Source organism: Schistocerca americana, chromosome 10 (genome assembly GCF_021461395.2).
Source record: "Schistocerca americana isolate TAMUIC-IGC-003095 chromosome 10, iqSchAmer2.1, whole genome shotgun sequence".
Taxonomy (NCBI): domain Eukaryota; kingdom Metazoa; phylum Arthropoda; class Insecta; order Orthoptera; family Acrididae; genus Schistocerca; species Schistocerca americana.
The window spans coordinates 152,316,301-152,604,658 of NC_060128.1; the positions used below are offsets into that span (position 1 = coordinate 152,316,301).

The 288,358-nt window shown below is 42.4% G+C and overlaps 3 protein-coding genes across 3 annotated transcripts; all 3 read left to right on the forward strand.

The window, feature by feature from the left end:
* Positions 1–11,758: 11,758 nt before the first annotated feature.
* LOC124552317 lies at positions 11,759–14,856 on the forward strand. The gene is made up of 3 exons (XM_047126590.1): positions 11,759–12,023; positions 12,179–12,290; positions 12,398–14,856. The coding sequence occupies exons 1-3, from the start codon at positions 11,871–11,873 to the stop codon at positions 14,854–14,856; spliced, it is 2,724 nt and encodes a 907-aa protein (XP_046982546.1). The 5' UTR covers positions 11,759–11,870.
* A 13,342-nt stretch (positions 14,857–28,198) lies between these two features.
* On the forward strand, positions 28,199–90,226 carry LOC124552318 (organic solute transporter subunit alpha-like). The gene is made up of 5 exons (XM_047126591.1): positions 28,199–28,372; positions 46,533–47,438; positions 77,091–77,242; positions 88,126–88,364; positions 90,049–90,226. Exons 2-5 carry the CDS (start codon positions 47,306–47,308, stop codon positions 90,224–90,226), a joined length of 702 nt encoding a protein of 233 aa, XP_046982547.1. The 5' UTR covers positions 28,199–28,372; positions 46,533–47,305.
* Positions 90,227–92,145: 1,919 nt separating this feature from the next.
* LOC124552550 lies at positions 92,146–132,653 on the forward strand. Its single transcript, XM_047126868.1, has 3 exons — positions 92,146–92,239; positions 106,770–107,016; positions 131,808–132,653. Exons 1-3 carry the CDS (start codon positions 92,150–92,152, stop codon positions 131,978–131,980), a joined length of 510 nt encoding a protein of 169 aa, XP_046982824.1. The 5' UTR covers positions 92,146–92,149; the 3' UTR covers positions 131,981–132,653.
* Positions 132,654–288,358: the final 155,705 nt, after the last annotated feature.

Consider the following 288,358-nt stretch of genomic DNA (forward strand, 5'->3'; position numbering starts at 1 on the left):
GCTGGCGTGAGGTCTGGAACAGGACAAGGAAATTAGAATTTTAGAAAAACGGACTTAGCTGGTGGAATACTTAACTTTAATCCATTAATGATGAACGTTGCTCTTGACGGTACATGATCCACAATATCAATAGTAACTGAATATGGCGCCTTGCTAGGTCGTAGCAAATGACGTAGCTGAAGGCTATGCTAAACTATCGTCTCGGCAAATGAGAGTGTATTTTGTCAGTGAACCATGGCTAGCAAAGTCGGTTGTACAACTGGGGCGAGTGCTAGGAAGTCTCTCTAGACCTGCCGTGTGGCGGCGCTCGGTCTGCAAATCACTGATAGTGGCGACACGCGGGTCCGACGTATACCGCCGGACCGCGGCCGATTTAAAGGCCACCACGTAGCAAGTGTGGTGTCTGGCGGTGACACCACAAACTGTGTATTTAGACACACTTGTACAGGGCTATTAGAAATGATTGAAGCGATTTCATAAATTCACTGTAGCTCCATTCATTGACATATGGTCACGACACACTACAGATACGTAGAAAAACTCATAAAGTTTTGTTCGGCTGAAGCCGCACTTCAGGTTTCTGCTCCCAGAGCGCTTGAGAGCGCAGTGAGACAAAATGGAGACAGGAGCCGAGAAATCGTATGTCGTGCTTGAAATGCACTCACATCAGTCAGTCATAACAGTGCAACGACACTTCAGGACAAAGTTAAACAAAGATCCATCAACTGCTAACTCCATTCGGCAATGGTATGTGCAGTTTAAAGCTTCTGGATGCCTCTGTAAGGGGAAATCAACGGGTCGGCCTGCAGTGAGCGAAGAAATGGTTGAGCGCGTGCGGGCAAGTTTCACGCGTAGCCCGCGGAAGTCGACGAATAAAGCAAGCAGGGAGCTAAACGTACCACAGCCGACGGTTTGGAAAATCTTACGGAAAAGGCTAAAGCAGATGCCTTACCGTTTACAATTGCTACAAGCCCTGACACCCGATGACAAAGTCAAATGCTTTGAATTTTCGGCGCGGTTGCAACAGCTCATGGAAGAGGATGCATTCAGTGCGAAACTTGTTTTCAGTGATGAAGCAACATTTTTTCTTAATGGTGAAGTGAACAGACACAATGTGCGAATCTGGGCAGTAGAGAATCGTCACGCATTCATGCAGCAAATTCGCAATTCACCAAAAGTTAACGTGTTTTGTGCAATCTCACGGTTTAAAGTTTACGGCCCCTTTTTCTTCTGCCAAAAAAAACGATACACGACACGTGTATCTGGACATGCTGGAAAATTGGCTCATGCCACAACTGGAGACCGACAGCGCAGACTTCATCTTTCAACAGTATGGTGCTCCACCGCACTTCCATCGTGATGTTCGGCATTTCTTAAACAGGAGATTGGAAAACCGATGGATCGGTCGTGGTGGAGATCATGATCAGCAATTCATGTCATGGCCTCCACGCTCTCCCGACTTAACCCCATACAATTTCTTTCTGTAGGGTTATGTGAAAGATTCAGTGTTTAAACCTCCTCTACCAAGAAACGTGCCAGAACTGCGAGCTCGCATCAACGATGCTTTCGAACTCATTGATGGGGACATGCTGCGCCGAGTGTGGGAGGAACTTGATTATCGGCTTGATGTCTGCCGAATCACTAAAGGGGCACATATCGAACATTTGTGAATGCCTAAAAAAACTTTTTGAGTTTTTATATTTGTGTGCAAAGCATTGTGAAAATATCTCAAATAATAAAGTTATTGTAGAGCTGTGAAATCTGTTCAATCATTTGTAATAACCCTGTATTCTGCCCAGCATTAGAGTATGGTGGTAGTCCCACCGCAGTTCGCTGCCTGTCCTTTTTTACCAGTCTGCCCAGCATACATCCGACATTTGTAATGAGGGGCGGCCACCCAGGTCCATGACGTCTGGGTGTGGTTTCACAGCGTGTTGAAGACGTTCACCACAGCACTCCTCGAAAACCCGGCAAGTCGTTCATTTTTCGAAATACTCGTGCCGAGCCTCCGCGCCCTCTCAATACGTCATCAGTCAATTTCAGATAAATAGCGCTCCTTCCCGATTCTGCACACGGAGAGCACGCTCCCGGATACTACATGCACCGCACGTGTCTGACTAGCAGTCATTCCTCGCCAGGTGACGCTGCTATACACTGGACTGGTTTATGTTGGTAGTAGGAGAGTGGTTATAATGTTCTCGCTGATCGGTGTAAATAACTCCACACTGGAGGGAGAGCGAGAGATGGTTCAAATTTGGTCCCTCAGTGTATCGGACCACGGTCTAAGGTGAGTTTTAACTGTTTGAAAAAGTAGTGCTTCGTTTGGATTTTACGTACAAACGAACACGTTTTTCTGGGTGGATTTTAAAGGGCGCCACTTCCCTATTTTGAACTTGTACGAATCGGCTCAAACTTTGCGCGAAGGTAGATAAATGGATAAAGCAAAATCTCAGACAGAAATTTTTTTATCCAATAATCTACACTACTGGTAATTAAAATTGCTACACCACGAAGATGACGTGCTACAGACGCGAAATTTAACTGACAGCAAGAAGATGCTGTGATATGCAAATGATTAGCTTTTCAGAGCATTCACACAAGGTTGGCGCCGGTGGCGACACCTACAACGTGATGACACCAGGAAAGTTTCCAACCGATTTCTCATACACAAACAGCAGTTGACCGGCGTTGCCTGGTGAAACGTTGTTGTGATGCCTCGTGTAAGGAGGAGAAATGCGTACCATCACGTTTCCGACTTTGATAAAGGTCGGATTCTAGCCTATCGCGATTGCGGTTTATCGTATCGCGACATTGCTGCTCGCGTTGGTCGAGATCCAATGCTCTTTTGGCAGAACATGGAATCGGTGGGTTCAGGAGGGTAATACGGAACGCCGTGCTGGATCCCAATGGCCTCGTATCACTAGCAGTCAAGATGACAGGCATCTTATCCGCATGGCTGTAACGGATCGTACAGCCACGTCTCGATCCCTGAGTCAACAGATGGGGACGTTTGCAAGACAACCATCTGCACGAACAGTTCGACGATGTTCGCAGCAGCACGGACTATGAGTTCGGAGACCATGGCTGCGGTTACCCTTGACGCTGCATCACTGCCAGGAGCGCCTGCGACGGTGTATTCGACGACGAACCTGGGTGCACGAATGGCAAAACGTCATTTTTTCGGATGACTCCAGGTTCTGTTTACAGCATCATGATGGTCGCATCCGTGTTTGGAGACATCGCGATGGACGCATATTGGAAGCGTGTATTCGTCATCGCCATACTGGCGTATCACCCGGCGTGGTGGTATGGGGTGCCGTTGGTTACACTGCATGGGGGCTTAATTATTATTTTAATGCAAATAATTTTTAATTTTTAGTAGTTGTATGTCCGATTACGTAGTCTCGTAAACGGTTGGCCCTGACTAGTTTTAGTACGTAATCTGACTGCATAGAACAACAACAAAGAATGAAATGAAAATTTGCGTTAATACAATCAATTAATTAAGTCCCCAGCAACTATAAAACCTACGAACCCAACAAAGCACAAGTATAACTGTTCTGTGTGTGGAAGTGTGATTCAACGTACGCATCTGGCACGGTTCTTCTTCAATAAGACAAGAAATTTTAAATATCATTTATACTGAAGTAATTAAAAAATAGAAATACTATAACTGCGCAAGAAAACCAGAATTACACTCTAATACAAGAACACAAGCCAGATGCTTTGTTGACTGAACCTGTAATGACGCATTATTCAAGACATTGAAATAATGAGAAAAAAAACCGAGTTTTGTTACCTTCATATATATTGACGAAAAGCTCTCTAATCATTACAACATCTCCATTAGAACAACATCTGCTATCTAGCCCATCAAATAACTGCATAAAACATGGAACAAGCACTCACTACTACGACATCTCGACAAGAACTTTTCACTACCACATCTCAGCAAGCACTGCCTACTACGAGTCCTCGACAAGCACTGCCAGTGGAGGCAACGGAATAAAACTCTTTGGCGCAATCTCTGGCTCTGTGGCTCAGTGTAGCCACCTTTCATATGCCCTTCCTCCACGAGCCAGAATTTGATGGTATTTTTGCCAGCATTGGTGGTGAAAATACCACCAAATTCGTCCACAAAAATACAGACAAAAATAAAAAATAATATTAATACGTAAATATCACATAATTAGATAAAATTTTGGCTTTGCACTGACCTTTCAATAACCTAATATATAAAATACAGTAAGCAATACAAATTCTTTCATACATGTGACTTTACATAATAGTTTACACAATACACAAAAAATCAGTTTATACAAATGTTCACATAAAATGCTTTCAATGATTAGTTCCAGCAGTAGCACCCAGCAATGGTCAACAGGTGCAGACACCAACAAGTGACATCATTCAGCAGAAGCAGTTCCATTAGTGGCACCCAGCAATGTTGAACAGGTGCAGACACCAACAAGTGACAACATTTCAGTAGAAGCAGTTCCATCTGTGGCACTCAGTAATGTTGAACAGGTGCAGACAGCAACAAGTGACAACATTTCAGTAGAAGCAGTTCCATCTGTGGCACCCAGTAATGTTGAACAGGTGCAGACAGCAAGAAGTAACATCATTTCAGTAGAAGCAGTTCCAATAGTGGCACCCAGCAATGTTGAGCAGGTGCAGACAGCAACAAGTGACATTATGTCAGTAGAAGCAGTTCATCAGTGGCACCTAGCAATGATGAGCAGGTCCAGACAGCAGTCCATAATATTCACTATCACTAATCACACTGTTCATCAGAGTTTATAAGCAGAAATTAAACATGTCCTAGTGGCACCAATCATGTAGAAAAAGTGCAAGTAACAGTCCATTATATTCACTATCACTAATCACACAGTTCATCAGCAGAAATTAAACATTTCTAAGTGGCACCCATTATGTTGAACAAGTGCAGGTAACAGTCCATAATATTCACCAACACTAATCAGACAGTTCATCAGCAGAAATTAAACATTTCTAAGTGTCACACATCAATGTTGAACAGGTGCAGGTGTGAACAACAGTTTGAATGCACACACAATTGCTTTTACAAAATTATGATCAATGCTCTTACACTAAACATACAAATTATAACAAACACACAAATGATGTCAGATAGTTGTCATATTAACTATTACAAATACACAAATATCAGTAAACCTATAATATTTATGGGTGTCAGTGCAAGCCACAACAAACAAGTAAAATAATATTTAGGAGATAAGTCGGTACCACTTATCTGGGATTAGGAAGGGAAAACACACAAAACACACTCACTCATCTTTCGTCCACATTAAGTGCTACTGTGTAATTGAATAGTGTTAACTGTGTAAATGCAATTCTGTCAAAATTTGATGTTCATCATGTGTATCAAGTAGTAGTGGCAGCAATGTAAAACAGTCAATAACAGTCAGTCAACGTCGTAGTCATCATGTCAAGACCAATGTTTGCCAAGCCAGATCAAAATGTACGGTTGCTGAACAACTGTCAGTGAGCCAAGATATGCAAATGCTTCCTCTGTCAAAAAAAATATATACTGCTTAGTGATTTAACAAAGTGTGTGTGTATACAATCTTCCTTCTACTTGAGTGTTCTAGTCTGCCATCTTCATCCTCCTTGTTCCATATAAACAAAAAAAAAAAAAAAAAAAAAATATGCTACTCACTTACTTTACCTCTTATCCACCAAAACTCCAATAATCATCAACTTCACATAATCTCAATACCTCAATAATACCTCTTCAATACATCGATACATATAAACCTTATTACCAATATCATTTCACTTCCATAACAACTCTTTCCTCTAGTCAGTCTCCTCGAACAAGTACAGATAAAATTCTAGTGCAAACTTCAGTTCATCATCCCATACAATCCGAAGACACAATGTCCACACACAACCTCTGTGTAATCCATCTAACCCAAATCTTCTACTCATTATGAATCATAAAATACATTTTGGTTACCTTGTCCATCATTAAATAAAAGAAATGCATACATGACCTCTAACAGACTTTAGTTCGAATAACTCTCAGTAATTAAGTACGATTACGGAGTGTGAATGATCATAATATTTCACAGTGTGTACATCACTTCAAGAATCATGGCAGAAGCAAACATGTGGAGTATTTCTTGTGTCAAGTGTCACTTCCTATTTCAATTGCTCACGAAAAATGCTGTGTAATAACCGTCAATGGTCTAAACCTAATGTTGGTGTGTCATGTCGTTAGCTTCCTTCCTAGTAACATAAATTTATACAGCTTCCATAAAACCTCCAGCTCATGTGACTTCTATGAAGTTTCTTGTACTAATTTCGTTCGTAGAATTATAGCAGTTCATTTTCTTATCTTAAAAATACAAGGCACTGAGCGTAAGCAAAACATGCAATAGCGAGTAAATATACCAGTAGAGAACAGAATGTCAACAAGTGGATGCAGCACAATCCCTACAACGAGGCTCTGCCAAGCGAACAATAATTAATACCATAGTGTAACCTAAACTCTATGTTCGTACACTGTATATCAGCATTTCTATGTACCAAATTAAAGAGTAGTTATGACAACAAAACAGAAATGTGTAAATGTGCAATCCATACGCAAAGCAGCAAATATATAACTTACGTAATAAACAGGTCATTAGCATCATATCAGCATAAGCAAATAAATGTCCATATGTAATCTTAATAAGTAAACATGAAGGCGCAAGCAGATAAATCACAAAGTATAACTTACATACATAATTATATCAGCACAATTAATCAGTTGACAATTATAATTTAAATAAATAAGCACAGCAGGCACATAATTAAAAAATATGACATCAGTGAAAAAGCATAATATATACAAATAACAACACTGTTCATTAATCAATCATTGTCAAAATCAGTAAATGTACGCAAGCACGTCGCTTCACAAGTAAATTCATAGAACATGAAATTTAGCACAAAGTATGAATCACGTAATCGCGAGCAGCAAATTACGTCTAAAGTACGTACCTAAGTGGAATTATGTTACCTGAAAAATAAACTCAATTAATAGTTACCCTTTTTAGTTTATTATTTTTTTTTCGAAATTACATTCTTCCTGAAATTTTCTCCATAGCAAGTCGTCTTAACGTCGGACACGCAGAGAATTTACCTGAAGTTCTTAAATATTTTATACAACCGTATCCTGAAAAATACTGAACGTTAATAACATAATTTACCAAGTCACTATAGTTTTATACTGAATTTAATCGGAGAAATTAGACTGTGTATTTGTTTACGGCTGTCAGTGCATTCGCACTGAGCGCTCGATCAGCTGTAGGCGCGTGACGTAGGAAGTAATTGTTTGCGGCCAACGACTGCCTTGTGCGGCGCGCAGACTTGACTGTTGCTTTGAGTATGTGCCGCCGCCAAAACACAGCGCGGTATCCTTGTACTCTCTGCGTGTTTACATGTAGCTGTTAGTTTCTCACAAGTATGTCATTCCACAAAAATTTTAACGTTTGATATATGATGTAGTCCCTTAGAGCGCCGAGATTTAAGAGTTTCTACTTCAACAGTGTTATCATGAATAATTTTGCGAATTCTATATGGACCGTTATAAAGCAGAAAAAATTTGCGACACAAGCCTTTTCCTTTGTGAGACAAACGATGAGACTTAATTAACACCTTCTGACCAACTGACAAGATTTTTAAACGACCAGGATGTTTAGCTGATTTCTCTCTTCTAGCAGCCGCAGATGCAATATTTCGTAGAGCCAGGTTGACAACTTCAGAATGCCGCAGTTTCCGTGTAGGCGGAAAAGGAACGATTTCAGAAATGCGATTTGTCGGTGCTTTGTTTTTTAATATCAGTATTGGCGGTAAAGAAGTTGAGTCATTAGGAAGTTCATTCAGAATGTTTTAAAAAATATGAAGATACTGATCCCAAGTTCTGTGATTCTGATGACAATAAAGTCGACACAATTTATTGATTTCCTTCATCCATCTCTCTGAAGCATTAGATTGAGGGTGAAAAAGTGAAATGAAAATTGGTTTAATCTTACGACGCCGTAGAGTACGAAGCCAAATTTTAGAACGAAACTGTGATCCATTATCTGATATAACCTTATCAACATGACCAACTTCTTTAAGAAAATGTTTAATGAAAGCATTAGATACTGAACGAGCTGTTGCTTTGCGTAAAGGTGTAAAACACACATATTTTGATGTCAATTCCACTGCTACCAAAATGTACGCAAAACCATTAGTAGAACGAACCACTGGACCGAACAAATCGACTGCAGCTATGTCCTTTAATTTCGCTGGAATGACAGGAAACAACGGTGCTCTGTGAGAAATCGTTGGCGGTTTAGCCTTTTGACATAATTTGCATTTGGCAAGAACAGATCGGCAATAGTTTTCTGCACTACAACACCGTTATCTTCTATCTCTTGAAATAAATGTGCACCTAGGCCTTTGTATGATGAGTCCGTCGCCAAACAAAAATCTTTAGATAAATCCGGATGTGAAAGAAGTGGAGCAGCAACTAAAGCATCACGAAGTTGTTCAAATTCTGATTGAGCTTCCTCATCCCAACACCAATTAGAATTCTTTCCGGATAGTTCACATAAACGAGGTGTGGCCAAATTGTCCAATCTAACAAAGCGTCTAAGAAAATTACAGACACCAAGGAAACTACGAACATCACGTTTTGTGGTAGGAACAGCATAATTACGAATAGCGTCTAGTTTTTCTGGATCAGGAAGAATACCTTCTGTAGAAATAATGTGACCGAGAAATTTCACCTGAGAACGACCAAATTCAGATTTTTCCAAGTTCACTGTAATGCCAACTCTTGCAAAAATACGTAATAATGAAACCAAAATTTTGATGTGCTCACTCCAAGAACGTTTAGCAATAAGAATATCGTCAACATATGAAGTAATATTGTCACGAAGATAAAAAGGTAAAATTTCGTTTAAACTACGAATGAATGCTGATGAAGATACAGTAAGTCCAAAGGGTAATTTCCGAAATCACTTTTAGGTAAAATAGTCATATCTGGTTATTCTTTAACGATTCTCTAGATAGATTGATAGTCGAAGAGTTGTTTTGACAGATGCAAAGAATAGTAAAAGAGTAGGCAGCGGTGCAGAAAACTAAGAGGGAAATAGCACCACTACAGCTCGGGGCCCTATGCACGCTACGGCAAATATTCACTTAGTGTAGTGAATCCCCTGAGGACTTTAATAGCCGCACATAATTTCTAGTTTGTGACTTAGTGGCCAGTTTCGTGGAAGTGCGTACATAAATTGATCTATCCATGAACATGGATGTATGTCATTCTTAGAATTACGAAAGATCTTAAATTTCCGAACAGTCAAAAAGTGTTTATAGTCAAAGTTTTCGCCTCGTGGCGACAAAGACCTATCGCGTCTGTCCCAGTCCGAATGTCGATTATTGTCAAGTTCGCGCGCCTGGCGCTCTCTTGTTGCTTCTCGTAAATGAAATAAATTACTTTCTTCAAACCCCTCTGCTATCTGTGATTCTAAATTTCTTCTACTGTCTTTTCCTACAATTTCGCCTTCGATTTGTTTGACTTGCTTTCGTAATGCCTCAACTTCCCTTTTAACGCGTTCATTAAATTTTCCCTGATTTTCAACATGTTTATTTCTGTTCTGATACTCTTCGGTTTCTGCAAATGGCAATGGTGCTGTATCATCTGAATCTCTGTCCCCATTTAAACTAAGACTTGTCAATTTATCTTAAATCTCCTCAACTCTTTCCGATAAATCACCTATTTGTTCTTTCTGTTTATTTACGTCTTCTGTAAGTGTCGCGACTCGGGTTTCAGTATTGACACATTTGATAGTTAACTGTTCATATTGTTGTATTAGATTATTTATTCTGTCATTTGGTACGGATTCCTCGATTCTGTCAAATATTTCTTCCTTATCGTGTGCATGTTGCAAATTTAACTCTGAAAATTTTTGTACTATCACGCGATCTCTTTCTTCCTGTTCTCTATCCTGTTTCTTTTGTCTAATCTCTACTGCAATTAATCTATTATTGTGAGCATTCAAAATCGGTTGTACTTCTTCTCTGATTTCTTTCTTTAATTCATCTTTCATATTTCTGAAACATGTTCCTATTCGTGAGTCTAACCGTGTTTCCCTTGTTCCCATCTCAGTTTTAATTGTTCTTATTTGTGAGTCTAACCGCGTTGCCAAAGTTCCCATCTCTGTTTTAAATTTAGATTCCAACTGTGATCCCAGTGAGTCTAACCGTGTTTCCATTGTTCCCCATCTGTTTTTAATTCAGATCGTAAATTTAATATTGCACTCATCAACTGCTCCATATTAACTTGTTCGAAATTCTTTTCGCCCCCAACATTTCCCGCAAAACCAGTTTCCTTCGTCATAGCTGTAAAGCTATCTGTGTTCGATACTATTCCAGAATCTTCTATCGTTAATCTCGTATTCTGTGAATTTTCTGATTGAGAAAAATTTTGAAATGGTTCCGGACTATCTTCCCGATTTATTAAATTGTTTCCCACTTCATTATTTATGATCCTGTTTGCCTCTGTTGGCGAGTTCGCCATGTTAACAATTTCGTCATTCTCACTATCCATCATTTTTGCCTTTTTCATCGATCGCGTAATCATTTACAAAACATACAAAACTCGTCACTATATGAAAATTACACACAATGACACTTTATCTCCAACAATACCATTCACACGAAATGTTTCCCTCAAACACGATTAACGAACAATTGAAATAATTGCACTAAATTGTCAAACCCGTAGACAAGGCAATAAAAATTAAATTTTGCAAAATACCATTAGAAGAATGACAATTACCAAATCTACACATGCAATATAGACTACAATTACTAAACTACAAATTACTACAACAATACTGCTGTCTGCTATTTATACAATCAGAAGAATTCCAAGGGACGATCCGAAGCAGTGGTCGCCACGTGCATGGGGGCTTAATTATTAAGATATGAAATGCAAATACTTTTTAATTTTTGTCACTGTATGTCCGATTACGAAGTCTCGTAAACGGTTGGCCCTGACTAGTTTTACTACGCAATCTGACTGCATAGAACAGCAACAAAGAATGAAATGAAAATTTCCGTTAATACAATCAATTAATTAAGTCCCCAGCAACTATAAAACCTACGAACCCAACAAAGCACAACTGTTCTGTGTGTGGAAGTGTGATTCAACATACGCATCTGGCACGGTTCTTCTTCAATAAGACAAGAAATTTTAAATATCATTTATACTGAAGTAATTAAAAAATAGAAATACTATAATTGCGCAAGAAAACCAGAATTACACTCTAATACAAGAACACAAGCCAGATGCTTTGTTGACTGAACCTGTAATGACGCATTATTCAAGACATTGAAATAATGAGAAAAAAAACCGAATTTTGTTACCTTCATATATATTGACGAAAAGCACTCTAAGCATTACAACATCTCCATTAGAACAACATCTGCTATCTAGCCCATCAAATAACTGGATAAAACATGGAACAAGCACTCACTACTACGACATCTCGACAAGAACTTTTCACTACCACATCTCAGCAAGCACTGCCTACTACGAGTTCTCGACAAGCACTCTTCACTACGACATCTCAGCAAGCACTGCCTACTACGAGTTCTCGACAAGCACTGCCAGTGGAGGCAACGCCACCTAGGAACAAGGCCTCACATCGTGAGTCTAAGGAACCTGTGACGTCACGGGTAGGGGTCTGAGAAGCTAGGAACCGACTACCGACACACGTGATTCGTAGCGTTTCCATGTTGTACTTTGTGCTGTTCGTGAGTGGTTATTTGATCTATACTCAGTTACGATGCCCCGAAGGTGTTGTATGCCGAATTGCAGGGGCAATTACGATAATGGACCTAAAGTCAGTGTATTTTATTTTCCATCTGACGAGAATTTAAGACGAAAATGGTTATCGGCTGTTCACAGACAAGACTGGACACCGAGTAAGCACTCTGTTGTAAGTATCAGTGTATTTGTTTGGTTAGTGTGTCGTAGTTACTTGAAATGTAGTACAGCTGAACAAAATACAGTAAACAGAAGAACATATTTATAATCTCATACCTCGTTAATTTTCGTTATATGTTTTAAAGAGAACTGTATGCTTGTTTGTAGATATGTGAACTGCATTTCAACAAGGACGACATTTTAAGCAGTACCAGTATGTATGACCCGAAAACTGGTATACTCTTGACAGCACCGTTGGATCGTCGACGCTTGAGAAAAGGTGAGTTACGAAACACGCTCTTAGTAAAGTACAGTGGCGTAAGAACTATCTTTATTTCACTTATATGCTGTGAGATCGGTTTCATACTTCGTTATTAATTTTTTCAGATGCTATCCCATCGAAGTTGCCTGGATGCCCATCTTACTTGTCGAGTCATCAAACTGCAGTACGAGAGGACCCAGAAATTCGTAGGGGGCGTTTAGAAAATCGTGCTCTTCAAATTGCTATCCAAGAAAGTGTGGACACACATGCGAAAATGATTGATGCGATATCGTTCGATAGTTTAGAACAAATGAAAACAAAGTTGAGTGAATGTGAAAAGCACAGTGACTGGGTAGTGATAAACAAATCTGACAGTGTGAGACTAGTGTTACTAAAGCATAATCCTTACCCAAGAATTTTTTGCCACGTAGTTATAAGCAGTGGTTTATTACTCAGTGTCTTCAATAATGATATTGAAGTGAAATGTATTGGAAACATGAAATTTCCCATGAAAGTAAACAACATACAGGTGGTAAGTGATGTTCTTAAGAACATTTATCTTCTGTATAATAGTTCTGAGGCTCCTGTAGATAACATTTTGTCTTTAATTGACCAGTTATTGCAAAATTTATTAGAAAAGTTGCCAGGAAACGAAACTAAAATTACATTTTTGAAGGAACAGATTTCATTTTTGAAGTGCAGAAGTTCAACTCAATTTAGGTATGATACTAACTCTATGATAATGTGGTCATTAGTACATTCTATAAGCCCACATGCTTACAAATTTTTGAGGAACACTGACAGTTTTTCTATGCCTAGTCCTAACACCCTTTCAAGGCTTTGTAGTAAACTCTCAACAAATCCTGTCATTGAGCAACAGGGTCATCAGTTTATGAGCTACATCACAAATAAAGTAGGTACTTTATCCTCAGATGATAAAACTGTGCTCCTGTTGATGGATGAAATTCGTCTGAAGTCTCAGCTTGATTACAAAGCTGGAAATGTTGTAGGATGTGCCTTTAACACTGAAAAATTTTTGTGTGCAACCAGCGCCTATGTTTTTATGGTTCAGAGCATGGAATCACCTTACAAGGATGTGGTATCTATTCTGCCAGTTCATACTATTCAGGGTGATGTTCTGTTCTCTTACATTAAAGCAGTCATTGTTAAATTAGAAGCAGTTGGATTTGAGGTGGTTGGTATAGTAGCAGACAATAATGCAATTAATAAGAAAGCAATGTCTAAGTTTTCTACTCCTCCAGATGTGAAAATAAAGTATGATCACCCTGTACAGTCTTCTCCAAATCGCCCATTGTATTATTTTGTGGACACTGTCCATATTTTGAAGTGTATCCGCAATAACTGGTTTAACCAAAAGGAGCAGATCTTGTGTTTTCCTGACTTCAGTGACAGTTTGAAGGGAGGTTTGTCTTCTGTTGGAGCACTGAAAGAATTGCACTTGATAGAAAAAGATGAACTATTGCAATATGGCAGTTCCTTAACTTTGAAGTCTCTATTTCCTAACTCAATTGAGCGCCAAAATGTCAAGTTAGTGTTGCGTATTTTCAGTGATACGACAGTTGTTGCTTTGGACACATTTGGTTCAAAGAAAGCAATTAGCAACTGGGAAAGTACTGCAACATTCATAAAAATAATAAATCGTTGGTGGGATATTGTAAATGTAAAAACATTACTCAAGGGACAGAGGTTAAGAAATATTTTCCAAGAGCCTGCGACTAGTAAATCCCATCACATACAAGAATTCTTACAGTGCTTCATCTCATGGTTATGTTCTTGGGAAGAGTGTAGTGATGAAAGAAAACTTACTCGAGAGACACATAGCGCTTTGAAACACACAACTGGTGCTTTGATAGACTTCAGTGACTACTGGCATTCTGAGAAAAACAGATCAGATTTGCTGTTAGGAAAAGTACAGACAGACAGTTTAGAAGACAGGTTCGGCAAATACCGCCAGCTATGTGGGGGAAATTATCATGTTTCTCTAAGACAAGTTTTTGAAACTGAACAAAAACTAAGGGCACAGTCTATGTTTTCCCTTGTGCTTCGGTCGAAAGTAGTTGGGGATGTTGTTATTAAGACCACTGATATTTTTTCTACTCATACTCAAATTCAGGGATTAAAAGAAACATCAATACCAGAATTTTTAAATGTAGCAGTAGATGAAAATGATGTTGATGGAATAGATGAGAACACTTGGCCACTGCTGCATTACATAGCAGGTTACTGCTCACACCAAGCTATTAAAAAAAACCATTGTGAATATTGTAAGGTATTCCTTACTACGGATGAAATGAAGCAGGGTGGTGATGATTTGATTATGGTAAAAGACAGAGGAGGGTTGACATATCCTGCAGATGATGTAGTAGTGTGTGTGACATATGTCTATTTAACTCTACAGAAAATTCTGAAAGACCAGGAAATTTTATTTTTAGAACAGGCAAATCAGAGAAATGTACTTGTGAAGGTAGCATCCCACAACATTCCCAGCAATCTTTTTTATGGGTTTCACTGTAAAAATAAACACTCAATTGATTCAGTCATGAATTGCATACTGTTTTGCTAAACAATTACACCAAGAGGAGAAATGATGTAACTACTGTTAAAAATGTAACTGTGTACAAAAGATTGAAAAAATGTTAAATTATACTGTTTGGGGCTTGGGAAGATGATGTGAAATAAATGTTTATTTCTATTTTCTGTTTTTATTTCATGCACAGTATCCCATACATCTTGTTGGTAAATGTTATGTATTGGACCCCTTCTGCTCTCTTCGAAATGGTGCAGCCGTAAACATGAGGCTTTGCTACAGATTAATTTGTTACCACAAATTCTCTGTGAAACCCCAATCTCATAGAATTAGGGGAATAGTCTTTTCTGTTCATCAGTAAATATATAATTAATGCTGCTCCTGCTCTGTGGTTGACAAGTTTTTGTATATATTTTTGTCCAATCAGTAAATTAATTATTCTCACAAGGAGAACAATTCATTGCTAGTATTAGCATGCTAGTCTGCCATCATAAGTAAATATTAATCTGCAGAACAGGTCCAGTCTGTCAATACAACCAATATTTCGGGGAGGGGGGAGGACAATACATAACTTAAGCCATTCTTCATTTGAGAGAAATTGATAATGTATTTGGAATAGCAGTGCTTTTTTTCCTCTGGGACAACATTAAATAGTGAATAGTAAAAGAATTTAATTGTCGTTTAGCTATTGCAGCAATAGACAGTCAAATTACAAATGTTTAAAAAGTATACAGCATGTATACAAAAATTACTTTACACAAATTAAAAAACAATGTTACAACAGATTTTCCATAAAGTAAAATATTCAAGCTAAAACGATTTGTGTAGTACATCTTAAATTGAAATCATTAAGGAAATTATGGTACACTCACCGAGCAGTTATCACTGTGATATTTACACTCATACATTCAAGTGAGTAGGGAGGATTTACTGATAACCAACTGTACTACTTGTGCTTGAATAAATCAAATAAAGCTTCTACCCATTCTAGAGGCAGTTTGTTGAACAGCTTCATACTCACTACATTGCTGTTCTATGATTTAGATAATCTGCAGTAAGGTATGTGAAGATGCACACTATTTCTAGTTCTGGCATTACTGAAGATTGGGATACCACTCATCTGCTTTCACAAATGGCACTATAGATGACATTTTAAATTTTTACAATGCTGTAATACCCATTGCCAATGATCAGTGTATCAAATGACAAGTATTTTAATTAAAAGATGGGGATCAGTATGTGGATGGGTGAATATAAATGGATCAGTTTGTACAGTAAAAAGTAATAATAGGTTCTTAAGATATGTCGTTACATGAAGCCGATGGGTGGTGTCCCATTCTTCAGATAAACCTCAGTTCCATGAGAGTGTAAATCCTGCCTAAGCTGGTATTCTGTTAAGTTAGTCTTTGTATACAGTAGAACAGTGAAAATGTGCAAATTTATAACAATTAATATTTTCAAGCTGATAAACAATGGCTTACAGTGGGCAAGTTTGTCAGAGTTTGTAATGATTCTAATGTGTGATTCCCATGTCAATTTATAATACCTAATAACTTAACACTACCTAGTCTTCTACTGGCAAATCTCTTAAACTAAGTAGTATGTAGAAGGTTCAGTGAAGTTTACACAGGTTTCTGTACGGTAATGTTTTCTTAAGTATAAAACTGTAGATGACTGCCAAATGAGGTATCTGTCATACGAAACTAGAATTTGACATAGATACAAGTCCCAGAGTACCTGCTTCGATAGATTGTCAGTCTTTCCAATTGCGGTACCTCATTTTAAATTAAATTATGCAAGGTGACATACACGGTGAAAATAGTGCTGTCAGAGTTATGGAATTAGAAATTCGCATTTTCAAAACGCGAGTGACGGAAATTAAAAAGTATTTTCACCTTTGGAGCTATAGTTTACGAAATTTGAACAATGTAATTCTCCTGTGAGAATGATTAGCGTTTGTTTACAGATTTGTGTATAAAGCAGTGAGTAGTCTACCAGGAAACTGTTTAATGTTTTCATATACGTGGCGTAGAGCCTAACAAGCCGCTCGGTATTTCGGACCCCTAGTCGTGACGTCACGAGTCGCGTTGTGAGGCCTTGTTCCTAGGTGGCGTTGGTGGAGGCGGCGGAATAATACTCTTTGGCGCAATCTCTGGCGCTGTGGCTCAGTGTAGCCATCTTTCAACACGTCTCGGTCACCTCTTGTTCGCATTGATGGCACTTTGAACAGTGGACGTTACATTTCAGATGTGTTATGACCCGTGGCTCTACCGTTCATTCGATCCCTGCGAAACCCTACATTTCAGCAGGATAATGCACGAGCGCATGTTGCAGGTCCTGTACGGGCCTTTCTGGATACAGAAAATGTTCGACTGATGCCCTGGAAGCACATTCTCCAGATCTGTTACGAATTGAAAACGTCTGGTCAATGGTGGCAGAGCAACTGGCTCGTCACAATACGCCAGTCACTACTCTTGACGAACTGTGGTATTTTGTTGAAGCTGCATGGGCAGCTGTACGCCATCCAAGCTCTGTTTAACTCAATGCCCAGGGGTATCAAGGCCGTTATTACGGCCAGAGGTGGTTGTTCTGTGTACCGATTTCTCAGGATCTATGCACCCAAACTGCGTGAAAATGTAATCACATGTCAGTTCTAGTATAATATATTTGTCCAATGAATATCCCTTTATCAACTGCATTTCTTCTTGGCGTATAAATTTTAATGGCCAGTAGTGTATATCCGTTGTCGAGATACGATGGTTTAAAGTCGAACTAAATATAGCACGTAAAAGTCATTCCTACGAGAACTGATTACGAGGAAAAGGTTTAAAGTGAATCAAATAAATAAAAAATGCATGCATACGATAAAACACATTTGTGAGTTTTTATGCACGCTGCTTCTGTGTTTCAAATACTTTTGTGAATCGCTTAAAATTTGGTACGAAGGTAGACAAATACATGTGATTAACGGTTGTCGTGTTGTTTTACGAAAGCTTTATCCTTTGCCACGATAGAAGCAAAATGTTCCTAAAGACGATTAAAGAAACCTGCACCGGAGAAGTCATCGTCCGGGTCAAGAAAACAACATAGCGGTCTAATGTCAGTATCATGGTAGAGTAAAAGTTAGGAACTAGAATTTCAAAAATGCTCCTGTTGTAGCACGGAATATGTCCTGGACAGAGTTATGGATGTAAAAAAAAAAAGGGGGAGGGGGGGGGGGGGGGGAACTAGCTTTTCGAAGCATGGAAGCTTCGAAGACATTTAAAATCGAAACATCTTGACATACTCGCGCTTTTTCACGACTTAACCTGACTTTTCCAGCGCAATGAGCTCTCAGACTCATTCATTGTTACACGTATGGTGAGGGGTGCAGGAACAAACAGACACAAATTTAGGTGCTTCTAGAGTCCGCCTGCTTAGCTGGGTGTTAACGTGCTTGCCTGTCATACAGTGGGTCCGGGTTCGATCCCCAACGGGTTGGAGAATTTCACCGCTCGTGGTCTGGGTGTTGTGTTGTCCTCATTATCGGCCGCAAGTCCCCAAATGTGGCGCCGACTGAAATAAGACTTGAACTTGGCTGTCGAACCTGAATGGGACCTCCCGGCCAACCCTGCCATACGATTATTTCATTTTTTTATGTGCTTCTAGAGAGTGGGATGCTTCTAAAATAGGAGGTATTCGAGAGTGCGGGTCACTCCAAAAGAAATGCCCACTATTTTTGTAAAAATACAGTTTTTATTTTGCATGTGTGAATATTTTACAGTGTGTAGATACAGCCTTCTCGCTTTTTTTCAAACTTAGTTCAACCTGTTCCCGTGAGGCGCCGTTACAGCATGTCTTCAAGATAGCTGCTACACTTGACGTTCGTCAGAAGCAAGGTGCTGTCATAGAATTCCTGTGCTGTGAAAATGAGACGGAAACATCCACAAGAGGCTGAAACAGGTGTACGGAGATGCTGCTGTCGATCGCAGTACAGTTAGCCGGTGTGCAAGCAGGTTACGTGATGAAAGCTGGCACGCCAATATTGAGGATTGCCCTCGCAAAGGCACGCCGCGTACTGCGCACACTCCGGACAATGTGCAGAGAGTTAACAAATTGGTGACTGCTGACAGACGCATCACGGTGAAGGAATTGTCACGCTACGTTGGGATAGGGGAAGGAAGTGTTTGCAGAATACTGAAAGTGTTGGCGTTAAAAAAGGTTTGTGCCAGGTGGGTTCCCAGGATGTTGACAGTAGCTCACAAAGAAACAAGAAAAACGGTATGCAGCGAACTTTCGGAACAGTACGAGAATGGTGGAAATGAATTTCTTGGAAGAATTGCGACAGGTGATGAAACATGGCTCCATCATTTTTCACCAGAGACGAAGAGGCAATCAATGGAGTGGCATCATGCAAATTCACTCAAGGAAAAAAAATCAAAACCACACTTTCTGCTGGAAAAGTTATGGCTATGGTGTTTTTCGATTCTGGACTCTTGCTTGTGAACATCATGCCAAGTGGAACTACCATAAATTCTGACGCATATGAAACGACACCGAAGAAACTTCAAGCTCGACTGAGTCGTCTTCGACTACATCGGCAAAAGCAGGATGTTTTGCTGTTGCACGACAATGCACGGCCACATGTCAGTCAAAAAACCACGGAAGCGATCACAAAACCCGGATGGACAACACTGAAACACCCGCCTTACAGTCCTGACCTGGCTCCATGTGACTATCATCTCTTTGGGAAACTGAAAGACTTTCTTCGTGGAACAAGGTTTCAAGATGATGACTTCCTTGTGCACGCTGCCAAACAGTGGCTCCAACAGGTTGGTCCAGAATTTTACCGTGCGGGTATAGCCTACGTGCCCTGGTTTCAAGATGGCGTAAGGCAGTTGAGGGGGATGGAAATTATGTGGAGAAATGAAAATATTGTTCCTAAAGGATGTATCTACACACTGTAAAACTTTCAAACATGTAGAATAAAAGATGATGACCCCCGTATAAAAAAATTCCCCCAGAGTGGAGATGCACGCATTTAAACTTGAATGACACGTTGCATCATATTGTACATGACAGATGCCATGTTGGATGACACGATGACATGTGTCACGTTATACATGACATTTTGTATCATGTTACTTTCCTTGACACGATGAATTATATTACTTGACATAGCTACTAATATTAACAAGTAAAGAAAGGCTAATATGTCAAGATGCTCTGATTTAAATGTGTTTGAAGCTGCTAGATATGTCGAAAAGTTGGTTCCCTAATTCTGCCCAGGACATATTCGCCATTGTTTGTGCTACGACAGGAGCATTTTTCATTACGATAAGTATATAAATAACTTTTTAGTGGATGAACATATCACGACATAATTACTATGTTTATACGCGATGTAAATATTCCATGTGAGTCACTAGTGTGCACGCGTGTAGGATATGTCAGTTAATTTGTAGCGTATCATATATCGAAGGCCACAAATAAAGCAAAAAAAAAAAAAAAAGCCCATAAACTGTTTGGGTGTTCCCACAGAAACCGAAACAGAGAGAACTGTTTCGTACGCAAAGTTCTCCGAGATAATGATCGCTTGTTTCTTTGGTTACATTTGAAATTTTGCGGGCATTGCTTTAAAATAGATTTTCAAAGAACAGTTAACAATGAGTGGTATATGACAGTAAAGTTCGGCGCAAGTCAAGACTGAAATCAGGAAAAAAGGAAAAAAATGTTGCAGCATTCTTCACACGACAATGGTAGATCGACAGTCTAATCTCTCACAGAACTTCAAATAATCGATGATTTGACTGAGAAAAAGATGGAATTAATGTACCATTGACTGTATTCGCCTGATTTATCGCCTAACGACTTCCTTTTGTTCCCTTACGTCAAACAAATAATATGCCGACAGAAACATCTCAAGAATCTGTTTTGAGTCCCTCGAAAACCATCAGAGTAGGGATACTGTTTCCATAATTCGTTTGAATGCATGGAGAACTGTATAAATTGAGAAGGCGTGGGGCATACTTTGAGAAACAATAGACAGTTTTATATTTTCAAAAATGGTTTTTTCTTTCGATGTTTCTCGTTAAAGAAAAGGCAACTCTCATATAGCTTCTGACATAAAATTCTCTTCTATCTCCTGCTCATTTACGTAACACGGATCGACAGCGATGCTCCACTTGTGTTTTGCTATCTCCCTTATCATACTGAATGACGCAAAGACAGTTAGTCTGACTTAGCAGATTGTGGACTTCAAAACAAGGGCGCGAAGGCGCTGTGTTCTTGATTACTTTAATTTTCTGACATTGTTCTGCGATGTTCAGCGTAGTCTCAAGATTTTCAACGACGCACATGATAAAACGTATTTTTAGTTTCGCAAAAACCACAATTTTGCGCAATATCTGTGTGTCATAATATTGAAACTACCAGTTTTGGTCAAAAACAGGCCATCCCCAGACATAAAAAACGATATTAAGTACAGGACATGTGTGCAGTTATTATCATTTGTATCTACATCAACGTTTTACATAAACTGCGCAAAAACTATAGAATTCGAGAAAGTACTAGATTTATGCATTCTGCGATACTAGCAACATCTCCAGCCCGAACTAATTAAGGAACCGACCTCACATAATTAAAACAGTGTCAAACGGCTGATTACTTCACAAGTGAGTTTATGTGTTAAGTATTTGACGTTGATGGTTGAAGACGCAAAACGCTGATTATGTTGGTTTTATAGTAGTCTGATCCACGAAAGATGGCGGTTTCGCGCATGTCGAGGAACGGACGTGGATTGCATTGTTGCCGATTCCAAGCGACAGTTGCAGAACGCGCGTGTGGGTGATCTTGCGCTTGATGAAAGCATATGCAAATTGTCTCTCGCTTGCTTATGCAGAATTTGTCACTTGCCATCACCATCTGCGATGACAACTCGCTAAATATGAAACAGAAATTCACTAAACAACTCGCTACCTTCACGTTTAATATTTGCTTTCCTGTGATTGTGTTTCTTTAGAATTTTATAACCGTTGTTGGCTGTATTGTCCCTGTAACCCAAAGGCAAAATAAAGGAATAGAAAAAAAGTTTGCTAAGCTACGACATTCGCAGCAGAGCGCTCGGAACAATTCTGTATGCTCATTGGCTGTCGGAGGATGCGGACGTAGGTGCGCAGAACAATCCTATACTCGACCGCCATTATTCGTGGCTCCAGCTATAATTTTCGATAATTTGCCCGTGGCCTAATTTCTTAGAAAAGGATTGAAATTATCCTTAAAGTTTGTTGGAAGTTGCTATGGGTTCTCGTTATCAAACAGGAAGGCAAAGGTCCCGAGTTCGAGTCTACGTCCGGCACACAGTTTTAATCTGCCAGAAAGTTTCATATCAGCTCACACTCCGCTGCAGAGTGAAAATATCATTCTGGGAACATTCCCATGCTGTGGCTAAGCCATGTCTCCGCAATATCCTTTCTTTCAGGAGTGCTTGTTTTGCAAGGTTCGCAGGAGAGCTTCTGTAAAGTTTGGAAGGTAGGAGACGAGGTACTGGCAGAAGTAAAGCTGTGAGGACCGGGCGTGAGTCGTGCTTCGGTAGCTCAGATGGTAGAGCACTTGCCCGCGAAAAGCAAAGGTCCCGAGTCCGAGCCTCGGTCCGGAACACAGTTTTAATCTGCCAGGAAGTTTCATATCAGCGCACACTCCGCTACAGAGTGAAAATCTCATTCAGGATGATTTAAGTCTGGCCGTAGGCAGCTCGTGGTCTTGTGGTAGCGTTCTGGCTTCACGCGCACGGGGTCCCCGGTTCGATTCCCGGCGGGTAAGGGATTTTTCCCTGCCCCGAGATGAGTGGGTGTTGTTGTGTCGTCTTCATCCCCATTACGGTCGGAGGAAGGCAATGGCAAATCACCTCCGCTAGGATCTTGCCTCGTCGGCATCGTCCCCTACGCTCCTCGGAGTATGGGACCTCATCATAGTTTTAAGAGAGAACTGGTTCTTCACGCATCTCAGTTTTATGACGTCATAACACCTGAGCCGTATGTGTCATTTAATGATATAATTTTATCATAATCCAGTCACAGATATATGTAGATACTGGCTGCAAAATGTGTTGCTAATAGATTTAGTAGTTGTTGTTTTGGTCTTCAGTCCTGAGACTGGTTTGATGCAGCTGTCCATGCTACTCTATCCTGTCCAAGCTTCTTCATCTGCCAGTACCTACTGCAACCTACAACCTTCTGAATTTGCATAGTGTATTTATCTCTTGGTCTCCCTCTTCGGTCTTTACCCTCCACGCTGCCCTCCAATGCTAAATTGGTGATCTCTCGATGCCTCAGAATATGTCCTACCAACCGATCCCTTCTTCTAGTCAAATTGGGCCACAAATTTCTCTTCTCCCCAGTTCTATTTATTACCTCCTCATTAGTTATGTGATCTACCCATCTAATCTTCAGCATTCTTCTGTGGCACCACATTTCAAAAGCTTCTATTCTCTTCTTGTCTAAACGTTGCACTTCCATACATGGCTACACTCCATACAAATACTTTCAGAAACAACTTCCTAACATTTAAATCTGTACTCGATGTTAACAAATTTCCCTTCCTTCAGAAAAGCTTTCCTTGCCATTGCCAGTCTACATTTTATATCCTTAGTATTAAGGAAGTAACACATTAAAACATCGTGTTTTATTGTGAAGACATGGGAAAAGGAAACAGAGGGAATTCAACTCGGGTTTAAAAAAGAGCAGAGAATTAGTTTGAAGCGAGCTTGCCATTCTTACCAACAACACAGGAGAAGCCAAACTTGCACTGGAGAAGCTTCACGAAATCTCACAGAGGACTGGCCTACAAATCCCCTATGAGAAGACTCAATACATAGAAGCAAGCCTGGAAATAATCTCCCCATTACAACTCACGAGTTGCGCACTTCAAATATCCAGGAGAGATAATCCAGCCATCAGGAGTGAACTCCATAGCCAATCAAGAAAGAATTCCAAATCACAGAATGCATATAGAATCACTTGGAATCACTACAATAAAAAACCTATTTCTGTCAATGCAAAACTACGGCATTACAACACAGTGGGTCTACCAGGAGCACTCTGTGCTGCAGAAACTACAATGATTCATGGTCATAGCAAAATCAAATTGAAAAGCAAGAACGAAAAATTCTGAGGAAAATATTTGGACCAGTGTTTTGTGAAGGAACCTGGATAAAGAGGCCAACAAGAGAGATCTACACAGAGATAGAAACAGTGACGGACACCTTTAGAAAGAGAAAGATGTAATTTTGTGGACATATCAGCAGGATGAATAAGAACAGGCTCACAACGCAAATCTTTGACCTAGCGAACAGTAGTACGAACAAGTTAAAGTGGATCAGTGGAACAGAAGAAGACATTAAGGAACTGGAAATCACACAAGACAGCAAACAATCAAGAACAGTTCAGAAACATCATAAAGAATCACCGAGAAAAGAACAGGGAATAAATGTTAGGAAGAATGTTAGAGAGAGCACAGCGAGCGCATGAAAAGAATTTGGGGAGAAGAAGAAATCATGACTACTCAAGTTCAATCATTCTCTTAAAGGATAATAATCGAAAAAAATCATGCCTGCTGCTGAAGTTTTAGTGTGTGAACAGCGAAAATGCAGTAAGATATGTTTTTCTATTTTAGTGGTTGCTGTCAACGATAAAAAGTTTCGAAATACTAGATCAATATATCTGTGTAATTTGCACGCCCTGTCTCAAGATACAAACACTGTTTATGTGTGACTTAATTATGTTAAATATTAACGTAAGATTATACCGCTTAGTGAGTGGGTGATGGCGGCGTTTTAAAGTATGTCAGTAATTACACGAAATACTGAAGATTAAATTTTTTTTGCCCCTGGAAGCCGTTAGATAGATAACCTGCACTTGGAGTTCGCACCGTGCATCCCTTTAGCAATTTCGTGACATAGTATAGATGTTAACAATATGAGGGAGAAGGCTTAACATTTACGGCGTAATTTCTGAATAGCCTATGAATGACGTCCGTTATTAGGCAGGATTAAATTACGAATATAACAACGCTCGTCGGTAAACAGTAGCTTCAGTTCCAAAACCACAGGGCGTTTGCAAAGAGTCACGTTTCACGAACAACATTTCGCTCTGCTCTAATATAAGCGAATCGGTGGGATCCATAATCATGGATTCCTGAAAGGCGATCGAACCCGTAAAAGACAGACGATTGATACCTGAGATATGTACCTTGCCAAATGTGTGACTAACGTACAAATGATGATGGTAAGGACAGCACAACACAGAGTCTGTGAGTGGAGATAATGTCCGACCCAGCTGGTCATGAAGCCAGATTTTCGATTTTTTTCCCTTTTAGTCGTAATTCTTCTGACTGGTTCCTTTCTTGTGCCAGCCTCATCACGTCAGAGTAGCACTTGCATTGTACTCCTCAATTACTTGCCGGATATATTCCAATCTCTGTTTGCCTTCCATTTTTCCCCTCTATATCTCACTCTAGTTCAGATGGTTCAAATGGCTCTAAGCACTATTGGACTCAACATCTGAGGTCATCAGTCCCCTAGACTTAGAACTACTTAAACCTAACTAACCTAAGGAAATCAGACACATCCATGCCCGAGGCAAGATTCGAACCTGCGACCGTAGCAGCAGCGCGGTACCGGATTGAAGCGCCTAGAACCGCTCGGCCACACTGGCCGGCCACACACAGCTCAAGTGCTTCGATTCTCTTCTCTTCCAGTTTTCCCATAGTCCATGATTCACTACCATACATTGCTGTGCTCCAATCGTACATTCTCAGGAATTTCTTCCTCAGATTAAGTCCTATTTTTTATAGCGCTAGACTTATTTTGGACAGGAATTCCCTCTTTGCCTGTGCTAATCTGTTTTTATGTCCTCCTCGCTTCGCATGTAAGTCCTTATTTTGTTTCCAAAATTGAGTTAGTTCACTCCGTGTACATCGTGGCAGCAAATGTTTGTGTTGAATTTATCGCTAAACTCATTTCTGTTGCTCTTCGTTACTCTTTTTTATTGTCTAATTGTAGTCTCAAGAATGGCCACTCCTGGTAGCTGAGTGGTCAGCGCGATGGAATGTCATACCTCACGACCCGGGTTCGATTCCCAGCTGGGTCGGAGATTATCTCCACTCACAGACTCTGTGTTGTGCTGTCCTTACCATCATCATTTCATCCCCATCGACACGCAAGTCGCCCAAACTGCGACAACTCGAAAAACTTGCAGCAGGCAAACGGTCTACCCGATGGGAGGCCCCAGCCACACGGCATTTCCGTTTTCATCTCAAGAATTTGGCACCGTCAACCTCTCTTGTCGGCTTTCCGTTACGTTTTCGATGTAACTGGGAGGAAACCTCTTATAACCTCTGAACTGCCTAGTGTATTTTCAAAGTTTAGTGATAAAGAATTGGGTGGGAACCATTTTTAACTCATTACAATTGCATTAACTACAGTGTGTAAGACTATACTTAATTTGTTATTTACTCGTATTGCAATATTTTATCATCTGCAAAGGAAACAAATTTGGCATCTGATAGTGTTACTGAAGAAAGATGATTGATATACGCAAGAATAAATATGGGCCGTAAGGTGGCACCTTGTGGGACCAACACGTAATGCACTCATGCTCATAAATTAACAATAATTGGAGAATGTGGTCCCACACAACGTGGCACTACACAAAACTGGCGCTAATAGCATAGGCACATAGGAAACACACGCGACACAGATCTGTAAGTCCACGGTAGAGGCGATAAGTCGAGAAAACCGTCCCGAAATACGTGTGTTACAAAACGCCACTGTTTCCTGCGCATGTACCCCGACATCAATATGGGATATGATCACTACGCACATGTACACAGATCGCACAACGGTTTGGCATGCTCTGGATCAGGCGGTCGAGCAGCTGCTGGGGTATAGCCTCCCATTCTTGTACCAGTGCCTGTCGGAGCTCCTGAAGTGTCGAAGGGGTTTGAAGACGTGCAGCGATACGTCGACCGAGTGCATCCCAGACGTGCTCGATGGGGTTTAGGTCTGGAGAACAGGCAGGCCACTCCATTCGCCTGATATCTTCTGTTTCCATGTACTCCTCCACGATGGCAGCCCGGTGGGGCCGTGCGTTATCATCCATCAGGAGGAAGGTGGGACCCACGGCACCCCTGAAAAGGCGGACATACAGCTGCAAAATGACGTCCCAATACACCTGATATGCTACAGTTCCTCTGTAAAAGACATGCAGGGGTGTACGTGCACCAATCATAATCCCACCCCACAACATCAAACCATGACCTCCATACAGGTCCCCTTCAAGGATATTAAGGGGTTGGTATATTGTTCCTGGTTCATGCCAGATGAAACCCGGCGAGAACAGACTACACCTGTACTCGTCCGAGAACAAAACCTGGGACCACAGTTCCAATGACCATGTACTATGTTCTTGACACCAGGCTTTATGGGGTCTCCTGTGACCAGGGGTCAGTGGAATGCACCTTGCAGGTCTCTGGGCGAATAAACCGCGTCTGTTCAGTCGACTGTAGACTGTGTGTCTGGAGACAACTGTTCCAGTGGCTGCAGTAAGGTCCCAGGCTAGGCTACGTGCAGTACTCCGTGGCCGTCTGCGGGCACTGATGGTGAGATATCGGTCTTCTTGTGGTGTTGCACACTATCGTCGTCCAGCACTGTAGCGCCTGGACATGTTTCCTGTCTGCTGGAATCGTTGCCATAATCTTAAGATCACACTTTGTGGCACACGGAGGACCCGTGCTACGACCTGCTGTGTTTAACCATCCTCCAGTCACCCTAGTATTCTACCCCTCATAACGTCATCAATATGTGTTCTTTGAGTCAATTTTAACACACACTATTAGCACGTCGGTAAATGTCTGCACACTTACTCGCAGCACCAACACACCTCTGCGTTTGTGGACTGCCGCCAGCGCCACCGCGCGATGACCGCAGGACAAATGCACCGCAAGGTCATACCCCGAGGTGATTTAAACCCGCAAACCGCCCACCAGAGCGTTGTTTCAGCATGTATCAGCATTATCCTTAATGAGCATGAGTGTATTTAAAAAAAAATTGTTGTGTATCGAATAAAGAACATTCTCGCTATATGTGTAAATAGCGTTGTCAATATCGGAACGCCTTAGAAACCCAAACAGTGACTTTGACAATTTGTTGTCGATTTCTAGATGGATGATTTCGACACGCCGGCGACATCGCGAAACTTTCACGGTCTCGTATGCTGAGGGGTACGCGGTGGAGACAAAAGGCTAAGGCCCGCTATCAGTTCGCCTTGGAGAGACGGCCTCGCTGATAACGCGGTATTACCGCCAGATGAAACGCAACCACACAGAGACACTAGAAGCCGCGCCGGTTGTCATGTCCGCGTGTGTCTGGCGCTTATACGTCTACACCGTCGCGAAGTGCACTGAAGGAACCTCACCAATGGTACCACCTATGGCGCTCAAACGTCACCACCCGTCTTTGACTTGGATGGGTACCGAATTAGACTAGACTTGGATGAGTACCATATTGGACTAATAGGTGAGTTAACTTTTCTGTTTCTTGTCAAATGTTTGAGCGGAGTGCAATCAAAACTATAGGATATCTATATATTGATAGCAAAACAGTCACGGTTGCAAAGTTACTTTAAAAATAAAGCGCTTCTCCATGACAAGGCATCATCGCATTGTTGTTGTGGTCTTCAGTCCAGAGACTGGTTTGATGCAGCTCTCCATGCTACTCTATCCTGTGCAAGCTTCTTCATCTCCCAGTACCAACTACAGCCTACATCCTTCTGAATCTATTTAGTGTATTCATCTCTTGGTCTCCCTCTACGATTTTTACCTTCCTCGCTGCCCTCCAATGCTAAATTGGTGATCCCTTGATGCTTCAGAATATGTCCTACCAAGCGATCCCCTCTTCTAGTCAAGCTCTGCCACAAATTTCTCTTCCCCCCAATTCTATTCAATACCTCTTCATCACTTACGTGATCTACCCATCTAATCTTCAGCATTCTTCTCTAGCGCCACATTTCGAAAGCTTCTATTCTCTTCTTTTCTAAACTATTTATCGTCCACGTTTCACTTCCATACATGGCTACACTCCACACAAATACTTTCAGAACCGACTCCCTGACACGTAAATCTACACTCGATGTTAACAAATTTTTCTTCTGCAGAAACGCTTTCCTTGCCATTGCCAGTTTACGTTTTATATCCTACTTCGACCGTCATCAGTTGTTTTGCTCCCCAAATAGCAAAACTCACTTCCTACTTTAAACGTCTCATTTTCTAATCTAATGCCCTCAGCATCACCCGATTTAATTCGACTACGTTCCATTATCCTCGTTTTGCTTTTGTTGCTGTTCATCTTATATCCTCCTTTCAGGACACTGTCCATTCCGTTCAACTGCTCTCCCAGGTCCTTTGCTGTCTCTGACAGAATTACAATGTCATCGGCGAACCTCAAAGTTGTTATTTCTTTTCCATGGATTTTAATTCCTACTCCGAATTTTTCTTTTGCTCAATAGACAAATTGAATAACATCGGGGATAAAGCTGGATGCCCTCGGGAAAAATTACGGCTGTAGTTTCCCTTGCTTTCAGCCGTTTGCAATATCATCGGATTATCTAAACTCAAAAAGGTGACTAATTAAATAAGTACGATATTGCTGTGCCTGTGTAATTACGAAAAAGTACTCGCAGTTGCGAATAAGGACAATCGTCAGCTGTGTAACCGAATGACGACAGTGAAAATTTATGCCGGACCGGGAATCGAACCCCAATCTCCTGCTTATCGCGAGCGTTCGCCTTACCATTTTCTTCTTCCCCATTTTGTTTTATTTTGGTCGTCACCTTTGTTCGTGGCAGACGTCCGATGACACTCGTTCAAGATGTTCGCTGATCCATCACTCAGTTTTTTTTTATTCCAGAGGGTAGATAAACCCTCTGACCGAACACGCTGAGCTACCGTGCCTTTTTTTTTTCATTTTGTTCGTTGACTTTGTTCGTGGCGGACGTCCAATGACACTCATTCAGGTTGTTCCTTGATCCGTTCAGTCATTTTCTTATTACAGAGGGTAGCTAAACCCTCTGACCGAACACACTGAGGTAGCATGCCAACTTTTTTTATTTTAATTTTGTTCTATATTGTTCGTTGACTTTGTTCGTGGTAGATGTCCGATGACACTCGTTCTGCGTGTTCGTTGATCCGTTCACTCAGTTTTTTATTACAGAGGGTAGCTAAACCCTCTGACCAAACACGCTGAGCTACCGTGCCAGCTTTTTTTTCCATTTTGTTCTATAGTGTTGGTAGACTTTGTTCATGGCGGACGTCCGATGACACTCGTTCAGGATGTTCCTTGATCCGTTCAGTCATTTTTTTATTACAGAGGGTAGCTAAATCCTCTGGCCGTACACGCTAGCTAGCATGCCAACTATTTTTATTTTCATTTTGTTCTATATTGTTCGTTTACTTTGTTCGTGACAGACATCCGATTACACTCGTTCAGGTTGTTCGTTGATCCATCACTCACTTTTTTATTACAGAGGGTAGCTAAACAATCTGAGCGAACACGCTGAGCGACCGTGCCGATTTTTTTTTTTTTTCATTTTGTTCGTTGACTTTGTTCGTGGCGGACGTCCAATGTCACTCGTTAAGGTTGTTCGTTGATCCGTTCACTCAGTTTTTTATTACAGAGGGTAGATAAACTCTCTGACCGAACACACTGAGCTACCATGCCGTTTTTTTTTTAAATTTTGTTCTATATTGTTCGTTGACTTTGTTCATGGCGGACATCCGATGACATTCATTCAGGTTGTTCGTTGATCTGTTCACTCAGTTTTTTATTACAGAGGGTAGCTAAACCCTCTGACCGAACACATTGAGCTAGCATGCCGACTTTTTTATTTTCATTTTGTTCTATATTGTTGGTTGACTTTGTTAATGGCGAACATCTGATGACACTCGGTCAGGATGTTCGTTGAACAGTACACTCAGTTTTTTTTATTACAGAGGGCAGCTAAACCCTCTGACCGAACACGCCGAGCTACCGTGCCAGCGCCATTTGCCTGTCCGAACACAACTCACAGCCAGAGCCGAACTTCAATATGTCGTCAATCAAGTGTCTACAGCCTGTATTCGTACATCCATTGTGTATATTCCCGCATGGGGAAGACGTTTTACTTGAAAGTAGCTTACCTGGTATCAGTGGACAATTGCAATAGTGCAGTGCCTGCGTTATTACGAATTACGATACTCAAATTTTCACTGTGATCATTCAGTTATACAGATTAAGCTTGTCCATATTCGCAACTCTGAATACATTTATTGTATTTCATAATGGTTATAGTCGCCCCGGGCAATGGCCTTGCCGGAGTGGATACACCGGTTCCCATGAGGTCATCGGAGTTAAGCGCTGTCGGGCGTGGCCGTCACTTGGGTGGGTGACCATCCAGCCACCATGTGCTGTTGCCATTTTTCGAGGTGCACTCAGCCTCGTGATGCCAATTCAGGAGCTACTTGACCGAATAGTAGCGGCTCCGGTCAAAGAAAACCATCATAACAAACGGGAGAGTGGTGTACTGACCACAAGCTCCTCCTATCCACATCCTCAATGAGGAAGACACGGCGGTCGGATGGTCCCGATGGGCCACTTGTGGCCTGAAGACGGAGTGCTTTTTATAGTCGCCCCAGTGCCTGCATGCATGCATTCATGTCCGAAGGATCTGTGCATCGTAATTGGTAATAATACAGGCACCGCAATGTCGTATTTAACCACCGACATCGGGCAAGCGACATTCAAGTAAAACGTCTCCGCTGTACGGGAATATACGATGGGCGTTTGAAAAGTCTGTGCGAAGTCAGAGAGATGGCACCACCGGAGCGCAACGATGTCATGTTTAGTTAGTAGCATCTCTGGAAAGAACGGACACCAACTTTCAGCCATATTGATCTATTTCTTTATGTTTGGCATTCGTGTGAACCAAGGAAGTCGAATGATTGTCAAAATATGGACGAAAAAGAATTTCGTGTGGTGATTAAACATTATTTTATGAAAGGAAAAACGCCTCAGGAGACTAAAGGAAAGCTTTATAAACATTACGGTGACTCTTCACCTTCGATTAGAACAGTTGATAAGTGATTTCAAAATTTTCGGAGTGGCCATTGGGCACAAGAAATGGTGAACGTTCTGGACGCCCTATGGAGGTTATGACTCCAGAAACCATTGATAAAATCCATGATGTGGTGATGGATGAGAGAAGAGTTAAGGTGCGTGAGATTTGCTGGTGCTGTGGGCATCTCGAACGAACGGGTACATAATATTTTGCATAAACATTTGGACATGAGAAAGCTATCCGCAAGATGGGTTCCGCGACTGCTCACGCTTGACCAAAAACGGAATCGTGTAAAGTGTTGCAAGGATGGTTTGCAGCTGTTCAGGAAGAATCTGCAGGACTTAAAACGTCGTTTCGTCACTGTGGATTTAACATGGATATATTGCGATACTTCTGAGACCGAACAACAATCTAAACAACGGGTTACCAGGGGAGAATCTGCACCAAAAAAGGCGAAGACCATTCCTTCTGCCGGAAAGGTTATGGCGACTGTCTTTGGGGATTTGCAAGGGATAATCATCATCGACTATCTGGAAAAGGGTAAAACTATTATAGGTGAATATTATTCATCTTATTGGAGTGTTTGAAAACCGAGCTGCAAGAAAAACGCCGGCGATTGGACCGCAAAAGTGTCCTTTTCCAGCACGACAATGCACCAGCACACCTCAGCAGTTTTGCTCGCAAAATTAATGGACATAGGATTCCAACTCGTTTCACATCCACCCTATTTTCGAGACTGGGCTCCCTTGGACTACTATTTGTTCCCTAATTTAAAGAAATGGCTGGCGGGACAAAGATTTTATTCAAACGAGGAGGTGATTGCGGCAACTAATAGCTGTTTTGCAGACTTGGACAATTCCTATCATTCGAAAGGGATCAACAAATTAGAACAGCGCCAACGAAGTGTATAAGTTCAAAAGGAGACTACGTCGAAAGGTGAAAAAGGTTTATCCCAAACACGTAAGTACACTCCTGGAAATTGAAATAAGAACACCGTGAATTCATTGTCCCAGGAAGGGGAAACTTTATTGACACATTCCTGGGGTCAGATACATCACATGATCACACTGACAGAACCACAGGCACATAGACACAGGCAACAGAGCATGCACAATGTCGGCACTAGTACAGTGTATATCCACCTTTCGCGGCAATGCAGGCTGCTATTCTCCCATGGAGACGATCGTAGAGATGCTGGATGTAGTCCTGTGGAACGGCTTGCCATGCCATTTCCACCTGGCGCCTCAGTTGGACCAGCGTTCGTGCTGGACGTGCAGACCGCGTGAGACGACGCTTCATCCAGTCCCACACATGCTCAATGGGGGACAGATCCGGAGATCTTGCTGGCCAGGGTAGTTGACTTACACCTTCTAGAGCACGTTGGGTGGCACGGGATACATGCGGACGTGCATTGTCCTGTTGGAACAGCAAGTTCCCTTGCCGGTCTAGGAATGGTAGAACGATGGGTTCGATGACGGTTTGGATGTACCGTGCACTATTCAGTGTCCCCTCGACGATCACCAGTGGTGTACGGCCAGTGTAGGAGATCGCTCCCCATACCATGATGCCGGGTGTTGGATCTGTGTGCCTCGGTCGTATGCAGTCCTGATTGTGGCGCTCACCTGCACGGCGCCAAACACGCATACGACCATCATTGGCACCAAGGCAGAAGCGACTCTCATCGCTGAAGACGACACGTCTCCATTCGTCCCTCCATTCACGCCTGTCGCGACACCACTGGAGGCGGGCTGCACGATGTTGGGGCGTGAGCGGAAGACGGCCTAACGGTGTGCGGGACCGCAGCCCAGCTTCATGGAGACGGTTGCGAATGGTCCTCGCCGATACCCCGGGAGTAACAGTGTCCCTAATTTGCAGGGAAATGGCGGTGCGGTCCCCTACGGCACTGCGTAGGATCCTACGGTCTTGGCGTGCATCCGTGCGTCGCTGCGGTCCGGTCCCAGGTCGACGGGCACGTGCACCTTCCGCCGACCACTGGCGAGAACATCGATGTACTGTGGAGACCTCACGCCCCACGTGTTGAGCAATTCGGCGGTACGTCCACCCGGCCTCCCGCATGCCCACTATACGCCCTCGCTCAAAGTCCGTCAACTGCACATACGGTTCACGTCCACGCTGTCGCGGCATGCTACCAGTGTTAAAGACTGCGATGGAGCTCCGTATGCCACGGCAAACTGGCTGACACTGACGGCGGCGGTGCACAAATGGTGCGCAGCTAGCGCCATTCGACGGCCAACACCGCGGTTCCTGGTGTGTCCGCTGTGCCGTGCGTGTGATCATTGCTTGTACAGCCCTCTCGCAGTGTCCGGAGCAAGTATTGTGGGTCTGACACACCGGTGTCAATGTGTTCTTTTTTCCATTTCCAGGAGTGTAGTTTCTAAATTTGCACAGACTTTTCAAACGCCCGTCGTACATAATGGGTGTGCGAGTACAGGCTGTGTAAGTTTGGGTGCGGCCGTGAGTCGTGCACATAGAGCCCAGGGCGACCGCTCGCAACAAGTAGCAAATCCGGGTTCGAGTACCCGTTCGGCACAAATTTTCATTGTCGTCATTGCATTATACAGCTGAAGGTTGTCCATATTCGCAAAAATGTGTACCTTCCGTCTGGCCATTGACGTGTCTGCTCTCCTTCTGCAGTTTCAGCAGTTGTCATGCTAGACACTGGTTATAGAGCATGAGTCATGTGGTAAGAATATATTACCGTCGCAAGTACGTGCGTAACTCCAAAAGAAATGCACACTATTTTTTTAAAAATCTATCTTTTATCCTACATGTTTGAAAGTTTCAGTGTGGAGATTCATCCTTCAGGAACAATATTTTCGTTTCTCAACATAATTTCCATCCCTGTCAACTGCCTTATGCCATCTTGGAACCAGCGCCTGTATACCCGCGCGGTAAAATTCTGGACCAACCTGTTGGAGCCACTGTTTGGCAGCGTGCCCAAGGGAGTCATCATCTTCAAACCTTGTTCCACGAAGAGAGTCCTTCAGTTTCCCAAAGAGATGAGGTCAGGACTGTAAGGCGGCTGTTTCAGTGTTGTCCATCCGAGTTTTGTCATCGCTTCCATGGTTTTCTGACTGACATGTGGCCGTGCATTGTCGTGCAACAGCAAAACATCCTGCTTTTGCCGATGTGGTCGAACACGACTCAGTCGAACTTGAAGTTTCTTCAGTGTCGTTACATATGCATCAGAATTTATGGTGGTTCCACTTGGCATGACGTCCACAAGCAAGAATCCTTTGGAATCGAAAAACACCGTAGCCATAACTTTTCCAGCAGAAGGTGTAGCTTTGAATCTTTTTTCCTTGGGTGAATTTGCATGATGCCACTCCATTGATTGCCTCTACGTCTCTGGTGAAAAATGATGGAGCCATGTTTCATCACTTGTCGCAGTTCTTCCAAGAAATTCATCTCCACCATTCTCGTACTGTTCCAAAGTTTCGCTGCATACCGTTTTTCTTGTTTCTTTGTGAGCCACTGGCAACATCCTGGGAACCCACCTGGCACAAACCTTTTTTTAACGCCAACACTTTCAGTATTCTGCAAACACTTCCTTCCCCTATCCCAACGCAGCGTGACAATTCGTTCACTGTGATGCGTCTGTCAGCAGTCACCAATTCGTTAACTCTCTGCACATTGTGTGGAGTGTGTGCAGTACGAGGCCTGCCGCTGCGAGGACAATCCTCAATATTGCCGTGCCCGCTTTCATCACGTAACCTGGTTGCCCACCGACTAACTGTACTGCGATCGACAGCAGCATCTCCATACACCTTTTTCAACCTCTTGTGGATGTTTCCCAGTGTCTCGTTTTCACAGCACAGGAATTCTATGACAGCGCGTTGCTTCTGACGAACGTCAACTGTAGCAGCCATCTTGAAGACATGCTGTGACGGCGCCACTCACGGGAACAGGTTGAACGAAGTTTGAAAGGATGTATCTACGCACTGTAAAACTTTCACATATGCGTGATGAAAACTGCATTTTTACAAAAATAGTGTGCATTTCTTTTGGAGTGACCCTCGTAAATGTGATGAATAGAGACAGCAAGCGAGATGCCGCATAGACCTCCGACAGAGATGAAAACGAGAAATAAACTGATGTGAACTGAGTTGCAACGAAGGAATTCTAGAGTCAAAACTTCCAAAACGGAACGCAAGACCGCTAACATGTGGTACTTGTGTAGAACAAGCAGGAGGCACGTACATGTGAAGGTCCCTTCCTTACACCTCAGTGCTGCAAAAGGACGTTGCTCCACGACACGGACACATATCTGAATACCGCGAACAGATTCGTCAACGACCGCATGGCCAATTCATAATTTTGTGGAAAAAAGAGCAGATTGAACTAGTTCAGTACATCTTCTTCCTCTTTTCATGCTTGATCTGTGTTCGGTTTTTGACAGGAATCCACAGGGTCATCTTACCACTAAATCTGAGGGGGCGGGCGGGGGAGGGGGGGGGGGGGGGAGGGGTGCGATAGGAAGTTTCCCTTGTAACCTGCGCCAAGCATTTAATGAAATCCGCAGACAACGCACACGTAAAACTGTGAAATGAAGTTCATTGCGCACCGGCCGCTGTGGACGAGCGGTTCTAGAATCTTCAGTCCGGAACCGCGCTGCTGCTACGGTCGCAGGTTCGAATCCTGCCTCGTGCATGGATGTGTGTGATGTCCTTAGGTTTAAGTAGTTCTAAGTTCTAGGGCACTGATGACCTCAGAAGTTAAGCCCCGTAGTGCTCAGAGCCATTTTTGAGTTCACTGAGCCTGCTAACAAAACTCTACATCAGCCACATACACATAAAACCGTCTAGATGAAAATCCGTTCGTCAGAATAACTAAAAGGAACTTTGGTAACCTAGGCAGAAAGTTTCGGAAACCAACCCACAGCCACAATGGAAAAGACATCGGACCAACTAACAAAGAAAACCACCGAAGAATTACAAATGCGTTTAAACTGTTACAACATGAAGGAGAGCACAGCGCAGAACCGCGCATAAGTATTGGCCTGGATGCCAAACAGTTGAGCTCTCTAACCGGCAGCTGCACTAGAATTACTAAGCGGCAGATGGCCGCATACAGCCGCGCTAATACAGCGAAAGCACGATCGATGGCGCTGGTAACTTAAGGGGAGGGAGCGCTGAAATTTCATCACGGTCGCCGAAAAATCGCAGGGGGCTGAAAATTTATTTCATAACATATCTAGATGAACCGAATTCAGCGGAAACATCCAATTTGCTAAATAAAGTTTATTTCATCACTTTTGAATTATTGAGTTTTGAAATAAAGTCGTTATTTTTCCAAATCCATACGTGCAGTTGTTGGCTACTATGGAATGTATTCACAAAAATGTTTTGAGAAAAAAAAATTGACAGAGGAGCAGCAATTTTTTTCGTTTTGGCCATTCAAGTGTAGTTACCTTTTCAACATTACATGTATACGAAAACTGTAAATCAATAATAAAAGTTTTGTGAAACTTCCTGGCAGACTAAAACTGTGTGACGGACCGACACTCGAACTCGGGACCTTTGCCTTTCACGGGCAAGTGCTCTACTAACTGAGCTACCCAGGCATGACTCACGCCCCGTTCTCATAGCTTCACTTCTGCCAGTACGCAGTTTTAATCTGCCAGGAAGTTTCATATCAGCGCACACTCCGCTGCAGAGTGAAAATCTCATTCTGGATAAAATTTTGTATTCTTAATACAGGACAAGGAATTAACATAAAATAGAATTACTACGATATTATACAATGAACGGCCCAGGATGAAGGAAAACTAAATAGAAGACGACTTGATAGTTTGAAAATTGTATTCTTTATTTTCAACTTACATATTACATCCCACTTTCCCATCTCCGCTGCGTCAGCACGGGCAAGTCGTCAGCCTCAGATACAGCTGCAGGGCACGCGAAATGCAAGTGGATCTCTCCTAGACGCCGCATCGCATTAGGGTTGGTAGACTGCGCGGGCGTTTTATGTAAAGTATATAAACTATGTTCCAATATACACTCCTGGAAATTGAAATAAGAACACCGTGAATTCATTGTCCCAGGAAGGGGAAACTTCATTGACACATTCCTGGGGTCAGATACATCACATGATCACACTGACAGAACCACAGGCACATAGACACAGGCAACAGAGCATGCACAATGTCGGCACTAGTACAGTGTATATCCACCTTTCGCAGCAATGCAGGCTGCTATTCTCCCATGGAGACGATCGTAGAGATGCTGGATGTAGTCCTGTGGAACGGCTTGCCATGCCATTTCCACCTGGCGCCTCAGTTGGACCAGCGTTCGTGCTGGACGTGCAGACCGCGTGAGACGACGCTTCATCCAGTCCCAAACATGCTCAATGGGGGACAGATCCGGAGATCTTGCTGGCCAGGGTAGTTGACGTACACCTTCTAGAGCACGTTGGGTGGCACGGGATACATGCGGACGTGCATTGTCCTGTTGGAACAGCAAGTTCCCTTGCCGGTCTAGGAATGGTAGAACGATGGGTTCGATGGCGGTTTGGATGTACCGTGCACTATTCAGTGTCCCCTCGACGATCACCAGTGGTGTACGGCCAGTGTAGGAGATCGCTCCCCACACCATGATGCCGGGTGTTCGGCCCTGTGTGCCTCGGTCGTATGCAGTCCTGATTGTGGCGCTCACCTGCACGGCGCCAAACACGCATACGACCATCATTGGCACCAAGGCAGAAGCGACTCTCATCGCTGAAGACGACACGTCTCCATTCGTCCCTCCATTCACGCCTGTCGCGACACCACTGGAGGCGGGCTGCACGATGTTGGGGCGTGAGCGGAAGACGGCCTAACGGTGTGCGGGACCGTAGCCCAGCTTCATGGAGACGGTTGCGAATGGTCCTCGCCGATACCCCAGGAGCAACAGTGTCCCTAATTTGCTGGGAAGTGGCGGTGCGGTCCCCTACGGCACTGCGTAGGATCCTACGGTCTTGGCGTGCATCCGTGCGTCGCTGCGGTCCGGTCCCAGGTCGACGGGCACGTGCACCTTCCGCCGACCACTGGCGACAACATCGATGTACTGTGGAGACCTCACGCCCCACGTGTTGAGCAATTCGGCGGTACGTCCACCCGGCCTCCCGCATGCCCACTATACGCCCTCGCTCAAAGTCCGTCAACTGCACATACGGTTCACGTCCACGCTGTCGCGGCATGCTACCAGTGTTAAAGACTGCGATGGAGCTCCGTATGCCACGGCAAACTGGCTGACACTGACGGAGGCGGTGCACAAATGCTGCGCAGCTAGCGCCATTCGACGGCCAACACCGCGGTTCCTGGTGTGTCCGCTGTGCCGTGCGTGTGATCATTGCTTGTACAGCCCTCTCGCAGTGTCCGGAGCAAGTATGGTGGGTCTGACACACCGGTGTCAATGTGTTCTTTTTTCCATTTCCAGGAGTGTATGTACAATTTAGACACATATACCGACATATTCATAGAAAATTACTGTTTCAATTAAATTTCTGCATTGTACATATACATGCATCAAAAAAAGTTTGCATCACCTCGGTTCCGAGCGTTCCAGAACATGTACAGGAAACTGGAAAGAGATCAACATAAACAGCATTTCCGCCCATTTCACTGCTCATGAAAACCACACTTCGCATTTTGTAACACCATTCAGCGAGTCCTTCAGAGGTGGTGGTCCAGATTGCTGTACACACCGGTAACTCTAATACCCAGTAGCACATCCTCTTGCATTGATGCATGCCTGTATTCGTCGTGGCATACTATCTACAAGTTAATCAAGGCAGTGTCGGTCCAGATTGTCCCACTCCTCAATGTCGATTCGGCGTAGATCCCTCAGAGTGGTTGGTGGGTAACGACGTTCATCAACAGATCTTCTAAATCCATCCTAGGCACGTGCGTTGGGGTTCATGTCTGGAGAACATGCTGCCACGCTAGTCGAGCGATGTCGTTATCCTGAAGGAAGTCATTCACAAGATGTGCACCATGGGGACGCGAATTGTCATCCATGAACACTACCTCGCCAGTATGCTGCCAATATGGCTGCATTATCGATCGGATTAAGGCATTCACGTATCGTACAGCCGTTACGGCGTCTTCCATGACCACCAGTGGCGTACGTCAGCCCCACATAATGCTACCCCGAAACAGCAGGGAACCTCCACCTTGCTGCACTCGCTGGACAGTGTGTCTAAGGCGTTCAGCCTGACCGGGTTGCTTCCAATCACGTCTCCGACGACTGTCTGGTTGAAAGCATATGCGACACTTCAAATGGTTCAAATGGCTCTGAGCACTATGGGACCCAACATCTGATGTCCCCTAGACCTTAGAACTACTTAAACCTAACTAACCTAAGGACAGCACACACATCCATGCCCAAAGCAGGATTCAAACTTGCGACCGTTGCGGTCGCGCCGTTCCAGACTGTAGCGCCTAGAACCTCTCTGCCACCCCGGCCTGCTATGCGACACTCATCGGTGAGGAGAACGTGTTACCAATCCCGAGCGGTCCATTCGGCATGTTGTTGGGCCCATCTGTACTGCGCTGCGTGGTGTCGTGGTTGCAAAGATGGACCTCGCCATGGACGTCGGGAGTGAAGTAGCGCATCATGCAGCCTATTGCGCACAGTTTGAGTCGTAACACGACGTCCTGTGGCTGCACGAAAAGCATTATTCTGTATGGTGGCGTTGCTGTCAGTGTTCCTCCGAGCTGTAATCCGTAGGTAGCGGTCATCCACTGCAGTAGTAGCCCTTGGGGGCCTGAGTGAGGCATGTCATCGACAGTTCCTGTCTCTCTGTATGCCCTCCATGTTCGAACATCGCTTTGGTTCACTCCGAGACACCTGGACACATCCCTTGTTAAGAGCTCTTCCTGGCACAAAGAAACATTGCAGACGCGATCGAACCGCGGTACGGTCGCAGGTTCGAATCCTGCCTCGGGCAGGGATGTGTGTGATGTCCTTAGGTTAGTTAGGTTTAAGTAGTTCTAAGTTCTAGGGGACTGATGACCACAGATGTTAAGTCCCATAGTGCTCAGAGCCATTTGAACCATTTTTTTGAACCGCAGTGTTGACCGTCTAGGCATGGTTGGGCTACAGAAACACGAGCCGTGTACCTTCTTCCTGGTGAACTGACTGGAACTGATCGACTGTCGGACCACCTCCGTCTAATAGGCGCTGCTAACGCATGGTTGTTTATATCTTTGGGCGGGTTTAATGACATCTCTAAACAATCAAGTGGACTATGTGATACAATGAAACTTCCTGGCAGATTAAAACTGTGTGCCCGACCGAGACTCGAACTCGGGACCTTTGCCTTTCGCGGGCAAGTGCTCTACCATCTGAGCTACCGAAGCACGACTCACGCCCGGTACTCACAGCTTTACTTCTGCCAGTATCTCGTCTCCTACCTTCCAAACTTAACAGAAGCTGTGAGTACCGGGCGTGAGTCGTGCTTCGGTAGCTCAGATGGTAGAGCACTTGCCCGCGAAAGGCAAAGGTCCCGAGTTCGAGTCTCGGTCGGGCACACAGTTTTAATCTGCCAGGAAGTTTCATATCAGCGCACACTCCGCTGCAGAGTGAAAATCTCATTCTGGAAACATCCCTCAGGCTGTGGCTAAGCCATGTCTCCGCTATATCCTTTCTTTCAGGAGTGCTAGTTCTGCAAGGTTCGCAGAAGAGCTTCTGTTAAGTTTGGAAAGCAGGAGACGAGATACTGGCAGAAGTAAAGCTGTGAGTACCGGGCGTGAGTCGTGCTTCGGTAGCTCAGATGGTAGAGCACTTGCCCGCGAAAGGCAAAGGTCCCGAGTTCGAGTCTCGGTCGGGCACACAGTTTTAATCTGCCAGGAAGTTTCATATCAGCGCACACTCCGCTGCAGAGTGAAAATCTCATTCTGGAAACATCCCTCAGGCTGTGGCTAAGCCATGTCTCCGCTATATCCTTTCTTTCAGGAGTGCTAGTTCTGCAAGGTTCGCAGAAGAGCTTCTGTTAAGTTTGGAAGGTAGGAGACGAGATACTGGCAGAAGTAAAGCTGTGAGTACCGGGCGTGAGTCGTGCTTCGGTAGCTCAGATGGTAGAGCACTTGCCCGCGAAAGGCAAAGGTCCCGAGTTCGAGTCTCGGTCGGGCACACAGTTTTAATCTGCCAGGAAGTTTCATTTCAGCGCACACTCCGCTGCAGAGTGAAAATCTCATTCTGGAAACATCCCCCAGGCTGTGGCTAAGCCATGTCTCCGCTATATCCTTTCTTTCAGGAGTGCTAGTTCTGCAAGGTTCGCAGAAGAGCTTCTGTTAAGTTTGGAAGGTAGGAGACGAGATACTGGCAGAAGTAAAGCTGTGAGTACCGGGCGTGAGTCGTGCTTCGGTAGCTCAGATGGTAGAGCACTTGCCCGCGAAAGGCAAAGGTCCCGAGTTCGAGTCTCGGTCGGGCACACAGTTTTAATCTGCCAGGAAGTTTCATATCAGCGCACACTCCGCTGCAGAGTGAAAATCTCATTCTGGAAACATCCCCCAGGCTGTGGCTAAGCCATGTCTCCGCTATATCCTTTCTTTCAGGAGTGCTAGTTCTGCAAGGTTCGCAGAAGAGCTTCTGTTAAGTTTGGAAGGTAGGAGACGAGATACTGGCAGAAGTAAAGCTGTGAGTACCGGGCGTGAGTCGTGCTTCGGTAGCTCAGATGGTAGAGCACTTGCCCGCGAAAGGCAAAGGTCCCGAGTTCGAGTCTCGGTCGGGCACACAGTTTTAATCTGCCAGGAAGTTTCATATCAGCGCACACTCCGCTGCAGAGTGAAAATCTCATTCTGGAAACATCCCTCAGGCTGTGGCTAAGCCATGTCTCCGCTATATCCTTTCTTTCAGGAGTGCTAGTTCTGCAAGGTTCGCAGAAGAGCTTCTGTTAAGTTTGGAAGGTAGGAGACGAGATACTGGCAGAAGTAAAGCTGTGAGTACCGGGCGTGAGTCGTGCTTCGGTAGCTCAGATGGTAGAGCACTTGCCCGCGAAAGGCAAAGGTCCCGAGTTCGAGTCTCGGTCGGGCACACAGTTTTAATCTGCCAGGAAGTTTCATATCAGCGCACACTCCGCTGCAGAGTGAAAATCTCATTCTGGAAACATCCCCCAGGCTGTGGCTAAGCCATGTCTCCGCTATATCCTTTCTTTCAGGAGTGCTAGTTCTGCAAGGTTCGCAGAAGAGCTTCTGTTAAGTTTGGAAGGTAGGAGACGAGATACTGGCAGAAGTAAAGCTGTGAGTACCGGGCGTGAGTCGTGCTTCGGTAGCTCAGATGGTAGAGCACTTGCCCGCGAAAGGCAAAGGTCCCGAGTTCGAGTCTCGGTCGGGCACACAGTTTTAATCTGCCAGGAAGTTTCATATCAGCGCACACTCCGCTGCAGAGTGAAAATCTCATTCTGGAAACATCCCCCAGGCTGTGGCTAAGCCATGTCTCCGCTATATCCTTTCTTTCAGGAGTGCTAGTTCTGCAAGGTTCGCAGAAGAGCTTCTGTTAAGTTTGGAAGGTAGGAGACGAGATACTGGCAGAAGTAAAGCTGTGAGTACCGGGCGTGAGTCGTGCTTCGGTAGCTCAGATGGTAGAGCACTTGCCCGCGAAAGGCAAAGGTCCCGAGTTCGAGTCTCGGTCGGGCACACAGTTTTAATCTGCCAGGAAGTTTCATTTCAGCGCACACTCCGCTGCAGAGTGAAAATCTCATTCTGGAAACATCCCCCAGGCTGTGGCTAAGCCATGTCTCCGCTATATCCTTTCTTTCAGGAGTGCTAGTTCTGCAAGGTTCGCAGAAGAGCTTCTGTTAAGTTTGGAAGGTAGGAGACGAGATACTGGCAGAAGTAAAGCTGTGAGTACCGGGCGTGAGTCGTGCTTCGGTAGCTCAGATGGTAGAGCACTTGCCCGCGAAAGGCAAAGGTCCCGAGTTCGAGTCTCGGTCGGCCACACAGTTTTAATCTGCCAGGAAGTTTCATATCAGCGCACACTCCGCTGCAGAGTGAAAATCTCATTCTGGAAACATCCCCCAGGCTGTGGCTAAGCCATGTCTCCGCTATATCCTTTCTTTCAGGAGTGCTAGTTCTGCAAGGTTCGCAGAAGAGCTTCTGTTAAGTTTGGAAGGTAGGAGACGAGATACTGGCAGAAGTAAAGCTGTGAGTACCGGGCGTGAGTCGTGCTTCGGTAGCTCAGATGGTAGAGCACTTGCCCGCGAAAGGCAAAGGTCCCGAGTTCGAGTCTCGGTCGGGCACACAGTTTTAATCTGCCAGGAAGTTTCATATCAGCGCACACTCCGCTGCAGAGTGAAAATCTCATTCTGGAAACATCCCTCAGGCTGTGGCTAAGCCATGTCTCCGCTATATCCTTTCTTTCAGGAGTGCTAGTTCTGCAAGGTTCGCAGAAGAGCTTCTGTTAAGTTTGGAAGGTAGGAGACGAGATACTGGCAGAAGTAAAGCTGTGAGTACCGGGCGTGAGTCGTGCTTCGGTAGCTCAGATGGTAGAGCACTTGCCCGCGAAAGGCAAAGGTCCCGAGTTCGAGTCTCGGTCGGGCACACAGTTTTAATCTGCCAGGAAGTTTCATATCAGCGCACACTCCGCTGCAGAGTGAAAATCTCATTCTGGAAACATCCCCCAGGCTGTGGCTAAGCCATGTCTCCGCTATATCCTTTCTTTCAGGAGTGCTAGTTCTGCAAGGTTCGCAGAAGAGCTTCTGTTAAGTTTGGAAGGTAGGAGACGAGATACTGGCAGAAGTAAAGCTGTGAGTACCGGGCGTGAGTCGTGCTTCGGTAGCTCAGATGGTAGAGCACTTGCCCGCGAAAGGCAAAGGTCCCGAGTTCGAGTCTCGGTCGGGCACACAGTTTTAATCTGCCAGGAAGTTTCATATCAGCGCACACTCCGCTGCAGAGTGAAAATCTCATTCTGGAAACATCCCTCAGGCTGTGGCTAAGCCATGTCTCCGCTATATCCTTTCTTTCAGGAGTGCTAGTTCTGCAAGGTTCGCAGAAGAGCTTCTGTTAAGTTTGGAAGGTAGGAGACGAGATACTGGCAGAAGTAAAGCTGTGAGTACCGGGCGTGAGTCGTGCTTCGGTAGCTCAGATGGTAGAGCACTTGCCCGCGAAAGGCAAAGGTCCCGAGTTCGAGTCTCGGTCGGGCACACAGTTTTAATCTGCCAGGAAGTTTCATATCAGCGCACACTCCGCTGCAGAGTGAAAATCTCATTCTATGTGATACAATATCCACAGTCAAAGTCTATCTTTTGGAGTTCTGGGAACCGGGGTGATGCAAAACGTTTTTTGATGTGGATATATCTAATGAGAGAAAATTAACCATCCTTTGACGTTTTTGTAAAAATCGAAATCACCTCAATAAAAAAATGCTTCTCGTCCGCCACTTTTAAACAGTTTTGCCTCACACTTTTTTGTGAATACATTCCAAACAACTCTAGGTATGGGTTTGAAAAAATAATGATTTTTTTCAAAACTAAAAAATTTGAAATGTTCGAAAAAATATTGTATAGCAGATTGGATTTACCCACTAAATTCAGGATGGCAAAGTATGTTATGAATTAAATTGTCAGCTCCCTCAGATTTTTTAAGATACGGTTGAAATTTCACCGATGCCTCTCCTTAAGTTACCAAAAGACTAATATGGGACTGATAAACCTATACTTAAAAAGAAGGAATAAAAAAGATTAAAATTAAACTGTAATAAAAATTAAAATTATTGAAGACGTAATATGGGTAATCCAAGTCATGTGCAATACAGTGATGCTACTGCACATACTAGGAAAACATTAGTGTGTAAACGACAATGATATTAAACGTTAACTAGAAAGTACGACATGGATAAATCTTACAAAGGCAGCGTCCATGGACGATTAAATAAACAAACTGAAGATGGATAGAAAGAGGAGGGAGGGGATTTGGAGAGAGGGAAGGGGGAGGAAGATAAGGTCAGAGAGGGGGCAGAGGAGTTGGACAAAGAGAGAGAGAGGAGGTGGAGGAGGAGGTGGTGATGAAACAGAGTGTTGAGGAGAAGACTGACAGATAGGGGTGGGAAGATGGGATGGACAGAGAGACGCGAGGAGGAGGAGCTGTGACCGTGCATGTATCAAATGTGTACGCAATCGAAGCCTTGGGGAAAAATAAAGGAAGTCTTCCGTAAAGAACTTTTTTCTTGAAACTTCTTGGCAGATTAAAACTGTGTGCCGGACCGAGACTCGAACTCGGGACCTTTGCCTTTCTCGGGGAAGTGCTCTACCGACTTTTTCTTTTTTTTTTTAATTCTCCTTTCCTTTGTTTTCGTTCGTTGTATGTGCTCGGGGCGGACGTCGTAAGACATCCGTTTAAGTTCGTCTTTGATCGGTTAACTCAGTTTTTTTATTACAGAGGGCTGCTAACCCTCTGCGAACACGCTGAGCTACCGTGCCGGCATACCGACTGAGCTACCCAAGGACGACTCACGCCCCATCCTCACAGCTTTAGTTCCGCCAGTACTTCTAGGAACTTTTTTCTCGCTTGTTCACTCTTCGTTTCATTATATGAGCAAGTAAATAGATAATCATACGACGGCCTCGTCGCCTGTTTCTCTGTTGCAGACAGGAGCTTTTGGTGCAGTGAACGTCCAATATGGCGTTCCCTAAAAGTAGGGAATCCGAAAGTACTTTGGATCTGGGTTTCTCGAGAAAATCTGCTGCTTGTTTCGTGACGTCAGACACCAGCGACAGCCGACGTGAAGTACAAGTGCGCCGGCTGTGCTGTCGGCATATCGACCTCTCCTGTCCTCATTTCAGAGACGCCAAATTCAGACGCTGCTAACAAAGCTGGCAGCTGAAGCGTATGACGCTATTCCAGCAGGCACAGAGGACGACAAACGGAGGTATATTTAAAAACTGAGCAGCTTACTGCCAACATGCAGCCATTAACGTATCTTTGGAGAGATTCAAGTACACGTAAAATATATTCTCATCTGTTTGTGTGTGACTAAGCGTGTGTCATCAGTGATCACTGGTGCTGGAACTATTCTACTCATATAAGTGAAGCGTCGATGTGTGAGTGATAAGAATCTTATAGCTATCTCCCCAGTGCATACTACCTCAAAGGAATCTCATTATCAACCGTTCTTCACGAGTACCTGTCCAGAATCCTACTCGGGAAACAGTCTTTAACATTACAGGTTCTGGAGCATTTTTGGTCTCGTTATTCCAGTTATCCCTGTATGGAAAATACTCAGGACGGGTACCTAAGACGTTAGTGTAAAGTGTCACGAAGCTTCCTGAATGTGCGTGTGTAGTGTAATGAAGTGAGTAACAGAAGTGGCGACTGGAAACGCGGATGCTGTTGTCCAGGATCCGGCCGAGATCTGTCCAACATGAGCAGAGACTTCCAGTCGGTGAGCGAGGTGGCCTGGAGCGTCCGGAGGGACGGGCTGCTGGAAGGCCCTACTGATAATGACACCGACTGCGCCCACAGCCAACTGCCCTCTGTCAAGGACTACTACACAGGTAAGCAACTCCACGTAGCTCAGAAATTCAAAGACACAAAGCTCGGAACGAGTGATGGTCAGTCTAAGGGTGGGCCTAAAGACTTTATACAATTATCAATTGTATTTTACAAAAGCTACAGAAATGACACTACTGGCCATTAAAATTGCTACACCAACAAGAAATGCAGATGATAAACGGGTATTCATTGGACAAATACATTATACTAGAACTGACATGTGATTACATTTTCACGAAATTTGGGTGCATATATCCTAAGAAATCAGTACCCAGAAGTTATGTTGTCTGGTCACAGTTGAATTCCACCCAATGACTTCCTCCCTCCCCTTGCTTCATGGATGTCTGGAGCAGACATGTTTAACAATAATGGTGATAAAATGTAGGTATTTTGTGAACGTCTTGTTAGCACTTGGTTCTACAGAGAGTATGTAAATCATCCGGTCGTAAGTGTTGGTATAAGTAAAAAGACAAAGTCCCTCTCTGCACCAGTTCTAAATGTTTACTTTACTCTTAATGTTCATTAAAGGCAAGATAGAAACTTGAATAAGGACTGAAAAATATTCAGCTGTGGTCTTACTGAGTTCACCATCCTATTGATCAGAATAAAAGATAATTATTTGAAAATGAAGCTTTGTGTATGTAGCAGATTGAGTAATGTGTGAAGACATGTTTGATTTGTAACAGCTAATAACTAAGGCTATTTTTATCTCGGTGTCTCAACAACCCAACAACCTTTCTAGCCTATACGTTTTTAATAAACCAACATTAAGCTGCTTTAAATTATTCTGCTTTCACCTGTTTCAAAGCAGGTGACAAATATTGTGTGGTTAAACTTATCCTCCAGTTGCCTTTTAAGTACCCATAGTATTATGCTGTATTTGTGTATCCTGCAATGCACTGAGGATATTTGCTTATGCGGATATTGCCTTCCTCATATCTACTAAAAAATTAAGAAGACAACTCTAAGCATTGGTAAGACATACAGCAGGTCTCGTAGCCATAATATGTGATAAGCAGGCATCTTCCACAGCTTAAGCAAATTTTATGTTCAGGGAGAAAAAGCTAATTTAACAGGTATAGACAGTACACAAGATAATGTGTGTGTAACAATGATGGAAATCCACAGATCAAAAAGTATGTAACATAAGGGTAACGAAGAAACTTACCTACAGATGATTGGTGCATGGCTCACAGAAACATGTAAAAGAAAACAATTAACAATGGCTTTCGAGCTCTGAAATAAGACGCTCGGAGATATAAAAATGAAAATGCCAGTGCTGTTTTACAAACAAACATGCGAATCAAATATATGTACCTTCTCTGTAACCTGAATTCCCGTACCAGAAAGATTATGGCAATACAGAAGCAAGTATTTTCCAGAGTGTGCACTATGTCTGAAGGGTTTAAATAAATAAATAAGTTGCTGTTTGTGTAGTGTGGACATTTCAAACAGTGATGTGATATGATAAAATTCATGTAGTCCACATGTTTTCCTTGCTGAGATAATGTTTTTAATTTAGTTTACTTAATAACTATCCCAAACACTGTAATCCTATAAGGGACTATCAAATCTGGAGAAAACCCACACACATTGTGAGAACACATTACAGTCCACAATCTGGCCGATAGTTATGATTGCTGCCAATAAGCGAGTAATGAGGCTAAATATACTTCACAACATGGTGCTGCTGAGCCTCACATTCTCATAGTGTAGTGGTTTCAGGAACCAAAAATTGTGTGTGTCCTCCATACATGAAGTGAGAATTATTTTCTGAAATACAGATGGATTCCTCCAGCATAAATCAAATCAAAAGCACTGTTAGCTACACCAACTAGGCTTTCCAGTTATGAAGTCAGCAGTATATGTAGATCCATATAGGTACTATTTTTGTAGTATCCACCACTGCCAATGTCAGCCTATGCAAGTGTCATCTCAAAATAAGCTGTTTTCTTCTATGCTGCAGAATGCACTCAGAGGTGACTTGAATTCTGCTCTCTTCTGGAAACTGAGGTTTTGTGTTCCTTTGCCTGTCGTTCATCTCCGACAGTCATTCCAATTCCTTTCAAAGAATGTAATTTTTATCATACTAGAATTATATGAGAAAATTGTGTGGAGTTTTGTTAGTGCATTGTACAGAACAGTGTCAGTTTTTGCTCCTTTTGTCTCATTTACCGTGTGTTATCATATGTAGAATTTAAATACAATTTTAAAAAAGCTATTCTGTCAGGAAAGACTGTGGAAAAGCTGAGTACTGAGCCTTAAGAAAATTAACAAACTTTCTTCATTGTTATTAATGTTCTGCTACACCATTTGACATCAGATGATAAGGAGATGGCAAACACAGTTTGTAAAAAAAAAAAAAAAAAAAAAAATTCGACTCGTTCCACATCATTACGAAATATCGTATTCATGATCCATGGAACTAGTATTAATCTAATCTAATCTAATTTAATCTAATCCACCTCTGGCCGTAATAACGGCCATGAAACGCCTGCGCATTGAGTGAAACAGAGCTTGAATGGTGTGTACAGGTACAGCTGCCCATGCAGCTTCAACACGATACCACAGTTCATCAAGAGTAGCGACTGGAGTATTGTGACGAGCCAATTGCTCGGCCACCATTGACCAGACGTTTTCAATTGGTGAGAGATATGGAGAATGTGCTGGCCAGAGCAGCAGTCGAACATTTTCAGTATCCAGGAAGGCCCGTACAGGACCTGCAACATGAGGTCGTGCATTATCCCGCTGAAATGTAGGGTTTCGCCGGGATCGAATGAAGGGTAGGGCCACAGGTCGTAACACATCTCAAATATAACGTCCACTATTGCGAACAAGAGGTGACCAACACGTGTAACCAATGGCACCCCATACCATCACGCCGGGTGATACGCCAGTAAGGCGATGACGAATACACGCCTCCAACGTGCGTTCACCGCGATGTCGCCAAACACGGTTGCGACCATCACGATGCTGTAAACAGAACCTGCATTCATGCGAAAAAATGACATTTTGCCATTCGTGCACCCAGCAGTGATGCAGCGTCAAGGGTAACCGCAGCCATGGTCTCCGAGCTGATAGTCCATGCTGCTGCAAATGTCGTCGAATTGTTCGTGCAGATGGTTGTTGTCTTGTAAACGTCCTCATCTGTTGACTCAGGGATCGAGACGTGGCTGCACGATTCTTCACAGCCGTGTGGATAAGATGTCTGTCATGTCGACTGCTAGTGATACGAGGCCGTTGGGATCCAGCACGGCGTTCCGTATTACCCTCCTGAAACCACAGATTCCATATTCTGCTAACAGTCATTGGATATCGACCAACGCGAGCAGCAGAGTCGCGATACGATAAACCGCAATCGCGATAGGCTATAATCCGACCTTTGTAAAAGTCGGAAACGTGATGGTACGCATTTCTCCTCCTTACACGAGGTATCACAACACCGTTTCAAGGCAACGCCGATCAACTGCTGTTTGTGTAAGAGAAATCGGTTGGAAACTTTCCTCATATCAGCACGTTGTAGGTGTCGCCACCGGCGCCAACCTTGTGTGAATTCTCTGAAAAGCTAATCATTTGCATATTACAGCATCTTCTTCCTGTCGGTTAAATTTCGCATCTGTAGCACGTCATCTTCGTGGAGTAGCAATTTTAATGCCCAGTAGTGTACAAATTTGTGGTTTGTGCCAAATGAAAGAATAAATCAGCAAGTTTTGGTTGCGGTGTCAATAAACTTGTTGCTCGAAAAATGTCTAATAGATATTCGATCACACACCATACGCTGGACACCATTCATTGCTAACACCAGTAACAGCATTTGTTATCTGTCTTCTTGATGTATCCAGATCAGCTACTTGCGTAGCGTAAACCTTGCCGGCCGCGGTGGCCGAGCGGTTCTAGGCGCTTCAGTGCGGAACCGCGCGACTGCTACGGTCGCAGGTTCGAATCCTGCCTCGGGCATGGATGTGTGTGATGTCCTTAGGTTAGTTAGGTTTAAGTAGTTCTAAGTTCTAGGGGACTGATGACTTCAGATGTTGAGTCCCATAGTGCTCAGAGCCATTTCGTAGCGGAAACCTTGTCCTTAATGTAACCCAACAAAAAGAAATCTAAAACCGTTATGTCTGGTGATCTTGCTGGCCAAGTGGTCGGGCCAGCACGCCCAAGCCACCTGTCAGGAAATGTTTCAATAATAAAATTTCGACAATATGATTCCCAGAGTGGTGGTGAACCATCGTGCTGGAAAATCGCTTCACGCTGCAAGTTTCTCAGTTGCAGTCCTGCAGGCTGCTCTAGCATATCCACGTACAGGTATCTGTTGGTGATTTTTCGACAAAAAAGACAGGCTGACTGGTAGTGTCTGTATTATTCAGTGTCTCTACCGTCTAATGATGTTAAAAAAAGGAAAGGGCATTGACTCTATTTTGCATCAAACGTGCACCACACATTCATTTTAGGGGAATCCTTTACGTGATCTGAGGCAAGGTGTATAGCTTCTGAACCCCATTTCTCCACATAGTGCTTGTTAACTTTACCTGATGTGTGGAAACTTGGCTCATCTGAAAAACAAATTCGTTGAAGACAGTCATTGCTGGTCTTGAACTGTGCCATTTACTCAGCTGGAAAAAGTTCCAATCATCTGGTCGTAACGTGGGTCTTATCTCTTCGCTCTGTTGACCTAGAAACCCCTAATTCACGAGTGCGCCGCAAATAGATTGGGAAGGGCTTCGTAAGAACGCCTGTTGCACAGCTCTGACATCTTGTTCACTGACCGATGGCCGCACTGTTCGCGGAAGATCCAACACACTGCCGGTCTGTTTAAACTTTACGTACCACACAACAGTATTACACGCGCAAACAAAGTTGACACCTGGCGCGGTGGCTCATGGGAGCGACCGTAAAGGCACTTCCCATTTAGAGTCGCTCCCATCAGCCACCGCGCCAGGTGTCAACTTCGTTCGCGCGAATAATTGTTCTCTTCCTATCATCGAAAATATCGCTGCACAGTAACAGATTTTGTCTCGTGATACCACAGACTACACTGCGCTCCTCGCATGACGCATCTTACAACAGCGATTGTAGTGCTCTCTATTCAGCTTCTGCCTGCAACAAAGATATGCAAACAAACCTGACGATTTATTCTTTCATATGTCACAGACCAAAATTTTCTAAGTTCTATTGTTTTCGTAAAACAAATATTCATAATTGTACAAAGACTTTAGGCACACACTGTATATTTATACTGTTTATACTATACTTGCAGGCATTGTTCCTTCATTTGCTACACCTGTGTTGTTTTTTATCGATAATAATAACTGTTACTGGCTTTATACGAGGTGCGACAATAAAGTGATGAGACTGTGGGAAAAAAAATGTTGCTTACCGTTTTAGTTAAGTTTGGTGTTGTCTCCTTCAAAGGTGTTCCCTTCTGATTGCACACACTTTTTCCAGCGCTTCTGCCATTGGTGATAACATTTCTGGAACTCATCTTCTGTAATATCCTCCAAGACCTTCGTCACAGCTTTTTGGACATGTTGTGTTGTTTGAAAATGGTGTCCCTTGACTGCTGTTTTGACCCTTGGGAATAGAAAAAAGTCGCACAGAGCGATATCTGGTGAATAAGGTGGCTGTGGTAGTACTGACGTTTGTTTTGAGGTTAAAAATTGCTGTACTGACGGAGCAGTATGCGATGGCGCATTATCGTGATGCAGAATCCTATTATCAGCAATGTTGGCACGGACACGAAGAACTCTTTTTATGAAATCTTTCTAAAATTTCTTTGTAGTAATATAGGTTAACTGTTTGTCCAGGAGGCACCCACTCTTTATGAACAATTCCCTTGCAATCAAAGAAGCACACAAGCATGCATTTCACTTTTGACTTTGACATGCGAGGTTTTTTTGGTCTGGGTGATCCCTTTGAGCACCATTGCGAACTTTGGCGTTTTGTCTCTGGATCGTACTGAAAAAACGAACTTTCATCGCCGGTGATAACATTGCTCAACTATTCTGGATCGATTTCCGTTTGCTCTAACAGATCGGCTGCCACATTTTTCAGTGTTTCTCGCTGTTGTGGTGTGAGATTTTTGCGGGCCATTTTTGCACAAATCTTTCTCATACCAAGATCTTCAGTTCTTATTAGACAAACCGTTTCTCGATTGATGTTCAGTTCTTCTGCAATCATTTTCACTGATAGTCTTCGATCAGATCGTACGAGTTCACGCACCCTGGCCAAGTTGACATCCGTCCGTGAGGTTGATGATCGTCCACTGCGGTCTTCATGTTCAACATTCGTTCTGCCTTCACTAAACGTTTTATGCCAACGAAGTACTTGAGCTCTTGACATAACCTACTCTCCAAAAGCTTTCCGAAGCTTACCGTAAGCTGTCGTTGCATTTTCACCCAATTTAACGCGGAAAGAAATAGCATACCGTAAGCAATATTATGCGGTTCCACTTCCGTGACGAGAGACACAAACACGTGTTAACTTATTACAGCACAACTCACGACTGAGCAGTTGCATCGATGTGCCGCTTGGACTAGAAGCAGCTTATAGACCAAGGTCAAAGATATTGTGCCTACACAAGCCTTCAGGGTTGCCACATCTTGCAAAGAAAACCAGTCACATTACTTTATTGTCGCACATTGTACAACTATGTTTTTGTTACGATACAGCAGTGGCTGTGTTCGTCAGAAGTACGTTAGTGTTCCTTTCGCATGCATTGCAACGTGCTTCTGAACAACATAGGCACTACAATATGATGAAGTCCTCGTCAGGTTACAGTCGCCAGTAAACAGTGACCAATTTTCGTCCAACGTGCTGGGCGAGTTCATTCGTTTGTGCGGAAGGGGAGGACGACAGTGTTTGGCGCCTTTCAGCCGGTCGCCGATGACAAAATCGAGGCGCACAACCTGCAATCTATCTCAACCGATTTTACAGAAATTATTTGGTAAAAAAAATTGATTTCTGCTGTACTTGTAGCTTTGTATGTCAGTTTCGTGATGATTGCCCATCATTTCGTTAATGGTCATATTTAATGGTGATATTTACATAGTAGTAAGACCCTGCGCGAAATTCGAAAAAGTTTTATGGGGGCTATTACGTTGCACTTCCTCTGTAGTTTAGAGGTTTTGAAGGTTTCTCAGTCGGCCGCTGTGGCTGAGCAGTTCTAGGCGCTTCAGTCCGGAACTGTGCTGCTACTACGGTCGTAGGTTCAAATCCTCTCTCGTGCATGGATGTGTGTGATGTCCTTAGGTTATTTAGGTTTAAGTAGTTCTAAGTTTAGGGGACTGATGACCTCAGATGTTAAGCCCCATAGTGCTCAGAGCCATTTGAACCATTTGAAGGTTTCTCAGCAGTGGTTAAATAGGCTTAACACATAATTTTTAGCATTTGGTCCGAAGTGCTTTACCTGTTCCACCCACACATCATCAACACCAGCCACCTTTCCAAGCTAACTGGCAGTAAGCGGGAGCGCCAAAGCTACTGTGTTTGGAAGCACCTCTTTAGCAGTTTGCTTTTGCGGATCTGAGTACACGTGCCCTGTCTGCTCTAGATCGGTACATACAGAGAAGATCGACATAAGCCTTAACAAAACCTGTAGCTTAGTCACAGAATGCATGAAACCCACTCTACAGGTAAAGCTCTACCAAGCTTCAGGTTTCAGCATCTCAAGTCTCATACAGTAGCTCATGATCTTATGCGCAGTTCAAAAAGACATTTAATGAGTGCCATCCTCTATATGGCATCCTTTGTGGGTTAAAAAGCCTAAAATCAATATATCAGCTCCTCGGTTACGCTTTGGATGAACTCCCTGTCGGCTAGCCTATTTCAGAACATCCACCATGTGGTGTTCAGTTAAACTATAGGTTAGAAAAATGGAAACAGAAAATGTTAAACCGTCTCAGAATTGGTGTACCCCTTTTCGGCACCAATCTGATAAAATGGAGTCTATTAAAATCTGATGACCATAAGTGCGACTGTAGAGAAATACAAAACATGGAACATCTTTTAACGTGCGGAAACTGTCATCTGCGTTGCTCTGTAGACGACCTCTGGCTAAGCAATCCTGGAGATTTTTACTTAACACAGTACTAGGCCGAAAAACTGACAGCTTCGGTCACGAAAAAGTAAAGAAAGTAACATTTCGAACTTGAGATTAAGCTTTCGAATCCCACTTCTGACGCTATTTGTTCAGAATGGCCTGTGAAGGCGGTCAGCATTTAGTGGGTGATTATGTAATCAAACCATGGTTGTAAATACACTCATGCTCATAAATTAAGGATAATTGCAGAATGTGGTGCCACACAACGTGGCACTACACAAAACTGGCGCTAATAGCATAGGCACGTGGGGAAGACACACGACTCAGATCTGTAAGTCCACGGTATTGGTGATAAGTTGAGAAAACCGTCCCGAAACACATGTGCTACGAAAAGCCACTGTTTCCTGTGCATGTACTCCGACATCAGTATGGGTTATGATCACCATGCACACGTACACAGGCCGCACAACGGGTTGGCATACTCTGGATCATGTGGTCGAGCAGCTGCTGGGGTATAGCCTCTCATTCTGGCACCAGTGCCTATCGGAGCTCCTGAACTGTGAGAGCATCCCAGACTTGCTCGATGGGGTTTAGATTTGGAGAAGAGGCAAGCCACTCCATTCGCCTGATATCCTCTGTTTCAAGGTGCTCCTCCACCACGGCAGCTCGGTGGGTCCGTGCGTTATCATCCATCAGGAAGAAGGTGGGACCCACTGCACCCCCGAAAGGGCGGACATACTGGTGCAAAATGACGTCCTTATACACCTGACCTGTTACAAAGACATGCAGGGGTGTACGTGCACCAATCATAGTCCCGCTCCACACCATCAAACCACGACCCCCATACAGGTCCCTTTCAAGGACATTAAGAGGTTGGTATCTGGTTCCTGGTTCACGCCAGATGAAAACCCGGCGAGAATCACCGTTCAGACTATACCTGGACTCGTCCGTGAACATGGGACCAATGTTCCAATGACCATGTACTGTGTTCTTGATACTAGGCTTTATGGGCTCTCCTGTGACCAGGTATCAATGGAATGCACTTTGCAGGTCTCCGGGCGAATAAACCGTGTCTGTTCGGTCGTCTGTAGACAGTGTGTCTGGAGACAACTTCCAGTGGCTGCGGTAAGGTTACGAGCAAGGCTACCTGCAGTACTCCGTGGCCATCTGCGGGCACTGAAGGTGAGATATCGGTCTTCTTGTGGTGTTGAACACTGCGGACGTCCCGCACTGTAGCGCCTGGACACATTTCCTGTCTGCTGGAATCGTTGCCATAATCTTGAGATCACACTTCGTGGTAGACGGAGGGCCCGTGCTACGACCTACCTGTGGTTGACCAGCCTCCAATCGCCCTAGTATTCTACCCCTCATAACGTCATCAAATGTGTTCTTTGAGCCATTCCCAACACACAGTCACCATTAGCACGTCTGAAAACGTCTGCACACTTACTGCACCGTACTCTGACATGCACCAACACACCTCTGCGTATGTGGACTGCTGCCAGCGCCACCGTGCGACGACCGCAGGTCAAATGCACCGCATGGTCATACCCCGAGGTGATTTAAACCCACAAACCGCCCACCAGAGCGTTGTTTTACCATGTATCAGCATTATCCTTAATTTATGAGCATGAGAGTAGAAGACTGCCTGGTTGAGATATAAAAATCCGGGAGACATCAGAATCTGGAGAGGTCAGCGACAGAGAGAGTGAACACGGCGTCCATGACGACCAGGAAGGTGCGTGTGACTGGGATGGAAGCTGGTTGTCAAGAGGACGAGAGACCTGCTCGACTGCGCTTCCCAGTCTACTCCTCGCGTGATCATTTCCAAACCTCTGATTGGCAGACCGACACCACTGACGCTATTTCTTAAGATTCGCCTCGTCAGCGGTATGACAATGTGAATCGTAATCAAAATATCCATGGGTGTGCTGTCGGTCTACAGTGTCCAACAGGCACAATATTTCGGCGATCATACATGTCGCCATCTGACGTCAGTTCACCTGATGATGGCGAATAGACCGGCAGTACGCCCGTGGATATTTTGATTATCAAATACGCCGGGAGAAATCACAATGTGAATCGTGTTAACATCAGTGGCGGATTTAAAATTTTTGCGTCCCTAGGCACGCCATATTATATACCCACCCCCAAAAAAACTTTTAAAATAATATTACCCGATCACTTCACAATTGCCGTTTTGGGTGGGAGCACTGGGAGCTGTTTCCGTACTCTGCTATTCGTTGTTCTCAAGGACGCGTCAGCGGTCTAGTCGCGCCCAATCAAAATGTAATATGGTTCCTGCGCTGCACTTGGTGTACGGCAGCGGATAAAAAAGACTTAAAACTGCATTGTCGAAAGACTACAAAAACAAACGCAAAGAAAATAATTTTTCTTTTATGGCCTTAAAATTCAGCAGAGTGTGTAGGAGACAACGGATTTTTGTTATACATTCACTTTTAATATGTTCTTTTACACGAAACCGTTGAAAGTGAAAATAAAAAAGTTGTGTTACGATCTAAAAATTGAAGCGAACGGGTCATACATTAGAAATTAATACTTACTTTTACACAGATGCATTAAAAATTAAAAATTAAAATTAAACTGTCGTTTTACGATCTAATAACTTGAATGTGTAGCGGAAAAAAACGCTGGGTATTAATACGTGAATCTATAGGAAAGCGTAAGAAATGAAAATGAAAAAGAGATTTCGGTGCACGAACTAATAACTAAATACAGACTAAAAAACCCAGAAATGGATTTGCTATTACATAATTTTACAGATTAGTACGGAAAAATCAAATTTGTTTTACTATCTAATAGTTAACCTGAAGAGCATTAGGGTTTATGTAGCTAGATGCTACATAACAAGTGTACACAGAACCTTTAATCGATGTAGGGTCTGAACAGTTTTGTACTGCAGCTACTGGTCTAGGAACAGCTCTTTTCTAACGGTAGGAGCAAAGCTTTTACGTATCTATCGACATAGCTGAACTACGTTATTTATTAACACTTTTTCATATGAGCGTACGCTCCGATAACGTATATTCCGCGATAACTGTACATTTCAGCAGACGCCAAGAATACGCATCAGTTGTAATATACTACAGTATCAGTATGACTTAACTGTACAGCGCCGAGCGGCGTGGATCATTCGGTTATTGTTTACTATTGTCGGGTGGCTTCGGTCACGTCTGCACGTAAACGAGGTTTAATTCCGCGTTCTGCCATCGGCAGTTGTAAAATAAACAGGTAATACGTAGTTTGTAAATCCTATGAATGTGCTCTAAGTTATGATAAAAATCACATTATAATCTTAAATTTTTTTAAACTGATATGAATAGTAAACAAACTCACCAGTCAGCAAAGTTTGTGTCTGGCTTTGACGGCAGAAAACACATTGGTCATATTCATAGTTCAGACAGTTATCAGTTAGCCGGTCGGCTTCGATGTGAAGAATGGACAAGGCGTTCAATCTCTCCTAAGATTTCAGTCTGTTAAGAGCCGAAAACGAGCGTTCTGCTGAGCAATTGTAAGAGCAATGTCAACATTCGGAAACCTCTATTTTCGTAAAAATTTACTCATTTCGACTGGCATATTACTAATCTACGAAGATTTCAAAAGTTCCGCGAAATGTACACATTCAGTAGGGAAGGAAGTCTCTAAACCTGTGTCATATGACGCTTCGAGTTTTGCTGCATGTTCAATAACATAGTCAGGTGAACCGTTCTTAAGATTACTGAAAACTGTGAAGGAGTCCAACAGTGTTCTATAGCTTTACCTGCTCCTCACTAATTCGGCGTACAGATTGCCGAGTACTGGGAGAAATTTTTCGACTCTAAATTTTTCCCTTCGAGTCAGAAAAACTTCAGAGTCCGCTTCTTCATCATCATGAAGTTAGCGTTTTCGTGGTCTTTCACAGGTGCCTCCATAGCCTATATCAGTGACAATCTCCATGGACTTTTTTTTATAGTGAAATTACAATTACGTTACTAACTTCAGCTGATAACGGGCGTTGATATACACTCCTGGAAATTGAAATAAGAACACCGTGAATTCATTGTCCCAGGAAGGGGAAACTTTATTGACACATTCCTGGGGTCAGATACATCACATGATCACACTGACAGAACCACAGGCACATAGACACAGGCAACAGAGCATGCACAATGTCGGCACTAGTACAGTGTATATCCACCTTTTGCAGCAATGCAGGTTGCTATTCTCCCATGGAGACGATCGTAGAGATGCTGGATGTAGTCCTGTGGAACGGCTTGCCATGCCATTTCCACCTGGCGCCTCAGTTGGACCAGCGTTCGTGCTGGACGTGCAGACCGCGTGAGACGACGCTTCATCCAGTCCCAAACATGCTCAATGGGGGACAGATCCGGAGATCTTGCTGGCCAGGGTAGTTGACTTACACCTTTTAGAGCACGTTGGGTGGCACGGGATACATGCGGACGTGCATTGTCCTGTTGGAACAGCAAGTTCCCTTGCCGGTCTAGGAATGGTACAACGATGGGTTCGATGACGGTTTGGATGTACCGTGCACTATTCAGTGTCCCCTCGACGATCACCAGTGGTGTACGGCCAGTGTAGGAGATCGCTCCCCACACCATGATGCCGGGTGTTGGCCCTGTGTGCCTCGGTCGTATGCAGTCCTGATTGTGGCGCTCACCTGCACGGCGCCAAACACGCATACGACCATCATTGGCACCAAGGCAGAAGCGACTCTCATCGCTGAAGACGACACGTCTCCATTCGTCCCTCCATTCACGCCTGTCGCGACACCACTGGAGGCGGGCTGCACGATGTTGGGGCGTGAGCGGAAGACGGCCTAACGGTGTGCGGGACCGTAGCCCAGCTTCATGGAGACGGTTGCGAATGGTCCTCGCCGATACCCCAGGAGCAACAGTGTCCCTAATTTGCTGGGAAGTGGCGGTGCGGTCCCCTACGGCACTGCGTAGGATCCTACGGTCTTGGCGTGCATCCGTGCGTCGCTGCGGTCCGGTCCCAGGTCGACGGGCACGTGCACCTTCCGCCGACCACTGGCGACAACATCGATGTACTGTGGAGACCTCACGCCCCACGTGTTGAGCAATTCGGCGGTACGTCCACCCGGCCTCCCGCATGCCCACTATACGCCCTCGCTCAAAGTCCGTCAACTGCACATACGGTTCACGTCCACGCTGTCGCGGCATGCTACCAGTGTTAAAGACTGCGATGGAGCTCCGTATGCCACGGCAAACTGGCTGACACTGACGGCGGCGGTGCACAAACGCTGCGCAGCTAGCGCCATTCGACGGCCAACACCGCGGTTCCTGGTGTGTCCGCTGTGCCGTGCGTGTGATCATTGCTTGTACAGCCCTCTCGCAGTGTCCGGAGCAAGTATGGTGGGTCTGACACACCGGTGTCAATGTGTTCTTTTTTCCATTTCCAGGAGTGTATATCACCGGGGACAGGTGAAAATATGTTTCCCGATCGGGACTCGAACCCATGACGTCCTGCTTACATGGCAGACGCTCTATCCATCTAAGCCATCGATGGCACAGAGGGTAGTGCGACTGCAGGGACTATCTCGCGCACGCCTCCCGCGGGACCCGCATTCTCACCTTGTATGTCCACACACTACATTCGTAGTGTCCCTCCGCAACACACTCATTACTCGTGGAAAACATTCTTACCAAGCCCCGTAAGAGTTCGGGGAATATGTGTGCATCCGCACAGAATGGCGGCCTTTTGCCCTGGTCCGCCAGGACATCAGGCTTGTCTCCAATCAGAAATGTGTGGGATAGGATACGGTGAAATGACGCGTACAGTGTTGTGACCCAATGCCGACCACCAAAGGTCAAATTTGGAACCAGGTGAATGCAGTATGGATGATTATACCGCAGAACGCCGTTCGCGTCTTATACGCGTCGTGCCATCAAGCATGGAACAGGTTACAAGGGCCCATGGCGGACAGCCGGCCGGGGTGGCCGAGCGGATCTGGCCGCTACAGTCTGGAACCGCGCGACCGCTACGCCGCAGGTTCGAATCCTGCCTCAGGCATGGATGTGTGTGATGTCGTTAGGTTAGTTAGGTTGAAGTGGTTCTAAGTTCTAGGGGACTGATGACCTCAGCAGTGAAGTCCCATAGTGCTCAGAGCCATTTGAACCCATGGCGGACCCTGTGTCTACTAGGCAACAGGACACATGGTGAACCGAGGTGACTGAAATGCAAACCATTTCTGCAGAACACACCAATGTACATGTCCTGTGAATATTAACGTCCTGTCTCTACAATCTGGTGAGCAAGATGTATGAGTCAGGGTGAATACCCTCACACGTCAAGAAGAATAAATAATTCCAATCCCAAGGAAAGCAGGTGTTGACAGATGTGAAAATTACCGAACTATCAGTTTAATGAGCCACGGCTGCAAAATACTAACAAGAATTCTTTACAGACGAATGGAAAAACTGGTAGAAGCCGACCTCCGGGAAGATCAGTTTGGATTCCGTAGAAATGTTGGAACGCGTGAGCCAATACTGACCCTACGACTTAGCTTAGAAAATAGATTAAGGAAAGGCAAATCTTTCGTTTCTAGCCTTTGTAGACTTAGAGAAAGCTTTTGACAATGTTGACTGGAATACTCTCTTTAAAATTCTGAAGATGGCAGAGGTAAAATACAAGGAGCGAAAGGCTATCTACAATTTGTACAGAAACCAGATAGCAGTTACAAGAGTCGAGGGGCATGAAAGGGAAGCAATGGTTGGGAGGGGAGTGAGACAAGGTTGCAGCCTATCACTCTGTATATTGAGCAAGCAGTAAAGGAAACAAAAGAAAAATTCGAAGTAGGAATTAAAATCCATGGAGAAGAAATAAAAACTTTGATGTTCGCCGATGACATTGTAATTCTATCAGAGACTGCAAAGGACCTGGAAGATCAGGTGAGCGGAATGGACAGTGTCTTGAAAGGAGGATATAAGATGAACATCAACAAAAGCAAAACGAGGATAATGGAATTAAGTTGGTTGATGCTGAGGGAATCAGATTAGGAAGTGACACGCTTAAAGTAGTAAATGAGTTTTGCTATTTGGGGAGCAAAATAACTGATGATGGTCGAAGTAGAGAGGATATAAAATGTAGACTGGCAATGGCAAGGAAAGCGTTTCTAAAGAATAGAAATTTGTTAACATCGAGTGTAGATTTAAGTGTCAGGAAGTCGTTTCTGAAAGTATTTGCATGGAGTGTAGCCAGGTATGGAAGTGAAACGTGGACGATAAATAGTTTAGACAAGAATAGAATAGAAGCTTTCGACATGTAGTGCTACAGAAGAATGCTGAAGATTAGATGGGTAGATCACATAACTAATGAGGAGGTATTGAATAGAATTGGAGAGAAGAAAAATTTATGGCACAATTTGACTAGAAGAAGGGATCGGTTGGTAGGACATGTTCTGAGGCATCAAGGGATCACCAATTTAGTATTGGAGGGCAGCGTGGAGGGTAAAAATCGTAGAGCGAGACCAAGAGGTGAATACACTAAACATATTCAAAAGGATGTAGGTTGCAGTAGGTACTGGGAGATGAAGCTTGCACAGGATATAGTAGCATGGAGAGCTGCATCAAACCAGTCTCAGGACTGAAGACCACAACAACAACAACAACATCTCTATTCGCGCAAGGTGTTCTGTTTCTTTCTGAACATTAGTGTATTTACCTACGTTGCTTAAGTAGTTTTCTTCTATTTAAATTCCACACTTTATCGTTTTAGATGTATCTGTTTTTATTTTATTTATTTAGTGGTCCCCGACGGGACGACGCTCGGATCAAATTATTACTACTTGTATTAATCTTAACGGGCAGTACATATTATTTCTTTACTTTTTAGAGGTTTTTGTGTTTTTTTTTAAGTTGTGTTTTATTTACAACTTTTAAAACTTTGTTTTTTATTGGTATTCAAGGCACAGTCAACACTCTTATACCCGTATTCACACTTTCCGGAACGAAACACGAATTGAGACGCCGAAATCTTCGTATTCGGGCAGTAGATGTATTTTCATAAATGTTATTAAAGTTGCAAGAGTATGGCAATGTATTATCGCACGTGCGGTTTTGAGCTGATATTGGTAATTAAAATGCATTACTATTAGCAATTTAAGTGCATTAAACACTATCATCGCATCTTACCATTGTGATTTGCGTTGTTCATTTTTTCTGATTCACATGTATATTCATCGACTACGTTTTAGTATATATTTACCTAATTTAGGTAACATAATAAATAAGCAATGGCGATAGTACTAAATCAAGTCGAAAGAAATTGGGCTGCCATTACGCTCTCTTGCAATTGGCTGCCTAGACTATTAGGGGAAAGCCGGCCGCTGTGGCCGAGGGATTCTAGGCGCTTCAGTCTGGAACAGCGCTGCTGCTAAGATTGCAGGTTCGAATCCTGCCTCGGGCATGGGTATGTGTGATGTCCTTAGGCTGATTAGGTTTAAGTAGCTCTAAGGCTAGGGGACTGATGACCTCAGATAGTATGTCCCATAATGCTTAGAGCCATTTGAACCATTTGAACTATTAGGGGAAAACAATTCGACTTTGTACTGAATTGTACACCTCAAAAAGAAATACACAAAAGGTAGCGAGACCATATGTTAATCTTTTACAGTTCTTCTGCTTTGCAGGTGCTGAAACACGCTACTTCTAAAGACAAAAATGCTACTTCAAAAGACAAAAATCATCATTGCTGCTCAACCGTAAAAGATATGTTCTCGCGAAATTTTATTTAGATCTTTTTGAGCTCTACAGTCTGGTACGACGTAACCTGATGTAACTCTTACGTATTACGCAGCCTATATAAAGAGATCGCACCGGCAGGAAACATTTTTACTTACTTAAGCTGTTGAAATTTAAACGGCTGAACAGGCTTTCATTGACCATTGCTAAGAATTATTCCAATCAAGTGCGCCCCTGGTAGCTTGAGTGGTCAGCGCGACGAACTGTCTTTCCTTATGGCCCGGATTCGATTCTCGGCTGCGTCGGAGATTTTCTCCGCTCAGGGACTGGGTGTTGTGTTGCCCTTATCATCATCATTTCATCTCCATCGACACGCAAGTCACCGAAGAGGCGTCAACTCGAAAGACTTGCACCAGGCGAACGGTCAACCTTACGGGAGGCCCTGGCCACACGGCATTTCCATTTTCCATTCTGATGAAACCATATTTCAAATAAAAAAAACTACGTTAAAATCGGATCTATTTTGGAGCTACGATGTCACGGACAGACAGACACGTTAAACTCACGTTTGCTTCGGGGGTTAGTTAAAAATGGTCTTTAAAATGCATAGCCTGAGAGTTGGACCACTACTTCAGCTGTGGTACTGTCAAATAAATCTCTTCTAATGGCAGCATTTTGCTTTCCGTACTTTGGGAGGAATTAGTATGGACCAAAACAAGAAACAAATGTCCAGTAAACATGAGCTCAAAAGTGCATACTTTAAGAGCTATGGGCACTTGTTAATCTTCGCTACTCAACTCTTCAACTGGTCAAGTGCTCATACCTTTTAAGGTAAGCGTTTTAGAGCACACGTTTGCTAGACTTTTTTGCTTCGAATGATCATTCCTGTCATAACCCTGAATAATGATCACTCCTCCTGGGACATCCTGTATATGACATGGCACAGCTACAAGAAATGTGATAAGAGATCCGCCTTTCGCAAACTCAGATCATCCTTTAGTGATCCTAAACGGGCTCTAGTCTTAGATGGTGGCCGAAAACCACATTTCACTTCGTATTTTCGCAGAATATGGAAATGCTTCATGCCATCTTGTCCTTATCATCACTCGCCCAGCTCAAGGTCGGTCTACACTGAGGAGACAAAAGTCATGTGATACCTCCTAATATCGTGTCGGACCTCGTTTTAGTAGTAGTAGTAGTAGTAGTAGTAATAGTAGTAGCAGCTTTATTCATCCGTAGATCTATTTTTACAAGGATACAAGACATGTCAAAGTACACTCCTGGAAATTGAAATAAGAACACCGTGAATTCATTGTCCCAGGAAGGGGAAACTTTATTGACACATTCCTGGGGTCAGATACATCACATGATCACACTGACAGAACCACAGGCACATAGACACAGGCAACAGAGCATGCACAATGTCGGCACTAGTACAGTGTATATCCACCTTTCGCAGCAATGCAGGCTGCTATTCTCCCATGGAGACGATCGTAGAGATGCTGGATGTAGTCCTGTGGAACGGCTTGCCATGCCATTTCCACCTGGCGCCTCAGTTGGACCAGCGTTCGTGCTGGACGTGCAGACCGCGTGAGACGACGCTTCATCCAGTCCCAAACATGCTCAATGGGGGACAGATCCGGAGATCTTGCTGGCCAGGGTAGTTGACTTACACCTTCTAGAGCACGTTGGGTGGCACGGGATACATGCGGACGTGCATTGTCCTGTTGGAACAGCAAGTTCCCTTGCCGGTCTAGGAATGGTAGAACGATGGGTTCGATGACGGTTTGGATGTACCGTGCACTATTCAGTGTCTCCTCGACGATCACCAGTGGTGTACGGCCAGTGTAGGAGATCACTCCCCACACCATGATACCGGGTGTTGGCTCTGTGTGCCTTGGTCGTATGCAGTCCTGATTGTGGCGCTCACCTGCACGGCGCCAAACACGCATACGACCATCATTGGCACCAAGGCAGAAGCGACTCTCATCGCTGAAGACGACACGTCTCCATTCGTCCCTCCATTCACGCCTGTCGCGACACCACTGGAGGCGGGCTGCACGATGTTGGGGCGTGAGCGGAAGACGGCCTAACGGTGTGCGGGACCGTAGCCCAGCTTCATGGAGACGGTTGCGAATGGTCCTCGCCGATACCCCAGGAGCAACAGTGTCCCTAATTTGCTGGGAAGTGGCGGTGCGGTCCCCTACGGCACTGCATAGGATCCTACGGTCTTGGCATGCATCCGTGCGTCGCTGCGGTCCGGCCCCAGGTCGACGGGCACGTGCACCTTCCGCCGACCACTGGCGACAACATCGATGTACTGTGGAGACCTCACGCCCCACGTGTTGAGCAATTCGGCGGTAAGTCCACCCGGCCTCCCGCATGCCCACTATACGCCCTCGCTCAAAGTCCGTCAACTGCACATACGGTTCACGTCCACGCTGTCGCGGCATGCTACCAGTGTTAAAGACTGCGATGGAGCTCCGTATGCCACGGCAAACTGGCTGACACTGACGGCGGCGGTGCACAAATGCTGCGCAGCTAGCGCCATTCGACGGCCAACACCGCGGTTCCTGGTGTGTCCGCTGTGCCGTGCGTGTGATCATTGCTTGTACAGCCCTCTCGCAGTGTCGGGAGCAAGTATGGTGGGTCTGACACACCGGTGTCAATGTGTTCTTTTTTCCATTTCCAGGAGTGTATTTACAAGTTTAGACCAATTTAAAATAAGCTAATTCGTTTACACATATATTTACAGACTTCTAGTTATAGACAATCATTAGATTTACTCCTGGTATACAATACTTCTTTTACAAATAACTTATTAAATAACGTAATGCCACACTGGTCACTCATATATCACCATCAGTCACTGCACACACTATACACACATTCTTTCATAACACTTCACTCACAACACACACACACACACACACACACACACTGGTGGTCTCTGGACCATTTTCTGTACCTCAACTTCCCATTAACTATCCTGAAAAACTGAGTCAGCATCCCTCCATAATGAGTGAGATGTTGAGCTTAGAAAGAGGAAGAGGTGTTAGTATTCAGCTATGCATAGCATGGGGATAAGTATTTCTAGAAAGGAAAAAACAAAGAAAAAAAACAGATTGAAGGTGTTACGTGGAATGTGGGATGTTTTATAATCATTATTGCTGTTATTTATTTGTAGAACATTTTTTATGAAATCCCTACTCTGTTTCATCTACGTAATCCTTCAGTGTATAAAATGTATTGCGTAACAGGTACTTTTTAGCTGCCTTTTTAAATAAGCGTGTTTTTGCAATTTCTTTAATTTTTTTTGGTAATTTATTGTATAATATTATTCCTTGGTAGAAAATGCTGCTGTTTTGAGTTTTATGTTATTTTTTCTTGGTAAATGTAAGTTGAGTCTATCTCTTGTTGCATGGTCATGGACAGAGCTGTTTGTACAATAATTACCAATGTTATTTTTGATGTGTACAACTGACTGGTAAATGTATTCACATGGAGCAGTTAAAATCCCCAGTGTTTTGAGCAGATCTTTACAATGAGTTCGACTAGTATTTTTGGTTATTACCCTTATTGCTCTTTTCTGGAGTTTGAAAATTGTGTTCATAATATGTGTGTTTATTCCCCAAAAAAGAATGCCATAGCTAAGAATTGAGTGTACATGTGAATAATATGTAACTAAAAGACACTGCATGTTACACACTGATGATAGGATTCTAAGAGCATAACAGGCTGCTGACATTCTGTTTGTAAGTACCTTTGTGTGTTCACGCCACTTCAACTGATACTCAATATTGATTCCTATAAATTTTGCATTTGTTACGCAGCCTATAGAGGTCCCATCTACTTTTAATTTAAGATTGTCATTTTTCCTCTTCAAACTGAAATTCATGGCATTAGTTTCCTTTATGTTCAATGTCACTTTATTACTTATTGGCCAATCATAAACTTCCTTGAGAGTTTCACTTGCTTTCTCGGCAAGGAGTTCTCTTGTTTTCTCAGTGACTATGATATTGCTGTCATCAGCGAACAGAATTTTTTCACCATGAGTAACACTACTGGGAAAGTCATTGATGTATATCAGGGATAGTATTGGTCCTAATATGCTACCTTGTGGAACCCCTTTATTAATATATTTGCGTTCTGGTAAGTGTTTTACTAAATGTTTGGATCTATTTGAAGTATGTGCTATCTCTACTCTTTGTACCTTATCTGTTAGGTATGATCGAAACCAGTCATTAGCTACCTATACGCAGCCTATAGAGGTGCCATCTACTTTTAATTTAAGATTGTCATTTTTCCTCTTCAAACTGAAATGCTTCTAATTTATTTAATAGAATGCTGCAACTCGACCTGTCATGGACTCAATAAATCGTTGGAAGCCCCTGTAGAAATATTGAGCCATGTTGCCTGTATAATCATCCGTAACTGCGAAAGTGTTGCCGGCACAGGATGTCGTGCAGAAACTGACCACTCGATTATGTCTCTTATATGTCCGACGGGATTCATGTCGAGCGGTTTGCATAGCCAAATCATTCGCCCGAATTTTGCTGAATGTTCTTCAGACGAATGTCTGGAGATCGGGGTGGCCAGGGTGTTGGATTGCTCCTTCCAATCCACTGATTCGGACATTACTCCCCTCTCCAGACATTAAGCCCTTTCACTTTTTTTTCTGGGGCTATATCAAGGACAGAGTCTTCGTCACACCAGTTGCTGACGTCGACGAACTGAAAGCTAGGATGTAAGCTGCTTTGGGAACTGTGACAGAACACATGTTACGAAACACCTGGCGGGAACTGGAATACCGTGTCGACATTCTCCGAGCTAGCAAGGGAGCACATGTTGAGGTTTACTAACGTAAGTGGTCTTAAAAAAGCTAGTAACACTAACCTATGTAACGGCATCATATGTAAATTATCATGTCAAACGGTTATTCTGTAATGAATTGTTATAATCACGGTAAGAATTTGTGCTCACCCTGTGTTTTAGATCCCTCGAACAAAAATCTATGCCCAGTTCCTGGAAAAAGGCTGAAGTCACACACGTCTAAAAAACGGGTAATACAAGTGATCCACAAAACAACCGTCCGATATCCTTGACATTGGTTTGTTGCAAAATTTTAGAACATATTCTAAGCACAAATATAATGAAGTATCTCGAACAGAAAGACCTCTTCCATGCCAACTAGCATGGATTTCGAAAACATCGATCATGTGAAACCCAAGTCCCATCTTTCTTACACTGGATCAAACCAGAATGATAGATGCTGTATTTCTTGATTTCAGAAAAACATTTGACTCAGTACGACACCAGTTATTGTCAAAAGTACCATCATATGGGGCATCAAGTGAAATTTGGACGGAGAACGTGACAGGGAAGATGCAGGGTGGTGGTATATTAGATAGAGAGTCATCGTCAGATCTAGAAATAATTTCGGGTGTGCCCAGGGAAGTATGTTGGGTCCCTTGCTGTTCAAGTTGTATATTAATGACCTTGAAGACAATATTGATAGTAACTGATCCGTGTTGCAGATCATGTTGGTGCCATTGGTAGGTTGGCATCGTGTAATAGGGATAGTGGCATCTCGTTTTCTTCTCGAGTTTACTGGCGCCACTACGTTTGCTAGCATTGTCTGTCTGTGAGTGGCAGCAGCAGCAGTTGTCGATACCTAGTACCATGGAAGAACGTCTAGTGTCTTCTGGGTTGGAGTGTGTCGGGCAGTTTGGTTGGGATGGAACAGCAGTGAGGTCCGACAGCGCAATGCCACGCTGGGACCACTGGCGGCACGCAGGCACTGCCGGATCGAGAGGCTGTACGAGGTGCATTCAAGTTCTAAGGCCTCCGATTTTTTTTCTCCGGACTGAAAAAAGTTAGAAATATGCACATTGTTTTCAAATGAGGCCGCGTTCATTGTCAATACGTCCCAGAGATGGCAGCACCGTACGGCAGATGGTATTTTACCGCTAGCGGCGAGAATGAGAACTGTTTTAAATACTTAAAATGGCGACGTTTTCCTTACTTGAACAGTGTGCAATCATTCGTTTTCTGAATTTGCGTGGTGTGAAACCAATTGAAATTCATCGACAGTTGAAGGAGACATGTGGTGATGGAGTTATGGATGTGTCGAAAGTGCGTTTGTGGGTGTGACAGTTTAATGAAGGCAGAACATCGTGTGACAACAAACCGAAACAACCTCTGGCTCGCACAAGCCTGTCTGACGACATGATCGAGAAAGTGGAGATAATTGTTTTGGGGGATCGCCGAATGACTGTTGAACAGATCGCCTCCAGAGTTGGCATTTCTGTGGGTTCTGTGCACACAATCCTGCATGACGACCTGAAAATCCGAAAAGTGTCATCCAGGTGGGTGCCACGAATGCTGACGGACGACCACATGGCTGCCCGTGTGGCATGTTGCCGAGCAATGTTGACGCGCAACGACAGCAGGAATGAGACTTTCTTTTCATCGGTTGTGACAGTGGATGAGATGTGGATGCCATTTTTCAATCCAGAAACAAAGCGCCAGTCAGCTCAATGGAAGCACACAGATTCACCGCCCCCAAAAAAATTTCGGGTAACCCCCAGTGCTGAAAAAATGATGGTGTCCATGTTCTGGGACAGCTAGGGCGTAATCCTTACCCATTGCGTTGCAAAGGGCACTACGGTAACTGGTGCATCCTACGAAAATGTTTTGAAGAACAAATTCCTTCCTGCACTGCAATAAAAACGGCCGGGAAGGACTGCGCGTGTGCTGTTTCACCAAGACAACGCACCCGCACATCGAGCTAACGTTACGCAACAGTTTCTTCGTAATAACAACTTTGAAGTGATTCCTCATGCTCCCTACCCACCTGACCTGGCTCCTAGTGACATTTGGCTTTTTCCAACAATGAAAGACACTCTCCGTGGCCGCACATTCATCAGCTGTGCTGCTATTGCCTCAGCGATTTTCCAGTGGTCAAAACAGACTCCCAAAGAAGCCTTCGCCGCTGCCATGGAATCATGGTGTCAGCGTTGTGAAAAATGTGTACGTCTGCAGGGCGATTACGTCGAGAAGTAACGCCAGTTTCATCGATTTCGGGTGAATAAGAAAAAACATCGGAGGCCTTAGAACTTGAATGCACCCCGTAGTTGCGATGGCGACAACCTCGTTATCCACCGGACCCAGGACATTTGAGTAGAGTGAACATTAACCCAGCAGTGAAACCTTGAGATGATGCCGTTTGTTTGCACGTTGTTGCTCGCAGGGTCGCTGAGATGAAGAGCAACAAGTGGAGTGTTTGGAGTTGGCGAAATTAATTAGCCGTCCTCCACCTTTCATTATTATGATTGATTTCCTTGTGTTTATTGACGAAGTTCAACTAGCGGTATTTCTCTGCCTAGTGGCCGCTAACGCCCCAGTTACCTGCCCTGGAGGTTAGCGTATTTTCGCAGCAGTGTACCTTTCCACGCCTTGCCACTGCTGTCCAGTAAGGAGTGTAGTTTGACAGCCTCCTTGATTGTGGCTCCGATATTTGTTTCTTTTGGACTACTTTCGTCGTAGCGGTTCCTTCTGCTTCTGGATGTTCTAAGTACCGGATTCTGAAGACGCAGTGCTGTCCGCCGGTTCCGCCTTGCCTGGGTTATCCCATTGTTGTGTTGGTTATCAGACGTTGGGTAGAAGGTGCAAGAGTGTTGGTCGGCGTTTAAACTGTCACTAATTTGAAATGCCATCTGGTTAAGTGAATACAACTCTTGCCTGCCTGTCTCATCGTTTATGAAGTTGAGCGACTTTCCCAGGTCGATCCTTGGAGCACTGTCTGAGGCCCACTTCTCTTTTGATTTGATCAGATTGTGACGATAGTCAATAAGGCCTTCAGCCATGAATGCAATTTGTCTTAAGAATTTTTAATTAGGTATTGTCTCTCAATATGATTGCCCATTTTATAATATTTTAGTAAGAATTTGCTATCTAGGTTTTCAGCCGTCAAATTGTTTTTGAATAATTACTATTGGGGCCTTCAGCCAACAAATAATTTGAATTTCTTGTCAATAAGGCCTTCAGCAGTGAATGCAGTTTTATATTAAGAATTTTTAACTAGATATTGTCTCTTAATATGATTGTCCTTTTTTACAATATTTTAGTAAGAATTTGCTATCGAAGCCTTCAGCTGTCAAATGGTTTTGAATTATTAATATTGGGGTCTTCACCTGACAAATAATTTGAATTTATGATCAATAAGGCCTTCAGCTGTGAATGCAATTGGTCTAAAGAAATTTTAATTAGATATTGCCTTAACAGTCAAATTTGATAATTGTTCCTTATTGTCATCCTTATATGCAGTTGGTTCCAAATAAAGTGTACGTGATTGAAAAAAAAAAAAAAACGAACTGAGCAACCAACGGTAACTGAGTAAGACCTGTCTACACCGAAATCTGCCTTTTCCCTAAGTAAACATGTCTCAGTAACCTTAGGCTTTTTGCAGGTGATGCAGTTGTATATGATGAAGTACTATCTGAAACAAGCTGCATAAATATTCAGTCAGATCTTGATAAGATTTCTAAGTGGTGTGGAGACCAGCAACTTGGTTTAAATGTTCAAAAATGTAAAATTGTGCACTTCACAAAACGGAAAAACGTTGTATCCGATGAGTATAATATCAGTGGGTCACAGTTGGAATCGGCCTACTCATACAAATACCTGGGTGTAACACATTGTAGGAATGTGAAATGGAATCATCACATAGGCTCATTTTGGGGTAAAGCAGATGGTAGCCTTCGGTTTATTCATAGAATACTGGGGAAGTGCAATCTAACTACAAAGGAGATCGCCTACAAATCACTCGTGCTACCGGTTCTGGAATATTGCTCAAGTGTGTGGGACCTGTACCAGATAGGACTAACAGAGGATATTGAATGTATACAGAGAAGGAAAGCACGAATTGTCACAGGTTTGTTTGACCGGTAGGAAAGTGTTACAGAGATACTGAAGAAACTGAACTGGCAGACTCTTGAAGGTAGACATCAACTATCGCGAGAAAGTCTACTACTGAAGTTTCGAGTTTAAATGATGACTCTAGGAATAATACTACAACCTCCTACGTATCACTCACATAGGAATCATGAGGACATGATTAGAATAATTACAGCACTCGCAGAGGCATTCAGACTATTACTCTTCCCACGCTCCAAACGTGAATGGAATGGAAAGAAATCCTAATAATTGGTACAGTGGGATGTACCCTCTGCCATGCACTTCACGGTGGTCTGCAGAGTTTAGATGTACACTAGTGCTCATAAATTAAGGGTAATTGCAGAATGTGGTGCCACACAACGTGGCACTATACAAAACTGGCGCTAATAGCATAGGCACATAGGGAACACACACGACTCAGATCTGTAAGTCCACGGTATTGGTGGTAAGTTGAGAAAACCGTTCCGAAACACATGTGCTACAAAACGCCACTGTTTCCTGTGCATGTACCCCGACATCAATATGGGATATGATCACCATGCACATATACACAGGCTGCACAACGGGTTGGCATACTCTGGATCAGGTGATCGAGCAGCTGTTGTGGTATAGACTCCCATTCTTGCACCAGTGCCTGACGGATCTCCTGAAGTGTCCTAGAGGTTTGAAGACGTGCAGCGATACGTCGACCGAGAGCATCCCAGACGTTTTTGATGGGGTTTAGGTCTGGAGAACAGGCAGGCCACTCCATTCGCCTGATATCTTCTGGTTCAAGGTACTCCTCCACGATGGCAGCTCGGTAGGGCCGTGCGTTCTCATCCATCAGGAGGAAGGTGGGACCCACTGCACCCCTGAAAAGGCGGACATACTGGTGCAAAATGACGTTTTCTTGGCACCAGGCTTTACGGGCTCTCCTGTGACCAGGGGTCAGTGGAATGCACCTTGAAGGTCTCTGGGCGAATAAACCATGTCGGTTCAGTCGTCTGTAGTCTGTGTGTCTGGAGACAACTGTTCCAGTGGCTGCGGTAAGGTTCCGAGCAAGGCTACCTGCATTACTCCGTGGCCGTCTGCAGGCACTGATGGTGAGATATCGGTCTTCTTGTGGTGTTGTACACTGTGGATGTCCAGTACTGTAGCGGCTGGACACGTTTCCTGTCTGCTGGAATCGTTGGAATAATACTGAGATCACGCTTTGTGGCACACGGAGGGCCCGTGCTACGACCTGCTTTGTTTGACCAGCCTCCAGTCGCCCTAGTATTCTACTCCTCTTAACTTCATCAGTATGTGTTCTTTGAGTCATTTTCAACACACAGTCACCATTAGCACGTCTGAAAACGTCTGCAAACTCACTCGCTGCACCAACACACCTCTGCGTTATGTGGACTGCTGCCAGCGCCACCGTGCAACGACCACAGGTCAAATGCACCACATGGTCGTACCCAGAAGTTATTTAAACCCGCAAACCACCCATCCTTAATTTATGAGTATGAGTGTAGTTGCAGATGTCGACGTAGACGTAGAAATAAAAAATTAATAATATGGAAAAACCACGTTTTATTACATACATTTTAAGGGTACGTTCTTAAGCCATTTTCCTACATAATCACCAGTCAGTCTGAGCCACTGATCATATTGGTGCACAAGTTTTTGAATAACGCCTCTGTAGAAATCTGCCGCCTGCGAATGCAACCACTGGTTTATACTGGCAAGCAGTTCGGCACCAGTATCAAAGTGTTGTGTAGCGAGCCATGTCTTCATTGTTGAGAAGAAGTGGTAGTCGCTCAGCGCCATATTTGGGCTGATGAAACATCTGCCGTCCACAACCTCGTAAGTGCTCTCGGATACGATTGACCATGTTTGCAGTGCGTTGTAATGAAAAAAAGAAAATTTTTGCGCTAAGTTTTCCCTGACGCTTGTTTTATACCGTCTGCCTTAACTTTGTCAGTGATGGACAATATCTTTCTGAGCTAATTGTTGTCTCACGTTAAAGGAAATCAACGAGAATCACTTCTTTAGAATCTCAAAACATAATGGCCATGATCTTTCTTGCTGACAGCGTTTGCAAACACTTCCTTGGTTTCTTTGGAGAATTTGTATGTCCACACTCCACTGACTGCCTTTTGATTCCACCCAAGTATCACCCCCAGTAACAATACGATCGATAACTAAATGGTTCAAACAGCTCTGAGCACTATGGGACTCAACATCTGAGGTCATCAGTCCCCTAGACCTTAGAACTACGTACATCTAACTAACTTAAGGACACCACACACATCCATGCCCGAGGTAGGATACGAACCTGCGACCATAGCGGTCGCTCGGTTCCAGACTGAAGCGCCTAGGACTGCTCGGCCACACTGGCTGGCCGATCGATAACTTTGTTACTATTTTTCTTGTAATCTTCGAGGAAGGTCAGTGCTGCAGCCAATCTGATTTTTGTGGTCTTTCGTTAGGATTTTGGGAACCCACCTAAGCACAATTTTTTTGGTAACCAAGCTTGCCTGCCACAGTGTCAGGCGCAAACTCAGTGAAATTTGGGAAGGATGTTGTGAGCTCCGTAATCGTAAAACGACGATTCTCACAAATTTTGTCGTTGATTTCTATTACCAGTCCGCCAGCCACAAGGCTAGACCTACCACTACGGTCCTCATTGTGAACACTGGTACGGCCATTTTTAAAATCAATGCACCACTGCCTCGCTCGGCTTTAACTCATTATTCTTTTTCCGTACACATCACTAAGCTCGCGATGAGTTTCAACTGGTTTTCAGTTTTTTATCAACAAAAACCTAATCACAAAACGCATGTCAGAAGAGACAGGAGTTTCTGTAGCAGCACACATTTTAACATGTCACAAAAAGCAAAGTAGCGGAAACGCAGTCCACCCGCTACCACTGCGTACTGAATGTAGGACCGTTATAACACCAAGATGGCCGCTATAGCACCGCTCACCGCCGCGACAGACCAAAATGTCTGTTACTTTTTGGATGGCCCTCGTACTTTCCTTGTCGTGTCACGAGCCCGTAACGCCATCATGCGGCAATTAATACCCGGTTGGGTAGTGGTCATACCGTTTTGTCTCATCTATAGCCCTCCCAAAGCTTGTGGAAAGGGCTCTTTGTGTACAGAGGAAGTTTCCTATTAGGTGGCCGAACAACCTATTGGGGCCTCCCAGCCAACAATGATATATGATTCCTGAATGAGATTTTCACTCTGCAGCGGAGTGTGCACTGATATGAAACTTCCTGGAAGATTAAAACTGTGTGCCAGACCGAGACTCGAACTCGGGACCTTTGCCTTTCGCGGGGAAGTGATCTACCAACTGAGCTACCCAAGCACGACTCACACCCCGTCCTCAAAGCTTTACTTCTGCCAGTACCGCGTCTCCTACGTTCCAAACTTTACAGTCGTGCTTGGGTAGCTCAGTTGGTAGAGCACTTGCCCGCGAAAGGCAAAGGTCCCGAGTTCGAGTCTCTGTCTGGCACACAGTTTTAATCTGCCAGGAAGTTTATATCAGCCTACACTCCGCTGCAGAGTGAAAATCTCATTCTGGAAACACCCCTCAGGCTGTGGCTAAGCCATGTTTCCGCAATATCCTTTCTTTCAGGAGTGCTAGTTCTGCAAGGTTCGCAGGAGCACTTCTGCAAAGTTTGGAAGATAGGAGACGAGGTACTGGCAGAAGTAAAGCTGTGAGGACGGGGCGTGAGTCGTGCTTGGGTAGCTCAGTTGGTAGAGCACTTGCCCACGAAAGGCAAAGGTCCCGAGTTCGAGTCTCGGTCCGGCACACAGTTTTAATCTGCCAATAAGTTTCAATGCTATATGAGTTTCTCTTCAGCGTACGACTATGTTTCACCTGAATGCAATTCTCAGAAGCATTCCACTGTTGACAGACTATGAGGGCTGGAGCACACCCTGTAAGTTCCCCTTCCTGCTTTGCAGAGCTGAGTCCGGTGCTGGTGTGGGTCATCGCCGTCTCCACGGTGGCGGTCCTGTCCACGTGCGCCGTCTACGTCATGAGCTTGTGGCACGTGCTCACCAGGGCTGCACCCACACTCAAGTCGCCTACCAGCTACGTGCTCACCATACACCCAGTGAGTAGCTGCACGCTGTCTACATTCAATACCTTAATGTCGTCAACATTTTATGGACCAGCGGTCAAAGTTATTGCCTCTCGATTTTGGGATCCCGAATCCGATTCCTGGACGGGTAAGAATTTTTTTCTCTCTGATATTGAGTGGTTGTGTTGTACGGGGTGTTCAGAAAGTCTCTCCTCAGTGCCGTATGATTGTTTGCCTGCCTGGGTTACTTCCCTTCAAGTGAACTCTCCCAACATTCCATTGTTTCGTTTATCTCAGACAGCGTCAGTAGTATCGTTGGTGTGTGTCGTTAAGTGTTGACGTGGACGTTTAAATTTAGTTCCTTTGTTCGTCTGTTTCGTTTTTGTCACTGTTGAAATGCTAACCATGAAGAATGTGTGTTTTTAGTCGAACAAGTGTCCAAAATACACAGTTTCAGTTCGTCAAACATTTAATTCAGTTTTCCCGAAGACAACACTCCCATATCGCGATACTATGCGAGATTTGGTTAACAAATTTCGAAGTACGGGCTCAGTGATACATGCACCAAGAAGTGGTCGTCCTAGCGTTTTGTCTGAGGATGAACTACTCGATATTTCCGATAAAATTTCCACGAGTCCGGACAAGTCAGTAAGAAAACTCGCCCAGGAAATCGATGTTAGTGTAGGAACGGCCCATACAGCTGCAAGGAAAAAATTAGAACTTTTCCCATACAAGTGTCAGTTGTGCAAGAACTGAAAAACACTGATCATGGCAAGAGACTGCATTATTGTCAATGATTCGAAAATTTCATTCAACAAAATGGGAGGGATATTCTTAATGAAACGTTTTTCAGTGATGAGACGTGGTCTCATTTATCCGGGTACATGAACTCGCAAAATTCTCGTATGAGGAGTACTGCAAATCCCTTGTATTCACGAGGAATCACTTACTTCTGTAAAAATAGGAGTTTGGATTGCAATTTCTGGACGTCGGATTGTGGGTCCCATATTTTTCAACGAAACAATAAAAGCACAACGATACTGCAGTGATATTTTGTATCAATTCATAGGAGAACTTGTGTTAAGTGAAATACTAAACGGTTATTTTCAGCAAGATGGTACAACCGAGCATACAGCCCGCGTTTCAATGTCATTGCTTGGTGATGTTTTTGGTGATCGTATGATTTCACAGAGAGTTTGACCTCCACGATCGCCTGACCTAACACTACCTGACTTTTTCTTCTGGAGTGCAGCGAAAGCAACTGTCTATAAAAACCGTCGAAAATCCATCGATGAATTTGAAAACTGCAACATCCAATTTCACTGCTTCTGTTACAGAAGAAATGTTGCAGCTTCCGTTTGGGAACATGGTTAGATGAATTGAATTGTGTATTCAAAAACATAGGGGATACTTTCAACATTTAATGTGAAAATTTGTAAGTAATAATGAATATTTAATAAATTAATAACTTGTATTTCACTGAGTTTCATTTCGGTATATTCACCGCAGCATACGGCACGCGCGACTAACAATCATACGGCACGGCGGAGAGACCTTTTGAACACCCCGTATTAGTCATTTCATTATACATGCGATGTCCGTTCTTTTGGATACGTCCAGAAGAACAGCCACATTTTTGATCCTGCAGCCACTATGAATCAAGACTCAAAGGAATCAAAGATGTTAGCTGCCAATGAGCACTGGTTTATATGAATGGGGCAAGTTGAAACCTTGTACCATACATAGTGGATGTAGGATCACAATGATGTCTGTACTTTCAGACATGTCTGAAAGAATAGACACCACATGTATAATTAATTAAGGCCATGACACTCAGTCATCCCTTCAGTGTAGACGCACACCAAGCTCGGACTCTTACAGGAATTGCCCAGAAGCTGCAAGTTATGAGGGTAATACTATACTGGTAGTGTGTGGTATATGTTGAGAATTTGGATCTGACAGAAGGCGTGCTAGGGTAGTACATGCAGTTTGTAACTGCTCTTTAGAGAGTGGGTATTCAGAAACGAATATTAGATTAAATTCTGTAATACAAAATGATCCAAGAGCCAAAAAATGGTCGTATTCTTTCGAAGAAACAGTTAGTTAAAATTTTACAAAGAGTCGATATTCGAAATAGAATAACGCAAAGTAGTACAAAGGGAATTCAAGGAAGACATAACTGAGCTGCGTTTTGTTTTGAACATAATATATAAACCAATGTGCAGCATTGATATCTAAAATGGCTCTGAGCACTATGGGACTCAACTGCTGAGGTCATTAGTCCCCTAGAACTTAGAACTAGTTAAACCTAACTAACCTAAGGACATCACAAACATCCATGCCCGAGGCAGGTTTCGAACCTGCGACCGTAGCGGTCTCGCGGTTGCAGACTGCAGCGCCTTTAACCGCACGGCCACTTCGGCCGGCAGCATTGTTATCTCTCTTGAGTCTTTGTTTCCAATGGTGCATGTTCGCGGTATTCCGTGATAGCCCGAAGCTAGGGATTATAAGCATAATTAAATATCATTCTCATAACTGGGTTAGACATTGGAGTGATGAATAATAGATTATTTTGAGATATTGGGACGGAAAATGGTTGGATATTGTCATACTAATATCTTTGCCGAGCGTTGTCAAGGCGATTCTGCTAATAAACGAGACGAGAGATATAGTGCCCGTGAAAAGGCTAAATTTGTGCTGAACAGACACTGAAAGATCTCGAACTTATAATTAATATCGTGTCGGCAGAATTAAGAAGCTTAGACATTGTAAAGCCGGAGACATATTTATGATTTATCAGATATTAGTAGTAAAAGACAGTTTCATGGAAATCGTATCTTTGGTGATAGGAACGCGAAGGAATGTGGTAAAGACTGTTATTATACCGAAACGATACATACTAGGATCAACTCCTTCTTCATTGATTCCCCAGTGCCATCTCTCATTAATTTAAGAAGCGAATTGTGTCAATAAAACAAAATATACACGAGACTTTCTCTGTGTTTTCTAAATCCCAAAAATCAGGTAGTACATAGACAATTTTATCTGTGAATATTCAAGGGTTACTGAGAAAAGCTGATCAACCTGTTACAAACTGATAATAGGATTTATCGCAGGCATATTGACTACGAAGTTAACTAAATCGCCGGCCGTTGTGGCCGAGCGGTTCTAGGCGCTTCAGTCCTGAACCGCGCTGCTGCTACGGTCGCAGCTTCGAATCCTGCCTCGGGCATGGATGTGTGTGATGTCCTTAGTTAGTTAGGTTTAAGTAGTTCTAAGTCTAGGGGACTGATGACCTCAGATGTTAAGTCCCATATTGCTTAGAGCCATTTGAACCATTTGGCAACTAAATCAAATTATTAGGGGAACAAAAATTAAAAAAAAAGTAGATTGGCACCCGATTGCTGTGTAATAAATAAAATCACTTTCTTTGGATCCGTCGTAGTTGAAAGTATACGAAATATCCCTGGAAATAAAAAACGAGATCAATTTTCAAGTGCTAGTTCACACAATTAGATTCACAACGTGATTCAAAGATGTTTTATGCCCAACCCACACGGCAGGGAATGGCTCTCAACTAGCCGGTACAATATATATACACACTTGTGAGATCAGCTCCGCTGCCGAAGGAGGAAAGGTCGAAGCGATATCATTGCAGTTGCGACGATGGTGGCTGAGCGGGCATAAGTTGTGGTGACCACTGTGTCTGGATAGTGTAGTGGCCAGAACATCTGCCTAGCAAACAGGAGACCACGGTTCGAAGCCCAGTCTGGCACAAATGTTCAACTTGCCCCATTGATATAAGTCAATGCCCACTGGTATCTAGTGTCTTTAATTTCTTTCTATCCTAATAATTTCATTTGATCTTCATCATAAAGACACGTAAGTCTCTGATGCAGGGTCAAATAGGAAGACTTGCACATGGCGAACAAACAACCCTAGATGGAGTCCCAGACAATAATGCCATATGATCCCTTCCATCGTGATGTGGACGCCACCTCACAGTATACGATGTATCAGGAATTTTTGTTGTTAATCTAAAATTTCTGAGTGCAACTCAAGTTTCCACACTCTATGCCTATGACCGTGTCTTCCAGCCTATGTGCTAAGCAGAATCATCACCTTAGCATTATGTTTTTGAAATGCAGTGTCCGTCCTACGTTGCGTCTGAGCGACCATTAAGGAACTGGGACAAGGGGCGTGACCAGAGGATCCGACGAAAGACAGACGACGATCTTTCTGGCTCCATACCATGATTCCAGGAGCTGGAGAGACATGGGAATTGAGAGGGTACATTCCTATAGAATGTGAACTGCAAAATAAGAAAGGCGGGTTCAAAAAATGGCCCTGAGCACTATGGGACTCAACTGCCGAGGTCATTAGTCCCCTAGAACTTAGAACTAGTTAAACCTAACTAACCTAAGGACATCACAAACATCCATGCCCGAGGCAGGATTCGAACCTGCGACCGTAGCGAAGAAAGGCGGGCACGGCTACTAACTGCACAAGCCTTGTTGTGATGGAGAAATGGATGCGGCGTGTAGGCACAACCTGAGGTCCACAAGAAGCAACTTAAATCACTTAATAACACTAAGTCTTCCGGTCCAGACTGTGTGCAAATTAGGTTCCTTTCAGAGTAAAGTGATGCAGTAGCTCCATAGTTAACAATCATACACAACCGCTCACTCGACGGAAGAAGCGTACCGAAAGACTAGAAATTTGCACAAGTCAGACCAATATTCAAGAAAGGCAGTAGGAGTAATCCACTAAATTACACGCGCATATCATTAACTTTGATATGCAGCAGGATTGTGGGACATATATTGTGTTCGAACATTATGAATTACCTCGAAGAGAACGGTCTATTGGCACACATTCAACACAGATTTAGAAAATGTCGTTCTTTTGAAACACAACTAGCTCTTTACACAGACGAAGTGTTGACTGCTATTGACCAAAGATTTTACATTGATTCTGCATTTCTAGATTTCCGGAAGACTTTTGACACTGTACCTCACAAGTGGCTTGTAGGGAACTTGCGTGCTTATGGGATATCGCCTCAGTAATGTGACTGAATTTGTGATTTCCTGTCAGAGGTCACAGTTCGTAGTAGCTGACGGAAAGTTATCGAATAAAACAGAAGTGATTTTTGACGTTCTCCGAGGTAGCATTACGGGCCCTCTCCTGTTCCTTATCTATCGGGTGACCAAAAAGTCAGTATAAATTTGAAAACTGAATAAATCACGGAATAATGTAGATAGAGAGGTACAAATTGACACACATGCTTGGAATGACATGGGGTTTTATTAGAACCTCGTATCACTAACAGTCGAGATGACAGGTATCTTATCTGCAAGGCTGTAACGGATCGTGCAGCCACGATCCCTGAGTCAACAGATGGGGACGTTTGCAAGACAACAACCATCTGCACGAACAGTTCGACGACGTTTGCGGCAGCATGGACTATCAGCTCGGAGATCACGGCTGCGGTTACCCTTGACGCTGCATCACAGACAGGAGCGCCTGCGATCTACATCTACATGATTACTCTGCAATTCACATTCAAGTGCTTAGCAGAGGGTTCATCGAACCACAATCATACTATCTCTCTACCATTCCACTCCCGAAGAGCGCGCGGGAAAAACGAACGCGTAAACCTTTCTGTTAGAGCTCTGATTTATTTTATTTTGGTGATCATTCCTACCTATGTAGGTTGGGCTCAGAAAAATATTTTCGCATTCGGAAGAGAAAGTTGGTGACTGAAATTTCGTAAATAGATCTCGCCGTGACGAAAAAGTCTTTGCTTTAATGACTTCCATCCCAACTCGCGTATCATATCTGCCACACTCTCTCCCCTATTACGTGATAATACAAAACGAGCTGCCTTTTTTTGCACCCTTTCGATGTCCTCCGTCAATCCCACCTGGTAAGGATCCCACACCCCGCAGCAATATTCTAACAGAGGACGAACGACTGTAGTGCAAGCTGTCTCTTTAGTGGACTTGTTGCATCTTCTAAGTGTCCTGCCAATGAAACGCAACCTTTGGCTCGCCTTCCCCACAATATTATCTATGTGGTCTTTCCAACTGAAGTTGTTCGTAATTTTAACACCCAACACTTAGTTGAATTTATAGCCTTGAGAATTGTACTACACTGCTGGCCACCGCAAATGCAACACCAAGAAAGACAAGAGGTAGCACAACAAGATTTATTTTGTAGATAACATGTTGACCAAGTATCAAATGATTACGTTTACAGACGTCTGTGACATGTGGTTCCTGCCAGAATCAGTAGCCAGAGTAGCCGCAATTGTTGGAGATCACCGCTGCCGCACGTCTCGGCATTGAGTCAAAGAGACATTAGATGTGTTCCTGGGGTACAGCAGCCCAAGCAGCTTCCACACGTTGCCAAAGATCATCTGGTGTGGCAGCTGTGGATGTAATCTGGGTCACTCGTTGAGCAACCATGGACCACATGTTTTCTATCGGCGAAAGATCCGGAGAGCGAGCCGGCCATGGAAGCAATTCAATCTGGTTATTGACGAAGAACCTTTGGACAATGCGTGCCACGTGTGGTCGCTCGCGCATTATCCTGTTGAAATATGGCTGTGGCCGAGCCCTGATGGTAAGGAAGGACAACTGGCTCCAGCACCTCGGATATGTAACGCCGGCTATTTAAAGTACCGGCAATGCGTACTAGAGGCGTGCAAGAGTAATATCCAATACCGCCCCATACCATAATACCCGGTGCAAGACCAGTGTGGCGGTGCATAATGCAGCTGTCCAGCATCCTCTCTCCACGGTCTCTCCACACTCGAATCCGACCATCGTGGTGCTGCAGACAGAAGCGTGCCTCGTCAGTAAAGACAACGTCATTCCATTCTGCCGTCCACATCCGTCTGTCATCACACCATTGGCGACGGAGACGTCTGTGGTTCTGCGTCAATGGTAGACGAAGCAATGGACGTCTTGCAGACAGACCACTCTGCTGTAAACGGCGTCGAATGGTACGCGCAGACACTGGATGATGCGTTACAGACGCAATGTGCTGTGCTATGGTTCGGGATGTCACTGAGCGATCCGTCACTGCCATGCGCACAATTTGCCTATCAGCACGTGCAGTGGTGCACCGAGGTGAATGCGATCGACCACGTCGGTCCGTCGTACCCTCCTGCATCCAACGGTCACATATCCGCATTACAGTTGTTTGGTGTCATCCAACACGACTAGCGATTTCTCTGTATGATAATCCACAATCTCAGTAAGCCACTATCCTTCCTCTGTCGAACTCGGATACTTGATCAAAAGATGTTCGCTGTTGTCTACGAGGCATAACTGATCGTCTTGTGAAACAACCACAAGGTAAACACACGTGGCGAACGTACACTCGTCGAAATTGCCAAGCCTTAAATGGCGATATGAGGTGGCGCCACAGGCGCGCGTGATGTGCGTCTGCGCTGAAATTCTAATCAGTTGCATATCTCATCGCTGCAAACCCATGGTGTAAAATTCACTTGAATCGGATGCTTCCTTCAGGGTGTTGCATTTACGGTGGCCAGCAGTGTATTTATCGAGTAATCGAATTCCAACGGATTTCTTTTGGAACTCATGTGGATCACCTCACACTTTTCGTTATTTAGCGTCAACTGCCACCTGCCACACCATACAGCAATCTTTTCTAAATTGCTTTGCAACTGATACTGGTCTTCGGATGACGTTACTAGACGGTAAATTACAGCATCATCTGTGAACAACCTAACAGAACAGCTCAGATTGTCACCCAGGTCATTTACATAGATCAGGAACAGCAGAGGTCCCAGGACGCTTCCCTTCAATTTTACTCGATGATTTGCCGTCTATTACTACGATCTGCGACCTTACTGACAGGAAATCACGAATCCAGTCGCACAACTGAGACGATACCCCATAGGCCCGCAGCTTGATTAGAAGTCGCTTGTGAGGAACGGTGTCAAAAGCTCTCCGGAAATCTAGAAATACGGAATCAACTTGAGATCACCTGTCCATAGCGGCCATTAGCTCATGCGAATAAAGAGCTAGCTGCGTTGCACAAGAACGATGTTTTCTGAAACCATGCTCTTTTCGTATCAATAGATCGTTCCCTTCGAGGTGATTCATAATGTTTGAATACAATATATGCTCCAAACCCTACTGCAAACCGACGTCAATGATATAGGTCTGTAGTTCGATGGATTACTCCTACTACCCTTCTTAAACACTGGTGCGACCTGCGCAATTTTCCAATCTGTAGGTACAGATCTATCGGTGAGCGAGCGGTTGTGTATGATTGCTAAGTAGGGAGCTATTGTATCAGCGTAATCTGAAAGGAACCTAATCGGTATACAATCTGGACCTGAAGACTTGCCGTATCAAGCGATTTGAGTTGCTTTGCAACCCCTAAGGTATCTACTTCTAAGAAACTCATGCTAGCAGCTGTTCGTGTTTCAAATTCTGGAATATTCCATTCGTCTTCCCCGGTGAAGGAATTTCGGAAAACAGCGTTCAATAACTCCGCTTTAGCGGCACAGTCGTCGGTAACAGTACCATCGGCACTGCGCAGCGAAGGTATCGACTGCGTCTTGCCGCTTGAGTACTTTACATACGACCAGAATTTCCTCGGATTTTCTACCAAATTTCGAGACAATGTTTCGTTGTGGAACCTATTAAAGGCATCTCGCATTGAAGTCTGTGCCAAATTTCGCGCGTCTGTAAATTTTAGCCAATCTTCGGGATTTCTCGTTCTTCTGAAATTCGCATGCTTCTTCCGTTGCCTCTGCAACAGCGTTCGGACCTGTTTTGTGTACCATGGGGATCAGTTCCATCTCTTACCAATTTATGAGGTATGAATCAATCAATTGCTGTTGCTACTATATCTTTGAATTTGAGGCGCATCTCGTCTACATTTGCATAGTCAGTTCGGAAGGAGTGGAGATTGTCTCTTAGGAAGGCTTCTAGTGACACTTTGTCCGCTTTTTTAAATAAAATTATTTTGCGTTTGTTTCTGGTGGATTTGGAAGAAACGGTATTGAGCCTAGCTACAACGACCTTGTGATCACTAATCCCTGTATCAGTCATGATGCTCTCTATTAGCTCTGGATTGTTTGTGGCTAATAGGTCAAGTGTGATTTCGCAACCATTTACAATTCGCGTGGGTTCGTGGACTAACTGCTCGAAATAATTTTCGGAGAAAGCATTTAGGACAATCTCGGAAGATGTTTTCTGCCTACTCATCGACGAACCTTAGTGTACGAATGGCAAAACGCCATTTTTTCGGACGAATCCAGATTATGTTTACAGCATCACGATGGTCGCATCCGTCTTTGGCGACATCGCGGTGAACGGACATTGGAAGCGTGTATTCGTCATCGCCATACTGGCGTATCACCCGGCGTGATGGTATGGGGTGCCATTGGTTACACGTCTCGGTCACCTCTTGTTCGCATTGATGGCACTTTGAACAGTGGACGTTACATTTCAGATGTGTTACTACCCGTGGCTCTACCCTTCATTCGATCCCTGCGAAACCCTACATTTCAGCAGGATAATGCACGGCCGGCCGAAGTGGCCGTGCGGTTAAAGGCGCTGCAGTCTGGAACCGCAAGACCGCTACGGTCGCAGGTTCGAATCCTGCCTCGGGCATGGATGTTTGTGATGTCCTTAGGTTAGTTAGGTTTAACTACTTCTAAGTTCTAGGGGACTAATGACCTCAGCAGTTGAGTCCCGTAGTGCTCAGAGCCATTTGAACCATTTTGATAATGCACGACCGCACGTTGCAGGTCCTGTACGAGCCTTTCTGGATACAGAAAATGTTCGACCGCTGCCCTGACCAGCACATTCTCCAGATCTCTCACCAATTGAAAACGTCTGGTCAATGGTGGCCGAGCAACTGGCTCGTCACAATACGCCAGTCACTACTCTTGATGAACTGTGGTATTGTGTTGAAGTTGCATGGGCAGCTGTACCTGTACACGCCATCCAAGCTCTGTTTGACTCAATGCCCACCGAGCGAGGTGGCGCAGTGGTTAGACACTGGACTCGCATTCGGGAGGACGACGGTTCAATCCCGAGTCCGGCCATCCTGATTTAGGTTTTCAGTGATTTCCCTAAATCGCTTCAGGCAAATGCCGGGATGGTTTCTTTCAAAGGGCTCGGCCGACTTGCTTCCCCGTCCTTCCCTAATCCGATGAGACCGATGACCTCGCTGTCTGGTCTCCTTCCCCAAAACAACCAACCAACCAACTCAATGCCCAGGCGTATCAAGCCTGTTATTACGGCCAGAGTTGGTTGTTCTGGGTACTGATTTCTCAGGATCCATGCACCCAAATTGCGTAAAAATGTAATCACATGTCAGTTCTAGTATAATATATCTGTCCAATGATTACCCGTTTATCATCTGCATTTCTTCTTGGTGTAGCAGTTTTAATGGCCAGTAGTGTAATTAAGGTTCAAATGGCTCTGAGCACTATGGGACTTGACATCAGAGGTCATCAGTCCCATAGAACTTAGAACTACTTAAACTTATCTAGCCTAAGGACATCACACACATCCATGCCCGAGGCAGGATTCGAACCTTCGACCGCAGCCTTCGCGCAGTTCCAGACTGATGCCCCTAGAACCACTCGTCTACACTGGCCGGCACCAATTAAGGGACCCTCGCTATTTGTACCCCCGGGCGTGTTAGAACATCAAATGCCGTGTCAATATATGCCCATATATGGCGATGTCACAAGCACCTGTGACATCACAGCCATCAGACAGTATATGTAAGGGCGTAGCAGCAGCCCACTGGCAGCCGGACCACTTGACAATGGCCAAAGTGCTTGGACGAAAGCTCACGTAATTTATGCAGTGTTACTGCGGCGAGACTCTGCATTCTTTTATTTCGCCTCGTGTCGACAGGTGGCGGCTGTGGCGTCGTACATCTCGGTGATGATCCCGCGCACGTACTTCCTGATGGAGGCGCTGGTGCAGGACCTGTTCACCATCTGCGTGTACCAGATGTTCTGCCTGCTGGCCGCCTACTACGAGCAGGAGGCCGTCTCGCGCAAGCTGCGGGGCGCCTGCATCCGGCTGAGCACGGGGCCCTGTTGCTGCCTGCCATGCTGCCGACGCCTCTGCACGCCCGTGCCGCTCACCAGGTGCGTACTAGAGATGGGTAGGTCGCGAACGAACGGGTGCAAAAGGAACGGTTCACCAAGATGAACGAAAGGACCGAGGAACGAATTCCAAGGGACGATCGGTTCATAGTTCATTTCGGTCGCGGCGGTGTATTTATAGTTCCCGGGAACGAAGAACGATCGGTTCATAGTTCACTAGTTCACTTCGGTCACGGCGGTCACTTCGGCAGTTCTCGTTCCAGCCTCGGCCGCGTGCTCGTCTCACAAGGGGAGGCCGCCAATTGTGAAATTCAGATTCGATTCATACTGCGCATAATAAAGGCTCATGGCCAGAGGTGTAATGTGGCAAAGCACCAAGACGCACTTCTCAGCCGTTGTCGAGAAAATCGACAGTTAAAATAAACCATTGCGGTGAAATACTCTCTACGATTAATGATTATATATATATATATATATATACAGGGTGGTCCAAAAGTCCGGAAACACCCTCATAAAATTCAAATGGAGTAGCAAACAAGGAAACAGAGTCCCTACACACGAGGAACGGGAAGGGGGAACTTTATAGGCTATTCCACCAACATGACGGCCATCTTGAAAGCCGCCATCTTGGGATTCAACTCCAAAATTTCAAATGGGAATGTGGTCATATGACACATCAAACACATAGAGAATTTCACCAGAAAAACAATGCCGTTGTTATTTTAAACATAGCTTTATTCATTCTCGGGTTATAGCCAGTTACATGTGGAAGCGGTGGGACCCTCAGCAGCATGTGTGTTATGTACCGAAAAGACATTACGCCGATGTTACACAGTCCCGAGAGACCATCAACAGTCATAGGAATGGCTCGATATGTTGTCCATTATGTTGGATTGTTAATGCTATCCTCCGAACCCAGTCCTGATGAACTTTGACCAACACATCTGGCTGAATTTGACCCCACGCATCAACAATGCGTTGCTTTAGATGATGAAAATCCCGTATTTTTACAGAATAAACCAGTGCTTTGACATGACCCGAAAGATAAAAATCCAAAGGAGTCAAATCTGGTGAACGTGGTGGCCACTCCACAGCACCCTACAACCAATCCACTTTTGAAGGAACTGCACATCCAGGTATGCTCGCACATTGTGCCCGTAATGTGGTGCGGGTCAATCATGCTGCAAGAATTCCGGAAATGTCTCGTCCTCCGTTAACAACGAGGGAAACATTTCTTCATCCAATAACCTCAGATAACCGTTGGCTGTTAACGTACCGTCAATAAAAAAAGGTCCAACGACTTTGGTACCCCACACACCACACCAGACCATCACTTTTTGTGAGTCGACCGTTTTGGAAGCATCAATCCAGTGCGGATTTGTGTCGGACCAGTATCTGTGATTCTGCTTGTTCACCTCACCATTGATAAAGTAATTGGCTTCATCACTGAACAGCACCTGATGGGGGAAACGTAGGTTTATCTGGAGCTGTTGTTTCACCCATTCTGCGAACTGTACCCGACGGACTGGCACATCCTCGTTCAGGTGTTGGAGCAGCTGAATTTTGTACGGGTGCCATTTGTGCTGCGATAAAATTCGCAGTATGGAGGTACGGCTAATCCCACATTCTTGTGACAGGCGCCGATTACTCCGTTGCGGACTCTTGCTAAATGATGCCAATACGCTCACTGTTGTTGCTTCATCGGTGGCGGATTTTGGTCTTCCAGCCTCTGCGACAGAACCTGTTGCTCGGAATTTGGCCAGAAGCTTGGCAACTGCGCTTCGAGTGATGGGCTGTCTGGTTGGGTGACGACTGTTGAAATCCTCAGCAATGACCCGTGTGCTACTTTCTCCTGGTATCAAGATCATTTCAATGCGTTCCTCATGTGTTTTTGTAACCTGTAAATAAGGAAACAATGATCAAAAAGGTTGGCATGAGTAAATGATACCTAACATTTAAACACATGTAACATATCAGGCATGGGATAGTCAGTTTGCACCGTTTCAGACTCCATTTTATGACTTCTCAGTACGTAATACTCACGCTGCCGAGCGTCCCACTGCTGCCGCAAGTAATTGGCTATAGCCCGAGAATGAATAAAGCTATGTTTAAAACAACAACGGCATTGTTTTTCTGGTGAAATTCTCTATCTGTTTGATGTGTCACATGACCACATTCCGATTTGAAATTTTGGAGTTGAATCCAAGATGGCGGCTTTCAAGATGGCCGTCATGTTGGTGGCATAGCCTATAAAGTTTCCCCCTTCCCGTTCCTCTTGTGTAGGGACTCTGTTTCCTTGTTTGCTACTCCATTTGAATTTTATGAGGGTGTTTCCGGACTTTTGGACCACCCTGTATATATATATAAATGTGGTGTCACCGCCAGACACCACACTTGCTAGGTGGAGGTACTGGCAGAAGTAAAGCTCTGAGCACCGGGCGTGCTTCGGTAGCTCAGATGGTAGAGCACTTGCCCGCGAAAGGCAAAGGTCCCGAGTTCGAGTCTCGGTCGGGCACACAGTTTTAATCTGCCAGGAAGTTTCAAGTATTTTATAGTTACGTAAGTTACACAAAAATTACGTTGTATCTAATAGGTACGTCTTTTCAAGTAACAAAAGGGCATATCAGCTCATTTCATTATATCGATGAACAGCAGAAGACATACTTATAACAAGGCAAGTTTTTTTTGTTATTCATATATTTTTTGGTTTCATCGACTCCATTTGAAAAGACATAGATTGCCATAAAATCGTATTTACTTATTATCTCAGAAACATTTGTTCAGAAGGAGCTTTCAAACCAAAAACTTTATTACCGCGAACTTTATTATTATTATTATCGCTGCATTACCTTTAATAATGCAACAGAAAAACCTAATTTTTAGTAAGCGTGTGACGCAAGTTTGATGAGAAAACCACATTTTATTTTATGCTTCCCTAAAGTTTCTACTTCGCCTACGAACTCAGAGACAGCGTGAAGTATATAGAGGATGTAAATGATTATTGTTTACAACGTAGCATAGCTATGTAGTGGAAGTCGAAATGAAGAATTTTATACAAGAGACTTGTGGTCTACTAAGTTGGGAAACAGCCGCCAACAGGTTTACAAGACAACATGAACTATAGCCCATGCGCGTCGCGTGAGATTTTCATGTTCTCTCCTCCAGCTCTCTACACATCGTCATCGATTGTTTCGCAATTGTTACTTGCATTAGCTTGTTATTTCTTCACTGCCTAATTATTACGTGTTTGTCTGATTGTTGTGTCTGCTCGTAACGGGCAACACATCGTCCGTAATTGGCGAGCAGTCTGTACTCGGGGCCGATTTTCCGTGCGCCACCCTATATTATTGCCCTGCGATCAGCCACACAACGCTACAGTTGGCTAAACGAGAGGTTCTGCAGAATCACATAAATTACTTCTAAAAGTGTGTAAGAAATCTGTAATGAATAAAAACTCCATACACCAGGAGGGAGGCAAGTGCCCCCTCTTGGTGCCCTTCATCCTTAAGTCACCTACACTACTAGTTTTCAGTTTTTCGTAAGAACCATATACCAAGCACAAATGAATGGTGAACGGTGAACGAGTAAAAATGAACGGTTCCCAAAAAAAGAACGATCAACAGTGAACTAGTTCCCAAGGATGAACGAGTTTGCCCATCTGTAGTCCGTACACCTCTTCCCAGTCTTCAGGAAGAAAGAAAAGCGTACGAAGTTAGAAATCGTACCGAGCAGGCTGTTCTAATGCTGCCCCATAGGTTGCCGGCACTTGCTGGCCCCGGTACACTCGTGTGGAACTCACAGCTGTGGGCCGTTGTTTCAGGAGTGCGATGATGAAGCTGCGCATCCTGGTGCTGCAGCTGCCGGTCGTCCTGTGGGTGCTGTACGGCGTGTGCTACGTGCTGTGGGCGGAGGACGAGGTGAGTGTGTGTGTGTAATGGGGACCTGTACTGACAGCATTTTATAGATTGTTCAGGGATAGTTACTCTGTGGTTTGGTACAAGGACCTCTTGCTCTCAAAATACGCCACTGGCCATAAAAACTGCACCACCAGGAAAGACTGCGAAAAACGAAATTTTATATACTATGTGCGTACACTGAATCAGGAAGAATGTATGACGAAATTTACAGATGACTGGCTGTACCCAGACACACTTTGCTGTGACTCAGTCTGATTAAACGGAAAAAAAGAAAAGAAAAAACACACGTTTCAAATATGCTTATGAATTGGATATAGTTCTTAATCTCCTTCTCTCTCTCTCTCTTTCTCCATCTCCTCCGCCTTCAACCTCTTTCACCCCATTACCTCCTCTCCCTGTCTCTGTCTGTCCATCTTCTTCTCCCCCTCCCTTTCTGTTTCCTTCTGTCCCCTCTCTTTCTCTGTCCATCATCTCTTCCCCCACTCTCTCTCTATCTCCTCTTTCCCCCTCTCTCTGTCCATCTTCTCCTCCCCTTCCGCCGGCCGCGGTGGTCTAGCGGTTCTGGTGCTGCAGTCCGGAACCGCGGGACTGCTACGGTCGCAGGTTCGAATCCTGCCTCGATGTCCTTAGGTTAGTTAGGTTTAAGTAGTTCTAAGTTCTAGGGGACTTATGACCTAAGATGTTGAGTCCCATAGTGCTCAGAGCCATTTGAACCATTTTTTTTCCTCCCCTTCCCTCTCTCCATCTCTTCCTGTCCCCCTTTCTCCCCTTTGTAATCAGTCATCTTCTTCCCTCTATCTTCTCCTACCCTCTCTCTCTTCTCTCTGTCCATTTCCTCCTTGACATTTCATATATCCATTTCCTCCCACCTTCTGTCCATCTGCTCTTCACCCCCACACACTCTCTGACCTTGAGCCTAGTTTATTATTATTACAAAGTCCGATTCTTAGTAGTATTCTAATCATAAACCACTATGTCACAAATACAACTTACTAACAACGTTTCACTGATATATATATATATATATATATATATATATATATATATATATATTAAAAAGAATGTGGTCCATACGCGCCTAGACCTTTATTACAGTAAAGTGTAAAAATTTGAAGTAAATCAGAAGGGTATGTTTTCAGATTTTTCGTAATGATGTTTTCTCTTTATACATTACATACATATATATATATATATATATATATATATATATATATTACATGTATTAAAATATACATGTATAAAAGAATTATGTACCTACAAACACATCCATATTTGAATTCAACGTTGTGTCAAAATTTGAAAGCAGTTGGTCAAGAACTTTTCGAGACGAACGATCTTGAACAAACCAACGTTTACGTGTTTCAACGTTTCCCATTTCATTACATATGTACTACATATCTACCAGATGGCGTTACAGTAGGTACATAAAAACTCGTGAGAATTCGAATGCAATATTGCCTCAATATATCAAAGCAATATTTCGCAGTATTGACGAAATTCTGGGTGTTTCACGGGTGAAAACGGGGGGACTTCGGTTTATCCGAAATTTTCATTACCCGAATAGGCCCCCGTCCCGATCATTTCGGATAAACGGGAGTTTACCGTACTGAGCATTAGTTTGGTTTATTGCAAGCTTAAGCAACGTAAAAATCGAAAACAAAAAAAGAAACTAGTGCTTCTGCACAGAAGCCCAATTCCAGACCCTCGGACTACCGGTCTGTACTTTTTCTGCTGCGCCAACCGCTGCCTGGATATCTTCTATATCTGTTCTACGACTATATCAATATTAAATATGTAAGATTATCGTGTCCGTTTCTCTGTTTGAACACGCTTCTCCAAAATTAATAGACGAATTTTCATGGGGTTTTCACAGAAAATTTGAGCTCAACTTGGGGCACCATATACACTTTAGGTCATCAAAATCTGATCACAGAAAAAGAAGTTTTATGTAAAACCGGCCTGTGTCAGTTCGTCTGTTTCAACATGCTACTCTCTTTCATGGAGTTTTCACAGGTAACTTGAGCGTAGCTTCCAGAACATTGTAGGCTTTACGTGGGAAAGTTATCATAAATGAAAGATTTATCCATTCTGATATGCTGGTGTCACCGCCAGACACCACACTTGCTAGGTGGTAGCCTTTAAATCGGCCGCGGTCCGTTAGTATACGTCGGACCCGCGTGTCGCCACTACCAGTGATTGCAGACCGAGCGCCGCCACTCGGCAGGTCTACAGAGACTTCATAGCACGCGCCCCAGTTGTACAACCGACTTTGCTAGCGATGGTTCACTGACAAAATACGCTCTCATTTGCCGAGACGATAGTGAGCATAGCCTTCAGCTACGTCATTTGCTACGACCTAGCAAGGCGCCATTATCAGTTACTATTGACATTGTGAATCATGTACCGGCAAGACCGACGTTCTTCATTAACGGATTAAAGTTAAGTATTCCACCAGCTACGACCGTTTTTCTAAATTCTAATTTCCTTGTCCTGTTCCAGACCTCACGCCAGCCTGCGTGAGCTAAAACGCGTGCCTTTCGGCCTCCTCTAGTAACACGCTGTTGGCTCTCCTGCCAACCAAAACAGATATTATACGAGGTGTGACAACGAAGTAATGAGACTGATTTTATTTGCAAGATGTGGCAACTCTACAGGCTTGCGTAGGCACAATATCTTTGACCTTGGTCTATAAGCTGCTTCTAGTCCAAGTAGCACATCGATGCAACTGCTCAGTCGTGAGTTGTGCTATGATAAGTTAACACGTGTTTGTGTCTCTCATCACGGAAATAGAACCGCATAATATTGCGCAATGGTATGCTATTTCTTTTTGCGTTAAATTGGGTGAAAACACGACGACAACTTACGGTAGGCTTCAGAAGGCTTTTGGAGAGGATGTTATGTCAAGAGCTCAAGTTTTTCGTTGGCATAAAAAGTTTAGTGAAGGCAGAACGAATGTTGAAGATGAAGACCACAGTGGACGACCATCAACCTGGGAATTCCAAGGGAATTTTTCATAAAGAGTGGGTGCCTCCTGGACTAACAATTAAACAATATTACTACAAAGAAATTTTAGGAAGACTTAGTAAAAGAGATCTTCGTGTCTGTGCCAACATTGCTGATAATTGGATTCTGCATCATGATAATGTGCCATCCCATACTGCTCTGTCAGTACAGCAATTTTTAACCGCAAAACAAATTTCAGTACTACCACAACCATCTTAATCACCAGATATCGCTCCGTGCGACTTTTTTCTATTTCCAAGAGTAAAAACGGCGATCAAGGGACACCATTTTCAAACAGCACAAGATGTACAAAAAGCTGTGACGAGGATCTTGGAGGATATTACAGAAGATGAGTTCCAGAAATGTTACCATCAATGGCAGAAGCGCTGGAAAAAGTGTGTGGAATCAGCAGGGAACTACTTTGGAGACAACACTAAACTTGACTATAACGGTAAGCTACATTTTTTTTCACATCAGTCTCATTACTTTATTGTCGCACCTCGTAAATGCGAAAGTAATTCCGTTTGTTAAGTCTTCATGACCAACCATCTGAACCAATTTTTTAATGGAGATAGCTTGAACCCTGGGGAGGAACATAGCATGCTTCATAAAGTGCGATTCATAACTGTGCGTAGGCAGTTAAAATGAGTGGGTTTCAGTGATTGAACAGCTCCCCATAAGCTACATATTTCTGCATCCAGTTGTGTCATCCTGCCCACTTGTCTCTTATAGGGTACCTAAAGGATGCTGCTTTCTCAGAGAGCTATATAACAATTCAAGCAAATCACATTAAATGGTTTTTAATACAATAAAGAAAATTGACAATACTTAACTACGGATTTACAACGAGTTGTCACAAGCGATGGGCGACATGCAGAAAGTCAGTATCCTTTACCAATTACTATGTCTATGTAAGCATTCACAATCGGTCATAGCTCACTGCTATCGTTAATATCCGAAGTTAAGCGCTGTCGGGCGTGGTCGGCATTTGGATGGGTTACCATCCAGTCCGCCATGCGCTGTTGCCATTTTTCGGGGTGCACTCAGCCTCGCGATGCCAATACTCGACCGAACATGAGCGGGTTCGGTCAAGAATACCATCTTACGACTGGGAGAGCGGTGTGCTGACCCCACGCCCCTCCTATCTGCATCCTCCACTGAGGATGACATGGCGGTCGGATGGTCCCGGTAGAACACTCGTGGCCTGACGATGGAGTGCTTTTTTTTATCGTTAATATCACCGCTCATCTAGGCCTGTCTGCTAGTGTCCGTCTTCTACTGTCCCTGAGGCTGGCAGGAGTGGCGCTTGTATTCTCTTCGCATAGAGGCCACTCCTGTCGTGGTGCGGTTCTAGTCAGCGGGACATTGACTGACGTCATCTCACAGCCTTCTCTGCTCTTATGTTCAACTTCTTGCCGTCTCTTGTCGATGCGCCGGAACATTCCCCTCCACCAAAGCGATGGACTGTCATCGTGCAGGGAGTGTGACCATGGTGGAGGAGGCAGAAGTGTGGGCGCATCGTAGGACTGGAGGCTGTGGCTGCAGGGGACATCAAGCTTCCAGTCGTACCCCTCCACCGGCCTGTGGTCTGGCGGAAACGTCCCCCGGAAAACGACCAGAAGGGTACACGTCCACCTCCTGATGCCATGAACCAGATGAAGAAGGCGGTGACTGCTGCTGTGTGGGCAGGTCCAGCTCCATTGGTTGGACGAGAGGAGGTGAAGGCTCTGTCTCCATGGGGTCGATCCGCAGTGCCTTGATGACACCCTCTGGTGGCTCTTGGGGCCGTGCTGTCCTCTGGATCTGAGAATCTGGGGCAAGAGACGTCGTGCACATGACAGAGGCGGAGTTGTTTTGATGGCGGATTTGCAAGTCATCTGGCCCTGAAATAAGATACATGCAAGCGCCAAGTCGACGGACAATCTCGCCTCGCCCCCAGTGTCTGCTGAGACTAAAAACCCGCAGTGCAGAGCGATACTTACGGCTTTCCTTCGGCGCAGGTTGTTGAGGAGGGTGGAGCAATGTCCGATGGCGGCGGCCGTGAAGCAGTTCCGCAGGCGATGGTCCATCTCGTGGGTGCAAATGATGGGAGGAGAGAAACTGTAGCAATGCTTGATCCCTGGTGTGTGCAGAGCGAAGTTTGGCAATCTGGTGCTTGAAGATTCTGATAAAACGCCCCAGTTTCCCAGATCCAGAGGACATCACGGCCACAGAAGCTGTCATCACGACACCGCGGGACGACTCCATGGAGGTGGAGCCTTCGCCTCCTCCGCCTCCTCTCGTCCTACCGATGGAGCTGGACCCGCCCATACGGATGCAGTCGCCGCTTTCTTCATCTTCATGCCGCCGCTTGTCGATGCGCTGGAACACCAGTGATAAGAGATACTTGACTGGACAGTGGATGACTGGAGAAGAGTGATTTGGAGCTATGAGTACCGCTGTTACCCGTGGAAGCCTGATGAAAAGGTGTGTATCTTAAATTAAATTTTCCCTGTGACATTTAAGTCTCTAATTTATCTATGATAACATTGGAAGCTGAAGAACTGTATTAAAATTTATGCTGAGGCCGGGACTCGAACCCGGGTCTTCTTGCTTATTAGGAAGATATAAGGGGAGATGTGGAGTTCGTGTTGGGGAGGATATTTGACTTGGGTAGTTCGTGCAGCCATGGTTCAAATGGCTCTGAGCACTATGGGACTTAACATCTGTGGTCATCAGTCCCCTAGAACTTAGAACTACATAAACCTAACTAACCTAAGGACATCACAAACATCCATGCCCGAGGCAGGATTCGAACCTGCGACCGTAGCAGTCGCGCGGTTCCGAACTGAGCGCCTAGAACCGCTAGACCACCGCGGCCGGCTCGTGCAGCCATGTTGACCATGTTGCTGTGGTGGTGTAATGGTCAGCATATCTGCCTAGTAATTGATATATACTTTGTTCATTCTATTCTCATTACAAATTGGAGCAAATGTTTATTTTCCCTTCCTTATAAAAAATAAAATAAAAAAAATGAAATAAAAAAAAATTTGGCGCAGAGAAAAAAAAGGCAACGTTCTTGCCTGTCAGGTGCACGCTGCCATTGTTCGCCTCTCAAAAAAAAAAAAAAAAAATAAAAATAAAAATAAAAAAAAAAATAAAGGGAAGAATTCTAAATCTAAGTGAGAAGTAGAATGAGATTCTCACTCTGCAGCGGAGTGTGCGCTGATATGAAACTTCCTGGCAGATTAAAACTGTGTGCCAGACCGAGACTCGAACTCGGGACCTTTGCCTTTCGCGGGCAAGTGCTCTACCAACTTTTTTTTTTCTTTTTGTTGGTCTCATTTTGTTCTATACTGTTCGTTGAATTCGTTCGGGCCGGACGTCCGATGACTCCGTTCAGGTTCGCCGTTGATCCGTACACACATTTTTTTTTTTATTACAGAGGGTAGCTAACACTCTGACCGAACACGCTGAGCTACCGTGCCGGCGTAATACAGTGCAGAATTTTCGTAATGTTTTTTTTAGTGTTGTTAAAACAATAGTAAACATGAGAGAGAAATTAATCATCAACGATATATGCGAATTCTCTGATATTATTAAAAAAAAAAGTAAGCAAGAAGAGGCGGGTTCAAGACTTGGCTGCAGCACAAATTTTAATTCACTTCTTCAGCTTCCAGCGTTATCGTAGATAAATTAGAGACTTAAATGTCTTAGGGAAAATTTAATTTAAGGTCTATACCATCACATGTAGTACAGCACTTCCCCATTACGTCCAATGATGGGGTGCTATTCCAATGTCGGAGAGCCCTGGTAATAGTGATAATATAAGGGGAGATGTGAACTGGAGTTTGTGTTCGGGAGGATATTTGCTTGGGTAGTTCGTGCAGCTATGTTGACCATAATGCTGTGGTGGTGTAGTGGTCAGCATATCTGCCTAGTAGGCAAGAAGACCCAGTTTGAGTCCTGGTCGGGGCACAAATTTTAATTCACTTCTTCACCTTCCAACGTCATCGTAGAAAAGGTCTGGGCTTGGCGAATGCCTGGAGAACAAAGCCTGTCACTGTGTGTCATGCCAACAGTGAAGAACATATGGAGAAGGTGATGTTACAGTATGGAGATGACTTTCGTGGTTAGGATGTGGTGCCCTTACTTCGCTTAAGATAACGCTAAATGCACAAAAATGAAGACATTTTACTGAGTTGTGTGTTGCATACATTGAAGGAACAGTTTGGAAATTTGTGGTAAGTTACTATGGGACCAAACTGCTGAGATCATCGGTCCCTAGGCTTACACACTACTTAATCTAACTTATACTAACCTAACGCTAAGGACAACACACACACCCATGCCTGAAGGAGAACTTGAGCCACTGACGGGGGCAGCTGCACGAACCGTGGCAGGGCGCCCGAGACTACACGGCTACCCCGCGCGGCGCACAGTCTGGGGAATGATTATTAGGATGACACTGGAAGCTGTATAAAGCAGCATCTGTGAGGCAATGGTTTGTGGATGATAAAGTTCCTGAAAACAACTGTCCTCATCAGAGTTCAAGCAGTCATAAAGGTGAATGCAGCAGGACACACTGCGTATTAATGTCCACTAATAAATACACTACTGGCCATTAAAATTGCTACACCGCGAGGATGACGTGCTACAGACGCGAAATTTAACCGACAGCAAGAAGATGCTGTGATATGCAAATGATTAGCTCTCCAGAGCATTCACACACGGTTGGCGCCGGTGCCGACACCTACAACGTGCTGACATGAGGAAAGTTTTCAACCGATTTCTCATACACAAACAGCAGTTGACCGGCGTTGCCTGGTAAACGTTGTTGTGATACCTCGTGTAAGGAGGAGAAATGCGCACCATCACGTTTCCGACTTTGATAAAGGTCGGATTGTAGCCTATCGCGATTGCGGTTTATCGTATCCCGACATTGCTGTTCTAGTTGGTCGAGATCCAATGACTGTTAGCAGAATATGGAATCGGTGGCTTCAGGAGAGTGATACGGAACGACGTGCTGGATCCCAAAGGCCTCGTATCACTAGCAGTCGAGATGACAGGCAGGCATGGATGTAACGGATCTTGCAGCCACGTTTCGATCCCTGAGTCAACAACCATCTGCAAGACCAGTTCGATGACGTTTGCAGCAGCTCGGAGACCATGGCTGCGGTTACCCTTGACGCTGCATCACAGACAGGAGCGTCTGCGATGGTGTACTCAACGACGAACCTGGGTGCACGAATGGCAAAACGTCATGAATCCAGGTTCTGTTTACAGCATCATGATGATCGCATCCGTGTTTGGCTATATCGCGGTGAAAGCACATTGGAAGCGTGTATTCGTCATCGCCATACTGGCGTATCACCCGAAGTGATGGTATGGGGTGCCATTGGTTACATGTCTCGGTCACCTCTTGTTCGCATTGACGGCACGTTGAACAGTGGACATTACATTTCAGATGCGTTACGACCTGTGGCTCTACCCTTCATTCGATCCCTGCGAACCGGCCGGCGCGGCCGAGCGGTTGTATGCGCTACGGTCTGGAACAGTGCGACCGCTACGGTCGCAGGTTCGAATACTGCCTCGAGCATGGATGTGTGTGATGTCCTTAGGTTAGCTAGGTTTAAGTAGTTCTAAGTTCTAGGGGACTGATGACCTCAGAAGTTAAGTCCCATAGTGCTCAGAGCCATATGAACCATATGATCCCTGCGAAACCCTACATTTCAGCAGGATAATGCACGACGACATGGTGCACGTACTGTACGGGCCTTTCTGGATACAGAAAATTTTCGAGCTGCTGCCCTGGCCAGCACATTCTCCAGATCTCTCACCAAATGAAAACTTCTGGTCAATGGTGGCCGAGCAACTGGCTCGTCACAATACGCCAGTCACTACTCTTGATGAACTGTGATATGGTGTTGAAGCTGCATGGGCAGCTGTACCTGTACACGCCATCCAAGCTCTGTTTGACTCAATGCCCAGGCGTATCAAGGCCGTTATTACGGCCAGAGGTGGTTGTTCTGGGTACTGATTTCTCAGGATATATCCATCCAAATTGCGTGGAAATGTAATCACATGTCAGTTCTAGTATAATATATTTGTCTAATGAATACCCGTTTATCATCTGCATTTCTTCTTGGTGTAGCAATTGTAATGGCCACTGGTGTAATTGTCCGGACATTACTGACCAGGTAGTGTACTTCCAGTTGTGTTACGGATTGAGAAACAAGCTGCACAGTGTTTGCTTGTATACAGAATTTACGTCTACATCTACTTCTATACGCCACATGCCACCTTGTGGTGTGTGGAGGAGGGTACTTTGTGTACCTCTGTCACTTCCCCCTTTCCTGTTCCAACCGTGTATGGTTTGCTGCTATATCTCCGTGTGGGCTAGCAGCTCTTTAATTGTACTTCCATGGTCTTTTTGCGAGCTATACGTACGAGGAAGCAATATACTGATATACTCTTCTTCGGAACGCACGCTCTCGGAACTGGAACATTTGCCATAACATGATGCAGAATACCTCGTCTTCCACAACAGTTATCGCAGCATCTCCGTGACGTTTGCGCGCTTACTAAACGAATCTGTAACGAAATGTGCTGCTCTTCTTTGGATCTTATTCCCTCTATCAGTCCTATGTGGCACGAATCCCACACTGATGAGCAATATTCTAGCATTGGTGGAACAAGTGTTTTAATCTACATTCTTTGTGGGTGGACTAAATTTACTGAGTATTCTTCCAACGAATCAGACTGTCATTTGCCTTACCCGCGATTAACTTTATATGGGCGTGTCATTTCAAATCGCTCCATATGCATACTCCTTATTTTATGGAAATAACTGCTTCCAGTGAGTGTTATGCAATCGTGTAATGATACAATAAAGAGTCTTTCTGCCTGTGTATTCGCAATACATTACTTTTGCTCGTGTTGAGTGTCATTTACGTTTCGGCTTTCTGTACACAACACCATCATCCGCGAAAAGCCTCATAGAGGTTTACGCGTTATCATGTTGGTCATTTATATATACCGCGAAAAGTAATGCTCCTATAACACTGGCTTGGGGCACACGCACACTGGCATTTACTTTTATTCCATTCATAATGACATGCGGTGCTCTGCTAGCCAGAAACTCTTCGCTCCAGTCACACAGTTGATCTGGTAGTCGTATTTTATTCATTAGGTGGTTTGTGCAGAACTGTATCGAATGGCTTCAAGAAGTCAAGGAGTATGCCATCTACCTGGGCGCCTGTATCTAATGCTTTCTAGACCTCGTGAACGTACAGAGTGAGCTGGACTTAATACGATCGTTGTTTTCAGAAGAAGTGTTGGTTCCTACAGAGCACGATTAAATGGTATTACTGTTACTTACTTTTAGTGTTTGTATAAAATGCTAACGATCTGCATGTCTGTGCATTAGCGCTGAGGTGATAAGTCGTGGGATAGCGATATGCAGATATACAGATGGCAGTAGCATCGCGTTTGCAAGGTATAAAAGAGCAGCGTCCTAGTGCAGATGTCGTTTGTACTCGGATCATTCATGTGAAAGGTTTGTAAGCTGATTATGGTCACAGGACGGGAATAAAGAGTCTGAATGTAGAATGGTACTTGGAGCTAAACGCAGGGGAATTCAGTATTTGGAGATCTAGAGTCAAGAGTGTGCTGAGAACACGAAATATGAGGCGTTACCTGTCACCATGGACAAAGCAATGGCCAACGGCCTTCACTTAACAACCGTAAGCAGCGGTGTTTACCTAGAAGTGTCAGTGATAATAGACAAGCAACGCTGCGTGAAATACCCACAGAAATCAACGTGTAATATACGACGAACATATCCGTTATGTAAGTATGGTGAAATTCGACGTTAATGGGCTGTGCCGGCAAAATGCGAGTGCCTTTGCTATCACCACATCACCTCGGCGCCTCTTCTGCGCTTGTGAGCATATCAGTTGGACCCTAGGTGACTAGAAAACCGTGGCTTGGTCAGAAAAGTCCCCAATTTCAGTTGGTGAGAGTGGATGGTAGGAATCTAGTGTGGTGCAGTCCCAACGAAGCCGTGGATCCATATTGTCAACAATGCACTGCACAAGCTGTTGGCACCCCCATAACAGTGTGGGCTGTGTTTTCATGAAATGCACTGGGTCATATGGTCCAACTGAATCGGTCATTAACTGGAAATGTTCGTGTTTGGTTACCTGGAGACCATTTGCAGACATCTGAGATGTTCCCAAACAATGGTGGAATTTTTATGCCTGACAACACACCTTATCACAAAGGGACAGTTGTCTATGATAGATTTGAAGAAAATTCTAAACATTTCGAGCCGATTATGTGGGCACCTAGATGGCCTGTTGTGAATCCCACTGAAGATTTATGGGACGTAATGAGAGGTCAGTTTGTGCTCAAAATCCTGCACCAGAAACACTTCCAATTATGGACAGCTATAGAGGCAGCATGGTTCAATACGGGGTGTTCAAAAAGTCTCTCCGCAGTGCCGTATGATTGTTAGCTGCGTGTGCCGTATGTTTGTTCGTCTGCCTGGCTTCAAGTGGACTCTCCCAATATTCCACTGTTTCGTTTATCTCAGCCAGCGTCAGTAGTATCGTTGGTGTGTGTCGTTACGTGTTGTCGTAAACGTTTAAGTTTAGTTGCTTTGTTCGTTTGTTTCGTTTTTGTCGCTGTTAAAATGATAACCATTGAAGAACGCGTGTTTTTAGTAGAACAAGTTTTCAAGCGGTAAATACATAGTTTCAGTTCGTCAAACATTTAATTCAGTTTTTCCGGAGACAACACTCCCACATCTCGATACTGTGCGAGATTTGATTAACAAATTTCGAAGTACGGGTGCAAAGACAGCTACACCGAGAAGTAGTCGTCCTAGCGTTTTGTCTGAGTATAAACTACTCGATATTTCCGATAAAATGTCCATGAGTCCGAACACGTCAGTAAGAAAACTCGCCATGGAAATCGATGTTAGTGTCGGAACGGCCCACTCAGTTGTAAGGCAAAAATTTGTACTTTTCCCATACAAAGTGACAGTCGTGCAAGAACTGAAAAATACTGATCATGGCACGAAACTGCATTTTCGTCAATGGTTCAAAAATTTCGTTCAACAAAATGGAAGGGATATACTTAATCAAACGTTTTTCACTGATAAGGTGTGGTTTCATTTATTCGGGCACATGAACTCGCAAAATTGTCGTATGTGGAGTACTGCAAATCCATTGTGTATTCATGAGGAACCACTCGTTCTGTGAAAATACGAATTTGGATTGCAATTTCTAGACGACGGATTGTGGGTCCCATATTTTTCAACGAAACAACGATACTACAGCGATATTCCGTACCCATTCATAGGAGAACTTGTGTTAAGTGAAATACTGAACGATTATTTTCAACAAGATGGTGCAACCGCGCATACACCTCGCGTTTCAGTGTCACTGCTTGCAGATGTTTTTGGTGATCGCATAATTTCACAAGGACTTTGGCCTCCACGATCGCGTGACCTAACACCACCTGATTTTTTCTTCTGGGGTGCAGCGAAAGCAACTGTCTAGAAAAACCGGCGAAAATCCATCGATGAATTGAAAACTGCAATATCCACTTTCACTGCTTCTGTTACAGGAGAAATGTTACATCTTGTGTTTGGAAACATGATTCGATCAATTGAATTGTGTATTCAACAGCAGGGGGGACACTTTGAACATTTAATGTAAAAATTTGTAAGTGAAAATGAATATTCAGTAAGTTAGTAACTTGTACGAGGGCGGTTCAGAAAGTAACCTCCGATTGGTCACAGTGCGGGTTGTGGGGGGAGTAGCGACGCCATCTGTGCGTTCACGCACTCAACAGGTCAGTCGGCATCAAGCCGTGGTCGAGTGAACGTCGTACCTGCGCTAGTTTAGTTTTTGTGGCAGTTTGAAATGTGTGCTGCAATAGAAAACCCCGCCAAATGTGAAGTGCGTGCTGTCATAAGGTTTTTTACAGCCAAAGGATATTCTGCAGCAGCTATTCATCGTGAGCTTTGTGCCGTGTACGGACCGAGAGTTATGAGTGAAGGAGTTGTCCGTGAATGGGTACGTTTATTTAAAAGTGGACGAGAAAACGTTCATGATGAAGAGAGGAGTGGTAGACCATCATTGGTGACTGACGAACTCGTTCAGACAGTTGATGCAAAAGTTCGTGAAAATCGACGTTTCTCAATGTCGGAGTTGTCTACTGGTTTTCCACAGATTTCTAAGACTCTCTTGTACGAGATAGTGACAGCAAGATTGGGTTACCATAAGTTCTGTGCACGATGGGTGCCCAAAATTCTTACCGACCACCACAAAACTCAAAGAATGGCCTCTGCATTAGACTTTCTGTCATGTTATGAGGACGAAGGAGAACCATTGTTAAACAGAATCGTGACCGGTGACGAAACCTGGATTAAGTACGTGAACCCTGAGACAAAAGAACAATCAAAGATGTGGGCACATTCAAATTCGCCTACCAAACTAAGAAAATCCTCGCAAGATTTTTCTGCCAGAAAACTGATGGCAACGGTGTTTTGGGATGCCAAAGGGGTGTTGTTGGTTGAATTCATGGAACGTGGTACGACCATTAATCAAGACGTGTACTGTGAAACAATAAAAAAGTTACGACGGGCTATACAGAACAAACGCCGTGGTATGCTGACTTCCGGTATCGTTTTCTTGCACGATAACGCCAGTCCTCACTCTGCTCGCAGAACAACGGCCCTTCTTGAGTCCTTCAAGTGGGACGTTATCAACCATCCACCTTACAGCCCAGACCTGGCGCCAAGTGATTATCACCTCTTCATGCATTTGAAGAAATGGCTCGGGTCACAGCGGTTTGATGATGACGAAGAGCTCAAAGATGCGGTCACAGGGTGGCTCCAGGTACAAGCGGGTGATTTTTATGCAGAAGGAATTTCAAAGCTTGTGAAGAGATACGATAAGTGCCTCAATCGCTATGGAGACTATGTAGAAAAATAGCGCAAAGATGTAGTTGTGAGATGTATATATTAAAATATTTTTATTTAACTTGGTGTATTTTTTTAAATCAACCGGTGGTTACTTTCTGAACGGCCCTCGTATTTCACTGAGTTTCATTTTGGTATATGGCATACGCATACGGCATGCGCGGCTAACAATCATTTGGCACTGCAGAAAGACTTTTTGAACACCCCACATTTCTGCAGGGGACTTCCAACTATTTCTGTACTCCATGTCATGTCGAGTTGCTGAACTACCCTGGGCAAAATGAGGCGTGGCACGATATTAGGAAGTATCCCATTACTTTTATCACCTCAATGTAGCAGACATCAAGCCAGTTTAAGGTATGTTGCGCATGGCTTTCATGGTGTTGCAGTTTCAATGGCCAGTGGTGTATCACAGACTGCACTTTATGGTTGTACATGAGGGTATGCCATTACTATAGAGCTCTGACCACTCTTTTCCGTACACCCGATGAACTTGTATTCCTCCTCTAATGTGGCTTTCAGAACCATAACAGAGTGTCCCTCGGTGTTGAGCAGAAGCTGCTGGACGCGGCGCAGCCGTTCCTGGTGCCGGTGCAGGTGGGGTCGGTGCTGCTGGCGGGCTGGGGCACCAACATGGCGGCGCACGTGCTGTCCGAGGCGCTGGGCGGGGTGCGCGCCACGCACAAGTTCCTCGCTCTCGAGCTCACCGTGCTGCTGCCCGAGGTGCAGAGCCTGCTGGCGCACCGCGTCGCCGGCCTCTTCCCCTGCACCGTGCCCTTCACGCCGATCTTCTGGAGCAACAGTGAGTCCATCGCGCTTCAGAGCTCAGAAACGGAGCGAGTATGAGTTCAGTGTTGAGGGTTGCATACACTGTCAGCTCACTGCTATACTGGTTGCTTCCTTACCACTGCAGTTTCGCGAGTAAGATGCGTCTGAGAACAGTAGCACTGCAGTCACTTCCTACTCGTTTATTCGTTCCCTCTTAGTAAGGCATACAGGAGTGTCAAGTTGTAGTGTAGCACAGAAGTTGAGTTGACATTCTTACAGTTGTAGTGTAGCGCTGGTGGGGTGAGAAACAGTGGCTCTCAGTGTCAGATGATCTCTAACAAAGCTGTTTTTTGTGCTACTCTGGAGGATGTTCAAATGGTTCAAATGGCTCTGAGCACTATGGGTCACCAGTCCCCTAGACTTGTTGTTGTTGTTGTGGTCCTCAGTCCTGAGACTGGTTTGATGCAGCTCTCCATGCTACTCTATCCTGTGCAAGCTTCTTCATCTCCCAGTACCTACTGCAACCTACACCCTTCTGAAATGCTTGGTATATTCATCTCTTGGTCTCCCTCTACGATTTTTACCCTCCACGCTGCCCTCCAATACTAAATTGGTGATCCCTTGATGCCTCAGAACATGTCCTACCAACCGATCCCTTCTTCTGGTCAAGTTGTGCCACAAACTCCTCTTCTCCCCAATTCTATTCAATACCTCCTCATTAGTTATGTGATCTACACATCTAATTTTCAGCATTCTTCTGTAGCACCACATTTCGAAAGCTTCTATTCTCTTCTTGTCTAAACTATTTATCGTCCATGTTTCACTTCCATACATGGCTACACTCCAAACAAATACTTTGAGAAACGACTTCCTGACACTTAAATCTATACTCGGTGTTAACAAATTTCTTTTCTTCAGAAACACTTTCCTTCCCATTGCCAGTCTACATTTTACATCCTCTCTACTTTGACCATCATCAGTTATTTTGCTCCCCAAATAGCAAAACTCCTTTACTACTTTAAGTGTCTCATTTCCTAATCTAATTCCCGCAGCATCACCCGACTTAATTCGACTACATTCCATTATCCTCGTTTTGCTTTTGTTGATGTTCATCTTATATCCTCCTTTCAAGAAACTGTCCATTCCGTTCAAATGCTCTTCCAAGTCCTTTGCTGTCTCTGACAGAATTACAATGTCATCGGCAAACCTCAAAGTTTTTATTTCTTCTCCATGGATTTTAATACCTACCCCGAATTTTTCTTTTGTTTCCTTCACTGCTTGCTCAATATACAGAATGAATAACATCGGGGAAAGGCTACAACCCTGTCTCATTCCCTTCCCAACCACTGCTTCCCTTTCATGCCCCTCAACTCTTATACCCTAGACTTAGAACTACTTAAACCTAACTAACCTGAGGACGCCACACGCATCCATGCCTGAGGCAGGATTCCAACTTGCGACCGTAGCAGCAGCACAGTTCTGGACTGAAGCGCCTAGAACCGCTCGTCCAGAGCGGCCCGCGTGGGGGATATAACACGAAAATAAATTGTGTTGTGCAGACTATATAGTTGCAAATTTGCTCCATAATAGGAGAAGTGATGTCTGGTGAGGCAACGGGAGAGTTGTGAAGCCCTGGAAATGTTATACACTCCTGGAAATTGAAATAAGAACACCGTGAATTCATTGTCCCAGGAAGGGGAAACTTTATTGACACATTCCTGGGGTCAGATACATCACATGATCACACTGACAGAACCACAGGCACATAGACACAGGCAACAGAGCATGCACAATGTCGGCACTAGTACAGTGTATATCCACCTTTCGCAGCAATGCAGGCTGCTATTCTCCCATGGAGACGATCGTAGAGATGCTGGATGTAGTCCTGTGGAACGGCTTGCCATGCCATTTCCACCTGGCGCCTCAGTTGGACCAGCGTTCGTGCTGGACGTGCAGACCGCGTGAGACGACGCTTCATCCAGTCCCAAACATGCTCAATGGGGGACAGATCCGGAGATCTTGCTGGCCAGGGTAGTTGACTTACACCTTCTAGAGCACGTTGGGTGGCACGGGATACATGCGGACGTGCATTGTCCTGTTGGAACAGCAAGTTCCCTTGCCGGTCTAGGAATGGTAGAACGATGGGTTCGATGACGGTTTGGATGTACCGTGCACTATTCAGTGTCCCCTCGACGATCACCAGTGGTGTACGGCCAGTGTAGGAGATCGCTCCCCACACCATGATGCCGGGTGTTGGCCCTGTGTGACTCGGTCGTATGCAGTCCTGATTGTGGCGCTCACCTGCACGGCGCCAAACACGCATACGACCATCATTGGCACCAAGGCAGAAGCGATTGTCATCGCTGAAGACGACACGTCTCCATTCGTCCCTCCATTCACGCCTGTCGCGACACCACTGGAGGCGGGCTGCACAATGTTGGGGCGTGAGCGGAAGACGGCCTAACGGTGTGCGGGACCGTAGCCCAGCTTCATGGAGACGGTTGCGAATGGTCCTCGCCGATACGCCAGGAGCAACAGTGTCCCTAATTTGCTGGGAAGTGGCGGTGCGGTCCCCTACGGCACTGCGTAGGATCCTACGGTCTTGGCGTGCATCCGTGCGTCGCTGCGGTCCGGTCCCAGGTCGACGGGCACGTGCACCTTCCGCCGACCACTGGCGACAACATCGATGTACTGTGGAGACCTCACGCCCCACGTGTTGAGCAATTCGGCGGTACGTCCACCCGGCCTCCCGCATGCCCACTATACGCCCTCGCTCAAAGTCCGTCAACTGCACATACGGTTCACGTCCACGCTGTCGCGGCATGCTACCAGTGTTAAAGACTGCGATGGAGCTCCGTACGCCACGGCAAACTGGCTGACACTGACGGAGGCGGTGCACAAATGCTGCGCAGCTAGCGCCATTCGACGGCCAACACCGCGGTTCCTGGTGTGTCCGCTGTGCCGTGCGTGTGATCATTGCTTGTACAGCCCTCTCGCAGTGTCCGGAGCAAGTATGGTGGGTCTGACACACCGGTGTCAATGTGTTCTTTTTTCCATTTCCAGGAGTGTATGTTCGGAGTTGGGGCGGCCGCACAAGACGCTCGTCAAAGCCGGGGCTCGGCAGCAAACACGTGGTGGCGACCACGACAGGGGTAGTCCCAGCGCATAGTCCAGCCGTAAGGCTGGGAATTCCGCTGTGACGAGGACGGTGCTTTGTGTCGACGAAGGACATGTCTATTCCGGCAGTGCCAAAGATGGCGGACTTTGTCAAACCTTAATGGCAGACATTTCACAGTTCCTATAGAAATTAATAGTAGCCAGATGAATCATGATACTTCAAAAAGGAACATGTACATTAATCGTTATCGGTACAGAAAGCTGGCTGAAGCCAGAGATAAATTCTGCCGAAATTTTTACAAAGACACAGACGGTGTTTGGAAAGGATAGATTGCATGCAACTGGTGGTGGCGGGTTTGCCGCTGTTAGTAGTAGTTTATCCTGTAGTGAAGTAGAAGTGGATAGTTCCTGTGAATTATTATGGGTGGAGGTTACACTAAACAACCGAACTAGGTTAATAGTTGGCTCCTTTTACCGACCTCCCGACTCAGCAGCATTAGTGGCAGAACAACTGAGAGAAAATTTGGAATACATTTCACATAAATTTTCTCAGCATGTTATAGTCTTAGGTGGAGGTTTCAATTTACCAGATATAGACTGGGACACTCAAATGTTTAGGACGGGTGGTAGGGACAGAGCATCGAGTGACATTATACTGAGTGCACTATACGAAAATTACCTCGAGCAATTAAACAGAGAACCGACTCGTGGAGATAACATCTTTTTTTTGGTCATCAGTCTACTGACTGGTTTGACGCGGCCCGCCACGAATTCCTTTCCTGTGCTAACTTCTTCATCTCAGAGTAGCACTTGGAACCTATGTCCTCAATTATTTGCTTGACGTATTCCAATCTCTGTCTTCCTCTACAGTTTTTGCCCTCTACAGCTCCCTCTAGTACCATGGAAGTCATTCCCTCATGTCTTAGCAGATGTCCTATCATCCTGTCCCTTCCCCTTATCAGTGTTTTCCACATATTCCTTTCCTCTCCGATTCTGCGTAGAACCTCCTCGTTCCTTACCTTATCAGTCCACCTAATTTTCAACATTCGTCTATAGCACCACATCTCAAATGCTTCGATTCTCTTCTGCTCCGGTTTTCCCACAGTCCATGTTTCACTACCATACAATGCTGTACTCCAGAGGTACATCCTCAGAAATTTCTTCCTCAAATTATGGCCGGTATTTGATATTAGTAGACTTCTCTTGGCCAGAAATGCCTTTTTTTGCCATAGCGAGTCTGCTTTTGATGTCCTCCTTGCTCCGTCCGTCATTGGTTATTTTACTGCCTAGGTAGCACAATTCCTTAACTTCATTGACTTCGTGACCATCAATCCTGATGTTAAGTTTCTCGCTGTTCTCATTTCTACTACTTCTCATTACCTTCGTCTTTCTCCAATTTACTCTAAAACCATACTATGTACTCATTAGACTGTTCATTCCGTTCAGCAGATCATTTAATTCTTCTTCACTTTCACTCAGGATAGCAATGTCATCAGCGAATCGTATCGTTGATATCCTTTCACCTCGTATTTTAATTCCACTCCTGAACCTTTCTTTTATTTCCATCATTGCTTCCTCGATGTACAGGTTGAAGAGTAGGGGCGAAAGGCTACAGCCTTGTCTTACACCCTTCTTAATACGAGCACTTCGTTCTTGATCGTCCACTCTTATTATTCCCTCTTGGTTGTACATATTGTATATGACCCGTCTCTCCCTATAGCTTACCCCTACTTTTTTCAGAATCTCGAACAGCTTGCACCATTTTATATTGTCGAACGCTTTTTCCAGGTCGACGAATCCTATGAAAGTGTCTTGATTTTTCTTTAGCCTTGCTTCCATTATTAGCCGTAACGTCAGAATTGCCTCTCTCGTCCCTTAACTTTTCCTAAAGCCAAACTGATCGTCACCTAGCGCATTCTCAATTTTCTTTTCCATTCTTCTGTATATTATTCTTGTAAGCAGCTTCGATGCATGAGCTGTTAAGCTGATTGTGCGATAATTCTCGCACTTGTCAGCTCTTGCCGTCTTCGGAATTGTGTGGATGATGCTTTTCCGAAAGTCAGATGGTATATCTTGGACCTACTGATAACAAACAGACCCGAACTTTTCGACTCTGTAAGTGCAGAACAGGGAATCAGTGATCACAAGGCCGTTGCAGCATCCCTGAATATGGAAGTTAATAGGAATATAAAAAAAAAGGGAGAAAGGTTTATCTGTTTAGCAAGAGTAATAGAAGGCAGATTTCAGACTACCTAACAGATCAAAACGAAAATTTCTGTTCCGACACTGACAATGTTGAGTGTTTATGGAAAAAGTTCAAGGCAATCGTAAAATGCGTTTTAGACAGGTACGTGCAGAGTAAAACTGTGAGGGACGGGAAGAATCCACCGTGTTTCAACAACAAAGTTAGGAAACTACTGCGAAAGCAAAGAGAGCTTCACTCAAAGTGTAAACGCAGCCAAAACCTCTGAGACAAACAGAAGCTAAACGATGTCAAAGTTAGCGTAAGGAGGGCTATGCGTGAAGCGTTCAGTGAATTCGAAAGTAAAATTCTATTTACCGACTTGACAGAAAATCCTAGGAAGTTCTGGTCTTACGTTAAATCAGTAAGTGGGTCGAAACAGCATATCCAGACACTCCGGGATGATGATGGCATTGAAACAGAGGATGGCACGCGTAAAGCTGAAATACTAAACACCTTTTTCCAAAGCTGTTTCACAGAGGAAGACCGCACTGCAGTTCCTTCTCTAAATCCTCGCACAAACGAAAAAATGGCTGACATCGAAATAAGTGTCCAAGGAATAGAAAAGCAACTGGAATCACTCAACACAGGAAAGTCCACTGGACCTGACGGGATACCAATTCGATTCTACACAGAGTACGCGAAAGAACTTGCCCCCCTTGTAACAGCCGTGTACCGCAAGTCTCTAGAGGAACGGAAGGTTCCAAATGATTCGAAAAGAGCACAGGTAGTCCCAGTCTTCAAGAAGGATCGTCGAGCAGATGCGCAAAACTATAGACCTATATCTCTGACGTCGATCTGTTGTAGAATTTTAGAACATGTTTTTTGCTCGCGTATCATGTCGCTTGTGGAAACCCAGAATCTACTCTGTAGGAATCAACATGGGTTCCGGAAACAGCGATCGTGTGAGACCCAACTCGCTTTATTTGTTCATGAGACCCAGAAAATATTAGATACAGGCTGCCAGGTAGATGCTATTTTACTACGGTATATTGATAAATTTCACTTATGGACCGTCTGACAGCAACTGAATAAAACACTGTCAGACGGTCCATAGGTGAAATTTATCAATATACCGTAGTATTACGCGCAACTGAGGAGGACAGGACCACAAAATTTGAAGATGCTATTTTCCTTGACTTCCGGAAGGCGTTCGATACAGTTCCGCACTGTCGCCTGATAAACAAAGTAAGAGCCTACGGAATATTAGACCAGCTGTGTGGCTGGATTGAAGAGTTTTTAGCAAACAGAACACAGAATGTTGTTCTCAATGGGGAGACGCCTACAGACGTTAAAGTAACCTCTGGCGTGACACAGGGGAGTGTTATGGGACCATTGCTTTTCACAATATATATAAATGACCTAGTAGATAATGTCGGAAGTTCCATGCGGCTTTTCGCGGATGATGCTGTAGTATACAGAGAAGTTGCAGCATTAGAAAATTGCAGCGAAATGCAGGAAGATCTGCAACGGATAGGCACTTGGTGCAGGGAGTGGCAACTGACCCTTAACATAGACAAATGTAATGTATTGCGAATACATAGAAAGAAGGATCCTTTATTGTATGATTATATGATTGCGGAACAAACACTGGTAGCAGTTACTTCTGTAAAATATCTGGGAGTATGCGTGCGGAACGAATTGAAGTGGAATGATCATATAAAATTAATTGTTGGTAAGGCGGGTGCGAGGTTGAGATTCATTGGGAGAGTCCTTAGAAAATGTAGTCCATCAACAAAGGAGGTGGCTTACAAAACACTCGTGCGACTTATACTTGAGTATTGCTCATCAGGGTGGGATCCGTACCAGATCGGGTGGACGGAGGAGATAGAGAAGATCCAAAGAAGAGCGGCGCGTTTCGTCACAGGGTTATTTGGTAACCGTGATAGCGTTACGGAGATGTTTAGCAAACTCAAGTGGCCGACTCTGCAAGAGAGGCGCTCTGCATCGCAGTGTAGTTTGCTCGCCAGGTTTCGAGAGGGTGCGTTTCTGGATGAGGTATCGAATATATTGCTTCCCCCTACTTATACCTCCCGAGGAGATCACGAATGTAAAATTAGAGAGATTCGAGCGCGTACGGAGGCTTTCAGATAGTCGTTCTTCCCGCGAACCATACGCGACTGGAACAGAAAAGGGAGGTAATGACCGTGGCACTCCCAGGTTCGATTCCCGGCGGGGTCAGGGATTTTCTCTGCCTCGTGATGACTGGGTGTTGTGTGCTGTCCTTAGGTTAGTTAGGTTTAGGTAGTTCTAAGTTCTAGGGGACTGATGACCATAGATGTTAAGTCCCGTAGTGCTCAGAACCATTTGAACCATTTGACCGTGGCACGTAAAGTGCCCTCCGCCACACACCGTTGGGTGGCTTGCAGAGTATAAATGTACATGTAGATGTAGATGTACTATTATTTGCAGGACAATTCTGATGGTGCAATCAGGTTTTCAATATCTTTACTAGTTTAAAGTTTAGTATCTGACTGTAAATTATATAAGTAACACCCAGCAACGAATTTCCAAAATATAAACGCTTCATCCCATTTTGTGAATCGCCGTCTCTTTAGAAAGCTATTAGTGTAAACCTAAATTGGTATGAATTACGGGCATGTAACTTGAATAGTACATGAGTTATTGGAGGTCAAAGTGGCCAATTACTATCGATCGGCCGGCCGCGGTGGCCGTGCGGTTCTGGGCGCTCCAGTCCGGAACCGCGGGACTGCTACGGTCGCAGGTTCGAATCCTGCCTCGGGCATGGATGTGTGTGATGTCCTTAGGTTAATTAGGTTTAAGTAGTTCTAAGTTCTAGGGGACTGATGACCTAAGATGTTGGGTCCCATAGTGCTCAGGGCCATTTGAACCAACTATCGATCGAGTCAGGCCGTAAGTACTCCACAGTTACACGATAAAACAGTAGCAGCATGCTTATAATTGTATTTATTCATATATGTCTTTGTTTATATCCGATATATACTATTCATGAAGAAACTGGTTAAATATTTACTGTGTTTAGAAAGCACCAACCTTTTGTTGTTATTCCTTTGATACATGTTTATTTAATTTGTTTATGTATTTAATAATGTGTGTTAGAGCGTGTTTATGGTCCAGCCGTAGGAATATTTATTTAATTTCAAGGTATTTAAATGTAAATCCAGTATTTCGAATATGTTTCATTATGTTTGTGTGACTGTGCGTTGGCATGAAGCCATGGCGTGAGCGCTCTAGCTTTGCGTGTGGTCGAGGGAGATAGAAACATTTCGTAGTGGCGACTTGTGTACCTGTGAGATTTCCGTAGCTTCTGCAGTGAAGACGTGGTAAGCGTTTAGAAGTGAATATCTCGCGAGGAATGTTGTTGTTCATGACTAATTACGTGCAGTAGGAATCTATTGTTTCCCCGTGATTCAACTTGTATTTTGTTTAAATGCTGGGCCATCGACGCCAATAAGAGTTTTGCAGAAATATACCGCGTTCTCAAAAGTACTTCTATTATCGTACTCATCATTTAAAGTCGTTAATATAGTATTTGCAGGTTTTATTTAATTGCAATCTTTCGTTTGTAAACGTCTATGTTACGTTCAAAATTCGCAATTGCCGAGTGATAGGAACTTTGGCCATTCGATTCATGTGTCTATTCATATTGTATACTGTTGACTCAGCAGTATTTGGCTCGTAATGCAGCAACTACGTATCCCACCCCCTAGACAATGAAACCAGCCGAAACTTTTAATATTGCAACTCTGAGTCGGAGTGTGCGTAGTTATTGTTTTTTGAGAGCCCGCATAGTTCAAATGGCTGTAAGCACTATGGGACTTAATATCTGAGGTCATCAGTCCCCTAGACATAGAACTACTTAAACCTAACTAACCTAAGGACAGCACGCACATCCATGCCCGTGGGAGGATTCGAACCTGCGACCGTAGCAACAGCGCGGTTCCAGACTGAGCGCCTAGAGCTGCTCGGCCACTGCGGCTGACTCTGTACAAGTTGTAGTTAATCTTGTGTCTCTGTGTTTTATAGCTGATACCTCCAGAACTTCAAAGAATGTTTTTCAATTAAGATTGTTAAAACCTTTCTCTAAACATGCAAATGTTACATACAGTTTTGCAGTTCTTCAGTCTGTCTACTTAGCTAAGTGGTAGGATCAGTAGTGCCTTGCGTGTTCAGACATTTCACAGGAATCTAACATTGTGCGCATGTTAATTGGTGTAGCCCCGCCCCCTCTCCTCTCTACATATTCCTTCCACTTTCTAGACATCTCTTATTTGTTTAGTTCTGGCTTGCCAAATGAGTTCGTGATAGTTGCTTCTCCTTTGAACAAAGTTTTTCTTTCTTCTTTCTCATTTTCATTCTCCTATGTTTTCAAAGTGCAAGATCGCGTTATGATTTTGGACTCTCTGTCAACGTCATTTTTAGACATTTCTATTCCCCATGGCCTATTTCATTTGCTGCATTTTTATTTTTTCCCCAGCTGTCAATTGAATTTAATATATAACGTTTTATCCAACGATTTCTAATGTACCTTTTTCCCATTCACATCCTCTGCTGTAGTCACCATTTCTTATCTCAAAGATATCCATTCGTATTGTAGTGGATTCCTTCCTCTGTTTCAGTCAGTCGTTGCCTTACGGTACCATTAAGATTATCGAAAAACTGTGGGTCTTGAGTTATTAAAGTTCCAGCTCCGTAATTTGCTACCGTTTACTGTCACTTTAGTTGTCTCGTTTACTGTCTTTTTAGTTTTATTACATATCTATTACATATCTACCAGATGGCGTTACAGTAGGTATACAAAAACACGTGAGTATTCAAATGCAATATTGTTTCAATATTTCAAAGCAAGCCGTGAAGAATTTTCGGAGATTTGATATTTTAAAAGAATAAAACCTGTAAATGTTCCTAATCACATATCTCCGATAGTATATGCTTAGGAATTGGATTAGTTCCTAATCTCCTTTTCTCCCCTGTCTCTGTCCATCTCCTACATCCACTACATAAAAATACATTCGACCAAACTCTCATGTGTCATGCTACACCAGTACCTATTAACAGTATACTGTGCAATGTTCCACGGTCACATCAGCTATGGGCTGTTACTGTGGGGCCATTCTGCAGGCTGCAACAGTGTACTTTTATTACAAAAGAAAGCAATGAGGATGATAACTTCAAGCAAAATAACTGACCATTGAAAACCAATTTTTTCCAGATTAGGAGTTTGTTTTCAGAAAAATGGTTCGAATGGCTCTAAGAACTATGGGACTTAACATCTGGGGTCATCAGTCCCCTAGACTTTGAACTTCTTAAACCTAACTAACCTAAGGACATCACACACATCCATGCCCGAGGCAGGATTCAAACCTGCAACCGTAGCAACAGCACTGTTCTGGACTGAAGCGCCTAGAACCACTCGGCCACTACGGCCGGCCTGGAGATAGTTCGATACTATAATCCACACTTCAAATGGAATACATACAACGTCCCTCCAATGCTTAAAAAAAGTATTGTAGCGTACACTGACATGACAAACGTCGTAGGATGCATCATAACATCGTGTTGGTCCTCCTTTTGACTAGCGTAGTGCAGTAGCCCTACGTGGCGTGAACTCAACAAGTTGTTGGCCTGCAGAAATCTTGAGTCATATTGTCTCTATAGCCGTCCAGAATCGCGAAAGTGTTGCCAGTGCAGGATTGTGCACGAACTGACCTTTCGATTGTGTCCCGCAAATATTCGACAGAATTCATTTCAGGCGATTTGGGTGGCCAAAACATTCTCTCGAATTATCCAGAATGTTCTTCAAACCAATCGCAAACAATTGTGGCCCAGTGACATGGTGAATTGTCGTCCATAAAAATCGCATCATTGTTTGGGAACATGAATTCCATGAATGGCTTCAATTGTACTCCAACTAGCAGAACATAACCAGGACTCAATGTATTTTACGATAACACAGCCACAGTACAGGGTGATTCAAAAAGAATACCACAACTTTAAAAATGTGTATTTAATGAAAGAAACATAATATAACCTTATGTTATACATCATTACAAAGAGTATTTAAAAAGGTTTTTTTTTCACTCAAAAACAAGTTCAGAGATGTTCAATATGGCCCCCTCCAGACACACGATCAATATCAACCCGATACTCCAACTCGTTCCACACTCTCTGTAGCATATCAGGCGTAACAGTTTGGATAGCTGCTGTTATTTCTCGTTTCAAATCATCAATGGTGGCTGGGAGAGGTGGCCGAAACACCATATCCTTAACATACCCCCCATAAGAAAAAATCACAGGGGGTAAGATCAGGGCTTCTTGGAGGCCAGTGATGAAGTGCTCTGTCACGGGCTGCCTGGCGGCCGATCCATCGCCTCGGGTAGTTGACGTTCAGGTAGTTACGGACAGATAAGTGCCAATGTGGTGGCGCTCCATCCTGCTGAAATATGAATTGTTGTGCTTCTTGTTCGAGCTAGCTCTGCAAGTCGATTTTCCTGGGCTGCGAACAAATGCTTGCTGGATGCGTGCTACATTTTCATCACTCGTTCTCGGCCGTCCAGAACTTTTCCCTTTGCACAAACACCCATTCTCTGTAAACTGTTTATACCAACGTTTAATACACCACCTATCAGGAGGTTTAACACCATACTTCGTTCGAAATGCACGCTGAACAACTGTCGTCGATTCACGTCTGCCGTACTCAATAACACAAAAAGCTTTCTGTTGAGCGGTCGCCATCTTAGCATCAACTGACGCTGACGCCTAGTCAACAGCGCCTCAAGCGAACAAATGTACAACTAAATGAAACTTTATAGCTCCCTTAATTCGCCGACAGATAGTGCTTAGCTCTGCCTTTTGTCGTTGCAGAGTTTTAAATTCCTAAAGTTGTGGTATTCTTTTTGAATCACCCTGTATTGTGGAGCAACTGCCAGCTTGCACAATGCCTTGTTGACAACGTGGGTCCATGGCTTCTTGGGATCTGCCCAGGCCACAGTTTTCCAGTGACCTATGGTCCAACTGATGTGGTCACAAGCCCCTTCACCCCGCTTTTCTGGAGCAACAGTCAGTCCACTGCGCATTGGAGCTTGGAAACAGAGCCAGTATGAGTCCAGTGTTGAGGGCTGCATACACTGTCAGCTCACTGCTATACTGGTTCCTTGCTTGGCCTATGGTCCAACTGATGTGGCCACAAGCCCAGGAGAGGCGCTGTGGACAATGTCCTGCTGTTACCAAAGGCACGTGATCAATACTGCACTGTCGTAACTGATACTTTCATCGTACATCCCTCATTCATTTCTGTGGTTATTCCATGTAGTGCTGCTTGTCTATCAGCTCTGAAACCTCTTAGCAAACGCCAGTCCCGGTCGTTAAGTGAAGGTCGTCGGCCACTGCGTTGTACGTGGTGAAAAGTAATGCCTCAGATTTCGTATTCTCGGCACGCTCTTGACACTGTGGATCTCGGAATACTGAATTCCCTGACAATTTCTGAAATGGAATCGCCCATGCATCTATCCTCCTGCTGGTATAATCGTTTTATAGACCTTCTATATCAATCACCTGAGCACAAATGACAGCTCCGCCAAAGCAATGCCCTTTGTACCTTGCATACGCGATGCTATTGCCATCGGTACATGTGCAGATCGCTGTCCCATGACTTTTGCACACCAGTGTAGCCCACACTTCTGATAGAAAACATACAAAGTTCATCCACTGCTAAAAAGAAGGTAAACTGTCTATATACATACAGTATATATGAATAAATGTTCAAAATGTTGTTACTAGGGTTGCCATAATCTCGGAATCCAAAACCAGGACGAAACTTACAGTCACCGTAGCCGATCGAAGGAAATAAGAGGAATAAGGAGTCCTCATGCCCATAAGCTAAGGGAAATGTGCATTTAATGGACTGTTTCATTAAGAAAGTATTTATTACAAAAAATAAGAATATGCATTACATTATTCAGTACACGAAGTTCTATTGTCATCATTTGAGCTTCGTACTCAGTTCTTCCTCACTTTATACTGTCCAGTATATTCCTCCCTGTACTTAACCTTCCGTCTAGCCGACTTAACCTTCCGTCTAGCCGACTTTATTAAACAACCAGGCAAATAATAACAACTATTTAATACAATATAACACAACGAAATTGCAAGCACAACAAACCATGCGAACATTCAACAAGCTAATCAAAGAGGATAATACTCTTCATTGCCAGAGATGACTGACCGCCCACTGTATCGACAACTCACAATCTCGCAAATCAAAGAGGATGTACTGTACGCCTGAGCCTGACTGCCCATTGTTTCCATATCTCGAAAGCTGTTCTGTTCTGTTTGGATTTTATATAATGCAAAGGCAAAGAGATAACATATTGATGCTTCTTTGACAGCAATTTTTGAAATTACCGGAAGTTGACTTCAAATCCAGCAAATATCGCGGACATTTGCCTTTTCGGCCCGGACGTTTTCATTTACCCTAAAATCGTGGACTGTCCGTGAAATCCGTGGCATATGGCAACCCTAGTTGTTACTCATTCTCTTTTTATTGGCACAATGCATTCTTTGCCACTGGTTCTTTTTAATTCCAAACAGTCTATGATAACTGATAAGGAATTAGTAGCCACAAGTACCATCATTCAACATGAAACTACCTACTTCAATTTCACAAATCCTGTAAACTTTTATTACACTTCCGTCCCCATTTTTCCTTTTGTAGATGCGCAGTATACAGCAGTTGACAGGTGTTATGGCAGTGGCCAATAAATGGCACCATTAGCACTGCTTGGAGCACAAACTATATGTAGATGCAACTATGTTGGCAGCACTGTGCGACATCAGTGTAGTTTGTTTCCTCCGCACTACCCCTCCCCCTCAACAGCCTATGTGCTGGGCGTCAATAGGGAGAGCTTGCTTACCCTGGTCCCTGTACCGCTCTCAGAATTAACTCTTCTAATTGTAACAGGCTGCAAATTATATGCAGGTCATAAATATAGATGTAAAAAATAACTGTAAATGAAAAATATTAATGTATCATGTTGTACGAGTATATTAAAATAATGTATCACGTGGTTTAATAAACAGTGAGAATGCAGCACTGATGAATTTCATTGCAAATTTCATGCAATTTTTGAGACTCTTACATTTCATAATATTTTAGTCTCCAAAAGTTAGCTCAGAAATTTTGAAATTTATGTGTAAACACATTATGTTGAGGTGTAAGTTTGTAGTGCTTTTGTTATGCATGTTAGTATTCTGGTAGCTACAGGTTTATTTATTTATCAATTGTTGTTTATATGAGTTTCCATATTGTCATTTTGTCATTTGGTGACAGTGAGTGGGTCTGTGAACACTAGAAAATGGAGTCCCAATTGGAGAAATAGGAATGTTCTACATCTACATCTACATGGTTACTCTGCAATTCACACTTAAGTGCCTGGCAGAGGGTTTGTCGAACCATTTTCATACTACTTCTCTACCATTCCACTCTCAAGTGGCGCATGGGAAAAAGGAACACCTAATTCTCTCCGTTTTAGCTCTGATTCCTCTTATTTTATTATGATGATCATTCCTCCCTATGTAGGTGGGCGTCAACGTAATATTTTCGCATTTGGAAGAGAAAGTTGGTGATTGAAATTTCGTAAATAGATATCGCTGTGAAGAAAACTGCCTTTGTTTCAGTGAATTGCAACCCAACTCACGTATCATATCAGTGACACTCTCACCCCTATTGCGCGATAACACAAAACGAGCTGCCCTTATTTGCACTTTTTCAGTGTCCTCCGTCAGTCCTACCTGGTAAGGATCTCATACCGCGCAGCAGTAATCCAGCAGAGGATGGACAAGTGTAATGTAGGCTGTCTCTTTAGTGGGTTTGTCGCATCTTCTAAGTGTTCTGCCAACAAAGTCTTTGTTTCGCCTTCCCCACAATATTATCTATGTGGTCTTTTCAATTTAAGATGCTTGGAATGGTAACTCCTAGGTATTTAGTCGAATTGACAGGCCTTAGATATGTGCAATTTATCGTAAACACAAAATTTGTCGGATTTCTTTTAGTACCCATGTGGATGGCCTTGCACTTTTCTTTGTTTAGTGCCAACTGCCATTTTTTGCACCATAGAGAAATTCTCTCTAGATCATTTTGTAATTGGAATTGATCATCTGATGATTTTACTAGACGGTAAATTACAGCATCATCGGCAAACAATCTAAGGGGGCTGCTCAGATTATTACCTAGATTATTTATGTAAATCAGAAACAACAGAGGGCACATGACACTACCATGCAGAATGCCAGATATCACTTCATTCTACTTGATGATTTACCGTCTATCACTACGAACTCTGACCTCCCTGAGAGGAAATCATGAATCCAGTTATACAACGGAGACGATACTCCATATGCATGCAATTTGATTAATAGTTCTGACATATTCTTCTGTTTGAGTTCAATAGAGAAGTGACAGCAGTGGAGGCAGCCAGAAACATTTGTGCCATGTATGGGGATAAAGCCACTGGACAGAGCATGCCAAGAAAATGGTTAAATGGTTTTCTCGTTTTAAGGGTGATGATTTTGACTTTAGTGACTTTCCACATTCAGGAAGACCTTTGGGGTTTGCTGAAGGTTGTTTAAACACATTAATCCACAATGATCAACATCATTGTATTGGAGAATTGGCAAATGTGATGAACTGTGCTCATGCCACCATTATGTGACAGTTGAATGCAATGGAGAAGGTTCAAAAATCCAGTATATGGGTACTGCATGATCTAAGCTGAACTCGCAAAAATCGGCAGGTGGCTTTTTATGCATGTCTGCTTGCTCGTCATCATTTGGGTCATAAACAACATGAATTGTTCTTATCCTGTATCATAATTGGTGAAGAGAAATAATGTTGTTTTGTTAACATACAGGAAAGAAGGGAATGGTTGAGCCCAAATAAATCAGCAACTCCCCGTACATACCTCTGCTCATCCACAATAGATAATGCATCTGATGGGACAGCGAAGTATGGTGTACCACAAATTGCTTCCCTGAGGTGTAATCATCATTGCTGACATTTATTGTCAACAACTGAGACATTTAGCACATGCAGTCCAAGAACAAAAACCAGAAAGACTGGGTGAAGTGATGCTACTCTGTGATAACACCTGTCTGCTTTCTGCTTGGCTGACAGAAAACACTATGTAGGACTTACATTGGGAAGTCATTCCACACCCACCTTATTCATCTTATCTCTCACCCTCAGATTTTCACCTTTTCCATTGTTTATGGGACAACCTTCCAGGATCTTCCTCTCCAGATGTAAATGCGCTCCGAGCATGTCTCAATGAGTTTTTCAACAAAAAAAATAAAAAAAGCAAGAAAAAGTGATTTCTACCGTTGCAGAATCAAAAAGTTACTCTAATGTTGCTAGATTGTTGTAAATAGTGAGGAGAATATATCAAACAATGGAAACTCCAGGTAGCAATATCAACAGTATATCAGAATACTGGCCCAAGACGCCAGAGTTGACAAACATGTGTGTGTGAGGTATGCTTTCTGTGTGAATGAATGGTGTGTGTTTCTCTTTTTCTGATAAAGGCTGGGGCTGAAAGCTTATGTGTAAGTATATTTTAACTGTGCCTATCTGCATTATCTTTGTGGTGAGTAGCAATCTGTCTTTTCCTACAAAAAAGGAGAATATATCGCTGATGACTAAAGACGCTATTATTTGCTGTTGTGCTTATTACATATGGAAAAGTGTTACAAACTTATGCACCAACCTAACATAAATTCTTTTAATAAAATGTTTTTCTTTGTTGCTCATGATCCCCAAGATCACCTCTACCACTCGGAAGATTCCTTCAAAGGATACCAGGTATCCAAGTAGTGACGGAATTAGCATATTTCATCAAAATATAAGAGGCATTATAGATAAAGCCGAGCAGTCTAATGCATGGCTTTCCAGAGCGAGAAGGAGCGCCTGGTCCCCAGCATGAAACTGCCCAGCGGACTTGTTTCGAGGTCCGCTGAGCCGGCCAGTCTGTGGATGGTTTTTAGGCAGTTTTCCATCTGCCTCGGCGAATGCGGGCTGGTTCCCCTTATTCTCCCTTAGCTACATTATGTCAACAACTTCTGTGCAAACAAGTTCTCCACATATGCGTACACCATCATTACTCTACCACAAAAAAATAGGGGTTACACTCATCTGGTGTGAGACGTTCCCTGGGGGGGTCCACAATAACCTTGGATTTGATGTGGGGCAGCAGAGGGGTGAAGTGGAGTGTGGTAGTCATCGTGGGATTGTGGATCACTGTGGCTGCAGCGGAGATGGAGCTTCTCCGTCGTTTCTAGGTCTCTGGCTAACATAAAACATACAACAAACTGCTTATAGATGGTGACTGAAATTTTTGGTATACTGGAGCACCACTTAAATAATATGACAGTTCAGAGGCTTTCTTTACCAGGATACAGATTATCTGGCTGTTTTTAAGGAGTTCTTTGAGAACTGGGGGAGTAGCCATGAATGTAAAAAATAGTATTCCATTCATGTCTGTAGACATATCACAGCACTACACTGAACAGGTATTTGAATGTTCTGCAGGAGCAGTTGTATTTAATGAAACTAAACTTCTAGTTGCTGTTATTTATAGGTCACCTAACTCTGACTTCAGGGCATTTCTGCTCAAACTAGAGAGGATTCTTGGTTCACTTGATAGAAAGGACGAAAAATTAATTATATGAGGTGACTTCAGTATCAATTTTGTATGTGATTGTGTAACAAAAAGGGTGATGGAAGATCTCCTAAAATCATATTGTCTGATGTAGATCGAGTGTTTTCCAAACAGGGTTCAGGGTAACACTAGCACAAGCATAGACAAAATTTTTATTCATTCTTCATTACTAGATGGGCATTCTGTTAGTAAAAGAATGAATGGCCTTTCAGACCATGGTGCACAAATTTGAACTCTAAAAGGTTTTGGTACTCAAACAAATGTTATTTATAGTTACAAGCTAATCCAATGGCAATAGAGAGTGTTTTAAGCCTCGTTAAGGAACAAGGGTGAAGATAACATAGATGCCAATAGAATATATAATGTAGTATATATAATTAATATAATATTCCTTGTCCGCATCCATAGCATAGCGGTCATGTTATGGCCTACCATGCAGGGAGCCTGAGTTTGATTCCCGGCAGGGGTCTGGGTGTTGTGTTTCCTTCATCATCTTTTTCATCAACATTGACTCGCAAGTCGCTGATGTGGTGTCACCTAAAAAGGACTTGCAATACAGTGACTGCACTCCCCTAAATGGGGCCTCCCGGCCAACAATGCCATACAATCATTTCATTTTTCATAATATTCCTTAACACATTTCTCACGCTCTTTGAAAGTTGCTTTCCATTAGAACATTCTAAACAGACTACTAGGAGTAAAAGGCAGCCTGGGTGGCCGACTAGTTGGTTAAGTATATAATGTAGAACAAAGTGGGCATTATATTGAAATATTAGAAGCAGCCACAAAGAGCTACAGAAGCTCAACACAAACAGTATTGTAAGGCACTTAAAAATGTTATTAGGAAGGCAAAGAGTATGTGGCATGCAAATAGAATGGGTAATTCACAGGATAAAATTAAAGCCATAAGGTCAGTCATGAAGGAAGTGTCTGGTCAGCAGCACAAGATCGATGATGTAAAGTCAGTTTATAGCGAAAATGTTTCTGGTACTGATAATTCATTTACGTGTACAGTATTTAACAATCACTTTCTGAGCATAAATTAAATAAAAACTTAGTTTCTATAGAGAATCGTATTACTATCTTGGAAAATGCCTTCCCAATATTGATGCCTGAAATGCTCCTCTGTGATACTGACAAGGGGGAGACTGAGTCAATAATTAAATCACTGAAGACTAAGGACTCTCATGGATATGATGGAGTACCTAGCAGAATATGAAAGTACTGTGCGCCCATGTTAGCACTATAATTAGCCATATTTGTAATTTTTCCTTTCAGAATGGTCAGTTTCTTGAACCATTAAGTACTCAGTAGTAAAGCTGCATTATAAAAAGAGATAATGTGGACAATTTTAGACCTATGTCCATGCCATCAAAGTTTGCTAAAATTGTTGAAAAGGCTGTGTATGTAAGTATAATTGATCATTTTATATTGCATAATTTTCTTTAAAACGTGCAGCTTGATTTTAGAATAGGTTTAACAACTAAAAATGCTATATTCTCTTTCTATATGAGCTACTGGATGGATTAAACAAAAGGGTTCAAATGCTTGGCATCTTTCTTGATTTAACTAATGCATTTGATAGTGTTGATCACAAAATATTGCTCCAGAAGTTGGACCATTATGGAATAGGGGGAGTAGCTCACCATTGGTTCACCTATTACTTTAATAACAGACAACAAAAGGACATTCCCCACAGTGTTGAGAATGGCTATGATGTGGGGTCTGAGTGGGGCATGGTTAAATGGGTGGTGCCCCTAGGAACAGTGTCAGGGCCTCCTGTTCCTTGTTTATACAACAGATATGTCCTCTAGTATTACAGGTGATTCTAAAATATTTCTGTTTGCTGATGACTCTAGCTTGGTAGTGAAGGATGTTGTGTGCAACAATGGCAATGTTTAAAGTTGTGCAGTTCAAGACATAAGTTCAGGGCTTGTAGAAAATAAACTAATGCTAACTCACAATAAGACTCAATTTTTACAGTTTCTAATACACAATTAAAGAAAACCTGACATTTTAATTTCACAGAATGGACATACAGAGTGTGTTCCATAAGTAATGCGATCAGTTTTTTTCTGATGCAATGGTACACCACAGTGTGTTGTAACCAGCTGGGCTAAGTGGAGGGGGCTGTTAGCTTCAACACACTCTTTGTCTCATTCAGCTGCGAGCTACCAGAGAGTCAGGACGTGCGTTTCCGTCAACTCCATTTTGAGTTTATGTAACACGGCACAATGGATCATTCTGTAGAGCAATGGTATGCTAACAAATTTTTCAAACTTGGGAAGTCCACCACCGAAATGTTTCCATTACTTCAGCATGCCTTTGGGACTGATTGCTTGTCCAAATCATAAGTTTTTCATGGCACAAGTTATTCATGGAGGGTCAAGAGGAGATCACCGACGAACCTCGCAGTGGACAGCCATCAACCTCACGAGTCGACGAAAATGTGACGCGTGTGCACAATTGTTTGAACTCTGATAGACGGCTGAGACTTCAATTGATAGCACAAACTTTAAACATGTCAAAAACAACTGTTTTCCGCATTGTGACCGAAGATTTGAACATGAGAAAGGTGTGTGCCAAACTTGTCCCAAAAGTGTTGACTGATGAACACAAGCACATGAGAGTGCTTCGGTGCCGAGAAATGTTGGAAATGAGTGAAAATGGTCCACATTTTTTAAACTCAGTTATCACTGGTGATGAGTCGTGGATTTTTGAGTACGACCCTGTCCCAAGAAGGCACGCATGAGTAAGTCCATGATCAAAACCAAGCTGATTGTCTTCTTTGACATCAGAGGCATTGTCCACCACGAATTTGTACCTACTGGGACTACATTGAACTCAGATATCTGCTTGGAAGTCCTCAAAAGACTGAAAAGGAGGGTCTTACGCTGCCGAAGCGACATCAAGGACACGTGGAAAGTTTATCATGACAACGCACCGAATCACAGCGCCTTCATTGTCAACGACTTCCTGACCAGGACCAAGACCCCATTGATTGCAAAGCCTCCCTACAGTTCTGACCTAGCTCCCACTGACATTTTTGTTTCCTCGGTTAAAAGGAGTCATGGAAGGAAATCATTGGAAATCATTCCAGAAAAGGCATTCCAGGATGCCTTCCAGGCATGGAAACGCTGCCTTCAGAAGTGTATCGATGCAAGAGGGTGCTATTTTGATAATTTTTGATTAATTGTATGAATATATTCAATATATGATTTTTTATGAATCTGGTCGCATTACCGGTACTTATGGAATGCACCTTGTATGATTAGTGAAAGGGAACAGTTCAAATTTCTAGGTGTTCAGATAGATAGAAAACTGTTGTGGAAAGCCCATGTTCAGGATCTTGTTCAAAGACTTAATGTGGCCATTTTTACTATTTGAATGGTATCTGAAGTAAGTGATAGTTCAACAAAAAAATTGGTCTACTTTACTTATTTTCATTTGCTTATAACATGTGAGATTATATTTTGGGGTAGCTCTTCCCATTCTCAAGGGATATTTTTGGGTCAGAAATGAGTGGTTTTGGCAAAAAGTGGTGTAAGTTCATGAAGCTCTTGTCGACCTCTGTTCATTAGTCTGAATGTTCTGACATTGGCCCCTCAATATATATATTATTTACTGTCATTTCTTGTTAACAATATCAGCTTATTCCCAAGAATTAGCAACGTTCAGTCAGTTAATACTAGGCAGAAATACAATCTGCATTTGGATTTCACTTCTTTAACTCTTGTTCAGAAAGGTTGTGGTGGTTCCGCCTGCTTTTATTTCTTTGTTTGTTGACTGTTGTCCTTGGTGTTGACATACTGCATTGCTACCCTGGCTAAAAAAATGGGTCATGGTTTCTGACACTGCCTACTGCAAATTATGCAGCCAACAGGTGCACAATTGTGTTTCATAGTACTTCAATTTCACTGTTTACAACCGCCCAATAATACAGAGTTATATGACCAGTGCACTATTGTTTAACTTGCAATAAGCCTCATTAATAGTTTGCAGGCAAAACTCCACATACTACTACAATAGTTTTCTGTTGAACATCTACCAGCGGTGAAACCTAACCAAAAAGTTCATAGTTCTTGAAGAATAATCAGCTACATATGGTGCAGACACCATCACTGTTTTTGCACGTGGCCTAAATGTTTAACACTTATTCCACAGTTAATTTGAAGTATTGTTGTTGTTCTAACCAGCACAGGTTACTCGTGTGAAACTCAGCTGTGGACAGACTGCCTCTTGACCAAAAATTGGGTCCTTATATATCATCACACCCACCCCGTTGGCCATGCGGTCTAATGCACTGCTTTCTGGGCGGGAAGGAGCGCCTGGTCCCTGGCACAAATCCACCCGGTGGATTTGTGTCGAGGTCCGGTGAACCGGCCAGTCTGTGGATGGTTTTTAGGCGGTTTTCAATCTGCCTTGGTGAATGTGGGCTGGTTCGCCATATTCAGCCTCAGTTACAGTATGTCGGCAATTACTGCGCAAACAAGTTCTCCACGTACGTGTATACCACCATTACTCTACCATGCAGACATAGGGGTTACAGTCGTCTGGTGTGAGACGTTCCCTGGGGAGTCCACCGGGGGCTGAACCGCACAGTAACCCTGGGTTCAGTGTGGGGCAGTGGAGGGGTGAAGTGGACTGTGGGAATTGTTGTGGGGTTGTGGACCACTGTGGCTGTGGTGGGGACGGAGCCTCTCCATCGTTTCTAGGTCCCCGGTTAACATACAATACAATATATCATCACAATAATAGGTGCTGGAACTAAACATAGTTCAAAGTTTAATTTACAGAAATCACAGTTAAAACTTAACTCATTAAATTAACTGAATACATCGATAAACTGGTTTTATTTAGCAGTTTCTTCTACTTCAAGGTTTATGCCAAATTATTTGTCTAAATCATGAAATTAACAAATATAGCTACATAAACAATACTTTTGACAAAATTGTTAATTACTTTGGAATTAATGAAGGGCTGGTTTTGCTAACATGTTTTTTGGTAGAGCTAAATAGATACTTTAAGGTTACTATTATCTCGTCTTCCAAATGTTTACAATTATTACAGAATGTATACTTGTTTATAAGTCAACAATGGAATTTAAGTTAGGAAACAATCACCGATTTTGCCCTATAACAAACGATACTAACTAGGAACAGTAAAAAAATTTGAAAATCATAAAAGAAAGCACAAAATTAGATCTGGTGTTATTTACTTTAAAAATGAGGGCCACTCTTTCTCTTTTATGGAAATGTAGATTATATTCATGTATTTCATGATAATTAGTTAAAAGTAACAAAATGAATTTGAGGAGGCAGATGGCAAAACAAGTGGGGAATTAAAATTATCCCAGCTTGCTTCATCACAAGCTGTGCAGTACACTGCTGCATCCAATTTCAATAAGCTACCACAAGAATTCAAAAATCTTACAAGGGAACTTCCCCATCGCACCCCCCTCAGATTTAGTTAAAAGTTGGAACAGTGCACAGGCCTTGAAAAATTGAACACAGATCAGTCGAGAAAACAGGAAGAAGTTGTGTGGAACTATGAAAAAAATAAGCAAAATATACAAACTGAGTAATATGTGCACAAGATAGTCAACATCAAGGAGAGTGTGAGCTCCGGAGCGCTGTGGTCCCGTGGTTAGCGTGAGCAGGTGTGGAACGAGAGGTCGTCGGTTCAAGTCTCCCCTCGAGTGAAAAATTTATTTTCAGACAATTATTATCTGCCTGTCCGTCCATCCATTGCGACGTAACTGCGCCATAGTATGGGGACGCTACACCTAAACAAACATCGAAACACAGTTTTTTGGGAGTGATTATCACATCCACAAGAAAACCTAAATCGGGCAAGGTAGAAGAATCTTTTTACCCATTCGCCAAGTGTACAAGTTAGGTGGGTCGACAACATATTCCTGTCATGTGATGCACATGCCGTCACCAGTGTTGTATAGAATATATCAGACGTGTTTTCATGTGGAGGAATCGGTTGACCTATGACCTCGTGATCAAATGTTTTCGGTTCCCATTGGAGAGGCACGTCCGTTCATCTACTAATCGCACGGTTTTGCAGTGCGGTCAGAAAACACTGACACTAAACTTATTACAGTGAACAGAGACATCAATGAACAAACGGACAGATCATAACTTTGTGAAAATAAAGAAAGTAAACTTTTCACTCGAGGGAAGACTTGAAGCAAGGACCTCTCATTCCACAGCTGCTGACCCTAACCACGGGATCACGGCGCTCCTGAGCTCACACTATCCTTGATGTTGCCTATCTTGCGCATGGACTACAGAATTTGTATATTTTGCTTATTTTCTTCATAGTTCCAGACAACTTCTTCCTGTTTTCTTGATTGATCTGTATTCAGTTTTTCAAGGCCTATCCACTGTGCCAACATATAACTAAATCTGAGGGGGGTGCGATGGGGAGGTTCCCTTGTTAGCTGTAATTCACATGGTTTAAAATCAAAACTGAAGAGTTTCCGCATGGATCACTCCTTCTGTTCTGTCGAGGAGTTCCTTGAAAAAAGCTTATTCCTGTGTTACATCATTTGTTGCATTTACATAATCTTATGGCTTGTCTTTTTTTGGATTCATAAGCATTCTATTTTATCTGTTATATTTTATGTTGTAATTTCATGTACTGATACGTTCCATGATATTGGAGATTTCCTCCTCAATTTGGTGATATAAAACTAGATGTGTAAAAATAAAAAACACTATGTCTGTTCCAACTCTGCAATGTTTTCCTCTGTATTGTCCACAGTGGTGGTGAATGTGTTGACACTGCTGGAGGTGTTTGCCCTCAGCCTCTGGGCTCGAAGCCTGTACTGCCACCAGGAGCTGGGTTTCCACCGCATGCGAGAGGAGGAGGAGGGTGAAGACACGGAACACTGCCAGGAGATGGTTGACGTCTCAAATGCCAGGGGCCTTCGGTAGCAGTCTGACCTGGTGGTTGCTCAAAGTGACCATGATCAATTGTGGTACTGCCTGTCAGGGCCTGCGAGGCAGCTCCCAGCAGAGAGTCATGCGATATCCCACTCGTACTCTGGCACTGGAGATTGAACCTCTCACAGAGCACCAGTGACAGGCAAATGCAGGGAAAGTTGCACACCTGCAGCTGTTGGCTTCGAGGTTACCCAGTTTCATATCATCTGCAGATAAATGGAGGATCATCCATCTCAGATATGTGAAATGAGTCCTTCTCACCATCGCCCAGTAACTGGAAGTCAGCCTCCACTCGGGCTACCTATATTCAGCAGAATTTCCAGGTGTCTCCATGTTGTCAGTTCCATTGCACTCTGCTTTATGCTGATGTTTATACAACTATAAAGTTGCTTCAATCTCCAGGGGTGTATAATAATATACTGTACCTACATATGATTTACGTTGTTAATGGGATTTTGACTGTCCTGATTGTCCTCATGGTGAACTGTCTATTGCCTCACTCTGAAGTGGCTGCGATGGATAACTTTATCGTACATATGTATGATTTCTGGCATGTAATATGGCCATATTAGAACATACCCAAATCCAAAACTGTGTATATACTTATTGTCCGGATCTACAGGTTGTAATTACCTTGCTACCAATAAAATTCTATGAACTATAATTATTTATTTATTGATCCTTTCCTTCACACAAAAGCATACCACAAATTCTGTGAAAGGATAGTAGAATGTTATGAAGTTGTAGAATATTCTTTAGCTTGTCTGCTCATCATCACACAGAAAACACATGTGTAAATCAGCTGACTGTAGTCTGTCTCACCCCGGGTGCAAGTCAGTGGAAGCTAAATTCAGCACTCTAATAAAAAAAATATAAGCAATACTTCCAATTCTGATTACAGTTTGATGATAAGCAAATAATTTTTCACAAAATTTTTGCTGTTTGACTACTGACACTGACTGCTGACTTACAGACTAAAGGATCACAACTCCCTGTCATAATGACTGACTGGTGAATGCAACTGTCATAGTAAAAATAAGAATACAACAATGTAAGATTTTCAAAGCACTATTTAAATGATTACAGAACTGATAATTTCAAATTACAAGTTCACATTAGTCCTGATACATTATGATTTCCATCTTTCACATTTATATTTGATATAATTACAGTTTTTGTAAGGATATTTTCATTGAAAAATTGATTATTTTCAAAATTTCATAGTTTTCATTGATACATTAACTATTGTGAGAGTCTGTTTTACTAATTTCACTATGAAAATCAACAAAATAAATTTTATAAAGAATTACATATGACAAATTGTGAATCACACTTTAATTATATAATTATTTTAATTACTGACATTTGTGGCACAATTTAATGTCAGACTGATTTATGTAGTGTTCCTACATTTGTCTGAAATTATGTAAATATTGCAAATGTGACAGGATTTATATAGCAAACAAACAGATTTTTGGCATGACTGAATAACAACATTTTGGTACTTAAGAATACACAATGATCAGCTATTAAATTTTTTGCAAAATATTTAAGATTTTCACATACTAACATAACAGAACAGAAAACAAACTCATTTTCTAAATAATTATGTATTCTACAACTCATTCACTTTCCAGTCTACAATAGAGAAATCTGTAAGAAACTGTGCACTGAGTTATTTCATAGGTGACACTTCTTTAGAGTGCACATTACAGATTTTTTTTAAACATACGGTTTTATGCCAAAATATAGTCATAAGCTTTACATATAGGAATCTTGAGAAAATTATTTGCATATGTAAGCCTGTATTTTGTGTGACAAGTTACTTTTCTGTGTTCATCCCATAAGTTACATAATGTTTTTTATTCTTAATTTCCAACACAAACAAAAACACATGTTTGAACCACTCCAGTATAGTTGACATGAGTATTGCCACCATACCATTGCTTAACACAGCATCACAATGCCACCTGAAGTTTCACACTTGCTGTCAGACTGATCACTGCTGCCCATCATTGCCAATACTCTCTGCTCAGGCAGATTCTTTTGTAAAAGTGGCTTGTGATGTCACTTGTATTGCTTGAATTGCTGTAGGTTATAATTACAAGTCCGCCCCGGGTAGCTGAGTGGTCAGCGCGAGAGAATGTCAATCCTGAAGGCCCGGGTACGATTCCTGGTGGGGTCGGAGATTTTCTCTGCTCAGGCACTGGGTGTTGTGTTGTCCTAATCATCATTATTTCATCCCCATTGACGTGCAAGTCACCGCAGTGGTGTCAAATTGAAAGACTTGCACCCAGTAAACGGCCTACCTGACGGGAGGTTCTAGTCACATGACATTTCGGGGTGCACTCAACCTCGCGATGCCATTTGAGGAGCTACTCAACCGAATAGTAGCTGCTCTGGTCAATTAAATCCATCATAATGATTGGGAGAGGAGTGTGCTGACCACATGCCCCTCCGATCCACATCCTCAGCTGAGGATGACGCGGCGGTCAGATGGTCCCACTGGGCCACTTGTGGCCTGAAGGCAGAGTGCTTTATAATTACATAATGTCTTTTGACTCAAATTATCTTTTATATAACTTCAAATTATGCTGAAGGCCAATTGAATACAAGATTCAGTGGACAAAATAAAAATCAGAGCCTCACAAGCTCTGCTGCTTCTGTCTGCACTCAAATCATTTTTATGGCACGTTGATTGATCCAGGCTGACATGACACAGAAGGCCTGAAAGTGTACAAAAAGTAAAACTCAGTACAAAAATGCCAAAATAAAAATTGAAGGGAATGTTGTTTTGTATATCAGACGACTACATTTTATTAGAGGAGTATAAATCCAATATTGTGTTTTATCAAGACAAAATATTTTGAAAGTTATCAATGCACTTTTGGTTTTTTTATATAATGTCAATGAAAACATCATTTGTAGGTGAACATAGTTATCAGAATGAAGGTATTTTTACCTCATGCTTCAAAAGCCTTTTCTTTTCTTTTTTTTTTACTGAAAATATAAGTTGAACAGTGCTCTTGTATCTATCTTGCTAAGATGAATTCAAGGAAGCTACAGCCAGCCCCAACTCTCACCTCTCCACACATACAAAATCTATTATTTCACTGTGAATAAAGCATGGTTCTGATTTCCAATAAATATTAGTAATGCTGGGTATAATTTGTAAAAGGCAAACCAAAGAAAAATCTTGAATCACATGATGAGATCTGATAGAATAAATACAGGTAACATGACATATAATTTTTGGCAATTTATGTGGTAGATGAAAGTGCATGTTTTATCAGATCAGAACCAATTTTTACTAGCTGAGAATTCAGATTATGATGGGAAAAGAGCCTTCTGTCTTAAGCAACTGACTATATGTAGACTGCTGCTTATGATCAGTCTTGGATTGATAAAAAGAGTGAAGAGTTCAGCAGAATTATATCACAAGATCAGCCTGCAATATGTTACAATCTAGCTAAATAAATGCTTTATACAGACAATATTATGAAAAGGACAGATTGCTACTCGCCGTAGAGTGGAGATGTTGAGTCAGAGAGAGGCACTACAAAATGATTGCTAAACAAGTAAACTTTTGGCCAAAAGGCCTTCTGAATTAGACAACATACACACAAGCATTCATGCAAACACAACTGATACACAGAGGACTACTGTCTTATGTGCATATGAGTCACATTTGTAGCACAACTCGTACACAGGAGACCACTGTCTCTCACATACACAAGTCATGTTTGGGTGAATGTGTGTGTATGTTGTCAAATTCAGATGAAGGCCTTATAGCTGAAAGCTTACTTGTTTAGCAGTCTTTTTGTTGTGCCTGTTTGTGACTTAACATGTCTGCATTATGGCGAGTACCAATCTATAATTTTCATAATATTGTGGTTATTCCACCCTTCCTGCCTCATTCTGATGTTCATGTGGTTATCAAGATACCTGAATCTGCAGTCTTATTGTAATCTACTCCTCCCTCACATCATTTGTTGATTGTCACTCACCTCATAATTAACTCTTTTGACGAGCTTCAAAAGGTGTAAGATTTACAATAAAATTTTTACTTATCTTCATTTCTCATAGTTGGCTCCAGTTCTTCACACTTAGGTGTTGAATCTTGAAGCTGAAACGTTATAGCTTCTCATGGTTCCAATTGACATGATCACTTTTTAAAGAATTGCCTGAGAAGTAATAATTTCTGTTTCTGTAATTTTTATTCTTTCACATTTTTCTATATCATACTGTCTTTACAATTTTCACTTCAAAATCGAAAATTACTTTGTTATTGCCAGACACGAAAACATGTCCAATCACATCAGATGCTTGCTCACTACAACTCCATTTTGTGGTACTAACATTATTCCAAAGAGATTACAAATTATTTTTGAAAAATGTATTTCCGCCAATTTATATCACTATTTTATAAATGAATCCAGATGTCAAGATAATAAATATCGTCTGATTGCACAATTAAAAAAAAAAAAAAAAAAAAAAAAAAAAAGAATTAAGTGTGCCAGATATTTCTTAATTTCAAATGTTTCTAAAAGAAAAGTAATTTTAACTGTACATACAGCCTTAATAAACATCGATTGTAACAACAAAAATAAAGTAATTTCTTTTTATACATTTCAGCCTTCAATATAACACATTGTGTACAAAATGATATGCAATTCTTGTAGAAAAATAGTTGAGATAGTATTATCATGTTTAAAAATTTGTAAATATTTTTTGGTATCGCCTACTTCTGTTGATGAGGGCAGGGCAGTGCGCAGAGTACTGGTAGGGCACTTAGAGGGAAAATGTCCTGTGGGGATACCAAGGCATAGATGGGAGGACAATGTGAAGGCTGATTTGAGGAGCCTAGGTATTGAAAGTGAATGGAAGGAAATAGCCCAAGACAGGGACAGATGGCGAAAATACGTTGCTGCGGTAATGGACTCTCGAGTCCGGTATGACCAGTCAGAGAGAGAGAGAGAGAGAGAGAGAGAGAGAGAGAGAGAGAGAGAGAGAGAGTGAGTGAGTGAGTGAGTGAGTGTGTGTGTGTGTGTGTGTGATATACCATGCACAAAATTCGGAAACAATGCATTTACAATATTTTGTGACACTATATAAGGTATGCCAAACAGTGTACAAAATGATGCCAAAAGATAGAATACAGATGTATAGAAGTATCTGATACATAACAAATTACAGAAAACATAAGAAAAGTATCTACTATACAAATCATAATTTGTACATATGTCAGAACATAGCATTTAAATTTTCAGATCTGTGGGACATTCTATCGCAAGACAATTGATACAAAGTCAAAACTACAACATTGCAACACTAAACTATATAAATAAATACAGAGACAATGTAAATTACTAGAATTACAAATTGTAAGTTTACATTCATTAAACCACACCTTCAAAATCTTCAAAAGAGAAGAGAAGAAATTCAGAGCCTAACTGTATGACAAGCGAGCCAATTCAAAAAATTCACAACGCTGGGTACAGACCAGAAGAATATACTCAATCATGAGTGGCAATACAGCACAAAATCAATCAGCCATATAAACCATAGCACTTAAGGATATGTTGACTCATGAAAGGACAAAATGATGAAAAGATATTAGGGCCTAAGCTTATGATGTGGGGACCGACCCATGAATCCAAACCACGCCGAGTGCAAACCAGCAAAAAATGTTTTGACACAACAAAATGAATAAAGTTCATGATCATATCAATAAGTTCAACCATATGTGAAGAGTAATTACAAGACGCATGTAGCCTCAATCTATAGTTGCATGCTCTCCTTGAGTACACACACACAATAGCGATGACCAGGCATACCCAAAACAGAGTTAAGCATGAGTTTGCTCACAATTCAAGTTCCAGTCAGAATGTTGCTGTACTCAGGATAAATATAGAAGATAAACAGAATCATAAACAGCTCAAGTAACTTGAGGACCAAAATCAGTGTATGAAAGCAAACTTGTGTACATCTTGTTATATTGTCTGTACTAGTAAATGCCTTCCACACTATTTGCTGATTGTCCGTACAAACTAATCTACATATATAGAGACCAGAAGATTAATTTAAAGTTGATAAAAAAATACTGATTTAAAGTTATATAATATATTGGGAGGTCAGTCCCCCTACTTGAAAAAAAGACATACATTTATGTGGAATATGACTGTCTTTGGCAGTCTTGGCTAACAATTTACAAATCTCAGTCACAACACTGAGGTAGCTGACAGATGCTTGAGTACATTACCCAGCACCTATGAAGTCTTGTAAATCAACTGGTCCAGCAGGGTACAGCCATACAGCAGTGTGGGAGTGTATCCACCCCCATTTCTCAGTTTCCTTCCTAGAGTTCTCATCACATGCTCCAATGGATAGGTAACTTCAAGTCTGTCACTCATAGCAAATCCTGAAACATTGTTTTATGTACTTAATATGCTGTTCAAGACCTTCTTCACATCACATGGAATATGCTCTCTCTATTTATATTGCAAAAGCAATTACGTAGGATTTATAACAGATAGGATTAAAAGTAGTCTTATAAAAAACTTTAATAAACAGAGTTAAATGCAATGAAAGAAATGAACTAACAAGATGATACAGACAGATATACTAAGATACTATTCCTAATTTTTACAGTACAACTTATGAACATTGCCCCATTTCAAAAATTGTAAAAGGATCTACTCATTTAGTCTCATGGCACATATGTATCAAATTCTAAAGCACAAATCTATTACAAAACATAATTATAGAGTATTGCAGATTTTAACTCTGTCAATAGACAAGACAGAACTTTAGAAATCACATCAACTTACATACTAAATTCATGATAAAACACACATATATACCCTTCACAGTAAATGATAACAGCCAAACACTTGTAGGATAAATATTTATTGAAATCCTTGACCACAGTTTCAGTATATCTAAATATACCTTCATCAGAGGCAAAAATACACCTGAACAGGAAAACACCTTCATTAGCAAAAAACTTAGCAACATGACTAAGATAGAAGAAAACACAAATGCTTATAGCTTTAAGTAACCATGAAAATTATCAAAGTATTACAAGCACAAAAACTTATAGTCACTTGCTTAATCACATCCTGTAGTGGAGATGCATAAAACAATCATGCCAAAGGTGTCACCAGTAGTTAAAATTAAAATATCACTTCCATCTGTACAACATAATTATGAAGAGATGGTCAATGTGAACGCAGCATGCTGTCAGTACTTAGCCTGTGAACTAGCGTGAAGAGGGTGTGGAAGCCCTAGGGCAGACAGTTTCACCAAGAGAGGGCACTTGTGGTATGCGCGAGACACTCACACACATTAAAACCTGGAATACACACTCATGTGCATCAAAAATGTTAAAGGTTGTGCTAATTCAAACCCTCTGTCTTAATAAATAAATCTTTATGATCTTTCAACTTTTATAGTCCTGTCTTCCTCAGTTGTGTGTAATATTACGTGTACATATGTTAGCTATTTTATATACATTTTTGTCATTGTGCCTATAGGTTATAAACAGTTCTGGTGGTTGGTATTTCCTATTAAGTAGTAATGTTTTGAACTGTACTTACAGGTTGCGTTAGCTATTTTATTTACATTTTTGTCATTGTGCCTATAGGTTATAAACAGTTCTGGTGGTTGGTATTTCCTATTAAGTAGTAATGTTTTGAACTGTAGTTACAGGTTGCGGCACAATGACAAAAATGTAAATAAAATAGCTAACATATGTACATATTCCAGGCCTCTGATGATGCCTTGCAGAAATTAAAGGCGAAACGCGTATGGCACTAAAATTGTGTTTTATTCAGTTGCTGTCAGACGGTCCATAAGTAAAAATTATCAATATTGTAATATTTATGATCGTTGTTCATGGTTTTCGACGTGTATGTGTAGTTTAAATGATTCTGTTATGTTTTTTATTTATGATGACAGATAGTTTCAATTTTCTACAACATTGTGTTCCTTTTCATTAGTATGCATCCTAGCCTTTAATTTTGCACGAGATTCTTGCACATAACACTAGTGCCCTCTCTCGATGGATATGTTCCTTAGCGCAAGCTTCACCTGCTTGACACTAAGACACAGGCAAATTGGTGTTCATATTTTCTATTGTATGCAGGTGTTTTAAATGGTTCTGACATGTTTTATTTATTAGGACAGAGGGTTTGAATTAGCACAACCTTTAAAATTTTGACGTGCATGAGTATGTATCCCCCATTTTAATATGTGCGAGTGTCTCGCGCATACCACAAGTGCCCTCTCTTGGTGAAACTGTCTGCCCTAGGGCTTCCACACCCTCTTCACGCTAGTTCACAGGCTAAGTACTGACAGCATGCTGCGTTCACATTGACCATCTCTTCATAATTATGTTGTACAGATGGAAGTGATATTTTAATTTTAACTACTGGTGACACCTTTGGCATGATTGTTTTATGCATCTCCACTACAGGATGTGATTTTAGTAAGTGACTATAAGTTTTTGTGCTTGTAATACTTTGATAATTTTCATGGTTACGTAAAGCTATAAGCATTTGTTTTTTCTTCTATCTTAGTCATGTTGCTAAGTTTTTTGCTAATGAAGGTGTTTTCCTGTTCAGGTGTATTTTTGCTTCTAATGAAGGTATATTTAGATATACTGAAACCATGGTCAAGGATTTCAATAAATCTTTATCCTGTAACTATTCACCATGAAAATTTTTAACAGTTGCTGCTTCAGCCATGTTTAAAATTTTGAAACACTTATATAGTCTTATGAATCTGAAAATAGATTTAAAATCAGTAAATAGATGAGACAGAAATTCAGAAATCACATCATCTTACATACTAAATTTATAAAAAACAAAACACAATTATATAGTCTTATGAATATGCAGACATAGTCTATATTTTCTTCTAGACTAGGGATCATTATACATCCATGTCCAAAGATCTCGTTCTCTATACTAATTGTTAACAGTACACGACATTTTACATTTTTGCTTTGCTTACCAGTAGCTCCTCTTATCTTTACACATACAATGGACATGTCCACAAAATTCTTACTGTACTGGATCCTGTCTCTTAATTGTTCAGATATACCAGAAATCAGGCTACCTATCAATAGAACAGTTCCCTTCCCACTGACCAAGCTTAATGTTAATGTAAGGACACCCAAAATCTGAATCATCATCTCTGTTATTAGGCACATCATGTAAAAGATTACTTTCAATTTCATCAAATGCTATGTCCACACCATCTGTACGTGGTTCCATCAACTTTACTGGTACTGTAGCATTACTTTGGTTACTCATGTCATCAGGTAAAGATTGAACACAATGAATGGATTCCATAGCACAATTAACATCATTTATTACAGCAGGAACACAAAATTTATTACTGTCAAAATTAAACTTCCTGATTAGATCTTCTTTCACTTCTTTCCACTAATTTGGATACAAATTTTGACTAAACACAGCTAACTTATTCCAGAGTGCACATTTATATACACTCCTGGAAATGGAAAAAAGAACACATTGACACCGGTGTGTCAGACCCACCATACTTGCTCCGGACACTGCGAGAGGGCTGTACAAGCAATGATCACACGCACGGCACAGCGGACACACCAGGAACCGCGGTGTTGGCCGTCGAATGGCGCTAGCTGCGCAGCATTTGTGCACCGCCGCCGTCAGTGTAAGCCAGTTTGCCGTGGCATATGGAGCTCCATCGCAGTCTTTAACACTGGTAGCATGCCGCGACAGCGTGGACGTGAACCGTATGTGCAGTTGACGGACTTTGAGTGAGGGCGTGTAGTGGGCATGCGGGAGGCCGGGTGGACATACCGCCGAATTGCTCAACACGTGGGGCGTGAGGTCTCCACAGTACATCGATGTTGTCGCCAGTGGTTGGCGGAAGGTGCACGTGCCCGTCGACCTGGGACCGGACCGCAGCAATGCACGGATGCACACCAAGACCGTAGGATCCTACGCAGTGCCGTAGGGGACCGCACCGGCACTTCCCAGCAAATTAGGGACACTGTTGCTCCTGGGGTATCGGCGAGGACCATTCGCAACCGTCTCCATGAAGCTGGGCTACGGTCCCGCACACCGTTAGGCCGTCTTCCGCTCACGCCCCAACATCGTGCAGCCCGCCTCCAGTGGTGTCGTGACAGGCGTGAACGGAGGGACGAATGGAGACGTGTCGTCTTCAGCGATGAGAGTCGCTTCTGCCTTGGTGCCAATGATGGTCGTATGCGTGTTTGGCGCCGTGCAGGTGAGCGCCACAATCAGGACTGCATACGACTGTGGCCGTACACCACTGGCGATCGTCGAGGGGACACTGAATAGTGCACGGTACATCCAAACCGTCATCGAACCCATCGTTCTACCATTCCTAGACCGGCAAGGGAACTTGCTGTTCCAACAGGACAATGCACGTCCGCATGTATCCCGTGCCACCCAACGTGCTCTAAAAGGTGTAAGTCAACTACCCTGGCCAGCAAGATCTCCGGATCTGTCCCCCATTGAGCATGTTTGGGACTGGATGAAGCGTCGTCTCATGCGGTCTGCACGTCCAGCACGAACGCTGGTCCAACTGAGGCGCCAGGTGGAAATGGCATGGCAAGCCGTTCCACAGGACTACATCCAGCATCTCTACGATCGTCTCCATGGGAGAATAGCAGCCTGCATTGCTGCGAAAGGTGGATATACACTGTACTAGTGCCGACATTGTGCATGCTCTGTTGCCTGTGTCTATGTGCCTGTGGTTCTGTCAGTGTGATCATGTGATGTATCTGACCCCAGGAATGTGTCAATAAAGTTTCCCCTTCCTGGGACAATGAATTCACGGTGTTCTTATTTCAATTTCCAGGAGTGTATGTTACCATGGTCCCAAACAAACTTCAAAAAGTTTTCACCTTTATTCTCTAGGCAGATAACTCACCTTTATTGTTTGGATCATTACTCTGCATGATATTAATGAGAAAGTGCTTTAATTGGGCTGGTATACCGTAACTCCCACTTACATTATCACATACATCACTTACCTTATCCATATTGTCAACATCATTAACAGATAACTCTGAAACTTCATTATTCTTAAACTCCACAAATGCCTGATACTTTTCATCATCACCATCATCATCATCATATTCTTCCAAAATTACTTCATCAACAACATCATTAATGACACAGGTCTCATCTCCATCAAAATCACTTACCTCGCCTACATTTATTCGCAATAAGCTACCAGGCTCAGACTTATCAGCCTCAGTTTTTTCACAGCTCATTCATTTCTACATCAAAATTATCACCTAATTCAGATTCAATACAATCATCACCTCATTTACATATGTCAATAACACTGTTTTCTGAGCAACATTTGCATTAGTTACTTAAATTTGCATATTATTCCCTAATTTTGTCAGAAGATAATCAGCTTTTATAAATATGGTAAGTGTAGGACAATAGAATTAAAAGTTTTATATGTACATAATGTTGCGTAATGGTATTGCAATCTCCGAAATATTTGGCATCAGTCTGCTCATTAGCTACTGTCCCATTCTGCTACAATATAATGTGGCTGGGAGTGGCTGTTGATATACTTTCTGGGATGTGAGGTCGTGGTCCAAGAACTTTTCTGCTCCTTACGTTTCGTCCAGGACTGCGCTGGACTTCCTCAGAGGCGCTGCTCCGCTGAGTCTTGCCGACTGACTGGTCGGGTGTCTGAGAGTGACTTATATATTGTGAGAAAGGGGGGCATGGTTCAGGTGACACGTGATGAGCAGTGATAATCCATAGCAAAGATAAGGTTGACTATCGATTACCAACTTATCAAAGATAAAAGTTGTTAGCAATTTTGTAGAGCCACTGTCCATATATCGCTAAGTTTCATAGCCTCCTCTTTCCAATTAAAATTATCATGATGTTTATAAATTTCAATAGCTTCTCTATATAACCGTGGATAGTAATTTAACGTTGTAGATAAAACTTCGGTATCCAAAAACTTTACTTGGTGGTTGCCTGGTTGAAGAGCATGTTCCGCTACAGCTGATTTTTCTATTTTTCCAAGTCGACAAAGACTTTTATGCTCTTTCAGTCGCGTGTTTACGCTTCTTTTGGTAGTACCAATATAATCTTTACCACAGGTACATGGAATTTTATACACACCACATGTCAACAGGGGAGGGCATTTATCCTTCACAGATCATAGTACTTTGACTTATTTTCTTTGTTGGTTTAAAGACTGGTTTTATGTCGTGTTTTTGTAAAATCTTACCGATCCGATCTGTTACTTTTTTAATAAAAGGGAGAACTACTGTATTTTTCTGTCATTGTGGTTCAAGAACATTTTTATCAGTTTATATCACCATCAAATCGAGTATTTGTACACAAAGCAAAGATAATTTTCTTATCTGAAATAAATTGTATGCTTTTTATGAAAACGTGCTTGAAAACCACATCACTCATAAAATATTACACTTTTTCAACACTGTTCCCCAGCCAGAAACCTGAGGAATATTCATCAATATAGAATTATGCTGAACAGCTGTAACATTACAAACAGTTCTTACATTTCTAATATAAAATATTTTGGAAGTAGGATCTCACTTTTAGAAAACACAGTACTGTTTATGTTTACCAATCATGTGTTAACCCATTCTTACATCATCAGTGAGTTCTTCCTATTTATTCAGTGTACCATTACATGGTATAATTGGCACCTTCTCATTTTTAATTTTTGCGTGTATAACTATGTTGAATTTCCATTTTACTGTTTAGGAGAATCATCACAATCTTTCCCAGTCTAAATTTGGCAAACACTAGTATGTGGTAACACAATATACTGTTGTTCTACAAATGTGAATTACAAAATCTGAACATACTCATCACATTACATAACAATGTAAAAGAATAAACAGTGAAAATTCACTAATGATGACGCAGCAGTATAAAAATATGTTTGAGCGGGCATAAGCAAAACTGTGTTTGACATAACAATAAGTGAACATCCAAAATACTGTGAAGCAGAATACTGCTGTAATATAAAAAAGTTACACCCTTTATATTTTCAGATAATGCTTTTGAGGTTAATTAATTCTAGTAGCAGAGAACTGGTCTTAAATCATGTTGTTGCTGTAATTTTTAACACATGCCCTATTCAATCATTTAATGTGCATACTATTATGTCTCATGTACAAAAAAGTGTTATTATATCCAGAGTAAACTTAACACTGTAATACCAGACAATGGAAACTCCAGCTTGGTGTATCAACAATAGAAGTAAAAGATAGATGGCTACTCACCATAAAGATGACAGGGTGAGTTGCAGACAGGCACAACAAAAATAAAGTTACACATTTAGCTTTTGGCCAACATGCTGAGTTGGACACCGGCACAATCAAATAGGAGCTACACATTTAGCTTTCAGCCAAAGCCTTCTTCAGAAAAGGTAACACATACACATTCATTCACATGAGCAAGCACATGTCACACACATATAATCCTCACATGAAAAAATGTGTGTGTGTGTTTCCTTTTCTGAAGGGCTTTGGCCAAAAGCTACGCATGTAACTGTCTTTTTGTTGTGTTCCTATCTGCAACTCAACATGTCATCTTTATTGTGAGTAGCAATCTGTATTTTCCTGATGTTGTTAATACTGTAATAGGTTACTCAATGGCATGTATATAGTTCAGTTAAAACTTTGTACAGATTTTTATAAATTTGTATTATTACATTTCCAATGTCAAACATTATAATTTAAAGTAACAAATATTACAGCAAAGATTTATTGAAATAATATTACATATGTGGGTACCAGCTAGGTAAGTAACAGGTATGATACTCTTGCTCGTTGCAGGTAAGGTAATTATAGTACTTATTGTGGGGCACATGAACAAGACATTCAGACTATTTAACAGCTAAGAACAAAACTGAACTCTCATGCAACACTCCGAAGAACATCCGACAATGAATATTACACACTGAGTTTGTACACAATAGGTTATCAATCAGAGGGCAAAGTTCCCCCAGATGGCGTTGGAGCCTCCATTTCCTCATTGGCTCAGCTGCCTGAGTGTGGCTAGCAGTGTTGCGGCTGGTTGCAAAGCAGAGATAAACTGGATCATTTCTTCAATGTCCTCTTCTGACCACTTGTGGTGCACAGAACAACAGCTGGGCCATTCCTGACAGATAAGAAGATAGTTTGGTGTTCCCCTACCCCAGCTCACATTAAAAGTGATAATGGAGAGTGCTGTGAACCCATCCATAACTTGAATGATGGTTGTGGTCAGTGGCTTCCAGTCCTAGAAGGTGTGGATTTTCCTTGACCCCCTTTGATGACAGAGACTCAGGGACTGTGGTGTCCCTTATAACTATTGGTCAACAGGTACTGTATTTTCTGTATCTTTCACTGACATATTCCACAAGCACTGATTGGGTTTTGATCACTGTAAGGAGTCCATGGAAGGCTTCCTGCGTAGCGAGCTGGCAATGGTATACCCTCCATGTTACAGGACTGGATGCAGTCCTACATAAGGAGGTTGTAATGCTGTGTGGACCATGTCATCCATGAGCACAACATATCTGAAATCTTCCAATGCTTTGTATATGAAGACACATTGTTGACTGTGTGGCAGCAGAGGTGGAGTATGTGTATGTGTGATTTGCTGTTCAACTTGCTGGACCAGAATAGGTATCACAGTAGCAGACGGTAATGGTACAGGCATAATAAATTCTACTAGAAGATTGAGGCCTTCACTGTATAAGATTTCTGCTAATAGCACTTTTAAGTTCCTTGAAAGCTATTCTGGAACCTGGGAGAAGCCAAGGTAAGGTTCCTTTCCTTTGCTCCTGATGGCAAATAATGTTTGCCTTGATGGTTTGGTGTGCTCATTGCTCATTTGGTATTCAATATTTGCTGTGCTTGGGTAATGCTTGGCATCATACTTCAATTCATTGACAGCTAATGCAAGTTTGGACTAATGACTCTGTAATGATTCATGCTGAATGCTACTTAAGTTTCTTCTGCCTGGTCCATTGATGAATGAATGTGAAATTTTCATGCTTCACAAAATTTATTCACATTAATTGACATCTGAACTGCACACTTGTCATGTAAACAAAACACGGACAGACTTCACTGATCTCTTTGACTTCCAAAAGTAACTTCAAAACTGATTTGTCACAGCATTGCTGCATCACTTTATATAGAATTTTAACAATAACTTCCAAAATAATGCATTATTAATTTTGTACAATTTTGATGTTACAATTAAAATTTACAAAATGTAAAGAAACTGATGTTACAGCTGAATAAGGTTAGATTAGATTAGATTAATACTAGTTCCATGGATCATGAATACGATATTTCGTAATGATGTGGAACGAGTCGAATTTTCCAATACATGACATAATTGGGTTAATTTAACAACATACTTAAGTTAATATAACAACTTTATTTTTTTGTGTGTTTTTTTGTTTTTCTTTATTTTTTTATTTTTATTTTTTAAATATTTTTTTCCTTAATTTATATCTAAAAATTCCTCTATGGAGTAGAAGGAGTTGTCATTAAGAAATTCTTTTAATTTCTTCTTAAATACTTGTTGGTTATCTGTCAGACTTTTGATACTATTGGGTAAGTGACCAAAGACTTTAGTGCCAGTATAATTCACCCCTTTCTGTGCCAAAGTTAGATTTAATCTTGAATAGTGAAGATCATCCTTTCTCCTAGTATTGTAGTTATGCACACTGCTATTACTTTTGAATAGGGTTTGGCTGTTAATAACAAATTTCATAAGAGAGTATATATACTGAGAAGCTACTGTGAATATCCCTAGATCCTTAAATAAATGTCTGCAGGATGATCTTGGGTAGACTCCAGCTATTATTCTGATTACACACTTTTGTGCAATAAATACTTTATTCCTCAGTGATGAATTACCCCAAAATATGATGCCATATGAAAGCAATGAGTGAAAATAGGCGTAGTAAGCTAATTCCCTAAGATGTTTATCACAAAAATTTACAATGACCCTTATTGCATAAGTAGCTGAACTCAAACGTTTGAGCAGATCATCAATGTGTTTCTTCCAATTTAATCTCTCGTCAATGGACACACCTAAAAATTTGGAATATTCTACCTTAGCTATATGCTTCTGATTAAGGTCTATATTTATTAATGACGTCATACCATTCACTGTACGGAACTGTATGTACTGTGTCTTATCAAAATTCAGTGAGAGTCCGTTTACAAGGAACCACTTAGTAATTTTCTGAAAGACAGTATTGACAATTTCATCAGTTAATTCTTGTTTGTCAGGTGTGATTACTATACTTGTATCATCAGCAAAGAGAACTAACTTTGCCTCTTCATGAATATAGAATGGCAAGTCATTAATATATAATAAGAACAACAAAGGACCCAAGACTGACCCTTGTGGAACCCCATTCTTGATAGTTCCCCAGTTTGAGGAATGTGCTGATCTTTGCATGTTATGAGAACTACTTATTTCAGCTTTCTGCACTCTTCCAGTTAGGTATGAATTAAACCATTTGTGCACTGTCCCACTCATTCCACAATACTTGAGCTTGTCTAGCAGAATTTCATGATTTACACAATCAAAAGCCTTTGAGAGATCACAAAAAATCCCAATGGGTGGTGTTCGGTTATTCGTATCATTCAAAATTTGACTGGTGAAAGCATATATGGCATTTTCTGTTGAAAAACCTTTCTGGAAACCAAACTGACATTTTGTTAGTACTTCATTTTTACAGATATGTGAAGCTACTCTTGAATACATTACTTTCTCAAAAATTTTGGATAAAGCTGTTAGAAGGGAGATTGGACGGTAATTGTTGACATCAGATCTATCCCCCTTTTTATGCAAAGGTATAACAATAGCATATTTCAGTCTATCAGGGAAAATGCCCTGTTCCAGAGAGCTATTACACAGGTGGCTGAGAATCTTACTTATCTGTTGAGAACAAACTTTTAGTATTTTGCTGGAAATGCCATCAATTCCATGTGAGTTTTTGCTTTTAAGCAAGTTTATTATTTTCCTAATTTCAGAGGGAGAAGTGGGTGAGATTTTAATCGTATCAAATTGCATAGGTATGGCCTCTTCCATTAACAGCCTAGCATCTTCTAATGAACACCTGGATCCTACTATATACACAACATTTAGAAAATGATTATTAAAAATATTTTCAACTTCTGACTTTTTGTTCATAAAGTTTTCATTCAATTTGATGGTAATACTGTCTTCCTCTGCTCTTGGTTGACCTGTTTCTCTTTTAATAATATTCCAAATTGTTTTAATTTTATTATCAGAGTTGCTGATTTCAGACATGATACACATACTCCTGGATTTATTAATAACTTTTCTTAATATAACACAGTAGTTTTTATAATTTTTGATAGTTTCTGGGTCACTACTCTTTCTTGCTGTCAGATACATTTCCCTTTTCCAGTTACAAGATATTTTTATACCCTTAGTAAGCCATGGTTTGTTACAAGGTTTCTTACGAGTATATTTAACTATTTTCTTGGGGAAGCAGTTTTCAAATGCATTTACAAAAATGTCATGAAATAAATTATATTTTAAATTGGCATCAGGTTCACAGTACACCTCATCCCAGTCTAACTGCTGTAGGCTTTCCCTGAAATTTGCAATTGTTAAATCATTGACTGAACGTACTACTTTGGAGGACTGTTTAGTATTGCTGAATGGAGCTATGTTATATATTGTAACTAGCTGTGCACCATGATCAGAAAGACCATTCTCAACAGGCTGAGCATTTATCTGGTTAAACTTATCTTGGTCTATAAAGAAGTTATCTATCAGTGAGCTGCTATCCTTTACCACCCGAGTAGGAAAATCAATAACGGGTGTCAAATTGAAAGAACCGAGTAATACTTCAAGGTCATTTTTCCTATTACCCTCTTTCAGAGAATCTACATTGAAGTCCCCACAAATAATAATTTGCTTACCCCTGTCTGACAGATAGCACAACAAGGAGTCCAAATTTTTCAGAAATAGATGAAAATTTCCTGATGGGGACCTATATACAGTTACAATTATAAGTAACTTCAAAAATGATTTGTCACAGCATTGCTGCATCACTTTATATAGAATTTTAACAATAACTTCCAAAATAATGCATTATTAATTTTGTACAATTTTGATGTTACAATTAAAATTTACAAAATGTAAAGAAACTGATGTTACAGCTGAATAAGGTATAAAATACAATATTCAATGACAATCTTTTATAGTAATATCTCTAGTTTTCCATAAGAAAATCATTCTGAACTTTAATTACAATAATCTCCTCATATTATTTTAGTTACATAATTAATTACAGTTTCAATTTGGTTACTAACATTCAATGGTAGTACAGAGCTCATGCTTTATCTGATTACATATATAACATGCACAAATAAGGCCTCAAATTCTGGAAATTGGAAAACTGTGAGATGTAAACAATTGGAGACTTAATTAGAAATGTAATTACAAATGATATTAATTACAGAGAAAGACATAAAAATAAATAACAAATGAAAATACATCACTTGGTAATAAACTTACATAAAAATAAATAACAAATGAAAATACATCACTTGGTAATAACTTTTAAGTTGTTTCTCAAGATAATGAGGTCTTCTGTTACTGGATTTTTAGATTACCATTTTGTTAATTAGAAGCATTGATTTTTCATGCTAACATCTCTGCAGTCTCCAGCTATTAATTGCTAAGGACTTATTACTTCAATTTCTTGATTAGTTACTTAATTTAGTATATGTACATAATTTTATAATCCACAGATAACCACGACAATGCACGTCCTTCCAGAACATTCCACATGCCTTCGCAATGAATAGCAAGATTTTTATCAAATAGGACAGAATGATAAATATAAAGACACACACATAGAAGGCCTTAGGAAGCACTGAATTGTCTGATAACTATCCAGATGCATATAAAAAAGGGATATTGGACATTTCATATGAATTTTGGGGGAGGCTGTACCATTATAACTCATAGCTAGTCTTCACTCTCCATGATACGAAATTACTAGTTTTGTAGTTGGTTGAATCGCTGTGCAAGACATGTAGATTATCTAAAATGGTCTTCCAAAATTTTTGGAGATATACTGGACATAACCAGTTTTGGAAGACATCACACTGTGATTGTGTAGCAGTTCCTGGGGTCATAACTCACTCTGATGTAAGTTCTGTAGCAGTATCTTGTAGAAATTCCTTGATTTGTGGGTCTTTCTGTTGCACTTCAGCAAGCTCTTCATAGTTGATGCTAACTGTTACTGCATTTATGTATGAGAGGAAATCAGCCACAATAATGTATGTGCCCTTAAGATCCCAAATATCCATAGAATTGACCAATAAAATTGAGGTGACAGAATTGACGTGTCCTTGCATGGGTCCAGGAGTGGTCAATGCTCTGTAAAAATTGTCATTGTTCTACATTCAGTGTGTGCACCTATAGCAGTTTTGATAGCATTAATAGTGCTCAATAAAGGCACTGAAGACTTTAGATAAGGTTTGGTGTAATCTATCTTTATTTGCTCAAATACATGCTGTATTTTACTGGTCCATGACACTGTTTGCTGACCATTTTTTCTCCCCAGTGTGTCAGTTAATGACACTTCCATTTCTAAAGACCGAGGTATGTGTTGATGGTAAAAATTAATCATACCATGAAAGCTTTTCAGTTCATACAAGGCATCTGACAGATATGGTTTGTATCTTGCTGGTGGTCATAATCTTCTTTGTCACAGAGCGTCCCAGATAGATAACTTCTTGTTTAAGTAGATGACATTTTTCCTCATTCATGACTGCTCCAAATTGTTCCAAGACTTTGAAAATTAGGCAAAGGTTCCTTTCATGTTCTTGGACGGATGTCAAAAATATTAGGATATCATCCAGGTAAGAAAAACAAAACGGCAATTTATGGAGGATTTTATCTATAAAACATTTCCAAGCCTGAAGAGTGTTTTGCAAAAAAAGGCCCAGTCAGCCCAAACGGTGTAATTATCATCATTTATGGTACATCTGTATGGGCTAGTGGGTTCTGAAAATAAACTTCCTGACAGTCCAAAACATACACTATGGAGGCAGCTGCTAACACGTGTGCCAAATCTTATATATTATTATATTGTATACCAGTGAGGTACTGCTCTGGAATTAAGAGCCCTATAATCCACAACTACAAGGTACAAACCATCTTGTTACATCTCTAAATGTATGGGGGATGCCCACAGGCTACCTGAAGGGCATACTGTTCCTGCTCCAGAGCTAGCCAGTGATCCTCACAAAAAATTGGTGGAAATTGCATAGTACACTACTGGCCATAAAAATTGCTACACCACAAAGATGACGTGCTACAGAAATTTAACAGACAGGAAGAAGATGCTGTGATATGCAAATAATCAGTTTTTCAGAGCATTCACACAAGATTGGTGCTGGTGGTGACACCTACAACGTGCTGACATGAGGAAAGTTTCCAACCAATTTCTCATACACAAACAGCAGCTGACAGGTGTTGCCTGGTGAACCGTTGTTGTGATGCCTCGTGTAAGGAGGAGAAATGCGTACCATCACGTTTCCGACTTTGATAAAGGTCAGATTGTAGCCTATCGCGATTGCGGTTTATTGTATCACGACATTTCTGCTCGCTTTGGTGGACATCCAATGACTGTTAGCAGAATATGGAATCATTGGGTTCAGAAGGGTAATACAGAATGCAGTGCTGGATCCCAATAGCCTCCTATCACTAGCAGTCCACATGACAGGCATCTTATCCTCATGGCTGTAACGGATCATGCAGCCACGTCTTGATTCCTGAGTCAACACGTGTGGACGTTTGCAAGATAACAACCATCTGCACGAACAGTTTGATGATGTTTGCAGCAGCATGGACTGTCAGCTCAGAGACCATGGCTGCGGTTACCCTTGTCACTGCATCACAGACAGGAGTGCCTGCGATGATGTACTCAACGACGAACCTGGGTGCACGAATGGCAAAACGTCATTTTTTCGGATGAATCCAGGTTCTGTGTACAGCATCACAATGGTCACATCCGTGTTTGGCAACATCACTTTGAACGCACATTGCAAGTGCGTATTCATCATCACCATACTGGCGTATCTCCTGGCGTGATGGTATGTGGTGCCATTGGTTACACGTCTTGGTCACCTCTTGTTCGCATTGATGGCACTTTGAACAGTGGACATTACATTTGTGTTATGACCGGTGGCTCTACCCTTCATTCAATCCCTGTGGAACCCTACATTTCAGCAGGATAATGCGCGACTACATGTTGCAGGTCCTGTACGGGCCATTCTGGATACAGAAAATGTTTGACTGCTGCCCTGGTCAGCACATTCTCCAGATCTCTCACCAATTGAAAATGTCTGGTCAATGGTGGCCAATCAACTGGCTCATTACAATACACCAGTCACTACTCTTGATGAACTGTGGTATCGTGTTGAAGCTGCATGGGCAGCTGTAACTGTACACACCATTCAAGTTCTGTTTGACTCTATGCCCAGGCGTATCAAGGCCGGTATTACGGCCAGGGGTGGTTGTTCTGGGTACAGATTTGTCATGATCTATGCACCGAAAATGCATGAAAATGTAATAACATGTAAGTTCTAGTATAATATATTTGTCCAATGAATACCCGTTTATCATCTGCATTTCTTCTTGGTGTAGAAATTTTAATGGCTAGTAGTGTATTTATCCTCCGTGCCACATCTGTCCTAAGAACACTGTAACACTGATAACACTGGCAGGAGTAACATGTGCACTGTTGTTTACATTTGCAGTACTAACCTGCATGCATTTATGTGTAGATGGTCTGCCAATGACTCCTATCACTGACTCCCGAGTACTGGAGTGCTGGAATTTGCCATCTTCTAGGATAGGAGACAGGTAGAACTATCTTATAAAATCTGCACCCAGTATCGGCTCATTTACATTCATAGCTGTGAAATGCCATGTGAAAGTTTTGCACAGTCAGAGGTCCATGGAGCATGTGACTATTCCGTATAGTTTGATGTGTGTGTTACTGGTGACACACAGTTGGAGAATAGTATCCAAAATCTCTACCTGAGATACTTCTTTGAGGAAGCTGCTCATCTTTGAGCTGGTGTCAGTACGAAAATACTGGTTTGATGTAATTTCCAAGGTATAAAACCTGCAGTCATCCTTTGTAGGTTGTGTTAAACTTGTTTGGCCAACCTCTCTGTACTGGTGCCACATTTCTGATGTGCCTTGAGCCATAGCACCTACTGCAGATTGTGCCTGTCATTTTGGGTGATTGCTTGGCACAGAACATTTGCATCTTCATTTCTCAAAGGATGTACAAAACCAGCACAATGTTGTCTCTTCTTCCTCATAGCTAGTATTCCTAGCACCACCAGCTAGAGCATGTCTGGTGTAAACCACTAGTGACTGGTACTCCTAGTTGTTGCAGTCTGCTGTTTACCTATGATGTCACTGTTGTGTATTTCCCTGAGTGCACAGTTCCCTTCAAACTGCTGTCATGGTTTATTGTTGAGCCTTTCATAGCACTACTGCCATTGCTGTGGAATTGCAAAAATTCTATCCCCTACTTGTAACTTGATTTTCAATGTGTCATTTTCATGTGAAATCATCACTGATTGAATATACGGTGGTAACTTATTTATCCAAAGTACCCAAAGCACGCTCTCTGACATGTCTTTTGGGTCAGTCAGTGACCTTGCTGTTTGGTCCTATCCCTCAAATCAATGAACCAATCAACCACTTGCTGTATCTGATGTTCTAGGAACCTTCCTAATCAATCGAGAAAGGTTGTCTTTGTCATATAAAATTTGCCAGTGACATGCAGCAATTTTATCACATCACTAATAATATCAGAGTGTTCACTATCATTGGAGAGCAGTGCAGAAAACTACTACACTGTAATTGCCAAGAATAATTTATTCAATATCAAATGATGTTCTCAGATGATTTGCCATGATGAAGTACCTTGAAAAGAATGACCTTCTCCATGTCAACCAGCAAGGGTTCGAAAAATGTCGACCATGTGAAACCCAACTTGCACTTTTCTTGACATTCTGGAAGCTTTGGGTCAAGGCAGTTAGGTAGATGCAGTATTCCTTGATTTCCAAAAATCACTTGTCCCAATGCCACACCTACACTTACTGCCAAAATTTCAATCATACCAAGGGAAATTTGTGACAGGACTGAGGACTTTTTGCTAGGGAGGACACAGCATGATATCTTGGATGGGGAGTCATTGTCAGATATTGAAGTAACTTTGTGTGTGACCCAGGGAAGTGTGTTGGGACCCTTGCTGTTCATGTTGTATAGTAATGACTCTGTAGATAATATTAATAGTAACTTAATACTTTTTACAGGTGATACAATTGTCTTGCCCACACCTTGTGGTCTCACGGTAGCGTTCTCGCTTCCTGAGCCTGAGGTCCCGGGTTAGATTCCCGGCGGGGTCAGGGATTTTCACCTGCCTCGAGATGACTGGGTGTTGTTGTGTCATCTTCATCATCATCATTCATCCCCATTATGGTTGGAGGAAGGCAATGACAAACCACCTCCACTAGGACCTTGCCTAGTACAATGGTGCAGGTCTCTGCATTGTCCCCTACGCTGTGTTACAGAGTATGGGACTTCATCGCTGTCGTCACAGTTATCTTGTATTGTATGTTAACCGGGAGCCTAGAAACAACGGAGAGGCTCCATCCATGCTGCAGCCGCAGTGGTTTACAACCCCATGATGACTACCACAGTCCACTTCACCCATCTGCCACACACAAAACCACTCTTTCACAGTTATTGTGCGGTTCAGCCCCCGGTGGACCTCCCCAGGATTGTCTCACACCAGACAAGTGTAACTCCTATATTTGCATGGTAGAGTAATGGTGGTGTACACATACATGGAGAACTTGTTTGTGTAGCAATCGCGGACATAGTGTAGCTGAGCGGGATAAGGGGAACCAGCCCACATTTGCTGTGGCAGATGGAAAACCACCTGAGAACCATCCACAGACTGGCCAGCTCACCGGACCTCAACACATATCAGCCAGGCGGATTCATGCCAGGGACCAGGCGCTCCTTCCTGCCCCTAAAGCCATGTGTCAGACTGCACAGCTAACCCAGCGGGTGTACAGTTATCTTTAATGAAGTACTGTCTGAATACAGCTGCATAAATATTCAGACAGATGTTGATAAGATTTCTAAGTGGTGCAAAGATTAACAACTTGCTTTAAATGTTCAGAAATGTAAAATTTTGCACTTAAAAAAAGAAAAAATGACCAACCCATACAAATATCTGGGTGTAACAACGTAGGGATTTGAAATGGAATGATTGATTGATTGATTGATTGATTTTTATCGTTGTAGTGACCTCAGAGATCATCTGAGGCATTACAAAAGTCAATATTACATAGTATAAATGTTACACGAACAATTACAAAAACAAGAAAAATATTACACAATATAAATATTACACAAATAATTATGGTACCTTCACGCAAAAACAAAACAGAGAAACTTCTGGTACAAATTGATATTGCATAGTAAATTTAGCCAATTACAGACTTACTCATATATAGAAGCATATAAAAACTGACCACAAAGTGTAGTCATACCATATTCTTTGCCTCCCTTAAAAATTCATCAGTTTCATAAATGCTGAGCTCAAGAAGAAATTCTTTTACTTTTTTTTTTTTGAGTTGCTGAATTGGAAGATCCCTGATATGTTGGGGTATGGCATTAAAAAATTGTATAGGAATCACTTTTGTGTTTTTTTATAGTTACATCAGAAAGAAACTAGGTCCTGCTTGTTTCTTGTGTTATAATTATGTCGCATGTCATACTGTTGATAACTCGGATAGTTTTCCTTAATATGCATTACACACTGTAGTATAAATATTGACGGCAGAGTCATAATCTGTAATCTTTTAAAGCTTGCCCCACAGTGAGCTCTAGGTGTCAAGCTACATATGTCTTATTGCCTTCTTTTGTAGTTTGAAGACATTAGCTTCCTCGCTTTGATGTCCCCACAGTATTGTACCATAGGAAATGTGACTGTGTATTAAAGCAAAATAAACCACTTTAAGTACTGGCATGTTTAGACAAAGACGCAGCTTCCTTAGAGCAAATATTCCTTTGCTAATGCTGCTTCCCACTTTTTCTATATGGCTACCCCAGGATAATTTTAAATCAATTGAGATTCCAAGGAAATTAACAGCATTTGAGCTCTGCTCAAGTTCAGTGTTATTATTCCATGATACATATAGGTCTTGTATTTTTTCGGTTGACACAAAGGAAATTACATATGTAGGGATATGAAGTGGACTGATCACATAAGCTCATTCGTGAGTAAAGCAGGTGATAGACTTCAGTTTATTGGTAGGATACTGGGGAAATACAATCAGTCTACAAAGGAGACTGCTTAGAAATCACTCATGCAACCCATCCGAGAATATTGCTCAAGTGTGTGGAAACCATACCAAACAGGACCTACAGGGGATATTGAATGCATACAGAGTTGGGCAGCAGAAATGGTTACAAGGTTGTTTGACCTATCGGAGAGTGTCACGGAGATACTGAAGGAACTGAACTGGCAGACTCTTGAAGATAGACATAAACTATTCCAAGGAAGTCTGGTAACAAAGTTTCAAAAATGGGCTTTAAATGATGACTTTGGGAATATACTACAACACCCTATGTACCACTCACATAAGGATCGTGAGGACGAGAGTAGAATAATTACAGCATGCACAGAGGCATTCAGTCATTCTACCTGCACTCCACATGGGAATGGATTAGGAAGAAACTCTAATAACTGGTACAATGGGACATACCCTCTGCCATGCACTTTGCGGTGGTTTACAGAATATAGATGTAGATGCAGAGCAGCACTGGGTTGAGTATGACAAACTTGTTATGTTCTTTATTATTCATTCATATTTTGACTAAACTATCTGGGCTTAAATTTGAAATAACAACAACTGTGAAACTGATGTCTCCATGGTTTGTAGCATTATTGTCAAGGGTGACTAAAGTGAATTTAGTCACCCTGCTGCAAAGATGGATGACTCATCAGTTTCATAGTTGTTTGATGTGTTGCCAGATCTATGACAGAAGCAGAGTAATGAGTGTTGCAGCATCTGACGCAGCTGCTGAAATCACCTGGCTTCATACATTCTTACAGGAGCTTGGGGTTCACATAGAGCAACCAACACCACTCTTTGTGGAGAACCAAAGTGGATTACAAATAAAGAGAGACAATGAACACCACAAAAGGTCTAAACATATCGATATAAAGCTCAATTACATTCATGAATAGACAAATGACAGTTCTATTCTTGTCGCTTATGTGAAGCCAAGAGATCAGCTGGCAGACATGACCACAGAAGCACTGTCAAAAGAAAAGTTTCAGTCTAATTGTAAATCATTATCTGTTGTTAAAACCAGCAAATAAGAGTGGGAGTCCTGTATAGTATAGCTTATTGTGCTGATATAATGTCTTTATATGTTGACATTTTATTATCTGTGTCACTTCTGACCAACACACATTCCTTTTTCCTTCGCATATGTTTGCAATGTTCTTCAAGGAAATGTTCTGTGTATTGTATTTTCAAGAGTCTTTGTTTTATTTGACAAATAAAACCCTTCCATAATTGCTGCACACAGTTTTAATCTGCCAGGATGTTTCATATCAGCGCACACTCCGCTGCAGAGTGAAAATCTCATTCTGGAAACATCCCCCAGGCTGTGGCTAAGCCAGGTCTCCGCAATATTCTTTCTTTCAGGAGTGCTTGTTCTGCAAGGTTTGCAGAAGAGCTTTTGTAAAGTTTGGAAGGTAGGAGATGAGATACTGGCAGAAGTAAAGCTGGGAGGACAGGGCATGAGTCGTGCTTTGGTAGCTCAGTTGGTAGAGCACTTGCCCGCGAAAGGCAAAGGTCCCAAGTTCGAGTCTCGGTCCGGCACACAGTTTTAATCTGCCAGGAAGTTTCAAAGCAATTCCTGTTTGTTTGAAATTACATAATGTGAGTTTCTGCGAGTTAAAACTGTTAGCTGTGAACCACTTGCAGGCTTGTTCAACTATTATATAGTTGCCAGCTAGGGTTGAGTCTAGGTCATTGGTTAGTATGCTTGTGATGTCTCCAGAATTTATTTATTTATTTTGGCACACACACACACACACACACACACACACACACACACACACACACACACCCATGCAAACTGCATTGAATTGAGAGCATGCCAAGACATTATACCTATTGTGTAAAACTTCCGACACATAGTGGAGGATTATGTTTACTCATTACATTGTACGTGCCTGAGATTTGGGTCTGTTAGTGAGGCCTCTGCGTTTTGTTATGGAGATAAGATTCCATTGGTGCAAGAGGGAGGCCATTAATGCCAGGACACTTTACTTCGTTAAGTACAAATTTGTGATTCACACAATCAAAGGCTTTGGCAAGGTCACAGACTATATCAACAGGATAATTTTTCTTATTTAGCTCTATCATTACTGCTGTAACCACCAAATTTGTGTGTGCATCTCTTCATAGCTTGCACATGAATACTGTGCTCAATACAGCCACTAGAGGAGACTTTGCCTGCTAGTACTGCAGAAGTTGGGTGTTAATATAGGCCGGAGAACAAGGCTCTGCTGGCCACTTGTGTGTTGTCCGTGCTTTGTCTCTCATATGTTTATGTGTTTTCACATAATGACATTACAGTGTTCTTGGGTTTGAACACTTTGGCAACAAAAAATGCCTGCAACAACATTTACAGGCATTTGGGGTAACAGTTGCAAACTTGTACAAGACTCTTTTTCTGTAACAGGTCTCACCTCAAGTGTATCAGTTGGTGTGTCAGCTCGCCCCCTTACAAGAACCTCCAAATCTCTCTCTTGATCAGATGGGTTAGTTACTTTCTACCTATCTATGCAAATGTACTCGCATTATTTCTGCTCATGTGGAGTTTTACCATTGCCAAAAGTGGCCAAAACAGTCATACACAGTGTGGGCAGCAGAACTGCACAGACTTTGACATCATCATCATTTTGTGACGTATGTTCGTAAGGAATTTTGTGCAGATCTGATGGTTCGAGACACAATCCTACATCTTTCTTCTGACAGGGAGACTATAGAGGTATTAAACATAGCTCAGTCATTTGAAGTTTCACTAGCTGTAGGTAGTCAGATAGAAGCCTGGTCCAAAGATTTGGAAATCAGTTCCTCTCAGCCCTCCCATCTTCAGTCAGTTCACAAGGGAACAGATAAGATCTTGCAGCAGCCAAACAGATGTCTCAGCATCATGTAGGCAATTGTCATTCATGACAATGACAGTCTGCATCACGACAACAGCCTTTTACTCTGCTGCCTCCATGCCCATACTGTTTCATTCAATATGAATGGACTGCAGGCCTCAAGCCCTGGGCAACATGTAATAGATGCCATAAAAAAGGACACATTGCTGAACCTGAGTGAGGATGAAATGAATGTTGATGTGAACAGTGTGTTAGCAGTAACAGTGTCTCCAAGCAAGTTATACAGCGAAGTGTATGTGTGTTTAACAAACCACTGAGACGCAGATGGACACAGGTGCAACAGCAGCTTTGGTGAATTCTAAAACTTATATCGATTTGGGTCATCCCCCTTTGGCTCCATTGTCAGGGAGGCTGTTGAATTATAACAAACAACAGATTCCCATTACTGGGACATTTTTCCACACCTGTCACTTACAAGGCTGTGGTTTGTTCATTAACATTCCTAGTTGTGGACAATACTTGCACTGTTTGGTTTGGATGCTTTCAAGGTTTTTCGATTCTCCATCAGTGATGATAATGCTTGCTGATCAAGTTCCATATCAACAGTTAGATGCTCTTGGTGTCAAATTTTCCCCTTTATTTTCTCCAGGACTGGGTTGTGCAACAGAACTTCAGGTTCACATTATGATGAAACAGTATGCTCGCCTGCATTTTTTCTAGACCCGCCCAGTAACAGTAACTTTATACAATCAAGTAAAAGCAGAATTATATTGTCTTCAATCCCTTGAGGTTATTCAACCTATTTTTCCAGTAAATGGTTGATACCACTGGTAACAGTATAAAAAAAATAAAAATAAAAAAAAACAACTACAGGTAAATTACATCTCTGTGGTTATTTTAAAAAATCAGTTAATGCACAGCCTATCACTGATACCTATACCTTACTGCATACTAACAAGCTGTCAGCAAAATTATCAGGGGCCATTATTTTTCAAAGATTGACTTACCAAATGCATACTCACCACTGCCAGTGGATGTGGAATCTCAACACTTTCTAGTTATCAGTACACCATTTGGGCAATACCAGTGTTTGCCTTTTGGTGTGGCACATGTACTAGCTATTTTTGAATGCTTTTTAGAGTAACTTGTTGCATCAGTTCTAGGCTGCATCAACTATTTAGATGACATAGTATAGTCTGGTGCCACTACAGAGGAATGTTTGCAGAGCCTTCATGCTCTATTTTCTGTTTTGCAGTCTGCACGGCTAAAGTGCAATTAGATGACACAGTTTTTTCTATCATCTATTATTTATTTGGGTTTTGAAGTGTCACTAGCTAGCATTAAATAATTGTGCCAGCATATTGACGTTATTGCCATGTTGCTACATCCCAGGTCCATCAAGGAATTACAGGCATTTCTAGGTAAAATTGTGTATGGTCACAAATTCATATTGGACACCACTACTGTGTCACAATCACTCTATGCATTATTACATAAAGGTGTTCCTTTCTAATGGACGCAGCTTGTGAGCAGACTTTCAAGTTGCTGAAACCTAAGCTGCAGTTGGCCCCTTGTTTGATGACTTGGCCGCAGACACATCTCAGCTTGGCCTCGTTGCTGTCCTTGCTCACAAGCATGCAGACAGATCAGAACATTCTATTGCATACACCTCTAAAACCTTAAGTTCAGTGCAACAGCATTATCCTCATATGGGGAAAGAAACTTTAGGAATGATGTATACTCTAAAAAATAATTCATGTTTTTCCTGTATGGGTCTATGTTTCACCTGATCATAGACCACAAATGACTGAAGTCTCTTTATAACCCTATGGCATCCTTGCCACAAATTGCTTTCAGTGGTAAGCTTCTTTCCTGTCACAATCAATTATGAGACAGTGGTTTTTGACCTACACCACAACATGCAAATGCCGACGCCTTATCATGTTTGCTAATTGGTCCAGATCCAGAGTCTGATAAAGAGGAATTGTTTTGTTTTCATTCTGACATAGAAGCTCAAAAAGTTGTTTATTGCTTAACTATTACTAGCACTAAAATTGCAACTGCAGTAGGCATGAATCCTGTTTTAAGTAAAGTTGGTTCTTTTGTGCAACATGGCTGACTGGGCAAACCTCCAAGCCATGCTTCTGATCCTTTAAGAAAAAGATTACAAAATCATCTTTTTGTTTAGAATGGAGTTCTGCTGTTAGCTACAGAGCCCACTGCTCCCTGGATTGTAGTCCCATCTACCCTTCGGCATGAGGTTATGTATTTACTACATGTGGACCACCCGCAAAAGTGTTAGCACGGAGCCATGTTTTTTGGTCAGGTGTCGATGGGGAAATAGCATGAGTTGTAGCAGCCTGACCACAATATACCACCTATCATGTAAACCCCCCCTCCCCCCCCCCCCCCCCGACCCCCTTGCCCCCTGCATCTTTGTTACTATGACCAGCCCTCGGTGGCCTTAAAATGAATCCATGTAGATTTCTACTGACTTGTTGTACTGATGAATATTCCAAGTTTCTTTATGTGGTGTGTTGTCTGTCTTCATCTGTGACAACAACAATTTCGATTCTGTCAAAAATTTTTGAAACAGAAATTCTTCTGTATATGTCAGTTACAGACAAGCCCTCCTGTTCATATCTTAGGAACTTGAAGCTTTTTGTAAAAAAAGTTATGTTCACCATGTCATGACTCCTCCTTTCTGCCCTCAAACATTTAAGACTCAGGTGAAAAAATATGTTTGAGATTTGTCACTGGAAGTGGCTCTTGACTGATTCCTCAATTCTTGTAGGTTTAGCGCTGTTCGAGATAAGAGTCTGGCAGAGTTCTCACACAGCCATCAGTCCTGGACTCTGCTTTGACTCATGCCAGGACATCTGCTGACACTGTTGTCACAACACTTCTGGCACAGCTGTTTGGGCTTGCAGTTTTGGTTGCTGACCGTAATTGGTGTCGGCGGTCATAGAGAGTCACTGTGGCCGATGCCTCTCTGTCATCCACACTGCTGACGGAAGGGCTTCACAATACTTTGACGAGCCATGACCTCATGTGGGTGACTGCCCACCAGGAGCACCTCCACCGCCCTGGCATTCTCTGTCTGCCCGGCCATCTCCCACATCGCAGCTGCTACCCTCAATTTCCACCACTGCTGCCGATGTCTTCACAACTGTCCCATCTTATGTTGGTGCCCCCTTCAGCTGTCAGGGGAAAAGGGAGGAGCCCTGCTCCCGTGTTGTCACAGCCGACGCCTCTGCCGCTGCCACCTCCATTGCAGCCGGCACTGCCTGCTCAGTCTCCTATGTTGAGGCCTCCATGACCAGGGTTGGATTCAGATGTCAAAATGGGAGCCATGACAGTGTTACCTGTCCTGCCACCTGCTCAGGGGTCAGGTGCTGCAGCTGTCCACACTCGTGCCACTTCCGACCCTATGCACTGGTGGCTGTGTGTCACATGACTCACGAACCAGTGTTGATGACAGAAGAAATGGGTTTGAGCACAGTGCTCACATCTTTGCAAAGGAAGAGGAGTGCAGTAACTATCACCACTTCATAGCTCATGTATGAAGTCTGTGCTCTATTCAACCACTAGAGACAACGCAGCCTGCAAATACAACAGTAGTTAGTTGTGCATTTGTCTCTCAAATGTTTATGCTTTTTTGTGTAATGACTTTACAGTGTTCTTGGTTTAGAACAACTACTTATTTATTTATTTTATTTTGATCCAACATCAACTGATTACAAAAAAAGGTTTTGTTTGTTCCAGTCTTCTGGATAAGTCAGAGCCTTACTTACTAGAGTTACATATTATTGCCTGGCACTTTTATCTACACAACTTTTTCTAAATTTAATTGAGAGAATGATGTTACATATCTGGACTATACATAAAACAATTTGTTACTGCGATACTTAGATTAAGGAATCTACAGTTTGTGACACAGTATTCAGATCTGAGATTCAAATATTTACAGTCTGTGACACAGTCTAAGATCTGAGATTACATATATTTTTAGATAGATGGTCTTCCATCATACGAGTGTACTAAATCTAGAAACTCATCTATTGAATATACAGGATTTTTTAGGAGCCATAATTTTAATTTCATTTTTAGTTTTGTAATGGGCAATTTGGAGATATTAGGATGGAAGCAATTCAGCAGTTTTATGCCTGCATAGTGAGGGCTTTTCTCATAAAGTGTTGTTCTATGACAGTTGATGTGGGGTCTCTCTCTACTTCTAGTGTTGTGATGGTGTATTTCTTTGTTAAGTGTTTTGTTAGTGTTTACTGCCATTTCTGCAGGAAGTCCTTTACAGAACCCAAACTGAGAGCTGGTTAACAAGTTCTGGCTAGTTAAGTGAGTCAGTATTCTATCATATGCCACTTTCTTAAACGCTTTTGTAAAGCCTGGAAGGAGTGGAATAGTTTGTAATTAGTGGTAGTTCCCTTATCTCCAGTTTTATAGATGGGTGTTACTATACCATTCGAAGTCTGTCAGTAAGTATGCCCAAGTCATCGATTAATTAAAATGATAGCTTAATAGTAATCCTATGAAAGCACAAGATTGTAATATACTGCTAAAAACACCACCATGGTCAGCAAAATTGCTACTTTTTAGAGGCCTGATGAATTTTGTAATCTCCTTGATTGTATTTTTTATACTAATGTCAAATTATGGTGCTTGCAGTGTCTGCACAAGTGAATCTAATACATGTGATACATCTGTATTCTTGTTTATTGCTGCATGCAGTGTTTGCAGCCCTTATGAGGAATTATCATTGAATTTGGTGGCCAATGATTTGAAAGTGCCACCATTTCTGTCAGAACTATTTGCGGATGGCTCAGTCTCCATAGTATTACTACTTTACTAGCTCATTTAATAATATATGAAATAGTTTTTGCTTCATTGTGTATTATACATGTTTTTTAATGGCATGGTAGTGGTATGTGTTTTTTTTTAATTGCAGAGTGGTGGATCTGGCATTACTGATGATAATGAAGTTTCAGATCTTGACTACAGGTTGTTCTCTGAATTATGTGGAGCTCTCTCTTCCTAGCACAAGATACTTTAATCCCAGAAGTTATTCAGCCTTTATCCTTGCTTGTATTCAGTTTAGCTGTTGCTTGTTTCAAGGGAAAAGAAGACTCAAAATGTTGCAGGAGTGTGTTTAAGAAAGAGTTAAATTTTCCATCTGCTTTATAAATTTCTTCCCTGTATTCTTCCTTTAATTGTTTGATTTTTGCAGTGCAGTACTCTTCTGTGATCTGTAGGCCCTACCTAATGGGTAGTAAATTTTATTGTTAACATTTGACTCTCACAGCTAGATAAATCATAAACTATTGAGTTTACAGCTAAAGCATTGAAGGCTGAAGAAGTTTTCAATGGCTGTTGGACAGTGTCCAAGTCTTGTAGGGAATTTTGCTGTGGAAAGTAACACAAAGCAACACTCTGAAAACTCTTGGGGCCAACTGTCAGTATAATCTGACAGAAAATCGATTTAAAGTATTTACAAACTATAATTTTCTAGTTAGTTCTACACAACATGAAGCTTGAAATATTTCCTGCTGTTGGTCTGTAAATTGTCATTACTACTAGCTTTAATGCTTCTAGGCCTACTATTCTAACATGGAGCTCAGAAAGCTATTTGACACAACCAGAAAGGCCTGGGACATATTCATCTCCTTTTTTTATATATACTTGCTCTTTCTTTTTATTAGTGCATTAGTGTATTAGTTTGTATTCATCAAGGTGAATCTATCTGATTTCAGTAATGTGCCTGTGATGTTCTAGAGTGCAGAAGAAGTCTGTTGAAATCTGATCATTCTTTTCATTTTCATGAATGGTAATAAGATGTTCATCTTTTTTTATTTATTAAGCTTCTGACATTTTGATGGAGGACTCTAGATGCCTTTTATTTAATGTCTGTGGCGTTTCCAATGTATTCAGTTTTATTAGCAACTGTAACCATATTTATGCTCCAGCTATGTCTTTATATGAGTGTACTGTAAAAATGGGTTCTACTGGTTTCATTCATGTCATTTCTGTATATACTTATGTTTACACATACAATCTTATTTTTGGGGTTTGAAATTTTATCCAGAATCCCAGATAACTAACTGAAAAAAGTCTCTAGACATCAGCTAGGTGAGCGGTATACACAAAGCATAAGGAACTTTGGGCAAATGTTAACCTTTGTTAGTTCAATACCTAATATTTCATAGTTTTCATCATCACTAGCTTTAGCAAGGTAACATCTAACTTTAAAATGTGTACTACACAATCGTCCACCATCAAGGCAAGTACTAAAATAACAGTTTGTTCTTTCATATAAGGGTAGTACATGTTGGATTTCTGCATGTTTGTACCAGTGTTCAGTGACGCATAGCACTGTGCTAGTTAAATACTAATCTAGTTCTTCTTCTAATGTTATGTACGATGTATTTATTTTGTTTACAATATTATTTGTTTTTCTTCTCTTTTGGCCAATGTAATATTGTATACTTTGATTTGTCTTACATTACAGTAAAACCTTTGTACAGAACGCAACTTAACAGGACCAAATAAGAAGCAAATAAAATTTATCATGCTTTATTTCGTAACGACTGTATATTCTGAAACAAATACTAACAAAGAGATAGAGGGGCTGGCCAGTACTTACCTCATATCAGTACAGCCAATAGTTACACAAAACTATCGGCTGTACTGAGCTGAGGTAAGTACTGGCCAGCCCCTCTATCTCTTTGTTAGTGACTGTATATTCTGACAAATGAGTGTACAGTCGAACAATTTCCAAAATTGTTTGCCTGAATGTCCTTAATTTCCTTCTAATCATTAGTTGTAAAGTCTATTGGTGTTACAGGGATTATTTTATGTGGAGTTTCTTCAAGAATGGGGACCTATTAGCAAAGTTCCTTGTATTTGCTGCATCCTAAAAAAAGTCTTATTTGCCCTACCCATTACCAAGATAATACGGGGTGTTTGAAAAAGAACTTCCTAATTTCAAGTATAAATTTAAAGGGGAAATTAATGAAAAATTACATCAAAGAGTACATATCATGAAAGAGAATTCCTTCAAGTTTTGTTTAACATTAGTAGATGTCAACGTGGGATACATTTGTTGCCCTGCACACGTCGAGATGATATTCCACTTCTCGCCACGTATTCTCCAACATTTCAGGTGTAGCTGTCCCAACTGCTACAACGATTCTTTCCCACAAATGATTGATGTCTCTGATCTTTTCACTGTAGACAACATTTTTTATGTTGCCACACCAAAAGAAAAAGTCCAGTGCGGTTAAGTCTGGGCTTCATGGTAGCCGAGGTATTGGGCCAGCCCTGCCTATGCAGCTGATGATGGATAGTTCTTGCTGTAGGTGGTTCACCACCATACTGACATCTAAAATTACGTTGCACTATTACAACTGACTCACTTTTCACAAGCCAAATAACACACTGCACTTTTTGTTGCACTGTACACATTGTTGCCAAGTTGCTCTGCACTGCACTGCACGCACACCTGGACTGAACTGAGGGAACAGAGGGGAAAAAAAAGCATTGGTGCCATCTCAAGGTCAAGCAGACCCGCCAACTGTAGGGGAGCCAAACTTGGAGAGTTGATGAATCAAACACCACAAACTAGAATGGTGTATGTCGCTTTGTACGGATTCTAGGACAGAAACTAGGGAGCTATTTTTCAAACACCCTATATATTTTATGCTAATCAGTGCCACAAATTCAAGCTTTAATTATGTCCGGTTTTGCTTTCCTAATAAGATGGTGAAAAATGTTACAGATAATTCTGCTTCTACATCTACACTCTACAACCCATTGTCAGGTGCATGGGAGAGGGTATGTGCCATTGCATCAATTACTAGGGTTTCTTCCTGTTCTATTCATGTACCGAGCAAGGGAAGAATGATTATTTGAATGCCTCTGTGTGATCAGTAATTGTTATGATCCTATCCTCATGATAAATATATGAGCAACACATAGGGAGTTGTAGTGTATTTCTAGAGTAATCCTTTAAGAGCTTCTTGAAACTTTGTTAATAGACTTTCTCAGGATAGTTTATGTCTATCTTCAAGAGTCTTCCAGTTCAGTTCCTTCAGTGTCTCTGTGACACTCTCCCACGGATTAAACAAACCTACTCTTTATACTTTCTATATCCCCTGTCAGTCCTATCAAATCCCACACACTTGAACAATATTCTAGAACTGGTCGCACAAGTGATTGGTATGCAATCTCCTTTGTAGACTGATTGCATTTCCCCAGTATTCTACGAGTAAACCTAAGTCTACCACCTGCATTGTCCTGAACTGAAGTCATTATTATACAACATAAAGATCAGGGTTCCCAGCACACTTCTCTGGGGCACACACAAAGTTACTTCAACATCTGAAGATGACTCTCCATCCAAGATAACATTCTGTGTCCTCCCTAATAAAAAGTCCTCAGTCCAACCACAAATTTCTGTGGTTCCTTTCATGTTGTATACAATTGTTGGGGTGTCATTCACCAAATCCCTTGGAATGACAGAACAAAAAGGAAAAAAAAAGTACCACGAAATGCATGTTAGAAGGTACATGCCATTTTACCATACCAGTTATTAGGGTTTCTTCCCATTCTATTCATGTATGGAGTGCAGGAGGAATGATTGTTCAAATGCCTCTGTGAATCTGGTGATTATTTTGAATTTATCCCCATGTTCTCTGAGTGAGCGATGGATAAGGGGTTGTAGTATATTCATAGAGTCATCATTTAAAGGTGGTTCTTGAAACTTTGTTACTAGCCTTCCTTAGATAGTTTATGTCTATCTTCAAGAGACAGTTTCTTCAGCATCTCTGTGACACTCTCACATGGGGCAACCAAACCTGTGACCATTTGTGTTGCCCTTCTCTATATATGTTCTATATCCCACTTTGGTCCTATTTAGTATAGGTCCCACACATTTGAGTGATATTCTAGAACTGGTCACATGAGTGATTTGTAAGCAATCTCCTTTGTAGACTGATTGTGCTTCCCTGGTATTCTACTAATTAACTTAAGTCTACCACCTGCAATGCTCTCAACTGAGCCTATGTCACCATTTCACTCCATAATCCTACAAAATGTTACACAAAGGTATTTGTGTAAGTTGCCTGATTCCAACATTGACTCATTGATATTATAGCCATAGGATACCACATTTTATGATGCACAAACTTTTACATTCCTAAATATTTAAAGCTAGTTGCCAATCTCAGCACTATGTTGAAGTCTTATCAACATCTGACTGAATATTACATAGAAAAAGATGGTACTTCATTACAGATAACTGAATTCAGATTGAGATACTTTATTGGTCATTCAGCATTATTACATGCAATAGACTTCATCAGTTCACTGAACCTACACTACTGGCCATTAAAATTGCTTCACCAAGAAGAAATGCAAATGGGAAACGGGTATTCATTGGACAAATATACTATACTAGAACTGACATGTGATTACATTTTCATGCAGTTCGGGTGCACAGATCCTGAGAAATCAGTACCCAGAACAACCACCTCTGGCTGTAATAATGGCCTCGATATGCCTGGGCATTGAATCAAACAGAGCTTGGATGGCGTGTACAGCTACAGCTGCCCATGTAGCTTCAACACGGTACCACAGTTCATCAAAAGTAGTGACTGGCGTATTGTGACGATCCAGTTGCTCTGCCACCATTGACCAGACGGTTTCAATTGGTGAGACATCTGGAGAATGTGCTGGCCAGGGCAGCAGTCGAACATTTTCTGTATGCAGAAAGGCCCGGAGAGGACCTGCAACATGCGGTCATGCATTATCCTGCTGAAATGTAGGGTGTCGCAGGGATTGAATGAAGAGTAGAGCCACAGGTCGAAACACATCTGAAATGTAACATTCACTGTTCAAAATGCCATCAATGCGAACAAGAGGTGACCGAGACATGTGACCAACGCCATCCCATACCATCACGCCGGGTGACACGCCAGTATGGCAATGATGAATACATGCTTCCAATGTGCGCTCCCCACGATGTCACCAAACACGGATGTGACCATCATGATGCTGTAAACAGAACCTGGATTCATCCAAAAAAATGACATTTTGCCATTCGTGCAACCAGGTTTGTCGTTGAGTACACCATCGCAAGTGCTCCTGTCTGTGATGCAGTGTCAAGGGTAACCACAGCCCTGGTCTCCGAGCTGATAATCCGTGCTGCTGCAAACATCATCGAACTGTTCGTGCAGATGGCTGTTGTCTTGCAAACTTCCCCATCTGTTGACAAAGGGATCGAGGCATGGCTGCACGATCCATTACAGACATGTGGATAAGATGCCTGTCATCTTGACTGATAGTGATACGAGGCCGTTGGGATCCAGCACGGCATTCTGTATTACCCTCCTGAACCCACTGATTCCATATTCTGCTAACAGTCATTGGATCTCGACCAATGCGAGCTGCAATGTCGCAATATGATAAACCGCAATCGCGATAGGCTACAATCTGATCTTTATCAAAGTCGGAAACGGGATGGTACACATTTCTCCTCCTTACATGAGGCATCACAACAACATTTCACCAGGCAATGCCAGCCAACCACTGTTTGTGTATGAGAAATCGGTTGGAAACGTTCCTCATGTCAGCACGTTGTATGTGTCACCTCTGGTGCCATCCTTGTGTGAATTCTCTGAAAAGCTAATCATTTGCATCTCACAGCATCTTCTTCCTGTCAGTTAAATTTCGCATCTGTAGCACATCATCTTTGTGGTGTAGCAATTTTAATGGCCAGTAGTGTATTAATTCTACAAAATAAATTTTTACATATTTAAGTTGATTTTGGGCATTTCTAAAAATTCTTTTATTGAATATAACAGATTAGTTAACAAGAAGTTATGTACATTTTCTTTAAATAATTTGTCAGGCTTGATTGATGAATTCTTAGACAATTTGTTATATATTTTTATTGCCATATACTTATGACTATTGTTAGTTTTAGCTAATCTATTTTGTGGCAACAGCAGAGAAGTACAGGTTCTTGTATAGTAGTCATGCCTTTGACTGTTACACTTAAAATTAGGTAGTTCAGCAAGTATGTAGTTAACGCTGTCAAGAATATGTAAATTAATAATTGTTAAAATTCTATATTTAATGAACAATGGTTTACAATATGTCCTATTATAAAGCTTAGCCATTATTCTGATTGCTTTCTTCTGGATCACCATCATTTCATTTATTTTTCTGCTGTTTCCCCAGAGTATTAACCCATATCTTAAAAGAGATTGAAAAGAAGGCAAAGTACGCTGTCCTTACATACTCAAATGTCACACAACACATCAGTCTCTTCAACAGATATGTAACTCTCAACAACCTAACCACTATGTGATCATCATGAGAGTTCCATGTTAGACTGTTGTCAAATATAATACCTGAAAATTTTGCCTTTTGTTTTCCTATTTTTGTAGTCTTTGATAGGCTGAACCACATATTCTGGGTCTTTTCCTCATTTAATAGTAGTCCATTTGCATTAAACCATGATGTTCCATTTTCTTTTGCTGATTTCATACCACTTACAAGGTTATCAAATACATGGTTTACAGATAGAAAAGTTGTATCATCTGCATACATATACGTCTTTACATTTACATTTCTAAATTATCTTAAAAAGTTTTATCATCTGAGTCAGGGGAATGGTAAATACATACTATGATAAGTTTCATTATATCGCATATGATCTCGGTAATTTCAAAGTGTTTCTCTACACCTGCCTAACTAAGATCTAGTGCTCTACACTCTATTTCATTTGAAACATAGGTAACAGTACCACCATTATGATACTGAGATCTGCAAAAACTGTTTCAGTGTTTATAACCTTCTGGTACATAGTATTGTATTTGTTCTGGTTTAAGCCAATGTTCAGATAGCCATAAGAAAGAATACTTATTATGTTGCAATGACTCCTCCAGGATTTCAACTTTACTTTCAAGACCCTGAATGTTTAAAAGTAAGATGTTGCTGTGACTTATCTGTGAGTCAGCGGTCTGGTTTTTCATATTTTTATTTTCTTCTTGGCTTGAAACCATAAAAAAGTATCACTGAATGACAGAGATGTATTTTTCCTTTGGCTCCTCCTTAAGCATTGCTGTGTTGCTGCTCCAGTTGGTGTTGGTTCTGTTACTGCTGCTGCTGTTCTTGTTGCTGTTGCTGTAGTTGCTGCTGCTGTTGCTGATTCTGATGATAATGATGAATCTGCTGCTGTTTCACTTATTTCTGGTGTTTGTTGTTCCACAACTCCTGTGCCTTTCTGTGAATTGTTAACATTTGGGGTGTTCACTTGCATTAATAAAATTTCACATTTGTCTTGGAGAGGTGTAGCTTCACTGACACCAGATTTCACACTTGAGTCTCCAGGTAACACACACTTCATGTCCATGAGAGGTACGACTTTTCTATCATCACACTGCACATTTGAGATTTTATTTACTAGTTCTAAAATTTTTGTTACTACTACGTTTTTTCCAAGTACATTTAGATCAGAACCATGTGTTGTGTGAAATCTTTTCCCTAAATTGCTTATGTTCACAAATGTTACATTTTCAAACCACTTGCAAATATTTTGCATCTCTTTATTTGCCGTTTCAATTTATTTATTTATACAGGACCATTCTATCAAGTCGTAATGGTGTGGCACTGAAAAAACAATAACATTTGTTCCTCTCAGCTCATACAGTTTTCTTTTTAGCGAGATTAAGAGATCGTTTTTCTCATTCCTAGTGACATCATTTGATGCCACCAGGAAGATGGAAAAGTCCTTTTTGCTCAATGAGGAAATTTTTTCTTCACTCACTGATGTAGCAGCACTGAATTTTGCTCCTGGTTTTGTTTTACAAATAAAATTGAAATTCTGACTGCTTGTACACTGAAATTTAGTGTCTATATTTCATCCTTGACTGTCGCCATACAGTTCAATTTTACCAGTACTTGCTGTTCCGAGATTACCTGTTTTCTGTCTACCTTTGCAGTAAGCACAGCCTTGTTTGGCACTATTTATTATGTCTTTTGTGTTAAAACCCGTCGATATTGTCTCAGTAGAGGTGGAAGCATTTTTATGAGCCCTTTCGCATATGATCTTTTTAAATGCTGCTGAAATATTCCATGTTTTACCTCATTCACAAAGTCGTTTGGTTTTCCACATGGTATACTCGAACTGTTAACAACACTGTCACAATCCATACTCGAAAGAGCTTGGAAGTAATTTTTGTTCACTACATTTATATTTCTTTCACTGTTTTTTGTATCTTGTATTATCTGTTTGTGTCTTTTGTACTTCACCTCCATCCAATTCTCTGACATATTCGTACTTTCATGGCACAATTTTGTCATGTTCAATTCGCTTTTTTCTTCTTTAAATTTCTTGATATCCATCTTCAAGAAACTGATAATAAATTGTAAACTAGACACACGTTCACTGAGCTTTGGAATTTCATCCTTACAACTGTCACAATTTTTCTTTTTCATAGCAAAATTCACACTTTTTCTCAGAGACACACATCAAATTTTTATACTAGTTGCCATCTTGTCCAACTTTTCCTACTTCAAATTTTTCTTTTGTTTCTTTTACTGCTTGCTCAATATACAGATTGAATAACATCGGGGATAGGCTACAACCCTGTCTCACTCCCTTTCTAACCACTGCTTCCCTTAAATGCCCCTCAACTCTTATAAATGCCATCAGGTTTTTGTACAAATTATGAATAGCCTTTTGCTCCCTGTATTGTACCCCTGCCACCTTCAAAATTTGAAAGAGAGTATTCCAATCAGCACGTCAAAATCTTTCTCTAAATCTTCAAATGCTAGAAGTGTAGGTTTGCCTTTCCTTAATCTATCTTCTAAGATAATTCGTAGGGTCAGTATTGCCTCACGTGTTCCAACATTTCTATGGAATGCAAATCAATCTTCCCCAAGGTTGGCTTCTGTCAGTTTTTCCATTCATCTGTAAAGACATGAATGACTTATTAAAGTGATAGTTCCATAATTTTCACACTTGTGGACACCTGCTTTCTTTGGGATTGGAATTATTATATTCTTCTTGAAGTCTGAGGATATTTCGTCTGTCTCATACATCTTACTCACCAGATGGTAGAGTTTTGTCAGAGCTCTCCTAAGGCTGTCAGTAGTTGTAATGGAATGTTTTCTACTCCCCCGGCCTGGTTTTGACTTTGGTCTTTCAGTGCTCTGTCAAATTCTTCACACAGTATCATATCTCCCATTTCATCTTCATCAACGTTCTCTTCCATTTGCATAATATTGCCCTGAAGCACATCGCCTTGTATAGACCCTCTATATACTCCTTCCACCTTTCTGCTTTCCCTTCTTTGCTTAGAAATAGTTTTCCATCTGAGCTCTTGATATTCATACAAGTGTTCTCTTTTCCCCAAAGGTCACTTTAATTTTCCTGTAGGCAGTATCTATCTTACCCCTAGTGATATATGCCTCTACATCCTTACATTTGTCCTCTAGCCATCCCTGCTTAGCTGTTTTGAACTTCCTGTTGATCTCATTTTAGAGACGTTTGTATTCCTTTTTGCCTGCTTCATTTAAGGCATTTTTATATTTTCTTTTTTCATCAATTAAATTGAATATCTCTTCTGATACCCAAGGATTTGTGCTAGCCCTTGACTTGATCCTCTGCTGCCTTCAATATTTCATCTCTCAAAGTCACCTGTTCCTACTCTACTGTGTGGCACAGTTAGACACAGTAATACTGCTATTTCTTTTCCTGTATATTTAGAGAGATGGACATTGTTTATTCTGATGGAGACAATTCTGAAGTGAATGAAATATGTTGGATGATGCCCGAGTGTCATACTGAAGGATACCTTGGAGCCTTTATGACTGATAGTGAATGATAAGTGTGTGTCACCCATTGCCTGGGGTCAGACAACAGCTTTCCCTTATACTGAAGCTATTGAAGTTCAAGCTTGTGAACCCTTGCCAAGGATCAGTCATTTGATTGGTGGTAAAACACATGCTGCTGAGATGCTGACTGCAGATGCTAATCAGGTCATCTTTAATTCTTCTACTAGGAAACATAATCTACTATGGCAGACTATTTTCTTAGTATCAGTTAATAAATTTGTTGAAACTTTTAAGTATTATGAGTTCTACTGTATTGGATATAGTGTACTTTATTTTGATGCTAGGAATTGAGCAAAGAGAGCTATACTGTACCTGGAACAGAATAAGAAGGATATTAGCAGGTACTTGTTTACAGACCAGCTGCCACTCCAGCAGATAATCAGAAAATATAGTTGGTAACCCCTTATGTCCTGCTCACTATTGTCGTATCCTTCTGCAAACCAGTCTCAGTTACCACAGACAGTTGTGGATCCTATTTGAGACTAATAATGTAGCTGTTGTGATTCTTTTCTGTCATTTGCTATATTTCTGTGTGCAGCATGCTTAATTTACATCACAGAATGTTCAGTTAGCAGGGAAAGTCCAGAGAAAAGTAATAGAATGCATTGTTCCTTCTTTATTGTGCTCTTCTTTTTTACAATATTTCCTTCATGTTAACTTGCACTAAACGACATCCAAAGGATCAGTCACCACAACCACACCAGACTTTATAAGAAAGTGAGGAAACCACAAATTGTAATAAATATTTGCAATATTTTTTAAAAATATGTTTCTGTCTACTGGTTTCTTTGTTCTTCAGCTTTTTGAGTTTGGTAGGGTTGTATGTATGTGACAGTGAGGAAGACGTAAGACATCTCTAATAGCAGGCCTGCAGCCAGGCGACTAGTGCGAGTTTTGGTGTTCTCGTAAAGATAAGTCATTTTAGATTATAAAACATATAGATTAGTACTTATTACATGGTAAATAGGTGTATTAGTGTGCCTTTTAAGTGTACCATTAAAAGTTTCATTTTTCTTTACGTAATAAAGCAGAAAACGCAAAAAGACTGTACAGTTTTACGTTCTGCTGCAGCAAATCTAAAGAATTTTGTTTAGTTGTTCCTTGCTCTCTCCAACAATTTAAATTAGCGTACCTCTTCATTATTTAACTAGCATTTCCAGAAAGTAGTGTAAAGTTTAAGTTGTTGTTTCAGAAACTTTGCACTTTTGTTTTTGTTTACACACAGTTGCGTATAGGCCAAATTTGTGTAACCGAATTTTCGTGTTTATCTGTAATTTAACTGACTTATTCTTAATAAACCATTACGTTTATCATGAGTGAAAAGTGCTTGACTTGCCATAGAATTGTTAGGTCGGGGCTTTGGTGTGGTGGGTGCTGTAGTTTTTTTCATGTGGGTGACTGTAGTGACGTGGGAATAGGGGAAGTAAATGAGACTCATCAGTAGTTTTGTAGGATTTGTAGTAGAGATAGGAAGATACTAGAACAGGAGGGGAAAATTGCCACCCTTCAGGCTGAGTTAGACAAGGCCAGGGGAGATTTTGACAGGTTAAGGAGAGAGAAGGGTAAAGAGAGGTGGGAAGTGGCAACAGGCAACAGGAGGAACAGGCCTAGAACTTTGTCTGACAGCTTCATGGTGAATGTGGAAAATAGATTTGACCTGTTGCTTCAGTTAGAAACTGGTGAGCTTCAAGCTGTGGCAGATGTAGACAGGGCACAACAAACTTTCAGCAGCAAATTGAAAAGTAAGAATGTAAGGAAATCAGTAAAGAGAAAGAAAGTGTTGTTGTTAGGTAGTTCTCATGGAAGAGGTGTTGGTCAACTTTTGCAGGATGAACTAGGATCAGAATACCAGGTCACCAATTTTTTTAAACCTAGTGCTGGTCTGGAGCAGGTGACAGAGGATTTAGGATCACTTTGCAAAGATTTCACTAGGGAAGACACCGTGGTTATAGTGGGTGGGGCAGGTAACAGTATTGACAGAGATCCTGGGCACAGCATAGAGTGTGACCTGGCGAAGATTGCATCAGCATCGAAGCATACTAGTGTTGAGTTTGTATCTGTTCTTGGGCGCCATGACCGACCTCATTTGAACTCTTCTGTCAAGAGAGTTAATTTGGAGCTGGAATGGCTGCTTATGTCGGGTGCAGGGTCACACATTGGTGTGGTTCCTGTTGATTGTCTCAGTAGGTGGGATTATACTAGGCATGGCCTTCACCTCAACAGGAAGGGGAAGGGTAAATTGGCTCGGGAAATAGCAGGAAAGTTAAAGGGGGGAGGCACTGTCATGAGTGGTAAAATACCAGTGGCTATAGGGTTCAGAAAAGACCCTTTTTTAGGGTAGGGAAGACAGAAAGAAAGCAAATTTCAAGAGAGGTTAGAACTGAGACAAACCTTAAGTTTGACAAAGAAATCAAAAAACATAGTTCCAGCTTATTACATCAGCATAAGCAGCTGTTGGTTAAGAATTTTCAACAGTCAGCAGATATTATAACTCCACCAAATTTTAACTCAGTCAATGTGAAATGTCAGCTATCTTTATTGCATCAAAATATTTGAGGACTGAGAAATAAAATTAATGAATTAACTATCTGCATAGATGAATTAGAGTCTTCAAACCCAGCTGACATAATCTGCCTCTCTGAACATCATGTGACCATTGGTATAGAACTTTTGAGTGTTACAGGGTTTACGTTAGCATCCCACTTTTGTAGATCAGAAATGGAGAAGGGAGGAGTTGCCACATTCATTAGGAACTGTCATAAATTTAAGAACTTAGACATTCATAAATTTTGCCTAGAACAGCATATGGAAGCATGTGCAACAGAATTAGAATTTCACAAAAAATCGTTCATAATATTAAGTGTATATCGAGCACCTGCAGGTAACTTTAATCTGTTTGTAAACCACCTTGAAGCTGTACTGGCCCATTTAATGACCAAAAACAAAGAAATAGTGGTTGCTGGTGATTTCAATGTAGATTTCCTTAAAGACTCTCCCAATAAGAACTTATTTGAGTTAGTAGCACTATCATTCAACTTAATTCCCACTGTAAAGTTCCCCACTAGGGTAGCCACTTGCTCACAAACAGCCATTGATAATATCTTTATAGAAAAGTCCAATGAACAAAATTATATTACAAAACCAATAGTCAATGGCCTCTCAGACCATGACATGCAGTTCCTTCTGTTAAATGTTAATACTGAACAGGATATAAAATCTGTTAAATCTGAGCTCAAGAGGGTAATCAATAAGCCAAAAATTTATTATTTTAGGACACTCCTCAGAGACATTCACCGGACTGATGTTTACAGTGCTCATGGCATGAATGAAAAATATAACACTTTTGCTAATAAAGTGCTTACCTTATTCGAACACTGTTTTCCCCCAAAACTTACCAAGGTTAGAGCAAAGTCTACAAAAAAGCCATGGATTACTCGAGGAATAGGGGTATCTTGTAAAACAAAAAGAAAACTGTATCTGTCAATCCGAAACAGTTCCGAGGTTGATGCTATAGCACATTACAAGAAATACTGCAAAATATTAAAGACTGTAATACGGATGTCAAAGCAAATATATTTCAAGGAAAAGATAGTCATATCAGATAACAAAATAAGGACAATATGGGATATAGTGAAGGAGGAGACCGGTAGAACCAGACATGAAGAGGAACAAATAGCATTAAGAGTAAATGATACATTGGTGACAGATGTGTATAGTGTTGCAGAACTTTTTAATAAACATTTTATGACTGTTAACGAAAAGATGGGGTTGTCAGGTTTGGTAGATGCTGCTATGGAATACCTCAGACCAGAAATTTCAAGCAACTTCCATAATATGAATTTGACCCTCACTACCCCAACAGAAATAATGTCCATCATAAAATCTTTAAAATCAAAAACATCTAGTGGGTATGATGAAATACCAACAAAGTTAATTAAAGAATGTGATTCTGATCTAAGTGACATATTAAGCTATCTGTGTAACCAGTCATTTATCAGCGGAATATTTCCTGAATGGCTGAAAGATGCTGAAGTTAAGCCATTGTTTAAGAAGGGAGATAAAGAAATAGCATCAAATTTCCATCCAATTTCACCAGCATTCTTAAAAATTTTCGAAAAAGTAATGTACAGTCCGCTTTATAACCATCTTATCTCAAATAACATACTGTCAAAGTCATAGTTTGGATTTCTAAAAGGTTCTTTCCTAATAAGATGGTGAAAAAATGTTACAGATAATTCTGCTTCTACATCTACACTCTACAACCCATTGTCAGGTGCATGGGAGAGGGTATGTGCCATTGCATCAATTACTAGGGTTTCTTCCTGTTCTATTCATGTACCGAGCAAGGGAAGAATGATTATTTGAATGCCTCTGTGTGATCAGTAATTGTTATGATCCTATCCTCATGATAAATATATGAGCAACACATAGGGAGTTGTAGTGTATTTCTAGAGTAATCCTTTAAGAGCTTCTTGAAACTTTGTTAATAGACTTTCTCAGGATAGTTTATGTCTATCTTCAAGAGTCTTCCAGTTCAGTTCCTTCAGTGTCTCTGTGACACTCTCCCACGGATTAAACAAACCTACTCTTTATACTTTCTATATCCCCTGTCAGTCCTATCAAATCCCACACACTTGAACAATATTCTAGAACTGGTCGCACAAGTGATTGGTATGCAATCTCCTTTGTAGACTGATTGCATTTCCCCAGTATTCTACGAGTAAACCTAAGTCTACCACCTGCATTGTCCTGAACTGAAGTCATTATTATACAACATAAAGATCAGGGTTCCCAGCACACTTCTCTGGGGCACACACAAAGTTACTTCAACATCTGAAGATGACTCTCCATCCAAGATAACATTCTGTGTCCTCCCTAATAAAAAGTCCTCAGTCCAACCACAAATTTCTGTGGTTCCTTTCATGTTGTATACAATTGTTGGGGTGTCATTCACCAAATCCCTTGGAATGACAGAACAAAAAGGAAAAAAAAAGTACCACGAAATGCATGTTAGAAGGTACATGCCATTTTACCATACCAGTTATTAGGGTTTCTTCCCATTCTATTCATGTATGGAGTGCAGGAGGAATGATTGTTCAAATGCCTCTGTGAATCTGGTGATTATTTTGAATTTATCCCCATGTTCTCTGAGTGAGCGATGGATAAGGGGTTGTAGTATATTCATAGAGTCATCATTTAAAGGTGGTTCTTGAAACTTTGTTACTAGCCTTCCTTAGATAGTTTATGTCTATCTTCAAGAGACAGTTTCTTCAGCATCTCTGTGACACTCTCACATGGGGCAACCAAACCTGTGACCATTTGTGTTGCCCTTCTCTATATATGTTCTATATCCCACTTTGGTCCTATTTAGTATAGGTCCCACACATTTGAGTGATATTCTAGAACTGGTCACATGAGTGATTTGTAAGCAATCTCCTTTGTAGACTGATTGTGCTTCCCTGGTATTCTACTAATTAACTTAAGTCTACCACCTGCAATGCTCTCAACTGAGCCTATGTCACCATTTCACTCCATAATCCTACAAAATGTTACACAAAGGTATTTGTGTAAGTTGCCTGATTCCAACATTGACTCATTGATATTATAGCCATAGGATACCACATTTTATGATGCACAAACTTTTACATTCCTAAATATTTAAAGCTAGTTGCCAATCTCAGCACTATGTTGAAGTCTTATCAACATCTGACTGAATATTACATAGAAAAAGATGGTACTTCATTACAGATAACTGAATTCAGATTGAGATACTTTATTGGTCATTCAGCATTATTACATGCAATAGACTTCATCAGTTCACTGAACCTACACTACTGGCCATTAAAATTGCTTCACCAAGAAGAAATGCAAATGGGAAACGGGTATTCATTGGACAAATATACTATACTAGAACTGACATGTGATTACATTTTCATGCAGTTCGGGTGCACAGATCCTGAGAAATCAGTACCCAGAACAACCACCTCTGGCTGTAATAATGGCCTCGATATGCCTGGGCATTGAATCAAACAGAGCTTGGATGGCGTGTACAGCTACAGCTGCCCATGTAGCTTCAACACGGTACCACAGTTCATCAAAAGTAGTGACTGGCGTATTGTGACGATCCAGTTGCTCTGCCACCATTGACCAGACGGTTTCAATTGGTGAGACATCTGGAGAATGTGCTGGCCAGGGCAGCAGTCGAACATTTTCTGTATGCAGAAAGGCCCGGAGAGGACCTGCAACATGCGGTCATGCATTATCCTGCTGAAATGTAGGGTGTCGCAGGGATTGAATGAAGAGTAGAGCCACAGGTCGAAACACATCTGAAATGCAACATTCACTGTTCAAAATGCCATCAATGCGAACAAGAGGTGACCGAGACATGTGACCAACGCCATCCCATACCATCACGCCGGGTGACACGCCAGTATGGCAATGATGAATACATGCTTCCAATGTGCGCTCCCCACGATGTCACCAAACACGGATGTGACCATCATGATGCTGTAAACAGAACCTGGATTCATCCAAAAAAATGACATTTTGCCATTCGTGCAACCAGGTTTGTCGTTGAGTACACCATCGCAAGTGCTCCTGTCTGTGATGCAGTGTCAAGGGTAACCACAGCCCTGGTCTCCGAGCTGATAATCCGTGCTGCTGCAAACATCATCGAACTGTTCGTGCAGATGGCTGTTGTCTTGCAAACTTCCCCATCTGTTGACAAAGGGATCGAGGCATGGCTGCACGATCCATTACAGACATGTGGATAAGATGCCTGTCATCTTGACTGATAGTGATACGAGGCCGTTGGGATCCAGCACGGCATTCTGTATTACCCTCCTGAACCCACTGATTCCATATTCTGCTAACAGTCATTGGATCTCGACCAATGCGAGCTGCAATGTCGCAATATGATAAACCGCAATCGCGATAGGCTACAATCTGATCTTTATCAAAGTCGGAAACGGGATGGTACACATTTCTCCTCCTTACATGAGGCATCACAACAACATTTCACCAGGCAATGCCAGCCAACCACTGTTTGTGTATGAGAAATCGGTTGGAAACGTTCCTCATGTCAGCACGTTGTATGTGTCACCTCTGGTGCCATCCTTGTGTGAATTCTCTGAAAAGCTAATCATTTGCATCTCACAGCATCTTCTTCCTGTCAGTTAAATTTCGCATCTGTAGCACATCATCTTTGTGGTGTAGCAATTTTAATGGCCAGTAGTGTATTAATTCTACAAAATAAATTTTTACATATTTAAGTTGATTTTGGGCATTTCTAAAAATTCTTTTATTGAATATAACAGATTAGTTAACAAGAAGTTATGTACATTTTCTTTAAATAATTTGTCAGGCTTGATTGATGAATTCTTAGACAATTTGTTATATATTTTTATTGCCATATACTTATGACTATTGTTAGTTTTAGCTAATCTATTTTGTGGCAACAGCAGAGAAGTACAGGTTCTTGTATAGTAGTCATGCCTTTGACTGTTACACTTAAAATTAGGTAGTTCAGCAAGTATGTAGTTAACGCTGTCAAGAATATGTAAATTAATAATTGTTAAAATTCTATATTTAATGAACAATGGTTTACAATATGTCCTATTATAAAGCTTAGCCATTATTCTGATTGCTTTCTTCTGGATCACCATCATTTCATTTATTTTTCTGCTGTTTCCCCAGAGTATTAACCCATATCTTAAAAGAGATTGAAAAGAAGGCAAAGTACGCTGTCCTTACATACTCAAATGTCACACAACACATCAGTCTCTTCAACAGATATGTAACTCTCAACAACCTAACCACTATGTGATCATCATGAGAGTTCCATGTTAGACTGTTGTCAAATATAATACCTGAAAATTTTGCCTTTTGTTTTCCTATTTTTGTAGTCTTTGATAGGCTGAACCACATATTCTGGGTCTTTTCCTCATTTAATAGTAGTCCATTTGCATTAAACCATGATGTTCCATTTTCTTTTGCTGATTTCATACCACTTACAAGGTTATCAAATACATGGTTTACAGATAGAAAAGTTGTATCATCTGCATACATATACGTCTTTACATTTACATTTCTAAATTATCTTAAAAAGTTTTATCATCTGAGTCAGGGGAATGGTAAATACATACTATGATAAGTTTCATTATATCGCATATGATCTCGGTAATTTCAAAGTGTTTCTCTACACCTGCCTAACTAAGATCTAGTGCTCTACACTCTATTTCATTTGAAACATAGGTAACAGTACCACCATTATGATACTGAGATCTGCAAAAACTGTTTCAGTGTTTATAACCTTCTGGTACATAGTATTGTATTTGTTCTGGTTTAAGCCAATGTTCAGATAGCCATAAGAAAGAATACTTATTATGTTGCAATGACTCCTCCAGGATTTCAACTTTACTTTCAAGACCCTGAATGTTTAAAAGTAAGATGTTGCTGTGACTTATCTGTGAGTCAGCGGTCTGGTTTTTCATATTTTTATTTTCTTCTTGGCTTGAAACCATAAAAAAGTATCACTGAATGACAGAGATGTATTTTTCCTTTGGCTCCTCCTTAAGCATTGCTGTGTTGCTGCTCCAGTTGGTGTTGGTTCTGTTACTGCTGCTGCTGTTCTTGTTGCTGTTGCTGTAGTTGCTGCTGCTGTTGCTGATTCTGATGATAATGATGAATCTGCTGCTGTTTCACTTATTTCTGGTGTTTGTTGTTCCACAACTCCTGTGCCTTTCTGTGAATTGTTAACATTTGGGGTGTTCACTTGCATTAATAAAATTTCACATTTGTCTTGGAGAGGTGTAGCTTCACTGACACCAGATTTCACACTTGAGTCTCCAGGTAACACACACTTCATGTCCATGAGAGGTACGACTTTTCTATCATCACACTGCACATTTGAGATTTATTTACTAGTTCTAAAATTTTTGTTACTACTACGTTTTTTCCAAGTACATTTAGATCAGAACCATGTGTTGTGTGAAATCTTTTCCCTAAATTGCTTATGTTCACAAATGTTACATTTTCAAACCACTTGCAAATATTTTGCATCTCTTTATTTGCCGTTTCAATTTATTTATTTATACAGGACCATTCTATCAAGTCGTAATGGTGTGGCACTGAAAAAACAATAACATTTGTTCCTCTCAGCTCATACAGTTTTCTTTTTAGCGAGATTAAGAGATCGTTTTTCTCATTCCTAGTGACATCATTTGATGCCACCAGGAAGATGGAAAAGTCCTTTTTGCTCAATGAGGAAATTTTTTCTTCACTCACTGATGTAGCAGCACTGAATTTTGCTCCTGGTTTTGTTTTACAAATAAAATTGAAATTCTGACTGCTTGTACACTGAAATTTAGTGTCTATATTTCATCCTTGACTGTCGCCATACAGTTCAATTTTACCAGTACTTGCTGTTCCGAGATTACCTGTTTTCTGTCTACCTTTGCAGTAAGCACAGCCTTGTTTGGCACTATTTATTATGTCTTTTGTGTTAAAACCCGTCGATATTGTCTCAGTAGAGGTGGAAGCATTTTTATGAGCCCTTTCGCATATGATCTTTTTAAATGCTGCTGAAATATTCCATGTTTTACCTCATTCACAAAGTCGTTTGGTTTTCCACATGGTATACTCGAACTGTTAACAACACTGTCACAATCCATACTCGAAAGAGCTTGGAAGTAATTTTTGTTCACTACATTTATATTTCTTTCACTGTTTTTTGTATCTTGTATTATCTGTTTGTGTCTTTTGTACTTCACCTCCATCCAATTCTCTGACATATTCGTACTTTCATGGCACAATTTTGTCATGTTCAATTCGCTTTTTTCTTCTTTAAATTTCTTGATATCCATCTTCAAGAAACTGATAATAAATTGTAAACTAGACACACGTTCACTGAGCTTTGGAATTTCATCCTTACAACTGTCACAATTTTTCTTTTTCATAGCAAAATTCACACTTTTTCTCAGAGACACACATCAAATTTTTATACTAGTTGCCATCTTGTCCAACTTTTCCTACTTCAAATTTTTCTTTTGTTTCTTTTACTGCTTGCTCAATATACAGATTGAATAACATCGGGGATAGGCTACAACCCTGTCTCACTCCCTTTCTAACCACTGCTTCCCTTAAATGCCCCTCAACTCTTATAAATGCCATCAGGTTTTTGTACAAATTATGAATAGCCTTTTGCTCCCTGTATTGTACCCCTGCCACCTTCAAAATTTGAAAGAGAGTATTCCAATCAGCACGTCAAAATCTTTCTCTAAATCTTCAAATGCTAGAAGTGTAGGTTTGCCTTTCCTTAATCTATCTTCTAAGATAATTCGTAGGGTCAGTATTGCCTCACGTGTTCCAACATTTCTATGGAATGCAAATCAATCTTCCCCAAGGTTGGCTTCTGTCAGTTTTTCCATTCATCTGTAAAGACATGAATGACTTATTAAAGTGATAGTTCCATAATTTTCACACTTGTGGACACCTGCTTTCTTTGGGATTGGAATTATTATATTCTTCTTGAAGTCTGAGGATATTTCGTCTGTCTCATACATCTTACTCACCAGATGGTAGAGTTTTGTCAGAGCTCTCCTAAGGCTGTCAGTAGTTGTAATGGAATGTTTTCTACTCCCCCGGCCTGGTTTTGACTTTGGTCTTTCAGTGCTCTGTCAAATTCTTCACACAGTATCATATCTCCCATTTCATCTTCATCAACGTTCTCTTCCATTTGCATAATATTGCCCTGAAGCACATCGCCTTGTATAGACCCTCTATATACTCCTTCCACCTTTCTGCTTTCCCTTCTTTGCTTAGAAATAGTTTTCCATCTGAGCTCTTGATATTCATACAAGTGTTCTCTTTTCCCCAAAGGTCACTTTAATTTTCCTGTAGGCAGTATCTATCTTACCCCTAGTGATATATGCCTCTACATCCTTACATTTGTCCTCTAGCCATCCCTGCTTAGCTGTTTTGAACTTCCTGTTGATCTCATTTTTGAGACGTTTGTATTCCTTTTTGCCTGCTTCATTTAAGGCATTTTTATATTTTCTTTTTTCATCAATTAAATTGAATATCTCTTCTGATACCCAAGGATTTGTGCTAGCCCTTGACTTGATCCTCTGCTGCCTTCAATATTTCATCTCTCAAAGTCACCTGTTCCTACTCTACTGTGTGGCACAGTTAGACACAGTAATACTGCTATTTCTTTTCCTGTATATTTAGAGAGATGGACATTGTTTATTCTGATGGAGACAATTCTGAAGTGAATGAAATATGTTGGATGATGCCCGAGTGTCATACTGAAGGATACCTTGGAGCCTTTATGACTGATAGTGAATGATAAGTGTGTGTCACCCATTGCCTGGGGTCAGACAACAGCTTTCCCTTATACTGAAGCTATTGAAGTTCAAGCTTGTGAACCCTTGCCAAGGATCAGTCATTTGATTGGTGGTAAAACACATGCTGCTGAGATGCTGACTGCAGATGCTAATCAGGTCATCTTTAATTCTTCTACTAGGAAACATAATCTACTATGGCAGACTATTTTCTTAGTATCAGTTAATAAATTTGTTGAAACTTTTAAGTATTATGAGTTCTACTGTATTGGATATAGTGTACTTTATTTTGATGCTAGGAATTGAGCAAAGAGAGCTATACTGTACCTGGAACAGAATAAGAAGGATATTAGCAGGTACTTGTTTACAGACCAGCTGCCACTCCAGCAGATAATCAGAAAATATAGTTGGTAACCCCTTATGTCCTGCTCACTATTGTCGTATCCTTCTGCAAACCAGTCTCAGTTACCACAGACAGTTGTGGATCCTATTTGAGACTAATAATGTAGCTGTTGTGATTCTTTTCTGTCATTTGCTATATTTCTGTGTGCAGCATGCTTAATTTACATCACAGAATGTTCAGTTAGCAGGGAAAGTCCAGAGAAAAGTAATAGAATGCATTGTTCCTTCTTTATTGTGCTCTTCTTTTTTACAATATTTCCTTCATGTTAACTTGCACTAAACGACATCCAAAGGATCAGTCACCACAACCACACCAGACTTTATAAGAAAGTGAGGAAACCACAAATTGTAATAAATATTTGCAATATTTTTTAAAAATATGTTTCTGTCTACTGGTTTCTTTGTTCTTCAGCTTTTTGAGTTTGGTAGGGTTGTATGTATGTGACAGTGAGGAAGACGTAAGACATCTCTAATAGCAGGCCTGCAGCCAGGCGACTAGTGCGAGTTTTGGTGTTCTCGTAAAGATAAGTCATTTTAGATTATAAAACATATAGATTAGTACTTATTACATGGTAAATAGGTGTATTAGTGTGCCTTTTAAGTGTACCATTAAAAGTTTCATTTTTCTTTACGTAATAAAGCAGAAAACGCAAAAAGACTGTACAGTTTTACGTTCTGCTGCAGCAAATCTAAAGAATTTTGTTTAGTTGTTCCTTGCTCTCTCCAACAATTTAAATTAGCGTACCTCTTCATTATTTAACTAGCATTTCCAGAAAGTAGTGTAAAGTTTAAGTTGTTGTTTCAGAAACTTTGCACTTTTGTTTTTGTTTACACACAGTTGCGTATAGGCCAAATTTGTGTAACCGAATTTTCGTGTTTATCTGTAATTTAACTGACTTATTCTTAATAAACCATTACGTTTATCATGAGTGAAAAGTGCTTGACTTGCCATAGAATTGTTAGGTCGGGGCTTTGGTGTGATGGGTGCTGTAGTTTTTTTCATGTGGGTGACTGTAGTGACGTGGGAATAGGGGAAGTAAATGAGACTCATCAGTAGTTTTGTAGGATTTGTAGTAGAGATAGGAAGATACTAGAACAGGAGGGGAAAATTGCCGCCCTTCAGGCTGAGTTAGACAAGGCCAGGGGAGATTTTGACAGGTTAAGGAGAGAGAAGGGTAAAGAGAGGTGGGAAGTGGCAACAGGCAACAGGAGGAACAGGCCTAGAACTTTGTCTGACAGCTTCATGGTGAATGTGGAAAATAGATTTGACCTGTTGCTTCAGTTAGAAACTGGTGAGCTTCAAGCTGTGGCAGATGTAGACAGGGCACAACAAACTTTCAGCAGCAAATTGAAAAGTAAGAATGTAAGGAAATCAGTAAAGAGAAAGAAAGTGTTGTTGTTAGGTAGTTCTCATGGAAGAGGTGTTGGTCAACTTTTGCAGGATGAACTAGGATCAGAATACCAGGTCACCAATTTTTTTAAACCTAGTGCTGGTCTGGAGCAGGTGACAGAGGATTTAGGATCACTTTGCAAAGATTTCACTAGGGAAGACACCGTGGTTATAGTGGGTGGGGCAGGTAACAGTATTGACAGAGATCCTGGGCACAGCATAGAGTGTGACCTGGCGAAGATTGCATCAGCATCGAAGCATACTAGTGTTGAGTTTGTATCTGTTCTTGGGCGCCATGACCGACCTCATTTGAACTCTTCTGTCAAGAGAGTTAATTTGGAGCTGGAATGGCTGCTTATGTCGGGTGCAGGGTCACACATTGGTGTGGTTCCTGTTGATTGTCTCAGTAGGTGGGATTATACTAGGCATGGCCTTCACCTCAACAGGAAGGGGAAGGGTAAATTGGCTCGGGAAATAGCAGGAAAGTTAAAGGGGGGAGGCACTGTCATGAGTGGTAAAATACCAGTGGCTATAGGGTTCAGAAAAGACCCTTTTTTAGGGTAGGGAAGACAGAAAGAAAGCAAATTTCAAGAGAGGTTAGAACTGAGACAAACCTTAAGTTTGACAAAGAAATCAAAAAACATAGTTCCAGCTTATTACATCAGCATAAGCAGCTGTTGGTTAAGAATTTTCAACAGTCAGCAGATATTATAACTCCACCAAATTTTAACTCAGTCAATGTGAAATGTCAGCTATCTTTATTGCATCAAAATATTTGAGGACTGAGAAATAAAATTAATGAATTAACTATCTGCATAGATGAATTAGAGTCTTCAAACCCAGCTGACATAATCTGCCTCTCTGAACATCATGTGACCATTGGTATAGAACTTTTGAGTGTTACAGGGTTTACGTTAGCATCCCACTTTTGTAGATCAGAAATGGAGAAGGGAGGAGTTGCCACATTCATTAGGAACTGTCATAAATTTAAGAACTTAGACATTCATAAATTTTGCCTAGAACAGCATATGGAAGCATGTGCAACAGAATTAGAATTTCACAAAAAATCGTTCATAATATTAAGTGTATATCGAGCACCTGCAGGTAACTTTAATCTGTTTGTAAACCACCTTGAAGCTGTACTGGCCCATTTAATGACCAAAAACAAAGAAATAGTGGTTGCTGGTGATTTCAATGTAGATTTCCTTAAAGACTCTCCCAATAAGAACTTATTTGAGTTAGTAGCACTATCATTCAACTTAATTCCCACTGTAAAGTTCCCCACTAGGGTAGCCACTTGCTCACAAACAGCCATTGATAATATCTTTATAGAAAAGTCCAATGAACAAAATTATATTACAAAACCAATAGTCAATGGCCTCTCAGACCATGACATGCAGTTCCTTCTGTTAAATGTTAATACTGAACAGGATATAAAATCTGTTAAATCTGAGCTCAAGAGGGTAATCAATAAGCCAAAAATTTATTATTTTAGGACACTCCTCAGAGACATTCACCGGACTGATGTTTACAGTGCTCATGGCATGAATGAAAAATATAACACTTTTGCTAATAAAGTGCTTACCTTATTCGAACACTGTTTTCCCCCAAAACTTACCAAGGTTAGAGCAAAGTCTACAAAAAAGCCATGGATTACTCGAGGAATAGGGGTATCTTGTAAAACAAAAAGAAAACTGTATCTGTCAATCCGAAACAGTTCCGAGGTTGATGCTATAGCACATTACAAGAAATACTGCAAAATATTAAAGACTGTAATACGGATGTCAAAGCAAATATATTTCAAGGAAAAGATAGTCATATCAGATAACAAAATAAGGACAATATGGGATATAGTGAAGGAGGAGACCGGTAGAACCAGACATGAAGAGGAACAAATAGCATTAAGAGTAAATGATACATTGGTGACAGATGTGTATAGTGTTGCAGAACTTTTTAATAAACATTTTATGACTGTTAACGAAAAGATGGGGTTGTCAGGTTTGGTAGATGCTGCTATGGAATACCTCAGACCAGAAATTTCAAGCAACTTCCATAATATGAATTTGACCCTCACTACCCCAACAGAAATAATGTCCATCATAAAATCTTTAAAATCAAAAACATCTAGTTGGTTTTATGAAATACCAACAAAGTTAATTAAAGAATGTGATTCTGATCTAAGTGACATATTAAGCTATCTGTGTAACCAGTCATTTATCAGCGGAATATTTCCTGAATGGCTGAAAGATGCTGAAGTTAAGCCATTGTTTAAGAAGGGAGATAAAGAAATAGCATCAAATTTCCATCCAATTTCACCAGCATTCTTAAAAATTTTCGAAAAAGTAATGTACAGTCCGCTTTATAACCATCTTATCTCAAATAACATACTGTCAAAGTCATAGTTTGGATTTCTAAAAGGTTCTGATATTGAGAAGGCTATCTACACTTACAGTGAAAATGTGCTTAATTCATTAGACAAAAAATTGCGGGCAACTGGTATATTTTGTGATCTGTCAAAGGCATTTGACTGTGTAAATCACAATATCCATTTAAGTAAATTAGAGTATTATAGTGTAACAGGAAATGCTGCAAAATGGTTGAAATCTTATATCTCTGGCAGGAAACAAAGGGTGTTATTAGGAAAGAGATATGTATCAAGCTACCAGGCATCATCCAACTGGGAACTAATTACATGTGGGGTCCCACAAGGTTCCATTTTGGGGCTCTTACTTTTTCTTGTGTATACCAATGACCTTTCATCAGTAACATTACCAGATGCCAAGTTCGTTTTGTTTGCTGATGATACAAACATTGCAATAAATAGCAAATTAAGTGTAGTCTTAGAAAGATCAGCAAATAAAATATTTGTGGACATTAATCACTGGTTCCTAGCCAATTCTTTGTCACTAAACTTTGAAAAAAAAAAAAACACACTACACGCATTTCAGAACTTGTAAGAGGTGTCCCACGAGTGTATGTCTAACTTATGATGACAAGAAGATAGAAGAAGTGGACAGTGTTAAATTCTTGGGATTACAGCTTGATAATAAATTCAACTGGGAGGAGCACACCACAGAACTGCTGAAGCGTCTTAACAAATCTCTGTTTGCAATGCAAATTTTGTCAGACATAGGGGATATGAAAATGAAAAAGCTGGCATACTATGCTTACTTTCATTCCATAATGTCATGTGGCATTATTTTTTGGGGTAATTAATCAAGCCAAGCTAAAGTTTTCTGGGCACAAAAACGTGCAGTGAGAGTTATATGTGGTGTGAACTCAAGAACATCCTGCAGAAGCTTATTTAGGGAACTAGGGATACTAACTACTGTTTCCCAATATATTTATTCCTTAATGAAATTTGTCATTAGAAATATATCACTTTTTAAAACCAACAGCTCAATTCATGGAATCAATACTTGAAATAAGAATAATTTTCACAAGTATTTAAAGTCACTTAGTCTTGTACAAAAAGGTGTGCATTATTCAGGAACACACATTTTCAATAACTTGCCAGCAGCCATAAAAAGCTTAACAACCAATGAAATTCAGTTTAAGAGAAGCCTAAAGGATTTATTGGTGGCCAACTCCTTCTACTCCATTGATGAATTTCTCAGTAAAACCAACTGATTTGTGTATGCATATATATATATATATATATAATGGAAGGAAACATTCCACGTGGGAAAAATTATATATAAAAACAAAGATGAGGTGACTTACCGAACAAAAGCGCTGGCAGGTCGATAGACACACAAACAAACACAAACACACACACAAAATTCAAGCTTTCGCAACAAACTGTTGCCTCATCAGGAAAGAGGGAAGGAGAGGGGAAGACGAAAGGAAGTGGGTTTTAAGGGAGAGGGTAAGGAGTCATTCCAATCCCGGGAGCGGAAAGACTTACCTTAGGGGGAAAAAAGGACAGGTATACACTCGCACACACGCACATATCCATCCACACATACAGACACAAGCAGACATATTTAAATATGTCTGCTTGTGTCTGTATGTGTGGATGGATATGTGCGTGTGTGCGAGTGTATACCTGTCCTTTTTTCCCCCTAAGGTAAGTCTTTCCGCTCCCGGGATTGGAATGACTCCTTACCCTCTCCCTTAAAACCCACTTCCTTTCGTCTTCCCCTCTCCTTCCCTCTTTCCTGATGAGGCAACAGTTTGTTGCGAAAGCTTGAATTTTGTGTGTGTGTTTGTGTTTGTTTGTGTGTCTATCGACCTGCCAGCGCTTTTGTTCGGTAAGTCACCTCATCTTTGTTTTTATATATATATATATATATATATATATATATATAAAGTTTCCCTCTATTATATATATATCCAAAAACAGAGATGATGTGACTTACCAAATGAAAGTGCTGGCAGGTCGACAGACACACAAACGAACACAAACATACACACAAAATTCAAGCTTTCGCAACAAACTGTTGCCTCATCAGGAAAGAGGGAAGGAGAGGGAAAGACGAAAGGATGTGGGTTTTAAGGGAGAGGGTAAGGAGTCATTCCAATCCCGGGAGCGGAAAGACTTACCTTAGCGGGAAAAAAGGACGGGTATACACTCTCACACACACACACACACACACACACACACATATCCATCCACACATATACAGACACAAGCAGACATATTTAAAGACCATGTCTGCTTGTGTCTGTATATGTGTGGATGGATATGTGTGTGTGTGTGCGAGTGTATGCCCTCCAATACTAAATTGATGATCCCCTGATGCCTCAGAACATGTACTACCAACCGATCCCTTCTTCTGGTCAAGTTGTGCCACAAACTTCTCTTCTTCCCAATCCTATTCAATACTTCCTCATTAGTTATGTGGTCTACCCATCTAATCTTCAGCATTCTTCTATAGCATCACATTTCGAAAGCTTCTATTCTCTTCTTGTCCAAACTATTTATCGTCCATGTTTCACTTCCATACATGGCTACACTCCATACAAATACTTTCAGAAATGACTTCCTGACACTTAAATCTATACTCTATGTTAACAAATTTCTCTTCTTCAGAAACGCTTTCCTTGCCATTGCCAGTCTACATTTTATATCCTCTCTACTTTGACCATCATCAGTTATTTTGCTCCCCAAATAGCAGAACTCCTTTACTACTTTAAGTGTCTCATTTCCTAATCTAATTCCCTCAGCATCACCCGACTTAATTCGACTACATTCCATTATCCTCATTTTGCTTTTGTTGATGTTCATCTTATATCCTCCTTTCAAGACACTGTCCATTCCATTCAACTGCTCTTCCAAGTCCTTTGCTGTCTCTGACAGAATTACAATGTCATCGGTGAACCTCAAAGTTTTTATTTCTTCTCCATGGATTTTAATACCTACTCCGAATTTTTCTTCTGTTTCCTTTACTGCTTGCTCAATATACAGATTGAATAACATCGGGGAGAGACTACAACCCTGTCTTACTCCCTTCCCAACCACAGCTTCCCTTTCATGTCCCTCGACTCTTATAACTGCCATCTGGTTTCTGTACAAATTGTAAATAGGCTGCCGCTCCCTGTATTTTGCCCCTGCCACCTTTAGAGTTTGAAAGAGAGTATTCCAGTCAACATTGTCAAAAACTTTCACTAAGTCTACAAATGCTAGAAACGTAGGTTTGCCTTTCCTTAATCTTTCTTCTAAGATAATATAATAATCCCATTTCTAATAAAAGTGTTAACATTATCTTTTTTGCCTTATTTCACATAATATACAATGCAAATAATATTTAGGCAGCAAAGTGCCATATTTTTATATCGGCTGTGTTTTTTCTGAATCGTAATTAGTAAATGTAATTTTATGGCTCCCCGATAACAACAATGTAAATAACTCATGTACAAAAATTTAATTTAAATAATAATTCAAAATTTAGTATTCAGTAAAACCAAGAAGAATCGCTTCTCGGATTTTGGCAAGATCAATGTGTAGTATTTGTGGCCCTTAAAAGGACAAATTTGAGAACTGCTTCAATGATTATATAAAGTACAATCACCAACAATGCGACAATCTTCCAAAGATGCAGGACCACTAGCCTTCACCCATAAGTGAATACTAGAATCGGAATTTATCTTACAATGTCTACGACAAGACAAAGACAAACTCCCATGCGGTAAAAGGTAGGAACCCTCACTAGAAATAATAACCTCAGAAACAGGTATAGTACGGTATGCGAGAATTTCCCTAGTTTCAAAGGATTCCAAACCTGCTCTTCCAGCATTGTTACAGGCAACGAAAGCTACAGTTATCCATCCGTTACCCAAACTGGAAGAAGAAGAAACTTTCATTAAAGAAAAATTTAGCTTCGCACCACAAAATAAACTAGGTCCATTAAGAAGAACAAATTGAGTAGTTTTACCTACTCCTCTTACTTCATTCTTTTTACCCTTCGCAGAAGATGTCGAAGCACCAAGAGTGCCGTCCACATTGACAAGTGATTTGTAAACCTCATTAACAGCTGTTTATTTCACAATTATGTACCTAATTTGAAAGCTCTCATTGTTGACTTTGTGAAGATTAACTCGTCTCTTCTGAAAACAGTGAATAAAAAATTACATTTGCAATCCTTTAAAAAATCCAATGTAAGTATTCTGTAGCCCTAAGTTTTCTATTTCCAGAAATGTTTATAGGAAAAATGATATATTTGTTAATGAAATATTTCAGTTAGGGAACTGAGTTTCTGTAAATTTGAAGTGGCTCTTCTAAATTCCAGGAACATAAGTGCATGTCGAAAACAACCCCCACATGAAAGAGAACTTACCATTTATACCTGGTTAAGGACATGGAACCAGTTGTTAATCAAAATAATATCTCTGCCTAGTGTTTATATACAAGGTGTCCCAAAATAACGCACACACTCTTTGAAACTGAGCATCTCTTTAATGAAAGGGGTTAGAAATACAATTTTAGTGGTGTTAGGTGCCTCATGGTCTGACTTAAGGTGGTAAATGTTCAAATTGGTGTCCATTCATCACAATACACCATCAACAATGACTTACAACTGAGCGACATGCCAACTTTATTGTTTCCAACAGAATAGCGTCACAGGCTTGCCCAATTTGCTCTCTAAGATCATCCAGTGTGTGGTCTCGCAGTGTAAACTGTGTTCTTGAAAGTACCCCACAGAAAGAAGTCTAGAGGAGTTAAATCACGAGATTGAGCGGGATACTCCTCACTTCTTCTCCTATCTGTCTGGCAGGGAATGTACGACTGAGAAATGCACTCACATCCATGTGAAAGTGAGGTGGCACCCCATCCTGTTGAAAGTAATAATCTTCATTTCCAAACACAATGCTAAGATCAGGAGTTATCATTTCCAATATTTCCAAGTACAAGTCACCCCTGACAGTGTTGTGAAAGAAGTACGGTCCTATTAACCCTCTAGAAGACAGACCACACCATACTGTTACTCCTGGTAGATTAACATACCTTTGCTTGGTTATGTATGGATTCTCCCTGTCCCAGTAAATGCAATTATGGTGGTTAATTGTTCCATCAAATTGAAACATCACTCCATCTGACCAAAGAATTTGACATTGGAAACATTGCTCTTCTTCACATCTGTTAATTAACCACTCACAAAATTCGCTTCACATGTCAGGATCATCCTCGTTAAGAGCCTGGAGAATTCTTGGAATGTAAGGCGTAAAGTACTGAGACCACAAAATTCTATGAACACTGCTTCTGCAGATCCCAGTCTCATGAGAGCATTGGCTCACAGATTTCTTTGAGGATTGTGTGTATGCCTGGATTACTGTATCAACACTCTCATTGTCTGTTGGACTTCTCTTTTGTCTGCTATGTCCTTCTTCATATCCTCCAACATCGGCATAGAGCACTCACATTATCTGTTTTCCAGTAACTCTTTAGCAACCATTTGTGGTGTTCAAATGATACCAACATGTTTGCTGACAATCCTGAAACAAAACAAAGCATTATTATGTTTTTCACTGCCTTCTAAATTATTACCCATAAAATTGTATTCTGTCCTCTTTAATTAAAAAGATATTCCGCTTAAAAGAGTGTATACATCATTTTGGGACACCCTGTATATTTTTTATGTTTTCTTTCCTGTATGGTATTATCTAAAATTTAATAGCCTTGTATTTAATTATTTTGTAAAGGCAGTATTGGATGTATCTTTATATAGGCACTGTCCACAAAGCTAGTCACTCAGTTCCTAGCATTCATATTGTAAAGTCTCATTTCTACATCTACATCTACATGATTACTCTGCAATTCACATTTAAGTGCTTGGCAGAGGGTTCATCAAACCACAATCATACTATCTCCCTACCATTCCACTCCCGAACAGCGCGTGGGAAAAACGAACACCTAAACCTTTCTGTTCGAGCTCTGATTTCTCTTATTTTATTTTGATGATCATTCCTACCTATGCAGGTTGGGCTCAACAAAATTTCAGTTAGTCCTGGTTATACTGTTTGTACAGTCAGTCATTGCCATGCTTCAATTACACAAATTTTCATGTCAGCCTAAGCAAAGTCAGTAATATAATGAGCCACCATAACATACAATGAGTTGCATTGAACATGGATGTTGTATGAATACTGGTACCACTTGTAAGACTTTGTTAGACTTCTTTAAGTCCGTGTAGCTTACAGATCTGTCATGATATCTGTGTGAAGCTTACTATGGAACAGCTAATTGTCAACAACCAAGGATAGTGCCAATAATTATGCATAAACATGAATACATACTTTGATGATATTGTGTACAGTTATTTAAAAATTACCCAAAGCAACCCAGCAAACAACTAGACTTTGGAAAAAGATGATGACTTAGTAGGCTTCCATCCATCTGACAGGTGAGTAAACTTACAGACTTGTCTTAGAAGACAGGCTGAATAAAGACAAACAGGTATTAATAACATTAGTAGATTTAAAGCTCATTTTGCAATGTTGAATGGACTAAATTCTTTGAAATTCTGAAAGTAGCAGGGGTAAAATACAGGGAGTGAAAGGTTATGTACAGCTTATACAGAAACCAGACTGTGAAAGAGAAGCAGTAATTGAGAAGGGAGTGTCAGGATTGTAGCCTGTCCCTGATGTTATTAAGTCTGTATATTGAGCAAGCAGGAAACCAAGCAGAAATCTGGAAAGGGATTTAACATTTAGGAGAATGAAATAAGAACTTCAAAGTATGGTGAAGAAATTGTAATTTAAAAAGAGATAACATGGACTTGGAAGAGCAGTTAAACAGAACAGGTAGAGTAGTAGAACAGGATTGGTAGCGTCTTGAAAGGAGGTTATGAGATGCATATCAACAAAAGCAAAACAATGTTAGTAGAATATAGTCAAATCAGACAGTGATGAGGGAATTAGTCAAGAAAATGAGGTGCTAAAAGTAGCAGATGAGTTTTGCTATTTGCCCAGCAAAATAACTGATGGTGGACAAAGCTGAGAGAATGTAATACAATGCTGACTATAGGAAGAAAAGCGTTTCTAAAAATGGAAATTTTCTTACATCAAATATAAATGTAAGTGTTGGGAACACTTGTTTTGAAGATCTTTGTGCAGAGCGTGGCCCTGTACAGACATGAAATGTAAACAATAAACATTTTGGACAAGAAGGGAACAGAAGCAACCTGATTAAAAGAAGGGATTGGTTGACAGAGCATATCTAGAGACACCAAGGAGTTGGTACTTTAATAATGAAGGGAGCAAAAATTGGAGAGAGAGAGGCTCATATATAGTAAGCAGGATAGGAGGATCAAAAGAATGTAGGCTGCAGTTGTTGACCTAATGAAGGGATGTGCACAGGACAGACTGGCATGGAGAACTGCATGAAACCAGTCTTTGGGCTGAAGACCACAACAATCTATATTACTGCTGGGTATCTTTCAAATACTCTTTGAAAAATTTAAGTCATTATTATGCCACCTAACAGATAAAAGAAAGCAAATATTGGTGTGAGGAGATTTTTTAAAAATTAGTTTCCTGAAAAATTCAGATAAAAGACAGTATTTGTAAATGTTACATAAGATTTATACCCCTAGTTCTTTTAATTTTCCTCTCAGAATTATACATGAAAGCAGTGCAGTAATAAAAAATATCTTTGTCGTCCAACATTTAATAAATTCTACAGGATGCTCTAAAATTCCCCTTAAAAGGTCCTAGGACTTGTAGAGGGTACTGAATAGACAATACTTTTAATAGGAACCCATATTCAGAAATGTACCATTTCTCCACTACAGCCTTTTGAAAACATGTTTGATTGGTAGATATGCAGCAGGTTAGTTGGGGTGGATCAGCTGATGTCCTTTGACATGTATCCTACCTTTCTTACCAGGTTTGAGCCACTTTCTCATGTCTGTGACTGCTAGAGCAACATGATTGGGGACACATTGCCAGAATACACTGACATGATCCAACGGTATGGCAAAGTTCACAGTAATGGAAGAGTTTATAAAGATCATTTTCCACAACATCTGACTCCATCACATATCCTTTTTGACACAGTTATAAAATGGCTACAAGAAAGGAATACCTTCACTGTGAACATGTATGGCTGTGGTGCAAGACAGATTACAGATGCAACTAGTGTGAGAGCATGTGTACCACATCATTTGCGGGTATGATGTGTACATCGAACGTGGTGACTGCCACATCCAAACTTACTTGTAGTGGATGAGAATGGCAACCTTCCTTTGAAAAGGACAAAAAATAATGTAAACAACAGTGTTTGTAAAAACTGGTTATGCACCCTCTTTGTTTTGTTTATTATTAGTGAGTGGAATTGTAAAACAAGTTATGTACTGAGTCATGCCTAATAAATAACTTGTAATAGTGTGGGCATTACCAACATGTTTTCAAATGGTTGGAACGCAGAAGCGGTATGTTTCTGGACATGAGTTCTGATGTAAAATGTTATCTGCTCAGTCCTCTCTAGAAGTTTGTGAGGGGAATTTTAGAGCACCCTGTATAAATGTTTATCCAGTAGTGAATGGCCTTTCTGACCATGATGCACAACTAGTCATACTAAACAACAACTGATTCTATTGAAATAATTTTGCTGAAATAAATAGACAATTGAAAATCCAGGATGGAATAATGACAATATTATGAAAAGAATAGATCACTACTCACCGTATAGTGGAGACACTGAGTCACAGCAAGCACAACAAAAGGACTGCTAGTAAGTTAAGCTTTTGGCTGAAAGGCCTCCTTCTGCATTAGACTACATACACGCACACATTCACCAAATTTAAGTCACACTGTTTTTGCATGAATGTGTGTGTGTGTATGTTGTCTAATGTAGAGGATGACCTTTCAGCCGAAAGCAGTTGTTTTCTTGTGCTTGTCTGCAACTCAGCATCTCCACTATATGGTGAGTAGCAATCTATCCTTTTCTTAATATTAGAAACAATTACAGTAATTAATGAGCACGAAATCTGAAAGTAGCCTTACGAAAAGCTGACTGAAGAAATGTGTATCATGCAACAGGTATCATTTGTAAATTTAATATATTTGTAGACAGATTTTTTTATTCTTCCACAGCTGCATCCCAAGAAAACAATGAAGCCTTGGACTCTAAAATGAATAAGAGTACAGTGTGCAAAGAAGTGCTGTGTATGTGTTCACATTCTTCTGAATTTAGAGTTTTCTAAAGTGTGATAATGGGGTCCACACCCTACTGCAAAATCACCCACATACCATAACACCACCACCTCCATACTTCACCGTTGGTACTACACACAATGTGAGGTAACATTCTCCAGGGATTCACCAAATCCTCACCCTTCCATTGGATTTCCATAGGATAAAGTGTAATTTGTCATTACAAATAACTTTTTTCTAATCATCCACTGTCCAGTGGCATCACTGCTTACACCACATCAGGCTTTGCGTAAAACTGACTACAGAAATGTGTGGCTTATGAGTATCTACCTGACTCTTTATAACTTCCTGTGCACAGTCATAGTGCTAGGTGAACTACTGGCAGCAATTTCAACTCATATGCGATTCCGTCAATTCTCAACAGTCCCTTTCTGTCAGTGTGTGAAGTCTGCCTGGTCTCAATTTAGCCATGGTTGTTCCTTTGCATTTGCGTTTCATAGTGACATCAGCAGTCGATTTATGCCGCTTTATAAGGGTCAAAACGTCCCTGATGGATTTGTTACTCAGGTGTCATCCAATCACTATTCCATGTTTGAAGTCATTGAGCGTATAGGGCTCTGCATCTTGAGACATCTGTCCTCAATTCTGCATTACATAGGGTTGTCTGGGTCACATAATGTACACTGCTGGCCATTAAAATTGCTACACCATGAAGATGACATGCTACAGACATGAAATTTAACCAACAGGAAGAAGATGCTGTGATATGCAAATGATTAGCTTTTCAGAGCATTCACACAAGGTTGGCACCAGTGGCCACACCTACAACGTGCTAACATGAGGAAATTTTCCAACCGATTTCTCATACACAAACAACAGTTGACCGGTGTTGCCTGGTGAAACGTTGTTGTGATGCCTCGTGTAAGGAGGAGAAATGCGTACCATCACGTTTCCTACTTTGATAAAGGTTGAATTGTAGCCTGTCGTGTTTGTGGTTTATCATATCACGACATTGCTGCTCATGTTGCTCGAGATCCAATGACTATTAGCAGAATATGGAATCAATGGGTTCAGGAGGGTAATACAGAATGCTGTGCTGGATCCCAACGGCTTCGTATTACTAGCAATCGAGATGACAGCCATCTTATCTGCATGGTTGTAACAAATCGTGGAGCCACATCTCCATCTCTGAGTCAACATATGGGGACGTTTACAAGATAACAACCATCTGCACAAACAGTTCGATGACGTTTGCAGCAGCACGGACTATCAGCTCGGAGACTGTGGCTGTGGTTAGCCTTGACGCTGCATCACAGATAGGATCGCCTGCGATGGTGTACTGAATGTTGAACCTGGGTGCACGAATGGTAAAATGTCATTTTCTTGGATGAATCCAGGTTCTGTTTACAGCATCATGATGGTCGCATCCATGTTTGGTGACATCGTGGTGAACGCACATTGGAAGCGTGCATTCGCCATCACCATACTGGCGTATCACCCAGTGTAATGGTATGGGGTGCCATTGGTTACACATCTCGATCACCTCTTGTTCGCATTGACGGCACTTTGAACAGTGGACGTTATTTTTCAGATGTGTTACGAGTCGTGGCTCTACCCTTCATTCGATTCCTGCGAAACCCTACATTTCAGCAGGATAATGCATGACCGCATGTTGCAGGTCCTGTACGGGCCTTCCTGGATACAGAAAATGTTCGATTGCTGCCCTGGCCAGCACATTCTCCAGATCTCTCACCAATTGAGAATGTCTGGTCAATGGTGGCCGAACAACTGGGTCGTCACAATACGCCAGTCATTACTCGTGATGAGCTGTGGTATCGTGTTGAAGCCGTATAGGCAGCTGTACCTGTACACGCCATCCGAGCTCTGTTTGAGTCATTGTCCAGGCGTATCAAGGCTGTTATTACGGCCAGAGGAGATTGTTCTGGGTGCTGATTTCTCAGGATCTATGCACCCAAATTGCGTGAAAATGTAATCACATGTCAGTTCAAGTATAATATATTTGTCCAATGAATACCTGTTTATCATCTGCATTTCTTCTTGGTGTAGCAATTTTAATAGCCAGTAGTGAATATTCACGGTCCAGTCACATTCAGTGACCACCTGTCAAAATCCTAAAAAAACACATTTTGCAGTGTGGATGTGGAGAAAGAGAGTCTGTGAGATTCTGGACGGTACTGACAGGAATATGGAGTGATGATGACTGCACTGCCATGGCCAGCTGCTGCAGGTTTCTCAGCTGAATATCCATCGCACAAGCAGCCTGACCGATGTGGTCCAACAGGTTCTCAGCTGGGTTTAATTCAATGAGTTTGGTGGCCAGGGGAGTACGGTTAGTTCAACCTGGTGCTCTTGAAATGACAGTCATTGACTGTAAGCTGTGTGACATGTTGGATTGTCCTGCTGCTAAATGCCAGTGTGCCAAAGAAAAAAACACACTGCATATATTGGTGGACATGATTCCAGTACATAGATCATACTCGTGTTGTTCTATTGTGCCTTCCAGAATGACGAGATCACCCACAAAATGCCACAAAAACATTCCCCAGACCATAACACTCCATCCTTCAGCCTGGACTCTTTCAGTTATTGTTGCATTTATTAATTAATTTATTTGTTCTTATAAACGTCTTTTTCAGTACATATGTTGTACACAGGATATTGGACATAAAACCATTTTAGCTATCGGTTTTTCAAATGTCAAACATACATTTTATAAATTTTTATGACAAATTGGATCTATACAGTTAATAATTACAAATTTTTGAAATACTGTATATTTATAACTTATTTCTACAATTAAAGATACCCATTACATTTCTTCTTGCATAAGATACTATGAGATTGAATAGTACCAGTTTTTCAGAAGGTAGGAGTAGACAACATTCCATTAGAACTACTGACGGCCTTGGGAGAGCCAGTCCTGACAAAACTCTACCATCTGGTGAGCAAGATGTATGAGACAGGCGAAATACCCTCAGACTTCAAGAAGAATATAATAATTCCAATCCCAAAGAAAGCAGGTGTTGACAGATGTGAATATTACTGAACTATCAGTTTAATAAGTCACAGTTGCAAAATACTAACACGAATTCTTTACAGATGAATGGAAAAACTGGTAGAAGCTGACCTCGGGGAAGATCAGTTTGGATTCTGTAAAAATATTGGAACATGTGAGGGAATACTGACCTTACGACTTATCTTAGAAGAAAGATTAAGGAAAGGCAAACATACGTTTCTAGCATTTGTAGACTTAGAGAAAGCTTTTGACAATGTTGACTGGAATACTCTCTTTCAAATCCTAAAGGTGGCAGGGGTAAAATACAAGGAGTGAAAGGCTATTTACAATTCGTACAGAAACCAGATGGCAGTTATAAGAGGTGATGGGCACGAAAGGGAAGCAGTGGTTGGGAAGGGAGTGAGACAGGGTTGTAGCCTCTCCCCGATGTTATTCAATCTGTGTATTGAGCAAGCAGTAAAGGAAGCAAAAGAAAAATTTGGAGTAGGTATTAAAATCCACGGAGAAGAAATAAAAACTTTGAGGTTCACCAATGACATTGTAATTCTGTCAGAGACAGCAAAGGACTTGGAAGAGCAGTTGAACGGAATGGACAGTGTCTTGAAAGGAGGGTATAAGATGAACATCAACAACAGCAAAACAAGGATAATGGAATGTAGTCGAATTAAGTCGGGTGATGCTGAGGGAATCAGATTAGGAAATGAGACACTTAAAGTAGTAAAGGAGTTTTGCTATTTGGGGAGCAAAATAAGTGATGATGGTCAAAGTAGAGAGGATATAAAATGTAGACAGGTAATGGCAAGGAAAGCGTTTCTGAAGAAGAGAAATTTGTTAACATTGAGAATAGATTTAAGTGTCAGGAAGTCGTTTCTGAAAATATTTGTATGGAGTGTAGCGATGTATGGAAGTGAAACATGGGCAATAAATAGTTTGGACAAGAAAAGAATAGAAGCTTTCGAAATGTGGTGCTACAGAAGAATGCTGGGTAGACCACATAACTAATGATGAAGTAGAATTAGGGAGAAGAGGAGTTTGTGGCACAACTTGACAAAAAAAAGGGACTGGTTAGTAGGACATGTTCTGAGGCATCAAGGGATCACAAAATTTAGCATTGGTGGGCAGCGTGGTGGGTAAAAATCGTAGAGGGAGACCAAGAGATGAATACACTAAGCAGATTCAGAAGGATGTAGGTTGCAGTAAGTACTGGGAGATGAAGAAGCTTGCACAGGATAGGGTGGCATGGAGAGCTGCATCAAACCAGTCTCAGGACTGAAGACCACAACAACAACAACAAACAGGATGTCACAGACTTTTTAAAGTTTTGTAGTTCGGGAAGAGATTTTATAGGTCTTGATGATCTGTTGTAAAGTTTTGTTAATGCAAGATATACACCTTTTTGGCGTAATGTGGTCTTAGAATGATTAACATGTATGTCACTGTCTGACCTGGTACCTGTTGTGGAGTCCTATACACAGCAATATTTGTGGAGACTCTGTTGGCAGCCACTTGGTTCAGTATGCTTTTTTTGACATGTGTGACTACTTCCAGTACATAAATGCAGGGAAGGGGTAGGATCTTTAGATCTTTAAAGAAAGGTTTGCATGTTTTTCTGCTGCTCACTTGTTTCATTATTCTTAAAATTGCCTTTTGTTTCCTGAAAACTGTTATGGCCTGATGTACATTTCCCCAGAAAATGATACTGCACTTCAGTATTGAATGTACACGAGCAAAGTATACAGCCCTAACTGTTTCTGCACTAGTATTGTTGCAGAGAATTCTTACTACATAGCTCATTTTTGCTAGTTTTGAATTTAGGGCTGTGATATGAGTGCTCCATTTAAGATTTTCCTGGATATGAGTCCCAAGAAATCTAGTTTCATTGACAGCACTAATGTTTTGGTTATCTATACATATTACAGGTTGTGCCAGATTTTTATTTTGATCAGTGTGGAAATTCATGAGTACTGTTTTTTGGGGATTAAGTATTAGCCTGTTTCTGGTAAACCATTCAGACACTCCTTTTGTAATATCTTTTGCAGATGCAGTAAGATTTTCTTCTTTATTTCCTTCAGTCAGTAGACTGGTGTCATCTGCAAACAGGGCCATACATGCCAATGGCCATCTGTCATACAGAGCATAAAATTTAATTCATGTTAAAATTGCAGTTATCACCAATCAGTGGACGTCCAGGTGTGATATTGGTGTGCAAATTCCATCCTTTGTTGCTGGTGACCAGCAGTCAGCTTGGAGGCGTGAACCAGGTACTTGCTGTGGAGGCCTATACACAGCCATATTTGCTGAATGATTATTGTGGAGACCCTGTTGGCAACCCCTGGATCATTTCGATGGTCAGTTGTTTAAAAGTTGCAGGTCTATTCCCCTGTGCATGTCTCTGCAGCAGTCATTTACCCCTTTCACCTATGGCTCACAGTGCACCACAGTGCCAGTTTTGGATAGCATCATTTTGCCATGCATGGTATACTTTAACCGCAGTGACACACAAGCAGTTTATAAACATAGCCATTTCAGAAATGATTCCACCCTTGGCCTGAAAGCCAGTGAGCATGCTCTTTTGGGAGTAAAGTAAATCACTCTGTTTCCACATTATGAGAACGACTGCATTGTTTTGTGCTACACTGGGTGGGGATAAGGAGCAGGCTGTGGCAGGGAGGGGGAGGGATAGTATGGTGGGAGTGGCGGACAGTGAAGTGTCACTGTTTAGATGAGGGGCAGGAGAGAAGGTGCGGAGGGAGGAGGGGGTAAGTAGCAGAAATAAAAAAAATAAAAAGAAATTAAAAGACTGGGTGTGGCGGTGAAATGACAGCTGTATAGTGCTGGAATGGGAACAGGGAGAAGGCTGGATGGGTGAGGACAGTGGCTAACGAAGGTTGAGGCCAGGAGGGTTACGGGAACGTAGGATGTATTGCAGGGAAACTTCCCACCTGTGCAATTCAGAAAAGCTGGTGTTGGTGGGAAGGATCTGTATGGCACAGGCTGTGAAGCGGTCATTGAGATGAGGGATATTATGTTCGGCAGCGTGTTCAGCAACAGGGTGGTCCACTTGTTTTTTGGCCACAGTTTGTCGGTGGCTGTTCATGCAGACAGACAGCTTCTTGGTTGTCATACCTACATAGAATGCAGCACAGCGGCTGCAGCTTAGCTTGTAAATCACATGACTGGTTTCACAGGTAGCCCTGCCTTTGATGGGATAGGTGATGTTGGTGGCAGGACTGGTCGTGGTAGGAGGATGTATGGGACAGGTCTTGCATCTAGGTCTATTACGGGGGTGTGAGCCCTGAAGTAAGGGATTGGGAGCAGGGGTTGTGTAAGGATGGACGAGTATATTGTGTAGGTTCGGTGGATGGCAGAATATGTGTGTGTATGTGTGTCTACTGCTGACAAAGGCCATAATGGCCGAAAGCTTTAATTCTGTGAATCTTTTTGTTGTCCCTATCGTGACAGTCAAAATAAGATACTATGAGGATGTGCATGGTTCTGATTTGGTAGTCTGTAGTTAATGACAGTGTAAACTATCCATCAAACTCTACAGGAAAAGCTGAGGCAGATGGTACTGTCACCTGAAATTTACTGAAAAACCAGAGGCTGCAACGGTCTCTACATCTCCAGGCTCCTTCAAGTGTTTTCCATGGATCAAAACTCCTCCACTGTGGATATGAACTGGGTATAGTGTGGTGGCAACTAACTATGTAGAAGAATGTCACACTCTGTAGTCCACTACCCATATGCTGAAATTCTGAAACATGTAGTATGAACAAGTACTTTACAGTAATTATTAATGTAGTGATACAACAGAGGTCTCCCCCCACTGTTGACATTCAGAGCCAGCACATGTCATAGATTTACAAACAAATAGAGAAGTTAAGAGTTACATTCACAAAGTTCATTTAATAGCTCATTCTAAAGTGGATTCTTTTCTTGAAAACAGTGTTCAATTAAAGCTCCTTGGTATGAAAATAATACACTCACCACAAAGCAGTATATGTTGACATGACACGAGAAACAATTAATAATGTTTACAATGCTTCAGCCACACAACAAAATTTAGAGTCCAAAATCAAATGAGTAGATTTTCTCTGACTCCACCATGTAGCATGATGAAAAATCTTCTAAGTTTGCACACGACACGATTCCCATGGGGGAGCACTGATTAGTGCAGTCATGGCATCCTTGTACTATTGCAACCATCTTCTGGCTGGTGAAGAGGTCAGCTTTCAACTGGCAGAGTCGGATGGCGGACGGCGCATTTGCCCTTAACTTTGCTATTGAGTGACTTCACCCCTAGCAAAATATTGTCCATTCAACCAACTAGATCAGACGCACCATTCCAATTTAGGTCTCAGCTATAGTTTTATAAATTTCAAACCTTTGGGGTTCTTCTGTTAAGTGAAGCCCAGCAAAAAGTATCACCATAGTTTGCAAATAAAAGACATAGGAATTTATTAAAGATACAGCATTATGTTGAAATGTAGCAAGATGGAATTACTTATCATTATCTTTTCCTCCCTTTTTTTCTTGCCTCTGCCCCCACATGCTACCCATTATACAAGTAGCTTAACGTATGTATCATCTTTACATCGTCAAATCATTACTTATGTAGTATTTTATATAATCTTATTATTAACATTATAATTTACTATCTACAGATTCCAGTGGCACTGTTAGTTTTCTCTAAAACATTTTCCTTTGGGATAAATCATTAATTGAAGGTGTCCCATTTGCAGATAAGCATCAAAATGTGAGCTAATAACAGTTTACTTACAAAAAGCCCTAGGTCATTGGATAATCCTAATTTTGCACTTTTCATTAACCAGTTAACATTTTTCAAAAACCCACTAAGCAATTATCCACACTTAAAATACTTTCACTATTTGAGCCCTGAAGCTTGATTATTTCCTGGGTTTGAAGCTATACTTTTTGCACCCTAATTTTACTGAATTAGATAATGCATTAGTTTATCCTACTGAGCTACTAACTCCTAATCATTTTGACCCTTATATTATTGTAAACTATAATACAGTTATCAGTTTAACAAATTATTCTAATGTCCCTCTCTATACACCCCCATCTGACGTTGAGTCTTAAGTCCACAGTTAGAAACTGTCACAATAACATCTATGTGTAAAGAGTTCATGCCTAGCTATCACACAGTCAATGCCACTTTGTAAAAATTTTTGTAAGAGCAAACCCTAGTAAATATACTTACGACTTCTATTTGGTTAGCACATACATGGGTCAACTGAGTCTGCCAGTCTGCATTTGATGTTTGTGCTTTTATCTTTTCTGTATTGTTTTAGTGTCTCACTCTGCTCACATTAGTGCTGTCAATGAAACTAAATTTCTTGGGATTCATATCCAGGAAAATCTTAAATGGAGCACTCATACCACATACCTAAATTCGAAACTAGCAAAAATGAACTATGTAGTAAGAATTCTCTTCAACAATACTAGTGCAGAAACAGTTAGGGCTGTATACTTTGCTCGTGTACATTCAATACTGAAGTACGGTGTCATTTTCTGGGAAAAACGTACACCAGGCCATAACATAACAAATGGCAATTATAAGAATAATGAAACAAATGAGTGTCAGAAAACCATGCAAACCTTTCTTTAAAGATCTGAAAATCCTACCCCTTCTCTGCATTTATATACTGGAAGTAGTCATGCATGTCAAAAAAAGCATACTGAGAAAAGAAAACATTTTTCCTCAAAACAAAAGTGTCCATGATTACAGTACCAGGTCAGACAGTGACATACATGTTAATCATTGTAACGCCACATTATGTCAAAAAGGTGTATATCATGCAGGAACAAAACTTTACAGCAGATTACCAAGACATATAAAATCTCTTCCTGAACTACAAAACTTTAAAAAGTCTGTGACAGTTTATCTTCTGAAAAACTGCTACTACTCAATTTCACAGTATCTTATGCAAGAAAAAATGTAATTTGTATCTTTAATTGTATAAATAAGTTATAAATATACAGTATTTCAAAAATTTGTAATTAATAACTGTATAGATCCAATTTGTCATAAAAATTTAAATAACGTATGTTTGACATTTGAAAAACCAATAGCTAAAAAAGGTTTTTGTCCAATATCCTGTGTACAAATATGTACTGGAAAAAGAGATTTTTATGGACAAATAAATAAATAAATTAATTAAAATTTTTTGTATCTTATCTTTGTGGCCCTTACACACAATGTATGTTGGTGGCAGTAGAATCATTCAGCAGTCAGGTTCAAATGCCAGTTCTCTAAATTTTCTCAATAGCGTTTCTCGAAAAGAACATCACCTTCCCTCCAGGGATTCCCATCTGAGTTCCTGTAGCATCTCAATAACACATGTGTTGTTTGAACCTACTGGTAACAAATCTAGCAGCCTGTGTTGAATTGCTTTGATGTCTTCCTTCAGTCTGACCTGTAACGGATCCCTAACACTTGAGCAGCACTCAAGAATCGGTTGCACCAGCATCCTACATGCAGTCTCCTCTACAGCTGAACCACTCTTTCCTAAAATTCTCCCAAATACAATGAAGTAAACCATTCACCTTCCCTACCACAATTCTCACATGCTCATTCCACCTCATATCTCTTTGTAACATTATGCCCAGATATTTAAACGACTTGGCTGTGCCAGGCAGGACACCAGTAATACTGTGTCTGAACATTACAGCTATGATCTTCTTAATCATCCGCATTAATTTACAATTTTTCCACATTTAGGGCCAGCTGCCATTCATCACACGAATTGGAAATTTTGTCTAAGTCATCTTGTATCTTCCTACAGTCACTCAACTTCGACACTTTGCCATACACGATGGTATCATCAACAAACAACCACAGATTTCTGCCCACACTGTCAGCGAAATCATTTATGTTCGAGGGTTGAAACTTAAATAGTGGCAACTGTTTATTCACAACCGATACAAAAGAGTTACATGTTTGCACCTGTTACTGTCCCTCAAAGCAGTCACCAGCGTTGTGTAGAACCCGTTGCCAGCGATGTGGAAGGCGCAGTATACCGTTAGCTGAGCCTGTTCTGTTGATGGTGCAAATGGAGTGGGCTAAAGTTATGGTAACTCTCGTGGACGACTGTGATGGTGTTATCCTAACACATGACGTTCCCCCACGGCAGACCGCCAATGCACAGTATTACTGTTCGTTTTTGGAGCATCACCTGCGACCAGCTTTGCAAAAGAAGCGGCGACACTTCCTGCGCAACCCACCCACATTTTGCACGACAATGCGCGGGCGCAAGCTGTAGCTGTTCTGTTCGGACTTGTAACTGATTTGATTCCGAAGATGAAGGAACCACTTCGTGGAATTCGCTTCAGAGCTGTTCCAGAGATCTGACAGGCAGTAAACCGCTCCATTCGCACCATCAACAGAACAGGCTCTGCTAACGGTATACTACTCTTTCCTCATCGCTGGCAACAGATTCTACACAATGCTGGTGACTACTTTGAAGGACAGTAACAGGTGCAAACATGTGACTCTTTTGTATCAGTTGTGAATAAATAGTTGCCACTATTTAAGTTCCAACCCTCATATATAGAGAATAACAGAGATCCTATCACACTTCCTTGGAACACTTCTGATTACACCATTGTATCTGATGAACACTCGCCATAGAGGGCAACATACTGGGTTCTATTATTTAAGAAGTCTTCAAGCTACTCACATATCTATCAACTTATTCCATTTGGTTGTACCATCCACATCGCTGGCAACGGGTTCTACCCAACGCTGGTGACTACTTTGAAGGAAAGTAACAGGTGCAAACACGTAACTCTTTTGTATCGGTTGTGAATAAATAGTTGTTAATATTTAAGTTCCAAGCCTCGTATTTTATCAGAGGGTCAATCTGCAGATGGTTCGTCTTGATGTACCATCGATCTCATTTCAAGACTTGGTTCCGGAGCACCACCCATCGCGTCACCCTGAAGACCTCCAACGCGGGCATTTCCGATTTGTTCCTCGTAAACTGCCTGACAGTGATCGCAGTGTCTCATTGATGATCAGGTTGTTTACTGTTTGTTGCCTCGACATTTATAATGTCAGCTGTGCTATACACAGACATGATAAAAACCATGAGATGCCTTCTAATATCGTGTCCGACCTCCTTTTGCCTGTCGTGGTTCAGCAGTTCGATGTGGCATGGACTCAACAAATCGCTGTATGTCCCCTGGAGAAATACTGGGCCATGCTGCCTCCACAGCCGTCCATAATTGCGAAAGTGTTGCCGGACAGGATTTTGCGCACAAACTGACCTCTCCATTATGTTCCCTTAATGTTCTATGGGATTGACGTCAGGCGATCGGGGTGTTCGAATCATTCGCTTGAACTGTCTAGAATGCTCTTCAAACGAATAGGGAACAATTAAGGCCGGATGGCATGGTGAATTGTCATCCATAAAAATTCCATCGCTGCTTGAGTACATGAAGTCTATGAATGGCTGCAAATGGTCTCCAAGTAGACGAGTAAACAAGCATTATCATTTCCAATCACTCGTAGGTTTTGTCGGACCAAAGGACCCAGTAGATTCCAGGTAAACACTGCCCACACCAATATGGAGCCACCACCAGCTGCACAGGGCGTTGTTGACAACTTGGGTCCTTGGCTTCGTGAAATCTGCCTCACACTCGAACCCTAGGGTCAGCTCTTACTGACTGAAATCGGGTCTTATCTGAACAAGCCATGGTTTTCCGGTCGTCGGAGGTCCAACCGATATGGTCATTTCGCGGTGTTGCTTGTCTGCGAATTCTGACTAATCTACGCAAACGCCGCTGCTCTCGGACGTTAAGTGAAGGATGTCAGCCACTGCGTTATCCGTAGCGAGAAGTAATGTCTGAAATCTGGTGTTCTCGGCACACCCTTAACACAGTGGATATCAGAATATTGAATTGCCTAACTACACTCCTGGAATTTGAAATAAGAACACCGTGAATTCATTGTCCCAGGAAGGGGAAACTTTATTGACACATTCCTGGGGTCAGATACATCACATGATCACACTGACAGAACCACAGGCACATAGACACAGGCAACAGAGCATGCACAATGTCGACACTAGTACAGTGTATATCCACCTTTCGCAGCAATGCAGGCTGCTATTCTCCCATGGAGACGATCGTAGAGATGCTGGATGTAGTCCTGTGGAACGGCTTGCCATGCCATTTCCACCTGGCGCCTCAGTTGGACCAGCGTTCGTGCTGGACGTGCAGACCGCGTGAGACACCGCGTGAGACGACGCTTCATCCAGTCCCAAACATGCTCAATGGGGGACAGATCCGGAGATCTTGCTGGCCAGGGTAGTTGACTTACACCTTCTAGAGCACGTTGGGTGGCACGGGATACATGCGGACGTGCATTGTCCTGTTGGAACAGCAAGTTCCCTTGCCGGTCTAGGAATGGTAGAACGATGGGTTCGATGACGGTTTGGATGTACCGTGCACTATTCAGTGTCCCCTCGACGATCACCAGTGGTGTACGGCCAGTGTAGGAGATCGCTCCCCACACCATGATGCCGGGTGTTGGCCCTGTGTGCCTCGGTCGTATACAGTCCTGATTGTGGCGCTCACCTGCACGGCGCCAAACACGCATACGACCATCATTGGCACCAAGGCAGAAGCGACTCTCATCGCTGAAGACGACACGTCTCCATTCGCCCCTCCATTCACGCCTGTCGCGACACCACTGGAGGCGGACTGCACGATGTTGGGGCGTGAGCGGAAGACGGCCTAACAGTGTGCGGGACCGTAGCCCAGCTTCATGGAGACAGTTGCGAATGGTCCTCGCCGATACCCCAGGAGCAACAGTGTCCCTAATTTGCTGGGAAGTGGCGGTGCGGTCCCCTGCGGCAGTGCGTAGGATCCTACGGTCTTGGCGTGCATCCGTGCGTCGCTGCGGTCCGGTCCCAGGTCGACGGGCACGTGCACCTTCCGCCGACCACTGGCGACAACATCGATGTACTGTGGAGACCTCACGCCCCACGTGTTGAGCAATTCGGCGGTACGTCCACCCGGCCTCCCGCATGCCCACTATACGCCCTCGCTCAAAGTCCGTCAACTGCACATACGGTTCACGTCCACGCTGTCGCGGCATGCTACCAGTGTTAAAGACTGCGATGGAGCTCCGTATGCCACGGCAAACTGGCTGACACTGACGGCGGCGGTGCACAAATGCTGCGCAGCTAGCGCCATTCGACGGCCAACACCGCGGTTCCTGGTGTGTCCGCTGTGCCGTGCGTGTGATCATTGCTTGTACAGCCCTCTCGCAGTGTCCGGAGCAAGTATGGTGGGTCTGACACACCGGTGTCAATGTGTTCTTTTTTCCATTTCCAAGAGTGTATTTCCGAAATTGTAGGTCCCATGCGTCTAGCTCTCTTGTGTTCTCCAACAGTTTATTGAACGTAGCTTCTTCTACAATACAATAGCTGGCTGTACAATAGATATAGACGTCCGTCGATCTAGCCGGAGATGTGGTTCCTCTCGGTCGGATGGTACTTCGATCGGCGGTGCAGTACAGCGGCTTCGGTGATATCTTGTCGGAGACTCTGCTATAGCGGTTGCCGTTAGCAGCGGACGAAGACTGGTCTGCCTTCGACCGGCCGGGCCTATATAGTGGCCTGGAGCCAATAGAAATCCGTGGCCGGATATGTCGCGGCGATCTCTGCAAGGAAAGTTTCCTTTTAATCGGCTGAAATCTTCGGCGTGTTTACCTGATGTCTTCGCCTGTTTGGCTGTTGGTTTGTTTCCATCATAGCGTGGCTGTCATGCGGTGCTGCCTGCCATTTAGGGGAACCTCCAACTGGCATTCCGCGTCCTAAGTCTTAATTTCCGTCGTGTGACCCTTATGACGCAGAAAACTATTTCATACTACCGCCATCTCTATATGTGCATATCGTTATCCCATGACTTTTGTCACGCCATTGTTACCTTTAACTTTACAGCTAACCTGAGCTTGACTGTTAGGAAATGGATCAGCATTCCCCGTACCTAAATCCTGCTGACTTTTTTCCGCACACGCCTATAGACGGAAACGCTTTTTCGTTTAAAACATTTGAATGATCACTACTGTATTCAGGCTTATTCTTTGCAGTTTCGGTATAATTAAAAGCGACTGGATTACAAATTGGCCCGTAATTATGTGTGTGATATCTGACTGACTATAGCATTTGTAATTCTGGACAAAGAATTTCGATAAGGCAACACTGTGTGGCCTTTGAGTGGAAATAAAGTTCACTGAACTTAGGATCAGAGGATCACCTTAGCGACTTTTTCACCAGCTCTAGCGTTCTTTAGTTCAATCTCGAGAGAAGACGTTACGTATTGTGAGATGTCTCATTTCTGGAGATTTTAAATGCTTTTTGGCGACTAATTTGGAGTTGTTTTAAGCTTTTTAGAAATCGGAAATAATTCAGCCGTACGTAAAATGTATATAGTACGTGAAACAAATGTTGCAACCATTAGATGTAGCTTTTTTCGTTTAGCAGCTCTTATGTCAGATGTCGCGATCAACATTCCACCAGGGAAGCCCCTGGTTTGTTGATTAGGATCCCCCTTGAGAGTAACTAAAAAAAAGTTGTGTTATTTCAACATTGCATGAAATCATGCTTCGCACACACGTGTCTTATCGTGTGTTGCTCGTTTTAAGACAAATCTTAATTATTAATTCATACATTTTCCTGTTATACTTAATGTTCTTGGATATGTGTTATAGTTTTGAAACGCCTTATTATCTCACAAGAAATTCTTCGTAACAAGTCTAGAGCTGGGACAATTAATAGGCTGCACAATACCAATAGAGGAGTACGAGGCGGAATGAAGTACCGGGGCAGAACAGTCTCAGCCGACTAATTGCGTGTAGAGGCGCTAGAGTGCGCTCCAGCTGACAGGTTTTTACCAAACCAGTGACCGTTATGGTTTAATGAGGTTGCAAGTGTTATCGCCCGCCAGTTACGAAGTCTGCATGTAAAAGTGGCTGAATACGCTGGGCCATTTCCAACTAAGGTAAGTCTGTCATAGTTTTTTCTTCACAGTCAGCGTTTAGTCCGCCTAAATGGGCAGGTTCTTACCCGTAGGTATCTCTGTGTACAATGCAGTTGGAAAAATACTGTTTACGATAGTTACTGAATGTTTTTTCAATAGATATGTATTTGGGGTGGAATAGAGGGGCGGAATGGTCTACTGGTACAGTCCATTCCACCTTGGTCGCCTTTTATTCTTCTTTTTACGAATTATACCGAATGTTTTGTCTTTCTCGTATACTGTTAGTACGTCATCACCTACAGAGAGAGACAAAATTAACCTACGAAAAACATGAAACAAGCGGTTGAGTCAGTTATTAGTAATACACGATTATTAGAATAGATGCACCAAAATAGCTGCTTATACACTCCTGGAAATTGAAATATGAACACCGTGAATTCATTGTCCCAGGAAGGGGGAACTTTATTGACACATTCCTGGGGTCAGATACATCACATGATCACACTGACAGAACCACAGGCACATAGACACAGGCAATACACGATTATTAGAATAGATGCACCAAAATAGCTGCTTATACACTCCTGGAAATTGAAATAAGAACACCGTGAATTCATTGTCCCAGGAAGGGGGAACTTTATTGACACATTCCTGGGGTCAGATACATCACATGATCACACTGACAGAACCACAGGCACATAGACACAGGCAACAGAGCATGCACAATGTCGACACTAGTACAGTGTATATCCACCTTTCGCAGCAATGCAGGCTGCTATTCTCCCATGGAGACGATCGTAGAGATGCTGGATGTAGTCCTGTGGAACGGCTTGCCATGCCATTTCCACCTGGCGCCTCAGTTGGACCAGCGTTCGTGCTGGACGTGCAGACCGCGTGAGACGACGCTTCATCCAGTCCCAAACATGCTCAATGGGGGACAGATCCGGAGATCTTGCTGGCCAGGGTAGTTGACTTACACCTTCTAGAGCACGTTGGGTGGCACGGGATACATGCGGACGTGCATTGTCCTGTTGGAACAGCAAGTTCCCTTGCCGGTCTAGGAATGGTAGAACGATGGGTTCGATGACGGTTTGGATGTACCGTGCACTATTCAGTGTCCCCTCGACGATCACCAGTGGTGTACGGCCAGTGAAGGAGATCGCTCCCCACACCATGATGCCGGGTGTTGGCCCTGTGTGCCTCGGTCGTATGCAGTCCTGATTGTGGCGCTCACCTGCACGGCGCCAAACACGCATACGACCATCATTGGCACCAAGGCAGAAGCGACTCTCATCGCTGAAGACGACACGTCTCCATTCGTCCCTCCATTCACGCCTGTCGCGACACCACTGAAAGCGGGCTGCACGATGTTGGGGCGTGAGCGGAAGACGGCCTAACGGTGTGCGGGACCGTAGCCCAGCTTCATAGAGACGGTTGCGAATGGTCCTCGCCGATACCCCAGGAGCAACAGTGTCCCTAATTTGCTGGGAAGTGGCGGTGCGGTCCCCTACGGCACTGCGTAGGATCCTACGGTCTTGGCGTGCATCCGTGCGTCGCTGCGGTCCGGTCCCAGGTCGACGGGCATGTGCACCTTCCGCCGACCACTGGCGACAACATCGATGTACTGTGGAGACCTCACGCCCCACGTGTTGAGCAATTCGGCGGTACGTCCACCCGGCCTCCCGCATGCCCACTATACGCCCTCGCTCAAAGTACGTCAACTGCACATACGGTTCACGTCCACGCTGTCGCGGCATGCTACCAGTGTTAAAGACTGCGATGGAGCTCCGTATGCCACGGCAAACTGGCTGACACTGACGGCGGCGGTGCACAAATGCTGCGCAGCTAGCGCCATTCGACGGCCAACACCGCGATTCCTGGTGTGTCCGCCCTGCCGTGCGTGTGATCATTGCTTGTACAGCCCTCTCGCAGTGTCCGGAGCAAGTATGGTGGGTCTGACCCACCGGTGCCAATGTGTTCTTTTTTCCATTTCCAGGAGTGTAGTAACAAATTTTTATTTACGAGAGACTGTTTCGGCACTTATCGCCACTGTCAAGTAACTGCGAAATCAAGTTTAGTGAAAACAGTGTAAATGTGGATGTCTTTTGTATTTAGGTGACCACTTTGTACTCACGTCTAGACTGATGTGACATCCATATTACGCCGTTATTGAACTGTCTTACAACTGTCACTGTGTTAATGATGGTTCAAATGGCTCTAAACACTATAGGACTAAACATCTGAGGTCATCAGTCCCCTAGACCTAGAACTGCTTAAACGTAACTAACCTAGGGACATCATGCTCGAGGTTGGATTCGAACCTGCGATCGTAACAGCAGCCGGCCGCTGTGGCCGAGCGGTTCTAGGCGCGTCAGTGCTGCTGGTTCCAATCCTGCCTCAGGCAGGGATGTGTGTGGTATCCTTAGGTTAGTTAGGTTTAAGTAGTTCTAAGTCTAAGGGACTGATGACCTCAGATGTTAAGTCCTATAGTGTTTAGAGCCATATGAACCATTTGACCGTAACAGCAGCGAGGTTCCGGACTGAAGCGCCTAGAACCGCTCGGTCACAGAAGCTGCCTGTGTTAATGAGGTGATAAATGTCGTAATATATTAAAAATAAAACGTTAATTACGGTGTGACAGTAATTTGACAGTTCCACACTGATGACGCTGTATGTTTGCGATTATTATGCAGATGAACAGTGATATTGTTGTATTAACTAAAATATGCTACTATTGTCTTTGGTTGTTGCATATGTTACTTCTGATTTATCCACTTTCGTGTTCTAAAGGTTTTTGGGGTAGTACTTGTGTCTAAATTCTGTATGCTCCTGTAATATTTTCTGTGGTTGCTTTCTCGTGTGTATATAGATTTCCAATTCTTCAAGAATGTTGATTGCAAAACCTTTGGGTATTCCATCCAGAATCTGTTACACTGCTGTCACGCCTTAATTAACATTTTATTTTCAATATATTACGTCATCTACTACGTCCTTAAAAGAGTGACAATTATAAAACAGTTCACTAACCACGAATATGAACCTCACATAAGCCTAGACCTGAGTACAATACAGTCATTTAAATACAAATGACATTCACATTTATAACGTTCTCACCAGAATTGTATTTGTAGGTACTTGACAATGGCGATAAATACCGAAACAGTCCGTCATAAATAAAGATTTGTTATTATAAGCAGCTGTTTTGGTGCATCTATTCTAATAATCATGTCGTTATCAGACATACGTATATTATGCTGCTGGCCGTAAAGAAGAAAAATTAATAAAACGATGATCCACGTAAAAGTAACGAAACAATTTGTCGTGCCTTTGACTGCTTTCAAACGATACGTAAAAAAAGAAAACTTGCAATGCCCTGTTAACAGTTGAGGAAAATCTGCGGAAATATCAATATGTTTTCAATAAGGTTAGAATTGTTAAATATTTTAATAATCTGCGAAAGCAACTTTTTGGTATGATTAAGAAAGAACTGTGCAGATTAGGCTATCGGCTCGCAAAACGAAACGGAAATGGCTGGAGAAAATTGGGTTGATGGATTTCTAGCTCTCCATACTGATTTAAGTTTCAGGAAACCAGAAGACACATCCGGAACGCGTACTATGGTATCACAGTTTTTTTTTTTTTTTTTTTACCTGTTGACTCCAGTTATCGACGAAATAAAGAACTGCATAGAGAATCTATACCTGTGGCGAGATCATTATAACCGTCTTACCGAAACAACACTCAAAAATCAATGCAAATAAAGGACAGCGCCAGGTTGGAATGCTCACATCCGCAGAGCATGGAAATACAGTGACAGCTGAAATTTGTTGTTCAGCGGACGGAAGATTCATGGCTCCGATGTTGATTTATTCTAGGAAAAGGAAACAAAAATTGGTTCAAATGGCGCTGAGCACTATGGGACTTAACATCTGAGGTCATCAGTTCCCTAGAACTTAGAACTACTTAAACCTAACTAACCTAAGGACATCACACACATCCATGCCCGAGGCAGGATTCGAACCTGCGACCGTAGCGGTCGCGCGGTGAAAAGGAAACAGCAAGAATTATAACTTGGTTTGTCACCAGGAGGTTTGGCCGAAGCTCATGAATCTGGATGGAAGACAAGCGAAATAAACTTATTCTAGTTCCACAAATTTATCGAATTTTCTAAAGCAAAGACAGGAAATGCTGTTCCGCTGCTCCTTGATGGGCATGTCTCTCAAATGAAATACTTGGAGAGGATCAAAAATGGTTCAAATGGCTCTGAGCACTATGGGACTCAACTGCTGAGGTCATTAGTCCCCTAGAACTAGTTAAACCTAACTAACCTAAGGACATCACAAACATCCATGCCCGAGGCAGGATTCGAACCTGCGACCGTATCGGTCTTGCGGTTCCAGACTGCAGCGCCTTTAACCGCACGGCCACTTCGGCCGGCACTTGGAGAGGATCGAACTAGCTCGGAGACACGGTGTTTTTTTTTTACTGTGTTTCTGCCACATAGCTCGGCGAGCTGGTATGACATGGGCATACAAAAACTGCCACAACGTCTACAAAAATGCATCGACAGAAATGGTGATTATGTCGAAAAATAGCTAAATGTTCAAACTGTAAACTGATGAAACCATTGTTGAAATAAACAGGTCTATGTACTTGTAAGGCGCTGCAGTCATGGACTGTGCGGCTGATCCCGGCGGAGGTTCGAGCCCTCCCTCGGGTATGGGTGTGTGCGTTTGTCCGCAGGATAATTTAGATTAAGTAGTGTGTAAGCTTAGGGACTGATGACCTTAGCAGTTAAGTCCCATCAGATTTCACACACATTTGAACATTTTTTTGTACTTATAAAAAAATAGGACTTACTTTTGGGATTACCGTCGTATATTGTTTTATGCTGTCTTCATTTGCAAATTGTATTACAAGAATGTTTGAGTAAACGATTCCTAACATTTCTAAAAATTTTTTCATCGTTGAGACCAAAAATTTGCTCCAAACGTTAGGCGAGCCTTTCCGCCCTAATCTTCCCTATTGATACCTCTCGTAATTAAATCGTGAAAGTAGCAGATTGAGGTCTAGGGATTAAATTACAAAGTAGTAGCTGTAGACCGAACAGAGGGGAAATATAAAACAAGACCATCGTTCCTAAAGAAGCAGGTGTAAAATTGAGGCACTACATTCACTGTAGGTAACAAGAAGGCATCAACTACATTGTTTTCTTCAAATGAGCCAGGGCTACAAAAACGGTTCAAATGGCTCTGAACACTATGCGACTTAACTTCTGAGGTCATCAGTCGCTAGAACTTAGAACTAATTAAACCTAAATAACCTAAGGACATCACACACATCCATGCCCGAGGCAGGATTCGAATCTGCGACCGTAGCGGTCGCTCGGCTCCAGACTGTAGAACCGCACGGCCACTCCGGCCGGCCCAGGGCTACAGTCTGCACTTTTTTATACCACGCTACCGAAAGATAGCTGTAAGTGTACCACCGAGGGTAATAGGAAAATAACGCACAAGCCATACAACAGAAAAAATTATGATGTCGATCTGCCTACAGTATACATTTTTACAAAAGCATGTCGGGTTCGATTCTCGGCGGGGTCAGGGATTTTCTCTGCCTCGTGATGACTGGGTGCTGTGTGCTGTCCTTAGGTTAGTTAGGTTTAAGTAGTTCTGAGTTCTAGGGGACTGATGACCATAGCTGATAAGTTCCATAGCGGTCAGAACCATTTGAACCATTTTTTAACAAAAGCATATAAAATGCAAAGTTCTTCTAGAACTCTGAAACTGAATTTATCTAACTACGACGTCTGCAATTTCCTCTTGTGGAATTTATTTAAAAAATCCTTCAGCGTCAGTTTCAAATAAATTCGTTGTTAACCGTCTCAGAATTCGAAAGTTGCAACTTATTCACTGGCTTGCAACATAGACATAATCCGATTTTTATTGATTTTTAAGTGTCGAAAAGTTGTCTGATTAGTAACATGTTGCACTAAATTTTTCTGATTTCATTTTTTTATACATCTGGGCAACATATTTTATCATGTACACCAGTTTTCAGACGTAATGTTTTGTTCTGATCGGTAAAATTTTTTAACAATTTCAAAATGGCCTCTGTGTCCGAAATACGCTGATCTTCTTCTGAAAAATGAGTTTTTCGCATTAACTTGAACCAAGGACCTCTTGTTCCACAGCTGCTCACGCTAACCACGGGACCACGGCGCTCCTGAGAGTACAGTAGCCTTGATGTTGCCTATCTTCCGCATGGACTACTCAGTTTGTATATTTTGCTTATTTTTCTCATAGTTCCACACAACTTCCTCCTGTTTTCTCTATTGATCTGTGTTCAGTTTTTCAAGGCCTATCCACTGTGCCAACTTCTAACTAAATCTGAGGGGGGTGCGATGGGGAGGTTCCCTTGTTAGAGCTACTTAAACCTAACTAACCGAAGGACATTACACACATCCATGCCTGAGGCAGGATTCGAACCTGCGACCGTAGCTGTCGCGCGGTTCCATACTGAAGAACCGCTCGGCCACAGAGGCCGGCAATATTTTATCGACAGCCCTAGCATGGAGGAGCATGCGGTCAGCACACCGCTCTCCCGGCCGTTGTGCTGACTTGCCAGAGCGTGGAGCCGCTACCGCTCGATCAAGCAGCTCGTTACTTGGTTTCACGAGGCTGAATGCACCTTGTACCAGTCCTCCCTAGAAGAAAAAAGCCTTGGCAGTATCGGTAGTCGAACCCGGGTCCTCCGCATGACAGCCATCTACCCAGCACTCCGTCATCAGGCCACGAGTGGCCTACCGGGACCGTCCGACCGCCGTGTCATCCTCAGTGGAGGATGCGGATAGGAGGGGCTTGGGGTCAGCACACCGCTCTCCCGGTCGTTATGATAGTATTCTTGACCGAAGTCGCTACTATTCGTTCGAGTTGCTCCTCAATTGGCATCACGAGGCTGAGTGCACCTCGAAAAATGATGGCAACGCATGGCGGCATGGTCACCCTTCCAAGTGCCGACCACGCTCGACAGCGCTTAACTTCGGTGATCTCACGGGAACCGGTGTATCCACTGCGGCAAGGCCGTTGCATGCATCTACTCAGACTACTTTCTTTTAATCTCATCTTATTCGTTGCATTTGTTCGAGTCGGACTTCCCCTGACACTCGTTGAAGTTCATTGTTGACCCATTCACACAGTTTTTTTAAAATTACAAAACAGAATCTGCGGCTTCAAGCAGAGTCACTCAGGTACAGAGGCGGACCATTAACTAAAATAACTATACGTTAATGTCTTTCACCTTAAAAAAAATAGCGGAGAAAATGTTAAAACAGGTGAGAATTTACGCGCTATTTGGTTTGGAGTTATCGTGTTTATAGCGGCACTGCGTTTCTCCCGGGCCTGTTAGCATAGCGGCACGTTCCGGGCGCAGGAGAGAATTACGTCGGCGAGGGCGACTCGTGTAGAGTGTTTGTTTAAAAGCAATTTCGCCGGTCGGCGCGAGGCGGCAGTTCATTAACGAGGCGTTATCTCGCCGTAATAAACGGCGCCGTCTCACGCCCCGTGAGAAAAACCGCTACCCGGTACGGCGAGCGGAATCCAGATAAGTCCGGACCACATTACAGAAGCAGACAGGGACTTCGCAGCCCACTGTACCGGGACGAGACATCATAAGTGCACCGACGGAGGGGGGAGTGTTACACCACGAACTCCATCGCCGAATGCCAAACTTATGCTCCAGTATTCCCATGCCTGTGGGATATCTTCCTCTTCAGCTTATCCCAGTCCACTACTGGGTGTACACTGTCTATTCAAAAGTATCGGGACATATACTAGACAATAATGTGAATGTGTCCACCCTTCGCCTTTACGAACACTGTTCTACATCTACATCTACATACATACTCCGCAAGCCACCTGACGGTGTGTGGCGGAGGGTACCTTGAGTACCTCTATCGGTTCTCCCTTCTATTCCAGTCTCGTTCGTGGAAAGAAGGATTGTCGGTATGCTTCTGTGTGGGCTCTAATCTCTCTGATTTTATATTCATGGTCTCTTCGCGAGATATACGTAGGAGGGAGCAATATACTGCTTGACTCTTCGGTGAAGGTATGTTCTCGAAACTTTAACAAAAGCCCGTACCGAGCTACTGAGCGTCTCTCCTGCAGAGTCTTCCATTGGAGTTTATCTATCATCTCCGTAACGCTTTCGCGATTACTAAAAGATCTTGTAACGAAGGGGGCTGCTCTCCGTTGGATCTTCTCTATCTCTTCTATCAACCCTATCTGGTACGGATCCCACACTGCTGAGCAGTATTCAAGCAGTGGGCGAACAAGCGTGCTGTAACCTACTTCCTTTGTTTTCGGATTGCATTTCCTTAGGATTCTTCCAATGAATCTCAGTCTGGCATCTGCTTTACCGACGATCAACTTTCTACGATCATTCCATTTTAAATCACTCCTAATGCGTACTCCCAGATAATATATGGAATTAACTGCTTCCAGTTGCTGACCTGCTATTTTGTAGCTAAATAATAAGGGATCTATCTTTCTATGTATTTGCAGCACATTACACTTGTCTACATTGAGATTCAATTGCCATTCCCTGCACCATGCGTCAATTCGCTGCAGATCCTCCTGCATTTCAGTACAATTTTCCATTGTTACAACCTCTCGATACACCACAGCATCATCTGCAAAAAGCCTCAGTGAACTTCCGATGTCATCCACCAGGTCATTTATGTATATCGTGAATAGCAACGGTCCTATGACACTCCCCTGCGGCACACCTGAAATCACTCTTACTTCGGAAGATTTCTCTCCATTGAGAATGACATGCCGCGTCCTGTTATCAAGGAACTCTTCAATCCAATCACACAATTGGTCTGATAGTCCATACGCTCTTACTTTGTTCATTAAACGACTGTGGGGAACTGTATCGAACGCCTTGCGGAAGTCAAGAAACACGGCATCTACTTAGGAACCCGTGTCTATGGCCCTCTGAGTCTCGTGGACGAATAGCGCCACTGTTGGGGCCGCTTACAATGAGGTGTCTACATGTCTGTGTAAGTACTACAGCCCAGTGCCTGAGGAGGTGAAACTAGAGAAGATGGTCGCTGGGGTCTGGCGTTCTCACACATCCAGAAAATGTTTGTTAAAAATGAAACTCCTCCAACTTTACTTAAGATTTTATATTTATTTGGCTACTAGTTTCGACGTTGCGTCAACGCCATCTTCAGGCCCTATATAACAACGCTATACATAAAACAAACAATGTGAGACATCAGTAGTCTGTAAGCTAGTGTACAAAATAAATATATTATAAACATATTATATATAGGATGAAATACTCTCTTTCAAATTCTAAAGGTGGCAGGGGTAAAATACAGGGAGCGAAAGGCTATTTCCAACTTGTACAGAAACCAGATGGCAGTTATAAGAGTTGAGGGACATGAAAGGGAAGCAGTGGTTGGGAAGGGAGTAAGACAGGGTTGTAGCCTCTCCCCGATGTTATTCAATCTCTATATTGAGCAAGCAGTAAAGGAAACAAAAGAAAAATTTGGAGTAGGTATTAAAATACATAGAGAAGAAATAAAAACTTTGAGGTTCGCCGATGACATTGTAATTCTGTCAGAGACAGCAAATGACTTGGAAGAGCAGTTGAACGGAATGGATGGTGTCTTGAAGGGAGGATATAAGATGAACATCAACAAAACCAAAACGAGGATAATGGAATGTAGTCGAGTTAAGTCGGGTGATGCTGAGGGTATTAGATTAGGAAATGAGACACTTAAAGTAGTAAAGGAGTTTTGCTATTTGGGGAGCAAAATAACTGATGATGGTCGAAGTAGAGAGGATATAAAATGTAGACTGGCAATGGCAAGGAAAGCGTTTCTGAAGAAGAGAAATTTGTTAACATCGAGTATAGATTTAAGTGTCACGAAGTTATTTCTGAAAGTATTTGTATGGAGTGTAGCCATGTATGGAAGTGAAACATGGACGGTAAATAGTTTGGACAAGAAGAGATTAGAAGCTTTTGAAATGTGGTGCTACAGAAGAATGCTCAAGATTAGATGGGTAGATCACATAACTAATGATGAAGTATTGAATAGGATTGGGCAGAAGAGAAGTTTGTGGCACAACTTGACCAGAAGAAGGGATCGGTTGGTAGGACATGTTCTGAGGCATCAAGGGATCACCAGTATAGTATTGGAGGGCAGCGTGGAGGGTAAAAATCATAGGGGGAGACCAAGAGATGAATACACTAAGCAGATTCAGAAGGATGTAGGTTGCAGTAGGTACTGGGATATGAAGAAGCTTGCACAGGATAGAGTAGCATGGAGAGCTGCATCAAACCAGTCTCAGGACTGAAGACCACAACAACATATAGGATGACTTCATTAAAAGTAATTACATTTCGATCATTTTCACTAAGATGCAATTTACTTTGACATTAACAATTTTTATGGTACAAACAAGTACAAATGATGTTAAATATACCCGGTTATTTCCGTTATAGATCAATACCAGACATTCGAATAAAAATGGGGGTGCATACAGGGTGTTACAAGAAGGTACGGCCAAACTTTCAGGAGACATTCCTCACACAAAAATAAAGAAAAGATGTTATGTGGACATGTGTCCGGAAACGCTTACTTTCCATGTTAGAGCTCATTTTAGTTTCGTCAGTATGTACTGTACTTCCTCGATTCACCGCCATGATTTCGTACGGGATACTCTACCTGTGCTGCTAGAACATGTGTTTACAAGTACGACACAACATGTGGTTCATGCACGATGGAGCTCCTGCACATTTCAGTCGAAGTATTCGTACGCTTCTCAACAACAGATTCGGTGACCGATGGATTGGTAGAGGCGGACCGTTTCCATGGCCTCCACGCTCTCCTGACCTCAACCCTCTTGACTTTCATTTATAGGGGCATTTGAAAGCTCTTGTCTACGCAACCCCGGTACCAAATGTAGAGACTCTTCGTGCTCGAATTGTGGACGGCTGTGATACAATTCGCCATTCTCAAGGGCTGCATCAGCGCATCAGGGATTCCATGCGACGGAGGGTGGATACAAGTAACCTCGCTACCGGAGGACATTTTGAACATTTCCTGTAACAAAGTGTTTGAAGTCACGCTGGTACGTTCTGATGCTGTGTGTTTCCATTCCATGATTAACGTGATATGAAGAGAAGTAATAAAATGAGCTCTAACATGGAAAGTAAGCGTTTCCGGACACATGTCCACATAACATATTTTTTTTCTTTGTGTGTGAGGAATGTTTCCTGAAAGTTTGGCCGTACCTTTTTGTAACACCCTGTATAAGTCTAGATGTCTACATCTACATCTACATTTATACTCCGCAAGCCAGCCAACGGTGTGTGGCGGAGGGCACTTTACGTGCCACTGTCATTACCTCCCTTTCCTGTTCCAGTCGCATATGGTTCGCGGGAAGAACGACTGCCGCAAAGCCTCCGTGCGCGCTCGAATCTCTCTAATTTTACATTCGTGATCTCCTCAGGAGGTATAAGTAGGGGGAAGGAATATATTCGATACCTCATCCAGAAACGCACCCTCTAGAAACCTGGCGAGCAAGCTACACCGCGATGCAGAGCGCCTCTCTTGGAGAGTCTGCCACTTGAGTTTGCTGAACATCTCCGTAACGTTACCACGCTTACCAAACAACCCTGTGACGAAACGCGCCGCTCTTCTTTGGATCTTCTCTATCTCCACCGTCAACCCGACCTGGTACGGATCCCACACTGATGAGCAATAGGTCGGACGAGTGTTTTGTAAGCCACCTCCTTTGTTGATGGGCTACATTTTCTAAGGACTCTCGCAATGAATCTCAACCTGGCATCCGCCTTACCAACAATTAATTTTATATGATCATTCCACTTCAAATCGTTCCGTACGCATACTCCCAGATATTTTACAGAAGTAACTTCTACCATTGTTTGTTCCGCTATCATATAATCATACAATAAAGAATCCTTCTTTCTATGTATTCGCAATACATTACATTTGTCTATGTTAAGGGTCAGTTGCCACTCCCTGCACCAAGTGCCTATCCGCTGCAGATCTTCCTGCATTTTGCTGCAACTTTCTAATGCTGCAACTTCTCTGTATACTACAGCATCATCCGCGAAAAGCCACATGGAACTTCCGACACTATCTACTAGGTCGTTTATATATATTGTGAAAAGGAGTGGTCCCGTAACACTCCCCTGTGGCACGCCAACTTTAACGTCTGTAGACGCCTCTCCATTGAGAACAACATGCTGTGTTCTGTTTGCTAAAAACTCTTCAATCCAGCCACACAGCTGGTCTGATATTTCGTAGGCTCTTACTTCGTTTATCAGGCGACAGTGCGGAACTGTATCGACCGTCTTCCGGAAGTCAAGGAAAATGGCATCTACCTGGGAGCCTGTATCTAATATTTTCATGCCATTACTCTTAGAGATGATTCTCTTAGAGATAATAATATAGGCATAAAACAGTACTATAATTGTGTTAAAGCGAACAATAATACCCTAAAACTCTTCTTTGTGTGTACAGTTTAACTAACAGGCAGGAAAATATGCATTGCCAATCAGACATATGTAAGGTATGATTCCATTGTTTGTAAATTGTGGTGTGCGTACTGTAAGACCTTCTGTATACACACCATCAGATTATTTGACTTGTCGCTCTAACGAAGTAGGCGAGTGTCAGCAATATGTCTCGTGGTCTTATCTGCCGTTGGGTCAGACGATAGAAATGCCACTTGCACGCTTAGAGTAGCAGATTGACGGTGACCAAATTTAAACAGAACTTGATTAATTTTCACACACATTTATTAAAATAATAACAAATATAGAATTACTTAACTTGCTTCTGGATGCTATTTACAATTGACAATCTGAAGTTCCTTTGGTCTTGGTACGTTAATCTTATTCTCACATATCTCTGATACTTGACAAAGCGTCTATACATTTATCTTCATGGCTATGTACAGGAATATGATAATCTTATTAGGCGCAGACTGATGCAGACTGACTAATCGGAGGTCTGTAAACTCGTTATAATACCTCGAGCGTTCAGGTATCACTGCGCGAGTGTGATCCGCGAGGAGAAAAGGTTCTACGTTAGCAGCAATCTTATTGGCTGCGTTACATATTAATACGCGGATCGGCGGGAGCAGAATTTGGTCCGTCTTTATGGCAGCGCCATCTCGTAGTACGGAGACGGACGAGCGCTGCGCCTGCACCGTTGTGCTTAGCGGGGCGCGCTCTAGTGGGAAAGTTGTGTACGCGCTGACTACGCGGAACTATGTACACAACATAAATAGTAAATGGTGGGAAAGGTGGAATGGATTTACGTTTGCATAACACTGTATCGCCAACACTATAAAGTAACAAAGTGAAACAGGCTACTGAAACAACATCATTCATAACGATACGAAAACAAAAGCGAGGAGAAACTGGAAGAATGGTGTGGAACCCAGTTAATGTATTAAAAGGTACTCAATGGTGTAAAATAAATGCGTATGTGTCAATTCATTAATGTACTCGTTCCAACAAGAGATATGTAAGCTAACATGCCACCAAAATGACCATTTCGATGTCGGTGCCTCATTTAAGGTCGTGACCCTGGTCTAAGGTAATCTAATTCTAACATGCCCGCATTAGTAAAAGAACGATCAAGTACAGGGTGTTTCAAAAATGACCGGTATATTTGAAACGACAATAAAAACTAAACGAGCAGCGATAGAAATACACCGTTTGTTGCAATATGCTTGGGACAACAGTACATTTTCAGGCAGACAAACTTACGAAATTACAGTAGTTACAATTTTCAACAACGGTTGGCGCTGCGGTCTGGGAAACTCTATAGTACGATATTTTCCACATATCCACCATGCGTAGCAATAATATGGCGTAGTCTCTGAATGAAATTACCCGAAACCTTTGACAACGTGTCTGGCGGAATGGCTTCACATGCAGATGAGATGTACTGCTTCAGCTGTTCAATTGTTTCTGGATTCTGGCGGTACACCTGGTCTTTCACGTGTCCCCACAGAAAGAAGTCACAGGGGTTCATGTCTGGCGAATAGGGAGGCCAATCCACGCCGCCTCCTGTATGTTTCGGATAGCCCAAAGCAATCACACGATCATAGAAATATTCATTCAGGAAATTAAAGACGTCGGCCGTGCGATGTGGCCGGGCACCATCTTGCATAAACCACGAGGTGTTCGCAGTGTCGTCTAAGGCAGTTTGTACCGCCACAAGTTTACGAAGAATGTCCAGATAGCGTGATGCAGTAATCGTTTCGGATCTGAAAAATGGGCCAATGATTCCTTTGGAAGAAATGGCGGCCCAGACCAGTACTTTTTGAGGATGCAGGGACGATGGGACTGCAACATGGGGCTTTTCGGTTCCCCATATGCTCCAGTTCTGTTTATTGACGAAGCCGTCCAGGTAAAAATAAGCCTCGTCGGTAAACCAAATGCTGCCCACATGCATATCGCCGTCATCAATCCTGTGCACTATATCGTTAGCGAATGTCTCTCGTGCAGCAATGGTAGCGGCGCTGAGGGGTTGCCGCGTTTGAATTTTGTATGGATAGAGGTGTAAACTCTGGCGCATGAGACGATACGTGGACGTTGGCGTCATTTGGACCGCAGCTGCAACACGACGAACGGAAACCCGAGGCCGCTGTCGGATCACCTGCTGCACTAGCTGCGCGCTGCCCTCTGTGGTTGCCGTACGCGGTCGCCCTACCTTTCCAGCACGTTCATCCGTCACGTTCCCAGTCCGTTGAAATTTTTCAAACAGATCCTTTATTGTATCGCTTTTCGGTCCTTTGGTTACATTAAACCTCCGTTGAAAACTTCGTCTTGTTGCAACAACACTGTGTTCTAGGCGGTGGAATTCCAAGACCAGAAAAATCCTCTGTTCTAAGGAATAAACCATGTTGTCTACAGCACACTTGCACGTTGTGAACAGCACACGCTTACAGCAGAAAGACGACGTACAGAATGGCGCACCCACAGACTGCGTTGTCTTCTATATCTTTCACATCGCGTGCAGCGCCATCTGTTGTTGAAAATTGTAACTACTGTAATTTCGAAAGTTTGTCCGCCTGAAAATGTACTGTTGTCCCAAGCATATTGCAACAAACGGTGTATTTCTATCGCTGCTCGTTTAGTTTTTATTGCCGTTTCAAATATACCGGTCATTTTTGAAACATCCTGTAAATAACAATGCTCTAAATAGCAGTAAACAGGGTGTTGTCAGTCAAAACAGTTCGTCACACATGTAAAGGACTTGTAGTTCCTCTAATAACTAATTACTAAAGAAGAGTACAGCAAGGTATACAAAGTATAACTCTCGTATTGTTATGCGTAATCCAGTCAAGGATTGACATAAGTTAACAACCATCATTGAAATGCTTAATCACCTACTTACTTGAACGACTAAAGTCTAACATTTACATCATCACTACACCATCTTTATAAACCTGTTCTTGTATAAAATTACTAGTTTAAATATATCGTCTATCCATTCATTTACGAGAACGATCATGATGATGGGGGGGGGGGGGGGGAGGGAGGGAGGGAGGGGGTAAAACTATACTGAATAAAAGGCTCATCAAATGATTAGTACAACACTGGATTATAGCACTGACTTGTATAAACGAAAGATGCTAATGTATCAAAGTATAGATAGTGTCTAAGGAAGGCTTGTTCTTTCACCGAAGTCACAACATGGTGACCTCTGTAGTACATATAAACGAATACAGAAACATGAACTACTTGTCTTGTACTCAGTACTAAACGGAAAAATCTTTATACCACGGGAATCAATCCAAATATACGAGATTCGACACAAACTAGAGCCACATTCCCATATAGAAGACAGATAACCATGAAATTCCTTCGTAATGATAGGTATAATGGTTACTAGACATCCGTTAACCGTTAACAGAAGGACATATCTCGCGATAATGCATCATGTTCAAATGGTTCAAATGGCTCGAAGCACTATGGTACTTAACATCTGAGGTCACCAGTCCCCTAGAACTTAGAACTACTTTAACCTAACTAACCTAAGGACATCACACACAGCCATGCCCAAGGCAGGATTCGAACCTGCGACCGTAGCAGCAGCACGGTTCCGGACTGAGCGCCTAGAACCGCTAGACCACCGCGGCCGGCTTTTTTTTTTCTCCAAGGATTTAATACCTACTCCGAACTTTTCTTTTGTTTCCTTTACTGCTTGCTCAATATACAGATTGAATAACATCGGGAAGAAGCTACAACCCTGTCTCACTCCCTTCCCAACCACTGCTTCCCTTTCATGCACCTCGACTCTTATAACTGCCATCTGGTTTCTGAACAAATTGTAAACAGCCTTTCGCTCCCTGTATTTTACCACTGACACCTTTAGAATTTGAAAGAGAGTATTCCAGTCAACATTGTCAAAAGCTTTCTCTAAGTCTACAAATGCTAGAAACGTAGATTTGCCTTTCCTTAATCTTTTTTCTAAGATAAGTGGTAAGGTCAGTACAGCTTCACGTGTTCCAATATTACTACGGAATCCAAACTGATCTTCCCCGAGGTCGGCTTCTACCAGTTTTTCCATTCGTCTGTAAAGAATTCGTGTTAGTATTTTGCAGCTGTGACTTATTAAACTGATAGTTCAGTAATTTTCGCATCCGTCAAAACCTGCTTTCTTTGGGATTGGAATTATTATATTCTTCTTGAAGTCAGAGGGTATTTCGCCTGTCTCATACAGTAGAATTCTACTGTATAGTGATAGGGGAACTAAATACTTTAATAAATGCGTTAACTATACAAGTTGGCGTGTAGTTCCCTATTCGTTATTGCATCAAAATCTACCACGCTATCTTATTTTATAATATATCAGGTACACGGTTAGTCTTCATCCAGAAGATGTTCCAATGCGTTCGAGTCGGGACTGTGAGCAGGCCAGACCATTCCAAGAATATTATCGTTCACAAACAATACCCTCACAGAGGTTGCTTTATGACAGGTTGCATTGTCATGCTGGTACAAACAATCATCGTCTCCGAATTGTTCTTCTACTGTATGCAGTACACAATGTTATAATATCTGTTCATATCTTTCGGCTTTTAGCGTTTTCTTAAGCGTAAGAATCGCACCCTTCCCACGAAAGATTTCGTCACACAAAACACCAGTTCCTCCCACTTCATTGTTGGCGCCACGCATAAAGGGCTTATTTCAATAGTGGTACAAGTTCTTTACCTCCTCTTATCTGTCTATAATTATTCTGAAATTAATGATCCAAACAAACAGAAAGATAGATTCATCTGCGGCAAGAAGCCATATGCTTGAATATTTCTGGTATCTAAACTGCAGATTTTTCAGCGCTCATTTAACTTTAGGACTGCATCTCACAATGAACAAAAATGGACTTGTAGCACTATTGAAATAAGCCCTTAACGTTCTCCAGGCATTCATACGACACCCTTCCATCCGACTGGCACCTCGTCAAGCCGTCTTTTCGGCTTTTCCGTTGCCACTTACACGGTCCCATGGTCTCTACCTGTCTTAATCTTGACGAGGCAACGGTCCGACCAGTTGCCGCTTCAGATTTGCATTTCCCTCTAGGACGTCTGTTACCTTTGTTCTCCTTCTAATGTCCTGCCCTTGAGACTGACTTCTAGCATCTGTCGCTCCAGTATTTATATACACTACTGGCCATTAAAATTGATACACCAAGAAGAAATGCAGATGATAAACGGGTATTCATCGGACAAATATGTTATACTAGAAGTGACATGTGATTACATTTTCACGCAATTTAGGTGCATAGATCCTGAGAAATCATTTCCCAGAACAACCACCTCTGGCCGCAATAACGGCCTTGATACGCCTGGGCATTGAGTCAAACAGACCTTGGGTGGCGTGTACTGGTACACGCCCACGCAGCTTCAACACGATACCACAGTTCATCAAGAGTAGTGATGGGCGTATTCTGACGAGCCAGTTGCTCGGGCACCATTGGCCAGACGTTCTCAGTTGGTGAGAGATCTGGAGAATGTGCTGGCCAGGGCAGCAGTAGAACATTTTCTGTATCCAGAAGGGCCTGTACGTGACCTGCAACATGAAGTCGTGCCTTATCCAGCTGAAATGTAGGGTTTCGCAGGGATCGAATACAGGGTAGAGCCACGGGTCGTAACACATTTGAAATGTAACGTCCACTGTTCCGTCAATGCGAGCAAGAGGTGACCGGGACGTGTAACCAATGGCACCCCGTACCATCACGCCGGGTGATACGTTAGTATGGCGATGACGAATACACGCTTCCAATGTGCGTTCACCGCGATGTCGCCAAACACGGATGCGACCATCATGATGCTGTAAACAGAACCAGGATTCATCCGAAAAAATTACGTTGTGCCATTCGTGCACCCAGGTTCGTCGTTGAGTACACCATCGCAGGCACTCCTGTCTGTGATGCAGCGACAAGGGTAACCGCAGCCGTGGTCTTCGAGCTGATAGTCCATGCTGCTGCAAACGTCGTCGAACTGTTCGTGCAGATGGTTGTTGTCTTGCAAACGTCCCCATCTGTTGACTCAGGGATCGAGACGTGGCTGCACGATCCGTTACAGCCATGCGGATAAGATGCCTGTCATCTCGACTGCTAGTGATACGAGGCCGTTCAGATCCACCATGGCGTTCCGTATTACCCTCCTGAACCCACCGATTCCATATTCTGCTAACAGTGATTGGATCTCGACCAACGCGAGTAGCTATGTCGCGATGCGATGAACCGCAACCGCGATAGGCTACAATCCGACCTTTATCAAAGTCGGAAACGTGATGGTACGCATTTCACCTCGTTACACGAGGCATCACAACAACGTGTCATCACGCAACGCCGGTCAACTGCTGTTTGTGTACGAGAAATTGGTTGGAAACTTTCCTCATGTCAGCACGTTGTAGGTGTCGCCACCGGCGACAACCTTGTGTGAATGCTCTGAAAAGCTAATCATTTGCGTATCACAGCATCTTTTTCCTGTCGGTTAAATTTCGTGTCTGTATTACATCATCTTCGTGGTGTAGCAATTTTAATGGCCAGTAGTGTATTGAGATGGCATCTGTTCTTTTGGACATTTCCGAAAGAACAGATACCATCTTCATATATATATATATATATATATATATATATATATATATATAAAGGCTCACCGGCCATTTGACCATCTTATTGTGTGCAGAAGTACAAACAGTGCTCGAACTGCCATGGGGATCGGCAGTAAAGCCGCGAGTATTGAGCATAATGGGCAGGGACACGATAAATATAGTGCGGGACAATTAGTTGCGATTGTGGGTCTCACGGGAAGCGTGCCAGAGATAAATCCCTGCAGTCGCACTGTCCTCTGTGTCCTCCGTGGCTCAGATGGGATCTGCATGGTAGCTCAGCGTGTTCGGTCAGACTGTTAGCTGCCCTCTTCAATAAAAACACTGAGTTAATCGATCAACAACGTACTTAAATGGATGTCTTACGACGTCCGCCGCGAGCAGATGCAACGCACAATAGCGAACAAAATAAGCCGGCACGGTAACTCGGCGTGTTCGGTCAGAGGGTTAGCTGCTTCTGTAATAAAAAAAAACTGAGTTTATGGACCGACGAGGAACTGAATCGGGTGTCTTGCGGCGTCCGCCCCGAGCAGATAGAAAGAACGAAAACGAACAATGTGAGATTAAAAAAAAAAAAAAGATAGATAGAGCGTCTGCCATGTAAGCAGGCGATCCCAGGTTCGCGTCCCGGTCGGGGCACACATTTTCAACTGTCCCCGTTGACTTACATTAACGCCTGTATGCAGCCAGTGGTTTTCATTTCATTGTAGCTCTAGTATTTGTTGTGCATGCTGTTTAGACGGGCCTTAGAGTCATAGGTCCCAGACTGTAGGTTGTAGCTGGTAGGGTGTTCATATAGTATCCTTTAGCCTTCAGATTATTTGGAACATCTTTGTTAGTCTCTATGGGCTCTTAGCTTCCGAAACTGCCCAGCCCAGTTCTATTCTGCCAGGAATTTCTGCGTTCCGGCTGGTTTTCCCCCCTAGTTTAAACTTGTGCCCAGCGTAGATGTAACTTATTGCTCGATAGTGTCTGTAGATTACTTTCCAACTGTACGTGGTTGGTTGTCTGGGCTTAGTACTTTGATTTTACTGATATTCATTTCCTAACCAATATTTCCATTTTGAAGTTTTAGTTCTTGAATATACTCTCTAGGTCTTTGAAACCTACAGTTATAAGCACTATATCTTTGGCAAAGTGCAGACAGATGTGGACCACTGACTTTTCTTCTTCTGTTATTACACTCTAGTGGTTTGAATTCATCTTCCATCCCAAGGGCGAACAGTTTCGGAGAGACGATTCATCTTGCCGAACTCCTTTCCGATAGAGATCTTACTGGGGATGTGCGAGGGTAAGTCAATTATTATCCGCAATTTAGTTCTACTTTTGTTTATTTTGGTAGTACTGTCGTTTTACGTTGATGACGCATGCTTTGTTTATTTTTTGTTATATCTTTGCAATTTTCAAGTTGCTAGGTTAGTTTTGTTATCGCTGCCGTGCTGTTAACCGTGGCTGCTCGACTATTTGCACCAAAGAAGAGTAACGTTCAGTGATATGTTTTTTGTGGTCGGAAGGCGTATCAGGGGCAGCAATTCATCGAAGACTTTCGGTACAGTACGGGAACAGTGTTTTGCCACAACGGAGTGTCTACGAATGCATTGAAAAATTCCGAAATGGTCGCACAGGGGTTAAGCACGATGATGGAGCCGGACGACCGTTTACCGCCACAAATGAAGAAACCACTGAGCGTTCACGTGGAATGATTCTCTTAGACCGACGATTAACTATTGACGAAATGGTACATCGTCTGCAAATTAGTCACGGTTCTGAGTACGAAACCATCCACAACAGACTTGGATTTCTTAAAGTTTGTGCAAGATGGATCTCAAAACAACTCACACAGTTGCATACACAAACGCGTTTGGACATCTACAAAAAACATTCGGATCGCTGTGATAACGAAGGGGAGAACTTCTTAAACAGGATCATTACTGGTGACGAAACATGGATCCATCATTACGAGCCGGAGAGTAAACGGCAGAGTATGGAATGGAAACATCCAAATTCGCCGTACAAGAAAAAGTTCAAGACCCAACCGTCCGCATGGAAATTGATGCTTACGGTTTTTTTGAGAGGCACAGGGTCCAGTACTGGAATATTATGGGGAAAGGGGCACAACAGTAAACAGTGTAAACAGTGTACGTGACAGTGAGATGCTTACTGCCAGGCTAAAGCCTGCAATTCGAAGCAAACGCCGAGGATTGCTGTCAAAAGGTGTTTTGTTGTTGCATGACAATGCCCGTCCGCATACTGCTGACCACACTGCTGAAAAACTCAAGAAACTCAAATTTGAAGTACTTCATCATCCTCCATATAGTCCCGATCTTGCCCCTTCTGACTATCACTTGTTTGGTCCACTCAAGCAAGCATTAAGGGGCCGTCGATTTGCCTCGGACGTAGCAGTGAAAGAAGCGGTGCATTCCGGGCTCTCAGCTCAACCGAGAACCTTCCGTTATGAGGACATCAGGTTGTACAATGATGGACCAAGTGCGTTGAAACGCAAGGAGACTATGCCGAAAAATGATGTTCTTGTAAGTTCCCTATTTGATTACAATAAAATTTTATAACTACTTTGCGGATAATAATTGATTTACCCTCGTATTTATCCTATCGGATAATCATCGTTGCCTCTACATAGATCTATATCAGCAGTTTTTAAATTTATCCTGATATTTTAAGGGGCTTTCATTAATGCCCGAACTTCGATAGAGTCGAAAAACTGTCGATAATACACAGCCGGAAAAAGATGCAACACCTCACGGAGAAGGCAGTTTTATTCACAACTGATGCGCCAGGTAGTTCATCATTGTAGACGTATATGAAAAGAATTTCAGACCAAGGGTGTCCAGCCATTCACATCAATACACCATGTACACACACCTCTCTGACGGCAAGGCAGCCGTGTATTCTCTCATGCAAATGATCGCAAAGCTGCCGAATGGCATCCTGCGATAGACTGTCCCTAGCACCTAGCGTCTTTTGTTGTAATTCTGCAGTGGTTCTTGCCGGCTCTGCAGAATAAGTAAGTTCACGTTTCAGCATGTCCCATACATCTACATCTACATCTACATTTATACTCCGCAAGCCACCCAACGGTGTGTGGCGGAGGGAACTTTACGTGCCACTGTCATTACCTCCCTTTCCTGTTCCAGTCGCGTTTGGTTCGCGGGAAGAACGACTGCCGGAAAGCCCCGTGCGCTCTCAAATCTCTCTAATTTTACATCCGTGATCTCCTCGGGAGGTATAAGTAGGGGGACGCAATATATTCGATACCTCATCCAGAAACGCACCCTCTCGAAACCTGGACAGAAAGCTACACCGCGATGCAGAGCGCCTCTCTTGCAGAGTCTGCCACTTGAGTTTGCTAAACATCTCCGTAACGCTATCACGCTTACCAAATAACCCTGTGACGAAACGCGCCGCTCTTCTTTGGATCTTCTCTATCTCCTCCGTCAACCCGACCTGGTACGGATCCCACACTGATGAGCAATAGGTCGGACGAGTGTTTTGTAAGCCACCTCCTTTGTTGATGGACTACATTTTCTAAGGACTCTCGCAATGAATCTCAACCTGGCATCCGCCTTACCAACAATTAATTTTATATGATCATTCCACTTCAAATCGTTCCGTACGCATACTCCCAGATATTTTACAGAAGTAACTTCTACCATTGTTTGTTCCGCTATCATATGTTGTTGTTGTTGTGGTCTTCAGTCCTGAGACTGGTTTGATGCAGCTCTCCATGCTACTCTATCCTGTGCAAGCTTTTTCATCTCCCAGTACCTACTGCAACCTACATCCTTCTGAATCTGCTTAGTGTATTCATCTCTTGGTCTCCCTCTACGATTTTTACCCTCCACGCTGCCCTCCAATACTAAATTGGTGATCCCTTGATGCCTCAGAACATGTCCTACCAACCGATCCCTTCTTCTGGTCAGGTTGTGCCACAAACTTCTCTTCTCCCCAATCCTATTCAATACTTCCTCATTAGTTATGTGATCTACCCATCTAATCTTCAGCATTCTTCTGTAGCACCACATTTCGAAAGCTTCTATTCTCTTCTTGTCCAAACTAGTTATCGTCCATGTTTCACTTCCATACATGGCTACACTCCATACGAATACTTTCAGAAATGACTTCCTGACACTTAAATCAATACTGGATGTTAACAAATTTCTCTTCTTCAGAAACGCTTTCCTTGCCATTGCCAGCCTACATTTTATATCCTCTCTACTTCGACCATCATCAGTTATTTTGCTCCCCAAATAGCAAAACTCCTTTACTACTTTAAGTGCCTCATTTCCTAATCTAATTCCCTCAGCATCCCCCGACTTAATTAGACTACATTCCATTATCCTTGTTTTGCTTTTGTTGATGTTCATCTTATATCCTCCTTTCAAGACACTGTCCATTCCATTCAACTGCTCTTCCAAGTCCTTTGCTGTCTCTGACAGAATTACAATGTCATCGGCGAACCTCAAAGTTTTTATTTCTTCTCCATGAATTTTAATACCTACTCCGAATTTTTCTTTTGTTTCCTTTACTGCTTGCTCAATATACAGATTGAACAACATCGGGGAGAGGCTACAACCCTGTCTTACTCCCTTCCCAACCACTGCTTCCCTTTCATGTCCCTCGACTCTTATAACTGCCATCTGGTTTCTGTACAAATTGTAAATAGCCTTTCGCTCCCTGTATTTTACCCCTGCCACCTTTAGAATTTGAAAGAGAGTATTCCAGTCAACATTGTCAAAAGCTTTCTCTAAGTCCACAAATGCTAGAAACGTAGGTTTGCCTTTCCTTAATCTTTCTTCTAAGATAAGTCGTAAGGTCAGTATTGCCTCACGTGTTCCAGTGTTTCTACGGAATCCAAACTGATCTTCCCCGAGGTTGGCTTCTACTAGTTTTTCCATTCGTCTGTAAAGAATTCGTGTTAGTATTTTGCAGCTGTGACTTATTAAGCTGATAGTTCGGTAATTTTCACATCTGTCAACACCTGCTTTCTTTGGGATTGGAATTATTATATTCTTCTTGAAGTCTGAGGGTATTTCGCCTGTTTCATACATCTTGCTCACCAGATGGAAGAGTTTTGTCAGGACTGGCTCTCCCATGGCCGTCAGTAGTTCCAATGGAATATTGTCTACTCCGGGGGCCTTGTTTCGACTCAAGTCTTTCAGTGCTCTGTCAAACTCTTCACGCAGTACCATATCTCCCATTTCATCTTCATCTACATCCTCTTCCATTTCCATAATATTGTCCTCAAGTACATCGCTCTTGTATAGACCCTCTATATACTCCTTCCACCTTTCTGCTTTCCCTTCTTTGCTTAGAACTGGGTTTCCATCTGAGCTCTTGATATTCATACAAGTCGTTCTCTTATCTCCAAAGGTCTCTTTAATTTTCCTGTAGGCAGTATCATATATCATATAATCATACAATAATGAATCCTTCTTTCTATGTATTCGCAATACATTACATTTGTCTATGTTAAGGCTCAGTTGCCACTCCCTGCACCAAGTGCCTATCCGCTGCAGATCTTCCTGCATTTTACTGCAACTTTCTAATGCTGCAACTTCTCTGTATACTACAGCATCATCCGCGAAAAGCCACATGGAACTTCCGACACTATCTACTAGGTCGTTTATATATATTGTGAAAAGTAATGGTCCCATTATACTCCCCTGTGGCACGCCAACTTTAACGTCTGTAGACGTCTCTCCATTGAGAACAACATGCTGTTTGCTGTTTGCTAAAAACTCTTCAATCCAGCCACACAGCTGGTCTGATATTCCGTAGGCTCTTACTTTGTTTATCAGGCGACAGTGCGGAACTGTATCAAATGGCTCTGAGCACTATGGGACTCAACTGCTGTGGTCATAAGGCCCCTAGAACTTAGAACTACTTAAACCTAACTAACCTAAGGACATCACACACATCCATGCCCGAGGCAGGATTCGAACCTGCGACCGTAGCGGTCGTGCGGTTCCAGACTGTAGCGCCTTTAACCGCTCGGCCACTCCGGCCGGCGGAACTGTATCGAACGCCTTCCGGAAGTCAAGGAAAATGGCCTGTATCTAATATTTTCTGGGTCTTATGAACAAATAAAGCGAATTGGGTTTCACACGATCGCCGTTTCCGGAATCCATGTTGATTCCTACAGAGTAGATTCTGGGTTTGCAGAAACGACATGATACGCGAGCAAAAAACATGTTCAAAAATTCTACAACAGATCGACGTGTTCAGGTGGCGAGAGATCTGGAGGTCGTGCTACGCAGAGCAGTTGTTTTACTGTACGGAGAGCACGTTGCCTAGCAGCAGCCGCATGTGGACGTGCTTTGTCCTGCTGAAAAACCGCGCCACCTTCCTGTCGAGGAACTGCTCAAAATGGCTCTGAGCACTATGCGACTTAACTTCTGAGGTCATCAGTCGCCTAGAACTTAGAACTAATTAAACCTAACTAACCTAAGGACATCAAACACATACATGCCCGAGGCGGGATTCGAACCTGCGACCATAGCGGTCGCTCGGCTCCAGACTGTAGCGCCTAGAACCGCACGGACACTCCGGCCGGCGAGGAACTGAGCCAGTGTCATGGGGATAGCAAGCTGCGCAATGTAGTGGGCACTGATAACTTTACCCTGCAGAAAAGTCAAATGTGACCGCCAGTTGTAAATGATGGTCGTTCACACCATGAAACCTGGGGGTGGAAGCTGTGTGTCGAGGGTGAACGCAATCAAGAGTAGGCAGCTCGGCAGATCTACGGCATACAAGCGTACGTCCATCACTCGCACAGGTTAAGTAGCGACTGAGCAGTTCAACCGAAGCGGTGGCACGGTCGCTGATGTCGCGGCTTCGCAGTTTTTCGTCCTGTGTTCGAAATCCGATTATTATTTTTATTTGTGTTTTTCATTGATTTACCAGTGTCCGTAGAAGATCACTACACGAACATTTTCAGACGTGTATTGAAATAACGTTGTCCTTATTAGTCCACTAATTTGACGTCTGGTGAAGGAATTAAAAAAAAAACAAAAAAAAAAAAAACAAATAAATGAGAAAATTATTTGGAATTTTTTCGATGAAATTTCTGTAACGTATATTGATTCATAATCAATTGCAAGCGCCAGTTATCGGTGAAGTGATGCGTTATGCGTGGTTTGTCGCGAAATTATTGTCAAGGCGAGAGATCTTCAACTGTGTTAACGACGTTTCTTTTCCAAGCGAGATTCTTACTAAGAAATGTCACAATGGTAAACCTGTCTTCTCGCGATGCTCGTGGTGTTTGGAATTACTGTGTTTCGAATGTTTCTACATTCGCTATGATCGAATGGAATGCACTAAATCTTCCTGGCGAATAAAATGTTCAAATTATAAAGGCACATTTGCATGCCGTGCGTGAGTTTCCTCGGAAACGCGAAATCTTAATTAAATAATTAATCTCTGACAAAGCCTATGGCACAGAACTGCAGCGCTGTGTCGCTGATAAAACAAAACACAATTACGATACTCTTATGTTTCATTAAGAAGGAGAGGTCTTGTACAACAACTGGTGCGGGAAGCACGTACAGGGTTACTAGAAATGATTGAAGCGATTTCACAGCTCTACAATAACTTTATTATTTGAGATATTTTCACGATGCTTTGCACACCCATACAAAAACTCAAAAAGTTTTTTTAGGCATTCACAAATGTTCGATATGTGCCCCTTTAGTGATTCGGCAGGCATCAAGCCGATAATCAAGTTCCTCCCACACTCGGCGCAGCATGTCCCCATCAATGAGTTCGAAAGCATCGTTGATGCGAGCTCGCAGTTCTGGCACGTTTCTTGGTAGAGGAGGTTTAAACACCGAATCTTTCACATAACCCCACAGAAAGAAATCGCATGGGGTTAAGTCGGGAGAGCGTGGAGGCCATGACACGAATTGCCGATCGTGATCTCCACCACGACCGATCCATCGGTTTTCCAATCTCCTGTTTAAGAAATACCGAACATCATGATGGAAGTGCGGCGGACCACCATCCTGTTGAAAGATGAAGTCGGCGCTGTCGGTCTCCAGTTGTGGCATGAGCCAATTTTCCAGCTTGTCCAGATACACGTGTCCCGTAACGTTTTTTTCGCAGAAGAAAAAGGGGCCGCAAACTATAAACCGTGAGATTGCACAAAACACGTTAACTTTTGGTGAATTGCGAATTTGCTGCACGAATGCGTGAGGATTCTCGACCGCCCAGATTCGCACATTGTGTCTGTTCACTTCACCATTAAGAAAAAATGTTGCTTCATCACTGAAAACAAGTTTCGCACTGAACGCATCCTCTTCCATGAGCTGTTGCAACCGCGCCGAAAATTCAAAGCGTTTGACTTTGTCATCGGGTGTCAGGGCTTGTAGCAATTCTAAACGGTAAGGCTTCTGCTTTAGTCTTTTCCGTAAGATTTTCCAAACCGTCGGCTGTGGTACGTTTAGCTCCCCGCTTGCTTTATTCGTCGACTTCCGCGGGCTACGTGTGAAACTTGCCCGCACGCGTTCAACCGTTTCTTCGCTCACTGCAGGCCGACCCGTTGATTTCCCCTTACACAGGCATCCAGAAGCTTTAAACTGCGCATACCATCGCCGAATGGAGTTAGCAGTTGGTGGATCTTTGTTGAACTTCGTCCTGAAGTGTCGTTGCACTGTTATGACTGACTGATGTGAGTGCATTTCAAGCACGACATACACTTTCTCGGCTCCTGTCGCCATTTTGTCTCACTGCGCTCTCGAGCACTTTGGTGGCAGAAACCTGAAGTGCGGCTTCAGCCGAACAAAACTTTATGAGTTTTTCTACGTATCTGTAGTGTGTCGTGACCATATGTCAATGAATGGAGCTACAGTGAATTTATGAAATCGCTTCAATCATTTGTAATAGCCCTGTATATTTTTTTGACTGGCACACCGCCATATTTGATGTTATATAAGAACACTGCGAGTTGCAATCTTACTAGGCACTCGATTCTGTAAGGAATTTATATTTATGAAAGTAAGTAGAATTATTTAACTGTAGGCTTATTCGTTGAATATATCTGATTTAACTAACTGTGTAAACTTTTTATGTTTAGTAGTCACCTCTGAACGACGTATTGACATGGCTGGCAAATTATTCTAATATTGAGATTTAGATTTGAGTCCGCACCTACCGCAGCAGTCTTTGGAAACGATTTAAATACGAAGTCCGATTATTTGAGTCTTATTTCACGGTCAACTACGAATAACATTACATTTACGAAAAAGCCATCGTCAAGCGTCTGATACCGAATAATTAAACGTCCACGTTCCAGATAAGCAAATATTAATTACAACCAATCACTATCATACATATACAATAATTAATATTTTATTTTATTTTATTTATTTTATATTGGCGACCGTGACAGGACTTGTTATTTTGTCATTTGTTACGTTGTTCTCTTTGTTTCATGTGAAAAATCAACTTTCTGGACCTGGACGTGAATGTATGAGAAATAACAAAAATCTGAAGATATTTCCAATTCTAAAATTTTGCGGGAAGACGCAATGAAGCTTCCAGCAAAATAAGGTAAGACGCAGCATCTTTGCATTGGCAGGCTTGACCAGGCGCATAATTAGTGTATTAGCTCTTCAGTAGATTCTGTAGTATTTCTTTCGCGCGTAGCAATTTTCAGTGATAAATTTCATTCTCAGTGCTTTTCCTTAAACAATAACTTCTGTAACAATACCAATACACGAGTGTACAATATGACCGACTTCTGTACGATACGTTGTAACATGGCCAGCAGCCATTAAGAATAATCCGATATTCAGTTTACATTTTTAAATTAACAAACAGCCATTGTTGCTACGAGCGATTCATGTTCAACTGCATTTTATTTTAAAACCAGTGTCAAACTTTATTTTCTTGAAGCATACCATACGTGTGGCATGGTCATAACTAGAAAACAATACGCAAAGATGGAACAGCAAAGACATTTCAGACGCAATCCGACTCGGACGAGAGACAAATGTTAGAAAATGACTTTACGACAGCAATCGGTAGTGACGATTCATCAAATATTGATGCAAGTGTTAACGGAAATTTTGACAATAGGCCGTCCACCAAAAAAATTTCAAAGTCTCAGTCAGAGCCCATGTTAATACATGACGTCACGTCTAATGACGCGGCGGGGGCAGAGACCTTGCAAACAGTAAACATTGCCAACATGTTACAAATACTAATGAAACAAAACGCAGAAAATATGGCAACCTTAAGGATGCAGAACGCGGAAAACCCGGCAACCTTAAAGACACAAAATGACGAAATTAAATCTGACCTGCCCGCATCTCGTGGTCGTGCGGTAGCGTTCTCGCTTCCCACGCCCGGGTTCCCGGGTTCGATTCCCGGCGGGGTCAGGGATTTTCTCTGCCTCGTGATGGCTGGGTGTTGTGTGCTGTCCTTAGATTAGTTAGGTTTAAGTAGTTCTAAGTTCTAGGGGACTGATGACCATAGATGTAAAGTCCCATAGTGCTCAGAGCCATTTTTTTTTTAAATCTGACCTCATAGCAATCAAGGCATATAATGACACTTTATGTAAACGTGTGGAACTTATAGACGCCACACAGACCAAACAGATGACTGAAATCAGTACGAAATTTTCCAAGCTTAATACGAGACTAGAAAAGACTACAAATGACGTGGCACTTTTACAGACACAAGTAAAAAACCTTAATGTCACGTGTGAAGCTCTTACTGAACAAATTCAAACATATCCTTCAGTACACGACAACCTTGAAAAACGAATTACTGACGTGCAGAATAAATTTGGCGATGTTGAACAACAACTGACTGACAGATTACAATCTGATGCCACAGCTCATTTTCAAAATATTAATAAAGAATTTCATGATTGGGTAGAGAGCAAAGACAAACATTTTGATAGATGCATACGTGAAAATTTACCAACATTTGTGCACGACTCCGTAGCGGAATACATTACTAATAACAAACAGCTGATTAGTGACGCAGTACAATCCGTCACTGCACCAATGACACAATTCACGGATCAACCACAGTCTGAATGTAACGAAAATATCAGTCAAAATGTACAGTTCAGAAACCAATATACATACGAGTATGACGCACACAACAAACACACAAGAACAAAACACACCACGACAACAACACATACCACGTCGTGCAAACACAAACACAAGCTATTATCATGCTAAACCACAGCAACATAATCGTAATTACTCGCCATCTGAACATTACAGTAATTACAGTGGAACAAATCCATATCATAATGCAAAGGAAAAAGAAAGCTTAATAAAACACAGGCAATTTCAGACTTTTATCCCAGAAAAACGAACCATTCATCCGGTGATTTTTCTTAAATCTTTTAGTAACGCATTTCCACGCACTTGGAGTGACCGGAAAAAGATTTCATATATTGTCGGTTACATCCAAGGCGATGCAGCTGTCTGGGCATACAGTCAAGCTGACGTATGTACCACGTACAGTGAGTTTGAGCGTGCCTTTCTGAACAAATTCTGGTCGCAATCCGTCCAGGAGCGACTCAGAAGACAAATTTTAGAACCTGAAACTTTTAACAGTAAAAATGGTAACTTACGCAGTTATTTTGAAAAATACTTGAACATGGGACATTTTTTGGACGAACCAGTCGCAACACGTGATATACTCCGTGCGTTGAAGGCCAAATTGCCTTTCAACATTAAAGAAAAACTCTTACATATTCCGGATGACGATCCAGATTTTTTTTAACGGCTTTAGATTCGGTTGACATGTTACTAGAAGATCAGCGCTTCGCGCGGCAAAACAGCAGCCACAATGTTTATACTAGTGGTACGCAAAACATGCAGGCTTGCCAACTCAATTCTGGCGCGCCCACAGTTGGATACGCGGTACAGCAAAAACAGCAAACTCACATGACGTCTCAATACGGAAATCAAAATCAACACGCGTATTCCAATACAAACAACAGTTACAACAGTAATAACACTTCATGCGGCAATCCATACAAAAGGCACCGCGGTAATAACAACAACGGTAACAACGGATAGAAATGTAACAACAAAAACACAAACAGAAATAGAAATAATAATAACTACTAGCCAAGACAGCATCAAGGCTGGACTCGTAGCGATCAATACTTTCATTCAAATACTGCTTTACCACAGCAGCCACCAGGACAAAATTGGAGCATACCTTACGACCGACAGGTAAGTTATAATGCGCAACAGCAACAACAACCGCAAAAGTTTGGAGATCACAACAGGGAATATCCGAATGTGAATATAATAGAAATGACACCTGATACACAACCTCAATCTGTGTCAGTACCTAATACAAATGCTAATCCAACAAACTAGAAACAGTCACTTCTATGCCCCGGGTCGTGGCTGAAGAATTCTTGGGGGGCGACTTCAATGTTAATCAGTTATTTGACACCACCATTGAACAACAAAATATTGATTTACCTAATAATTCTAAACAAAAACTACCTGTTTTATTTATAAAATATATCCACAATGAGAATATATCAAATGAACTTTTGCAAGACAGTACACAATGTCGTTCAAACACAAATGAAATTGTTTTAGCCTCTACTACTGGTGTAGTAGGTGGGATTCCAACTACGGTTATCTTAGATACAGGTGCAGCTGTGAGCGTTTTGTCTTTTAATTTCTATAAAAAGATGTGTGAATTGGAGCCTGTGCCTGAGTTTCCTGCCCAAAACTGTAAAATAACTACTGCTCTAGGTAACAAGTCATGTAGGGTTACGAAGCAAGTTTTTGTAAACATTAAAATAGGTAATGGAACCGTACAATGGCCATTCCTGGTTGTACAAAACCTTGTGACAAATTGCATATTAGGAATAGATATTATGAGCGAGAAGGACTGCATTATAGACTTCTCCAAAGGTAAATGTATTTTAAATGATAAAGGCAGTGTAATTATTATTGATTTGGACAGGAGAACTCTAAAGCATGACAAACTCTGTACAGGGTACAAGGTTCAGTTAGTACTTGACAATGACATTCAAGACATGCAAACACACTCATCTGACACAGAGCTAATGGACTTGAAAACATTGCTTGATCATAAGATAAATGAAGCTACAGCTCTTAGTGTATATGAACGTATAAAACTACAGGAAGTGTTATCCAAATATTTACAAGTTTTTACCAAACGATTAGGTGTTATCAACACGTATGTGTACAAGACTGAAGTTAAGCCTCACAAGATCTTCTACCACAAGAAATATAACGTACCGTTCTCTCAACGACCTGTTGTGTGGCAAGAACTAAAACAAATTACAACATTGATAATAAGTAGTATAGAAATTTTCATTTCAGCCGTACCAGTGACGCAGTTGAAGACAGAAGAACTTTTCTTTCAACGCCGCGGCACTACCAAGAAGACTAAATATTAAAGTAAAATTTATGATTACGTAGCAGTGAATGATATATTAATTATTCACGGAACATATGTGACTGTAGGCATCACTGACTTGGTATGACACCTGACGAACCGACAGACGTCATCTGTGAAGCGATCTTTTACTTCGAGAAATAGATTAGACGCACATCTCTCAGCAAGAAAAGCATCTACCAGTAGCCAAGGCCACACAGACACTATACACACACGCACAAAACGCGAGGAATCGAACAGTTTTCCTTCTCTTATTATTTTTAATATTTATTGAGTAGTCAAAACGCCTGGTCTTGCCTACTGATGTAATGAATGTTGTGTCTAACCTATCTTAATTTCAGATGACATCACAAAAAACATCGATAAAATCCCAGCAAAACCGTTAAAGAGGACGTAAATATCTGCAATTCATGTAATCAAATGTCACACAATGTAATAATTTATAGCTATGTAATGATGATGTAAACATGTTTATGTGTAACTGTATTATGTTTATGCTAAGAAAATATATGACCTGTATATGTATGATTACTTATGTTTTTTTTTTTAAACTGATGTATAATGTAACTGTTACTATGTGAAAATTTGAACGATAACCTGTGCCAAAATGTGAAAAACTTAAAAAAAGAAATGCGTAGTGAACCACTGTTCACGGACATTAAGGTACATTACCAAGTCTGCAACTACGCAGAAACCTATGTGAAAGAAACTGTTGATGCCATTCATCATGCATCGTACCTTCGTAAACGCGATGAACGATTTCTTTGATTAGTAACTACGAACATTTAGGTGAGCTATATATAGCAAAAACTGAAAATGTGAAGTGCGTAATTGGTGCATCGTCTAGTGATATTACTACAGTACCCAACTTCAAGATGTTAACTGGATTAAATGGTCACAACGAGCCTGTCCAGAAAACAACACGACGAGTGGAAGAATTTTGGTTGGAACTTCAGGGAAGAATGTTCTCGAAATGTGACGGACACACTTACCTGGACTGTCCAAGCATCGACGCCAGCTATGTGCCGTCCGAGGTTCTGCAACCAAGCTTCCACGAAATATCGAAAACAAACTGCATATGGACCAATTACTCGACGGGTCACGTCCGATCTGTAATAAACAATGCTTGTTGTCACAACGAACTGCATCACAACGACTATAATGGAAATAGGAAATGGACATGCTTATGTATAAAATACGTTGCTATACAGCGATGTTACTGTGATCAAAAAACTTTACCTCGACGACACTAACCTGTGAAACATTACTGTGCAGCAGATGAATATAAACTGTAATAACGACACGATGTGTATAGGTCAACCCACCTGAACAAAAAGACATTTTTCTTTGAAGCATTTCAATGCAATACTATGTAACTAAGAACATTCAACAATCTAAAGTTGTATTGTATTATAACAAATATTGTAATTTTAAAAACTAAGTTACCTGTCATAGAATGTAGTCTTCATATGTAATCTTGGTGGAATATTTTCTTTGTGCAACGACTAAGAAATGCGCGCGCACACGAACAATATGAACTGCAATACTGTGCCACGTGATCTAAATTTACAATATAACGGCAGTGCCGGAGTCACATAGACGCTTCTGCGCATGCGCGCACTCTATTTTGCCAACATAAGAACTTTTACGGCGCACGCGCGTCATTCAAATTTTGTATATAATATACTGTATAATGTGTGTCATGTAAGTAGTTGTAGATAACTTAGATTTTCTTATGCCTTTAGGTGAATTGCTCGCCTGCAGGTGTGTCCTTTCGCCTCGCAATTCAGGGGGCAATATAAAGGCACATTTGCATGCCGTGCGTGAGTTTCCTCGGAAACGCGAAATCTTAATTAAATAATTAATCTCTGACAAAGCCTATGGCACAGAACTGGAGCGCTGTGTCGCTGATAAAACAAAACACAATTACGATACTCTTATGTTTCATTAAGAAGGAGAGGTCTTGTACAACAACTGGTGCGGGAAGCCGCACAGTCCATGACTGCAGCGCCTACCGAGCGAGGTGGCGCAGTGGTAGGACACTGGACTCGCATTCGGGAGGACGACGGTTCAATCCCGCGTCCGGCCATCCTGATTTAGGTTTTCCGTGATTTTCCTAGATCACTCCAGGCAAATGCCGGGATGGCTCCTTTGAAAGGGCGCGGCCAACTTCCTTCCCCGTCCTTCCTTAATCCGAGCTTGTGCTCCGTCTCTAATGACCTCGTTGTCGACGGGACGTTAAACACCAATATCCTCCTCCTCCTGCAGCGCCTAAGACTGTACGGCTAATCCCGCGCGGCTCCTGACGAATAAACATAAGAATAAAATATAAGAATTAATATCAGAATGAAATATAAGAATACGAGAATTTAAAACGATTTTAACGCCTGAAAATACCATACATGTGTTATACAATATATCTGTGACACTTATTGTGAAATCTAGTTGTAATTTTACAATTGATATGGCGTCCTTGTATCCGCCTTCTTGATAAGAAACATCCGTGTAATAACCTTCTACTGAAATGGATGGATCTACCGTTGTCCGTAGGAGATTACTACACGAACGTTTTCAAACGTGTATTGAAATAACGTTGTCTTTATTAGTCTACTATTTGTATGTCTGGTGAAGGAATTATATAAAAAAAAGAACAATAAATAAATGAGAAAATTATTTGAAATTGTTTTCGGTGAAATTTCTGTAACGTATATTGATTCATAATCAACTGCAAGTGCCAGTTTTCGCTGAAGTGATGCGTTATGGGTAGTTTGTCGCGAAATTATTGTCAACGCGTGAAATGTTTCAAATGGCTCTGAGCACTATGCGACTTAGCTGCTGAGGTCATCAGTCCCCTAGAACTTAGATCAGCTTAAACCTAACTAACCTAAGGACATCACACACATCCATGCCCGAGGCAGGATACGAACCTGCGACCGCAGCGGTCACGCGGTTCCAGACTGTTGCACCTAGAACCGCTCGGCCACTCCGGCCGGCCAACGCGTGAAATCTTCAACGGTGTTAACGTCGTTTCTTTTCCAAGCGAGATTCATACGAAGAAGTGTCACAGTGGTAAAGCTGCCTTCTCTCGGTGCTCGTGGTGTTGGGAATTACGTGTGTTTCGAATGAATCTACATTCGCTATATCGAATGGAATGCACTAAATCTTCCTGACGAATAAACGTAAGAATAAAATGTAAGAATTAATATCAGAATTGATATAAGAATGAAATATAAGTGTGGTGTCACCGCCAGACACCACACTTGCTAGGTGGTAGCTTAAATCGGCCGCGGTCCATTTAGTACATGTCGGACCCGCGTGTCGCCACTGTGTGATCGCAGACCTAGCGCCACCACAAGGCAGGTCTCGAGATACGGGATAGCACTCGCCCCAGTTGTACGACGACTTTGCTAGCGACAATACGGACGAAGCCTTCCTCTCAGTTGTCGAGAGACAGTTAGAATAGCCTTCTGCTAAGTCCATGGCTACGACCTAGCAAGGCGCCATTAGCCTTACCTAGTTTGAGAGTTATCGTATAAATGTCTCAAGAAGAACGTTGTAAACCAACAAAGAATAAAGTTAAGTATATTCCAAAGCTACTTATTTTCTTTATAGCAGTCATAACGTATCCTGTTCCAGACTTGACGCCAGTCGGCGTGTGTGTACGCGTGCCTTTCGGCTCCCTTCTCAGTGTGGCGTAACTAGCTTGTTACGCCACAACAATAAGTATACGAGAATTTAAAACGATTTTAACACCTGAAAATACCATACACGTGTTATATAATAAATCTGTGACACTTATTTGTGAAACCCAATCGTAATTTTACAATTGATATGACGTGCTTGTATCTGCCATCTTGATAAGAAACATCCGTCTAGTAACCTTCTACTGACATGGATAGATAAATGAAATAAAATAACATAAAATAGAATACCTGAAAACAATCACCGGGATTCGAAAATCGGGCGCAAAAATAAGAAGCTGCGACGCTAGCCTCTAAGCCACCATTTCGTCTGATGATATCGGGCTGTAAAAGGCACAAAAAAAACTCGAAATCTTTGACGATCTTTTTCTCAGAAGCGGTCGAGTATCTACGGAGGAGCCGCGACACGTGTTAGCTCATTTTGACTCCTCTTCCACTGAGCGAAGTTTCTGGGAAATCGGGTTATGGCGCATGCCGTTTTCTCCCCGTCAGTTGTTTTCGCTTGTAGGATATGTTCATTAAGACAGCATCCTCGCGTGAGCTTAAAGCTGGTATTGTTCTATACAGAAAAAGCCATTCCTACATGTGAATAGTGGCGTGAGTACATGATGCCTGTTGGGTGTATCCTCCGTTACTGGAACTTTCGTAATGGAGACTACAGAGGGGCCCAAAAAAATGTATCCACTGTTTAAAAGTCCATAACTGGCAAACTAATTGACGGAGTTGTCTTATCTTTGGTAGTGTAATAGTTTGTAATTCCGGCAATCGACACACGAGCGTTGTATTGCGTTGTTTTGTTTTGTCAGATGACAGTCGCCAGATAGTCGTGTTTTGTTCTTAATTTCACCTAGTTACTTGAGTAAACATGGCTGGCGCAAGACTTACATTCGATGAAAGAAAGTCAGTTTTGAAGTGGTATTTTAAGTACGAAAACATTAATGAGGTTCAACGGCAATGGTGAAATGAGTATCAAACAGAGCCACCGACACATTTAACGATTCGTCGCATTCGAGACAAATCTGAAGCCGAAGGCTGTGTTAAAGATGTACACAAACAACGATCTGGACGACCTGTAACAGTGACAAGTCCAGCTAATTCCCGTCATGTGTTACAACAATTCACTCCGTCACCACAGAAGTCTGTGAGACAGTGTGCCCGTGAAACTGGAGTGAGTCGCTCAAGTGTTCGGCGAGTTTTGAAGGCAGCAGAGTGGAAGTGCTACATCACACGATTGCTACACGCAATGAACAAGGACGACCCAGATCGTAGATTGGAGTACTGCGAGTGGTTTACTAACACGGTGCGCAACGATGAAGAGTTTGCAGAGATGATGGTGTGGTCTGATGAGGCAGAATTTGCCAGGAGTGAATGTGTGGTGTGGGATGTCTTACCGGGGCTTGATTGGACCATTCTTCTTTGACGGCACAGTTACCAGTGAGGTGTACCTTCAGAAGCTTCAGACATCCATTTCACCTGCCATCCGAGACTTGTATGGAGACGGAAGAGTTTACTTTCAACAAGATGGTGCCCCAGTCCACTACCAAAATCGTGTTACGGGTATCTCGACGAAAATCTGCCAGGAAGCTGGATAGGCCGTAGAGGTGCTGTGGAGTATCCACCACGTTACTCAGACCTAACTCCTCTGGACTTCTACCCGTGGGGAACACTATAGGACGTCGTTTATCGACAAAAGCCATGCACATTGGATGAACTTCGAGAATATATCGTACATTCATGTGCAGATATCCAACTGAACACGTTTCAGTCAGTAGTTCGTGCTGCAGTTCGGCGGCATCGTTTGTGTGTGGATGTTAATGGTGACCATTTCGAATACATACAGTGATATCTTTAAGTTGGACTTTAAGCTACACTTTCACCAGAAATGAGACAACTCCGTCAATTAGTTTGCAAGTTATAGACTTTTAAACAGTGGATACATTTTTTTGGACCCCTCTGTATAATAAAGCATACCAACATGGGCAGCTTTTTGCCGTCTTCCGGACTCTGAGAAAGGTCGAATCATTGACATGAGGAACATGGAGGCATCATACGGACACATCACAGTAACAGTTCGGCTGCAGCGCAATGAATACCTTACGAATGGTGACTAGATGCACTCAGGACAAGGATTTGGATCCAATTCTCTCTTCAGGCGAAAATTTTTAACAGGCACAAACAGATCTCCTTCACCTGTAGGGTTCCACCATTGTTCAGAACCAACATTAAGCCTTTGAGGCACGAGTTACCTTTCGTTTTAAAATTAATTGAAATTATGTTGTCCTTACAGAATTAAACCAGTTAAACAGGAATATAAGGTTTGTTTTTAATTTTAATGTGTCATTCGGGTATAAAGTGGTGGTTTCGGTGTGAAACACCACTATAGCGATATCAACTTTAGTAGACTCATGCACAAAAACTGCCACCTTCTTTATTTATCGGAAATGATTTGCAATTATATCAAGCGTGTGTTAAACAGAAGTTCTGCTTTCTTTCTTTCTTTCTCAGGCCTTCGTCCCGCTCCAACGCGGGGTCGGCTTTGTTATGACGGATTTGGCAGTGTTAATTGGGGAGGGTGGCTGGGTGCCCTTCCTGCCACCACCCCGTGCCTCCAGGGATGGAATCAGCGTACCCCAGCTGTCTGCGCCCAGTGTAAGTCATGAAATAGGGCGAACGTTTTCAGATGTCTGTGGGGCCTGTAACTGAGGCGGAACGTGGGGACCAGCCCGGCATTCACCTACCGGAATGTGGACAACCGCCTAAAAACCACATCCAGGCTGGCCGGCATACCGGCCCTCGTCGTTAATCCGCCGGGCGGATTCGATCTGGGGCCGGCGCGCCTACCCGAGTCCAGGAAGCAGCGCATTAGCACTCTCGGCTAACCTGTCGGGTCTGTGTTAAACAGAAGTATTATTACAAAATAAACAGAAATGAGAGCACAATCATAAAAGCAGAGTCCATAACGCTCCCCAAACAAACTCGCCTTAACGTATGCGTATGCATGCGACAGTATGCTTACCAACATGTTCCAAAACGCCGTGTATTAAAACGGAATTTTCCGGTGTTCATACCTTGGGTGCATTTGGTGATGGGAAGTTAGCATCCAGTTTTCCCGCTAGCCCTGGGATACGAACCATTTGGGTACCCAACAGAAAGATCGTCTTAGTGTGACTATCCTACAGTACAGCGTAAAACTATGAATATTACATACTCCCTCCTGCTTAAGCAAATAGCGCAAATCGGTTGGTTCTATTTGAATTTTATGTTGTCTACGACAGGCTTGATGGGACTTAGTTCAAGGGCGGTTCCTGGAAAAAATGTAAGAAAGGGGTTCTTTTGTAAGGTGGCTATAATTTCGCACCTTACAAGCGCTGATCCACATACTTTGCCGTGAACTACAACCACAATTAGGTATCATTTGATAGGTTGTACATCGTATATACACTACAGGCCATTAAAATTGGCCACCCGAGGTGGACGAGGGGTTCTAGGCGCTACAGTCTGGAACCGCGCGACCGCTACGGTCGCAGGTTCGAATCCTGCCTCGGGCATGGATGTGCGTGATGTCCTTGGGTTAGTTAGGTTTAAGTAGTTCTAAGTTCTAGGGGTCTGATGACCTCAGAAGTTAAGTCCCCTAGTGCTCAGAGCCATTTGAACCATTAAATGTGCTACACCACGAAGATGACGTGCTACAGACGTGAAATTTAACCGAGAGGATGTAGATGCTGTGATACGCAAATGATTAGCTTTTCAGAGCATTCACACATGGTTGGCGCCGGTGGCGACACCTACAACGTGTTGACATGACGAAAGTTTCCAACCAATTTCTCATACACAAACAGCAGTTAACCGGCGTTGCCTGGTTAAACGTTGTTGTGATGCCTCGTGTAAGGGGGACAAATGCGTATCATCACGTTTCCGACTTTGATAAAGGTCGGATTGTACCCTATCGCGACTGCGGTTTATCGTATCGCGACATTGCTGCTCGCGTTGGTCGAGATCGAATGACTGTTAGTAGAATATGGAATCGGTGGGTTGAGGAGGGTAATACGGAACGCCGTGCTGGATCCCAACGGCCTCGTATCACTAGCAGTCGAGATGACAGACATCTTATCCGCAAGGCTGTAACGGATTGTGCAGCCACTTCTCGATCCCTGAGTCAACAGATGGGGACGTTTGCAAGACAACAACCATCTGCACGAACAGTTCGAAGACGTTTGCAGCAGCACGGACTATCAGCTCGGAGACTGCGGCTGCGGTTACCCTTGACGCTGCATCACAGACAGGAGCGCCTGCGATAGTGTACTCGACGACGAACCTGGGTGCACGAATGGCAAAACGTCATTTTTTCAGATGAATCCAGGTTCTGTTTACAGCATCGTGATGGTCGCATCTGTGTTTGGCGACATCGCGGTGAACGCACGTTGGAAGCGTGTATTCGTCATCGCCATACTGGCGTATTACCCGGCGTGATGGTATGGGGTGCCATTGGTTACACGTGTCGGTCACCTCTTGTTCAAATTAACGGCACGTTGAACAGCGGACGTTACGTTTCAGATGTGTTACGACCCGTGGCTCTACCCTTCATTCGATCCCTGCGAAACCCTACATTTCAGCAGGATAATGCACGACCGCATGTTGCAGGTCCTGTACGGGCCTTTCTGGATACAAAAAATGTTCGACTGCTGCCCTGGCCAGCACATTCTCTAGATCTCTCACCAACTGAAAACGTCTGGTCAATGGTGGCCGAGCAACTGGCTCGTCACAATACGCCAGTCACTACTGTTGATGAACTGTGGTATCGTGTTGAAGCTGCATGGGAAGCTGTACCTGTACACGCCATCCAAGCTCTGTTTGACTCAATGCCCAGGCGTATCAAGGCCGTTATTGCGGCCAGAGGTGGTTGTACTGGGTACTGATATTTCAGGATCTATGCACCCAAATTGGGTGAAAATGTAATCACATGTCAGTTCTAGTATAATATATTTGTCCAATGAATACCCGTTTATCATCTGCATTTGTTTTTGGTGTAGGAATTTTAATAGCCTGCAGTGTATGATAATTTAAAGGAGATTGACATTGTCGCGTATGCCTTGTAAATAACTGTTAATGCTTATTGCATGAAAGGTGACGGATTGTCTATATCAGAACGGCGTAATGAATAATTGCCTATACGAGTAGAGGCTGGAAAGCTAGTGAAGATGAAGCGGCAGGCAGAACTCAAGCTGTGGGTGGAAGGCCCTCACAGGTGTTGGTCCTGCTTAAACTCAGGAAGTAGCTAGACGGACGTCATTGCACCTGAGCTCTGGAGCACAATAGGGTGACGACCGGCCGCTATTATAGGAGAACCGGAGGGATAATCGGGAACTCTGCAAGTCTTGGACGCAGGTGAGAGGAACGAAGAAGCGGCACCTCGGAAACCACGCAGGCTGGGTTATTTCCAAGGATTTTTACTCAGAAGCGTACCACTGTACGAGTATAGGGTTTTCCTCGCAAACTTTCCGCGCTAGACGACAAGACTAAAAAATGGTTGGTCGGCGTTCGGTAGAATCTGTAGAGAGCGAGAATACTCCGTGGTTACGGGAATATGATTGGTTTTCGGAATTACGAGTGTGGGGGGCCGAGCTTTGCTGGGAAGTCAGCTGTGGAGAGACGAGGTCATCTGTTTTGAGCGCCCGTGTGTGACGGTCGCTCAGTATCAGCTTTGTTGGTACAGACGGATTTGCTGTCTTTGCTCTCAGAACAGTTAGGCACTGTACTGTTGCGAACCTATACGATTCTGGACTTCAAGTCCGGGTTGAAAGTCGTCGTTGAGTAGGCAGCGTTCAGTAATTGAGAGCACTTCTTCTGCCTATACTTACGTTGAGACGTTATCTGAACTCCGTCCTTTTGGCTGGGAGTTCGCGTTTCTCGTCCGTAGAACACAGAGAGAAGAAGACAGTATTAGAGTATATTAGTCAGAGGACCGCCTTCTGCCGTCCTAGTGTTTGAAAGAGTTTATTTTGTGGCTCGAGTTTTTCCATTGTCGCAGACGAGAACTATTTCTTCGACGGACCGGTCGCAGTCAGTACATACGGTGATATCGCAACTTGTTTCGGCTTATTAGGGTTATAAAGCTAAACAGCTGTGATCACGTTGGTTTATTTCCACTGAGGTTCCACACCACCGTAGATAATCTTTGGAAGTAGTGTCTTCTAGTGTTTGATACATAGGTAATGTTAGTCATTTCGCGTTATTTATGTTAGATCGCGTGGCCTTAAAAAGGGGCAGAGTTGGGCAATTGATTAATAATTTTACTTAGGAAATATTGACATTTGTAATAAAGAGTATTTTTCTTTAATCTACAATAAATGTATAATAAGAAACAACTTTTATCATTTAGTAGTGTTAGTTGCCTTAATCATTTATTTATGTCTAGATTGTAATTTATATGTTAAAAAGAATAAAGAGATCCTAAGATCTGCTTCAGGGGGTAGTCAGACAGGGCCAAATCATCATTTTAGCGTTTATCATTTTCCGTTGCGCACATTCATTTCACACCCGCCTGCAGTAGCATCTTGGACTTTAACTATATTTTCAGCGTCGCCAAACGACCAAAATCGAGCCGAGACATCGAAGATGGTTGTGAACAGCAAATGGCTGAAACATTTAAGATCCCTATCTGGAGCTTGAAAATTTTCTTGATATCTATATCCGTATCCAAGATAAAGAGGTTGAAAGTTTTACACTACTTGAACAACTAAAATATCCACGTTGAAATTGTTAATTAAATTGATTGGTGATTGATAATGATTGCTACAACCGCGATATCTACTGATTTTAATTGACGGCTATACCAATTATGAATGAATGATGCAATTGCATATATTTTGCGGATCAATACGTGAAAATTCTATTATCTGAGGCTTAAAAATGGTTGAAAACATGATTTTTTGGTAACGAAGCCCAGCCACAGATTCTAAGACGGCTATGGACAGCAGATGGAATTATGTACAAAAAAAAAAAAAAAAAAAAAAAAAAAAATTGAAAATCGAGGGCTATGAAAGATCTTGAGTGAGTGCGCTTCCTTCTGAAAGGCGTATTTGGTGTACATTTTCTCCCATGTTAATTTGAAAAAATGCCTTAGAGTAGGGCCTCGACCCCCTTTTTGCCCCTTTTATTCAATACTTACGATACCGATACTGTAATTTTTCTTGCGATATTGTGATATTATCGAATACATTGTATCGAAACGAAAGTGGGCGATACTTACTGGAGCTATTAGTATCGGGGAGGCACCCTGGTTCAGACATGAGGCAGCAGCTCTCCTTTAGGCGAGATTTCATTTGCAGAAGTTGGTCAGCCGGCAATGGCGACTGGCGGACTCCATCGGAATCCAATACCGAGTATTGCCGCGCCCGGCCGCGTCCTAACACTGATTTCTCCGGCGCAGCTCGCACGGGTCTGAGCGGCCGAGGGGGTGGGGCAGTTCTGCGACGCACGGGTCGCCGCAGCAGCATCCAAGGGACCCCAAGAAGTCCCCAGCACCGTAGCGGGCTCTGCCCAGCTCCTCGTGGGATACTGACGATTGCCGACTTCGCCTTACGAAATACCGTTCTCTTAGTGTGGGGCAGCTAGCACCCTACCGCGCAAATCCACAATTCTGTAGCTCGCAGCTTAGACATTTGAACCTGTTCTGGTCACCATGCCTTGTAGTCAGTGACATTCGAAATCAAAAAGAGAACAACAAAATACACTGCTGACCATTAAAATTGGTACCCCAAGAAGAAATGCAGATGATAAACGGGTATTCATTGGACAAATATATTATACTAGAACTGACATGTCATTACATTTTCACGCAATTTGGGTGCATAGATCCTGAGAAACCAGTACCCAGACCAACCACCTCTGGCCGTAATAACAGCCTTGATACCCCTGGGCATCGAGTCAAACAGTGCTTGGATGGCGTGCACAGGTACAGCTGCCCATGCAGCTTCAACACGATACCACAGTTCATCAAGAGTAGTGACTGGCGTATTGTGACGAGCCAGTTGCTCGGCCATCATTGACCAGACGTTTTTAACTGGTGAGATATCTGGAGAATGTGCTGGCCAGGGCAGCAGTCGAACATTTTCTGTACCCAGAAAGGCCCGTACAGGACCTGCAACATGCGGTCGTGCATTATCCCTACCCTAGGCACACACGAGCAAGCATGGACACGCTTGTTGGAGGCTTGCACAAGCACGCATAATCGAAATTCGGTCAAGAGTGAAGCTGCCTGTGCAAGCCTGATGCTTGCGCTAATTTACCCTACACATGGTCAAGAAAGGTTGCACAAGCAGACAGTGTAAGCAAGCCTGTGAATTTGCGCAACTCAAGTTCGTCGCAACGTTGCACTGCTGCTGCCAGATGAATCCAGTGTTGCCAGATAGAGATAGGTTTCCTGCGTCATCGGATATATGTCTGTTTTGATGACAGGCCAGAATTTTAAATGAAACCCTGGATATTTTTACATTAATTTCTAGTATAAGAGGCACCTGTGTTTTGGAGGCGGTTTTTCAAAGAAAAAAAGGGCGTCTTACTGTCAATAGAATACGGTATATATGAACGAAACCATTTGCTTAATGATTTAAACGCTGTGCTATCGTAGTTAGTACAGAAAGTAAACGGAACAGTACCATCCTCTGTTTCGATCTTTACTGGTACTTCAGAAGGCTTCCTTTTATTGTTCATCATTTTATAAAACATTTTCTTATTGCTCTTCACATCTTCATCAAGTTTTTTTGTAAACTCTTCCCATGCCTTTTTATTTGTTGTTTCCACTATCTGGTCCTTAATAGGTCCTAAATTACGAACAGATAAGATAAACTAGTGAGATTAAGTAGGTAAGCAGCTATGATTATACAAAGTAATTTTCTTAACACAACAAGAGAAATTTAAGGGAAATTGGGGCATGTGAGTAAGAGGGGTAATTTATGACAATGCCTTGATGGGATTGTGAGCAGTATCTGCAGTTAGATGTGGTGAGTAAGGTGTGTGGTCATTCAGCACTAAGCTCGGGCTAATGGACATATGTTTATTAAGTTATCAAGTGTCTCGCCACGTGATCTTAAGATCAGTAACAAAGCAACAAGGTCATGTATCCCGAACAATTAACGGTTCCGAAAGTATTCATTCCACTCGCTAAATATTGAATCTCACAAGTCGCTGAAAGTGAAACAAATGCTTGAAAAGCGGATGAATTTACTTAACGTGGTTATCAAGTGTCTCCACGTGCATGGCATCGAATTAACGGACAAAGCTCGGATGCTGAGTCCGACACAACTCAACAGTCAATGAATCACACACACAAAAGGATAAAAAAATTGAGGTAATAATAAATTGGAGAACAAGAAAGATCAGGGATTTCCACGGGACTCCTGACTTACTACACGTATCACGACTTAGTGTAAATCTGTGTCCACTAGGAACGCATGCTTACCCAAGGACGTCAGGAACACACAACTCCTCTACCGAAGCTTGGAGGCCCAACTTTGTGAGGGCGGAAAGCGGCGCTCGCCATTCTGGCCAATGCGGCCGCGCAAAACTGCTGCGTGAACAACTCACTGTCCTGGCAAGTAGCCCGTATGCAGCAAGCTGGCTCGTGACTCGTAGAGGGACCTGCAAGAGAGGCAAAGTTTCAAAGGTTGGTACTGCTGCTTGGGAGAATAAATAAAGGGGCTTCTTTGGCCCGTGCAGGGCATTCAAACAAGCCAAGTTAGACGGTCTATGCGGAAAAAGGACTCCTTACTTGAGAGAGACTGCAGTTTTTAAGAAAATAAAACAGAAATACCTTTCTCCCATCCCCTTTTCAAGTATCAGCGTGCTTTTCGATGTACAAAATTAAGGACCAACAGGGCGTGACATTGTCAGAAAAAAATTAAAAAGACACCATTGCAGGATCAAATATTATTAAAAAAAAAGATTGCAAAAACGCACGTCTATCAGACGTTAACATCTCTTGAACATCTCATGAAAATACCCAATCACTTGCATAAGCTCTGCATATGGGCCGTCCACTTCCTACCAAAATTCCTTGAAATAACATATCGAACGGTGAGAGCATCCAAAGTTATTAGATAAAGCGCAATAGATAAGGGAAAGCCTTGTCTGATTGTTCCGTTGATGATGCCGGCTGGGGTGGCCGAGCGGTTCTAGGCGCTACAGTCTGGAACCGCGAGACCACTACGGTCGCAGGTTCGAATCCTGCCTCGGGCGTGGAGGTGTGTGATGTCCTTAGGTTAGTTAGGTTTAAGTAGTTCTAAGTTCTAGGGGACTGATGACCTCAGAAGTTAAGTCCCATAGTGCTCAGAGCCCCCCCCCCCCCCCCCCTTTTGTTCCATTGATGGGAATATTCTTACTTAGTCTAATGTTGGTGAGTTGTGCATTACCCAAAATATTCTGACTTGCACTAGTAAACTTGGTGCGAAAGAACATTTTAATCATGACGCTTTCTAGAATGTAAGTTCCAATTGATCGCGAAACGGAAACCACAGTGAAAATCAGAAACGATTTATCTGTAACAGTTAGCTACACCTTCCAGCTATTTCTCTGCACAGTCGCCGTACTGACTTAGACATTTGTCGTAGCGTTGTACCAACTTTCCAATACCCTCATCATAGAAGACAGCCGCCAGTGCTTTGCGCCAATTCTCTACGTTGGCCTGCAGCTCGTTTTCTGTGCCGAAATGTTGTCTTCATAGCCAACGATTCGTGTCAGCAGAGATGAAACTCAGAGGGAGACAATTACGGGCTGTATTGTGGGTAATCAAACATTTCAAATTGAAAACGGTGCAGGAGCATATATTGAGAGACCAATGTCAAAATACCCAGACTCGTGACCAGGGGTGGACAAGAGGTTTGTGAACATACACCAGTTATTGCCCGAACTGCCCGTTTCTGAGCCAAAAATATCCTTTTGAGAATGGGAAAAGTTACCACAAAATATAATACCATACAACATAAGTGAATGAAGGTAAGAAAAGTAGACCAGTTTTGTCGTCTAGAACGATCATTCACTTCTGATACCGTTTGAACAGTAAAAATGGTAGTTTTAAGTCATTGAACAAGATCCTGAATGTGGGCTTTCCACGACAGCTTACTATCTATCTGAACACCTAGAAATTTTAACTATGCAGTTCCACTAATCATATGCCCGTTCTGTGAAATTATAACGTCTCGTTTTGTTGAATTGTATGTTAGAAACTGTAAAAACTGAGTCTTACTGTGATTTAGCGTTAGTTTATTTTCTACAAGCCATGAACTTGGGTCATGTACTGCACTATTTGAAACCGAGCTAATGTTACACTCAACATCCTTTACAACCAAGCTAGTGTCATCAGCAAACAGAAATATTTTAGAGTTACTCGTAATACTAGAGGGCATATCATTTATGTAAATAAGGAACAGGAGCGGCCCCAACACTGATCCCTGGGGAACCCCTCACTTCACAGTAGCCCAGTCAGACCTCACATCACAGCCGTTACCAACATTGTGAATAATGACCTTTTGCTGCCTGTTGCTAAAGTAAGAGGTGAAACAACTGTGAGCTACTCCCCGTATTCTGTAATGGTCCAACTACTGGAGCAATATTTTGTGATCTTTGATATGTATGTTTTATATGCGAAATTCGTCTGTATATGCTAGGAAGGCGACATACATGTTTCCGTTCGGAAAGGCACACATTTGATTCAGACTAATCACTTTTCTCATTCTTTGCTTTTGATGCAGTTGAAGTTCAACCTCAAATTCTGAGAACATCAGCTGTCGTACTCAGTTTCTTTGCAGAAGCGTAAGCAGCACGTGTCTAGTGCCACTGTGCACGCGCCAAAGACAGGACGATTTTTCCCACCGGGTACAAAATCTAGTGATTGGTCGATGAGGCGATACGGAACAAAAAAGATGTGCTGAACTACTGTCCGGAAATACATGGTTTCCATACTAGAGACCATCCATTTTCTCAAACATTGTTACAGAGGCTGCGGTACCATGCAGTCGCAGATACGGTATGTGTTGAAAATTGTTTCCATGTGCCTCAACGCATGCTTCTACGTTCCGTAGCATGTTCTGTCCTACACTTCCACACCGACCAAGTTACGTTCGGAGAGTGTCAAAGGCAGCATGAATATGCTGCTCCATTATCTCCTCATCTGCATACACAATACTTTGGAGGTGGCCTGTTGTTGTACTGAGACTGTTCTGATGCAGCTCTCCATGCTACTCTATCCTGTGCAAGCTTCTTCATCTCCCACTACCTACAGCAACCTACATCCTTCTGCATCTGTTTAGTGTATTCATCTCTTGATCTCCCTCTACGACATTTACCCTCCACGTTGCCCTCCAATACTAAACTGGTGATCCCTTGGTGCCTCAGAACATGTCCTAGTAACCGAACCCTTCTTCTAATCAAGTTGTGCCACAAATTTCTCTTCTCCCCAATTCTATTCAATATCTCCTCATCAGTTATGTGATCTACCCATCTAATCTTCAGCATTCTTCTGTAGCACCACATTTCGAAAGCTTCTGATCTCTTCCTGTCCAAACTATTTATCGTCCACGTTTGGATTCCATACATGGCTACATTTCATACTAATACTTTCAGAAAATACTTGCAGTCACTTAAATCTATATTCGATGTTAACAAATTTCTTTTCTTCAGAAACGCTTTCCTTGCCATTGCCAGTCTACATTTTATATCTTCCCTACTTCGGCCATCATGAGTTATTTTGCTCCCCAGATAGCAAAACTCATCTACTACTTTAAGTGTCTCATTTCCTAATCTAACTGCCATAGCGTCATGTGCTTAAATTCGACTACATTCCATTATCCTCGTTTTGCTTTTGTTGATGTTCATCTTATATCCTCCTTTCAAGACACTGTCCATTCTGTTCAGCTGCTCTTCCAGGTCCTTTGCTGTCTCTGACATAATTACAAAGTCATCGGCGAACCTCAAAGTTTTTATTTCTTCTCCATAGATTTTAATTCCTACTCCGAATTTTTCTTTTGTTTGCTTTACTGCTTGCTCAATATACAGATTGAATAACATTGGGGATAGGTACAACCCTGTCTCACTCCCTTCTCAACCACTGCTTCCCTTTCATGCCATTATGACTGTCACCTGGTTTCTGTGCAAATTGTAAATAGCTTTTAGCTCCCTATATTTTACCCCTGCCACCTTCAGAATTTGAAAGAGGGTATTGAAGTCAGCATTGTCAAAAGCTTTATTTAAGTCCACAAATGCTACAAACGTAGGTTTGTCTTTCCTTAACCTATGTTCTGATAAGTCGTAGGTCCAGTATTGCCTCGCGTGTACCTACATTTCTCCGGAATCCAAATCGATCTTCTCCAAAGTCAGCTTCTACCAGTTTTTCCATTTGTCTGTAAAGGATTCGTGTCAGTATTTTGCAGCCATGACTTGTTAAACTGACAGTCTGGTAATATTCACACCTGTTATCACCTGCTTTCTTTGCAATTGGAATTATTCTATTCTTCTTGAAGTCTGAGGGTACTTCGCCTGTCTCATACATCTTGCTCACCAGATGGTAGAGTTTTGTTAGGGCTGGCTCTCACAAGGCGATCAGTAGTTGTAATGGAATGTTGTCTGCTCCCGGGGCCTTGTTTCGACTTAGGTCTTTCAGTGCTCTGTCAAACTCTTCACGCAGTATCATATCTCCCATTTCAACTTCATCTACACCCTCTTCTATTTCCATAATATCGCACTCAAGTGCATCACCCTGAACTGGGTTTCTATCTGAGCTCTTCATATTCATAGAAGTGGTTCTCTTTCTCCAAAGGTCTCTTTAATTTTCCTGTAGGAAGTATCTATCTTACCCCTAGTGACATATGCTGCTACATCCTTACGTTTGTCCTCTAGCCATCCCTGCTTAACCATTTTGCACTTCCTGTCGATCTCATTTTTGAGACGTTTGTATTGCCTTTTGCCTGCTTCATTTACTGCGTATTCATATTTTCTCCCTTTATCAAATAAATTCAATATATCTTCTGTTACTCGAGGATTTCTACTAGCCCTTGTCTTTTTACCTACTTGTTCCTCTGCTGCCTTCACTATTTCGTCTCTTAAAGCTACCTATTCTTCGTCTACTATATTGCTTTCCCCCATTCTTGTCAATAGTTCCCTAATGCTCTCCCTGAAACTCTCTACAACCCCTGGTTCTGTCATTTTTTCCAGGCCCCATCTCCTTAAAATCCCATGCTTTTTCAGTTTCTTCAGTTTTAATCTACTGTGATGATCTAATAACCACAAATCGCACGGGCTGAGATCCGGTAAAAGACCAGGCCATGCAACTGGACCCCTCGTCCAATCCATCGACCAGGGAAGACACGATTTAGATGCGTGCGGACGTTAACGGCAAAGTGGGCTGCAGCACCATCATTTAGCAGCCACATAACCTTTGGAATCAGCAATGGCAATTCCTCCAGCAGGAGAGGCGAAGCCACCCCCCAAGAAACGCCATAGTTCCAGCCTGTTAGGCGATGTGCAAGGAAGACTGGTCCCAAAACACTGTCGCGAATTACCTCTGCCCACACATTCCGGCTGCACTGTTGCTAATGATTTGCTGCCACCATACCATGGGGGTTCTTCATACTATCCCACAGATGACTGCTATGAAATTGGAGATTCCGTACCGCATAAAGGTGGTCTCGTCTGCAGGATGGATAACATACCTCCAAGAATCTGGATGCGTGGTGAAGAAACCAGTGACAAAATTACTCCCTACGTGGAAAGTCTGGCGCTAGTAAGAGCTGCACACACTGTAAATGATAAGGATGGTAACAACTGCCATGGAAAATGTTCGACATGGTCGTCTGTCTTACCTTGTACTGGCGGACCAACTGCCTGGTACTGGCACGGCGGTCGCCTTCCACAGTGTCCATCACATTTTCAGTAATGGGTCTGAGCACTATGGGACTTAACTTCTGAGGTCATCAGTCCCCTAGAACTTACAAGGGAACCTCCCCATCGCACCCCCCTCAGATTTGGTTATAAGTTGGCACAGTGGATAGGCCTTGAAAAACTGAACACAGATTAATCGAGAAAACAGGAAGAAGTTGTGTGGAACTATGAAAAAATAAGCAAAATATACAAACTGAGTAGTCCATGCTCAAGATGAGCAACATCAAGGATACTGCGAACTCAGGAGCGCCGTGGTCCCGTGGTTAGCGTGAGCAGCTGCGGAACGAGAGGTCGTTGGTTCAAGTCTTCCCTCGAGTGAGAAGTTTAATGTTTTATTTTCAGACAATTATCAAAGATCACGCACTAACACATAATCAACTTTGCTCTCCAAAATTCCAGTACATGTTCAGATTTGCTTGGACATATGCAGGATTTGACGGTCTACACACGGAATAATTTGAAAACGTTAAAAACATATATTTTGACAGAGCACAGGGAAAACTGTGCATTCATTTGTTGCAGTTTGTGTGACAAACTCTTATGTTTTCATCACTTTTTTTGGGAGTGATTATCATATCCACAAGAAAACCTAAATCGGGCAAGGTAGAAGAATCTTTTTACCCATTCGCCAAGTGTACAAGTTAGGTGGGTCGACAACATATTCCTGTCATGTGACGCACATGCCGTCACCAGTGTCGTATAGAATATATCAGACGTGATTTCCTGTGGAGGAATCGCTTGACCTATGACCTTGCTATCAAATGTTTTCGGTTCCCTTTGGAGAGGCACGTCCTTTCGTCTACTAATCGCACGGTTTTGCGGTGCGGTCGCAAAACACAGACACTAGACTTATTACAGTGAACAGAGACGTCAATGAACGAACGGACAGATCATAACTTTGCGAAAAGAAACTTTTCACTCGAGGGAAGGCTTGAACCAAGGACCTCCCATTCCGCAGCTGCTCACGCTAACTACGGGACCACGGCGCTCCAGAGCTCACACTCTCCTTGATGTTGCCTATCTTGCGCATGGACTACTGAGTTTGTATATTTTGTTTATTTTTTTCATAGTTCCACACAACTTCTTCCTGTTTTCTCGATTGATCTGTGTTCAGTTCTTCAAGGCCTATCCACTGTGCCAACTTATAACTAAATCTGAGGGGGGTGCGATGGGGAGGTTCCCTTGTTAGAACTACTTAAACCTAACTAACCTAAGGACATCACACACATCCATTCCCGAGGCAGGAGTCTAACCTGCGACCGTAGCGGTCTCGCGGTTCCAAACTGTAGCGCCTAGAACCGCACGGCCACTCCGGCCGGCATCACATTTTCCTCCAAGTCTGGTGTACAAACATTTCGGGTACGTCCTTCATGATTTGATGCCTGCCGCGCGGGATTAGCCGAGCGGTCTAGGGCGCTTCAGTCATGGACTGTGCGGCTGGTCCCGGCGGGGGTTCGAGTCCTCCCTCGGGCATGGGTGTGTGTGTGTGTGATTGTCCTTGGGATAATTTAGTTTAAGTAGTGTGTAAGCTTAGGCACTGATGACCTTAGTAGTTAAGTCCCACAAGATTTCACACACATTTGAACATTTGAACATTTCCTGCCTCGTGAAACGACCCTGTCTTACAAGGGGAGACCACGACGTTTGGAACGTGGATTTACTGTAAACTTCGTACACTCGTAATACTCCATTAGGACAACAAAGTGTGTAAGCAGTTGCGCGTACTTTTCAAGCGTTACTGAGAAAATCGCAAGATAATTTCGGTCGTCGAATATATATCTGTGCGTGGCCATTTTAACCATGAAGCGACTGCAGCCGAATGGTGACGGCACGGTAGCTCAGCGTGTTCGGTCAGAGCGTTACTTCCCTTTCTAATAAAAAGATAAACGAACAAACTGAACGGGCGTCATCTGACGTCCTCCCTGAACAAATTCAGCGAACAATGTAAAACAATTTTTTTTAAGACGCTATTAAAATACACTCGATACTGCGTAACCAATTATCAGCGCCGATTTTTAATGAAATACTGCGTTATGCATGGTTTGCTTCCAAACTATCGTCTGAAAGGGAGGTTTTCGAAAATTTTAACGAGGTTTGTTTTTCTACAGAAAACGTCAAAAGACCTTGCGTACGCGGAAACATAGCATTTATTCAATCGAGCTTGTGCCGTTTAACTTTATTCCAGTTTTTACGAGACATACCATCCTGCAACTTGTAATGTCGAAAGCGACGATTAGTTGTACATCTTTCGAAAGCCGTCTGTGCCGGTCAAAACCTGGAGGTAACAAGTTGTTGGGTTGGCAGAAGAGCCAACACCGTGTTACTAGAGCAGGCCGAAATGCACGTGTTTAGCTCACGCAGGCTGGCGTGAGGAGGGAAGGACTATACTGACATGAGGTCTGGAACATGACAAGGAATTAGAATTCAGAAAGAGGACGTAATTAGTTTTATACTTAACTTTAATCCATTAATGATGAACGTCGCTCTTGACGGTACATGGCTCACAATATTATCTGTTCAGAATACATTCTTGAAGTAACTGAATATGGCGCCTTGCTAGGTCGTAGCAAATGACGTAGTTGAACGCTATGCTAAACTGTCGTCTCTGCAAATTAGAGCGTATGTTGACAATGAACCACCGCTAGCAAAGTCGGCTGTACAACTGGGGCGAGTGCTAGGGAGTCTCTAGACTAGACCTGCCGTGTGGCGGCGCTCGGTCTACTATCACTGACAGTGGCGACACGCGGGTCCGACGTATACTAACGGACTGCGGCCGATTTAAAGGCTACCACCTAGCAAGTGTGGTGTCTGGCGGTGACACCACACAAGTCGTTTCGGGCTCCTTGCAGGTATAAGGGATTTCTCAAATGACGGACAAGCATACATTTTTAGTATGACTTTATGCATTTGGTCGTTTACTAGTCGATAGTTATGAATATTACATTATTTGTGATAATAAAAATTATTGTTGTTGTTGTGGTCTTCAGTCCTGAGACTGGTTTGATGCAGCCCTCCAAGCTACTCTATCCTGTGCAAGCTGCTTCATTTCCCAGTACCTACTGCATCCTACATCCTTCTGAATCTGCTTAGTGTATTCATCTCTTGGTCTCCCTCTACGAGTTTTACCCTCCATGCTGCCCTCCAATACTAAACTGGTGATCCGTTGATGCCTCAGAACATGTCCTACCAACCGATCCCTTCTTCTAGTCAAGTTGTGCCACAAACTTCTCTTCTCCCCAATCCTGTTCAATACTTCCTCATTAGTTATGTGATCTACCCATCTAATCTTCAGCATTCTTCTGTAGCACCACATTTCGAAAGCTTCTATTCTCTTCTTGTCCAAACTATTTATCGTCCATGTTTCACTTCCATACATGAATAAAAATTAGTAGAATGACAAATAACATTGTAAATTTAATAAAATTTCATCCGATTACACGTACTTTCCCCATTATATCAGTTGTAATATAAATAATGAAGAAAATGACTGTGTCGAAAAAAAAAAAAAAAAAAAAAACTGACGAACGCAACTCGATCCAGCGACTTGAACGCCAAACACTTTTTTTTTTTTTAAAAAAAAGATTGTTCTATATTGTTCGTTGAATTTGTTCAGGGCGGACGTCCAATGACACCCATTCAGTTTGTTCGATGATCCGTTCGCTCTGTTTTTTTATTGTAAAGGGTAGCTAACGCTCTTTTTTTTTATAAGTTTGTTCGATATAATTCGTTGCATTCGGTCTGGGCGGACGTAACAAGACATCCGTTCAAGTTGATCGCTGATTCTTTGACTCAGTTTTTTTTATTACAGAGAGCACGCAGCCCTTTGACCAAACACGCTCATGTCCGCAGGTCGTGGTCGTGCGGTAGCGTTCTCGCTTCCCGCGCCCGGGTTTCCGGGTTCGATTCCCGGCGGGGTCAGGGATTTTCTCTGCCTCGTGATGACTGGGTGTTGTGTGATGTCCTTAGGTTTAAGTAGTTCTAAGTTCTAGGGGACTGATGACCATAGATGTTAAGTCCCATAGTGCTCAGAGCCATTTGAACCATTTGAATTTGAAACATGCTCAGCTACCGTGCCGTCACCACTCGACTGTAGTCGCTTCATGGTTAAAATGGCCACGCACAGATATATATTCGACGACCGAAATAATCTTGCGATTTTCTCAGTAACGCTTGAGAAGTACGCGCTACTGCTTACACATTTTGTTGTCCTCATGGAGTGCTACGATTGTACGAAGTTTGCAGTAAATCCGCGTTCCAAACGTCGTGGCCTCCCCTTGTTAGACAAACGGCGGAACACTGTTGCAAAACATTGAATGCTGTGGATGCTGTCGGCGAGGATATGTCTACCAATACAACCTTGCCGTCCGCCGCCCGTTGCCATTTGCGTAAGTAAACAAGTGGGCAAGCTCTCAATTCGAACACCGTAGCATTGTGTACAAGGTGAGTCAGCAAGAGGAGTGAATCGGGCACAACACTACCAATGACTATGGGAGGAGAGGGCGCTGGGGCATGACGTATGAGGAACAGTACCAACCTCTAAGACGAAACCATGCATACTGTAACTGTGGTTGCATGGTACAGCGAGTATTAGACTGCAGTCTCTGTATCAGAGTACGATTAAATAAATGATCTCTAGCATTCCATAGTACGGTTCGAGACGGTAGCGCCTACAACCGCTCGGCCACACTGGCCGGCGACTGCTCACAAATAGTATATGAAAGGATGGGAAACGCATGCTTCAATGCATAAGTGAACTGCAACTACCCCGGCACTTGTTACACGATTTGGGGAAACTGCAGAAGAATCTAATTTTGGATAACTAAGCGGGAATTTGAACCGACGTCGTCCCGATTTTTTTTTTTTTTTTTTTTTTTTTTAGATGGGGCCCCTCTACGCCCGCACCAACGTGGTGACCAAACCAAAAGTTCTACTGTCACCTCCGTAAACATGTTAGTTGTCTAGTATGTGGATCACAGGATGCTGGGCTGTGATGTTGTCCGTGCGTCTGGGTAAGGCTACGCATTAACACGGTCCATCAGGTGATAGATAGTGGACGAAACGCGAGTGAGGGTAGCGATTTGAAGAGCAGAGGGAAAAAGTGCCAAGGCTAGTGCCGTGGGAAAAAAAACCTTTTCGACAGTGGGATGGGTAGTAAGAGCAGTAGTGGCTTACTAGCTGCGATAGTTCATGCAAGATTGGGTTTGTTAGTATTGGTATCGTGCGTCATTACCGTGGCAGACGATGGCGGCGTATCCGAATTTGCTGCAGCAGCTGCATTCCTGGAACAATCAGGATCGCTATATACACTCCTGGAAATGGAAAAAAGAACACATTGACACCGTGTGTCAGACCCACCATACTTGCTCCGGACACTGCGAGAGGGCCGTACAAGCAATGATCACACGCACGGCACAGCGGACACACCAGGAACCGCGGTGTTGGCCGTCGAATGGCGCTAGCTGCGCAGCATTTGTGCACCGCCGCCGTCAGCTTCAGCCAGTTTGCCGTGGCATACGGAGCTCCATCGCAGTCTTTAACACTGGTAGCATGCCGCGACAGCGTGGACGTGAACCGTATGTGCAGTTGACGGACTTTGAGCGAGGGCGTATAGTGGGCATGCGGGAGGCCGGGTGGACGTACCGCCGAATTGCTCAACACGTGGGGCGTGAGGTCTCCACAGTACATCGATGTTGTCGCCAGTGGTCGGCGGAAGGTGCACGTGCCCGTCGACCTGGGACCGGACCGCAGCGACGCACGGATGCACGCCAAGACCGTAGGATCCTACGCAGTGCCGTAGGGGACCGCACCGCCACTTCCCAGCAAATTAGGGACACTGTTGCTCCTGGGGTATCGGCGAGGACCATTCGCAACCGTCTCCATGCAGCTGGGCTACGGTCCCGCACACCGTTAGGCCATCTTCCGCTCATGCCCCAACATCGTGCAGCCCGCCTCCAGTGGTGTCGCGACAGGCGTGAATGGAGGGACGAATGGAGACGTGTCGTCTTCAGCGATGAGAGTCGCTTCTGCCTTGGTGCCAATGATGGTCGTATGCGTGTTTGGCGCCGTGCAGGTGAGCGCCACAATCAGGACTGCATACGACCGAGGCACACAGGGCCAACACCCGGCATCATGGTGTGGGGAGCGATCTCCTACACTGGCCGTACACCACTGGTGATCGTCGAGGGGACACTGAATAGTGCACGGTACATCCAAACCGTCATCGAACCCATCGTTCTACCATTCCTAGACCGGCAAGGGAACTTGCTGTTCCAAGAGGACAATGCACGTCCGCATGTATCCCGTGCCACCCAACGTGCTCTAGAAGGTGTAAGTCAACTACCCTGGCCAGCAAGATCTCCGGATCTGTCCCCCATTGAGCATGTTTGGGACTGGATGAAGCGTCGTCTCACGCGGTCTGCACGTCCAGCACGAACGCTGGTCCAACTGAGGCGCCAGGTGGAAATGGCATGGCAAGCCGTTCCACAGAACTACATCCAGCATCTCTACGATCGTCTCCATGGGAGAATAGCAGCCTGCATTGCTGCGAAAGGTGGATATACACTGTACTAGTGCCGACATTGTGCATGCTCTGTTGCCTGTGTCTATGTGCCTGTGGTTCTGTCAGTGTGATCATGTGATGTATCTGACCCCAGGAATGTGTCAATAAAGTTTCCCCTTCCTGGGACAATGAATTCACGGTGTTCTTATTTCAATTTCCAGGAGTGTATTAGTGGGAAATCGGCCGTGGATCATCCCCCTGTGTGTATAGCTTGTTTGCATGTAGTGTACGGTACGGCTTCCCTGCATGGTGCCAGTTATTCGGCAAGTGTGTTCCAACTGGATATCCAGTGAGTGTGGCTGATTAACAGGGGCTCACCTGTACCGTTGTGTTTGCGTGTACTTTGCCATAGATGTTAGGTCCTTACAAGTATGTCTTTTGCTCTTTCATGTTTCCACCTATGGTTGTGGTCGTAGTTCCCCAGATCCAGAATAAACGGGTTCTGCGAATGTCTGGAGTTTCTGTAGAGAGCTCAGTCCAGCACCTTACCGCAGCGTCTTCTCGCCCTGTCCCACCGCCTGGAGAGAAGGGCTTATCTTATCTTTGCCGTCGCTTAGAGGGCTGTCTGGCTTTGGGCCAGGGTCTATAAGGAGGTTCGCCAGCGATGCGCTTCTTGCAGAAGTGAAGGTGTTTACGATTCCTACGAAAAGCCGGCACAAAACATGCCGAGGAAATTATACCCCGGCAGCTGACAAGTAAATAGTTGCCCGAGTCCTTTTTACAATATACAGGGTGTTTCACAATTCATGTTACACAGTTCTAATGGTTGTAGATGGGAAGACTGCACTGTAGTTCCTTCTCTAGATTGTCGCACAGATGACAAAATGGTAGATATCGAAATAGACGACAGAGGGATAGAGAAACAATTAAAATCGCTCAAAAGAGGAAAGGCCGCTGGACCTGATGGGATACCAGTTCGATTTTACACAGAGTACGCGAAGGAACTCGCCCCCCTTCTTGCAGCGGTGTACCGTAGGTCTCTAGAAGAGCGTAGCGTTCCAAAGGATTGGAAAAGGGGACAGGTCATCCCCGTTACCAAGAAGGGACGTCGAACAGATGTGCAGAACTATAGAGCTATATCTCTAACGTCTATCAGTTGTAGAATTTTGGAATACGTATTATGTTCGAGTATAATGACTTTTCTGGAGACTAGAAATCTGCTCTGTAGGAATCAGCATGGGTTTCGAAAAAGACGGTCGTGTGAAACCCAGCTCGCGCTATTCGCCCACGAGACTCAGAGGGCCATAGACACGGGTTCTTGACTTCCGCAAGGCGTTCGATACAGTTCCCCACAGTTGTTTAATGAACAAAGTAAGAGCATATGGACTATCAGACCAATTGTGTAATTGGATTGAAGAGTTCCTAGATAACACAACGCAGCATGCCATTCTCAATGGAGAGAAGTCTTCCGAAGTAAGAGTGATTTCAGGTGTGCCGCAGGGGAGACTCATAGGACCGTTGCTATTCACAATATACGTAAATGACCTTGTGGATGACATCGGAAGTTTACTGAGGCTTTTTGCGGATGATGCTGTGGTGTATCGAGAGGTTGTAACAATGGAAAATTGTACTGAAATGCAGGAAGATCTGCAGCGAATTGACGCATGGTGCAGGGAATGGCAATTGAATCTCAATGTAGACAAGTGTAATGTGCTACGAATACATAGAATGAAAGATCCCTTATCATTTAGCTACAAAATAGCAGGTCAGCAACTGGAAGCAGTTAATTCCATAAATTATCTGGGAGTACGCATTAGGAGTGATTTAAAATGGAATGATCATATAAAGTTGATCGTCGGTAAAGCAGATGCCAGACTGAGATTCATTGGAAGAATCCTAAGGAAATGCAATCCGAAAACAAAGGAAATAGGTTACAGTACGCTTGTTCGCCCACTGCTCGAATACTGCTCAGCAGTGTGGGATCCGTACCAGATAGGGTTGATAGAAGAGATAGAGAAGATCCAACGGAGAGCAGCGCGCTTAGTTACAGGATCATTTAGTAATCGCGAAAGCGTTACGGAGATGACAGATAAACTCCAGTGGAAGACTCTGCAGGCGAGACGCTCAGTAGCTCGGTACGGGCTTTTGTTGGAGTTTCGAGAACATACCTTCACCGAAGAGTCAAGCAGTATATTGCTCCCTCCTACGTATACCTCGCGAAGAGACCACGAGGATAAAATCAGAGAGATTAGAGTCCACACAGAGGCATACCGACAATCCTTCTTTCCACAAACAATACGAGACTGGAATAGAAGGGAGAACCGATAGAGGTACTCAAGGTACCCTCCGCCACACACCGTCAGGTGGCTTGCGGAGTATGGATATGGATGTAGATGTAGAATTAGTACATCAAGTTTTACGTAGGAACCAACATCCAGCGATGCTACAGTGCGTCAAAGTTATAAGCGCCGGTGTCTGTAAATGTACAGGGTGGCCGAAAAGTCTTTCCCTGATTACATAAATTGATAACTCAGGCTAGAAGTAAGATACAAATATGAAACTGGTGTCTAATTGTTTGCATACTATCAAAGTTTTTTTCACACATCAGTAAACTTCCACTTCCATTGTTGCCCAATGGCAGTACACGTCGATATGACTTTGCGGTCGAAATGCTATCACGTATTGAGGACGATGATGGTTATCTCAGACGAATTGCCTTTACCGACGAAGCGACCTTTTTTGTCAGTGGAGTAGTGAATCGGCATAATGTGCGCATTTGGGGTTCACAACCCCCTGTCGAGGTCATGGAGTGCACCAGAGGCAGTCTAAAGGTGAATGTTTGGTGGGCGCGCTATTGCACGATCGAATTATCGGGCCATTCTTCTTCGCTGAGGCTACCATCACATCTGCAGTATTTCTGGACATGTTGCAACTGTATGCTGTTCCTCAGCTGCTTCAGTATCACCTCGATGTCTTGTTTCGGCAAGACGGTGCACCGCCTCATTGGGGTTTGGACGTCCGTGCCTATCTCGATATGACCTTTCCTGGGCGATGGATTGGTTGTGATGGACCAACGGTTTGGCCTCCACGCTCTCCTGACATAACCCCATTAGACTTCTTTTTATGGGGTTTTGTCGAGGACGAGGTCTACCGAACACGAGTACCAGATCTTGAAACTCTGCGGCAACGGATAACCACAGTCGTTGAATCGATCCCTCCACTAATGTTGGCTAATGTGTGGACGGAAATTGAATATCGCCTAGATGTGCTACGTGCTACCAAGGGTGCTCATATGGAAGTTTACTGATGTGTGAACAAAACTTTGATAGTTTGTAAACAATTAGACACCAGTTTCATATTTGTATCTTACTTCTAGCCTGAGTTATCAATTTATGTAATCAGGGAAAGACTTTTCGGACACCCTGTATATCAATACAGGGTGATCCCACGATGATGTTACAAACTTTCAAGCATGATGGAGACGGATAAATGTATCAATTTGAGGTAAGGACCCCTGGTTCGGAAACGGTCGAAAGTTAGTAGCGCAAATCATTCTGATATCTGTGACAGTGGAATACATGTACTGATACTATTGTTTCTAAGACTGTAGGGTAGAAAAATTTCAGAGATGGTAGTATGGGCCAAAACAAGGAAAAAATATTTAGTAAACATGGGCTCTAAAACGCAGTACTCAGGAGCTATGAGCACTTGTTCGTCTTCGCTAGTGGGAAACACATCTCCAAAAAATGGTTGAAATGACTCTGAGCACTATGGGACAATATCTCAGGTCATCCGTCCCCTAGAACGTAGAACTACTTAAACCTAACTAACCTAAAGACATCACACACATCCATGCCCGAGGCAGGATTCGAAACTGCGACCGTAGCGGTCGCGCGGTTCCAGACTGAAGCGCCTAGAACCGTTCGGCCACAGCGGCCGGCAACACATCTTCTCTATTAGCAAGTACTAATAGCTCATAAGGGGGGATGTAATGGATTTTAGTAAAAAAATCGATTTTTCGAAAATATTATTTTCTTGATCTATGTTGTGTGTGAATTTTATCGTGATAGCAGCTTTAGCAACGCCTTTAAATTGTTGAATTGATTAACTCTGCACTGGCGGCAACTCACAAATTTTCCGACATTTGTGAAACTGCTTGCTTCAGGGGAATTTTTGTCAGTGTGAAGACTATTTTGTTTCGATATCTTTGGCTGACGTCTGTATCTCTGGCTAACATCTATATCTTCGCCCGAAAACTTTCTTGAATGTGGTTTATTTACGTTGAATTCGCAAACCTTTACGTGTAAGTCAAGATTTACGGATAATGGGTGGTGGAAAAACTAATTTTCGGAAACGGAGGTTTCATGGAAATCGGTTTACCAATAAAAAAGATGAAATAGCTCGAAATGAAGAACATAATCTCTCAGCTTCAGCATCGAAACTTGGGACAGGAGAATAGTATAGATGCGTACATAAAGTTGATATGGATTCCAACTGGATTAAGACTTATTGATTTATAGCTTCTCTACCAGGCTATAAAGTTTTCATGATCATGTGTTAGCTGTAAAAATACAGAATGCATGATTGTTGTTGAAGAACGAAGAGTGGCAATACCTTGTGATTTTAAATTAGTTTGTAATTCGTGTGGCTACGAACTTTCATTTTTCTTCTCCACAAAAACTGACACTCGTACCTATGAAAGCAATTTTAGGTTATCACATGCTCTGAGATACTTGAACCACATTTTCTCTGTTTTACATTTTTTACGTTATTAGAAGCCTTTTCTCAAAAAGTATACGCGCTAATGCTATGAAATTTTCAGGAACTGTTCGCAACGTACTGCTGTCTCACTGGAACTAAAAAATACGGGATCCTGCAGTTGCATTATGGTTTTTAGATGATTGTTTGTAGAAAAAGAGTTAATTTTGGATACGCAAAATAAAAACTCTGTTAATGATAAAATTTGTACCATAAATTAATAACTGTAGCTCAGTGGTCTTATAACCATCTCAGGACTCTACAATAAAATTTTCAGATTAATTGCATGATTAGAATTTGAGTTGTAGCTATTTATAAAAAAGACAATAAAACATTAAAAATTCAGATTCCAAGCAAAATATTAATCTTGCATATTTTATTATATTTTTCCGATAAAACACAGCACTTTTGCTTTACACATGCAAAATTATAGATTTTCAAAAATGGTTCAAATGGCTCTGAGCACTACGGGACTTAACATCTTAGGTCATAAGTCCCTTGAATTTACAACTACTTAAACCTAACTAACCTAAGGACATCACACACATCCATGCCCGAGGCAGGATTCGAACCTGCGACCGTAGCAGCTCCGCGGTTCCGGACTGCAGCGCCTAGAACCGCACGGCCACCGGGGCCGGCTTATAGATTTTTACATTAATAAATATGGCCGTAATGATTTTTTAAATAAATGTCCTTGTTTCGGTCCATACTACCACTTCTGAAAGTTGGGTGGCCTAATTTCTTAGCAACAGCAGTACCGGTACAAGTATTCCACTGTCAGAGGTTGTTGTTGTTTTGGTCTTCAGTCCTGAGACTGGTTTGATGCAGCTCTCCATGCTACTCTATCCTGTGCAAGCTTCTTCATCTCCCAGTACCTACTGCAGCCTACATCCTTCTGAATCTGCTTAGTGTATTCATCTCTTGGTCTCCCTCTACGATTTTTACCCTCTACGCTGCCCTCCAATACTAAACTGGTGATCCGTTGATGCCTCAGAACATATCCTACCAACCGATCCCTTCTTCAAGTTGTGCCACAAACTCCTCTTCTCCCAAATTCTATTCAATAGCTCCTCATTAGTTATGTGATCTACCCATCTAATCTTCAGCATTCTTCTGTAGTACCACATTTCGAAAGCTTCTATACTCTTCTTGTCCAAACTATTTATCGTCCATGTTTCACTTCCGTACATGGCTACACTCCATACAAATAATTTCAAAAACGACTTCCTTACAATTAAATATATACTCGATGTTAACAAATTTCTCTTCTTCAGAAACCCTTTCCTTGCCATTGCCAGTCTACATTTTATATCCTCTCTACTTCAACCATCTTCAGTTACTTTGCTCTCCAAATAGCAAAACACATTTACTACTTTAAGTACCTCATTTCCTAATCTAATTCCCTCAGCATCACCCGAGTTAATTAGACTACATTCCATTATCCTCGTTTTGCTTTTGTTGATGTTCATCTTATACCCTCCTTTCAAGACACTGTCCTTAGCGTTCAGCTGCTCTTCCAGGTCCTTTGCTGTCTCTGACAGAATTACAATGTCATCGGTGAACCTCAAAGTTTTTATTTCTTCTCCGTGGATTTTAATACGCACTCCAAATTTTTCTTTTGGTTCCTTTACTGCTTGCTCAATATACACATTGAATAATATCGGGGATAGGCTACAACCCTGTCTCACTCCCTTCCCAACCACTGCTTCCCTTTCATGCCCATCGGCTCTTGAAACTGCCATCTGATGTCTGCACAACTTGTAAATAGCCTTTCGATCCCTGTACTTTACCCCTGCCACCTTCAGAATTTGAAAGAGAGTAATCCAGTCAATATTGTCAAAAGGTTTCTGTAAGTCAATAGCTAGAAACGTAAGTTTTCTTTTCCTTAGTCTTTCTTCTAAGATAAGTAGTAGGGTCAGTATTGCCTCACGTGTTCCAATATTTCTACGGAATCCAAATTGACCTTCCCCGAGGTCGGCTTCTACCAGTTATTTCATTCGTCTGTAAAGAATATGCTTTAGTATTTTGCAGCAGTGACTTATTAAACTGATAATTCGGTAATTATCACATCTGTCGACACCTGCTTTTTTGGGATTGTAATTGTTATATTTGTTGTGTCTAGACAAGGCAGCCTAGACACAATGAGAGGAAGCCTAAAGGCACGCGCTTAAACTCACGCAGGCTGGCGTGAGGTCTGAAACAGGATACGTAATGAATGCTATAAAGAAAAGTACGTAGCTTCTGGAATACTTAACTTTAATCCACATTTGTTGAACATCGCTCTTGATGATACATTAATAGAATCTCAATATCATTTATCAAAGCTATGGCGCCTTGCTAGGTCGTAGCAATTGTAGCTGAAGGCTATGCTAACTATCGTCTCGGCAAATGAGAGCGTATTGGTCAGTGAACTGTAGCTAGCTACGTCGGCTGTACAACTGGGGCGAGTGCCAGGACGTCTCTCTAGACCTGCCGTGTGGTGGCGCTCGGTCTGCAATTACTGACAGTGGCGACACGCAGGTCCGGCTTATACTAATGGACCGCGGCCGATTTAAAGGCTACTACCTAGCAAGTGTGGTGTCTGGCGGTAACACCACAATATTCTTCTTGAAGTCTGAGGGTATTTCGCCTGTCTCATACATCTTGCTCAGCAGATAGTAGAGTTTCGTCAGGACTGGCTCTCCCAAGGCCGTCAGTAGTTCTAATGGAATGTTGTCTACTCCCGGGGCCTTGTTTCGACTCATGTCTTTCAGTGCTCTGTCAAACTCTTCATGCAGTAACATATCTCCCATTGTATCTTCATCTACATCCTCTTCCATTTCCATAATATTGTCCTCAGGTACATCGCCCTTGTATAGGCCCTCTATACTCTCCTTCCACCTTTCTGCTTTTCCTTCTTTGCTTAGAACTGGGTTTCCATCTGAGATCTTGATATTCATACAAGTGGTTCTCTTTTCTCCAAAGGTCTCTTTAATTTTCCTGTAGGCAGTATCTATCTCACCCCTAGTGAGATAAGCCTCTACATCCTTACATTTGTCCTCTAGCCATCCCTGCTTAGCCATTTTGAAGTTCCTGTCGATCTCATTTTTGAGACCTTTGTATTCCTTTATGCCTGCTTCATTTACTGCTTTTTATATTTTCTCCTTTCATCAGTTAAATTCAGTGTTTCTTGGGTTACCCAAGGATTTCTACTAGCCCTCGTCTTTTTACCTACTTCATCCTCTGGTGCCATCACTATTTCATCTCTCTAAGCTACCCATTCTTCTTCTACTGTATATCTTTCCCCAATTTCTGTTAATCGTTCCCTTATGCTCCCCGTGAAACTCTCTACAACCTCTAGTTCTGTCAGTTTATCCACGTCACACATACTTAAATTCCCACCTTTTTGCAGTTTCTTCAGGTTTAATCTACAATTCATAACCAATAGATTGTGGTCAGGGTCTTACAATTTAAAACCTGGTTCCTCATACCATTTTATAATCTATCTGAAACGTTCCAGTATCTCCAGGCCTCTTCCACGTATACAACCTTCTTTCATGATTCTTGAACCAAGTGTTAGCTATGATTCAGTTACGCTCAGTGCGTAATTCTACCAGGCGGCTGACTCTTTCATTTCTTACCCCCATTCCATATTCACCTACTACGTTTCCTTCTCTTCCTTTTCTTACTATGGAATTTACGACCATGTCAGTGACGGGCATGTGCAACAGGTTCCCAGATATGTGAGTGGCTCGAAGACTTCTTAAGCAACAGAACCCAGTATGTTGTCTGGACGGTGAGTGTTCATCGGAGACTAGGATATCGTCCGGACTGCCGCAGGGAAGTGTGCCGGGCCGCTATTATTTTTTAGGTACATAATGATCTGACTGACAGCGTGGGTGGCAGTCTGCGGCTGTGTGTTGATAATGGTGAGGTGTCGAAGTTGAGTGACTGTAGGAAGATGCAAGACGACGCAGACAAAATTTCTAGCTGGAGTGATGAATGGCAGCTGGCTCTAAATGTAGAAAAAGTTAATGCAAATGACGCCCGCCCGGTTAGCTGAACGCTGTAACGCACGGCTTTCCGGAGTAGGAAGGAGCGCCTGGTCCCCGGCACGAATCCGCTCGGCGGACTTGTGTCGAGGTCCTGATGGGCCGGCCAGTCTGTGGATGGTTTTAGGCGGTTTTCCAACTGCCTCGGCGAATGCGGGCTGGTTCCCCTCATTCCGCCTCAGCTACACTATGTCGGCGATTGCTGCGAAAACAAGTTCTCCACGTACGCGTACACCACCATTACTCTACCACGCAAACATAGGGGTTATACTAGTCTGGTGTGAGACGTTCCCGGGGGGGTCCACCGAGGGCGGAATCGCACAACCGCACGATAACCCTGAAAGAGTGTTGTGGTGTGGGGCGGCGGAGGGGTGAAGTGGACTACGGTAGTCGTGGGGTTGTGAACCATTGCGGCTGCGGCGGGGACGGTGCCTCTCCGTCGTTTCTAGGCCCCTGGTTAACATACAACATAATGCAGATGAGCTGGAACAACAAACCAATATGTTAGAATACAGTATTGGTAGTGTGTTACTTGACACAGCTACATCGATTAAATATCTAGGTTTGACGTTGAAAAGTCATATGAAATGGAATCTACATGTACATATACACTCTGCAGACCAACTTGAGGTGCATGGCAGAGGTTGTGTCCCATTGTGTCAGTTTCTTTCCATCCCATTCACGAATGGAGCGCAGGAAGAATCATTGTTTGAATGCTTCTGTGCGTTCGGTAATTAATCTAATCCTATCCTCAGGAACCTCACGTGAGCGATACATATGGGTTGTAGTATATACCCAGAGTCGTCATTTAAAGCCGGTTGTTGAAATTTTTGATAGACTACCTCGTGAAAGTTTACGTCTGTCCTCAAGAGTCTGCCAGTACAGTTCCTTCAGCACCTCTGTGGCACTTTCCCAGGGATCAAGCAAACCTGTGACAATGGGTGCTGCCCTTCTCTGTATACGTTCAATATCCCTTGTTAATCCTATCTGGTACAGGTCCCACACACTTGAGCAGTATTCTAGAAACGATCACAAGAGTGATTTGTAGGTGATCTCTTTTGTAGACTGATTGTACTAAACCGGTATTCTACCAATAAACCGAAGTCTATCACCTGCTATACCCACGACTGAGCGTATGTGATCGTTCCATTTCATATCCTTACAAATTGTTACACTCAGACATTTGTATGATTCAGCCGATTCCAGCAGTAACTCATTAATATTCATTCATTTCCGTGTCCGGTCAGCGTTTCCAGAAGGTAGCGACTTCGATGGCCTGGTTGTTTCCCTCGGTCAGGTCCTGCGTTGTGCAGGGTTGTTCAAGTTGAGGACAAATTAGCAAGTGGACCGGGTCTTGTGTTGTTCCGCACTCGCAGGATGTGTCTCCATCAGCTGGAAGAATGCCCCATTTTCGCATGTTGGTCTTTCAAAGAGGAACACCCACCATAAGACGATATTATAGTCACAGGATTGGTTTTTTCGTTTTGTGAAGCGCACAATTTTGTATTTATGAGTATTTAGAGCAAGTTGTCAATCTTTGCACCATCTTGAAATCTTATCAAGATCTGTCTGTCTGCGTCTTTTAAACAGCGTTTTATTCTAGGTAACTGTAGCATCTGCAAAATGCCTGACCTTACACCTAATATGGCCTGCAAGGTCATTAATATACAACACGAACAGCAAGGGTCCCAACACACGTCCCTGGGACACGCCTGAAGTTACTTCTACATTTGACGATGACTCTCCAGCCAAGATAATATGCTGCGTCCTCCCCACCAAAAAGTCCTCAGTTCAGTCACTAATTTCACATGATACCCCATGAAGCAAGAGCATGTAAGGATTGTAGTAGGGAAGGCGAATGGCGAATGGTGGGCTTCCATTCTCTGGGAGAATTTTAGGAACGTGTGGCTCGTCTGTAAAGGAGACCGCATTTAGCACACAAGTGCGACTCATTGTTGAGTACTGTTCGGTGTTTGGGATCCTCAACAGATCGGATTAAAGGAAGACAGTGAAACAATTCAGAAGAGGTCTGCTATCAGGGGCTGTGCGGCGTGGACTGGGCGGTTTTTTAGGTTAGACAGTCTTGGGAAAGATCAAAATGGGCTCCAGTCTCAAAGGATACAGGACAAAGAAACGACGAGAATCGACCAAGCAACAGTCGGTATTGTAGTTGTAAATTGTCGCAGTTGTGTTGGAAAAGTACCAGAACTTCAAGCGCTGATTGAAAGCACTGAAGTTGAAATCGTTATAGGAACAGAAAGCTGGCTAAAGCCGGAGATAAATTATGCAGAAATTTTTACAGAGGCGGATACCGTGTTCAGAAAGGATAGATTAAATAAAGTAGGTGGTTGTGTGTTTGTGTCTGTTTAGTAGTAGATTATCTTGTAGTGAAGTTGAAATAGTTCCTGCGAATTACTATGGGTAGAGGTTATACTCAACAGCCGTACCAAAATAATAGCCGGCCTCTGTGGCCGAGCGGTTCTAGGCACTTCAGTCTGGAGCCGCGCGACCGCTACGGTCGCAGGTTCGAATCCTGCCTCGGGCATGGATGTGTGTGACGTCCTTAGGTTAGTTAGTTTAAGTAGTTCTAAGTTCTAGGGGAGTGATGACCTCAGATGTTAAGTCCCATAGTGCTCAGAGCCATTTGAACCATTTGAACCAAAATAATAATTGGCTCCTTCTACCGATGCCACGACTCAGATGATATAATAGCTGAACGCTTCAAAGAAAACTTGAATCTCATTACAAATAAGTACCCTACGTAGGTGATAATTTGAGCAGCCCCCTTAGATTGGGAGACTTTGATCTACCCTCGATTTGTTGGCGAAAATACATGTTCAAAGCTGGTGGTAGACAGAAAACGTCTTCCGAAATTGTACTAAATGCTTTGTCTGAGAATTACTTTGAACAATTAGTTCATGAGCCCAGACGATTTGTAAATGGTTGCGAAAACACACTTGACCTCTTAGCCACAAATAATCCTGATCTAATAGAGAGCGTCATGACAGATACAGGGATTAGTGAACACAAGATTATTGTAGCGAGACTCAAGGTCATATCAACCAAAACCACTAAAAATAAACGCAAAATATATCTATTTAAAACAGCAGATAAAAATTCGCTTGATGCCTTCCTAAGTGTGAGTCTCCATTCCTTCCAAGCTAATTTCATAGACCAGATATGGTTCAAATTCAAAGATACAGTGTCGACAGCAATAGACAGATTCATACCACATAAGTTAATAAAGGACGGGACTGATCCACTATGGTACACAAAACACGTCAGAACACTGTTGGAAAAGCAACGAAAAAATCATGCCAAATTCAGAATAATGCAAAATCCCCAAGACTGGCTATGTTTCACGGAAGCTGGAAATTTAGACTGGACGTGAATGCGAGATACTTTTAATAGTTTCCACAATGAAACATTGTCTCAAAATATGGTAGAAAATCCAAAGGGATTCTGGTCGCATGTAAAGTACCCAAGTGGCAAAAACAGTCAATACCGTCACTGCACGATAGCGATGGAAATGTTACCGATGATGGTGTCACTAAAGCGGAGTTACTAAATACAGTTTTCCGTATTTCCTTCACGAAAGAAGACGAAGTAAATAATCCAGAATACGAAACCAGAACAGCTGTTAGCATGAGTGACATACAAATAGATATCTTAGGTGTTGCGAATCAACTGAAATCACTTAATAAAGGCAAATTTTCCGGTCCAGATGGTATACTAATCAGCTAAGACTGGAAAGTAGCACAGGTCATAGCAATATTGAAGAATGGAAATAGGAGTAAGCCATTGATTACAGACCCATATCAGTGACCTCAATTTTCTTCAGGATTTTGAAGCATATACTGTACTCGAATATTATGAATAACCTTGAAGAAAATGACTTATTGATACATAACCAACACGGATTCAGAAAATATCGTTCTTGTGCAACACAGCTAGCTCTTTATTCCCATGAAGTAATGAGTGCTATCGAAGAGGGATCTTAGATCGATTCTATATTCCTAGATTTCCAGAAGGCTTTTGATACCGTTCCTCACAGGCGACTATTGATCGAATTGCATGCGTATGGAGTATCGCCTCAGTTGTGTGGACTCGTGATTTCCTCTCAGATGGGTCACAGTTCGTAGTGATAGTCGGTAAATCATCGAGTAGAACAGAAGTGATATCTGGCGTTCCGCAAGGTAGTGTCATAGGCCCTCTGATGTTATAGATTTACATAAATGACGTAGGTGATAATCTGAGCAGCCCCCTTAGATTGTTTGCAGATGACGCTGTAATTTACCGTCTAGTAAAATCATCAGACGATCAATTCCAGTTACAAAATGATCTAGAGAGAATATCTGTATGGTGCGAAAAGTGGCAGATGGTACCAAACAAAGAAAAGAGATCATCCACATGGGTAGTAAAAGAAATCCGATAAATTTTGGGTATACGATAAATCGCACGAATCTAAGGGTTGTCAATTCGGCTAAATACTTAGGAATTACAGTTACGAGCAACTTAAATTGGAAAGACCACATAGATAATATCGTGGGGAAGGCGAAACAAAGACTGCGTTTTGTTGACAGAACACTTAGAAGATGTGACAAATCCACTAAAGAGATAGCCTACATTACACTTGTCCGTCCTCTGCTGGAATATTGCTGCGTGGTGTGGGATCCTTACCAGGTAGGATTGACGGAGGACATTGAAAGAGTGCAAAGAAGGGCAGCTCGTTTCGTGTTATCGCGCAACAGGGGTGAGAGTGTCACTGATATGATACGCGAATTGGGATGGCAGTCACTGAAACAAAGAGGGTCTTCTTTGTGGCGAGATCTATTTACGAAATTTCGATCACTAACTTTCTCTTCCCAATGCGTAAATATTTTGTTGACACCCACCTACATAGGGGGAATGGTCATCATAATAAAATAAGATAAAACAGAGCACGAACGGAAAGATTTAGGTGTTCCTTTTTCCCATGCGCCATTCGAGAGCAGAATGGTAGAGAAGTAGTCTGAAAATGGTTCGATGAACCCTCTGTCAGGCACTTAAGTGTGAATTGCAGAGTAACCATGTAGATGTAGATGTAGATTTCTTACCGGTAGGTTGCCAACACGCAAGTATTACGCAGATGCTTCGGGAACTCAAATGGGAATCATTGGATGGTAGGCGGCGTTCTTTTCTAGGAACGTTGTTGAGAAAATTTAGTGTTTGACGCTGACAGCAGAGCGAGTCCACTGCCGCCAACTTACATTTCGCGTAAGGACTTCGAAGATACGAGAAATTGTGGCTAATACGGAGGCGAAAATAAAGTCGTTTTCCCCTCGCTGTATCTGCACGTGGGACAGGGAAGGAAATGACTAGCAGTGGTACAAAGTGCCCTTCGCCACGCAGCATACTGTGGCTTTCGGAGTGTGTGTGTAGATGTAGACGTTTGACAGTTTTACGTGGTTGGCTTTGTTCGTGACATACACGTATGGTGCCTATTTGTCAGATGTGATGTGGCCGAGAGGTTACGTATCATAGTACACTGATGGAGAACCATCATCTTCATACACTAAAGCACTGAAAGGATTTATACAGATTTCTGTGTATTTGTGGAAGCTGTACTTACTGAATATCTGGCCGTATATGGCTGCTCTCTCGCTAGCTAAACAAATACACCATGAATTGCACGCAACCTTTTCTCAACCAACTTCTCAAACAGCACCTAAGTGATTTTGTCAGTAGCTGCTCCAGTAGCCCAAAATAGCTCACTATTTCGTTCCTCGACCGGAACCTGCTTTAATATTGAAAGCATTTTCTACTGGAATACGAAAACGGCATTTTAAATGCAACACGGCGTTGTACACAAGGATAAATATTTAAATATGTTTACGCCACGGGGTGCAGGAGTCTCGACAAGGAAAAACACAAACCGTAACTTTACACATGTACGATATAAGCACAGGATAAAGAAACAGAATCATACCGCTTACATTGTACTGCGGTGGAGAAAAGTTAAATGATATACGAATGTAAAGGTGCGTATATAGTAAGTGACGTGACCAATAGGCCCTAATATCGTAGGAGAAACGGATATTTCGTGACTATAAGAACTGTACAATTTGATAAATTAAAATTATTCGGATTCTTTATTTTGACACGTTCGAAACTTTAAATTGATGCTTGACCAGTACAAAGCTAAAGGTGGTTGATTAGATGTAAAAAAATTGCGAAATAGTTGTGGTGGATGGTGAGACCAGTTCAAGCGCAGAGTTACGTCCTCTAGCGTGAACGGGTAGAAGTTCGAACACCGGGAACAGTAAAGGCCGCTAGCGTGTCATGGGCGCAACGCGAACTGGTAACAGTATAAGGACGTGTTTACTAACACCTGAAACGCAGCTATATAACTGATAGTGTGTTTTTGCCTCGGGCATGGATGTGTATGATGTCCTTAGGTTAGTTAGGTTTAAGTAGTTCTGAGTTCTAGGGGACTGATGACCACAGCAGTTGAGTCCCATAGTGCTCAGAGCCATTTGAACCATTTTGACACTGTGTTTAAAGGGATATATCAATAACGACGGTGCATATATCCAGAAAACTGGTGTTTCTTAGTGCCCACTGATCGTTAAGCATCTTCTGCCGGAATATTTACGGGTGGCATAAATTTCTGATTCTTCCGTGCACCGTGTGTCTGTCTTGTATGCAATGATCTGCGGAAGTGGATTTACTTACAATGTTTTTCATTTTTACTTCTTTGTGTACTTGTGCTTTAAAATTGGTTCCGTTTGCCCAATGGATGCGGTCTACAGCCAGAGCAATAGATTTTGCTCATGCCTTGCATTGTAT

What these genes read in the sequence shown, in the direction of transcription:
- LOC124552317 (XM_047126590.1), top strand. Translation starts at nt 11,871, where the DNA reads ATGCCCCGAAGGTGTTGTATGCCGAATTGCAGGGGCAATTACGATAAT. An exon ending in CACCGAGTAAGCACTCTGTT is followed by an intron (nt 12,024 to 12,178) that starts GTAAGTATCAGT and finishes GCTTGTTTGTAG; the next exon opens with ATATGTGAACTGCATTTCAA. An exon ending in TCGTCGACGCTTGAGAAAAG is followed by an intron (nt 12,291 to 12,397) that starts GTGAGTTACGAA and finishes TAATTTTTTCAG; the next exon opens with ATGCTATCCCATCGAAGTTG.
- LOC124552318 (XM_047126591.1), top strand. Translation starts at nt 47,306, where the DNA reads ATGAGCAGAGACTTCCAGTCGGTGAGCGAGGTGGCCTGGAGCGTCCGG. An exon ending in TGTCAAGGACTACTACACAG is followed by an intron (nt 47,439 to 77,090) that starts GTAAGCAACTCC and finishes CCTGCTTTGCAG; the next exon opens with AGCTGAGTCCGGTGCTGGTG. An exon ending in ACGTGCTCACCATACACCCA is followed by an intron (nt 77,243 to 88,125) that starts GTGAGTAGCTGC and finishes TCGTGTCGACAG; the next exon opens with GTGGCGGCTGTGGCGTCGTA.
- LOC124552550 (XM_047126868.1), top strand. Translation starts at nt 92,150, where the DNA reads ATGATGAAGCTGCGCATCCTGGTGCTGCAGCTGCCGGTCGTCCTGTGG. An exon ending in TGCTGTGGGCGGAGGACGAG is followed by an intron (nt 92,240 to 106,769) that starts GTGAGTGTGTGT and finishes GGTGTTGAGCAG; the next exon opens with AAGCTGCTGGACGCGGCGCA. An exon ending in GCCGATCTTCTGGAGCAACA is followed by an intron (nt 107,017 to 131,807) that starts GTGAGTCCATCG and finishes TATTGTCCACAG; the next exon opens with TGGTGGTGAATGTGTTGACA.